Source organism: Schistocerca serialis, chromosome 1, assembly GCF_023864345.2.
Source record: "Schistocerca serialis cubense isolate TAMUIC-IGC-003099 chromosome 1, iqSchSeri2.2, whole genome shotgun sequence".
In the NCBI taxonomy this organism is placed as follows: domain Eukaryota; kingdom Metazoa; phylum Arthropoda; class Insecta; order Orthoptera; family Acrididae; genus Schistocerca; species Schistocerca serialis.
The window spans coordinates 228088229-228376586 of NC_064638.1; the positions used below are offsets into that span (position 1 = coordinate 228088229).

Genomic DNA, 288358 nt, shown 5'->3' on the forward strand with positions numbered 1-288358 from the left:
CTATCACAGCACGCCACACCACTAACTTGAACTTCAAAATAGCCATTTTTGATAGTACACTGATTTTATGTGTACCCTATCTCAGATGTCTAGACTTACTTATCCATCGTGAAAACTGTGGCTTTACTTTCGACGTTTTACAACAGCTGTCTTAAAAACATCCGTTGCAAAACTGTGCAACACCTTTACTAAAGAAACAGCTAGGCTTGACGGACCAGCACCGTCGCTGTGACAGCTGGGCTGGCCTCGTGCGCGGCCGCCTTCTTGTCCGCACTCGCCCCATGGCCCCCACACCTCCACCGTGTCGGAAGCCTCCAAAACGCCTGCGCCTTTCTCCCTTTTATTCTTCTGCTGCAGCAGCTGCGGCCTCACTGACCTCTCCATTACCCACTGTTGTATGGGATGACAGTTTCCCAGTAACTGTGATTATTTTTTCCTTTTTCCTTTAAAAATGTTTTGTTATTAGTACAACTAGTATTTCTACGACCTAAAATTCATTATGATATGCACAAAAAAAAGGTTGTCATGACCAAAATTTTACAAAAAATATGCAAAATAACGTACAAATTAGGACCTAACAATGTGAAAATGAGGTAAACTTTATATTGCAAAATAAATTAAGAAGTTCGCAAATGATAATGAATTATTATTTAAGAATAAAATGCACACGAGAAGCAAGCTGATCTTTGGAATTTGATAATTCTTTCGCTTATGCCACAGTCCCGCAGCGATCGCAGGGTCGGCGTGGTTACAACGGATTTGGCAAGGTTAGTTTTACGGATGGTCGCATGCCCTTCCTAACGCCATCCCGTACCTCCCAGGACGGGATCAGTGTGCCCCCAACTGTCTGCGTCTAGTATAAATCGTGAAATAGTGCGGACGTGTTTCAAATGTTTGCGACGCGTGTAACTGAGGTGGAACGTGGGGACCAGCTTGTATTCACCTAACAGGATGTGGAAAACCGCCTAAAAACCACATCAAGGCTGGCAGGCACACCGGTCCTCGTCGTTAATCCGCCGGGCGGATTCTATCCGGGGCCGGCGCGCCTACCCGAGTCCAGGAAGCAGCGCGTTAGCGCTCTCGCCTACCCTGGCGGGTTTTGGAATTTGAGAATGTCCTAGGCTTTTTATTAAATTAACCGTCAGAAGAGGGTCATCATTTTTACTTCAATTAATGAGCTCCAAATTTCAGTATACAATGCATACCTTGTGCAAATTTGCAAATAAGAATGATTTCCTGTTATCATCCAGCAATGCATTTGGGACTGTGAAAAGTCTGAATGACCAGCTTTTGCGGCACGATCTGTTGCGAGACGTGCAGGAAGAGAATCACTGAGGTTCACGAAGGTCCCAACAGGGAGATGGACTCATGCTGAGTCGACTGCCAGAGTCAGCTGCGCTAGATTTCTCGGTCGACGATGCACAGCGCGAACAGCTGATCGAGGTGCACCCACATATTTTCGACTGAAATTAAAGCTGGGGAATTTGGTGGCCAGGGAAGTACAGTAATATCTTGGTGTTCTTCGAACCGCGTATTTGCATTGCCCTCTGTGTGACACCTTGCAGTGTCCAGCTCGTAGATGCCATCGTTCCGAAGAAAGACAGACAGCGTATGGGGGTAGACATGGCCCCCAAGGATAGCTGTATACTATAGGGGATCCATTGTGCCTTGCTGACTGACAAGATCACACAGGCAATGCCACAAAAACATTCCCCAGACCATAACGCTCCCTCCTCCGGCCTGGATCCTTCTGATGGAGCAAAAAACTGATTCATCTGACAAGATCACCTTTCACGACTTCAGCGAACGTCCACTTGCAGTAGCGACATGCAAATTCCAGCTTTTGTCCCCGTTGATCAGCAGTCAGTATGAGTGCACGAACCACATGCCGACTGCGGAAGCCCATACGCAGCAACATTGCTGAACGGTCGTTGAGAAGTCGCTGTAGGCAGTCCTTTGGTTCATCTGGACGGCCAGTTGTTTGTTTTACATCTAATCGCCCGTACTCACCTCCACAGCAGTCGTTCACCCCTACCATCTATGGCCTGCAGTATACCTCAGTTGCCTCGGTGCCGTTTCCAGTAGTACCAATTTGTCACGTAAGCTTTAACCACGGCGGCACGCGAATACTTTACAAACGTAGTTGTCTCGAGAATGCTTCCACCCTTGGCCCCAGAGCCAATGAGCATATCCTTTTAGACGCCATAAAAATCGTTCCGGTGCCGCATTACGATAAAGGCTGCAAATTTTTCCGGGTCCCGGGACACGCATTATGTACTTTCCACCGCTAGTTCTACCACCTGCTATCTGTGTGTGGTCATTTCACGCTGATGTCAAACACAGGCCGTGGACACATTAATGTGATTATCCATCTTTTTGATTTGCAGTTCCTTGTATTGGCCGTGTTTGCAGTTAAATTTTTTTTTATGTCAGGTCCGCCAGTTATGCAAAACACCGTTTTGCTCAGTATCCAAACATGTTTCGACACCACTGTGCCATCATCAGTGGGTTTTCGTTTTTATTTGTTCTTTACATCTGGTGTGCATGAATTTTCTGGATCACTTTTGTGTTAATTACTACAGGTAGCTTGTCATGTTTTCGTGTGGCAAGCACTTCCATTCTCCAAATCATGCAAAGATGATGTGATGCATACGTAACTATAACAAGTATTTTCTACAAATAACGTAATAAAACATTTTTCACTACACCAGAACACAGTGTGAGTGTGATGTGACTATACCGTGCAGAAACAAGAAACGAGCAGTCGGAACACCACCTAATATGGATGCACAATTAATCTGGACTCATCAAGACTGTTGAATATAAGTCCCACCAGCCATACTCGTCGCAGAATCTTCGAATCCAACCACAACGTAAAACGCAGCAAAACCGAAGACATTTCTAGCATGAAAGCAAGCAGGTACAAATTACGTAGTAAATATTACGTCTAACCATTGCAGATTGTGTCATTGAAACTGTCACTTCATCCTGCCCGATTTTCGTTAAGTGATGTTGAAAGCCGGCCGGAGTGGCCGTGCGGTTCTAGGCGCTACAGTCTGGAACCGAGCGACCGCTACGGTCGCAGGTTCGAATCCTGCCTCGGGCATGGATGTGTGTGATGTCCTTAGGTTAGTTAGGTTTAATTAGTTCTAAGTTCTAAGCGACTGATGACCTCAGAAGTTAAGTCGCATTGTGCTCAGAGCCATTTGAACCATTTTTTGATGTTGAAACCTGCTTTTCAAATTCACAGTTTTCGATACCGAGTTACTTCATGTCTTTTTTTTTCTGAAATCGCAGGCGGCGTGCAAAGATATATCCCGTAGCAGTCTATCGGCCTTTTAAGAGTGTAAGTACCTTTCAAGCAATCAGTAGTACAGCAGGCAGGAAATGCTTTGTGGTTGCGGTACACGCGAGCCAGTGAAATTTCAACGCAGCACGTAGCCGAGTGGAAGACTGTGTGTTTGCGTAACACAGAGGGGGTCTGTCACGTGGAGCAGTCACGCGGAGTCGGTCTCGCCAGGTCGGGTTGGGCGCTGCGGCGTTAGACGAACAGGTACGGTAAGATTGCAGCACTCCGTTTCTAAAACGGGTCCTGAAGAGCAGTTGGCGTCCTCTCTTTGAAAAGTTAGTGTTCAAATATCTCAAAAATGTTCAAATGTGTGTGAAATCTTATGGGACTTAACTGCTAAGGTCATCAGTCGCTAAGCTTACATACTACTTAACCTAAATTATCCTAAGGACAAACAGACACACACCCATGCCCGGGGGAGAACTCGAGCCTCCGCTGGGACCAGCCGCACAGTCAATGACTGCAGCGCCCTAGACCGCTTGGCTAATCCCGCGTGGCATTCAAATATCTAAATTAATAACAAAATGCTCCTATCAGAGTACAAAAACGGCGAAAACGAACCATTTTTTAAGACTGGCAGAACGTAGGGAATCACCTGCCTCAATCCTCGTTCCACCTTGTTCACCAAATATTTTGGATAGTGAACATATTCGCGTTTTTAAACACAGAACGTTCTAAATCCTTTTACGCAGTCTATATGAGCCGAGCTGGCTCGCCTCGATTCCTCTTCCATTGCGCGAGGTGGCGCTTTCAGCTCTTGTCGAGCAACCGTAGCGGCAGCGAGAGAGACGAGTTGAAGTCGGGCTGTCTTTCGGGCCGCAATCGGAGCGTGGCGGCGCGCGCACTACGTTGAAGCACGTGTTGCTTTCGCCGGCCGAAGTGGCCGTGCGGTTAAAGGCGCTGCAGTCTGGAACCGCAAGACCGCTACGGTCGCAGGTTCGAATCCTGCCTCGGGCATGGATGTTTGTGATGTCCTTAGGTTAGTTAGGTTTAACTAGTTCTAAGTTCTAGGGGACTAATGACCTCAGCAGTTGAGTCCCATAGTGCTCAGAGCCATTTGAACCATTTGAACGTGTTGCTTTCCGTGTCCCGGCGTGCTTGCTGTTTCCTGTTTGGCGGCAGTTGGTGGGTTTATCGGCTGCTTGCCTTTCGAGGACTATTCGCGCGTTGCTTATGTGCCCTATTCTTGCTACCTTGCTCGTATTACCGACGCGTGACTGGTGGATAAACTTTGTGGTTGTTGGGTCTGTGGGCCTACCTGCCTGCCGCTATGCAATCGAGTGCTCTCACGGCCTCCATTGCTCCGAGCTGGCTAACTGCCTTGTTAGCTGCTTATTGCGTCATTCTTCTGGTGCCTCATTAATGTGTACTTGATATTTGAAAAAAGTTTTTGAGCGCAGCCTAGCTGTCAGTGGGCGTTTTGGAAGGGCTTGCTCACCTTACGTATTAGTTCAAATACCTTATTAGTTCAAACTGTTCTTCTAGATATGGTTAAAAGTTTATCTCTTTTAAATGCTGTATTTATTATAGTAATTACCTGTTTTTAATCAAGTGTGTTATTAAACTATGTTTTAGATATCTTGTTGCGCACCAGCTATGCACTTTTGTTCAAGTGTCAGTAAGGTTACTGTACCTGTATTGTTGAAGGTAAGCTCGCCGGTGTGAACTTTCCGCCCATGCCGTTATCCTTTCAGTTTTCTGTTTAAGTATTCTTATTCGAGATCAGTACCTTCATGTTCATCTTTGTGTAAATTTAATAACATCATTTTGGCTATTTATTGTATTGTATATAACTTGACACTAATAGGGGTTAGAGAAAAATAACCAGGGGAGCTTTCATTAGGTTATTTGGGTCGCACCCTCCTGTTACTGAATTTCAATGTTTTTGGGTCAAGCGATTTCACGTATATACCTTTGACATTTATATTTATTCTTCAAGAGGAAATCGATGTGACTTCCTGTCTCTTGCGGTGGTGCTGGCCGTTTGCGCGCTTGCGCGATGCGGGCGCCGGGAGCAAACCATAGTGAACTGCAGCTTGTGTTGACTCACTGCTGCATGGGTCCGTCGCGCGTCATAGTCGCCATGGTGGCGGTTTGATTCCAGCCCCCCCTCCTGTGTCTTGGCCAGTTCTCCGCCGACATGTCTAAATTGAGTTTCTTGCCTTATTCCAGCCTTAACTGTTGATCGTTAAATTATTTTCAGGTACGATACATATTTCACTTAATTTGGAGGCGGGGAGTCTTCTTCTCTGAGCAGCTCTGTAACTTCCGGAAGGCGTTCGATACAGTTCCCCACAGTCGTTTAATGAACAAAGTAAGAGCAAATGGACTATCAGACCAATTGTGTGATTGGATTGAAGAGTTCCTAGATAACAGAACGCAGCATGTCATTCTCAATGGAGAGAAGTCATCCGAAGTAAGAGTGATTTCAGGTGTGCCGCAGGGGAGTGTCGTAGGACCGTTGCTATTCACAATATACACTCCTGGAAATTGAAATAAGAACACCGTGAATTCATTGTCCCAGGAAGGGGAAACTTTATTGACACATTCCTGGGGTCAGATACATCACATGATCACACTGACAGAACCACAGGCACATAGACACAGGCAACAGAGCATGCACAATGTCGGCACTAGTACAGTGTATATCCACCTTTCGCAGCAATGCAGGCTGCTATTCTCCCATGGAGACGATCGTAGAGATGCTGGATGTAGTCCTGTGGAACGGCTTGCCATGCCATTTCCACCTGGCGCCTCAGTTGGACCAGCGTTCGTGCTGGACGTGCAGACCGCGTGAGACGACGCTTCATCCAGTCCCAAACATGCTCAATGGGGGACAGATCCGGAGATCTTGCTGGCCAGGGTAGTTGACGTACACCTTCTAGAGCACGTTGGGTGGCACGGGATACATGCGGACGTGCATTGTCCTGTTGGAACAGCAAGTTCCCTTGCCGGTCTAGGAATGGTAGAACGATGGGTTCGATGACGGTTTGGATGTACCGTGCACTATTCAGTGTCCCCTCGACGATCACCAGTGGTGTACGGCCAGTGTAGGAGATCGCTCCCCACACTATGATGCCGGGTGTTGGCCCTGTGTGCCTCGGTCGTATGCAGTCCTGATTGTGGCGCTCACCTGCACGGCGCCAAACACGCATACGACCATCATTGGCACCAAGGCAGAAGCGACTCTCATCGCTGAAGACGACACGTCTCCATTCGTCCCTCCATTCACGCCTGTCGCGACACCACTGGAGGCGGGCTGCACGATGTTGGGGCGTGAGCGGAAGACGGCCTAACGGTGTGCGGGACCGTAGCCCAGCTTCATGGAGACGGTTGCGAATGGTCCTCGCCGATACCCCAGGAGCAACAGTGTCCCTAATTTGCTGGGAAGTGGCGGTGCGGTCCCCTACGGCACTGCGTAGGATCCTACGGTCTTGGCGTGCATCCGTGCGTCGCTGCGGTCCGGTCCCAGGTCGACGGGCACGTGCACCTTCCGCCGACCACTGGCGACAACATCGATGTACTGTGGAGACCTCACGCCCCACGTGTTGAGCAATTCGGCGGTACGTCCACCCGGCCTCCCGCATGCCCACTATACGCCCTCGCTCAAAGTCCGTCAACTGCACATACGGTTCACGTCGACGCTGTCGCGGCACGCTACCAGTGTTAAAGACTTCGATGGAGCTCCGTATGCCACGGCAAACTGGCTGACACTGACGGCGGCGGTGCACAAATGCTGCGCATCTAGCGCCATTCGACGGCCAACACCGCGGTTCCTGGTGTGTCCGCTGTGCCGTGCGTGTGATCATTGCTTGTACAGCCCTCTCGCAGCGTCCGGAGCAAGTATGGTGGGTCTGACACACCGGTGTCAATGTGTTCTTTTTTCCATTTCCAGGAGTGTACATAAATGACCTTGTGGATGACATCGGAAGTTCACTGAGGCTTTTTGCGGATGATACTGTGGTATATAGGGAGGTTGTAGCATTGGAAAATTGTACTGAAATGCAGGAGGATCTGCAGCAAATTGACGTATGGTGCAGGGAATGGCAATTGAATCTCAATGTAGACAAGTGTAATGTGCTGCGAATACATAGAAAGATAGATCACTCATCATTTAGCTACAATATAGCAGGTCAGCAACTGGAAGTAGTTAATTCCATAAATTATCTGGGAGTACGCATTAGGAGTGATTTAAAATTACAAAGTGCTTTGATAAATGTAGTTAATGATTTCTGTCAAAAATGTAAGTTGCATACTCATATAACTGTCAGGTTATCGTCTATTGATATCGTGAGGCATGATACCTCTTACCTTAGGGTACTAAGAGCGTTAGAAACCGCCAATTCGAAATTAGCCATAGGTTGGTGTCGCTGAATGTTTTGATTTCGTAGGTTTGATTTCTACATAGTAATGATCAGTGTCAAAATGGTGAGAATGATCATATAAAGTTGATCATTGGTAAAGCAGATGCCAGACAGATTCATTGGAAGAATCCTAAGGAAATGCAATCCGAAAACAAAGGAAGTAGGTTACAGTACGCTTGTTCGCCCACTGCTTAAATACTGCTCAGCAGTGTGGGATCCGTATGGGATCCGTACCAGATAGGATTGATAGAAGAGGCAGAGAAGATCCAACGGAGAGCAGCGCGCTTCGTTACAGGATCATTTAGTAACCGCGAAAGCGTTACGGAGATGACAGATAAGCTCCAGTGGAAGACTCTGCAGGAGAGACGCCCAGTAGCTCGGTACGGGCTTTTGTTGAAGTTTCGAGAATATACCTTCACCGAAGAGTCAAGCAGTATATTGCTAGCTCCTACGTATATCTCGCGAAGAGACCACGAGGATAAAATCAGAGAGATTAGAGCCCACACAGAAGCATACCGACAATTCTTCTTTCCACGAACAATACGAGACTGGAATAGAAGGGAGAACCGATAGAGGTACTCAAGGTACCCTCCGCCATGCACCGTCAGGTGGCTTGCGGAGTATGGATGTAGATGTAGATATAGATGTAACTGCCATCGGAGCAAGCTTGGGTTTTAAGGGAACGTGTTCTACGCTTATTTTTTAAACAAGGTTCTTATTTGGCTTTCACTGCAATTGATTTTCTATTGTCATCCAGGAATTATTCACTCGAGTGTTGTTGATAATTCTTCCGGGTTATAAGGCCGTGGTCCATGGAATACTTCTATTCCTAACGTTTCGTCCAATACTACGTTGGACATCCTCAGAGGTATGGCTGGTCCTGTTGAGTCGGCAGTCCACGGCCTTATAACCCGGAAGAATTATCAACAACAGTACCATCCGGTCGTGAAAGCCTTCATTGTATGATATTCACTCGAGTTCTTTTAACTGACAGTAATTGCCCTTTTGACCTTAAACAAACTGTGTTTGAATAATTATTCTGCGTGTGTTCTGGGGACTTGTCCATTTATTGTTAACTATTTTTCTTAAGGGAGTTTTACTTGTCGCTTGATAAATCCATTGAGCACTTCAACTATTGTTAAACTAGAGCTTTTCTTAAATCTGTCTGTTAGTCTTCTCCTCCTGTTGTTCTGGGAGTTCTACATGTGTAACTGTATTACTTTATGGCAGATTTTATTCGTTGTGTTTACTGAACGTTGTTTCTTTACCATATAGCAAGCTTGCAGATATGTGTCAGTAACTTGTATTAGATTCATAACATTCTAGTAATTGATAATAAACGCAATTATTGTGGTTGAAGGAATGGATGATATACAGGGTGGAGAAAAATGTGTCACGTATTTTAACTATGGATAGCTGATGCCACTAGGAACCAAAAGTACTAATGTTGTGTAGGCCGACAACACACAATTTTAAACCACTTAAACTTGGCGCCACGCGCTCCGGTTGTCCGCGGGATTGCCCTGTCGCCGGATGCTCTGGACAAGGCATGAGCGCGAATGCTCTTTACCTGCCGGAGATCGCTATGTATCCACGGCGGCCCGCACGCTCGGTGGTAGTGCGCCGGCCTTCCACTTTGGGGGGCTAGGGGCGAATCCGCCGGGGTCCCGGCACATCCATTGTACTTTCATGATAAGACGTACCGGGAATAAACCCGTCAACAGAAAGTCTTTTACAAATTGTATCGGCTCTGAAAAGAACCTTTTTTTGTAGCTAGGGCATTGTTTACTTAAAGCAGGTGCTCAAACTGGCGATCCTCTGATGCGACACAAGCTTGGTAAGGTCGAACGGTGTTCTGCCGAACTCTTTCAGAGATTCCTGGCATTGCCCTGATGTGATTGGCGGCATGTTGAATGCAATCCATTAATTCCTGTTCGTTTCGTGACCCACCCTGTATAATTTTACGCTTACCCGGTATTCTTTTGGTTACGCTTGCTGCGGCATTCCTCTTTCCTTGTAGTTAAGCCTTCGTACTCAGAATTTCCCTCTAACTGCCACTATCTATACACCTCTCCCAAATTTCCTTTCTTCTCTCATTGATTTATAGTACATCTCACTGTCACTATCTCCTCTCTCACTTATACTGAGTCCCTTTTACTATTTTTCCCACTGTCACCTACTCCGTCATACCTCAGAAGCTAAAAAATTTTGGAGGGGGGAGGATCCAACTTAATTTTCCTCTATAACAACTTAAAATTTCGATCAAAAATGCACCCTCCTCTAGATCTAAGTCTTCGCAAGCCTGAGAGGGTCAAGACCCTCCAAGACTATGTATGACCTCGCCTCATCTGTATTTTCCAAGTCCAGTGTCTCCTCTCTGTTTAGCTTCAACGCTCTTGTCTCTCACTCCCATTATCTCCCTCTTTCTCTTTCACTGACACCGTCTCCCCCTGTCCCACAGTCACTGACACTCTGCTACTCTCTTTCAGCACAAAAGAGCGCGAATATGTCCGAATGCCAAAATTTTTGGTGGGCAAGATGTAAAGAGGATTGAGACAGATGGCGTTCGCCTTTTTTGTGCCCCGACAGGAGCATTTTTCTGGTGGTTCCCTTCTTTTCCTTGCTACAGTAGGGCGTGCTGCTTATAGAAAACATTTTAGGTCAGTAAAGTTTTGACAGACTGACCTAAAATGTTTTCCGCCATTGGATTGCGCTAGGGAAGAGTCGGGGCGGTTCTTTCAGGTCACCCCCGCTTCAGGTGGCATTTTGGCGGGAAGGGGGCGTTGGCTCAATGGAAAATTCGAGCAATGAGCCTATAAAACCACCAGCATTCAGTCCTTTTTTCCCATTTTGTCTCAGTTTTACCCAGACCTTAGTCGAGTTACGTGACTATTCGCGGCCAGTCGCCGCCGTCGTCGGTGCGTCGACATACAGGGTGTTTCAAAAATGACCAGTATATTTGAAACGGCAATAAAAACTAAACGAGCAGCGATAGAAATACACCGTTTGTTGCAATATGCTTGGGACAACAGTACATTTTCAGGCGGACAAACTTTCGAAATTACAGTAGTTACCATTTTCAACAACAGATGGCGCTGCACGTGATGTGAAAGATATAGAAGACAACGCAGTCTGTGGGTGCGCCATTCTGTACGTCGTCGTTCTGCTGTAAGCGTGTGCTGTTCACAACGTACAAGTGTGCTGTGGACAACATGGTTTATTCCTTAGAACAGAGGATTTTTCTGGTGTTGGAATCCCACCACCTAGAACACAGTGTTGTTGCAACAAAACGAAGTTTTCAGCGGAGGTTTAATGTAACCAAAGGACCGAAAAGCGATACAATAAAGAATCTGTTTGAAAAATTTCAGCGGACTGGGAACGTGGAGGATGAACGTGCTGGAAAGGTAGGGCGACCGCATATGGCAACTACAGAGGGCAACGCGCAGCTAGTGCAGCAGGTGATCCAACAGCGGCCTCGGGTTTCCGTTCGCCGTGTTGCAGCTGCGGTCCAAATGACGCCAACGTCCACGTATCGTATCATGCGCCAGAGTTTACACCTCTATCCATACAAAATTCAAACGCGGCAACCCCTCAGCGCCGCTACCATTGCTGCACGAGAGACATTCGCTAACGATATAGTGCACAGGATTGATGACGGCGATATGCATGTGGGCAGCATTTGGTTTACTGACGAAGCTTATTTTTACCTGGACGGCTTCGTCAATAAACAGAACTGGCGCATATGGGGAACCGAAAAGCCCCATTTTGCAGTCCCATCGTCCCTGCATCCTCAAAAAGTACTGGTCTGGGCCGCCATTTCTTCCAAAGGAATCATTGGCCCATTTTTCAGATCCGAAACGATTACTGCATCACGCTATCTGGACATTCTTCGTGAATTTGTGGCGGTACAAACTGCCTTAGACGACATTGCGAACACCTCGTGGTTTATGCAAGATGGTGCCCGGCCACATCGCACGGTCGACGTCTTTAATTTCCTGAATGAATATTTCGATGATCGTGTGATTGCTTTGGGCTATCCGAAACATACAGGAGGCGGCGTGGATTGGCCTCCCTATTCGCCAGACATGAACCCCTGTGACTTCTTTCTGTGGGGACACGTGAAAGACCAGGTGTACCGCCAGAATCCAGAAATAATTGAACAGCTGAAGCAGTACATCTCATCTGCATGTGAAGCCATTCCGCCAGACACGTTGTCAAAGGTTTCGGGTAATTTCATTCAGAGACTACGCCATATTATTGCTACGCATGGTGGATATGTGGAAAATATCGTACTATAGAGTTTCCCAGACCGCAGCGCCATCTGTTGTTGACAATTGTAACTACTGTAATTTCGAAAGTTTGTCTGCCTGAAAATGTACTGTTGTCCCAAACATATTGCAACAAACGGTGTATTTCTATCGCTGCTCGTTTAGTTTGTATTGCCGTTTCAAATATACCGGTCATTTTTGAAACACCCTGTATGAGCCGTTTCCATGAGGTAATATGTACCATCGTTACCCTCTCTTGCAGCAAACTTCGCCAATATCTCCCCGGGTTAGGTCACTATCAGAATAAATATGGAACATGGACCTGTTCTGCAGATAACCTAACAAGTTCACATTGCCTGCGCGATGGATAATTTATTTGTTCATGTTAGATGCGTGTGAATTATATTTCACTTCAACATCTTTACTAGCCCCTATTCCACGTAAGATCATAGCTATTTCCTTGAATTAGTTCTATGATCTAAGTTACGTTATTTAGTAAATACGCTCCGTCTTTCTGTGTATGTGTTTTCCAGAACAAAACGTACTTCAGTTGCTGCCGCTACTGAAAGAGCCTTGCGTTTGTAGTCTGTTATAAAAATCTGGGCACAGTGTGCCCCATGGGCACAACCAAGCTGTAAGCAGTTGGTTACCCATCGCTGATATTGACTCAGCTGTTTATTACAACTCGCCAGATTCGCGAAAATCAATTAACTATTTGTTATATTCATTACAAATGCGTAGCGCAAAGTAAGTCTCCCCTGCTCTCGGGCATATTTCATTAACAGCACAATCTGAGAGTTAGTACATAAATTCACGGGTGTATATAATACGTATCACATGGCGTATTAATTCAGAGCATATTTAGGATACACATTTGCATATAACCGAACTGCAAACACGAGAAGGGAGCTTAGAATGTTTACTGTTTAAATACGTTTAATTTAGCATACGAGGTAACAATTCACCATGTCGGTATGGCTAAATCTATTTTGTCCAGTAACTGGAAATTGATACACGACAACTTCCACTATTAACAAAGGTTTTTAAATGTGTTCTGTTAAAGTTGAATTAGGTTAAAACTTTATTAAAGAATTGATTTCTTTTGTAATCAACAAGTGTTAAACTGACACTAATCAACAGTAATTGTCATTAATCGTCATCATTAATGATCCACCAACAAAATCATCCTTCAGCTAATATTCTTTCTATACAATTTGTTATAATTTCTCTAGCAATTTTTTGCAGTATCACCAACACGCACTAAATATTCTTTAATGCACTTTCTAGCTTTGTCAAGCCCTACTTTACTGCATAGTAAATATTTCTAAATTTGAAGTGACGAATCATGGTACCCGCCATTATACGACAAGCTAGCTGGCCTACTGCAATAGCTGACATGTATCTACATGTGCACCTCACTTTGCCTCTACATACATACATATACCGCAAACCACTGTATGGTTTGTGTGGGGGGGGGGGGGGGCACCTCGTACCACTGCTAGTCATTTCCTTTCCTGTTCCACTCGCAAATGGAGCGAGAGAAAAACGACTGCTTTCATGCTTCTGTACGAACCCTAATTTCTCTGATCTTATCCTCATGGTCCTTACGCGAAATGTACATTGGCGGCAGTAGAATCGTTCTGCAGTCAGCCTCAAATGTCGGTTTTCTAAATTTTCTCAGTGGAGTTCCTCTGGAAGAAAGTCGCCTACCCTCCAGTAATACTCGTTTGAGTTCCTGAAGCATCTCCATAATATTTGCGTGTTGTTGGAACCTACCGGTAACAAATCCGGCATCCCACATCTGAATTACTTCTATGTCTTCCTTTAAGCCGACCTGGTGCAGATCGCAAACTCTCAGCAGTGCTCAACAATGGGTCGCAGTAGTGCCCTATACATGAGATTTCCTTTACGGATGAACTACACTTCCCTAAAATTCTCGCAATAAACCGATGTCGACAATTCGCCTTTTCTACCACCATCCTTACCTGCTCTTTCCTTTCCATATCGCCTTGCAACGTTACGCCAGCACATTGTATCGATGTGACTGTGTGAAGCAGCACACTAGTAAAGTTTTATTAGGACATTAAGTAATTTTTCCCTACTTATCTGCATTAACTAGCATATTTGTATATTAGATCAAGCTGCCATTCATCATACCAACTAGAAATGTTCTGTAGGTCATCTTTTATCCTTCTACAATCACTCTACGACGTCACTTTCCCGCACACCACAAAATCATCAGCAGACTGCGGCATATTGCTACTCACCCTGCTGATAGGTCATTTATGTATACAGAAAGTAAAATTGGTACTACCACATTTCCCTGGGCACTCCTGATTGTATCCTTGTCTGTGGTGAATACTCGTTGTGGAGGACAATGTACTGCGTAGTGTTACTTAAGAGCTCTCTAACAACTCACATATCTGGGAACTTATTCCGTATGCCCGTACCTTCATTAACAGTCTGCTTTGGGACACCGTGTTAAACATTTTTCAGAAATCTAGGAGTATAGGATCTGCCTTTTGCCCTTCATCCATGATTTCTCACTGGCGAAGACCTGCTGTAAACTTAACAACTGTTTGTTTGTGTACGTCGCTGTCACTTGTTTATGTTTACACAGCGAGTCGGCTCGAGAGCGTTTCCGAGATGCTCAACAAACTCCATTGTCAGACGTTACAAGAGAGACGCTGTGCATCACGGAAAGGTTTACTATTGAAATTTCGAGAGCACTTTCCGGGAAGAGTCGGACGTATTACTTCCTCCCACATAAATCTCGCGTAACGACCACGACGAGAAAATTCAAGAAATGCCGACGATCATTCTTCCCACAAACAGTTCCCGCGTGTAACAGAGCAGAGGAGATTAGTTAGTGGTACCTGAAGTACCCTCCACCACGCACCATGAAACTTTCTGAGAGTGATATAGATGTAGATGAATGTTTCCTCGTAAGCTAATGAATTAGTGGCTCTATTTCACTTGTCAGTAAGCGTTCTAAATGTATGTGGGGAACCAAACGTAGTGACACTGAAGAACAATTTTGTAACTTTTGTGTTCTACATTTTAAAGGCTAATGAAGTGTTTAGAAAGTTTAAAAAAATAATTCTGGGGCGTTAAACTGATGAACAATAGATAAATTTCATTTTATTTGTGATGTTACACTTGGAAGTCATATATAACTTTTAGCTTAACGAAGTCACATCAGCGGACCCCATCAGAAAGCGGGACAAACGCTAAGGAAGAAGACGAAGAAGTAGTTTAACGAAGTCACATCATTTTATGTCACCAGTTGCACATATGGTCAACTCTACTCTTAAAAGTAATGCCAACCCATCTATTTTTTTACTCTGGAATAAGCGTCGCAATCATAAAGTTTGGTAAAAAGAAACGTTTCTAATGAAGCTGCTGTGGTGTATGAGACTTAAAAACAATGCATTTTGGCGGGTAACGATAGGTCGGCAATGCTACAGCCATAAAACAACTGCCAGTCAACGAAAAATGCGCGTACGTTAGTCAACATCTATGAAGAACCTACCTCAAGTGCTTATGAGACTGCCGGCCAGAGTGGCCGAGCGATTCTAGGCGCTTCAGTCTGGAACCGCGCGACCGCTACAGTCGCAGGTTCGAATGCTGGCTCGGGCATGGATGTGTGTGATGTCCTTAGGTTAGTTAGGTTTAAGTAGTTCTAAGTTCTAGGGGACTGATGACCTCAGAAGTTAAGTCCCATAGTGCTCAGAGCCATTTGAACCATATGAGACTGCGATGATCATTTGCAACGCACCAGAAATTTTCAGTAAGATAACGCACATCCATTCTTCGAAGAGACCACTTTTGTCGAGATCATGACGACCAAAGTGTGGAGTATCTGCTGATCACCTCCATCAAGTAAACGTTTTCTTTACTTTAGTTTCATAAGAAAATAAGATTCAATATACGTAAAAAATGGGCAACATCGTAGTCTTCAAGTCAGGGCAATGACAGATCATAAATCATACCAAATTTCGATTTTTAACAAGTTTACTATGTTTCGATTCCATTTCAGCTTGTTATCCAGCTACATCCACAATTTTTTTTCAAGCAGTGTTCCATTCGTAGAGGAAGCGAACACCCAAAGGGTCATCGAGTTTGCTCTTCTTTCGCACGATTGTAGTACATACTGAAATGAAACGAATGATGGTCCAATACTACCCGCTCCAAGAGAATTGGAGGTCCAAAGTCTTAAATGCAAGCCTGTCATCTTTAGATAGTTATGCTAACACCGCTGCTGGACTGATGGCGCTCAACAAGCGAGTAAAACTTTGACCTCGATTTCTCGAAAGTTCGTTCTTATTAAAACACCATTCGTTTCACCTGAGGATGTATTATAAACGTGCGAAAGAACAGCAAAATCGATGCAGTTACGTTTCTGCTTCCCTTGTCAATATATGACCACTAGTATCTACACTGTCGGAAAGAAATTTTTACACCCTTTTAGACGTTTCCAATTCAATCAAGGTTTATCGCTGCAACAGTCTATATGGAGTATATGAATGATTAGATTTGCAGATCAATAGCACAAGCGGTTCCCATGTTGTAATACCCATTTAGTACGTGGAGAGCCTCTATGGGCCGCAACGCGCGAGCTGATTCTGGCATCCAGTCATTCTTAAGGAGAGCGAATATTGTCCTAAAATACGTTTTCCACCCCTGCTCGACCTGTTCTGTAAGAGTTGCTGGGCGACGAGTCGCAAGGGTCAACACTCGTCCCATCAAATCACACACGTGCTCGATTGGAGCGAGTCTGGCCAGTGAAGTTGCTGTACGTCTTACACAGAGAACGTTGAGTTTCACGGGCAATGTGTAGGCGAGAATTATCCTGTCGGAACAATATCTCACCTTCCTGTTGCAAGAACGGCCAAGTAATGGGTCCAATAATATTCTACATGTACCGAGCGCTGATTAGCGTCGCTTTAGAAACACCAAAGGTGAACGACAGTTATAGCTTATCTCACATCAGACCTAAGGCCTGGGGTGAGGCCAATGAGTCTTTGACAAATGCACTTTACGAGACAGCGCTCACCAGGTCTTCGTCGTATGCGCAAACGACCATCACCGCTTTCATCGTGAAAGACAACAGCGCGCCATCCGGTGGAAGACAACAGCGAGCCATTCCATCTTCCAAGTGATCCTCTGACGGCAGCAGTCGATCCATGAATGTCGATGTTGTGGCTTGAGAAGAAGACAGGTTGGAGGTGTGCGTTCCCGTATCCCCACTGCTAGTAACTGGTTCGCAACAGTTCGTATTCACACGTCTGGGTTCACAAGCCCTCATACCTGTGCTGTGCTAGCTGTACGATCTACCACCGCTGCCCTTACAATACGATGAACCCGGCGGGCGTCTGTGCTGCGTGGACGCTCAGAACTTCGTTCAAGGGTGTGGAAATGTTCACGTGACCACTGATACCACGATCGTTCTACAACCGAAGCAGCACTTCAAACTTGTGTGGCAATTCCCTGAAAGAATCACACCGTCACTCGGAAGGCCACAATTTCACCCCTTTCAAAAACAAGCTCACTTGGCTGTAAGAAGCACGAGTGCGCCTCTGTGGCATGACTGCCTGCTTGCTTCATACATTCGCACCACACTGAGCCTTCTGGGTGTGGTCTTTCCTTATTAAAGGGTAGACGCAGATAGTGCTCTGGTAGCTATGACACTACGCTATCTGTTGTCAGGCGAAGTTGAAACCCTTATGAGGCGATCTATTATCACTCAGGTTGCATATGCCGTCGTCCGATCAAAACCGACGTCGTCTTTCCAGTTTCTAACAACCGTACCACAACAAAGGTCAAAAATTAATTATCATTGTAGTGTTTCTCACGCTGCTAAATATTGCATTTTCGGGCAACAACAAAGTTATATTATGTGGCAGGTGTCATTAGAGCAGAGTTAATAAAGTTATTTCTTGAAATAATGGATAAACTAGGCACTCATCTTTTCGAGTTTCCCACGCTGGTCTCGTTGTGAACTCATGGCTCAATCGTCGAAAATCTAGGGTTTGATGATTCCAAGCTCGGATGCAAAGAGGCCTAGGTTTTATTCTGCGATATTCAAAAATTTTATTCATGTGTTTCATAACCCATTCTTGAAGATTACACTTTTGCAAGTTAGGACAGTGGTGATGTAAAAAAGTAATCAGCACTCCGAATTTAAGTTACACTTCTTTTTTATTACTTTTGTTGCAATATCACGTAACTCGTTCCAAAACATTACTTCACAATATAAAACATACTTGAAAATATCTTCCTCACTGTCAAAGTTCACATCTCATAAACTGACTATAATTTGCGTCTTTTTAACATGACGACCAAAGCTTGACTCTCTAATAACTGCTTACGCGCCCAAAAATCAGAGTTACAAGTACGTCAAAGATCATAGTGACAAAAGAGAGAATACAGATAAGAATAATATCATTGCAATATATACATATCGATGTATCGAAGTACCTCTACATTAATGAAATCAAATCTGAATATTGTCACAGAAATATGTTAATTATATTACAGAAACACAGTAGAATATTGCTGGTATCGAGAGGTTGAGGTGAGGTGCCGTAATGGTTACGTAATTCAAGTACCATTACAAGGTGTACTACATTTTTCTTCCAACAGTGTATTTATGGAAAGGACAGATCAGTCTTATTTGTTTGTAATTGAATATGATGTTTCTTAGAGACTAAGAGGTGCTCTTCTTGTGAACCAATTATAGGCATGTTCAACTACCATCTGGAACTTTTAAAAAAATTAGTCTCAGCGCGTGACGTACTTGCAAAGTGGTGTGGCAACTGAAGTCTTCGAAGCCATGTCACAACAGATATGATTGATTTTTTTCCCATTTACGGGGACTTACTCGACGTAAGATTGTCCTGCAAGTGATCAAAGAATATCGTGCCGACGTTTGGACTCATGAGCAGAGTGTTCGCAGAGGGCATGTCGTCAGCCGGAAAGGCCGGGCGCTGTCCTGTCACTGCGGGGACGAACAGCCGGGTGCCGTCGCCTACTCGTGACGTGAGTTTTAGGTCAGCTGCATTTTTCATAAATGCCTTGCGCAGGTGCAGTGCATGACCTTTGCCTCCGGTTCTAGCTATCAAACCAGGGACAGAGAAGGGTTTCGCTAGCGTAACAAGTTTTCATTCTTTCCTATAAAACCGTATGCACACAAAAAGCTGTTTCTCCGAACCTTCTACTGTTTTCAGATATATGATAACCGACTGTCTTTCTACGGCCTGGTTTATATTCATTACTGGATCATGACGTTCGCTGCTGAAGCCCCACGTCTTCAGAGAAAAACTTTTTCTTTTTGTGAAATGTTATCAAAGCCCTAGCAGAGCACGCTCGCGAACACTGATGAAGGGAAGAATTCTAGGAGAAGGTGTTCCGAAATCAAACCCTGTCCTTGCAGTAGAGCGTTGATCAGCTGCTGGTGTGTGTCTAACCTAAAACACATTTTATTCAGTGGCTTCACAGTACACAGCCGGACAGAGCTAATGGAAATCCACCTGGATATGTTAAAAGGACTAGGTCTGGATCTGGAACAATACGTATTTAAAATTCGGCACATGGTATGTGAGGGGTATAAGAACGAAAAAGCAAGAGTCAGAAGAAAAGCTAAGAGGAAAGATATAAATATAGCGGGTATAACTGAAACAAATAAGAAATTAAAAAGGAACGACAGATTTCAATCAATACATAACGTATATAGTGGCGTAAAGCGGAAAGAATGAGCTCAGTTTAGAGTAGCCATATTAATAGATCAAAAGTGGAAGAAGAAATTGGATAGTTAACCTACATAAATGAAAGAATGGTAACAGTACGATTTAAAACACCAGAGAACATAATTAATGACAGTGATAGCAATGAACACTCCTGGAGAAGGAAAAAACGCGAAATAAAACAATTTTTTAAAGTACTGCGATCTGTAACAGAAAAATGTATCAAGAGTGACCAACTAATTATTAGTGGAGATTTAAATGTTTCAGAAGGCACAATACCTGTTACAAACGTGGTGTGGACTTTCGGAGAAGTAACAATAAATGAAAATGGAGACGAGCTTAGACAACTTGAATCTTTCAACCAGCTGAAATTAACAAATGCTTCCTTTCGTATGATATATATTCACAAGTTTGCAAGGTGTAGTCGATATTATAGATCGTTAATCGATTATGTATCAATAAATAAAAAGCTAAATTACATGGTAAGGTGTATCTCCTACGAGAAGGAAGCTTGAGTAATCTTTATAAAATATATATATATATATATATATATATATATATATATCTAACCGAAATTCCCACTGATGAATATCTAAATAAAGAATGGAAAAATACAAGGCAGAATCTCCTTGAAAAAGTAAATGAGGTTTTTGGATAGAAGGGAAAGATTATAAATAAAAAGGGTTTGAGAATATGGAACACAAATATTAAACAAGCAATTGAAGACGAACAGAAAGCACACAAGATATATCTACAAAATAAAACAGATTTATCTTTTTAAGCATGTGAAGAGAAAAGAACAACTGCCGAGGAAATAACCAGAAAGGCTCGGATGGAAACATTGAATTCGTTTGTGAAGTAGAGTATCATGTACATGGAAGAGTGATAACTCAATATAAACTAAATAAGCTCATAAATAAATCGAAAAAAACGTACTGAAGGAGTAGTGGAAACAATTGATAAAAAGTTATAAAATAAAGTATTAGGAGGAAGTAAATAAAACAGAAATAGACTCCTCCCATCGAAATAAGGTTCCACAGATCCTCTAACATCACAAAAATTAGATGCAATATTAAAATTGTAAAAACTAGGAACGACCTGCAATAGAAGGGTTTAATACAGAACTTGTTAAATGTAGTGGTATAATATACATACGAAGAATTTTACATCCACTCAATAGATACTGAGAAAATTTGTGGGTTGTTTCTTCACTTTTTGATAGAACAGTTCCATATTTAAGGTTAAATAACAAGTACATTGCTTTTGTTCTAATGATTTTTGTTTATTTCTAAATAGTTTTCGACTTGTTGGGTCGTCTTCAGGAAACAAGCGACAGCATCAATAAGGGACACTGACCAGACATTATAAGCAAAGATACAATCCTCTTGCGCATAATGTTGTGCACTAAACCTGTTTTAACGTTGAAATTACAATTTATGCAATCGACATATCAAGTGCAATAAATAATCAAACTACATAATATTACAATATAACGGGTTACACGGTTGTGATGCTTTGCTCACAAGTTTCAACACTAAAACAATAACTCATAATACTGCAGTATTGTGTATTTTAATCGTGGCGGTCTTTAATAGCGCCCATTTCATAAGCTGTAATATGCAAAGTAAAGCATGTTTCTTGCACAACATATGTGATTAGTGCTCAGTTCTGAATCAATGTTATGATCCCACAAACTATGGGATCATAACCATATAAGCTGTAATACTATAATATTGTATATTTTAATTATTGTGTTTTAATATTGTTCATTCCATAAAGTGTAATTTAGAATGTTAAAAAACATGTTTGGTCCATAGTATAAGAGAAGAATTCTCAGTTTAACAGCTTCTCAACCAAGACCTCACAAACTTCAGCATTTTAGCCATATAATAGTTTAATTATTTATTGTGATTAATATTGTCCATGTTATCAAGTGTAATTTAAGCGTTAAAAACAAGTTTGATGCACAACGATCTGTGCAAGTGGATTGTACCTTTGCTTATACTGCTCGATTACTCAAGAACTAGTTTTGTTGCAGATGCTAGTCACTTTTTTCCTGAAGATGGCCCAGTAGGCCGAAATCTAATTCGAAATAAACAAGCATCAGAAGAACAAGCACTGTGCACTTGTTATTCAAGCTCGAAAACTGATAAAATTGCCGTGTACGTTTCTGTTGTTGAACAGTTCTAGTTAAAAACCTGCTCGAAAGAGATTAAAAAATTGTGAAAATTATAGAGGAATTATTCTCATAAATACTGGATACAAAATCTACACTAAAAAAAAAAGTAACATATTAAGAAGTATTGCAGACAGTCTGCTAGCAGAAGAGCCAAGTGGGTTTAGGAGAGGGAGTTCGTGTGCGGGTAATGTCTTCACCATTAGACACACAACGGAACAAAGAAGGGGAAAAAATTTGGAAACACATGTCCCTTTTATAGATTTCGAGGAGGCGTTTGACTGGTTAAATCGACAGAAATTTTGGCAAATACTCGACGAGGGGTATTCACCACATCTAATTTTGGTAATATCAATTCAATATAGTACTACTAATTTTCCAGTGTGAGTTTCCAATTTGCAGCGGAGTGTGCGCTGATACGAAAAATTCCTGGCAGATTAAAAATATGTGCCGGACCGAGACTCGAACTCAGGACCTTTCCCTTTCGCGGGGAGGTGCTCTACCAACTTTTTTTACTTTTTCTCTTTTTTTTGGAGGAGGAGGAGGGGGGCGGAGCGCATGAGAAAGAAAACAAATAGGCTGTAGATACAGAGCTATCCGTGAATGGGATAAACATGTATAAGGAAAAATAAATTAGAAGATGAAGAGAAAAGAGAAGTGAAAGAAATTAGGAATACCTGCTGCGCCATGCTCCACTTTGTCACGCCATCAGAACAACGTCCATTCTGTCATTGATCGTTAGATGGGGAACGTGAAATCGTCCAGTCTTGACTGGCACGTTTCGTTGAGATTCCAGCTCCGAGGCGGGTTGGCGAAAATACTCCGTAAATAGTTCGCGAAAGTGGCCCGATAGTGTCGATGTCGGAGAAGGCAGTGGTGGTGTACTTGGAGGCGTGTCCAGAAGTCCGCCGGATCGACGATGTCGTCCCGGAAGAGGTAGTTGATTGCCATGCCACTGATCCATGTGATGGTGTGCCTCTTAGACGATGGAAAGTATGCCGTGTCAAGCTGTATCAGCATGGTAGGAGATACGTGATGTGGAGGTACTCGGAGGTAGAAAGCCACAATCTTCTGTACGAGAATCCACACACCTGCTGCCGCGCCACACTCAAAACGATGTAAATCTGTATCTTCGACAATGCACTTGAGGCACGGGGTGAGTCCACCAGCGGGATGTGATGCAGTTTATGTCTTTTAGTACATTACCCATCGACGAGATGGTACCACGTCGCGGAGGTGTTAGTGGTGTGGTATGGTTGGTGGATAGTTTTGCAAACTGTAGGCCACGAAGCCTGGAGGTGATGTGATTCGACAGGGTTTCGGGGTGGGCACCTTCAGAGAAGGCGGTAGATGTCGCGGGTCGTCGTCTTCCTGGTCCTGGGCAGCTCGGTCCATATGTAGCTGTAATCCAAAAAAGAAACGGCCGATGTGCGACATCGGAGGTGGGATGTGTGTCAAAGACGTCGGTGGGTGCCTCGAAACAGGTGCGAGCTCGGTGGTCAACATTCCAGCAAAACTATCATTTTGGCTTTTCCATAAACGGAGCAAAGTATTGGTGTAAAGTCCGTGGTCCTGGCTCTCACGTTAACCTGATCGAGGCCACCATCCCGCTTCGGTAAGATGAAGGCGTCATACTGGACTTTGAAGATGTGTCCGGAATGTATAAAATATCCGAAATCCGCCTGTAATCTGGCTGCCATTGTCGCAGTGATGGGCAGAATCTGCGCGATGTGGGGTATCCGACATGCCAGATGGGTAGTGACGAAGGGGACACTCTAGCACATTCAGCGGACGTAGTAGGTGATTTTGTATGTTTGCCCGGATGCGTTGCAGTAGCGCCCGAAAATTAATCGTCGAGGTAACGGCGAATGTCTCGCGTGCACACCAATCCGAGACAGCGAAGGGTGTCCACCAGGTGAAAGGGGACTACGCTGTCTGCGGGAAGGCCGCGGCCGGTCTTCATGGCGCATGATTTTGCGACGTTCATTGCGCTCCCTGCCCCTGCAGTGTAATGGGTAATCCATTCATCGCAACTTGTACGTCGGCCGCTGAACGTACGACGAGGGCCGATTCGTCCGCGTAGGCTCGGCAGCGGAACACGTGATCCCGAAGTGGAATACCTGTCAAGCGTCGCCGTAATCCGCAAATCAGTGGTTCCATCACAATGCTATAAAAGTACCGTCGACAGTGGGCAACCCTGCCTTACTGGAAGTTCGATCCGCATAGGTTCTGTATACCGTAGGCAGGAAGCCTGGACGTTGCCCCACGAAGGAGCCACATGATCACCTCCGTGAACGTCGGGGGGGTCGCCATCCGGTCCATCACTAAGTTGAGGAATGCATGAGTGACACGGTCAAACCGCTTGATTGAAGTCGATGGAAATTAAAGCGCCTGGCAGTAGCAAGTGCTTTTCAACAGCCATCACATCTCGATATCCAATTAGGGCTATCTGTATATTATGATCGCCGCCTAAGGATGTTTGTCCGTGGGAAACAATTTCTGGTAATACGTGTTTGAGTCGCACAGCTAGGAGGCATGTGAAAATCTTGAAGACGGAATTGAGTAACGTGATCGGCCAATAACTATCGAGTCGTGTCCCTCCTGCAGGTTTTGTAACTGGTACGAGTAAGCCCTCCATGAACGTTGGTGGCGGTGAAAGTTCCCAGTACATCTCTCCATCGTGGCAACATCAAATCTTGGAAGGTTCTGTAAAATTCGAGCGGTAACCCATCCAGGCCGGTAGACCGATTGAGTGATCCTTTGGCCACAGCGCCATGGACGTCGTCGGTGGTCACCTCCGCAGTTAGGAGGGTTGCAGCCACGGCGTTTAGTCTACAAAGTATCTCCTGGGCAACCGCAGCAATGGTCTCTCCACCGGCAGGTACATCTTGATAGAGAAGTCTGTAGCGCGTTGTGAAGGCACCCACAACGGTAGAAGTCAGCCGTCGTCCATCAAGTAGGTTGTCATTAAGAAATGTACGAGAACGAATAGGATGTGAAATGAAGATATTATGCAAGAATTAAATATGTAATCGCCACATAATAAAATATTAGATGGTAAACACAATTGTATCAAGCATTTGCAAAGAATGGGGATTTCTAGACATTCTAAGGCAGCGCTGGATTACACGCCGAGGGGAAGAGGAAATCGAAGGTGACCCAGGACACGTTGGAGACAACCCCGAAAAAAGAACGGGCAAGAATATGTAATCTACGAAGTGAAGGAAAAGAAAAAGCAAGTGCAATGAAACAACAGGTGAAGGTACAGACACATTTTGATTTAGTCTTACGACCGGTATCCATTAGCAGCTACTCATCGTCAAGTTACATAAGAAGGGGAACCTGAGACAGAAATGCAGCAGGCACAGATCACATTCATATTTGACAACAAATTCAGAAAATACATGTTATAGGTACACATTAGTTGCCAATTTCATGCACAACTTGTATACAGTCTGACTTACCTAGTAGAGGCTATCGTGAATGCAAGGTTAAATCGCTCTTTTCCTTTATTTACACATTGTAAGTCCCTCCGATTATCTACGAGACGGTTATATCGGACTGCATATCAAGACTTGTCCTTTGCATGTAACCAATCCCCCCCCCCCCGCCAAATTTGTCTTTGGGGGTCACGGAATACTCAGCAGTCGAATATTAGAAGTCCTGTGTTCCTGAACAATGGTGTCAGTTGAAGAACTATCTGAAACCCCCTTGCGTCTCACAAACACACACACACACACACACACATTTACAGGGTAGGCATTAACGCCCCCGTAACACCACCACAGTAAACTACTCGCCCACTACCACTGAGTTAATCGAGTTTGATTGAACAATATATAGTCCATGTTCGAAAATCTACACCTCGTCAACTAGCTGCTCACTGACACACTACGATAAAATATTCGTTATTAATTTGTTCATTTACTCCAGAAATTCTTTTTGGGAAATTTGTGGTAAGGTACAATGGGACCAAACTGCTGCGGTCATCGGTCCCTATGTTTACATACTACTTAATCTAACTTAAAAATAGTTTACGCTAAGGACAACAGACACCCATGCCAGAGGGAGGACTCGAACCTCCGACGGGGGAGCCGCTCGAATCGTGATAAGGCACCTCAGTCCACGCGGCTACCCCGGGCGGCTTTTACGCCAGGTCTCTTGTCAGGGAGGAATGTAGGACCCGATGATTAATCCAATTTATAGCTTAAAGGTGTAATATTGCTACACGAATTTGCTATGCTGAAATCGGGTGCTAATAGTAGAATAAAAGCGGGTTAAAAGCTGTGAGCTGTCTGGCGAAGTTAATCTTGTATTACTAAGCAACTGTTTCATCAGGTATCTAGTCTAAGTTTACCAAATTCGCAAACAGACTAACATTGATTATAAACTTTTACAGCCATACAACAACCGGTAATATATCTATATATAAAAAGGAGAATTTAAATAAAAGGAAAGAAATCAGTTTATATTTGGAAATTTATTTTAAGATTGTTCATTGAAATTTCAGCATATTATACGTGAGTTATAACTGAGCTGGTGCCTTGTTTAAGGATTGTAAAAATGTGAGATTTTAATCTTACGGAACACATCAAATATGGAGCCAAGATTGGGAGACTGCATACAACCCTGCATTCACAAAACAACACCCAAAGAACGTTGAAACATAAGCAAGGAGAAATTAACCACAACCAACAGATTCAGTTTTCACCCAAAGAAATTACGTTCGTAACACAATCCTGTCCGTCATGTAATTACCACACACTGGTATACTAAATTCATATTAACTCTTTGTAAAATATTCCCAAAAGGAATAGCTGAAGGCTACTTTGATGATTACACCACATGCTCCACGTGGTCAACTTGGTTTACAGAAAGCGTATAACTCCACAGTAATTTTGATAATTAAAATAAATTCGATCGAAAAGCAATTGACAAAAGAAAAACCTTGAACTGGTTACTAAAGTCTTACTATTAACCTGATGGGTCAAACAGTTATATAAGCACGTGGTACTGGTCTCGCAAAGTACACTCCACGTGGGTTGAACATAAAGAAAAGCATAAAGAAAAGTTGCTATATTGTAAAATATTGTCAAGACGAGACGTTATAATCACACAAGCATTCACATTTAAGATTGATGAACTTAGTTAGAGTTACTGATCAACACGTGGTTCCACTTTACTCACAAAGTAGTAACAAAGCAACAACCGGAAAATAATATGAACTTCACATGAGAATTACACTACGCTGCAATTTAAGATAACCTTAGATATTTTAGAGCTAAACCCGAAATAAAGATGATTAAATTTTCAGTTAGGCTGACTTAACAAATCCATTGTCCTACGGACTTAGCAGACACGCGCTTAGCCGGAGATCTTACCACTTCAGACGCTCGCCATGGTCCCACAGCAACTGCCTACTACCGAGCATGCTTCCTGAGGGTGGCTCACAAAGACAAACGGAAGTGGCCAGAGGGGCAGCTTCCTATACCAACATGACAACGGACGGACAGAACCATACTAAGGACAGAAACCTCTCTGCTTTAAGAAAGCGTAGCTACCTGTTCCGACGTTGGTCCTACTGTTCTCTAGCAGACAGCCTTGTCTGCTACCCTCAAGCATGCAACTACAAACACATTTGATCATTCATCCTCTCACACAGAAGGGAAGGGGGATGACAGTATCTTATCATATACAGTATATAACAGAAAGCGGATGTAGGTTCCGTATGAGACTGTGTGACATGAATTACATATAAACTGTGTTTTAAAGTGTAGTAGTGTGACAGATCGTTCTTGTTTATGTGTAAAAGTAACACGTTCCACTACTCAGTCTCCTCCCAGATAGTCAGAAACGCCACAGTAAATTTAGGAGAGGAATTTACTCCATAAATGACAACAGATTTAAGAAATTAAACATGAAAGGAATCCAACAGAGACCTTTCAAAGGCTTGGTTGAAATGGCTCTGAGCACTATGGGACTTAACTTCTGTGGTCATCAGTTCCCTAGAACTTAGAACTACTTAAACCTAACTAACCTAAGGACATCACAAACATCCATGCCCGAGGCAGGATTCGAACCTGCGACCGTAGTGGTCGCGCGGTTCCGGACTGTAGCGCCTAGAACCGCTCGGCCACCCATAGCTTAAAGCCCATAATCCTCACACTATAATACATTTAGGAGAGGTGTAGAATCTGCCCATGTCACTAGTATCATAATCTGGTGATCAGTGACTGTGAATGGACACCTGTCCTCCTTTCTGGTTAAATACCGATGATGAAACTTTTGTGGTACTATCGGTATTCCAAATTCCCACCTCAGTGTCAAGAGCTACAGTACTAAATACGTTCGCAGGCTGCATCTCGGATGTGGCAACCGTTTGAATATTTCGGCCCAAAATGTGGATGCATATGTAACTAATTCAACATAACAATGCTAGTACTGTCCACAGCTGAGAAGAACGCGCCTGGTTAAGAACGTGACTGCCAGTACGGTACGTCGTCTAGACAGAATAGTCTTAGCTGTTCAAAAAAGCTTCCATAAACGGAACTACGTGAATATTATATTCGTGACTGAGCTGAAGAGATTCAAGCGAGATAAATACAATGGTGTGAAAAACTTACGGACGAAAGTGATTTTCGTATAACACGTCACTGTCAAGGAACACAGCTAGATGAAACTTAGGACTGTTACAGTATAACCGGAAGAAACTGCGTAATGAGGTAGTAGAAGGACACTTTTGTAGAAAGACAATAATTACACTGAAATCACCGCGATATAAGATGATTCTCTGGGTATTAAAAAGGTTTTTAATAGCTTGTATGGTCAAATGGGAAGGCAGTGCACGCTCTGCAATGTGTTGCATGCTGGCCACAAGGTGTGTAAGGTGTCCTTGTGGTAGGGCGTTCCATTCCTGCACCAAAGCGGTTGACAACTGGTGGATGGTCGCTGGTGCATGTGCATGTGCACGTGCTGCAGTACGTCTCTTAAACACATCCCACACGTGCGAGATGTGATTTAAGTAGGAGCAACGGGCAGTCCAGGCCATTCAATCGATAAATATCCTCTCGCTCCAAGAGCTCCTCTAGCTGGGCAGTTCGATACTGCTATGGTCATCTCCCCTGAAAAGACGCACTTGGGGGGGCGGGGGGCGGAGGGTTGTACAGTGTCACAACAACATTGTCTGGGGAGTTTATCGTGTTCAAAGATTTGGACGTCAGTACGTCCATGATGCACTTTATACCAAATTTTTGAATATGGCACACTCACTAGTCAACGTTATTGTGACACTGTACTCCTTTCCCATGTGCGTCTTTTCAAGGGTGCATGAAGTCCAGATTTCACTTTTATGAATGATAATGCGAGACCGCATCCAACAGCCCAGATGGAGCAGCTCTTGGAACCAGCGGATTTTCGGTGAATAATATGGCCTACTCGTTTCCCCAACTTAAATCCCGTCGAGGATGTGTGGGAAGCATTGGGAAGTAGTGTTGCAACATGTCTGATCAGATGGTTCAAATGGCTCTGAGCACTATGCGACTTAACTTCTGAGGTCATCAGTCGCCTAGAACTTAGAAGTAATTAAACCTAAGTAACCTAAGAACATCACACACATCCATGCCCGAGGCAGGATTCGAACCTGCGACCGTAGCAGTCGCCCGGTTCCAGACTGTAGCGCCTAGAACCGCACGGCCACTCCGGCCGGCTCAACATGTCTGTCCGTAAGCACCAGCAGTTAGCAGCTGAGCTGGTCCTCGTGGCCAACATGGGAGCACGGTGCAGAACATGCACCGGCATCCATGGTAATCACACACCCCGTCGAGAACAACGTTCCGTCTTTTGTATCGTTCAGGGATCATCGTGGTGACTTCAGTGTAATTATTGTCTCTGAATAACAGTGTCTTTTCTGTTCGTCTCGTTGTGTATCTCTTTCCGTTACCTTCTGTACTGAAATGTAGGAGTTCTGTAAGTGTATAGTCCTAGTTTCATCGAGCTGTGTTACTTGGCAATGAATTATCATACGAAACTTACTTTCGTCTTTAAGTTTTGAACTCCACTGTATACTAATTCGTCTCGTGTCTTCAGTGCAGTAATGTCGGTCAAATTCTTCATTTGTGTACATGGTATCAGTAACTGCTGTATGAATATTTTTTAAATACTGGTGCTCTGTGTGCAAACCCCAAAATTTCTTTCTTCGCCACGATTCACAGTTTGTTTTATTTAGCTTAAACATTGCCAATGGTAGGATTATCTCATCTTTCCTTGCTTTTAATGTGTAGGTGATGTCTGCATTGAAGTTTCACTCGAATTTCCCCTTTTGGCAGTGGAATAAGAAATGAAAAGAATTGTGAAACCATAAACGGCGCTACCAGCTGCCTTCTGTATAAAGAGCCATCTCCAGTGAAAGTACCTGTATCGAAGCTAGCCGGCCGGGGTGGCCGAGTGGTTCTAGGCACTACAGTCCGGAACCGCGCGACCGCTACGGTCGCAGGTTCGAATCCTGCCACGGGCATGGATGTGTGTGATGTCCTTAGGTTATTTAGGTTTAAGTAGTTCTAAGTTTTAGGGGACTGATGACCTCAGAAATTAAGTCCCATAGTGCTCAGAGCCATTTATCGAAGCTAACAACAAAAATTGCGTTTAAAACAAAATAAAACTGAGAATATCTTTTCACAATATACCGATCGAGTTGGGGCAGTGTTAGGGGATTCGTATTGGAGAAAAGTGGGCTGCTGTTCGAATACTCTGTCAATGACGTTTATTTTTTCATTGCTTTCCCTAATCCGTAATTCGCGTGAGGCGAATGCCCGGATCGTTCCTTCCAAAAGCTGCAACCAATTTCTTTCCCCACTCTTTCCCAATCCGAGTTTGCAACCGTCTGTCATTATCTCGTTGTCGACGAGACAATAAAATCTCATCTTTCTCCCTATACACAACAAACATACTCACATAAAGGCCGATAGAAACGGACACACTCTGCTCCTCAAGTATACTGAAGATACAATGAAATAAAAGAAAGTGGAATAACAAATAAAATTTAGAATGGAAGGACATCAGTAAGAAGATTCGCTGGCATTGTTGTACTCTGCGAAAGCGAGGGAGAATTAGTGGACCTGCTGCATAGAAATGACGTATAAATGCCGCCGAATATGGTTTCTGCGTAAATGAAAGAAAAACGAAACTACCGAGTTACAGCAGAAATGAGATTAACGTCAAACTTGGGGAACAGGCAGCGGAAGAATAGCGAAATTCGTTTACATCCGATACAAAATAACACGTGCCGGACGAAGCGAGAAGAATGTAAGAAACAGCGTAGCAGAGGCAAAGGGAAAATTCCTCACCAAAAGAAGTGTGAAGCATAGGCCATAAGTTGAGAAAGAAAGTTCTGGGAATGCACCTCTGGATTACAGGATTGCACGGAAGTGCTTCACGAACTAGGGGAAAACTAAAAATGAGAGAAACGTACACGCAGGTACCATTCAGGGATTATGCTTTAAGACAGTTAAAACTGATCGACGCCTAGTACATCACGTAAAGTTGTCTAGTGCCACGTGGATCACAGATGCGAGCTAGTGAGCGCTGTATCCAGGAGATGTGGGGCCCTCAATACTACAGAGACTAGCGCGGGTAAGATGAGGTGCATCGATTTGCTGGCTGCTTGACGGCAACGCACAACACTGTTGTTTTACCAAACGACACATGAAGCATTTGCAAATGTGTTGTACAAGGATGTTGAAAATTACGTGGATGATAAGAAATGACGAACTAAAGTAAACTAAATTCAACCCGAACAGGCTATGAAGGCTCAACAGTACCGACCGGCCGCCGTGTCACCCTCAGTCCACAGGTGTCACTGGATGCCGATATGGAGAGGCAACTGGTCAGCACACCGCTCTCCCGGCCGTGTGTCAGTTTCCGAGACCGGAGCCGCTACTTCTCAGAAGGGACAAAGACCTCCGCAGAATCGGCTTGGAAAAGTATATGGGAAGCAAGGAAAGAGGGTTAGGGTTTAGCGTCTCGTAGACACAGTTAGAGACGGATGTGACACTGGGATTTGGGAATGTTGGAGACACAAATTGACCACGTTCTTTGCAAAGAAACCACTTGTCTCGAGAGGTCTCGGAAATCACAGAGATCCGGAATGAGGATGGCCGGGAGGGGATTTGAACCGACGTTCTCTCGAATGCGAGTGCGGTGTCTTTTCAATCCGATATATTGCTCAGTTCTAAAAAGAAGGACAGAGTAGCGAGAAAACAAATTGAAATTTGGTTGCAGCTTTCATGGTGCTACTTGGAGCTGTGGAGAACAAAAGATTATAGAAAGAGAGAATACGAAAGGAAGAGATTGACAGGAGATAGTGGCAAGCCGCAAGAAAGTTGTCAGAACTGTGATGGCAAAAAAAATCAAACCTAAAAAACAAATGACGTGCTCTTCACCCTTATCTTAAGCCGGCAAGCTACTCACATTGATATTGAGGGCAAGTTAAGAAGCGCATTCTAGTATCGTTTCTTTGTCTCAATAACGGACGATCGAGTGGAAGTCGGGCTAAGAGTTTCATGGAAGTCACGTAAATTGTTACGTAAGTAAGTGGTGTGAATTCGTACCCCATGGACGCCGCACGGACAGCTGAGCGGCCCAGAATAAGTGACGGCTCGCCCACTCAGGGGCCTTACGCGGAGGACTGCCGAAGAAGGTTCTCTGCTGCTGAGAGGTAGGTCTAAGGGCTCTCTCGTATCAGAGAAATACCGAAGTGCCCCGTGCAAGGCAATAGCGGTGATGTGATGTAACAACTGCACGTCGAAAATTTTCGGCGAATTCACCCAGGCGGAAACCAGGAACTCTTCACTAGTTCATCTAATTTGAAATAGGGTTTTACTACACTTCTGTACGAAACGTAACGACGAAAGAGAGAAAATACACTGAAGTTACTACCATTTACGCTGGTCCTCTGGACATTATAAAAGGCAACACATGGCTCTTAAGAGAGTGTGTGATTACCACAGACAGCAATGCATGATCTGCAAAGTGTTGCCGGTCGTAGTGGCCGAGCGGTTCTATGCGCTACAGTCTAGAATCCGACCACTACGGTCGCACGTTCGAATCCTGCCTCGGGCATGGGTGTGTGTGATGTCCTTAGGTTAGTTAGGTTTTAGTAGTTCTAAGTTATATGGGACTGATGACCTCAGAAGTTAAGTCCCGTAGTGCTCAGAGCCATTTGAACATTTTTGCAAAGTTCTACCATGCTGGCCACAATGTTGGCAAGGAATTCTTGTGCTATAATGTTCCACTGCTGCCTGAGCACGGTTTACAACTGCTGGATGGTCGTTGCTGCATGTGAAAGTATTGCAGTAAGGGTCCACAACACGTCCCACATGTGCTCGGTGAAATGTAAGTCGGGGGTACAGGCAGGCCAGTCCAATCACCGCCGCTTACTACCGCGTTCCTAGGGCTTCTGCACCTGCGCTGTTGGATGCGGCCGCGCACTGTCATCCGAAAAATGAAATCAGGACGAATGCACCCCTGAAAAGACGCACTTAGGGAAGGATCACAGTGTCACACGGTAACCGGTGAGTGTCCCCCCTGATAGGTGAGTGGTCAGCGCGACGGAATGACATACCTAACTGCCCAGTTTCGTTTCCCAGCTGGGTCGGAGATTTTCTCCACTCAGGGACTGGGTGTTGTGTTGTACTTATCATCATTTCATCCCCATCGACCCGAAAGTCAACTCGAAAGACTTGCACCAGGAGACCGGTCTGCCAGACGAGAGGCCCTAGCCACACGGCATTTCCATTTTATCGGTGAGAGTACCGTGTTCAAAGATCTGGAGGCCAGTGCCTGCCCACACCATGGCACACTGACCACCTAATCATGATCGACGTTTCTGGGTGCATTATTTGTTCCCTCCTCTGGCCATATTAGGGTACGTCTTGAATCACTAATCCGACTTAATCTGCTCTCATCGGAGAAGAGTACGCAGCGCCACTTCCAGCTGGTCCAGTCCCTGTGCTCTCAGCACCATTGTAAACGGTGCCGCCGTCTTGCAGGTGTGGATGAAACTCGTTTAGTAAAGAAAGAACCGAGTACAGTCGCTGTGAACGTGTGGAGCGTGAGACTGCGTGCTTTGAAGTATGGTTGAAATTGGTCCCGTTGTTGACGTGCATCCCTTCTGGCCTGGTGCACAATGTATCTACCATTTGCTGCTGAGTTGCCCGTAGTCGAGCGCCACCTCTCCTTCGGGCAGCAGTGCCTGTGGTTCGGAGCGCTCCCCACCTTAAGTGAAATAATGATGATGATGAAGTCTCATACAAACACACTACTGGTGACAGAACGCTGCAGCGATGCTGGCGCTCCAAGTGGTAACATTTCACATCGCAGTGATCAGAAGACATGCGACTTTTATGATCAAATCTACAACGAGGCCCTAGATTTGATTGTATTTATTTGACAAGAGGCGAGATTTGACAAAGTTCTCTATTACACCACCAAATTTCTTTGATGTAAATATTTGGCCTATCAACTTTGACAAAGAAATATGATAGTGTAATACCGCCCTAAGTGCCGACGCACTCGTGTTCCGACAAAGTGATTGATCCCACCACCGCTCCCCCTGCCCCCCAGGAGTGCGTCATTTCTCCACACAGCATGTGGTGCCGTGGAAAGTTGAACCTCCCTTCAGACGTCGCCCACCGAGAAGCGCATTTCACACTGCGCGGCGCGGCACTGCACGACTCTTGGAAGGCGAAGCTGCTGCTGTGAGCTGCTTTGATGCTGCCGCTGCCGCTGCCGCTGCCGCTGCTGCTACTGCCACGCACACGCACACTGCTGCGCTGCAGTGTGGGAGTTTAGACATGGAGTCGGAAGAGGACGACGCCTTTCTTTTACTTCTCTTACTGAACAAGAAATGCAAAGAGAGTAAATGTATAGATAAATTCTGTGTGTATCCATTTGTAGAAGGAAGAATAGCTAAGGGTTTGTTTCATACATTGTATGACGACCTTCAACAGGACAACGGGAAGTTTTCTCTGTATTTCCAAATGTCGCGGGCATCCTTCGACGAAAGTTTTCCATGGTTCAGCCTGTTGTACAGGGAAAAAGTACCAACATGCGACCTTGCATTCCAGCAAATCAGAAGCTTGCACTCGCATTAAGGTAAAACGCTTTATGCCCACATCCAGTCAAACATTTACTTTCTCATAAATTACAGATCAATTTGTTATTCAAATTATTCTAAATTTATTTCTGAAGACATTCTTCAATATGATGTATTGGATGTCACTCTGTAACGCTGTTGACTTCCTACGTGTAAGTCTGTTTGTCTGCTGTGAAGAGTGACTGAATTGGTCTGAGAAAAGTGTGAGGAATTTCCATGTTGCACATGACGTTGCATGTAGTACCCTTGATGCTGAAAATATGGAACCGAGCAACGTGAGGTATAAGTTGTAGAGCTGCAAGTTATTGTGATACTTTGGTTCCTTGCCTTTCTTAAAACATGTAACATTTCCGCCTTTCAGTCTAATTTTAGAAGTTCCTGGAGTCTTTTTCAAGTTCAGACACTAAAGATATCATAAACAATGTATCTTCATCTTTCTGCTTACTTGACAGTTTCACGGATGTAGAATTTAGCTTCAATAGTTTCGATAAGCTCATCTATTTCTGTAGGCTCCTTTCTACATTTCTTCTTTCTATTATGAGTGGGATGCCCGAGCCCTTCAGTTTCTGCGACTTGTGATTCATCGTGCTGGCAATCATCCTCAGTATCTCCTCCAGTACTGTCACTGACGTTTCAAGGAAATGTAAATTCTCAAAAAAAATGTATGTATACTCCCAGACGCAGCATTTCGTTGATGCTGAAAAGAAAACGAAAACAATTATCTAGTATCTGTTAGCACTTTTCAAGGATTCTGGACCGAGCGAGGTGGCGCAGTGGTTAGACACTGGACTCGCATTCGGAAGGACGACGGTTCAATCCCGCGTCCGGCCATCCTGATTTAGGTTTTCCGTGATTTCCCTAAATCACTCCAGGCAAATGCCGGGATGGTTCCTCTGAAAGGGCACGGCCGACTTCCTTCCCCATCCTTCCCTAATCCGATGAGACCGATGACCACGCTGTCTGGTCTCCTTCCCCAAACCAACCAACCAACCAAGGATTCTGGTGCCGGAAATAGAATGACGGAATTTCACGTACAATATCGAATTGGCCTGTCGATTATATCTGGTATAATACGACAAGTGTATCAGGCTATATGGCAGTGCTGGAGACGTGTCTGCTTCCCTTCTCTGACAGTAAGTCGACTTAACGGAATCTGCCATAGGCTTTGAAAGGACAGCAAATTTCTCCAACTCCATAGCAGCTGTATACGGTAAACATGTACGTGGAATAAAGCCAGTTGATAGTGCGTCGTTTCATTAAAAATACAAAAACTTTTTCTCCATGCTGCTGATTGCCTTGTGGGATTCATGTACACCGACGTTGGAGCATGTGGAAGATCGTCAGAGTCTACAGTGTCCAAGAATTCATTGATTTATAACAAGATAATCGAGGAAGACATTAAATTTCCTCAAAGCAGGCAGTTGTATGAGGAATCTGACTACTTTCCTTACTTGACTGTTGGTGATGAAGGTTTCGGTATGTCATCTTTCTTACTACGACTATGTGGAGGCGATTTATCATCAGTTAAAGAGTTTTCAACTATCGTCTCTGTAGGAGTAGAAGATACATTGAGTGCACTTTCGGCGTTCTTGCTAACAAATGGAGAATTTTTCGTGGATCACCGAATGTTTCTCCAGAACTTGGTGAAGACATTACAAAAACCAAGATGAGTGTTGCACAATTTTGTACGTGATCGAGATGGATACAGATTTGAGCACACTTTGACTGCTTGTGGTTTTCATGACATGCTAACAGACCCAATGCAAGCGGGAAGAAAAGCGAACAATATTAGTGACAAATTTTGGAGACTGCTTTATAAGCGGAGAGGGACAACTACAATGTCAGTTTGAAAAAATATGAGGTCACCTTGTTCAAAATTTCATGATATGAAGTATATTTTGTATGCTTATTCGTTTAATAAAACCTAAAGCGTGGTATACATCTAATTTGTTAACCATTTTGTTGTTATGTCTAGACCTCAGAGTTTTAGGTTTTAAAAATGTTAAATTAGGTACCTAAAATAGGTTCTATCACTTACAAAAATAGGTTATAATAAGCAGAAAATACATGATCAAAATTTGACATTTCATTGTTCAAACAGGTTCAAATTTGTGTGAATTCCTAAGGGACCAAACTGCTGAGGTAATCGGTCCCTAGACTTACACACTACTTAAACTAATTTAAACTAAGAGCAACACACACACCCATGCCCGAGGGAGGACTCGAACCTTCGGCGGGAGGGGCCACGCAATCCGATGACATGGAGCCTCAAACCTCGCTGCCACTTCACGTGGCGACATTTTGTCTAGAAAGATAAATAGAGGGACAAAAATGCACATTATATTATAATTACAGTCACAGTAAACACTTTCTCCAGATTTTCCGCTCAGAAACTGCATTTCTTGTCTGTTGATAGCATCTTACCCGCCGAGAATGAGCGTTCCACGTCAACAGATGTTACCCGAGCATACTTCGCTGAAGGTAGTGGACGCAAAGGAACCGCACACTCATGTTCTGTTGATTTACCTGATGTCAGCCACTGTGCAGGGGTTGGTCAGTCCTGGGATTTTTTGTAGAATTGTCTTTAGTTTCGCACTAATTTTCATACCAATAAACCTGGGAGCAAGTTGATTCTTTTTGTCACCTCTTCTATCAATCGCAGTTGCGTGTAGACTGGTTTGCACGAACGCTCTACAGCTTTAATAATAGGGACCAAAAATGCATATGAGATTTTATGTACACAATGTCGTTGGAAATTGTTAGGTCCTTTAGAATATCTTTAGGTGAAGTAATGCTCCCTGTCTCCTCCAGCAATTTAAGAACAATGTTCTTAATGTCTTCCAAATGCTCGCTGTAATATTTCACGGCCTCTAGCCACGTTCCCCAAGGAGTAAGTATGGGTTCTGGTGGAAGTGGTACGTTGGGAATAATTAATTTAATAAAAACGTTTTTGATGGTTGAAACTAGCTTATTTACATGCGAAAATTCGAGACTTATCGTCTCAGCTACACGATTCATGGCACTGGCAAGAAATGTGATATGGAGTAAGGCTAGGTAAAATACTGTCAACAATTTAACAGCAGCAACCATGTATTCAGGGAAAAGTAATTTTAGGGGTTTATTAATGAAGTGAGCAATTGTTTCCTGATTGTTTTTAATTCCTTGAAGCAAATCAGATGAGGTTCAGAGCGAGTGTCAGGATCTAACTTTCCAACAATCAAATTAGCTACACATCCATCTTATCTGTCAGTTGTCTCATCGACAGAGATCCACATGTATGAATCGAATATATCTTCCCTTATCCTGCTCAATGCATTTTCATATAAAATATCTAAATAGTTCTTTCTCAGTGTGAATTCTGATGGAATGCTGCGGTGACAATATTCCTCCAGAAAACTGGTGAACTGGCTGTTTTCAACTGCATTGAATGGTATGTTTGCTGCAACAGTGACACAGATATAGGTGAAAATCTGTTCTGTTTGTTGTATTTGCTTTAGTTACAAACGTCCGTTTCAAGTTTGATTTATTTTTTAAATTTGCCTGGTGTTTAATCCCTGCAACATGCTGACTTAAATGCGACCTCTGTTCAGAATGTATCTAAAAACAAAAATAAATGAGAAATACTTTTGGAAGAATTTACGTACGAGATCTGCTTGGCAAAATTAACCTAGATTAAGGGTTTAGAAACATTATTTTTGCATTCACATATGTCTGGTCCAAATTAACTGGGGAAAAACAGTGGCATCATTGTTCTCTGATTGGGCGCAGCAGATAAAAGGCTAACATTTTACGTACGTATTTTTTTGTACAGATTGAAGTGAGTAACCCTTCCGTCTCTAGAGAAATCAGGAAATTCCTGTAATCACTGACGAATCAGAGATGATTTGGAGCTGGCTACTTTTGACATGCTTGACTTTCTACAACTGCACTGTCGCTGTAAGATATTTCACCACATCCAAGCAGCACGCTTGCCGACTGAATGAAGTCAGTGCAGATGTTTTAAACAGGCTATTCAGACAGGGCTACTGGCCATTAAAATTGCTACACCACGAAGATGACCTGCTACAGACGCGAAATTTAACCGACAGGAAGAAGATGCTGTGATATGCAAAGGATTAGCCTTTCAGAACATTCACACAACGTTGGCGCCGGTGGCGACACCTACAACGTGCTGACACGAGCAAAGTTTCCAACCGATTTCTCATACACAAACAGCAGTTGACCGGCGTTTCCTGGTGAAACGTTGTTGTGATGCCTCGTCTAAGGAGGAGAAACGCGTACCATCACGTTTCCGACTTTGATAAAGGTCGGATTGTAGCATATCGCGATAGTGGTTTATCGTATCGCGACATCGCTGCTCGCGTTGGTCGAGATCCAATCACTGTTAGTAGAATATGGAATCGGTGGGTTCAGGAGGGTAATACGGAAGGCCGTACTGGATCCCAACGGCCTAGTATCACTAGCAGTCGAGATGACAGGCATCTCATCCGCGTGGCTATAACGGATCGTGCTGCCACGTCTCGATCCCTCAATCAACAGATGGGGTCGTTTGCAAGACAACTGTACGAACAGTTCGACCACGTTTGCAGCAGCATGGACTACCAGCTCGGAGCCCATGGCTGCGGTTACCCTTGACGCTGCATCACAGACAGGAGCGCCTGCGATGGTGTACTGAACGATGAACCTGCGTGCACCAATGGCAAAACGTCATATTTTCGGATGAATCCAGGTTCTGTTTACAGCATCATGATGGTCGCATCCGTGTTTGGCGACATCGCTGTGAACGCACATTGGAAGCGTGTATTCGTCATCGCCATACTGGCGTATCACCCGGCGTGATGGTAAGGGGTGCCATTGGTTACACGTCTCGGTCACCTCTTGTTCGCATTGACGACACTTGGAACAGTGGACGTTACATTTCAGATGTGTTACGACCCGTGGATCTACTCTTCATTCGATCCCTACGAAACCCTACATTTCAGCCGGATAATACACGACCGCATGTTGCAGGTCCTGTACGGGCCTTTCTGGATACAGAAAATGTTCGACTGCTGCCCTAGCCAGCAAGGGCAGCTGTACCAGTACACTCCATCCAAGCTCTGTTTGACTCAATGCCCAGGCGTATCAAGGCTGTTATTACGGCCAGAGGTGGTTGTTCTGGGTACTGATTTCTCAGGATCTATGCACCCAAACTGCGTGAAAATGTAATCACATGTCAGTTTTAGTATAATATATTTGTCCAATGAATACCCGTTTATCATCTGCATTTCTTCTTGGTGTAGCAATTTTAATGGCGAGTTGTGTAGTTCACAGCGAGCGACAACTCTCCACGGAGCAGAGCGGGCTGGACAGCCTGGTGTATTTCTTTAAAGTCAGTATCGCCATTAGACTCTTTATTTGCAGTGTTACATTTACACGATCATTATTTCGGCTTTAAGCTGCCATTATCAAGTGTTTTAATGTTATACAGTGCCTAAGATAGTATACTGTCGATTTAAAATACACTATTAAACACATTGTCTAAGGGTCAATATTTCTGGTAAAAGCCTACTTGCTTTGTTCTATACTCATTGATGAAGCAGTAGGCTTTTACCAGGAATATTGACCCTTAGACAATGTCTCTAACAGCGTATTTTAAATACGACAGTATGCCATCTTAAGCACTGTATAATATTGAAACACTTGATAATGGCACCTTAAAGCCGAATTCATGATTGTGTAAATGTAACACTGCAGACAAAAAACAGTCTAATGGCGGTACTGACTTTAAAGAGATGTGTTATGACTGTGGCCCCACATTATGAAAAAAATAATTAAAAGCCTGACGTATGCTGTCGTCATCTGACTCACGATTGGCGTTCACCCACGCAAACAAACCAGTTATCAGGAAGACCAGAAGATTTAGTCAGACAAATTTTATTTGACTGGATTTTTAAAAATTAGATACAGTCTGGGTCTAACACGAAATTAGGCATTTTTAGGATTTTTAAAAATGATACACAATCAGGTTCTAACATAAAATTATGTGTTTTAGGTACTATAAAATTAAAATTTTCGATAAAACATTAGCTGGGATGACCACGAGAGAATGTTAGTCATAAAAAATCTTATTTAATTAGATTTTTAAAATTTAGTTACAATCAGGTAGTAGCCTGAAGTTAGGTATTTTTAGGTGTTATAAAACTAGCGTTTTAGATTATAAATTGGCGTAATTGGTGTATGTACAACTTTTATTCCCTTTGTTTGATGAGGAGCAAAATAGGTTTTTACCTAAAATCCAAACTCTAGTTACGACAGTCACCAGTTGCCTTCTTCTCTGCAGCACTTTTGCCTCCAAAGTCTGGTACAAACCTCATCTTCAAAAATGTTCAAATGGGCGTGAAATCTTATGGGACTTAACCGCTAAGGTCATCAGTCCCTAAGCTTACACACTAGTTAACCTAAATTATCCTAAGGACAAACACACACACCCATGCCCGAGGGAGGAGTCGAACCTCCGCCGGGACCAGCCGCACAGTCCATGACTATAGCGCCAGACCGCTCGGCTAATCCCGCGCTGCACTTCATCTTCTCTAGTTGATTTAACGAGTCTTCATACTCCATGTTGATGGGTATTTTCTAACCTCATAGATCAGGTCTTCTGTATTCACAGCCATCTCTGACCTACACGGCTGCACTACAAAACAACAATGAGCAGCTTGGACAGTCAGCAGCGCCGCCGCTTGGCGCCGTTTGAAGGCTCCCAATTGAAAGCAATGTTCCGCCAGCGGTGGCGCAGCGGTGCCTCAGCCGCCGAGAACCACAGTAGCGCTTCGCCAGCGGAATGGCCACAGAGAAACGCTTCTCACTGGCTCCTTGTGAAGGGACGTTAAATCGCTTTACTTTCTAAAGGCAGTAAACACACGGCGACTGGTAGCTACCGTGCTGTTTGATGCCGACAACAAGGGAGCACAAACACCGCACGCAGTGTGTGCCATCTAACGTGGGTCACAGGTTAGTTGGTGTTGTCCCTCTGTGACGGCTGTCCACTGCTGTGTCCTTTGTCAGAGTCTGGGGTCAGTCTTCAGCACCTCTCTCTGTGTCTCTGTGTATTTAGAAATTGCTTCGACGCATTCTGTGTTTTCTAACAGTATGTCACATTTCTCTTACGATATCCGATACGACACATTGCAGTGAAGGTCGCACATCGCGACGCTTTGTCGGTGGGACACCCGTGTTCACACTGGGGCGATGCGACAAGCAACGAATCAAGTCTCTGCCCGAGTTTCAGTCGCGATCTCTCTTCCTGAGAAGATTTAATTGTGGCTTAGATCATTTAAAGTTCAGAATACTGAAATAGAAAAGGAAGTATCAGGTGCACCCGTGTAGAGTTATAAACATCAAACTTCGTTCCCCCTTATTTCTCGTGACCTCTCTCAGCAGGAGCACAAAAGCCACGAATCCTAACGACTGAGACGAGACAGTTCCCAGTTTTTGGGGCAATCAGTATCACGTACTCTGACACGCAAGGACACAAATCATCGACTTGCTATTTGTCCTGCTGAGAAGCTACTCATTACCGTAAGTTAAGTTGCTGAAAGAGTGTGTATTACGTTAAAAATGCCACTATGAAATTTGTATTTTTCTTAAGGACAACTAGTGTAGTAACAATAGTTACAAATTAATAAATCAAGGATAGTATTTTTACAGCTATTGAATTTTGCGAAGTAGTGTGTGATTTACCTAGGAGTGCTAGATTTGAAGTGAGATCACTCACAATCAATGGTGTAGCACTGGGTGGTGAGCTCTGTGTTCGGGTGGTCAGTGTGTTTAAAGATATGGTAGAAGTCCATGATGATAAAGAAAATCCCAACGTGTCTCTCTTCTTAAGAAGACGTAATTGGCTTCGTCCACCTTCTCATTCAGAAGTAACAAGAATTTAGGTTTCAGCTCTCTTTTATATCTCTCAAGAAGCAACACAAATTTAGGTTTCAGCTCTCTTTCATATCTCTCCCGAAGTTTCCTGGAATCAGGTAAATACTGAAGAAACATCCTATCAGCATCATCAGCTGATGACGCCTTGCGTATTTTCATTGAAATTTTCATGTCTTTTGCCACTTCGGCTTGTATCAGCTGCATACCAAAAAGAGAAACACGAGGCTGCTCCTCATTTCACGCAGGAGGAACAGCCTCGAATGTGGCGCGTAGATGCCAATCTTGGCAATGGAAAAACCTATGGGCCTCCTTTCACCGTTGAAAACAATTTCCACATATTAATTGTTTTCGTATGCAACAATGCGCAACTCAAAACGCACCAAACGTAAACTGGCCTGCCACTACATGCTTCCCAAAATGTTAGAGCTTTTTGTAGGTAACTATTAGCGGCTGTCAAGTATCTGAAGAGAAGCATTTTGAACCACCAGCCGTGTACTTATACGCCTATACTCTCAACGGGTTTCGGTTTCAGCAACCATCTTTACGGAAGACTGAAAAATAAAGAAATAAAAAGTCATATGTACTGTACATAGACAAGCTTTTTAGAAAAAGAAAACTTGTCTGAAGGAACGATCGTCTGGAGAATACTTACAAAGTTATACACTGATGGATCAAAAATACATTACATTCAAGTAGGATACAGCTGCATCTCCAATACAAACTTGCCCCACAATCACATATGTATACATTCAGTAATCTTCAGTACACTATGAGCCATAAAAATACAATAGTGTATACCAGACGACTGCTACGTGTTGACAACAGCTAACTGCTACTGTCGAAGATTAAAAAAACATACTAAGATCTACAACCAAGGAGTAAACGATCTCTGCTCTAGTGTAGGTTGGAAATCAACTTCACCGGCCGGAGTGGCCGAGCGGTTCTAGGCGCTACAGTCCGGAACCGCGCGACCGTTACGGTCGCAGGTTCGAATCCTGCCTCGGGCATGGATGTGTGTGATGTCCTTAGGTTAGTTAGGTTTAAGTAGTTCTAAGTTCTAGGGGACTGATGACCTCAGATGTTAAGTCCCATAGTGCTCAGAGCCATTTGAACTTAATTTCCGAGTATCCAAATAACTATGGGTGGTAGCGAAAGAGAAGCAGTTCGTTACCAGGCTGTGGTGTGGGACTACAAGATTCAAATGTTTTTTACCGAATATTTTCCGTTAAATCGAATGATAAAGACTGCATAGTGTAGAACCAATAGCAATATGAAAACTGTGTTTTTCAACTTTCTATGTAAAAAATAGGAGCTTTGCTAAGAAATTACCTAGTGACACGAATGTTGCTTTGCTTCATTTACATAAAATAGAAATGGAGTTAAAAAGGCGCAGGCACCACACAGATGCTACGAAAAAAGCAAGGAAGAGGGAGACAGTGCAAGAGAACAGAAGACTGTTTTCCCGTCGTAAGATGGTGCAGCCTCCGCAAATCTTGTGTGGTCTAAGAGAGATATCAAGCCTATGTTTCGTCCGCAGCTCGTGGTCTAGTGGCTAGCGTCGCTACCTCTGGATCATGGGGTCCTGGGTTCGATCCCCGGCCGGGTTGGGGATTTTCTCTGCCCGGGGATTGGATGTTTGTGTTGTCTTCATCATTCCATCATAATTCATGAAAGTGGCTATACGGGTCTGTGTACAGACTGGAAACGTGTACGGGCGCTGATGACCGCGCAGTTGAGCGCCCCACAAACCAATCATCATCATCATCAAGCCTATATTTCGACCACATGCAGAAATATGGAACCTGTTGGGCAGCGTGAAAGATAACCTTGGATTTCGTACGTCTGGGATCTATCATGATCCGAGTGAATATGGACAATTTTACGTAATACATAGTGCTATGTTTCCCTACATAACACGAACATATGCCATATAAGGCTCGAGGAGGAAAATAAATCCGCACTGATCGACCACAGCGTAACTGAAAAGTACATTTCGATTTCAAAAAGACGTGTATCATCTGTTCAGCCAATGCTTTCTGCAACAGAATTTTTAAGGAGACAAATGGCGTACGAGTATCGAAGGAAATTTTTAGTGGTGATCAGGTTCATGCCCTCAGCGCAGCTTGGCAACAGGCCTTTGAAACAATTTTTATTTATTCATATGGCTTACATGTTAATTTTGTATTCTTATGCAAGTACTTCATTTCTTTTTCAGAACTGCATTCCCAAGACCTGCACATCATGTTTACCGACAGCACGACCAGTAGCAGTTCCAGATAGTTGAATTTACCTTTGAAGATATTTTAATGGGTTTTGGGTATAAAAGACCTGTCGCATCACTATTATCACCAAAGTACTACATACATGGTGCATCATTTAGTGTTATTGAGTCACTACTTTCAGGTAGTAGAAATGATCCAAGCGCCATTTGGAGTAAAGCAGTGTATGTTGTCAGATTTTTCAGTATGTGCTGAGTGTACGTAAATGAGTAAAGAAATGCGTCCATTTCACACCTATCTTTTCTTTGTACAGGGCATACCCTAAACGTAGTCGTAAACTATACACAGCATATTCGAATAATTTATGCTGGATGACGTCTTCGACCATTGCCGGTATTCCAACAGTTGACCACGCCGTCATTTTGTGCCTGTCGAAATATCGACGGTTGTCGCAGACCTCACGAAGCTGCGTTCCCTTGAGTTGTTCGAACATTTTATGCGCCAGGAGAAACTGAAGGTTGACATATGGACACAGAACGTTCTAAAAAAGGAAACAGGTAGAAGAATTAATGCAGAATTAATCCGATTTATGAATAAAAATTATGACGATCATTAATGTAGATAAATGGCGATTTCTTTTCGAATACAACACGCATGACTATGTGTTTCATCAAGTTAATCGTCGTAATTCTCCATCCAATTTCGTAATTTATTTTCACAGCGATTGAAAAATAAGTTATAGCAGAGTGAGCAAAAATTTTTACAATGAAAGGTCACGCTGCCGCGGTCAGGTGGAAGGTCGGGAACAGAACACACAGAGGCCACTGTGTCTAGTTGTCCGTCCTTCTGGTCAGTAAGCTGAGGATGAAATTCCAATTAACGTAAAACGCCTACCGCAGCTGCAGTGATGCTGGGCACGGCTTTTATTTTGCGGCCGATACATTCGAATAATTGCTCTCAACAAATAGGCGAGAGACACGAAAGCACCTGCGAACAGACATCCTGGCTGCCATTAGGTGATATGTATCCACAACTAATATTGGCAGCTGTCTAGTCTAAAGTAGATCGTACGCAGTACTTCAACGGCATATTCACCCCTTGTAGAGCTTTAAAAACAATATGAGCCACAATTAATTTTCAAACTCAATATAAAGTAATTCTTTCTGCTTTCATTTGATGTAGTAACTTCCGACGCTTGATAACACCAGGTTGAAATGAAAAGTATGCAGGTAATGCACTCACCTTTAGAGCTAATCAGGTACGACTCACGCTCAGTCTCAAAGCTTCGATCTTGCCCTGATGAAGCTGTCCGTCATTCCTACACAGTCGGTGACCGTATTCCGTGATTGAGTCTCTATCCAAAGCTATAATCTGCTCGGAAATTTCAAAATGCAGAGTGAAATATTAATTCTGCAGTCGGCAACCAGTCACACAATTGAGAGCGCAAACTCTAAGGTAGGGACTAAAAGTCTAAGCAAGTAAACGAACTCTACAGTTCGGATAGTCCACTAACTGACGATAACAAGTCTGATGGACTTTTAAAAACTAATCGTAATAAGCAAAACAATTTTTCGAAAATAAGTCATTATCTTACAGTCAGCTTAGTACGTAAAATGCAAGCAATGTGTCAAACTATTTATTTGAAGCATTTTAAGCTACGCCTGAGAAAGTTGACTGCTAGGAAATTAAGAAGAATAAAAAAGTTAGAAACGAAATAGATGTTTCGGAAAGAGTCAAATAAATATCCTAGATATGAATAATAAATGACTTAATGAAAAAGAACTAAAAGAAATTTTAGAAATTGTAATAATTAACGTCATAAAGAAAATAATATTAAAAAGGTACTTATTTCAACGTAACGGATTTATACAGAGCATCTCAGAAGGAAACTATGGCAAACCCACAACTCCTTTATTCCAAAGTGTGAGCAGGCTGAATTACAGGCCTATATCACTAACGTCGATTTGCAGTAGGGTTTTGGAACATATACTGTATTCGAACATTATGAAGTACCTCGAAGAAAACGATTTCTTGACACATAGTCACCACGGATTCAGAAAATATCGTTCTTGTGAAACACAAGTAGATCTTTATACTCATGAAGTAATGAGTGCTGTCGGCAGGGGATGTCAAATTGATTCCATATTTTTAGATTTTCAAAAGGCTTTCGACACCGTTCCTCACAAGCGACTTCTAACAAAACTGCGTGGCTACGGAGTATCGCCTCAGTTGTGTGAGTGGATTCGTGATTTCCTGTCAGAAAGGTCACAGTTCGTAGTAACAGACAGACAGTCATCGAGTAAAACAGAAGTAAAATGCGGCGTTCGCCAAGGAAGTGTTATAGGCCCTTTATTGTGCCTGATCTATATTAACGACATAGGAGACATCTGAGCAGACGTCTTAGATTGTTAGCAGATGATGCTGTCATTTACCGTCTTGTAAGGTCATCAGATGATCAAAACGACTTGCAAAATTATTTAGATAAGTTATCTGTATGGTGCGAAAAGTGGCAATTGACCCCGAATAAAGAAAAGTGTGAAGTTATTCACATGAGTACTAAAAGAAATCGGCTAAATTTCGATTACGTGATAAGTCACACTAATCTGAAGGCTGTAAATTCAGCTAAATACTTAGGGATTACAATTACAAATAACCTAAATTGGAACAATCAAATAGATAATATTGTGGGTAGAGCAAACCAAAGACTGCGATTCATTGGCAGAACACTTAGAAGGTGCAACAGGTCTACTAAAGAGACTGCTTACACCACGCTTGTCCGCCCTATTCTGGAGTATTGCTGTGGGGTGTGGGATCCACGTCAGGTGGGACTGACGGATGACGTGGAAAAAGTACAAAGAAGGGCAGCTCGTTTTGTATTATCGCGAAATAGGGGAGATAGTGTCATAGATATGAAACGTGAATTGGAGTGGCAATCAATAAAACAAAGGCGTTTTTCTTTGCGATGGGATCTTCTCATGAAATTTCAATCACCAGTTTTCTCTTCAGATTGCGAAAACATTCGGTTGCCACTCACCTACATATGGAGAAATGATTCCCACGATAAAATAAGAGAAATCAGGACTCACACAGAAAAATTTAAGTGCTCGTTTTTCCCGCGGGCCGTTCGAGAGTGGAATGTTAGAGAGACAGCATGAAGGTTGTTCATTGAACCCTCTGCCAGGCACTTTATTGTGAATAGCAGAGTAATCACGTAGATGTAGATATGTCAATAGTTCCAACAGAAAGGGACGCATTCTGAGAGACCAACATGTTTGTCGTTCATCGAGCTGTTAAACATTATTTGGTTGGTTGGTTCGTTTGGGGAAGGAGACCAGACAGCGAGGTCATCGGTCTCATCGGATTAGGGAAGGACGGGGAAGGAAGTCGGCCGTGCCCTTTGAAAGGAACCATCCCGGCATTTGCCTGGAGCGATTTAGGGAAATCACGGAAAACCTAAATCAGGATGGCCGGACGCGGGATTGAACCGTCGTCCTCCCGAATGCGAGTCCAGTGTCTAACCACTGCGCCACCTCGCTCGGTAAACATTATTTGTCACAGGTTCATTTGATGAACGTCAGAGCGTCATGGAGGCACTTATCCGACTCCAACGGCACACGCTACAAGTGATGTGTTCTGTATCACGGAGACGCTTACGGTTAAAATCATACGAGCCTGCTTTCCAAGAAGTGTCGGCAGTATACTACTTCCCCGTACATGTGTGTCACGAAATGGTAATGGTGGTAGAAATCACAGAAGTTATAGCACATCCGGAGGCTTAACGACATCTTTTAATACTGCGCTACAATCGCTAATGGAACAAGAGTGCCACACAGAGGCTCGTGCAGTCTCGTAGCCGTAGATGTACACTCAAGTTCAGAAACAACAGAACACCTTGAACGATTAGAGACAGGACGTTCATATTCACAGGTCATGTACAATAGTATGTTTTGCAGAAATGATTAGCATGTTAGCCACTTCGGTTCCGCATGTGTCCTGTTGACTCGTAGGCACAGGGTCAACCGTGAGCCCTGATAACTTGTTACATGCGTGATAGCACGGACGTGTATAAGGCGTGAATGGTGTCCTGTGGTAGAGTCATTCATGCTGCAGTCACGTGATTCCAGAGTTCATCTGCGATGGTTGGCATTGGGTCACAGTGTTTCACCCATCGTTTCACCATATCCCACACATTTTTGATTGGCAATAAATCTGGTGATCTGGTGGGCCAGGGCAAAAGGCTGACATGCTGTGACACCAAGAAGGCACATGCTCGTACAGCAACAAGTGGTCGTGCACTGTCTTGCTGGAAAATTGCATCTGTGGTGCTGTGCAGAAAAGGTATGGCTACGGATTGTAGGATTTCACGTAGATCACACTGGTTACAGTGCCTTGAACACGAACGAACTGTGATTTGTGGTTGTATCGTCTTTGATTCATAATCAAAACGTCTTCGGTCCCGGGTTCGATCCCCGCCACTGCCTAAATTTTGATAAATAATCAGCATTGGCGGCCGAAGACTTCTGACATAAGAAGTCAGCCTCATTCTGCCAACGGCCTTGTCAAAGAGGGCCGAGGAGCGGATAGAGGTTCAGGGCACTCTCTTGTCCTAGGGGTGGGAAATTGCCCCTAAAGGCGGAAGAATCAGCAATGATAAACGACATGAGGATGCAGAAGGCAATGGAAACCACTGCATTAAAGACACGTAACGTGTATCCACAGGACATGTGGTCTGTAATTGAAGAAGTGTCATGATGATCTCTCCATTGGCAAAAGATTCCGGAATAGTCCCCCATTCGGATCTCCGGGAGGGGACTGCCAAGGGGGAGGTTACCATGAGAAAAAGATTGAATAATCAACGAAAGGATAACGTTCTACGAGTCGGGGCGTGGAATGTCAGAAGCTTGAACGTGGTAGGGAAACCAGAAAATCTGAAAAGGGAAATGCAAAGGCTCAATCTAGTTATAGTAGGGGTCAGTGAAGTGAAGTGGAAGGAAGACAAGGATTTCTGGTCAGATGAGTATCGGGTAATATCAACAGCAGCAGAAAATGGTATAACAGGTTTAGGATTCGTTATGAACAGGAAGGTAGGGCAGAGGATGTGTTACTGTGAACAGTTCAGTGACTGGGTTGTTCTAATCAGAATCGACAGCAGACCAACAACGACATCGATAGTTCAGGTATACATGCCGACGTCGCAAGCTGAAAATGAACAGATAGAGAAAGCGTATGAGGATATTGAAAGGGTAATGCAGTATGTAAAGAGGGACGAAAATCTAATAGTCATGGGCGACTGGAATGTAGTTGTAGGGGAAGAAGAAAAGGTTACAGGAGAATATGGGCTTGGGACAAGGAATGAAAGAGGAGAAAGACTAATTGAGTTCTGTAACAAGTTTCAGCTAGTAACAGCGAATACCCTGTTCAAGAATCACAAGAGGAGGAGGTATACTTGGAAAAGGCCGGGAGATACGGCAAGATTTCAATTAGATTACATCATGGTCAGACAGAGATTCCGAAATCAGATAGTGGATTGTAAGGCGCACCCAGGAGCAGATATAGACTCAGATCACAATATGAGATGAAGAGTAGGCTGAAGTTCAAGACATTAGTCAGGAAGAATCAATACGCAAAGAAGTGGGATACGGAAGTACTAAGGAATGACGAGATACGTTTGAAGTTCTCTAACGCTATAGATACAGCAATAAGGAATAGCGCAGTAGGCAGTACAGTTGAAGAGGAATGGACATCTCTAAAAAGGGCCATCACAGAAGTTGAGAAGGAAAACATAGGTACAAAGAAGGTAGCTGCGAAGAAACCATGGGTAACAGAAGAAATACTTCAGTTGATTGATGAAAGGAGGAAGTACAAACATGTTCCGGGAAAATCAGGAATACAGAAATACAAGTCGCTGAGGAATGAAATAAATAGGAAGTGCAGGGAAGCTAAGACGAAATGGCTGCAGGAAAAATGTGAAGACATCGAAAAAGATATGTTTGTCGGAAGGACAGACTCAGCATACACGAAAGTCAAAACAACCTTTGGTAACATTAAAAGCAACGGTGGTAACATTAAGAGTGCAACGGGAATTCCACTGCTAAATGCAGAGGAGATAGCAGATAGGTGGAAAAAATACATTGAAAGCCTCTATGAGGGTGAAGATTTGTCTGATGTGATAGAAGAAGAAACAGGAGACGATTTAGAAGAGATAGGGGATCCAGTATTAGAATCGGAATTTAAAAGAGCTTTGGAGGACTTACGGTCAAATAAGGCAGAAGGGATAGAGAACATTCCATCAGAATTTCTAAAATCATTGGGGGAAGTGGCAACAAAACGACTATTCACGTTGGTGTGTAGAATATATGAGTCTGGCGATATACCATCTGACTTTCGGAAAAGCATCATCCACACAATTCCGAAGACGGCAAGAGCTGACAAGCGCGAGAATTATCGTACAATCAGCTTAACAGCTCATGCATCGAAGCTTCTTACAAGAATAATATACAGAAGAATGGAAAAGAAAATTGAGATTGCGCTAGATGACGATCAGTTTGGCTTTAGGAAAAGTACAGGGACGAGAGAGGCAATTGTGACGTTACAGCTAATAATGGAATCAAGGCTAAAGAAAAATCAAGACACTTTCATAGGATTTGTCGACCTGGAAAAAGCGGTAAACAATATAAAATGGTGCAACTGTTAGAGATTCTGAAAAAAGTGGGAGTAAGCTATAGGGAGAGACGGGTCATATACAATATGTACAACAATCAAGAGGGAATAATAAGAGTGGACGATCAAGAACGAAGTGCTCGTATTAAGAAGGATGTAAGAGAAGGCTGTAGCCTTTCGCCCCTACTCTTCGATCTGTACATCGAGGAAGCAATGATGGAAATAAAAGAAAGGTTCAGGAGTGGAATTAAAATACAAGGTGAAAGGATATCAATGATACGATTCGCTGATGACATTGCTATCCTGAGTGAAAGTGAAGAACAATTAAATGATCTGCTGAACGGAATGAACAGTCTAATGAGTACACAGTATGGTTTGAGAGAAAATCGGAGAAAGACGAAGGTAATGAGAAATAGTAGAAATGAGAACAGCGAGAAACTTAACATCAGGATTGATGGTCACGAAGTCAATGAAGTTAAGGAATTCTGCTACCTAGGCAGTCAAATAACCAATGACGGACGGAGCAAGGAGGACATCAAAAGCAGACTCGCTATGGCAAAAAAGGCATTTCTGGCCAAGAGAAGTCTACTAATATCAAATACCGGCCTTAATTTGAGGAAGAAATTTCTGAGGATGTACGTCTGGAGTACAGCATTGTAAGGTAGTGAAACATGGACTGTGGGAAAACCGGAACAGAAGAGAATCGAAGCATTTGAGATGTGATGCTATAGACGAATGTTGAAAATTAGGTGGACTGGTAAGGTAAGGAATGAGGAAGTTCTATGCAGAATCGGAGAGGAAAGGAATATGTGGAAAACAGTGATAAGGAGAAGGGACAGGATGATAGGACATCTGCTAAGACATGAGGGAATGACTTCCATGGTACTAGAGGGAGCTGTAGAGGGCAAAAACTGTAGAGGAAGACAGAGATTGGAATACATCAAGCAAATAATTGAGGACGTAGGTTGCAAGTGCTACTCTGAGATGAAGAGGTTAGCACAGGAAAGGAATTCGTGGCGGGCCACATCAAACCAGTCAGTAGACTGATGACCAAAAATAAAAACCCAATAGCACACCACACCATAAGGCCTTGAGTTGGTGCTTTAATTCTTGTGCGAATGAAGTCACTGTATTGCTACCCCGTTTGTCTGTGGCGAACTAAAATGCGGCCAACATTTTCAAACAAACAGAAATTGCATTCGTCCGAAAACACTATCTGACGCCGTTGCTGCCCAGTGATGTCGTTCCACACACCACTGACATCTAGCATACTTCCGTACATTCGTCAAAGGTAGGCGGAGAAGTGGACGACGCTCCCGTAACTGATGCCGTAATAATCGGTCACGGATTTTCATCACTGATAGTGCACGACATGTTACATTATTCTACTGTTGCGCCAGAGCCGAGGAGGACGCAGATCTGTCCTGCGACGCCATTCGGATGAGGTGTCGATCTTCTCGGGGGGGGGGTCTGGATGATGCGACTCGTCCCTCGTCCCATCTCGTCGTGTTCTATGGCCTTCTGTGAATCATTCTGCACACACCGTTTACCCTGCCGAAACACTGTCCCACAAGAGCAGCAGTCCTCATATTGATGCATCACATTCTCTCACGCCAATAATGCGCTCTCTTTCAAACTCACTTATTTGATGGTACGCTTCGCGCACACGTCTTCAAAGCATCCTGCGCGTCTGCTCAAGTCACACTGTTCCATTACCGTCGATTTATAGTAGAGATAACGAGAGCTGCGGCCGGCCGCGGTGGACGAGCGGTTCTAGGCGCTACAGTCTGGAACCGAGCGACCGCTACGGTCGCACGTTCGAATCCTGCCTCGGGCATGGATGTGTGTGATGTCTTTAGGTTAGTTACATTTAAGTAGTTCTAAGTTCTAGGCGACTGATGACCTCAGAAGTTAAGTCACATAGTGCTCAGAGCCATTTGAACAAGTTGTGAAGAATGAAAGCACTATCTGTTTACATCGTTATAATCTTATATTTGTTTCTGTATTAGTTTATGTACTATGAGAAAAAATTGTTTGTTTCTGTATTGGTTTATGTTCTGTTAGAAAAATTAAGTTAAAAACGTATGTTTATGACGAACCGTAGGATTCTGTGGACTGGAACAGACTGTAAGTAACTCTGTTACCGTTTAAATTCATAATCTTAGTGTCATATCACTCTAACAAATGCCTGTTACACGTTTTTGTAGCAAACAACAAACAATTGATTGTATCCATACAGCAAATATGTGACTCAATATGATCTTTCCAGCCGAAGACGGAGTGTAAACTCGCAACCTGGGATGAAATAAAAAGTGTGACTGATAATGGTTTTATATGAACTTTTATTGTCAGTCGCAGTTCCTTACAAGAGTACAACATAGTCGACATACGGTTATGGCTACAATCAAAGAAACAGTTCTATTACACCACGCGAGAAAATGCGGACTGTTATTGTTTAGCCGTCTGCAATCTTCCGGGTGACGTTTAGCCGGTGTTCGCCCGTGATCTAGCGGTGCCGACACGGTAGCGTTCTTGGTCTGAGGGCTGGATGCTATCTCCGTAATAATGATAATAATAATAATAATAATAATAATAATAATAAATGACTGAAGTATTTCACGATGAATGCAAAGGGGTGTCATATGACGCCCACCCAGAACAAATTATGAGATTAAAAAAATAAAATAAAAAATTTGGGGTTGTGTGCCTATTAATCAAAATATCCTGGGTCCTGGATTCGAAACCAGTCAAGCTTCAATTTTGAATAAAATTCACCATCAACAGCAGCCGAATACTTCCTGCGTAATAAGTCACCTCATTCTGCCAACAGTCTTTTCCAATTTGGAGGTTCAGGGTATTCTCTTGCCATTCGGGTGCGAAAGTGTCTTTAAAAGGCGGTAGAATCAGCAATGGTCAACGAAGTGAGGATGCAAAAGGCAACGGAGACCACGGCACTAAAGAAATGTAATGTGTATCAACAGGACATGTGACCTGTAATTGAGAAAGTGTTATAATGATCTCCACACTGGTAAAAGATTCCAGATTAGTTACCTATTGAAGGCGAAGTAGGGAGCGGATAGGCGTAATGAATATACTCTGGAGGCCTCTGTCAGAGAGAGAGAGAGAGAGAGAGGTCTTGTTGAATGACGCGATAGGAGAAGAAATTATTGGGGTCGATACGAAAGAGGCAGCGGGAACAAGTAGTAGAGACAGGGTATAAGATAGATTTGGACGACTTGAGATTAAATAAGGCAGAAGGGATGGATACTATTCCGCTGAAATTTCTAAAATTATTGGGTGAAACAGTGCCCAAATGACTACCCAAACTTCCTAGCAGATTAAAATTATGTGCTAGACCGATACTCGAATTCCGTTCTCAAGCAAGTGCTCTACCAACTGAGCTTAGCAAGCACATCGTCCGAAAATCCACTGCAGAGTGAAACATTCGTTCTGGAAATATCCCCGGCCTGTGCCTAAGCCTTGTCTCCGCAATATCTTCTCTTCCAGGGGTCATAGTTCAGCAAATTTCGCAGGAGAACTTCTGTAATATTTGTAAGATAAGAGATGAGGTACTGAAGAAAATTAAGTTGCGAGGATGGGTCGTGAGTTGTCCTTAGGTAGCTCAGTCGCTAGAACACTTACCACCCAATGAGGGGGCCATGACTGTTGGTCGATACCTTAGAGCCTTCAAGGCCTATTGAGGTGGTGTTTAGCCTTTTATAATTCGAGTAAAGAACTTGGCAGTCCGAGACCACTTATCAATATGATGTTAGACATTCTGTTGCTTTGATGCATCCACTGACTCAGTTGGGAAGGGTGTCAACACGTAGTCGTATCCACTCCTTTGGCAAGCTGGCCCACAACTGTTGTAATGGTGCTTGATATCCTTAATACTGGCGCTGGGAGGAAATTGACGTATAAGCTGATCCCACACATATACTGGGGTGATCGATCTGGGGATCTTGCGACCAAGGAAATATCGCAACGTCTAACGAAAAGTTCTAGGGTCACGATCCATCAGTGAATGAACATTGTCCTGTTGAAAAATTGCACCAATGTCCTACCGCATACACAAATGCTGCAAGATATCCATGACATACCGTAGTGCTGTCAGAGTTCCCCCAGTCACTACCAGCCTGACCTGAATTCATACCTGTTGGTTCCCCGCACCATGACGTCTGTAGTAACACTGCCATACCTCTATAAGGCACTGAAAGAATGGAACTTCCGACTAGGTAGCCGCCCTGGACGCCGGCGATGATCATTCAGGATAGTGCAGAACCGCGATTCATAGCTTAACACCATGAAACACCATTCATCAGCTCATCAACAGTCCATGCTTCCCGTTCGCTCGATGTGCAGTCGTTTGTATTGAGGTGTTACCGACAGCCTACGCACCGGGCGGCAGTTCTCGAGCCGACTGCTGCTAGTCTCCGATCGACGCTGTGGGATGACACAGAATGCTTCAGGCAGTCTATTACTTGTCCTCAGATGGTAGGCGCTGATGTGAAGGGGTTGTGATGTGCTTGGTGCACCATAGGCCGCCCCTCCCTTGAGATGATCAGACGTGGTCCACAGGAAGCCTGACAACGAGTACGTGTCCCCTCTCGTTCCCGCGCTGTCCCGCATCAGGCCACTGTCACATCCGAAGGGCACACAAATAAGGACGCGAAGTGCCCACAAATATGGACGTTGTACGATTCGACCAGCCGGCAAAATGGGACCGTCAATGATGACTCTTACAAACTCTGTCATGTTGGAAAATGTTGTCTCACAAAAATATACAGCAGCTCCGTGTCCTTCGGAGCGATCAGTCATTTGGTAATGTTCACGCCCCTTATATACCATATCATTCCTGATGACGACATTAATCACAAACAACGCCAATGCACTCGGGTGGTCGTTCTACCTGTCTCAGAGAATTGTAGTTCTATTCATTTACATATCCGCCTATTGTGTATAGGTCTACGAATTTGCATTGAAACCCGACCACCACATCTGGGTGCTTCAAGTTTTTCGTCAGGCAGCTTGTGTTTACCTACAGCTTTGTATTGAATTGTATGGAACTGACACCTAGAAAAGACGGAGAGAATTCGTCCCCGCCGTAGCTCCACTCAGCCCACCGCCACCCCACACCGAACCTAGGGTTAAAGTGCGTTCGGCCCCCCCCCCCCCCCCCAATGGACACCCCCCCGGAACGTCTCACACCAGACGAGTGTAACCCCAATGTTCGCGTGGTAGAGTAATTGTGGTGTACGCATACGTGGAGGTAGTGTTTGAGCAGTAATTGCCAACACAGCGTAACTGAGGCGGAATAAGGGGAACCAGCCCGCATTCGCAGAGGCAGATGGAAAGCCGGCACACCGGACTTCGACACTAATCCGCCGGGCGGATTCGTGCCGGGGACCAGGCGCTCCTTCCCAATCCGGAAAGCCGTGCGTTAGACAGCACGGTTAACCGTGCAGGCTATCTACAGCTTACACGATTTTTCCCGAGAATTTCGAACGTCTTGCAGCATGGAAGCTGTAATTGGGAATTAATGAATAGTTACGTGCAACTGCCATTTGACGTTCTATGATACTTGGAGCAAATTAACTACAATAATGGTGACAGAAAAATTATAAATTTTCGCTCAGTCAAGGAATACGTATATATCATAGTAGTTATGGACTTAGAGAAAGTCCCCACCAGTGAAAAGTATCACACCGTACCCAAAATTTTAAAACAAACAAGAAGAAAGCAGAGAAATGGTCGAGCACCTTACAGAAATCAAACGACCGTAAGGCACGTAAGGTACTGTTGTTTCTCGACGAAACTATGTAACAAGCAAAATAAAATTTTATATCCAGTGCAAACGTTGAGGTGTGACGTCGCCTATCAGATGACAGTATGGCAAAGTTACAAAACTCTACGTCTGACTGAACAGTACAGTTACATAAACTATGGCTTAAAGGCGAACAAAGCTGAGATGAAAGTGACTACAAGCAGTGCCAAGATTTGTTGAACTCAAATTTTTAAGGAATCTCATTACTTACAGAAGAAAAAGTGATATAATTTTTGTCCAGACGAATAGTCGAAGCTACGGAAACGTCAGCAGCACACAAGCGCCAGTGAACAAAACTTTCATCAACAAATCTGCTCTAAAAGTATATACTACTAATACTGAATTGATAGAGAAGTGTACGCACAGAGTACAGAATAGAATAGAATTGAAACATGATGCCTAGCAATCCGGAGATTAAGAAACTGAAAGCATCTGAAACGTGGTGCTGTAGAATGTTGTCATTTACGAGGACAGTTGAAGTACGAAATGAAAAGTTGCTAGAAAATCGAAAGAAGGGTACGTAAAATTCGTACTACACCAGAGACCGGTTTGTGTGACATCTGGTACACTCGACCTAGAAGGAGCAGCAGGAAGGGCCTTACAAAAGTTAGAACATACGTAACCGATTATGGAGGACAGAGAATGTAGTAGTCACCTAGAGATGACAAGAGCAACTGGAGGCAGCAAGATAGAGAAGAGGGTAATAAACTGCTAAAAGAAATGTGTTCAGTTATATCATGATAGAGTATAATAGCTAATGGTGGCTAAGTGAGATCTTTGTTCTTTGTTCTGTTTGTTTTAAATTCACATTTTAATGAAGAAAACATGGAGTTTTACTTTTGTTCGCTCTGTCCGATACAAATAAATGACTGGATGACATGGAGACTGAGTTTCATATTGAAATTCACACCAGCTACGCCTTTAAAGGGATAAGCGAACAACTTGGGAGTCGAAAAAGAGCCTTTTTAAATTTCCATTTAATTACTCCAGTTGCTCATAAATTATTCCTTTCTCGACAAAATCATATATCAGTAGTCTATTATGAATAATACAATGTGTATATGAAGGGCGCGCTCTGTACCGAGAGTCTCATTTTTGTCCATCCGCAGCAGGTTGTGTTGGGTTGTTTTGGGGGGGGGGAGAGGGGAGGGAGGGGGGAGGGAGGGGAGAAGAGGCCAAACAGTGGGGTCATCGGTCTCATCGGATGAGGGAAGGAAGTCGGCCGTGCCCTTTCAAGGGAACCATCGCGGCATTTGCCCGTAGCGATGTAGGGAAATCACGGAAAACCGAAATGAGGATGGCCGTACGCGGAATTGAACTGTCGTCCTCCCGAATGCGAGGCCAGTGTGCTAACCACTGCGCCACCTCGCTCGGTGCGCAGCAGGTAACGTACTTGCAAAACTGTAACCGGTGTTGCTCTATATGTAGGACAACAGGTCGGCTGGTAGGCTTACTTGAACACTTGTCGCGAATACCGGTCAGAAGCGTTAGCAACTTGCACACTGTGTAAAATGCTAGTCACGGAAATGTGTCACGCCTGGTGCTGTGTTAGTGAAGGTCTGGCAAACCGCTAACGCTCGTACGTGCTACATCCTACAGAACAGACACGATGTCTGTTATATCCCATAGTGATTAGAGCCATTTAAATTATAGCAGGGGAAAATACTAGAGTTACACACTTACTCCCGTATCACTGTACAGGCACGGCAGAGAGCATTTCGTAGCATATAACAAATGTTCTGTCGAGCGCCATTCGGGTACGAAGCGAAGGAAGAAAGACTAAATGCCTGAGTACGCGTTTTGTGTGGCGGCTAGACGGAATATACTATAGTGGCATCACAATATTGTGACGTCTTCTTGCAGTATCGGTTATCTTAATTCACACAACGTGGTTACCAGGGAATAACACCACTTTTCTAAAAATGGTTCAAATGGTTCTGAGCACTATGGGACTAAACATCTGAGGTCATCAGTCCCCTAGAACTTAGAACTACTTAAACCTAACTAAGGACGTCATATACATCCATTTCCCAGGCAGAATTCGAACCTGTGACCGTAGCGGTCTAATGGTTCCAGACTGAACGCCTAGAACCGCTCGGCCACTCCGGCACCACTTTTCTGATAGTAACATTGAAACTCTGTAACTAGCTCTATATATTCTTCTACATCTACGTGACTGCTTCGCAGTACTCAAGTGCCTGGCAGTGTGTTCATCGAACGACTTTCAAGCTACGTACTTTTCTACCGTTCCACTCTCGAACAGCACACGGGAAAAACGAACACTTGATTATTTTCGTGCGAGCTCTGATTTCTCTTATTTTATTATGACGGTCATGTCTTCCTATCTAGTTGGGTACCAACAAAATATTTTCGCATTCGGAAGAGCAAGATGATGATTGAAATTTTATGAGATCACGCCGCAACGAAAAACGTTTTTGTTTAAATTACTGCCATTCCAATTCTCGTATCATATTCGCAACACTCTCTTCCCTGTTTCGAGATAATACAAAACAAGCTGGCCTTGTATGAATTTTTTCGATGTTCTCCGGCGCTCCTATGTTTCATTTACAAGCGTTCCATCAATAAATCGCAGCGAATGATTCGCTGCCCGTAATATTATCTATGTGATCGTTCTAGTTTAAGTTATTCGTAATAGTAATCTCTAAGGATTTAGCAGAATTGACAGCCTTTAGGTTTGTGTGATTTATCGTGTAACCGAAATTTAGGGGATTCCTCTTAGTACTCATGTAGATGACTTCACACTTTCCATTATTTTGAGCCATTTGTCACTTTTTCGCACCTACAAACATCTTTTGAAATTCACATCGCAATTGATTTTGATGATCCGATGACTTTACATACAAGATTGTAGACGACAGCATTATCTGCGAACAGTCCAAAAGGTACCCAAGATGTACCACCTGTGAAGTACTGATTTCTCTGGCCACTACATCAAAGACAGTGGTGTCTGATCCGTCGGACATGTCTGACAGAACAGACACCATAAATGCACAGAAAATCTAAGAGAGCCGCTCAGCTGTCTCTTAACAAGTTTATATAGATGAGAAATAGTAGTGGGCCTATTAAACTTCTTCAGGGAGCACAAGATATTACTTCTGTTTTAGTCGATAACTTCTGTCGATGACTATGAACCATGACTGTTCTGGCAGGAATCATAACTGCGACAATACTCCGTAGGCACGCGTTTTTATTAGAAGTGGCTTGTGGCGTACGGTGTCAAAAGACTTCTGGAAATCTAAAAATATGGAATCAATTTGTCGATGGAACTCATTACTTCGTGAGAATAAAGAACTGGTTCTGTTTCACAACAACGATATTTTCTGAATTTGTTTTTGCTATTTGTCAGTGTATAATTTTCTTCGAGATTGTTGCGATGCTAACAGTGCGTATTTGAGCTCGTCCTGGACGGTTGCACGGAATCAGAGCACTATGGCGGAATGACGAGAAGACGTAGTAGAACGGCAGGGAGGAACTGTCGTTTTAGGACTTCCCACAGGCACATCGTGAATGCAGTTGCCCGGTTTGTTGTTGCATCATCGTGTCTACAAGGAATGGTGTACCTCTCGCAGCAAGGTAACACAGCATATCAACAGTGGACCTTAAAAGATCCTAACCAACACTGACCAGAGACGAGAGTCACTCTCTGACTGCCCAGCTAAATCACCCGACCTTCATTCCACAGAAAGTATCTGCAACTATTTGGAACACTGGCAGAACTTAGAAATCAACTCCCATGCAATTTTGTAGCCTTTCGGGACGGTTTGCTTCAGCTTCGCCCTGTGCCAGGCATGTGAATCTTAGAGCAGTTACGTAGATGTAGCTGTGAGTCTCCTAGAAATGACCAGCATTTCGTCCAGTCCCTTTCCCTACTACTTCTTCTCGTCTCCGCATCCCGCATCTTGCAAGAACCCACACTCGTACTCCAGAAGTGTCTCAGTTTAGCCAGTGAAACGTTAGACGATGCTATAAGGGGCGAATGGTGTAATTGGCCACGCTTTCCCATCAGTGTTTTGCGATAGCTAAACCAGTCCGTCCTTTAACAAACTTAGTGACACGCCTTGTAGGAATTCTTCCTAGCTGTTATATGGAGATGGTCTCTCAGTTTTACGTCCCCTTACAGACCCGTAGAAGGGCCGTCGGATTTTGAAAGTGCAATACTACTATCCGTGTTTTACGTAATGAAACAGAAAGTAGTTTTTTGTGTAAATAATTTTTATACAGGATGTAATTTTGGTGCGTTTAAGAAACACCGTAAAATGAACTATTAGCTAACTATTAACGGTACGAGAGATGGTCTACCGCATGAGTAGATCGAAAGGCATTCTACTGATGACTGCCGACTATGGTGCACAGTCAGTAACCTGACGTGTACAATTGCTATGTTCCTATAAGACTGTATATCTTCGGTTGTGTCAAACTTATTCGTTTATTTATTAATGTCAACGTTTCCTGGCATTGTAAAGTTACTGAAAGATAGCGTTTACGACCCGCAGAGCCCTGCTAACGTCTGCGTGGCAAAAGGCAACTTTTTTTTAGCAGATATTTACTAGTAACAAATACTTGATTCGCGCCAGAACAAATGTACTTTCCGTACATATCTTTTTTCTGACGTCACGAGCGATTTCGCCTCGGCACCACATCCCACTGGCTCTGAAAGCGCTGGGTCGCCATCCGCTACCGTTATCAGCGTGGTAACACACCATTCGCGCCTTACTCCGTACATACTGCAGCGCTGATACATTCACTTCACGTACGTGAAATAGCAAAACTGGAAATAAAGTAAAATGTGCTCTTATCTTCAAGTAAGGGGTACCTTGCAATCTGTCACCAAACGCCTCAGTCTCGCCATTCTCTCTCATCCTCTTCTATTCCTCTTCTTTCTATTGCTTTCTGGACACCCCTTAACCACACGTTCTGTGGTCTTCCTCTTCTCCTTCAAGTAGGTTGCCATAGAAGTACTCTCTCGGGCCACCTGTCTTCATCCATTCTTTTAAGGTGCCCTAACCATCGTAGCTGTCTTTCTTCTATTCTATCCTTAATACAGGGTGGCGATAATTAAAGTGCAGCTACTAACGGTGGTTCAGTGTGGGTTGTAATTATCGTATGGCAGCAAGACGTGGTAGATATGCTAATGCGTTAATGCCGAGCCGATTCATGCTGGGAAAAAATTAGTTTCAGTTTTGGGCACAAGCTGCAATGTACAGCAATCTCCTCGACGTCTCAAGTGCTCATATTGACAAACTGTGTAAGCGGTAGTTAATAATAAAATCATTTATTTCTGTCATTTGTTTGATTTTTTCTGCCCACGTCCTGTTCCTAATCCATTACACATGGAAACATTTCTATACGTCTTTCTTGCATTCACAGAGCCAGATTTGCATCAGATGCTCGAAACTGGAGCTTCTTTTTTTTCCAACGTAAATCTGTTCCTCATTAATGCATAAGCATATCTACCAAGTTTAGCTGCCATACGATAATTGCAGCCCACGCTGGATCTCCGTGAGTAACTACACTATAATTATAGCCACATATGATAGGTCTGCATTCTTTCCCTTATTTTCTCATTTCTTACATAGTCAAGACGGGAATTTCTACATGGTCTTCTCAGTTGGTTCACTTCTAAAGCTTCAAGTATCGTTTGCTTCTTCCTCTCGTTTCTCAGTACTCACTCCAATAGCTTATTATTGGTTCTACGATGCGATTCTAGGCACTTCAGCCTGGAACCGCGCTGCTACTACGGTCGCAGGTTCGAATCCTGCCTCGGGCATGGATGTGTGTGATGTCCTTAGGTTAGTTAGGTTTAAGTAGTTCTAAGTCGTAGGGGACTGATGACCTCAGATGTTAAGTCCCATAGTGCTTAGAGCCACTTGGTTCCGCGATGGATTTGCACAAATGCATTTTGGTATTGACACAACGGATGGTTATCTGCTGACAGTCCAGACAAATGGGTGGTTCCTGAAGAGGGGTAAATCCTTTTCAGTAGCTGTACTGGCAAAGCCTAGATGACTGACTGATCTGACCTTACAACATCAGCCAAAACAGCCTTGCTGTGCTTTTACTGCGTATGGCTTAAAGTAAAAGGAAACTAAAGCCGTAATTTTTCTCGAGGGCTCTACGGTTAAATGATGATGGCATCCTCTTGGGTAAAATATTCTTGAAGTAAAATAGTCCCCCTTTCGCATCTCTAGGTGGCAACTACCCAGGAGAATGTCATCATCAGGAGAAACAAAACTGGCGTTCTACGGATTGTAGCATGGAATGTTAGATTCCTTAATCGGGCTAGTAGGTTAGAAAAATTAAAAAAGCAAATGGATAGGTTGAAATAGTGGGAATTAGTGAGATTCGATCTCAAGAGGAATAGGACTTCTGCTCAGGTGAATACACGGTTATAAATACAACGTCAAATAGAGGTAATGCAGGATCGGGTTTAATAACGAATACAGGAATGCGAGTAAGCTACTATGAACAGCATAGTGAATGCATCATCATAGCGAAGATATACACGAAGCCCACGCCTACTGTAGTAGTACAAGTTTATATCCCAACAAGCTCTGCAGTTTATGAAGAGACTGAATAATTTTATGATGAGATAGAAGAAATTATTCAGAGCATTAAAGAAGACGAAAATTTCATTGCGAAGGGGGACTGGAAATCGATGGAAGGAAAACGAAAAATAGTAGGTGAACTTGGGGTTGGGGAGAGGAATGAAAGAGGAAGCTGCTTGGTACAATTTTGCGCAGAGCATAATTTAATCATCGCTAACATTTGGTTTAAGAATCATAAAAAAAGGTTGTATATGTGGAAGAGAGCTGGAGAAACAGAAAGGTTTCAGATTGATTATGTGTTGGTATGACAGAGATTTAGGAATCAGATTTTAAATTGTAAGACATTTCCAGGGGCAGATGTGGACACTCACCACAACTTATGGGTTATGGCAGGGTTGGGTTGGGTTGTTTGGGGGGAAGAGACCAAACAGCGAGATCATCGGTCTCACCGGATTAGGGAAGGATGAGAAAGAAAGTCGGCCGTGCCCTTTCAAAGGAACCAGCCCAGCATTTGCCTGGAGCGATTTAGGGAAATCACGGAAAACCTAAATCAGGACTGCCGGACGCGGGATATTGGTTATGAACTGTACATTAAGACTGAATAAATCGAAAAAGGTGCGAAATTATGGAAAAGGAACTTAGATAAATTGAAAGAACCACACTAGGTTGTTGAGAGTTTCAGAAGGAGCATTAGGCAGCAGCTGACTAGACCTGGGGGAGGGAATGCAGTTGAAGGCGAATGGATAGCTTTACGAGATGAAATACTGAAGGCAGCAGAAGGTCAATTAGGTAAAAAGAGAAGGGCTTGTAAAAATCCTTACATAATACAAGAGATACTGAATTTAACTAATTAAAGGAGAAAATTTTAAAATGCAGTAAATGAAGTAGGCGAAAGGAAATACATACATTTCAAAAATGAGATTGACAGGAGACGAAAAATTGCTAAGCAGGAATGGCTAGAGAACAAATGTAAGGATTTATAAACATATTTCATTAGGAGAAAGATAGTACTTTGGGGAAAAGAGAAACAGTTCTATGGAATATCAAGAACTCAGATCGAAAACCAATCCTAAGCTAAGAATGTAAAGCTGAAAGGTTGAAGGAGTATATAGAGGGCCTATACAAGGGAGATGAACTTGAAGGCAATGTTATAGAAAGGGAAGTGGACGTAGATGAAGATGAGACAGGAGCTATGATACTGCGAGAAAAATTCGAGAGAGCTCTGAAGGATCTAAGCCGAAACAAGGCCCCGATAGAAAATGATTTTCCTTTCAAATGGCTCTGAGCACTATGGGACTCAACTGCTGAGGTCATTAGTCCCCTAGAACTTAGAACTAGTTAAACCTAACTAACCTAAGGACATCACAAACATCCATGCCCGAGGCAGGATTCGAACCTGCGACCGTAGCGGTCTTGCGGTTCCAGACTGCAGCGCCTTTAACTGCACGGCCACTTCGGCCGGCTGATTTTCCGTCAAAACCACTGGTAGCCATCTGGTGTGTCACATGAATGAGACAGGCGAAATACCCTCAGAGTTCTTGAAGAATGTAGCAATTCCAATTCTAAAGAAAGCAGTTGCTAACAAGCACCAAACTATCAGTTTGGTAAGTCATGGATGCGAAATGCTAACACAAATTCTATACAGAAGATTTAGAACAACTGCAGGAAGCCGACTCTGAGAAGATCAGTTTCGATTTCAGAGAAATGTAGAAACACGCGAGGCAGTACTGACCCTGCGACTTACCTTAGAAGATAGGTTAAGCAAAGACAAACTTACAAATATAGCATTTGTACACTTATAGAAAGCTATTGACAATGTTCACTGGTATACTCGTTTTCAAATTCTGAAGATGGTAGGGGCAAAACATAGGGAGCAAAATGCTGTTTACAAAGTGTACAGCAATCATAGGTTAAGCAAAGACAAACTTACAAATATAGCATTTGTACACTTATAGAAAGCTATTGACAATGTTCACTGGAATACTCGTTTTCAAATTCTGAAGATGGTAGGGGCAAAACATAGGGAGCAAAATGCTGTTTACAAAGTGTACAGCAATCAGACGCCAGTTATAAAGCATCAAGGGGCATAAAAAGGGCAGCAGTGGTTGAAAAGGGAGTGAGACAGTGCTGTAGCCAGTCCCGGTTGTTATTCAGTCCGAATACTGGAAAAGCACTTAAGGAAACCAAAGAAAAATTTTAAGAAGGAAATAAAGTTCAGAGAGAAGAAATGGAAACTATGTGGTTATCCATGACCCTGTAATTCTGCCAGAAACAGCAGGAGTTGTATGGAATGCTCAGCGTCTTGAAAGTAAGATATAAGCTGGATATTAACAAAAGCAAAACAAGGATAAAGAAATGTAGTCTAATTAAATCAGGTGATGCTAAGTGAGTTAGATTAGGAAACGAGACAAAGTAGTAGATGAAGTTTTTCTATGTGGGCAGCAAAACAACTAATGATGGACGAAGTAGACAGGATATAAAAGGTATATATTGGCAATGGCACAAGAAGAATTTCTGAAGAAAAGAAATTCGTTAAGTGTTATGAAGTCTTTTCTGAAGGTATTTGTCTCGGGGCATAGTCATATATGGAAGTGAAACACGGACGGTAAACAGTTAAGATAAAAAGGGAATAGAAGCTTTCGAAATGTGGTGCTGCAGAAGGATGCTGCAGATTTGACGGGTGGATCACGTAACTAATGATGGAATACTGAATAGAATTGGAGATCCAAGAATTTGTGGCACAAGTTGACCAAAAGAAGGGATCGGTTGGTAGGACATATTTTGAGACATCAAGATATCACCACTTTAGTATTTGAGGGATAAAGGGCGGGAGGGGGGGAGTAAAAATGGTAGAGGGAAACTAAGAGATGAATACAGTAAACAGATTCAGAAGGTGAAAAGGATGTAAGTTGCAGCAATATTCGAAGTTAAAGAGCCTCGTAGAGGATAAAGCAGCATGGACAGCTGCATCAAACCAGTTTGTGTTGGTGATATTAAGGTATTCTCCATTTCCACTTCTTCATCATCCAGTGACAATACTTTGTTGTAGACAAAAGCATACCTGATAATGGAAATTTGTAGTAACGTCTTATGGGACCAAACTGCTGAAGTCATCGGACCCTAAGCCTACAACTACTTAATCTAACTTAAACTAACTTACGCTATGGACAACACACACACACACACACACACACACACACACACACACATGCCCGAGGGAGGACTCGGAACTCCGATGGGGGGAGCAGCCGGCCGTGGTCGCTGAGCGGTTCTATGCGCTTCAGTCCGGAACCGCGTGAGTGCTACGGTCGCAGGTTCGAATCCTGCCTCGGACATGGATGTGTGTGATGTCGTTAGGTTAGTTAGGTTTAAGTATTTCAAGTTCTAGGGGCTGATGACCTCAGATGTTAAGTCCCATAGTGCTCAGAGCCATTTGAAGCATTTTTTTGATGGGGGGGAGCCGCACGGACCATGACAAGGCGCCTAAGACCATGCGGCTACCCCGCGCGACCTGCTAATGCTGCTGACCATATCGGATGAATGTTTCATGTATACTGGGAACACTGGTCGCCACATGGTGTTCATTTGGGACACAATCGATGATACTTTCATCTTCTTTCAACATTCGTCGTCCATTATGTTGTGTTGTGTGCCATTACTTAAAAAATCTTCGAGTCATCCTCACGTTCGTGGAGATATTCCATAATATCGGATCTTAGTAATGAGATTACTGTGTTTTAGTGTCTGTCTGACAGATCTGCAGCCAGGCTTCACGCTTAGCCATGATGTAAATACACGAGTTGCAATGACTTTTTTTTTTTTACATTTCCCTGTATTCTATTTCGTAACGTGAGTGCAATAATATCTGTTTCCGCAACTTTCTCCATACAATATTATTAAATCAATGCAACTCTTTGCCTTATTTGGTTATGTCACTTTGGTTATGTCTTTCTGATGCTTGATTTATGACGTTTCATGCATAACTTTTCTATCTTTGTTGGATTTGAACTAAATGTGCTCGAGTTCCCTTTTACGCAGAATATTAGCGAGTGACTACTATTTTCACCAAATACGAGTAGTGCTGTAATAGAAAAAGTCTGTTTAATAGGCTCATGGTGGCTGTGGGCTACTACTCTGGCAGAACAGAGGCAATTCCGTCCAGGTGTAAGAACTTAATTTTTTGTACAACATTTACTGTGTAAAATGTTCGCGATCGAGTTTACACTTGCCCATCAGAGATAATTCTTCTCAGGGCAAAATTTAATATCGATTGTCCTTGTCGAGAATAAAAACTTACCTACAGATTCTGCAGAACCACTATCCATATGTCACTAAGTTTCATTGCTTCTTCTTTTCTGTTCAAATTATCCACATGCTTCTCTGTTTCGCTGGCTTCTCTATGTAGCCGTGGATAATAGTTTGTCATTGCAAATAAAACTTTGGTTTCAGAGCGCTCGGTCACATGATTTTCTTACTAAAAAGCATCTGATTAGTCACTTTTTGTTGACAAAGTAAAATGAATTTTGGATGCCGGAACACTTGGACGCCGGCCTATAACATCTGAAGCAGGCTTTCCAGTAAAATGGCTATTCACGCAAGGAAATAAAGTTCTGCAGCCAAACAACAGTCGGTCAAACAACAACGATAAAATACTGTTAATAAAAACATGGTTTTTCTCCCCTTTATGACAAAAGTAACTGGTCAGATCGGCAAGATTTTACAGAAAGATAACGTCAGACCCGTTTTTAGACCAACAAAGAAAATACGTCAAGCACTCCGATCTGTGAAGGGTAAGTGGGCCCTTCTGTTGGCATGTGGGGTATACATTGGAAGTACCAAGAGAAGCATGAATACAAGAGTGAAAGAACATAGAAGTCTTTGCCGATTGCGAAAAAAAGGAAAAATTTGCGGTTGGAGAGCATACTCTGCACTCAGAAAATCATGAGAGAAAGTTATCTGAAGCCAAACTTTTATCTAAATATTACCTACGCCTATGTAGAGAAGCCCTCGAAGTACACTGACAGAAAAAAAATCGCAACATCACGAACGAGTTGTGCGACATAAACGAAAGTTGGTAAGCGTGTTTCTACGTCTGAAAAGATGTCATTTCAGATTTCGCGCCTGTCGCATAAGAGCACCTCTAGTAGCACCGCTGTGACACTGCGAATCAGTTTTGCTTTAAATACACGCTGTAATGGTCGTAGGCGTTATTTATACTGGACATGGTGAGTTGATGTTAGTCAAGAATGCCTTTCAGACAACAAGGATGTCATTATCAAAACCGCACTGAGTTTGAATGAGGTCATGCAATAAAGCTACGAGGAGCTGGATGTTGCATCGTCAATACTGTATGAAGACTTGGCAGAAATGTAGCCACTATACACGATTGCTGGCAGCCGTGCTCCCGACAATGTACGACCGCAAGAAGACCGAGCTCCGGACGGCCACGTGGCACTACCGGGAGGGAACAACATCGTCTCCGGATTATGGCTCTGGTGCATTGCAGTGTATCTGGAGCAGCAATTTGAGCATCAGTTGACAGCACACTGATACAACGAGCTATTACAAATCAGTTACTTCATGCACAGTTCCGAGTCAGACACCCTGTAGAGTGCGTTCCACTGACCCTACATTATCGCTATCTGCGACTGCAGTAGTGCCAATGGAGCGGTCATTGGAGGGCTGGGTGGAAGTTTGTTGTGTTTTCTGATGAAGCTGTTTGTGTTGGTTAGGATTAGGCCAGTTGAGGCCCTGTAACCAACCTGTCTGCATGCTAGACACACTGTACCTACACCTGGAGTTATGGTCTAGGTGCGCTTCTGTATGACAGCAGGAGCTCTCTCATAGTTACCCCACGCACTCTGACTGCAAATTTGTAAGTCAGTCTGGTGATTCGACCTGTTCTGCTGCCATTCACGAACAGCATTCCAGGGGGTCTCTCCCAACAGTATAACGGTCGCCCACACACCGCTGTTGTAACCCAACATGCTCTGAAGAGTGTCGACATGTTGCCCTGCCCTGCGCGAGCAGCAAATCTGTCTCTAATCGAGCACATACAGGACATTATCGGATGACAAATCCAGCGTCAGCCACCAATAGCATTAACCGTACCTGTATTTACTGACCAAATGCAACATGCATGGAACTCCATCCCACAAACTGACATCCGGCTTCTGTACGACAGAACCAATGCACGTTTGCATGCTTTCATTCAGCATTCTGGCGCTTGCATCAGTCGTTAATGTACCAGCATTTGACATTTACATTGGCTTATCTCACGCTTAGCCAACGGCCTTGCCGCTAAGCGCTGCCGGGCTGGGCTAGCACATCGATGAGTGACCATCCGGTCTGCCGAACGCTGTTGACAAGAGGGTTGCATTCAGCCCTTCTGAGGCAAACTGAGAAGCTACTTGATTGAGAATTAGCGACTCTGGTCTCGGAAACTGATATACGACCGGGAGAGCGTTGTGTTGACCATATGCCCCTCCATATCCGCATCCAGTAACGCCTGCGCTGGGAATGACACGGCTGCCGACCGGAACAATTGGGCCTCCATGGCCTGTTGGGAACGAGTTTAGTTTAATATAGTTTTTATCTCGCGCTTACATTAACCTGTGATCTTGCAGTGTTGAACACTTAAATTTTTTACCTAAAAAAAGGTATTCGCGAAATTTCATTAATGTACAGCAACCCAATTTTTGATGTAGCAATTTTTTTTCCTTCAGCGTATGTAAGCATGAGCATAATTTTAAGCCGCGCCGAATGACCGCGCGGTTAGAGGCCCAATGTCACGGATTGCGTGGCCACTCCGGCCAGAAGTTCCAGTCGTCTCCCGGGCATGGGTGTGTGTCGTGTCTCTTGCTCTTAGCATAAGTTAGTTTAAGTAGTGTGTAAGTGTAGGGTCCCTTAGGAATTCACTCTCTCTCTCTCTCTCTCTCTCTCTCTCTCTCTCTCTCTCTCTCTCTCACACACACACACACACACACACACACACACACACACACACACAGACAAAATTTAATAGAAAATAAAAATCCATAAAACTTAGAGATATATGGGCGGGTGGTTTTGCAGAATCTGTAGATAAGTTCTTATCCTTGACAGGGAGAGTCGATAGTTGAGTTCTGCTCTGAAAAGCATTGTCTCTGCTGATCGCGTGTAAACTCGACAACGACCATTTTCCACAGCTTTTATATCGCTCTCCGATGTCCGACTCATCAGTCGGCAAGACTCAGCATCGCCAAGAACACCTCCGATGATGTCCACCGCAGCTACTAAAGAAGCGGTGCTCGCCTAAGTTTAAAAAGCTGTAGCTTTAAAATATGAGTTCAAGTTGGTAAAGTTTCCTTGTAAGAGCCCATCGCATAAAGCGCTACCTCAACCAATGTGTAGTGCACTTCTCCACATACTGAGCACGATGTTTACAAACGAAGCATCTGATTTCACAAAGGTATAGCTTCTACATCAGTGAAGATAGAAACTCAGGGTAACTTTTAACTTACGTATATTATAATTGTTTTAATTTCAAAAGAAGAAACCAAATTTTACGAGGGTACGTATTCACGTACAACTTTGGCATCCTTTTCAATTACGTTTAAGATCAACGTTTTTATTTACTTTTCATAAATGTTCAGTGTGCCGTCCACGGGGCGCACGACTAACATCAACATGATTGCGCAACTCTTTCCACAGTTTTGCGAGCGTATCTGTAGTTCCTACAAACGCTGCTGTTGCTATGCGTCTTCGCAGATCGCCCGACGTACTTGCAAGGGGAGAAAAACAACACAACTTTGAAAGCATGCGACCTAATAGATCTGCAACGTAACGCGAAATACGTACGCCTCTTGCGCTGAAGGCGTTCCGGTGCCGTAACCTCGACAAAAATCACGTTGTCCACTTGTAAATGTATTGTATTTGTTGAAACGGAGAACGCGAAACGTCGTTTGTCGCTGTGCTATCCCTGTCACACTGGGCAGTAAACGAGCGGGCGAGATGGCTGCGTCAGGGAGACACTTATTATCAATCACATGAATCGAGAAAGTACGACTGGCGACAAGGTAAACACTTAGTTGCATTGCGTAAATTAAGTTTATCCCAAATGTTTACCTTGATTCTGGTAAAAGTTATAATCTTGTGAAAGCGCATGACTATTTTTATAATACCTTGTCACACGGTGTATAGCTATGTACCAATAAACTCCAGATTCTTTAAAGAAACGAACACCCTTGCAGCTTCAAACTTCTTACTGCTTTACCGAACGAGTTAAATATCTGACATTAAGCAAGTAAGTGGGAAGAAGTTTAAAATTTGTTGGAAATCGCTCAGTATTCTCACTATCAAAATCAGTGAGAGTAATACCTGGGAAAGTTGTACTCTGATTTACTCTCAAGCTAGTTTTCCACACATCACATATCTCTGTGTTTCTGACATGTCTTCTTCACTACCTGTCGCAAAATGATATAATTTTGCAGGTACATATATATTGCTACTGTCTGAAAAACTCCTTGAGTACAGAGTACTGTACGATATTTTAACCAAAAGATACTTTTTCGTGTGAATAAATGTTTATGACGTTGTATCGCCTGAACTATTTGTGGTAAAATGATGTAGCTCTTTGCAGGTACATTGAGTGGTGTATGTCGATCTGTCTGCAAGTGTTCCTGATTGAGCAAAGAAGTAATAAAGTGAAATGTCATGCCTGATTCGACAGTTTCACTGCATGGACAGCGAACTCTTAGTAAACGATAAACTTTCTTTCGTTTCATCACTCTGTGAGGCGTTTCAGCGAGAAAAAGTGTTTCGTTAAAGTTTGATACCATGCTTAAAGTTTGTTGCCAATCGCTAAGTGCTCTCATTCTAAAATATTGTTTGAATGTAGTACGGATAATAGCACACGATCAGCTACGCTGAACCAAGACATGTAGGTGAAGTCGTGGTAGGACCGAACCATCACGGTCAGAACGAAATTAGGGGTTTATTTTGAAGTCAAACTACTGCACTCTTGGGTCACTTTCAGGAACATTTAACCATGCGAGAAGCATAGTACGAAGCCATTCTACAAAAGTTTTTCTTTGCTTATTGCACCGGTAACGTGTTTTGCTTGTTTTTCACGTGCATATTACAATATTAATATGCACGCGAAAAACAAGCAAAACAATACAATTATTACAATATACCTACCCCCTTGAACCATGGACCTTGCCGTTGGTGGGGAGGCTTGCGTGCCTCAGCGATACAGATAGCCGTACCGTAGGTGCAACCACAACGGAGTGGTATCTGTTGAGAGGCCAGACAAACGTGTGGTTCCTGAAGAGGGGCAGCAGCCTTTTCAGTAGTTGCAGGGGCAACAATCTGGATGATTCACTGATCTGGCCTTGTAACACTAACCAAAACGGCCTTGCTGTGCTGGTACTGCGAACGGCTGAAAGCAAGGGGAAACTACGGCCGTAATTTTTCCCGAGGGCATGCAGCTTTACTGTATGGTTAAATGATGATGGCGTCCTCTTGGGTAAAACATTCCGGAGGTAAAATAGCCCCCCATTCGGATCTCCGGGCGGGGACTACTCGAGAGGATGTCGTTATCAGGAGAAAGAAAACTGGCGTTCTACGGATCGGAGCGTGGAATGTCAGATCCCTTAATCAGGCAGATAGGTTAGAAAATTTAAAAAGGGAAATGAATAGGTTAAAGTTAGATATTGTGGGAATTAGTGAAGTTCGGTGACAGCAGGAACAAGATTCTGGTCAGGTGACTACAGGGTTATAAACACAAAATCAAATAGGGGCAATGCAGGAGTAGGTTTAATAATGAATAGGAAAATAGGAATGCGGGTAAGCTACTACAAACAGCATAGTGAACGCATTATTGTGGCCAAGATAGATACGAAGCCCATGCCTACCACAGTAGTACAAGTTTATATGCCAATTAGCTCTGCAGATGACGAAGAACTTGAAGAAATGATAAAAGAAATTATTCAGATAGTGAAGGGAGATGAAAATTTAATAGTCATGGGTGACTGGAATTCGTCAGTAGGAAAAGGGAGAGAAGGAAACGTATTAGGTGAATATGGATTGGGGGTAAGAAACGAAAGAGGAAGCCGCCTGGTAGAATCTTGCGCAGAGCACAATCTAATCATAGCTAACACTTGGTTCAAGAATCGCAAAAGAAGATTGTATACATGGAAGAAGGCTGGAGATACTGACAGGTTTCAGATAGATTATATAATGGTAAGACAGAGATTTAGGAACCAGGTTTTAAATTGTAAGACATTTCCAGGGGCAGATGTGGACTCTGACCACAATCTATTGGTTATGAACTGTAGATTAAAACTGAAGAAACTGCAAAAAGGTGGGAATTTAAGGAGGTGGGACCTGGATAAAATGACTAAACCAGAGGTTGTACTGAGTTTCAGGACGAGCATAAGGGAACAATTGACAAGAATGGGGGAAATAAATACAGTAGAAGGAGACTGGGTAGCTTTGAGGGATGAAGTAGTAAAGGCAGTAGGTAAAAAGACGAGGGCTAATAGAAATCCCTGGGTAACACAAGAGATATTGAATTTGATTGATGAAAGGAGAAAACACAAAAATGCAGTAATTGAAGCAGGCGAAATGGAATACAAACGTCTCAAAAATGAGATCGACAGGGAGTGCAAAATGGCTAAGCAGGGATGGCTAGAGGACAAATGTAAGGATATACAGGCTTATCTCACTAGGGGTAAGACAGATACTGCCTACAGGAAAATTAAAGAGACCTTTGGAGAAAAGAGAACCATTTGCATGAATATAGAGAGCTCAGATGGAAACTCAGTTCTAAGCAAAGAAGGGAAAGCAGAAGGTGGATGGGGTATATAGAGGGTCTATACAGGGGCGTTGTACTTGAGGACAATATTATGGAAATGGAAGAGGATGTAGATGAAGGTGAAATGGGAGATATGATACTGCGTGAAGAGTTTGACATAGCACTGAAAGACCTAAGTCGAAACAAGGCCCCGGGAGTAGACAACATTCCATTAGAACTACTGACAGCCTTGGGAGAGCCAGTCCTGACAAAACTCTACCATCTAGTGAGCAAGATGTATGAGATAGGCGAAATTCCCTCAGACTTCAAGAAGATTATAATAATTCCAATCCCAAAGAAAGTAGGTGTTGACAGATGTCAAATTTCCGAACTATCAGTTTAATAAGTCACAGCTGAAAATACTAACACGAATTCTTTACAGACGAATGGAAAAACTGGTAGAAGCCGCCCTCGGGGAAGATCAGTTTGGATTCTGTAGAAATGTTGGAACACGTGAGGCAATACTGACCCTACGACTTATCTTAGAAAATAGATTAAGGAAAGGAAAACCTACGTTTCTAGCTTTTGACAATGTTGACTGGAATACTCTCTTTCTAATTCTAAAGGTGGCAGGGGTAAAATACAGGGAGCGAAAGGCTATTTACAATTTGTACAGAAACCAGAAGGCATTTAAAAGAGTCGAGGGACATGAAAGGGAAGCAGTGATTGGGAAGGGTGTGAGACAGGGTTGTAGCCTGTCCCCAATGTTATTTAGTCTGTATATTGAGCAAGAAGTAAGGGAAGCAAAAGAAAAATTTGGAGTAGGAATTAAAATCCATGGAGATGTAATTAAAACTTTACCGTTAGCTGATGAAATCTTAGTTCTGTCAGAGACAGCAAAGGACCTATAAGAGCAGCCGAACGGAATGGACAGTGTCTTGAAAGGAGGATCTAAGATGAACATCAACAAAAGCAAAACGAGGATAATGGAATGTAGTCGAATTAAGTTGAGTGATGCTGAGGGAACTAGATTAGGAAATGAGACGCTTAAAGTAGTAAAGGAGTTCTGCTATTTGGGGAGCAAAGTAACTGATGATGGTCGAAGTAGAGAGGATATAAAATGTAGACTGGCAATGGCAAGGAAAGAATTTCTGAAGAAGAGAAATTTGTTAACATCGAGTATAGGTTTAAGTGTCAGGAAGTCGCTTCTGAAAGTATTTGTATGGAGTGTAGCCATGTATGGAAGTGAAACATGGACGATAAATAGTTTGGACAAGAAGAGAATAGAAGCTTTCGAAATGTGGTGCTACAGAAGAATGCTGAAGATTAGATGGGTAGATCACATAACTAATGAGGAGGTATTGAACAGAATTGGGGAGAAGAGGAGTTTGTGGCACAACTTGACAAGAAGAAGGGACCGGTTGGTAGGAGGACATGTTCTGAGGCATCAAGGGATCACAAATTTAGCATTGGAGGGCAGCGTGGAGGGTAAAAATGGTAGAGGGAGACCAAGAGATGAATACACTAAACAGATTCAGAAGGATGTAGGTTGCAGTAAGTACTGGGAGAGGAAGAAGCTTGCATACGATGGAGTAGCATGGAGAGCTGCATCAAACCAGTCTCTGGACTGAAGACCACAACAACAACAACATTTTATATTAACTCTTTATTTGCAAAGTAGGAGAAAACGCTACGTCTACTAGTTGTCTCTTTCTTATAATTTCAAAACTCATGCTAGTCCTTTAGACGATGTTAATCTTTCAAAGCGCTTTTTTGTTTTGAACTGTGCCTAACCTCTCAAGTCGGAACGAAACGGACCGCCGTGGAACGGACCGTGGTTCCGTTCCGAAACAGGAAATAGGATATAAGAAAACCAGTAGAGAGTTCAAAGTTCCTAAAACAACACTTCAGACAGCAGTTCAGACTGGACTTCAAAATTTGACTTTGCAAACTGGCAAGTCAAATGGAAAATTTTGTCGTTTTTTCTCGAGTGAGCAAGATTTAGAGCTTGTCGATTATTTAAAATACGTGGTAGGGAGATGGTTTGAATTGTCAGTGAAGAATTTCAAAGCTTTAGCTTTTCAGTTGACAGAGGAAAATGAACTGAGGCACTTGTTTAATAAAGAACCGAAAATGGCTGGTGAAGACCGGATTACTCTTTCTTTCGAGGCATCCGGACTTCAGTATTAGAAAGCCGGATATTACTTCCAGTGCTAGGGCAATGGGATTCACTCGTGTACACTTTTCCAAGTTTTTTGAGCTTTTGATAGGAACTGTTGCCAAGTACAATCTGTCTGCAAATCGCATTTAAAATTTGCGACGAGACTGGGATGTTTCTCAACCCAAAGGGGCATTCAGAGTTAACTGGTCCCTGGATAAAACGTCAAGTAGGCGTTCTTACGTCACCAGAGGGAGCAGAAACCGTAACAGCAGCAGTACGCGCTTCAGGGGCGGTGCCCACGCGCCTCCGATGCTGATATACCCCAACAACACAATGCAGAAGCGTTCGATTTGGGCCTTCCTGCGGGTTGTTGGGCAGAATGCAGTGAATCAGCCTGGATGAACACGGAGATTTTTACTAAGTGGTTCAAGGAATTTGTAGAGTTTTTTCAGGTGAACCAAATAAAATGTGGAGCTTTTAATTTTGGATGGCCACTCGATGCACGCGAGGAATCTCCATGTCAGTGACATGGCGAGAGAACACGACGTCTCCTTAATGAACCTCTTAGATCATACTACGTGAAAGAAACTTCTGACTCCTGTAAATGTTGTCACTCTATGGCAAGTGCAATCTCTTTGGCTCAGCATTTCTAAATGCTACGACATTGAGATCGGTAGTCAAAAGGTTTGAGGCTACAGGAATTTTCCTGCAACACCGGTTCAAAACCGGTGGTAGGCAGAAAACATCTTCCGAGATTGTCCTAAATGCTTTCTCCGAAAATTATTTCGAGCAGTTAGTCCACGAACCCACGCGAATTGTAAATGGTTGCGAAAACACACTTGACCTCTTAGCCACAAACAATCCAGAGCTAAAAGAGAGCATCACGACTGATACAGGGATTAGTGATCACAAGGTCGTTGTAACTAGGCACAATACTGTTTCTTCCAAATCCACCAGAAACAAACGCAAAATAATTTTATTTAAAAAAGCAGATATAGTGTCACTAGAAGCCTTCCTAAGAGACAATCTCCATTCCTTCCGAACTGACTATGCAAACGTAGACGACATGTGGCTCAAATTCAAATATATAGTAGCAACAGCAATTGAGAGATTCATACCTCATAAATTGGTAAGAGATGGAACTGATCCCCCATGTTACACAAAACAGGTCCGAACGCTGTTGCAGAGGCAACGGAAAAAGCATGCGAAGTTTAGAAGAACGCGAAATCCCGAAGATTGGCGAAAATTTACAGACGCTCGAAATTTGGCACGGACTTCATTGCGAGATGCCAGTAATAGGTTCCACAATGACACATTGTCTCGAAATTTGGGACAAAATCCGAAGAAATTCTGGTCGTATGTAAAGTACACAAGCGGCGTGACGCAGTCAATACCTTCGCTGCGCAGTGCCGATGGTACTGTTACCCACGACTGTGCCGCTAAAGCGGAGTTATTGAACGCAGTTTTCCGAAATTCCTTCACCAGGGAAGACGAATGGAATATTCCAGAATTTGAAACACGAACAGCTGCTAGCATGAGTTTCTTAGAAGTAGATACCTTGTTGCGAAGCAACTCAAATCGCTTGATACGGGCAAGTCTTCAGATCCAGATTGTATACCGATTAGGTTCCTTTCAGATTACGCTGATACAATAGCTCCCTACTTAGCAATCATATACAACCGCTCGCTCACCGATAGATCTGTACCTACGCATTGGAAAATTGCGCAGGTCGCACCAGTGTTTAAGAAGGGTAGTAGGAGTAACCCATCGAACTACAGAGCTATATCGTTGACGTCTGTTTGCAGTAGGGTTTTGGAGCATATACTGTATTCAAACGTTATAAATCACATCGAAGGGAACGATCTATTGATACGTAATCAGCATGGTTTCAGAAAACATCGTTCTTGTGCAACGCAGCTAGCTCTTTAGTCGCACGAAGTAATGGCCGCTATCGACAGGGCATCTCAAGTTGATTCCGCATTTCTAGATTTCCGGAAAGCTTTTGACACCGTGCTTCACAAGCGACTTCTAATCAAGCTGCGGGCCTATGGGGTATCGTCTCAGTTGTGCGACTGGATTCGTGATTTCCTTTCAGGAAGGTTGCAGTTCGTAGTAATAGACGGCAAATCATCGGGTAAAACGGAAGTGATATCAGGTGTTCCCCAGCGAAGCGTCCTGGGACCTCTGGTGTTCCTGATCTATATAAATGACCTGGGTGACAATCTGAGCAGTTCTCTTAGGTTGTTCGCAGATGATGCTGTAATTTACCGTCTAGTAAGGTCATCCGAAGACCACTATCAGTTGCAAAGCGATTTAGAAAAGATTGCTGTATGGTGTGGCAGGTGGCAGTTGACGTTAAATAACGAAAAGTGTGAGGTGATCCACATGAGTTCCGAAAGAAATCCGTTGGAATTCGATTACTCGATAAGTAATACAATTCTCAAGGCTGTCAATTCAACTAAGTACCTGGGTGTAAAAATTACGAACAACTTCAGTTGGAAAGACCACATAGACAATATTGTGGGGAAGGCGAGTCAAAGGTTGCGTTTCATTGGCAGGAGACTTAGAAGATGCAACAAGTCCACTAAAGAGACAGCTTACACTACACTCGTTCGTCCTCTGTTAGAATATTGCTGCGCGGCGTGGGATCCTTACCAGGTGGGATTGACGGAGGACATCGAAAGGGTGGAAAAAAGGGTAGCTCGTTTTGTATTATCACGTAATAGGGGAGAGAGTGTGGCAGATATGATACGCGAGTTGGGATGGAAGTCATTAAAGCAAAGACTTTTTCGTCGCGGCGAGATCTATTTACGAAATTTTAGTCACCAACTTTCTCTTCCGAATGCGAAAATATTTTGTTGAGCCCAACCTACATAGGTAGGAATGATCATCAAAATAAAATAAGAGAAATCAGAGCACGAACAGAAAGGTTTAGGTGTTCGTTTTTACCGCGCGCTGTTCGGGAGTGGAATGGTAGGGAGATAGTATGATTGTGGTTCGATGAACCCTCTACCAAGCACTTATATGTGAATTGCACAATAATCATGTAGATGTAGATGTAGGTATCTTCGCTGATGAAAACTTATTACTATCAGCACGAACTGATCAGCCTATGGAAGACAAGACGTCAAGCTCACAAACGTCGTCTGTCACTGTCGGAGAACTAGCAATGGCTCCTGTCTCTGATAATTTTCCATAAAAGACTGTACCAGGGACAGAAGTAAGCCTGTTAACGAAACAATTCCCCTTCAAATTCCACAACATTCCCCCATGTTCCTCCACAACACGTTGTTGCCATTCCAGAGGTTGATGCGATGCTAAGGAAAGCTACAAAAAGAAAGAAGGTCGTGGAATGATTTTGACTTCGTCTCCGTACTACATTGAACTTCAGACAATTGCGGAAATTTCTAATAAAATAAAGGAGCAGGATGAAAAGGCAAGAAAAGAGAAAAGGGACAAGAAAAACTCAAGTATGAGTAAAACAAATGTTCGAGATAGAGCAGACGAGACTAACGCTCAGTGTCTTTACTGCAGCGATGTGTATTCAAAGTTGACTGAGGGTTGTGTAGTTAGTGTTTTGTGCTGTAAGTGTGTATGCAACTCGTATGCAGGAATTGACAATGGAATGGTTCAAATGGCTCTAGGCACTATGGGACTTAACATCTGAGGTCATCAGTCCCCTAGACTTAGAACTGCTTAAACCTAACTTAAGCTAAGGACATTACACACATCCATACCTGAGGCAGGATTCGAACCTTCGACCGTAGCAGCAGCGAGGTTTCGGACTGAAGCGCCTAGAACCACTCAACCACAGTTGTCGGCAATCGACAATGAAGACGATGTTATCTGCGAATTTTGTTCCCAACGCCACCAACATTGTGCCTCTTCTAAACTCATTTGCTTATTGCGTTTTCGTAAATTGTAGGAAATATGATTACATTTTAAGCTGGTATGGAAATGTAAATTAGTAATAGCCCTACATTATATATAGGCCTGGGACACAAAGGACCAATTATCAGCCTTTTTTAATTTTTTAAAGTGTTCGGCTGTGTGCCTTTACATAAGGTTTCCTTGTTTCACTCTTTAAAATATATGTTAAACATCACGCAAAACATTTTTAGCTTCTTCTTTGACTTTTTAATTGAATTATTGTGATTTTAATGTTAGCCTTATCGTCCTACTCTGGGGTCCCTTCCAGTTCCAAGTTGCCTATTTAAATGTAACACTTGTCTTACTGTGTTCACCCCCTAACCTCTTACTTAGTAGATTATGGTAACATTTGAAATTTTTAAACTCTATCAATAATCAAATGAAACATTGAAAATCAGATTTTTTGTTGGCCCTGGAAGCCGTTAGATAGGCAACCTGGAACTGAAACAGTGTTGGTCGGTTAGTAATACAGAATTTGATATAAGACGCAAGGCAAGTGTTCCACCATATTTAGACACAGAAATATAGAAAGTAAATTCCAAGAATTACCAAATTATGACCAGAATGCCTTCAGCCAATACAGTGTTTCCCGGATAAACATGCTTTTCGGAAATAATAAGAGTAGACGCCAGTTGCTGTTACCCAGAGGCGTGGTTTGTGCGCGACGGTGGCCATCCTATTCTCTACGCGTCGCACGACGTTGCATGTTTCCAGTTTCAGTGAGTGAGTGATTAGGTGAGGAACTCCAGGCGCAAAGCCTTTCTGTTTATCTTAACTGTAATGCGTTGGCTTTCACTGCAATAACATTTCAAAACTGTGGTGTATAACACACCAACCGACAACATGCACATTTTTCAGAGGTGTGTCTCCAATGCGTGAGGACAAATATGAAGGAGAACAGGTGTTTTCGTATGAGTGCCTGATTCTTTCGAAAGAGGACTGGACGGTAAGGAAAAATTGATGGTAACCACATCGTCACTTGTAACGTCAACAGGCAGTTGGTCGTTATAGGATATAGGGGTACCTTGGCTGGATTTAGATTCACTGGAGTTTTGTACCTTTGACCGATGGTATATACATTGAAAATATCGGACTTTTTTTAAAGTCTTGGTATCCCCTTTGTTGTCAGTTTGGAATCTTCAGCTTTAGCTAACACCTTTATGAACCATTGGTACTTGCTATGTTAACGCTCAAACAGTACGGTGCGGATCGGACACGACCCAAGGTTCAGGTTTCCTCTACACTGCTCTACCCGCTCAGTGCACGAAGTCGAGCCGACCAGGAACCCTTCCAGCCACACGTGCGATGGCTATTGGATTGACTGTAGTCGTCGCGTAAGTGACCTTGGATTGTATCCAACCCGACCGTACCAGTAATGTTACTAATTTTACGATGAATCTTTTTCACAATTTTGATAAGGAAATGGCTTAGAAACAAGTTCCTAAGGGACCAAACTGCTGAGGTCGCCGGTCCTTAAACTTACACACCACTTATACTAACATACACTAACTTACTCTAAGAACAAGACACACACCCATTCAGAGGGAGGACTCCAACTTCCAGCGCGAGGGTCCGTGCAATCCGTCATATGACGCCTCAAACCACGCGGACACATATATCCACACAAACCTCAACGAAGTGGGAGCGCGTCGGATCCGACCCAACAGTATCGTCTGTTTCGTCTCCAACCACTATACCGTTTGGTTATTTAGTAATTATATAGTTAATATTTTCAACCATTCTGTCACTTCGGTACTTTATTCATGTTTATCAAGTGGATAATATATACTGTCAGTCTTTTGTAACTGATTATGTACCACTCAAGCGCCCTCCATCCCCACGGAACTATCTCACACCACTGCTAATCTATACAGCTTCCACGTTAAAAGTCAGTTAACGTTTCAGCTGTGACATGCGGGTGTCCAACTCCTCGAATGAAGCCCTCTATATGCGGAGGCGGTTTCTGCGATGGTGAGCTGCAAGTTTCAACAGTTCCAACGCTTGTACAATCGGGTTCACGCCAGGTCATTCCATTCAACTAATCCTGTCTCCTAAAGGAAAGTGTTCATATCCAAATTAACTAAAGTGCTTAGTATGTCCTTTCCTTCGATTATATCACACGAAACCTGCGACCAATCGTGCTGTCCTTTGTATACTTTCAACATTTTCTGTAAGTCCTTCCATATGTGGATGGTAAATAGTTTGCAATATTCTAGGATGGTTCGCACCAGTTTTTGTAACCAATTTTGCTTACAGATTTTCCCTACTTTCAATTGCTGCCAGTGAATTCTTGCGCCTGCTTTACCTACTATGGAGCATATACGATCGTTGCAAAAAATGGTTCAAATGGCTCTGAGCACTATGGGACTTAACAGCTGTGGTCATCAGTCCCCTAGAACTTAGAACTACTTAAACCTAACTAACCTAAGGACATCACACACATCCATGCCCGAGGCAGGATTCGAACCTGCGACCGTAGCAGTCGCGCGGCTCCGGACTGCGCGCCTAGAACCGCGAGACCACCGCGGCCGGCTATGATCGTTGCATTTCGTACCCAAACATATTGTTACACCCATATATTTCAATGAGTTGACAGATTCCAATTGTGGCTCGTTGATATAGAGGTCACCAGACCCGACGCTTGTTTCTCTTATTGATGGGCTCAATTTTGTATTTCTCAATATTTAAAGGTAGTTGCCGTTCTTTAAATAACACTGAAATCTTATCGACATCTGAATATATTCGCAAGGTTTTTTTCAGATAGTACTTCTTTTAGATTACTGAAATATCTGCGAAAGGTCTGAGGTTACTGTTAATACTGTCTTTGAAGTCATTAATATGGCGTGCTGAAAAGCAGTGCGTCAGAATTTTTTATGTGAAAACTGAACGATTTTTAAGCAAAAGAAACTTAAATAACATTCTGCATCTTTACTCTTCGTGTCTACATATTTATTTCTCAACATAGTCAGCCTGGAGACGAACAAACTTCTCTCAACGAGAGAACAGTTTGTTGATACCGTCACTGTAGAAACTTTGACTTTGTTGACAGAGCGACAACCTCAACTCTGCTTTCACCACTTCGTCACTATAAAAGTGAAATCCTCTAAGGTTTTCTTTAAGTTTTGGAGACAGGTGACAGCGGATGGGGACAGGTCGGGAATATGTGAGGATCATCAATGACTGCGAACCTAAGTCATCGGATTATTGCAGACGTCGTAGGAACTGTGCATGGTCTGGCATTGTCATGCTGACAGACCGTGTGTTCTATATGTGAACTAACTCTTCGAATGTGGAACTCGCTTACGGCATGCTGTTTCTGACGCACCGACGTAGTTACGTGTCGTACGGTCATGTTACACGCTACAATTCGGAACCCTCTAGCAGCAGAGGGCTGCAAATATGTAGACACAGGGAACGAAGATGTAGAATGTTAATAGCGTTTGTTTTGTTTAAAGTGATTTAAGAGTTTTCACGTAAAAAAATTCTGATGCATTACTTTTCAACACGCCCTCATACAACATGAGAAATAACAATATTAACAGGTTTCCCTGAAGGTACTTCTACATCTGTCGATGTTTCTCCAATATATCACGCTACGTACTCCCTTCCCTGAAGTTACTTCTACATCTGTCGATGCTTCTCCCTACCAAATCCCCCACACAGATTCTCTACGACCTGATGCCTTCCCCCCCTCATCTGCTCCTATCACTCGAACATATCCGCATACCCTACACCTCCTGCCGCCTTGATCCCCCTCATAGCCTGGTTGCTCCTCTCCTCTCCAACCCCCGCCCTCTACTGCGCCTTCACTGTTGTGTCATCCCTACCCTCGATCTCTACACCCTTCATCTCCTTTCCCAAGGTGGCTTCCGTCAACTCCTCCTCCCGGATGATGCCCTCTTTCCCTCCATTTATCCCTCCAATCAACTCTGATCCTCACCTTACCCTCGCTTCCTCTGTCCTTTTCCTGGGCTCCCTCTCCCCCCCCCCCCCCCTTCCATCCTGTTTTTTGCCTGCCTACCCTCTCTCTACCTCTCTTCTCTCCCCCGAGTCCTTTTGAATTTCCCTCCTCCGCCTTTCCCCATTCCCTCTAGCATCTGCCCTGCCCCCCCCCTTTTCGTTTTTCCTCTCCTCCCCCCCTATTTTCCCTTTATCTGTCCAGGTCCACCAACCCCCCATCTGACCTTGGCTGTGGTGTGTCATCTTTGTGCCGACTTTTTAGTGCAGTGTTTACAGTGATTGTTAAGTATTGTGCATCTTTTCCAAAGTGTTGCCAACGGACATCATACTGTCGCTGGGTGTGATTTTTATATCTCTCACGAACAGAAACCAGACTGTCGCCATGTGTTTTAATTGTCTGTCTACTATTTCACCTGTCTGCTTCCTGTGCATTTATTAGTATTTCCGACCCTTTGTTTTATGTTTTAAGTTTCCGTTTTACAATTTAAGTCACAATTTTATCGCCTGCTTTTACTGTTTCTTTTCTTATGTTTTAAAAATTCTGTAGGCTAAAGAGCAGCGTACTAAGCTGCTGCCAGCCCGCCCCCTTTGGGGGGAATCGAAATTCAGTAAAGAAAAAAAAAGGTCCCCACCAAGAAATCCCCAGCACGTGCTGAAAAGTATAGTGATCTACATGTTTATTTCGTCTGATACCCACTCACATCATACGCAGATACCAGGACATCCGATTCGACTTGGATCACTAGATTCTATTTTTAAATGAGGCGCACAAAAGTTAACTAGGTACAGACGTACAAAAGCACTTAACCTTCACAGTGAAGTTGTGGTTTAGAAACCTACGCCAAAATTCTTGGACTTTTTTCGAGACTGATGGAAAAGTCTCTCGGTAGACACGTGTACTATGCCAGTTCTCATGATTCAACAGCTCACGGGATCAGACAGAACACCCAACAAATCTGGACGACTTACAGTGTTACTACCCCTGAGGTGCTGCACATATTTATGTAGAAAACTACCCCATCGTGTCTGTCAAGGGCAGTTTTATCTTTCCTAGAAGACTCCTGCTGTGACTGGAAGGGTAAGAGGTTCAAATGGTTCAAATGGCTCTGAGAACTACGGGACTTAACTTATGAGGTCATCAGTCCCCTAGAGCTTAGAACTACTTAAACCTAACTAACCTAAGAACCTGCGGCCGTAGCAGTCGGGTTGTTTCAGTCTGTAGCGCCTAGAACCGCTCGGCCACACCGGCCAGCGGAAGGGTAACAGGAAATAAGGTGCCCCTCGACCAATATATTGTTACACTTCGCTGCTATAGGGGTCTGTGCGGCTGGTCCAGGTGGAGGTTCGAGTCCTCAGTCGGGCATGGGTGTGTGTGTTTGTCCTTAGGATAATTTAGGTTAAGTAGTGTGTAGGCTTAGGGACTGATGACCTTAGCAGTTAAGTCCCATAAGATTTCACACACACTTGAACATTTGATCACGGGGTGACGTTACGGTAAACAGGTACAGTGGTGACTAAGGAAAACGCACTGCTCTGTCAGAGCTTGCACGTCAGGTTTGCATACACGGGGGCAGCGAGATATACGGGCGCCGCAATGAGGCCTACGAGAAAGACAGGCCGCGGCGCGTACGTCACGAAGGTAGTCCTGCGCTCGCTCAAATCAGCAAACTACGTTTCTACACGTGATAACTCGTAACTAGGCGTCTCCGTACAAACGAAAACTGAATCTTCTACTGGAATCCGCTATTATGGTTTCTTACTGTTATTACTCCTATAATGATGGGAAGTCCATGGGCCTGCTTATAATTTGTTACAACTGTGCTGTCGTACAATAAAATAAAATTACGGTAAAATGATAATCAGTCGCATAAGGCACCACTTCCAGCATGTAATGAGTACTGTTAAACAGAAAAGACTAAATGCTATAAACAAGCCGTTATACCATTTATATAGATTATTGATCTTCAATTAAATTTTGCTGTACTATTATTAATCAGTAAGACTTCATACTAGCAGATTGCAGTGGAAGATGCAATTCTCGTTAGTATTTACACGCCCAGCTGCGAGTTAACAGGTTTAGAAACGCTTAGAACTACCTTCGTGACGTACGCGAGGCGGTCTGCCTTTCTCGTGGGCCTCTGCAAACAACTTGTGACGTCACACTAGTCGGCTTGTCCGCCACACTTCGAAAACGCTTGGTTCCGTTCTGTGCAGGGCCCACGGGACATCAATATTAACTTGGAAACGTACCCTCTAAAAGACTTAATTTTGTCGTGTACTGTCGAGGATGTGTATGCAATTGAACACGCAGTCAAGAATTATTAAACTCGCCAGAAATAGTCACTCGCTATCCGCTGGAGACTGCTGCTGGCGCTCGTAAGACCTGTAGTACCACGTGCTGTGGCGTACGCGCCACCGCCTGTCTCTCGTGGGCCTCGAGCAGACACTATCAACCTCGATTACCCTCTTACTCCCTCTTACAGATCGAAGTGCCCTCCCGGCGAGACGCCGACTAATTCCACGACACTGTCCCTTCGCTTCGCTCCTGTATGAAAAACAGATGTGTTCTCGACCCCAGGAGAGCCCGTGTAACGGCAGGTGGAGAGGCGTGAAGCCGCAGAATCCACCGCTGTGCCCGTGGCGGGGCGCACGAGCTCCACGGCTAACAGCAAACAGGGCTTTGTTTGCGCGCATCCGCGTTTAATTATGCAGCGGCCGGCGACGGATAGACCCCAGCAGATACCTGTCGCGCGCTGCTTTTAAAGGGGATGTACCACTTGGCGGCACGTCAGGCGAAAACAATTATTTAAATATAAAAAAAAACCTGTCGTATAAAACTTCTTTAACACAGACTAAAGAAGTATAAAATTTCTCATAGCCACAAACAGATTCCTAATGCCATACAGATAGTCCTGACAATTTGTGCTAACAAAATTTTAATAGCAATGACAGTACCTGTAAAAATTAAAACGAAAATCGTGGGGCTCCTCCGACAGTTCATCAAAGTCACTGACAATTCAGTTCACTGCAAATGATATGTACTATTGTGTGAAGTTTCTCAATGACATCTACTCTCTGCATTCCCTCCTGTTATCGATTGCATGCGCCTCATGTTCTCCATTTCAGATCTTACAAGTATTGTCATAGCTATTAAAAATTTACAAGTACAAATTGTCAGTACTATCTATATGGCATTGGAAATATGTATGTAGATTGGAAAAATAACTTTATTCTTTTTAGCGCAGAATCTTATCCATCTTCACTAACTGCATTTCGATTTATTGAAATAATCAGCAACCACTTGCAGAAAAAAAATTATGGCATTTAAACGTTTCAGGCACCTGGTGCTCTACTTCAAAAACGAAATAAATCGCAGATAAGTAGACGTTAGATATTTACGAACGAAAAGTTAAAAAAAATAATTTGAAGATAAAAGCGATACATACTTATATTTAACGCGTTATTTGTGATTCTCAAAAATAAGATCCATGCAACATATTGTCGTGGTCCTAAAAATACAAGATCAATGGATTCTTTATTGTACACATATAAAAAAAATGTTTTGCATCACCCCAGGTCCCAGAACTCGGGAAGATAGACGTTGACTGTTGATATTGTATCACAGACGCAGTCCCTTTGACTGTTCAGAGGTGTCACTAAACCCCAAAGATGTAAACAATCATGCATAAGCTTACACCAGGAAGGAGGTACACGACTCGTGTTGTCTGTAGTTCAGCCGTGCCTTGAAGGTCAATACCGCGGTTCGATCGCGTCCGCATTGTTACTTTGTGCCAGGAAGCGCTCTCAGCAAGGCAAGTGTCCGGGCGTCTCGAAGTGAACCAAAGCGATGTTGTTCGGACATGGAAGAGATATGGAGAGACAGGAACTGGCCATGACATGCCGCATTCAGGCCGCCCAAAGGCTACTACTGCAGTGGATGGCAGCTACCTAAAGATTATGGCTCGGAGGACCCCTGACAGCAACGCCGCCATGTTGACTAATGCTTTTCGTGCAGCCACAGGACGTTGTGTTAAGACTCAACCTGTGCGCAATAGGCTGCATGATGCGCAACTTCGCCGCCCGGTGTGGCCGTGCGGTTCTAGGCGCTTCAGTCTGGAACCGCACGACCACTACAGTCCCAGGTTCGAGTCCTGCCTCGGGCATGGATGTGTGTGATGTCCTTAGGTTAGTTAGGTTTAAGTAGTTCTAAGTTCTAGGGGACTGATGACCATAGATGTTAAGTCCCATGGTGCTCAGAGCCATTTTTGATGCGCAACTTCACTCCCGACGTCCATGGCGAGGTCCATCCTTGCAACCACGACACTATGCAGTGCGTTACAGATGGGCCCAAGAACTTGCCGAATGGACCGCTGAGGATTGGCATCACGTTCTCTTCACCGAATATGTCCCATATGCCCTCAACCAGACAATCTCTGAAGGTCTCGCTGTATAGTGATAGAACATGCGATGTGTGGTTTTCATGAGCAAGAAAAAGGGCGGACATGATATTTATGTTGATTTCTATTCCAATTTTCTGTGCAGGTTTCGGAACTATCGGAACCGAGGTGATGCAAAACTGTTTTTGACGTGTGTGTTACGTATTGATCTCGTATATTTCGGACCACAGAAATTGCTGCAAGCATCTTGTTTTTGACGCTCGCAAATAATGCGATAACTATAGTAATCATGTACCAATATTTGAATTTCAAATTTTTAAATGTTTCGTTTCATTTCTTAAAGTTTTATATTCTTATCTAACTTCTACTTATTTGGGATATATTTTGTGTACAGCCTCCTGAAGAAGAGTGCTAGGTGCCTGAAAACGGTAAAGGAAATAAAATTTTTCTTGTGCAAGTGGTTACTGATTTCAATAAGTTTTCAGTCCTTTTTAAAAACCTGTTATATCAAAAAAATTACTTAAATAATTATATTCTGCGTTCTAGTCTAGTAAGCGTGACATTTTTCAATCGAGTTCAGGAATTTTGGTGAAATTACCCAGAACATGAGATAAATTTCATATTTATTTCAGTTTCTCGTCACCTCAGTCATCTACTATATTGCTTTCTCCCACGTGTGTCTCACCAAAAAACCGTGAAAGTAAAATTTACGGAGATTGGAGCACACACGGTGGCTTATTAGCAATTTTTCTTGCCGCGAAAAATGCGCGACTGGGACAGGGGAACGGGAGAACAGCAGAGGTACAGTCAAGAATGCATTGTCATCAAGTTGCGAGTAACGTTAAAAGTTCAAATCTCTAGCTCATAAGGAATTTACTTTGAAGTTAACTGAAAATTTGTACCGAACTGAGAGACAGAAAAACAAAGTACCCTCAGTCAAACAGAAGCCAAAAAGCCGGTTAATATTGCATTGTCATCCAGTTCTGAACTCTGTTGAAAGTTTCGGGGCTCTAAATAGTCTGGAAGTTTGTTGGAAATGGACTACAAAATCTGCACTGAAAAGAATCAGACACGAAAGCGACCTAATAAAAAGACCTAAGATAAGGTTAGCCATGGAGCGTTTCTTCGTCTTCTTCTCCTATTATGCCTTGGAGCTGGTGGTTAGAATTACAGTCCTCTAATGTCAACTTTCGCAGTCCTAAGCGTTTTATTTTCCAATATGGGCACTATAGTCTGACACTATCTAATCAACTCTTAGCGCTCCTCTGTTTGGTATTCCTTTCCCTTTCCCTTCTACTGGAGCAGTGCACACAGTAAATAAGCAGCCAAACTATTCTGTCACAACTTTGTTGTTGTGGCCATTCGATGCAAGTACGAATAGCATAAATATTGGTTTAATAAACTGAAAGTACCGTTTTCTTGCTACAGTCTGTATTCATTTCTGTTCCACATGCGTTTCGCCTTTTACATCAACGAGTTGCACCACGGTGATGCTCGATTTTTGAACCGATAGTCATTACTTCTTTCTCTTTAAAATGACAAAACTATTACAGAAATGACTTTTGGACCTTTACTGTACATTCTTGAGATTGTATGACGTATTTTTCGCGTAAAAAACTTGCTCCAGAGGACTCTACACGGCATCGACGAAAGGCCTTTTGGGAGTACGAGCGCGGCTGGTGGGAGCTCTGAACGCCAATTTTCAATCAAAACAGAATTTCAGAAACTGCTATGAAACTGATGATATTGCCTAACGTAGTACGGAGGGATATTTTTTAAAAAAATGCAGCACTCTGATGTAAAATTAAACTTTTACGACAGAAAAGTTCTTATAAAAACGTGCACCAAAACTGGAAATTAAAATATATAGCAAAAATCCTACTCATACACTAGAAAAAAAACGCCAACTCACTAGTTACAAAAATGTACACTGTAATTGCATGTATCTTTCCCCCCAACTTCGCAATTGTTGAATTGAAGAAACAAGCTTTAAAGTTTCAACTTGTGTTTTCTAATGCTGAAATTAAACAAAAAAAGAATAGCCAATGACAGCACCGTACAGTTGGCTTTCCTTTCACCAATTATCGAAACACACTGATTTTGACGGAATTATATCGATTAACTGGCTTCTGCATACCAATAGAAGCGTTGTTTGTACAATTAGGATTACTTTTAGAAACGTTTCTATCTATACAAGTACGTTTGTTTGTCATTTGCGAGCACTCGCGTTTTACTTCGTATACATTAAAAAAAAAAAAAAAACTAGCGAACTGACAAGCAGACGACAGACAAGCACATGATTTCAGACTGTTTACCATAAACGAATCATGTTATGCAGAGAAATCATGTTGAGAATATTGTGATACAGTATCCACAGTCAACATCTGTCTTCGGAAATTCTGGGACCCGGGGTGATGCAAAACTTTTTTTTGATATGTGTAAAAGGCAAAACGCGGCTGCAGCAAGAAAAATGCGTATTCAGTTTATGAAAGAAAAACTATTGTGTCTGTTTTAAAAATTGTCATTGTCTTCTGCGTGTCTCAATGTCTCTTCATATATTTTAATTGCCCGCAAACGGTGTTCGCCGCCAGCACTGCAGCTCGAATGGCTGTGGTGGCTTGTTATCCTCCTCTAGCATAGCTTACATTTATGACCCCATGTGTTTCCACAACCATTCCAAAACTTCCCACGAAATGTATTGTCAGTCAGTTCCTTTACATGGGGGCTATGAAGTGTCAAAGTCCCCGTTTACACTTCAAATATCTACCAGTTTATCCGCGAAATTTTATTCCACGCACGTGCATGTGTGGCCTATGTCGATCTCATAAACCGGTTTTATTATGTGCGATAAATAGGGAATGAGGCAGGAATATACGGAACAAGTAAATAAATCGAGGTGCTCTCAGAATGAATCTTTCAGTCTGCAGCAGAATATACACTGAGAAAAGACTTACCGGCAGATTAAAACCCTGTATGGCACATGGTTTCCAAGCCATTTCTTTGAAGTATCCCTTCTGCCATAGGCTCGCAAGGTATGACGGATAACTGTGAATTTTGGACTGTAAGAGAGGTACTGGATGAAATGAGGCTTTGAGGACGGGTTGTGGGTCGTGCCTGCGTGACTCAGTCGCTACAGTATCTCTCCGCGACAGAGAAGGTTTCGGGTTCGAGTCCCTGTCCTACATTCAACTATAATCTCACAGGATGTTTCACAGTGAGGTGCTATTTTCGCCAACATACAGCGAACAACTCGTAGGACCTACCGTCACAAAATCGCCACGTCGTTCGTTTTATCATAAGGTGCTGTTACACGACGATGTGCCATGAACAGTACAGGTACTCAGAATATGCTTTCTGCTTGTTACTGTTTATCGTCTACAATTATAGTTGACATCTGTGATCAGCAGCTAACTTCAGATTTTGCGCATTGGAGATTCTGAGCATTTTTCAGTGAACAAATTTTCATAAATGCGGTAATTAAATAAAAGCGGTATCTTTTGCAAGCAGCCTTTTGTACGAGCCGTTTGCGAAAAACATTTTTTGTACGAATTGGTTAGTGAAATGCCTGGACTAGCAGGACAGAGCGGATTAGGTTGTGGAAAGGGGGCCAAGGTGAGTTCCTGTCAATTTCCCATCAATATAGAAACTTTATATATCAACACACAGTATTACAAAACTTTAATCGACCTCATTTGATTAACTTTAGATCGGCTGAAGGCCACGTTCAAAATCCAAGACACAGGGCCTAAGCAAAATTGAAGTAAAAGATTCTTCTCGATGTTTCACCCAAGAATATTTTCTAAATCTTCAATCTAATCGGCTGAAGGCCTTAGCAATTTAATTTTAATAGAACTAGGCTGGGGGTCGCATATTGAGCAATAAGAGAAGTTTCAATGAAAAGGCAGAAGGCCTTATCTTAAAACATTTCATATAAATAAAGAATAATAATCTCATGCCTTAAAGGCAAGACAAGGACATTACTTTAAGAGATTTTAATACATGGCTTAAGGCCACAAATCAACACAATAATTTAACGGATCAAGGCCTTAAAAGAGTTGATGTAAAATTCGGGTGAAAGCCTCATATAAGGAATAACAATCTCATGTCTAAAGGGCAAGACAGGAAAATTAATTCAAGATATATAAAAACTCGGCCGAAGGCCACACATCAACCAAATAACTAAAACTCGAACAAGGAAGTTACTATGTAACAGACACGGAACGGCGCTCAGATGTTTCCAAGGGTCGGCCTGGAATTGTAACACTAACGCCCGTTTAGGCGAGACATGCAGCCTGACCAACAATCTCTAAATCTAAAGCCAACCCAACCCGCAGACCGCCGACGAACCAACGAACTACCTGATTTCGGTCACCAGACCAAAACCACTACAGCCAAAATGTCAGCGAGGCGAAGAGACCAGTAACATTCGTCTTCAAATATTGGTTTGCTAATAAGCCAAGGCGCAATAACTACTGACGTACATGAAAGTCGCAACGGCTGTGGTACACGCCGTGGCGGACAGCATCAACACGGTAAGAAAGCACTCACTCGCTGCTCTCTCGCAGCCGACCAACTGGCTACTGCAGTGCGCAGACAGCATTACAGCATTTACGACATTGCTCAGTCGAACTGGCACAGCGTACACAGTGTTGCACGAAACACTGTCATAAGAAACTCGAACACTCGTAAAACGAATCACTGATGAACAACTAGAACAAATCACCGGCGGACACACACACCTACCCGAAGGACGGTCGGTGGCGAAACACACGTCGTCTGACCGGACGACCGACGAACAACCAATCTAGGTCGTTTGTATTCAAACCATATGCGTCCACTGTCCGTCGGGAACTGGGAGACACGGCGATCCGGTCACACTGGCTCGGACCCAATCATGCAGAAGTAACTCTTGCCCATTGACCACGACGTCTCCGCACAAGAAGGAATCGAGCCACGTCCAGCAAGATGACCCAGTGACGAGGCCCAGAAACAGCCAAAAGACCAAACACACGTCGCCCAAAGAGGCGACCAAATGAAAGACCGACCAACGGTCGATCCCGCTGCCATCTCCGCGCTCCAACTCCAACCGCTCCAGGTCCGGTCTCTTTCCATGACAAACCACGACCGGGAAGTAATAGCCGTCCAGCAAATACGGCAGGGCAAATATCGATACGCAATGCTGCTGCCACTCACAGACAGGCAAGACAGTAATTCAGTGATTCCAGTAATTGAATTTCAAATGACAAGGCGGCCGTACGGTTAAACAAGGTGTTACATAATAGATGGCACGAACATGAGCCACGCACGGCTCTGTTAGTAGTTTAGAAATTGATTGGATCAAACAAGCATTAAGTGCCCTAATTCAAGCGTGTACCGAAGAAAGGTGTCTGTATGATTCTCACGACCCGCTACTTCACACTAAGGTACGTTAGCATTCATTTGTTCCTGAGTAAATATACATATAACTTTACAAGTGCCATATTCGATTTTTCGTACCACCGTCTTCAATGTCGTTTGATTTGATTACATCTTTTGTTTTATTTTAGAATGCTAGGAAGGAGATAATGGCAATAGTCTGCGAGTGCGAACACAAACTGAATAAACAAACAGTTCAGTAAAAATGTTATAGATGGCTGTACCTTCAGCATCTGTCTCACAGTAATCTTGGAGAGGCTGAAAAAAGAATCAGACAAGTTGTTGTAAATAAATGTTTTTTGAACCTCTGGACCTAGGTTTAGACAATTTTAAAATATATTCTTCAGAAGGTGTAATGGACCTTGTTACATCAGATTCTAATTAATTACATTAAACAAAGCCTGACAGCTTTAGTCATGTTCGACATACACCGTAATAACACATAGTCACAATAATCTGATCTGCGCACCTGTAATACCACACAGGTGCAATCTAAGTCAGGGTTTGTGGTTATGTTCTTTAGAAGGATGTTGAACATGACGAGAGCTGTTTGGCTCTATTTAATGTACTTAATCAACATCTGGTGTAAAGAGATCCATTACCCATTCGGAGCAAGCAAGTTTAAAATTGACGAAACCTAGGTCAAGAATTTCAGTAACCATTTATTTGCAAATTGTTGATTGTTGATTGATTGTTGTTGATTGATTTTTCAACCTAAGTAAATAGTTTATTTCTTACTTGAAACTATGTGAAATTGCGTCGTACATTCCCGTGTGTCTTCAGCGATTTTCTTCCTGTATCATCGACAGCAGCGTGTCAAAGCAAGTCTCGTTCGCTGTCATAAAGTTCCGAAATTCCTCCGGATCACAATTCCTTCTGCCTTCGTCCCTTCTTCCAAGCCGGGGTCGAACTCAACAGCATCTGGCTTTGCGTCAGTGCCATCGTAGGGAATATACCCTTCTGCCTTCGTCCCTTCTTCCAAGCCAGGGTCGAACTCAACAGCATCTGGCTTTGCGTCAGTGCCATCGTAGATTTAGAAAACGCTTGTGGCAACTTTGACTATACTAAAACTCTCTGAAATTCTGAAGGTAGCTGAAACAAAATATAGGGAACGAAGGCTTATTTGTAAGTTGTACAGAAACCGGACTGCAGTTGTAAGAGTCAAAGGACATGAAAGGTAAACAGTAAAGCAGTGAGACTCAGTTGTTGTCTATTCCTTATGTTATTCGACCTGAATATTCAGCAAGCACTAAAGGAAACAAGGAGACATTTGGAAAGAGAATTAAAGTTTAGGTAGAATAAATAAAGATTTTATGGCTTACCGATGACATAATTCTGTCGATGACATGATTTCGTCAGAGACACCAAACAACTTGGAAGAGCAGTTGAATGGAATGTACAATGTTTTGAAAACATAATGTAAACTGAATATCAACCAAAATAAAACATGAGTAACAGAGAGTAGTCTAATTAAATCAGGTAGTGCAGGGAGAATCAGATTAGGAAATAAGACAATAAAATTAAAGGCTAGATTTTGCTATTTGGATAGCGAAATAACTGATGATGGTTGAAGCAAAGAGGATAAAAATACCAACTGACAATAATAAGAGAAGCATTTCCGAAGAAGAGGAATTTGTTAAAATCTAATGCACTTCTCTGCAAAGGTTAAGGACAGCATATATAGAACAACGCGACAGAATAACAAGTTGGGAGCTGTGAATAGAAGTTGCGCGTCACACGGGGCCCAAGAGAAATACGGGCCTCCTAACAAACTCGTGATACACTAGTCGGGTTCACGAAAGCTCGTCCCCGTGCAGGACACAAGGGAAATCAATATGTAATTGTATAGGTACACGCTAAAGGTAATAATTTTGTCGTGAGCTATCGAGAGTTTGCATTTATGTGAACGCGCAGTCAGGAATTATTAAACTCGTCGGAAATAGTTACTCACTCCCCACCGGAGGCGGCTACTGGCACTCGTAACCCTGTCTCTCTCGTGGTCCTCGCGTCACATGGCGTGACTTCAGCGTGACTACAGCGTCAAATGGAGCAGTTGAAGAAACGGGAAAAAGACAGTGTGTGCCAATCAGAGAGCAGGTATGGTACACTGTGGTGGTGGTCTTCATTACAACATAACCCGGAGGCAACATTTGGAAGACTTCACACGGAAAAGAATCATTGAGAAATTGGAATAAGGACGAATTGCGACGAGTGTAACCCAGGAGTTCTGCACTGCTCACAGCATTGTTTCACACGCGCTGGGAGTGTTTAGCACCACAGGCACTGCTACCTGCACGTGATGAGGTGGTGACAGTGGTCAGCTGCAGCACCAGATGACCGCTATGGACTGTACAACAGGCAAGAAGCGACATGCGCTATAACAGTGGGTGCAACTGAAAACACGTCTAACAAGACAGCAAGGCAGGCTGTCTTATGCGCCACAGTGCCATGCGACTGAGGAAGTGTTGGTCTGTTTCCCCGGAGTTGTTTCCACTGACAACGGGACATCGGCGGTACCGTTTGGTACGGTGTCAAAAGCACGGAGACTGGACTGACGAGGAGTATGGACGCGTGCGCTTAAAGGATGAGAGCAGATTCAGTCGGAGTAGTGATACTGGACGTGCAGTCATTATGTCGAGAAGTGGGACCTTGTAATCCTCTCAGGAATATTGTGGAACGTGACAGTTTTGGTATTCCAGCTATTATGGTGTGGGGAGTCAATGTTGCACTGGCACACTGACCTCAAAATCCTTGAACATGGTATAAATACCAATCAGCATTGTAATGACACTATACTCCTTCCCTACGCCCGTTGCGTTAGGCCCTGCCTTCCTTTTTATGGATGAGAATGTGCGACCTCACCGAACATCACAAGTGGAGAAGCTCCTGGAACGAGGGGATATTATGTCCAATCGAGCAACTGTGGGATCGTCGGGAAGACGTTTAGCAATACGTCCACATCCACCAACAGCCAACCAGCCGTTGTCAAACGCGCTGGTGGAAGAATGGAATGACGTACCACAAGAATACATGAAGATGGTATCTGTTCTTTCGGTCATGTCCGAAAGAACACATTTCATCTTCATATAGTTAAGGCTAACAGGCCATTGACCTCCTCCTTCTGTGCTGATGCATACATATTGCCCGAACTCTTACGGGACTCGGTAACATTGTCTGCCGCGAGTAATGAGTGTAACGGGCAGGGTCACTACGAATGTAGTGTGTGGACATTAAGTTGGGAATGTGGGTGCAAGGGATAAGTCCCTGCAGTCGCACTGTCCTCTATGCCCTCGGTGGCTCAGATGGATAGAGCGTCTGCCATGTAAGCATAAGATCCCGCGACCGAGACCCGGCCGGGGCACACATTTTCAACTGTCCCCGTTTATGTATATCAACGCCTGTCGTCCACGTAGGGTCTTGATTTAATTATCATTTCCTACCACAAGAACTCCTCACCGGCCTTGGGAGCAGGATGGAAACAGTGCAGAGCATGTATTGCCGTCTCTGATGATCACACACCCTTAAGATTTACGTACAGTATTCCGTCATGTCCAGGGAACCATCATGTATCGCAGCGACCCCAGTGTAATTATCATCTCTGAATAATATTGCCATTCTGTCTGTCTCGCTGCTAATTTCTTTCAGTTACCTTCTGTTCTATAATGTAGCAGTTCTTACTATGTATTGTCCAAGTTTCATCAAGCTACGTTACGTGACAGTTATACATGATACGAAAGCTACTTTAGTCCCTAAGTTTCGCACACCCGAGTATAAACTGCGTTAGGATTTTTTTCTGAAGGTATGTATCTGGAGTGTAGCCTTGTGCGGAGATGGAGGGTGGACAGTCTGCAGTTCAAACAAGAGCAAGACGGAAGCTTTCGAATTTGGTGCTACTGATGAATGCTGAAGATTAGATGGGTAGATCGAATAACTAATAAGGCGGTACTGAATGGAATTTGAAAGAGAAGAAATTTATGGCACGATTTGCGAAAAAGAAGGAATCAGTTGATAGAAAGCATCCTCAGGCATCAATGACTCAGTTAGGCAATTCAGGGAATCATGGGGGTGAGGGTGGGGGATAAAAACTAGAGAGGGAGACCAAGGCCTGAGTTCAGCAAGAAGATGCAAATGGACGTAGATTGAGGAAGATTGAGGAAGTTATGCGGAGATTAAGATGCTTTCATCGAATCAGTCTCAGGAGTAAAGATCACAACAGCAAACAACTATAGAAGTATTAAAACTGTGCGTTTATTTTATCACATGCGTTTCGGTTTTTTTCCCTTTTCTTTTCGTTTATCTTAAGTAACTCCTATCTGGATCTTATAAATGTTGTGGACTATTAGTCTGTCTCTGTACTTCAGCCCTATTTCTCTATGGACTGTACACATTTTATTCTATCAGATATTGTTTCAGGTTTACTGTAGATCCGTAATGGTACCACCGTATCTTCCTTTTTCCTCCATTTGTCTTTCATTACTGAGAGCTGTGTCAAAACTGCTTCTCTCATACCATTCTTCCTTTCAAAAAATGGTTCAAATGGCTCTGAGCACCATGGGACTTAACTTCTGAGGTCATCAGCCCCCTAGAACTTAGAACTACTTTATCCTAACTAACCTAACTAACCCAAGGACATCACACACATCCATGCCCGAGGCAGGATTCGAACCTGCGACCGTAGCGGGCGCGCGATTCCAGACTGTAGCGCCTAGAACCGCTCGGCCACTCCGGCCGGCCATTCTTCCTTTCTGGAACAAAATTCAGCTGCAGTGAATTTTTCTTTCAGTATTTCTGTATCTATAAAAGAGGCAGTTAAATGAAAACGAGACTGATGGATATCAGTACGTAAACGGTTTATTATTTCAACATTAATCATCAAACTATTAATACATTTATCCCACTATGAGATGACATGGTCAATGCGTACGCGGAAAAGTGTTTGTTTGCAGTTGCCTACGGAACTATGATTGTGCCGAGGCGTCCACCTCTTCGTCCGAAGCAAATCTACGACCACGAGTGTCTTTCTTTACGGCCCCAAAAAATATGGAATTCGCAGTGGAGGAAATAGGGGCTGCACGGAAGATATTTAAGGACTTGTCAGCGAAATTTCTGAATTTCTGCAGCGTACTCGAAACAACTTTGGTAAGATGTAGCCCTGCTCTGAGTACAATCGTAGTTCCATAGGCAATGGCAACATTATTGTAAAGTAATACTGCGAAACACACATATATTTGATTGATTAGTGTTCTGCAGATTTTCATTTATGATAAACCAAGAAGTTAATTCCATTTGAATCTTATTCATTAATGAATCACTCCCTCATCATTTGCAATGCATGTAATAGTAAAATGGTGACTCTCCGCCTCATGTTTCAATGCAAGGGCCCTATCCTCCTTTGCCTTTTTAAATCCGTTGCGCAGATTTTAATCAGCATTTGATCGTAAGGTTGTGTCTGCATTATGACTAGGTCTGGTTATGTTAACAGTACCAACTCACATAAGCAGGATTTCGCAAAGGCATTGACCATCTTGTCTCACAGTGGGCTAAATGTATGAACAGCCAAGGTGATTACTTTTAAAATAATGAAATGTTTACCTACTTTTTTTCCATTTGTCTCGCTTTCATTTGACTGTTGAAATGGTTCTGAGCACTATGCGACTTAACATCTGAGGTCATCAGTCCCCCAGAGCTTAGATCTACTTAAACCTAACTAACCTAAGGACATCACACACATCCATGCCCGAGGCAGGATTCGAACTTGCGACCGTAGCCATTTGACTGTCCCTTATAATATAACTAAATAAAAGTTCTCTGGCACATGTTTCTGTCGGTAAGTGAAGGTAATCTCAGAAACTAGTAGAGTGATTCTGATATGGTTACCACTAATAAACTGATTATTGAGAAGGACTTGTGTATATAATTTATAATTATAGTAATAATTAGTGTGTAATCTATGTATTGCTTTCTTTTCTATATTTAACTGAAGTTTGGAGTGACGTTTCGTGGCGACGATGGACGTTATGAGCTGGTCAGCTACAGAGGAGGCGGTATCGTCCGAAACTAAAGATGGAAGCGGAGCTTTATTAGAATCTGTACATATCAATACATCTGGACATATCATAAATAAAAGTCCCCCATTGCTTTTTGTCAGTATGCAAAGGCTAATCTCAGTAACTACTATAGCGATTTTGTTATGGTTTTACCTAACAGACAAACTGATGCATGAGAAAGCTTTGTCTACGAAATTTTGTACCACAACACCGCGCAATTTGTCCAGCCGTTGATATTTATTGCTACCCGTGTGAAGCCGAGGCAGGTGACTAATATTATTCTGGCCAGTAGTTGACAAGCAACTAGTGGACCCAGTACATGTCCTACCTATCTTAAGAATCCACCTCAACGTTTCAATCTGGCGCCCACCTTGTTCTAATTGTCGCGTTCATCAGACGCTCCTCTTAACATACGCGGGAAAACCTCTGCATCAATTGAAAAGGGATGAAGAGACACCGGCAGACTGTAGTTTTGAGAATTGATGAGGGTACTACATAGATAGCTCATCTGTCAAGACCAGAGCCATGAAAGTCAGCGATTTGAGATCAAATCGTAGTCAGACATGGAGTCCTGTCTTTAAAGAAAGTTTTTTTTAATAATTTTTTACTCCAGATAGAATTACTCATTCATTTCACTTGAAGTTCAGCATTATCGGTATAATTTACTAAAAGTTCAATTCTCAGGTTGTAGACATACTGTGTTCTGCTGTTGCCTTATTTTGGGTGAAGTGTTCATACTGCTGAGTACACCTGGGCATCGTCGCCGCGTTTTTAGTTCCGACGTCGAAGAAAAACGGTAGATGTTATGTACATGTACAGACAAACAAATGATTACAGTTTCAGTAGAATTGCATGATTTGTTCAAGAGAAAGAATTTCGCAAATCGAGCCAATAACGCGTTGGTCCACCAATAGTTCGTACGCAAGCAGTTATTCTTCTTAGAATTGATTGACAGAGGTGTTGAATGTTCTCCTGAGGGATATCGCGCCAAATTCTCTTCAGTTTGCAAGTTAGATGGTCAGAATCCCGAGATGGTTGAAGAGCACTCCAAACTTTCTCAGTTGAGGAGACATCCCGCGAGGTTGCCGGTCAAGGTAGCGTTTGGCAAGTAGGAAGACAAATAGTAGACACTCTTGCCATGTGCGGGCGCGCATTATCTTGCTGGAATGTGAGCCTATGATGGGTTGCCATGAAGGATAACAAAACGTGGCGTCGAATATCGTCCACATACCGCTGCGCTGCATATGTGCTGCGGATGAAAACCAAGCGATGCTGACATGAAAAGAAATGACACCCCATACCACTACTCGTGGTTGTCGGGCCGTATGGTGGACGACAGTTAGGTTGGCAGCTCACCACTCTAGACACATCGTCGCTGACCATCGTGGCTCAGTTCGAAGCGGGACTCATTATTCAAGATCATTCTATTCTAGTCAACGGATTCCAGGCCGAAGACGTGTCTAGAGACGTGCTGCACAGAGCTGGGATATCAACGTTCCTGTCGCCCACCATACGGCCCCATAGCCGGAGTGATGGTCTGAGATGCTGTTTGCTTCCATAGCAGGACCCCTTTGGTCGTCATATGCGGCAACCTTACAGCGCAGCGGTTCTCCAACAATATTCTACAACCCGTTTTCTTGCGCTTGTAACAAGCCATCCTGGCCTTACGCTTCAGCAGGATAGCGCCCGTCCGGACAAGGTGAGAGTTTCTACTGCTTGTCGTCGTGCTTGCAAACCCAACGTTGGTCAGGATGGTCTCCAGATGTCTCCCAGTTGAGGACGTTTGTAGCAATATGGGCAGAGCCATTCCGCCATCTCGGGATTTTGATAATATAATAATTTGGGACGATATCGCTCATGAGAACCTCCAACAACTCTGTCAATAAATGCAAAGTGCAGTTAACTCCTTGTATAAGGGCCAGAGGTAAACCAACGGACCGGCCGGAGTGGCCGAGCGGTTCTAAGCGCTTCAGTCTGGAACCGCGCGACCGCTGCAGTCGCAGGTTCGAATCCTGCCTCGCGCGTGGATGTGTGTGATGTTGTTAGGTTAGTTAGGTTAGTTAGGTTTAAGGAGTTCTAAGTTCTAGGGGACTGATGACCTCAGATGGTAAGTCCCACAGTGCTCAGACTCACTTGAACCATTTTTTTGAACCAAAGCATTATTGACTTACAGAATTTCTAAAGTTATTTCTCTTGAATAAATCAGCCATTTTTTTTCTGAAATTGTAATCAGCTGTTTGTCTGTGCATGTGCACCTCATCTACCGATTTCCGTCTCATTCGGATAATTCCTTCGTGGAGTGTCGTTTTCACCTAAAGAGTATGTCGTGTGGATGGTCAGCCGCAGTATTCAAGCACTGTGGCGTTATTAAAAAGTGACAATTTGATTTGAACGGGGTTTTAGGACTGTAAAAGCGCTGGTCTTATTTCAGGGTAGTGCAATGTTGTAATGTTGAGTGAACGGGAGTGAGTGACTGCAGCAGCAATATGTACGCTCTTACGTGATACTGGCAGACCGATAACAACACGAAATATTTTCGTAATGCCGTCAGACAAACAAAGAAAATGTGTATTCATTCGTATCAGGACTGGATTAGAGACAATACGATTTTAGTAATCAAAAATGAAATGTACGGTAGTGTATGCACTGTGACGTCTCCTGGAAAGACATTTGTAAAATCGGTGTAATATTTGTGAAAAAAAACATTTATCTGTGTTATTATATTTCATTTCTGCATGAACAGTTATCAGTCATGTGGATACTGTAAAAAAGGAAATAATTATTTTTCATTTTTATGTTTGTGTAATATTATGTATGACCATTTTTCAAATAACGTCTGTGGTCGGCGAGTGTGGAATCCGAAGCAGACAATGATAATTAAAAATGTAACAAAGATATATATTAGCATATTAAATTGCTTATAAATAGTGGAGGTTTGGACATTACTCTCTGTGTTCTCTTGTAATCGTGAATGTTGTAAGAGCCTGTGACGTTCTCTCGAACGCTTAGTTAGCTTTCTTTTGTTCTTTTATCGAGAAAGACGCCATTGGATACTGATGTATAAAAGAGGTGTGTACTTTGAATATTATGTTGATTTTGAATATAGAAGTTGTTAAAAATGCTTGTAATAATTTCTAGCTATCTTGCCCAGTATTTCATTCGACATTTTTAGCCGTTTTCAGCGAATTTAGAATTTTTCGTGATGCAGTGCTGCGCCACGATAGCGGGAGCCGCTGCCGCGACAGATCCAAACTACACTCCTGGAAATGGAAAAAAGAACACATTGACACCGGTGTGTCAGACCCAACATACTTGCTCCGGACACTGCGAGAGGGCTGTACAAGCAATGATCACACGCACGGCACAGCGGACACACCAGGAACCGCGGTGTTGGCCGTCGAATGGCGCTAGCTGCGCAGCATTTGTCCACCGCCGCCGTCAGTGTCAGCCAGTTTGCCGTGGCATACGGAGCTCCATCGCAGTCTTTAACACTGGTAGCATGCCGCGACAGCGAGGACGTGAACCGTATGTGCAGGTGACGGACTTTGAGCGAGGGCGTATAGTGGGCATGCGGGAGGCCGGGTGGACGTACCGCCGAATTGCTCAACACGTGGGGCGTGAGGTCTCCACAGTACATCGATGTTGTCGCCAGTGGTCGGCGGAAGGTGCACGTGCCCGTCGACCTGGGACCGGACCGCAGCGACGCACGGATGCACGCCAAGACCGTAGGATCCTACGCAGTGCCGTAGGGGACCGCACCGCCACTTCCCAGCAAATTAGGGACACTGTTGCTCCTGGGGTATCGGCGAGGACCATTCGCAACCGTCTCCATGAAGCTGGGCTACGGTCCCGCAAACCGTTAGGCCGTCTTCCGCTCACGCCCCAACATCGTGCAGCCCGCCTCCAGTGGTGTCGCGACAGGCGTGAATGGAGGGACGAATGGAGACGTGTCGTCTACAGCGATGAGAGTCGCTTCTGCCTTGGTGCCAATGATGGTCGTATGCGTGTTTGGCGCCGTGCAGGTGAGCGCCACAATCAGGACTGCATACGACCGAGGCACACAGGGCCAACACCCGGCATCATGGTGTGGGGAGCGATCTCCTACACTGGCCGTACACCACTGGTGATCGTCGAGAGGACACTGAATAGTGCACGGTACATCCAAACCGTCATCGAACCCATCGTTCTACCATTCCTAGACCGGCAAGGGAACTTGCTGTTCCAACAGGACAATGCACGTCCGCATGTATCCTGTGCCACCCAACGTGCTCTAGAAGGTGTAAGTCAACTACCCTGGCCAGCAAGATCTCCGGATCTGTCCCCCATTGAGCATGTTTGGGACTGGATGAAGCGTCGTCTCACGCGGTCTGCACGTCCAGCACGAACGCTGGTCCAACTGAGGCGCCAGGTGGAAATGGCATGGCAAGCCGTTCCACAGGACTACATCCAGCATCTCTACGATCGTCTCCATGGGAGAATAGCAGCCTGCATTGCTGCGAAAGGTGGATATACACTGTACTAGTGCCGACATTGTGCATGCTTTGTTGCCTGTGTCTATGTGCCTGTGGTTCTGTCAGTGTGATCATGTGATGTATCTGACCCCAGGAATGTGTCAATAAAGTTTCCCCTTCCTGGGACAATGAATTCACGGTGTTCTTATTTCAATTTCCAGAAGTGTATAATTGAATGATAGCAGTTTTCCCGCAACCAAGCGGGCAGGTATGGTGCATTAAAATTATTTCTTTCAGCTTCCCGGAGACCCCAGAGGAGAATTATAGATTTTATTATGTTATTTTCAGTTGACCATGGGCAACTGCTAATACAATATTAGTGACGTAAATAATTGACGTAACTCAGTGTTAAAACTTTACTTGTATGATAACAAAGACTGCTGTGGTGAAATCTGGTCTGGATAGTAATATTAAAATCAATTTTCATTTTTAGTTTTACGCTCTCGTATTAGCCGTGACGATTAATAGTGTTCAAATATTTAAAAAAAACACTGCAGCTTTTATGTTTGGCAAACGCTGCATACTTTAACTTCTGTGCGTACAATAAGAGTAATTTTCAGTGCATTTCAGAGACGAAAGTAGAGAAAGACCTGTTTAATTTCGTTATCAGTTACAGTAATGACACGTGTTCCATTTCTAACAAGCCAGATCAGAATTATGAGAACATAGTCTTGCGAATTAAAGATCATACATTCACAACAGGAAATCTTCTAGTGTAGTGCGTACCTCCACATAATAGATCAGAGAGCACAAAGTTAAAATTTTCATCTACAGAAACCAGTAGCGAGAACCGCATTTAATCTTTTGTGTTCGCAACAATAATCAGCATATAGTTTACTTCAAGTCCTACGCAACATAAATTGTATATAAAATCAAGGTGCAAGGGGAAACACAACAGCACGTAACAAAAATAATAATTATATGCGCTTGATTATGAAGAATCGGCGACAGAGAGATAGCAGCTGGATTGCTCAAAGTCGTGAAATCAGCAGGCGTCAGTCAAATGTGGCGGCCGCCCCTTTATAATAGAGGGATGGACTCGTCCAGTACTCAACGAGGAGAATGCGTTTCTTCGTCGATGCCACGCTTTTTTGCGATGGTCGAGACAATGGCTTTGGAAGCACTCAGGTTTGTATCTTTAACTGCCTTCTCCAAGATACTAATGGTGCCCTACTTCCAGAGTGTCATTAAAAATATTCACTACCGGAGATGGAACAAAACAACAAACCATTATAGATTGGTTGTGGTACTGGAACATGTTTGCAGTAAACAGATCGGACAGAAAATCCGTCTGCTTTGGGTGAATTCCCACACTGGCATCCAAAATAGTGAGGAATTTGACGTATTAGCGGTGCAAGCTGCATCTATGGGAAGTGTCCGTAAGTTTAAATTGCCATATACGGACTTTTTACGTAAGGTCAAGACCAATGGAATAGATGAAAAGGAAGAGAAGTGCAAAATGTCCAAGCAAACTAAAGATGGATACTGTGTAACTTTGCAACCTCAAACCCCTATATTACCATGGTTTAAGAACACATCGATCAACGATTTCCAGCATCATTCGGCTCCACTTTAAGTATGCCTCTTTTCCTCTATGTCTACACAAAATCAACATTTACGTTATGACTTTCCTTCGTGTCACTGTGATTCTAAGTTAGAAGCTGATGTAAACCAAATCTTGTTTTCGTGCGCTGCGGCTGAAAAAACCGGAAATTTTTGAAGGCATTGCGGAGTATAGGATACTACCTCCTCCAAACAGCTTCTTCTGTTTACTTACGACGTTCGCCTTTATAAAATGAAAGTTACTTTCCCTAAGAATATAGGGAACACTCTGTATGTTTCAATAATATTCATACTTCCGTTTTATGTATGGCTTATAATTAAATTTAAGAATTAACGTTAAATGGTAACACAGGAATGTCTGACTTACGTCTAATGCTGTTTCTCGCAGCTTGAAAGTTTAAATCTGTAAATATGTATTTATGTATTTTTCGGCACAATTAATTAAAAATAAACTGAGGGAACTCTAATTACAGCTGACTATACTGAGCTTATTAGTAAGAAAACGGTGAACCAATAGTCTGCCATGATCACTAGTAAATAAATGAGTATAGATCCCTGTAAAGTGTAACTGAATGCTTGCGTGTTGTTGAACTGTGAATCAACGTATAGGTGAGTGACTTTAACAAACTGCCCTTCTAAATTTCGTGGACCCACATATTTTATTTAAAATGTGCCTAACGTTAGGTTTACGCAACAGCCGACCTGTCAAGAACAGTTTACACTAAGGTGACAAAGGTCATGGAATAGCGATATACACACAAACAGACGCAGGTGGAAATCTATATCGTGTATGCAAGGTATTAAAAAGCAGTGCATCGGCGGACCTGTCATTTGCTTTCATGTGAGTCATGTGAAAAGTTTGTCGATGTGATTACGGTCGCACTGCGGGAATTAATAGACTCTGAATGCGGAAAGGCAATTGAAGCTAGACGCATGGGACATTCCATTTCAAAAATCGTATGGGAATTCAGTATTCCGAAATCCACTGTGTCAAGAGTGGGCCGAGAATACCAGATTTCAGGCATTACCTCTCATCAATGACAACACAGCGACCTACGGTATTCAGTACTGACCGAAAGCAGCGGCGTTTGCGTAGAGTTGTCAGTGCTAACAGACAAGCAACATTGCACGAAATTACCCGCAGAAGTCTATGTGGGACGTTCAAATGGCTCTGAGCACTATGGGACTTAACTTCTGAGGTCATCAGTCCCCTAGAACTTAGAACTACTTAAACCTAACTAACCTAAGGACATCACACACATCCATGCCCGAGACAGGATTCGAAACCTGCGACCGTAGCGGATACTTGTGAAACGCCTTCGGCCGGCTATGTGGGACGTACGACGTGGACAGTGCGGCAACATTTGGCATTAATTGGCTATGGCAGCAGACGACCGATGCGAGTGCCTTTCCTGACAAGACGACATCGCCTGCAGCGCCCTTCCTGGGCTCGTGACCATATCGCTTGGACCCTAGAGACTTGAAAACCGTCCCAATTTCAGTTAGAAGTGCTGATAGTAGAGCTCGAGTGTGCCGAAGACTCCACGAAGCCGTGGACCCAAGTTGTCAATAAGGCACCGTGCAAGCTAGTACTGGCTCCATAATGGTGTGCGCTGTGTTTACTTGAAATGGATTGGGTCCTCTGGTCCAACTGAATTGATCATTGACTGCTAATGGTTATGTTCGGCTATCTGGAGGCCAACTGCGGCAATTCATGGACTTCATGTTTCCAAATAATGACAGAATTTTTATAGACGACACAGTTGTTCGGGATTGGATTGAAAAACATTCTGGACAATTTGAGCGAATAATCTGGTCACCTAAATCGTCCCATATGAATACCTTCGAACATTTATGGACATAATCGAGAGGTCAGTTCGTACGGAACCTCCTCCAACTACAACACTTTCGCAGTTATGGACGGCTATAGGGGCAGCATGGTCCAATATTTTTGCAGAGTACTTCCAACGTGTTCTTGAGTCCATGCCACGTCGAGTTGCTGCACTACGCCTCTCAAAAGGAGGTCCGACACGATATTAGGAGGTACTCCATGACTTTCGTCACGTCAATGTACTGTAGTACCAACAGGGAAGCGGAAGCGACTGTAAACGAATAGGACGCTTTCAACGACTCCGTTATAAATAATTTATATAGCAATTAAATCATGGGCAACGTAAGTCTGACTGTAAGTACCGAATTGGCGTAGTTGCAGCTGGGTGGCCTGTAATGGCGAAAGGTCGCGCGGGATAGCCACGCGGTCTACGGGGATTGCCATAGTTCGCACGGCTCCCCCCGTCGGAGGTTCGAGTCCTTCCACGGGCATGGGTGTGTGTATAGTCTTTAGCGTAAGTTAGTTTAAGCTAGATTAAATGGTATGTAAGCCTAGGGACCGATGACCTTAGTAGCTTGGTCCCATAGGAACATACCACGAAAAGTAACTGGGGAAATTAAGTAGCGAGGCAAGACGGTAACAGTATATATATATATATATATATATATATATATATATATATATATATATATTTGCACTTGACTGAAATACGTAGGTATGTACGTCACAAACTGTGGTTAAAGTTAAATGATGTGCACAGTGTCATCTAGTCTTACAGCAAAGACCTAAGGGAACTTGTTCGTGACCACAGTAGCTTCTGCGTGCTCAGTGAGTTTCTCAGGATAAGTACGCCGTTAGCCATGGCTTCTTCGAAGACGAGTGAGTCCTCGAAAATTCGAGCAGTTGTTAGGAAAGGGGGTTTAAATCCCTATTCAAGTTCCGACGCTCGAGGCCACCGATCCTCGTAAGAGCAGTTCCTCGTCCGATACTCCTTGCAAATATTTACTTGCAGTTCACGCACGGCATACTAAAAGCGTTGAACCTTTCAGTGAAGTTGCATCTTCTCACATTACGTCTCAGACGGGCGAACCCCGCAAGTTATTTCTTCCGATGGCCTGCAACGCACGGCACAGTTTTGTCGAGTTTGCATATTCGTCAAAGTAATACGTAGATCAACAGATAGAGGACTGATGACCTCCGATGCTAAGTCCCATAGTGCTCGTGGCCATTTTTGAACTCAGTATTTGTGACCTTGATGCTAAATTTATCAGACTTGTGTCGGCACAGGTTGCTATGATTAAATGTTTATTGATAAGCTGACACAGGTTGTCATTACTACTATGTATGATGAATTAACTGTCCAATATAATCTCAATATCAATTTGCCTGAACTGTTAATTATCTAACTTTGATGCAAATAACTCAATTAATTGTAACACATGTTCCATAAAGAGAGAATTTCCCCTTTCCTCCCAAACCCACACAATCCACTTACAGATTACGTGATCACTACTGCAGACAACCAGCATCATTTCATGCTTGATGTCTTTCCCAATGACGATGCCATCTTCGAGCAGAATGTCTACGTCACAAGGTGAGAATCGTGCTGTAGTGCTTTAAGAATCGTGATATGGAACTCGCGTTGATGTTTTCGTCACCAAGTTCGATTGATCTAAACCCAATGGAACACGTCTGGGACGCTGTCTAGGGGCTAGTTCCGTGACAACATACCAGCGGCTCGTAATTTACGGAAATTGTGTGACCTGTGAGTAGACCGCTGGTTCCGTGTATTTACGGGAACCAACGAACAACTTGTCCAATACACACGACGCTGAATCGCTGATGTATACATTGCAACACTGGATCAACAAGCCGGCCGGTGTTGCCGAGCGGTTCTAGGCGCTACAGTCTGGAACCGCGCGACCGCTGCCTCGGGTATGGATGTGTGTGATGTCCTTAGGTTAGTTAGGTTTAAGTAGTTCTAAGTTCTAGGGGACTGATGACCACAGCAGTTAAGTCCCACAGTACTCAGAGCCATTTGAACCATTTTGAACTGGACCAACAAGAGGTTTTATGAACAGGAGGTTGTAATGTTTTGGCCCATCAGTGTCTATTCTGCCAAACTTTCATACGGAAAAATTAGATAATGTAAGGATTTGTAGAGAAGGATGAGGACTATCAGTCCTTTTCACGTACTATCAACGAATATTGCTGGAAGAAGAGAAACTCGTTCTCGTATGGAATCTACTATGCGCTAGGCACCTTACAGAGGTTTGTGGAGAACAAAGATAGACGTAGGTGTAAGAGTCAAAAGCTGCAATATGTAAGTCATTATTGAGTCCTTTATGTATAGCAGGAGACCATAAATACGAAGGCTACCACGGCAATAGGGAAAGGCAATCAAACCGCTCGCAGAACGACAGGAGACTGTGTAAGCTTTTTTTAGTATATGGTCATCTAAATCTCGCTCGCTTTATTGCGATTTTCTTTGTGTTCGACGTTTTACGTACGCTGCGCTAAACAAATTCAAGCGCTGTCCAGTTAATAACGTTCTCTGTTCGCTCCCTGCGTGACAAAAGATCCCAGTACAGCACCTACTTCGAGCAGAGACTCACTGCGTTGGCGCAGCGCCATGTATTTTTTCGTGGTGTAGGTCCTCTGGCCTCACACTGGGAAGCTTTACGAGCTGCATGTTGCTCCGGGAGACACCCTTATTTTCTCCGTGACCTCTGAAGGCATTACAGCTTCCACAAAAACGTAGGATGTTTTACAGTGAGAGGAATCTACGACAAAAGCAGCCGCGCAACTCAACAGATATTTCCGCTCTTTAGAATTTCAGTAGAGCCTATCCCTCCGCTTTCATCACGCCAAAGAAAGCAGATACTGTCGAATAGGTTTCGCAGCAGGACAAGGAGGAGACTAATAACATGGAAATCGGCGATCAAGTAGACGGAGGAAGAACAGGACCTTCTTAACGCGAAGTACCAAGAATAGTGTTAAGACAACGACTAATGCCCTCCCCCTCATTCCCCTAACCCCACTCACCCCTTTCATCAAGGTATATAAGAACAGGAGGCATTCGCGACACCTCTCTTCCCCACGGGAAAATTTTGTATGCTTGGACCCCTGAGGTTACAAAATTTTCGTCATCTGCTACAGTGCGCCAGTGGACCTTGCCAGCTTTAATTTTCATAATTATGTTCCACATCACAAAGTTTATAGGTTCTTTACTTCACAACAATTTATATGAAAATACCCAGTTTATAAACAGGTTTAAATATTGGTTGTAGTATAAGATATATTTAAACAAAACTCTGTATTCGAGGTCACTGACCTCATTCGTTTCGTTGCTTGGTGTAAGCACTTCACATTTTACCTTATATCTGCTATAGGTCACACTTTTCACATCATCACATGGGTATTCAAGGCATTGCATATTTACTCATGGACTGACACAAATATAGGTCACCTAATGACCTCGATACATTGCACACTGCACTTATAGCTGCAGGGTTGGTGGTAATTTATCTCTTGTCAGACCGTACTTCTAACACAGGCGTATTTGCCTCCATCTTTCTGGTGAGTCGTGGCGTCTGATTATGTTCCTTTCACAGCACTTGGTCGGAGAGAGGAGTGTGCCGTACGCACCTCAATTCGTACTTTACTACATCTTCCTCTTCTCCGCATTATTCAGACTGATGCGAGGGAAAGTACCTCATACTATCCTTAGGTTTACTATTAATTACTACAGTATTCGTCACACACGCTCTGGTACAACAGTTCCCTCCCACTTCACAGAGCCGTTTTCCACAACTTCTACAACGCTTACAATCAACACACAATATATAATTACTAGACAGATCAGTACAGAACCAGCTTATCCCCACACGGAATACATCCACCATCCTCTGAAGCTCCTCCGTTGTTGGTACCCTGTTTCGTCTTTTAAGTCGTCTATTTTACGGCTAGCTACTTTTAGATCATCTATATGTCTAACCATATGCTCTAATGGTAAGACCAGAGTCACGTTTTGTTTTTCCTCGTCTATTTTACAACGGTCTGTATCTATGGTTAACTTAGGAACTATGTCTATCACACTGATAATTGTACGATTGATATGGACGGCCTGCAACATAATCTGTGCACCATATCCCTTACCTTTACTGACAAAATGTTACTTACTACTGCCCCGCACGATAGGATCGCTGGGCGATGAATCATTACATAATATTGTCGAGCCTTCGTCTTTTGGGACTACGTACAACCATTCGTTGTCTTGTATCTGCGTCCAGATAGTTTAGCTTAATACAATGTTTAGCTTAATACAATTGCAGTCTTAGGGAATTTCTCTTACTGGTTGCAACGTACGAGCTTCACATCGATCGTGATCGTAAGCGGACATTAGGAGGAAATTTTGTTTACAGATCTGGTTTCTCAAAGACCGTTTCACAGCGTAGGTGGTCACTGGACAGTTGCGCATACTCTCGTTTCGCTTCGTATATAATCAGGAATTCCTTTACTGGTGCTATATAAATGAATAATTTCTTAGTCTTGTCGTAGTCGATTTGGTAATTGCCATACCTTATATATTATATACATTACCGTCAACTAGAGGTACATTTAATAGATAACTTAACCTATAGCCAACTAAAAATACGTCTAAATTTATGATACGAAATAACTGAGACCAGTCGTCCTTCGTGAGTTCAACTGGAAACTTTTTGTCTTTCAATTATCCTTTTATTGGTTCCAGATACTTAACTACCTGCACAGGATTTATTAACTATGGTTCTAAGAGACCTTCCCGCGCATTCACCATAGCAGAAACTAACAAGTCATATTCTCATTCCAATCCATTAAACATGGCCGTGATTTACACTAAATGTTCCACGATAGTTATTAGAATTAGGGCCTGTTGTACCCTCTTGCTGGTACTGTTTTCGTAATCTTCCACATGCGCGCTTAATTTCTGGTCTCATGAGCGATAACTTGAGCATGCTTGGTTACTGCTGGATTTCCCCTGTCAGCGACGCCTTTAATATCGTCACTTGCTCTTTGGATAATCGCAACAGCTCCCTATGTTGCTCCCGTAATACATCTGTTTTAGCTTTAAAGAACGCCGCATCCTCTCCATCTAACGTACCGAACAGTATATTGCTCGTTTCACCAATGAAGTTTGGTATTCCTCGTTTAGCCGTCTTTGGCTCATTCCTAGCCAGCTGCTCAATTGACCCTTTCGCCTCTGTAATTTTACCCACATGCTGTTTTACCGTTTTCTGAACGTTCTCACACTCTCCAGTGTTCACCCTTGCTTGAAGTAACTTGCTCACACAATGCGCTACTACTCTATTGGCCAATATTTGCGTTTGATCAAATTTTTAGTGCAATTCTCGTAGATAAAAAACTCACCATTCTCCAAGTTGTACTATCCTGACTAACTATACGGCATGGTCGCTGTAATATATCCCCGGTGCCGATTTAAACTGTTACACTGGTATGTCCAGCGGCGGCGTGTCTCGTTCCGCGAGGCCGGCCATCAAGGTACTCCCCATAATGTTTGTCACCAACAGTGCCATCACTCCTGGAATCTGTAATGGAAAAGGCGTTCTCAACCTCCCCGTTAAGAGTACAATCGCGCCAACTCTGTTTGCTGAACACTAATTGACCCTGACACGCATTACACATCATATTGCCAACCCAACCGTGAGTATCTTCCGGATACTTCTGTAACTATCCCCAGGACTCAGAAAAACTCTTTCAAGTGATGTGCATGCAGTTTCATACATTTCTTCCCTTTCAACCTAATTTTTACATTTGGTCCCTATAAATTAATCACAGTGAACGGTCCTCGCCATTGACCGTCCACTTTATCACTGCGTCCCCCACGCTCATCGTACAGTAACACACGGTCATGCTTCCTAAATTCCTTCGGGTTTTGAGTTTTGTCGCAATCGACCTTATTTCTCTCCTGGTTTGCCTGTGTCGCCACGAGGATATTCTGATACAGCATCTGCATCCGTTGTCGGATCTCGGTCACGTAATGCTCGTAGTTATGAACTACGTAGCCCTCTCGGTAAGTTGCACTTTATCCCGAAGAACAATTCTAACGGAGTGTACCCTGTGGTACTGTGCGGGGTCGTGTTGTACACGAATGTCGCGAAGGGGACTACTGATTCGTCCCAATCGTCTTGCCGCAATGTGTACGCTCTAGCGCGCCGTTTGACTGAGGATGGTAAGCGGTTGTCTGCGCTTTGTCGGTTCTCAACAGTTTACAGATTCACTTCATAGTGTAGTTTATGAAATTACTACCCCATGTCTCTGAGCGAGGGCGTAGAAATTCCAAAATTCAGAATCACATTTTCCACTAAATTACACGCTACCGTTTCAGCATCCTTCCGGTTAACTGACTCGGCCGAGACAAACTTTGTGAGTCCTGGAACGTCACGATATACCGCTTCTCGGGTTGTGTTAATGGTAATGGAGCTACGAAATCAATATCACATCTTTCAAATACGAATTCCGGGATCGGAGTTAATTTTAGTGGTTGATTCGTCTTCGCCTGGGTTACTTCGTTTCTCTGACAACTCTCGCATGATTTTATAAATTTGTCTATGTCTTCCTTCATTCAGAACCACGTACAATACCGTTTCACCGGCTCATAAGTTCTCCTCATCCTTTGGTGTCCGCCTGTAGGGGTAGTCCGCCTATAGGGGATATATGCATTTGCGTTAACACTGCCGATTTGTCAGTGGTACTCACCACGTTCTCCCCGCTTATCTCTGGTGTCGGTCGTCATTTCCTTGTCCGGCGCCACTATTGTGGTCACTATGGTTGCTTCAGCTGACTTGGCTTGCGCCTCTACTGTCGCGGCCTCGGCCTGCCTATCTCCACACGCTCGCCCTTCTCTTCGGCGGGCTCTTCGGTTCTCTGTTCCGGCTGCGTATCCACATGACGTACGCTTCGCATACGGGAAAGTGCATCAGCTACTCGATTCTGCTTACCCTCCTTGCACAATATCTGATAGTCGTATTCCTCTAACTTTAGAAGGAACTTCGTCAGCCTAGACGAGGGATCAGAAATACTGCCCAACCGCACCAGTGGTTTATGGTCCGTAATATCTTTAACTTACACCAGAATAGGTACGGTCGAAAATACCATTGCACTCTACGGTAGCATAATTTTGTTCTGCTTCGCTAGCGTCCTGGATATATACGCAATCGGCAAGCCTTTTCCCATTGATCCTCGGCTGAGATATGCGCCTAGCGAGTGACCGCTTCCATAATTCGTGACCAAAGTGTCTTTACTGAAATCCAGATACTGTTGGATCGGAGGGCTAATTAGCTTCCTCTTCCAGCTGCTGGAACGCTTCCTTCTGGGATCCGACTCATTCAAAAAATGTGTGTGAAATCTTATGGGACTTAACTGCTAAGGTCATCAGTCCTTAAGCTTACACACTACTTAACCTAAATTATCCTAAGGACAAACACACACACACACCCAAGCCGGAGGGAGGACTCGAACCTCCGCCGGGACCAGTCGCAAAGTCCATGACTGGGGCGACTCATTCATACGAAACTCCTTTCTTCAGTAGTTCATGCACCGACTTCACAATTTTATTGAAGTTGCTCACGAACCGTCGGTAGTACTATATCATTCCTAGAAAAGATTTTAACTGTGTTATGTCTTCGGTTGCGGATATTTTTCTATTGCTTCCACTTTGGTGGGATCGGGTTTTAACCCTCTACCGTGTCCCAGAAACATAACCTCTTTGCGGAGAAATTCACATTTATCAGCTTGTAACTTAAAGTGTTCCTTCCGCAGGCGATCGAACACCTCTTCCAGAAGAGCATTGTAGTCTTCTAGCGAAAAGTCAAAGACTACGAGAGATGTGAATACTTTGTTTCCTTGCAAGCCGGTCAGCACGGTATTCATTAGACACTGGAACGTAGATGGTTAGGTTTGGTTAGGTTAGTGTTTTTTAACGTCCCGTCGACAACGAGGTCATTAGAGACGGAGCACAAGCTCGGATTAGGGAAGTATGGGGAAGGAAATCGGCCGTGCCCTTTCAAAGGAACCATCCCGGCATTTGCCTGAAACGATTTAGGGAAATCACGGAAAACCTAAATCAGGATGGCTGGAGACGGGATTGAACCGTCGTCCTCCCCAATGCGAGTCCAGTGTGCTAACCACTGCGCCACCTCACTCGGTGAACGTAGATGGAGCCGTCTTCTTGTCTATTAGTAGTTGATAATAACCTTTGGCGATGTCTCGTGTTGAGAAGTACTTCACTTTCCCTAGGCTATCGATTATCTCGCCTATTCCGAGCAACAGACAAACCATATTTACTGATATCTCGTTTAATTTCCGGTAATCTGTTACCACTCACCATTTTTGTTTCCCACTTCTATCTGGTTTTGCTGGGAGAGATTACGCCATCGGCCAACATTCCCTCTACCTTGTATTGCGGTGCTCCCTGCTGCGCTTGTGGCAGCCGGAAGGGCCTTTGATTTATTATTGTGCCTTCCGCCTTTGGGATCAACGGTATTTTATGCGTTACCAGTGTTGTGTGTGTGAGCACGTCTCCCGGTAAATGTAATACATCGTTGCAAACTGAGCATAGCTCCTCTTGCGCTACTCGTTCTTCGCGGTTCAAATACGCGGTAGCTGTATTTCCTTTCAAGGGAGAAATCACTTTAGGAGACTGTTTGACACAGATCTTCTGGGATTTTTCGGGTGAGAAGAATTAATTAGAATTTAATCATATTTTGACATCATTCCATTCACATTTCGAATAGTTTTTGTGAATTTTTTGAATAATTTCAGCCAAAAATAACAAAGTTACGCTGTGATGTCCGCTGAAGGTTGTGAGTATAGTTCTCCAATTGCGTGCAGTGCAGCCATTCCGATTTTCGTCTGAAATCAAAAAGGTTTTGATTTTGCATTAATAAGTTATTTTCTAAGAATATGAAGCTCGATGCAGGTGAAATTAATGGAAATTAAAAATTTTGCAGCCGTTGGAACAATGTACTTCGATTTCCACGATTTTTTTTCTGTAATTATGCAAAGAAAAACACCCTTAAATCATGATATCTCAGAAGTTGGTTCATATAATTCGTAATTTTTTAAAGAACCCTAAGATCCGTTTTCATAACGATAGGTTCTATACTTTTTGAGTTAGACTGCACTCAAATGTGAAAAAAAGTCATTTTGAGATAATCGCGTTTAAAAATAAATTCTCGGAAACTAGAAATTCAAGGAAGTTAACGGTAATGTAAAATGCTTACCGATTAATATGCGATTACAGCATATTAGTAATCCTTCTTCCTCATAGGCTTCGTTTTGCGCTTGCAGCAGTGCTTTCCGAGCTTTCCGACCTTCCTTCGATTACAATGAACTACGTTGATTCTGCTGGCTAAAGCGCTGGTTGTTCATTTGTTCGGCATAACTGAAGCTTGGCGCGCCTACTACACTTCCTGCCTCGTTTATGACCATCAGAAGGGATGAATTGATGCCAATTCAACGATTTTTAGTCCGGAGTGCAGTTGTTTAGGAGCTAATAGCCGAATAGTGTAATTAAAACATTCATTCGCATTTTGTGTGTGGCCACCTAAACATCTCTCCAGTGATTTATCCCTTGATAAATCTTCATATATTGGAAGAAATTCCTTCTATACGTCGGGGTGCAACGGAGTAGGGTGCGGTTCACGTTCCATTCCAAGGGCTGTTCGTTTCTGCCACTCGCACCAGCTGTCTCCTCCGTCTGGGCAATACTCGTGTTTAGGATGTTCATCGGTCGAAATCGTATGATAATATGTCGCTTAAGCCTGTACCCGATGTGCACTCCGTTCTATGCTCATAAAATCTAAACGAATGTGAATTTCGCTTTGAAATTTTGACAGCGTATTCTTGGACAGTTAAGCTAACGATTTATGCAATAAAAAATCGATTTTTTTTAACTTCCTATTGTGGTTTTCCCCCCTTAATAACCTCCGGCGTGATCTTATTTTCCTTCCCCTTTCTGGCGGTGTTGTCGGTCTTATAACGGTTTTTTTTTAACAGTAAGGAACTGAAAACTAGTAAGTGCACTCGTTGCGTCGAGTTGGGGACGCACATAACTAAAACCATGCTAATAGTTGTAGAAAAAGGCATAAAGAAAGAGAGCAAAGTGCGGGGCGAAGGAAACCGTGAAACAAAACTGAAGGGTGGAATCCATACCACCATTAACCAGTGCTACATCTTGCACCGGATGGGAAAACTAAAACTGCGAAGACCTTTTCGCACCGGGGACAAAAAGAGGAAATGGGGCAAATACTGCTATAGAGTGTGAGGGTTCACAACGAAACTCTCCATCTGCTGTATCATCCAGGTATGACTTCTCGTAATGATGAAAGTAGATCCCACGTTGTACCGTGTAGTGTTCTATCATCGTATTGTAATTTTAGCTGCTCTTACCCGTGATGTTCCAGCTACGTGGAGGGTCGTGGAACGCACTCCATAAAAAATTGGAAAAATATTGTCGATACCTTGGGTTACGGAGGATCTTGCAATGTCGTTCCTGCAAATAGTTCCAAAAGTCTAAAGTGTCCTTAGTGCCGTCTTGAAACAAATAATGCACTGCATGTCCACGAAGCCACGTCAGTGCATTAGTTTTAGTGCGTGGGTAATACGTTTCATCCGGGAATAAGATAGTCTTGGGGTCGATATGATTCGGCGTTACCCGAAGGAAGTATGCTGACATTTGCCTCACTAAGTGCCACACTGCCGTCGACTCGCCACAGCTAAGACGGTGTTCATCGTTATCTTGAACGCCACAGCTCGTGCACGTGGGTGAGTCTACCATTTAGGTCGCATGTAGCCTTGATCTGGTCACCTGCTTACCGTTGACAGTGATATACCACATCGCCGTGACGTCAGTGTCCAGTGTTACGTGGTGAATTGTCCTCCACACTACTCGCCAGTTGACGTTCGGGTGCTTCCTCTCCACCACGTTATCGGGTCGTCCACGTTGCAGGACCCTATAAACCGTCTTTGCCGTCGCCAGTTGAGTCGCTGGTAAGGCAAGTCGCAGGGAGCGGCACGTCCGGGGATAGTAGTTCGCGACAGATGTCCGTCCATCGGGAGGCTAATAAATATTGAAAAGTCCGGTAAAATTCCAAGGGGAGGCCATCAGGACCCGGAGACTTTTTGACAGCTCCTTTTCTAATGACTCGATCACTTCATCTTCTGTAATTTCTTCCATCAAGGCCGCTTCCATTGACGGGGTGACGGTGCCGTAAATCGTCTGAGAGACGTCCTCCAGTGCTGTCGGATCAGGGGTCTGAGCGGAATAGAGTTGGGAATAATGATTGTAGAACGCTGTGTTTATGTCTTGTTGCTTGGTGAGGCGATGACCGTCCTCCGTGTCGATGAAGTATATCAGCGCTCGTTGGCGTCGTTTACGTTCACGAAGGACGTGGAACATTGACGGGCGTTCGCTAGGTATCCGATCCTGCGTCACGAGCGGATGACTACCCCCTCTAGGTGGCGCCGCATATGAGCGACGATCTGAGCCTTAGCACGGTGGACCGCCGTTTGTCGTTCCGGAGACGGCGCCATAGTATCGCAGGACCCGGAAGAAAAAGTCGAGTGTATGTCTTCGCCAAGTAGCGTGGTCACGACCGTAGGTTATCAACATTCGCCTCAATACCGGTTTGGCGCAGTCCAACCACCAGCGGATCGTTGTGGGATATGCACGGAGGCGATTTTCACACGAATGCCACGTATCCTCAACGGCTTGGCGGCAATCCGGGTACGACAGGTGAGCGATGTTTAATTTCCACGGGCTGCGGCTTCTCCACACTTGTTGCCGCCGCAGGGTGACGGCACAAATGTAAGCTGAGTGGTCCGAGAATGCTGCAGGCCACAGTTCCGCATCCTGTGTTCCAGCGGCGTGAGAGCGTGAGACATAAATCCGATCGATACGACTGGAAGAGTGACTTGTGAAGTGCGTGAATCCCTGTCGGTGGCCGTGAAGATGTTCCCAAGTGTCCACCATCTGCAGGTCTCGAATTAGCGTCTCGAGTTCCGGGCACGGATTATGTTGTATCTAGACAAGACAGCCTAGACACAATGAGATGAAGCCGAAAGGCACGCGCTAAGCCAAAGCAGGGTGCGTGAGGTCTGAAACAGGATACGTTATGAATGCTATAGCTTCTGGAATACTTAACTTTAATCCATCCTTTTGGTACATCTGGAGATTGTGGCGATACAAGTGAGACTCTTTAGATACATGCAATGTTACTAATGGCGCCTTGCTAGGTCGTAGCCATTGACTTAGCTGAAGGCTATTCTAACTATCTGCTCGGCTAATGAGCAATGCTTAGTGTATGTAGTCGCTAGCTACGTCTTCCGTACAACTGGGGCGAGTGCTAGTCCGTATCTCGAGACCTGCCTTGTGGTGGCGCTCGGTCTGCGATCACACAGTGGCGACACGCGGGTCCGACATGTACTAATGGACCGCGGCCGATTTAAAGCTACCACCTAGCAAGTGTGGTGTCTGGCGGTGACACCACAGATTATGTCGTGGGAGTTGGTCTCTGGGCGCCAGTACGCAATTGTAGTCACCTCCAAACACCAGATGGTCGTGGCGGCCTTGGAAGAGCGGGGCGACGTCTTCCGCAAAGAATCGTGATCGTTCGCGACGTTTGTCCGTCCCGGAAGGTGCGTAGATATTGATAAGGCGGACACCCAGTACTGTGAGTGCCATTCCTCTTGCCCCAGGCAGAAACAGGATATCGTCCGCCACTATCCCTTCCCGAAGAAGTACAGCGACACCGCTGCCTGTTGGGGAAGCTGGAGAGACGCAAGCATCGTAACCGTACATGCCTGGGAAGTCGTCGACGTACACTTCCTGAAGAAGGGCTATGTCGATGGAAGCAGAGTTCAACATATCCTGAAGCAAGGATAACTTAGCGCGCGTCCGTATATTGCTGATGTTTATAGTTGCAACGCGATAAGTTTGAGGTCTATCCACAGCATCCATGTTGGCCATCAATACCCTTGTAAGGCTGTCTCGTCACTGTAACTGACGGCGGGAAAGGATCAACACTGGTGGAGTAAATTTCCCCCTGTGTCGTCCCACACGATGGGCAAGGAGTGTTCCTCACAGTTGTCCGCCCAGTCGCCATGAAATACCATCGGCTGTTGGTGGCTGTTAGTGGCTGCTGCGGCACTCGGCGCTGACTCCATCGGCTCTGCTGGCTGGGAATCGGCTGTGGCTGTCTGCTTGTGATCCTGCTGTTCTGTGGGGTCGGAGGGGCTGAAGCCGTCACCATGGCGATCTGTTGAGTTTGAAGTTACAGCGGCCTGTGTACCGCCGGTACCGTCATCGGAATTTCCACAGTCCATGTCAGACGATCGCTGCAAACACTCGTCCGATGGAGCACGCCCCCGTCTCTTGTGTTTTCGCGGGGAACGCTGTTTACGGACGTGTGTTTCAGTATCTGAATGTGGGTGGATTTCTTCAGCTGCTCCGGTGTCTGGAAGAAAAGCCGCTGTCGGCACAACCCGTGGGTCAATGTCCATCCTGGCATTCAAGCCTTCTTGCAAGGTCGGTCGGTGATTATCTTCAGGTGGGGGCGCCGTTGTAGAGGCCGGATCCTGTACTGCAGAAGCCATTATGGTCTCGCCATCGGGGGCGGCTATCGGACTAATGTCGTCAGCATCGGAAAAGGTTGCTGCCCGTGTAACTTGGGCGTAATTGAGAGGAAGGGTCGTCACCGTAGAAGGAGTCATAGATTCACCTGTCGGGATTTGAGTAAGCCGTCGTCGGAGACAATCCGACCGGACGTGCCCTACTTGGCCACAACCAGAGCAAATGCGTGGCTCACCGTCATACATAATGATCGCCCTACATCCGCCGATGACAAGATATGACGGAACATGTTTGGTCAGTTCAATTTTAATCTGTCGAACCCCCGGGGTACGTTGTAAAGGTGGTCCATTTTTCGGCCATATGGCTGATCACTCTGCCGTAAGGCTGGAAAGCCGCGGTGAGTACGTCCGGTGGTACTTCGAAGGAGTTCGAAGACGCGTATCGTACGGAGGCCAAGCCCCGCGTGATCGATAGAGACCGCCCCAATATGGCCATCAGAATGTTTGAATTTAAGATCGTTCGCATGTGCGCTCACGATTCTGTTGCACACCTCGTCACTTACTACCCTGACGTAGACAACATTGCTCGTGATAGAGAGATGGATACCAATTATGTCTCGCGGGTCAATTTTAACGTCGTCACGTAGAAAACGTTCCACTTCAAAAGCTCGCGGTCGTGCATGATCGGTTTGAAAACTGATCTTGATGGTGGTTTGTCTGTATGAATGTGCCATGTTGTGTCGGTAGTGATGGACTCTAAACTAGCGACAACGCAGTAGTAAACAACTACGGGCACTCGCGACCGCGCGGACTGGACGTAAACAAGACGTCCTCGCCGCAGCGCTGCGGAAAGCAGACTGCTTGTTCGGCTGTGGGACTCACTCAGTAAATACCTCGGTTGTCGGCAACCTGACATCCTGTTGTCTGGTGTTCAACATAATTGTAATACACATTACGTCCAGAACTGTTTGTAGGCCTTCGGGTATATGGACCCCTTGTCTAATCTTCTGTCTCAGAATAACGACTTCGGTGCCTAGCCTGCGCGATACGCTGACTTTTACGATCTTTTCTTCCCGTGCCGCAGTAATTACTTCGGGTTCGCCATGGTTATTACGTGGCTGGTTATTCTTCCGCCTCTGTTCGGGTAACTTTTCATTGCTTCCAGAGCACTTATGCTGTTGACAGCATTCCGTTCCTCGCTCACTTCAGGCAGCTAATAGTTATATAACTTGTGTGTTTTGTCCGGTGCACTGACAAACCCATTTAACCTTACGCCAGGCTCGGGCTGAGCCGTTATCTGTGGACACCTGCGCGGCTGTCGCCTTTGGTCTCGTCTTTTCTCCGTTATTTGCCACTTCTTTTCGTGATGCCGCCGTGCCCCAGTTACTACCATGCTGTATTCCTAATGTATAACTCGTTTGGCCTCTTGGTTTCTATTATTTTGTACGGTTGTAATGTTCTTTAAATGTTGATCTTTTGATTACGGTGAATGAATGCCTGAACTGAGGATGCATACATAACTGGAGTTATCGTGTAGCGTGTTTTAACCTCAAGTGGTGTACTTGCTCTGTATTATTTTTAGAAAAAACTTCATACTACTTTATTGGCCCATGCAACTCCTACACCAATAAAGAAATACAGTCACTGCAAAATACACCCAGCCACTTACGCACTGAATCCTCTGTCCTTGTTCAAAACTGAAAATTTTGGTCGCTGTGCACATAACAAATAAATTAGACTCTCTTACCTCTAAAGCAACAACAGTGGAACACGATATCCTCTGGTCTCACAAGAAAAAAATATGCTAGCTACAGGCTCAGCAGTGTGCAGTCGTGGCCGTAATACTTTGAAATGTACATGAAATTCTTTTTATTGGTAAAAGAAAACATTTAAGAAAAATTCAACGTCTTTGGAATACATATGACTTGGACAGGGAGACAGTACTGATTGTGTCGAATTACTAACACTGACTTTTTAGTGAAATTTTATTCCAAGATAAGTTTGGCATTTCAAAAACATCTGACAATTGAAATTTCATTACTGTAAAAAATTACATCCTTTTTACTAATTGATTCACAAACAATGAGATTTATACGCAAGTATTATCTAACCTCACCAAAAAAAGCATAAAGAAATCATAAAGTTTCGTATAGCTGTGTTAACAAATCTTAGAAACATTACGAAAGGGAAATATCTAACTAGCCTTTACATCAAATCAGTTTACGTGCATTACTCAACAATTGAAAATTTCAGCCAACTCATCCTCATTATCGAGCTGGCAAAGCGTAAATCATAAAAATTTAACATCTTTACCTTGCATGTGAGAAAACTTCTGCTTCCATGTTTCTATTTCCAGTAACACATGTACTCACAATTTCTACATTACAACCTAACACTTAGTGGCTTCACAGAGCACACCACATAAACTGCTTAATCCATCCTCTTTCGCTCACAAACAGCTACCCACAACTGTGCGACAAGGGCTCTCTTTCTCCAACACTACAATCTCAGACCAGTACCAGTATCTTTGGCTCCGCGGTCGTGCACAGTTAGCGATCCGCTTTATAAAGCCTGCCAGAGACTTACATCGTTTAAAATATAAAAAAGCACTCCGTCTTCAGGCCTCAAGTGGCCCACCGGAACCATCCGACCGCCGTGACATCCTCAACTGAAAACGAGGGTAGGAGGGGCGTGTGGTCAGCACACCGCTCTCCCTGTCGTTATGACGGTTTTCTTTGACCGGAGCCGCTACTGTTTGGTAGAGTAGCTCCTCAATTGGCATCACGAGGCTGAATGCACCCCTAAAACTGGCAACAGCTCATGGCGGCCCGAATGGTCACTCATTTAAGCACCGGCCATGCCCGACAGCGCTTCACTTCGGTGATCTGATGGGAACCGGCGTAGCCACTGCGGCAAGGCTATTACCGTGTTTATAATATGATACTTACATTTTAGTTTACATTAATATTATTATCATCTCCGGGTGCCACGTACAAGTGCACCATTCTTTCACAGTGATTTGACCAGTAGTTGTGTCTTTCTTAGATTCTTTGAGTTCGACCCGTTCACCCCGTACCCATATTTGTCCGCGTGCATATCGAACACGACCTTGTTCTTTTCGAGAAACACTCATCCCAATAATCCATAAAAAGGAAAATCAATTCGAGCGTGCCCGCATCTCGTGGTCGTGCGGTAGCGTTCTCGCTTCCCACGCCCGGGTTCCCGGGTTCGATTCCCGGCGGGGTCAGGGATTTTCTCTGCCTCGTGATGACTGGGTGTTGTGTGCTGTCCTTAGGTTAGTTAGGTTTAAGTAGTTCTAAGTTCTAGAGGACTGATGACCATAGATGTTAAGTCCCATAGTGCTCAGAGCCATTTGAACCATCTCGGACATTTGTGAACTTTTTTATTTTTTGTTCTAATAAAACCCCATGTCATTCCAAGCATGTGTGTCAATTTTTACCGCTCTATCTACATCATTCCGTGGTTTATTAAGTTTTCAAATTTATACTGACTTTTTGATCACCCAGTATATCTCATATTTTGATACTCGGAAACTCGTTCATTAAAACATATACGGCACTTCCCGTTGACCTAGAAACATAAAATTAGTGCTCAGAGCCATTTGAACCAATTCGAGCGTCCACAGCTTGGAATTGTGTGACCCATTCGATCCCCATTCCACTTTGCAACCGTACTGACACATTCTGTTTGGATAGACCGCTGTTCCCAGTTTCCCAATTAACGCGTTACCACCTTCCATCTCCCTGTCTTGCATGACTTGTTTCATGGAATTGCATGGTGTCCACGCTGGAGTCCCTTGGACCATACTTCCTTCTTTCCTTTGCCGACTATTGAACATCTGAGACGCGAAAAAAATCAAGAGCGCATTTGTTCTCATAATTCTCCAATAATATTTCCCTCATTTCCGACCATGTTTTCGTATGTACTCTTGCTAATAATCTTCTGTGAGCAGGGCCCGTTATCTGTCCAATGATATATTTTAAAAATACTGTCTTAGCTTAAGGTTACACTAATTTATAGGCATTGTCACAATTATCGACAAATTCTGATAACTGTTCTCCATCTCCATCAAACTTCCACGGAACTAATTTAGCCGCCTCACTGTAACTCAAGTACAGTCTATCCATTTCGGGGGCTGATGCACTAGTGGGGTCGGTTTCTGATGCCATTAGAATTAACCTTGTTGATCGTTGTCGATGAGGTGAACTCGACGCTCAGGTTGACGACGCGATGAGTTTTCCCTTGTTGGGGTGAGCCTCCTGATCATGGCCCTGGTACTGCGATAGTACGGTTCGACCCCATCTCGGTGCTATGGTGGAGTCGTGTGGCGCCTTCTTGATGGTGCGATACGACGCCCCTGTACTACGATCCCCCTCTACCTATTCCTACACCCTAAGCTGCCTATTCTATCACTCTATTTAAATTTGACCCCGCTTCTGGCACCGCTTTTTACGTCTTCTGTAGTGTCCTGGAAGGAAGTTAGAAAGACACGTGCAAAGCGCAACAATGGAACTTACCTCGTTCGAAGACTGCGATGAGGTACTGCTTGTGCAACGCCTACTGTTGCCACGACCTTGGCTGAAAGTAGACTACTGAGTGGTGTAGAGCACAGATCTCGGTAGAATTCGGTAGGATTCTGTCGGGAATCGGATGTAAGTCATATACTGGTAGGAAGGAATACATTTCCTGGAAGTACCCCTGGTACATTCCCTATGTACACACAAATTACTATTTACAAGTATGCAGAAATATTCATATTAGATCTTACTACGCTTGTTTTCAAAGTCCTACTGCGACGGAGGCTAGTGAATTTTTCTCAGTATTGGTTGTTCCAAATAATAAAAGTACAGACCTTGACCCTGAGCGACACCCAGGTAGTATTCCAGACAACCCTCGATTCGGTGGTTGGCCTGTTTATAAGGAGACGTTGAGCACTGCTCCACCCGTTTGGAGTGTACCATGATGATTGTGTCGATTGCGATCGTCATGCGGTTGCCGCACTGTAAATGCGCCGTGGCACATGGCTCGAAAGATGATAACTTGTATTCGCGATATATTTTCAGCCAGTATCCACATACGCCGCTCAAATACCTACAAAAATGTCATTGTACGACACATTTCAGGAGACATGAGGCGAAACACTGAGATGTGTATAGAACTGCCTCATCATTTACGACGTTTAAATTTATTACTTTTATAAGACCTACTTTAGCCACAAGTCATTTTGCAGACGGTAGCCACTTATACTACTGGATGTACCTGCAAAATTTGGTCACTCTGCGACACACAGTTCAGCTAAGTACCCGAGACCACCCGGATACATACGTAAAGACTTTCTACAGGGGATTCACTGAACCACAGCATGTATTTTGTTTTCTTCCAAATCTCGAAGAAGATCTGGGCAAGTGAAATAATTATCAAAGTAAAATCTGTGGTCCTTACCTTTAATATTTTCAGTGAGGTCTTTCACAACACTTACTCTTAATTTCTTTTCTACAGCATTATCTTTCTTTCCAGTGTAAATTTCAAGTTTCCAGGCATAGCCAGATTTTTCCACCAGTACCAACACCTTGTTGTCTCTCTTGATGGGATCCTTTGGCGAGTACTGTTTTGGAAATGACCTTCTTTTAAATTTAATTACAGATTCGTCCACTGCCATACATTCATTTGGATTTATTGCTTTCTGAAAGTTATGTGCAATTTTTTCTAGGAAAGGACACAGCTATAGCGTTTATCATAGTTGGCGTGCCCTCGTTGTGGCATTTTACTGATGTCATTCAAATGCAAGTTGGTGAGAAACCACTCGAAAGGCCTCCTTGACATCAGCTCACTCATCTAACTATGATGTAGATCAGCACCTGAACTCCAGTAATCTCTGTAACTATGAAGTGGTTTTTTGCCAATCAAGATATTTATCCCAAAGGAAATTTTTAATTCTTCCACGGATGTTGATTCGTAAGGTTTGCCAGTAGTCAGAGATGACTTGAGCATAGAAGTTCATCTGAAACTTCATAATATTATCTGAAAGCAGAACCCCAAATAATGGACATGGTAATGGTGTACGTAACCCCACAATAAAATCACTGGGAAGTAAATGCAGGGGCATTCAGTTTTGCTCCACTTACGTTCAGTCTTCGAATGATCATCAGCAATCTCAAATGGAGTGTGATGCATTGTGCCAGTTTCACTTAGCTCAGTGTTTGTTGGCCTAATCGCTGAAACGGTAGCTGAGCACTCATCCTCAGAATAACTTGATGTATTAGAGTCAAACAAAATATTTTTGGACGCAGCTGGGACCAGACAATGGAAATTGTCACTGCTGTCATCACTTTCCCCAGTATCAAATGATATATCAGGTAGAATCTCCTCTTCAAGGGCTTTCAAAATTTCAGACGCAGTCAGCTTTCTCTGGTCCCTCATTATTACTGAAAAGTGAAGAGTAAGATGTGCCTCCTCCCCATCAACCATGGACCTTGCCGTTGGTGGGGAAGCTTGCGTGCCTCAGCGATACAGATAGCCGTACCGTAGGTGCAACCACAACGGAGGGGTATCTGTTGAGAGGCCAGACAAACGTGTGGTTCCTGAAGAGGGGCAGCAGCCTTTTCAGTAGTTGCAGGGGCAACAGTCTGGATGATTGACTGATCTGGCCTTGTAACACTAACCAAAATGGCCTTGCTGCGCTAGTACTGCGAACGCTGAAAGCAAAGGGAAACTACAGCCGTAATTTTTCCCGGGGGCATGCAGCTTTACTGTATGGTTAAATGATGATGGCGTGCTCTTGGGTAAAATATTCCGGAGGTAAAATAGTCCCCCATTCGGATTTCTGGGCGGGGTCCACTCAGGAATACGTTGATATCAGGAGTAAGAAAACTGGCGTTCTACGGATTGGAGCGTGGAATGTCAGATCCATTAATCGGGCAGGTAGGTTAGAAAATTTAAAAAGGGAAATGGATAGGTTTAAGTTAGATATAGAGGGAATTAGCGAAGTTCGGTGGCAGGAAAAACAAGACTTCCGGTCAGATGAATACAGGGTTATAAATACAAAATCAAATAGGGGTAATGCAGGAATATGTTTAATAATGAATAAAAAACAGGAATGCGGCTGAGCGACTACAAACAGCATAGTGAACGCATTATTGTGGCCAAGATAGACACGAAGCCCACGCCTACTACAGTGGTAGAAGTTTATATGCCAACTAGCTCTGCAGATGACTAAGAGATTGATGAAATGTATGATGAGATAAAAGAAATTATTCAGATACTGAAGGGAGACGAAAATTTAATAGTCATGGGTGACTGGAACTCGGTAGTAGGAAAAGGAAGAGAAGGGAACGTAGTAGGTGAATATGGAATGGGAGTAAGGAATAGGAAGCTGCCTGGTAGAATTTTGCACAGAGCATAACTTAATCATAGCTAACACTTGGTTCGAGAATCATGAAAGAAGGTTGTATACATGGAAGACACCTGGAGATACTGGAAGGTTTCAGTTACATTATATAATGGTAAACACAGATTCAGGAACCAGATTTTAAATTGCAAGACATTTCCAGGGGAAGATGTGGACTCACCACAATCTATTGGTTATGAACTGTACATTAAAAATGAAGGAACTGCAAAAAGGTGGGAATTTGAGGAGATGGGACCTGGATAAACTGAAAGAACTAGAGGTAGTAGAGTGTTACAGGGAGAGCATTAGGGAACGATTGACAAGAATGGAGGAAAGAAATACGATAGAAGAAGAATGGGTAGCTTTGAGAGATGACATAGTGAAGGCAACAGAGGATCAAGTAGGTAAAAAGACGATGGCTCATAGTAACAGAAGAGGTATTGAATTTAATTGATGAAAGGAGAAAATACAAAAATGCAATAAATTTAGGAGGCAAAGAGGAATACAAACGTTTCAAAAATGAGATCGACAGGAAGTGCAAAATGGCTAAGCAGGGATGGCTAGAGGACAAATGTAAGGATGAAGAGGTGCATATCACTAGGGGTAAGATAGATACTGCCTACAGGAAAATTAAAGATATCTTTGGAGAAAAGAGAACCACTTGCATGAATATCAAGAGCTAAGACGGAAAAACCAGTTCTAAGCAAAGATGAGAAAGCAGAAAAGTGGAAGGAGTATATAGAGACTCTAGACAAGGGCGATGTTCTTCAGGACAATATTATGAAAATGAATGTAGATGATGATGAAATAGGAGATATGATACTGCGTGAAGAGTTTGACAGAGCACTGAAAGACCTAAGTCGAAACAAGGCCCCAGGAGTAGACAACATTCCACTAGAACTACTGACAGCCTTGGGAGAGCCAGGCCTAACAAAACTCTACCTTCTAGTGAGCAAGATGTATAAGACAGGCGAAATACCCTCAGACTTCAAGAAGAATATAATAATTCCAGTCCCAAAGAAATCAAGTGTTGACAGATGTGAAAATTACCGAACTATCAGTTTAATAAGCCACGGCTGCAAAATACTAACACGAATTCTTTACAGATGAATGGAAAAGCCGACTTCGGGGAAGATCAGTTTGGATTCCGTAGAAATATTGGAACACGTGAGGCAATACTGACCGTACGACTTACCTTAGAAACTAGATTAAAGAAAGTCAAACCTACGTTTTTAGCATTTGTAGACTTAGAGAAAGCTTTTGACAATGTTGACTGGAATAATCTCTTTGAAGTTCTGAAGGTGGCAGGGGTAAAATACAGGGAGCGAAAGGCTATTTACAAGATGGCAGTTGTAAGAGTCGAGGGGCATGAAAGGGAAGCAGTGGTTGGGAAGGGAGTGAGACAGGGTTGTAGGCTATCCCCGATGTTATCCAATCTGTATATTGAGCAAGCAATAAAAGAAACAAAAGAAAAATTCGGAGTAGCAATTAAAATCCATGGAAAAGAAATAAAAACTTTGAGGTTTGCCAATGACATCGTAATTCTGTCAGAGACAGCAAAGGACCTGGAAGAGCAGCTGAATAGAATGGACAGTGTCTTGAAAAGAGGATATAAAATGAACATCAACAAAAGCAAAATGAGGATAATGGAATGTAGTCGAAGTAAATTGGGTGATGCTGAGGGAATTAGATTAGGAAATGAGACACTTAAAGTAGTAATGGAGTTTTGCTATTTGGGGAGCAAAATAACTGATGATGGTCAAAGTAGAGAGGATATAAAATGTAGACTGGCAATGGCAGGGAAAGCCTTTCTGAAGAAGAGAAATTTGTTAATATCGAGTGATTTAAGTGTCAGGAAGTCGTTTCTGAAAGTATTTGTGTGGAGTGTAGCCATGTATGGAAGTGAAACGTGGACGATAAATAGTTTAGACAAGAAGAGAATAGATGGAAGCTTTCGATATGTTGTGCTACAGAAGAACGCTGAAGATTAGATGAGTAGATCACGTAACTAATGAGGAGGTAGTGAATATAATTGGAAAGAAGAGAAATTTGTGTCACAACTTGACGAGAAGAAGGGATCGGTTGGTAAGACATGTTCTGAGGCATCAAGGAGTCACCAATTTAGTATTGGAGGGCAGCGTGGAGGGTAAAAATCGTAGAGGGAGACCAAGAGATGAATACACTAAACAGATTCAGAAGAATCTTGCACATAGAGCAGCATGGAGAGCTGCATCAAACCAGTCTCTGGACTGAAGACCACAACAACAACAGGATTTGCCTAGAAGTAGACTGAGTGTTGTGGCACGGTGGTACGTATTTTGAACCGATGAATAATTAGCTACATTTTAATAATTTCTCATGAAATAGTCTGAACAACACAAAAACCTGTAATAAACAAATGTACTTACATATTACATATGAAATTTTGTAGAAAACTTCCCTTAGCAGCTAACAAATGACAATGTTGCACAAACAATGCTTTCATAGTGTTCTTGAGCGCGCCTGACGTAGATATATGAAGTAGTAGCGATGCTGCAAGAACCCAGTAAGAACTGCCATCTAGTGCATACATCTAAGAACTATAAAGAACACGCCCTGTTAGTAGTTCAAGTAATCTGCCACGAGGATACGCTGTTCCATGCATCCAGAATTTTGGTACAATTAATGTATCACCATACTACAACTTCGGTGCAACATGAGGTGGTACACAAATTGTACCACAGACTTGAAAGAGATACATATTACACTGCTAGTGCCGCAACTGCCGTCTATGAATGGTTATTGCACGTTGACGACGAAAATAAGTGGTGAAAACTTTGGAGTACATTTCCTGACAAAGAAGGTGAAGCACGCAGAAGGGGACGAAGAAACGAAATGAAATTTCATGAGTTGAGAGGATATGTGACAATACTACAGTGATTATAAAATCGAGACTTATTTACAACGAACTTGACAGTCCCAGCCCATTTATTAGAATGATGTTGCGCCCTTCTGACCTAAATACGTGCACTAATTCGATTGGGAATGGTTAAAAGCAGTTGTATCGTCTCCTGAGGCAAGCTGGTCCACAATAGGTATAAGTGAGTCATGACATTCCGGATTCTGACACTGAGAAGGAATTGGCAACTTTATGGTCTTCCACTTGTTCTATCGGGGACATATGCAGTGATCTTGATGGACATGGGAAAAGCTCAGTCTCAGGCAGGCAATTCATAGATGCACGTGCCATGTATTGACGAGCGTTGTCCTGATGAAAATTATTGGTCAGGTGCGAGTGGGACTCGCACACTGAGAGTTCCGTACACACTTTATCTCTATCATTTTTGCCTGTTAACGGCATTGATACTGGCAAGATGTCGGTCCCAGAGACTTCTAGATTTTCGACAATGTTTTAATTACAGTAATATTAACGTGACATAGCCACGGAGGAAAAGGGCGACAATTTTTGTAATATTCAGCAGTTCTGTATTCAGTCCGACTGGATCGCAATGGTGAAAGCCAGACATCAGACAAGCAATGACTTTACTGCTAATATGACTCGTTTCGGAATTTATTCATCATCAGATCTCCAGGAGCAATTACTACTCGTAGATGTGGCGTTTCACTTACAACCAGTCTGCATATGTTAATTTGACATACAACTGGAAAGCCCTATCTACGTACAGTAATCGCTCCTGGATATCTAATGATAAATAAACTCCGAAACGAGTCATATGAGCAATAAAGTCATTCCTTGTCTGACGTTTGACTTTTACCATTGCAACTCAGTCAGCCAGAATGCAGAACTACTAACTGTTTTAATTTCGAGTTTGGAGTCGGATAACGAATGACAAAAGATATACTTTTTCGTGTGATATTATTACAAATTTACAGTTTCCAGTTTTTTTTCCTTTGGTTTTATGGTGAAACCTTGCCTCTTGCCAAATATCATGCTTATAGGCCAATGGGATGTACCCTATACGTTTTGATAAGTGAGCTTGTGAGTATAAAAAATGTGACCTAAACTGCAATAGAGATTGGCTGCATAGATTTAGAAGACATTTATGACACATCAAAGCATCTACAGAGCTTAGTATATGACGCAAATTTCAACTTTATACGTCTACCCGTTACTGAGAAACAGGCATCTTGATAGACTGTTTAACAGAGTCAGATAAGAAATGACAAAATACACTCCTGGAAATGGAAAAAAGAACACATTGACACCGGTGTGTCAGACCCACCATACTTGCTCCGGACACTGCGAGAGGGCTGTACAAGCAATGATCACACGCACGACACAGCGGACACACCAGAAACCGCGGTGTTGGCCGTCGAATGGCGCTAGCTGCGCAGCATTTGTGCACCGCCGCCGTCAGTGTCAGCCAGTTTGCCGTGGCATACGGAGCTCCATCGCAGTCTTTAACACTGGTAGCATGCCGCGACAGCGTGGACGTGAACCGTATGTGCAGTTGACGGACTTTGGGCGAGGGCGTATAGTGGGCATGCGGGAGGCCGGGTGGACGTACCGCCGAATTGCTCAACACGTGGGGCGTGAGGTCTCCACAGTACATCGATGTTGTCGCCAGTGGTCGGCGGAAGGTGCACGTGCCCGTCGACCTGGGACCGGACCGCAGCGACGCACGGATGCACGCCAAGACCGTAGGATCCTACGCAGTGCCGTAGGGGACCGCACCGCCACTTCCCAAATAATTAGGGACACTGTTGCTCCTGGGGTATCGGCGAGGACCATTCGCAACCGTCTCCATGAAGCTGGGCTACGGTCCCGCACACCGTTAGGCCGTCTTCCGCTCACGCCCCAACATCGTGCAGCCCGCCTCCAGTGGTGTCGCGACAGGCGTGAATGGAGGGACGAATGGAGACGTGTCGTCTTCAGCGATGAGAGTCGCTTCTGCCTTGGTGCCAATGATGGTCGTATGCGTGTTTGGCGCCGTGCAGGTGAGCGCCACAATCAGGACTGCATACGACCGAGGCACACAGGGCCAACACCCGGTATCATGGTGTGGGGAGCGATCTCCTACACTGGCCGTACACCACTGGTGATCGTCGAGGGGACACTGAATAGTGCACGGTACATCCAAACCGTCATCGAACCCATCGTTCTACCATTCCTAGACCGGCAAGGGAACTTGCTGTTCCAACAGGACAATGCACGTCCGCATGTATCCCGTGCCACCCAACGTGCTCTAGAAGGTGTAAGTCAACTACCCTGGCCAGCAAGATCTCCGGATCTGTCCCCCATTGAGCATGTTTGGGACTGGATGAAGCGTCGTCTCACGCGGTCTGCACGTCCAGCACGAACGCTGGTCCAACTGAGGCGCCAGGTGGAAATGGCATGGCAAGCCGTTCCACAGGACTACATCCAGCATCTCTACGATCGTCTCCATGGGAGAATAGCAGCCTGCATTGCTGCGAAAGGTGGATATACACTGTACTAGTGCCGACATTGTGCATGCTCTGTTGCTTGTGTCTATGTGCCTGTGGTTCTGTCAGTGTGATCATGTGACGTATCTGACCCCAGGAATGTGTCAATAAAGTTTCCCCTTCCTGGGATAATGAATTCACGGTGTTCTTATTTCAATTTCCAGGAGTGTACATTCTCGTCTTATTGAATTACAAATTTACTGTTTTCGGACTCTTTCCTGTGATTTTACTGTAAAAACCTTCCTTCCTGCCTAATTTTATGTTTCTAGGTCAACGGGAAGTGCCGTATATGTTTTAATGAACGAGTTTCCGATTATCGAAATATGAGATATACCGGGTGATCAAAAAGTCAGTATAAATTTGAAAACTTAATAAACCACGGAATAATGTAGATAGAGCGGTAAAAATTGACACACATGCTTGGAATGACATGGGGTTTTATTAGAACAAAAAAAAGTTCACAAATGTCCGAGATGGCGCTGGACAGCAAAACTGCTACCGTGACGTGTGAGAGGTACGCCGATATGTTACAGAATCGCATCATCCCTAGCCTGGCTGATAAACACCTACTGGAACGTACGATGTTTATGCAGGATGGCGCTCCACCCCATATTGCTAGACGCGTGGAAGATCTCTTGCGCGCGTCGTTTCGTGATGAGCGTGTACTCAGCCGCCACTTTCGTCATGCTTGGCGTCCCAGGTTCTCAGACCTCAGTCCGTCCCATTACTGGCTTTGGGGTTACCTGAAGTCGCAAGTGTATCCTGATCGACCGACATCTCTTGGGATGTTGAAAGACAACATCCGACGCCAATGCCTCACCACAACTCCGAACATGCTTTACAGTGCTGTTCACAACATTATTCCTCGACTACAGCTATTGCTGAGGAATGATGATGGACATATTGAGCATTACCTGTAAAGAACATCATCTTTGCTTTGTCTTACTTTGATATGCTAATTATTGATATTCTGATCATCTGTCGGACTTTTTTGAACTTTTGTATTTTTTCGGTTCTAATAAAACCCCATGTCATTCCAAGCATGTGTGTCAATTTGTACCTCTCTAGCTACATTATTCCGTGATTTATTCAGTTTTCAAATTTATACTGACTTTTTTATCACCCGGTAAATAGTCGTATCTTTTGACTGCGTTGACTTACAAGCTTAAATTTTTTACAGCGCCAAGGGACCATAGGCCTCAGTACTTGACATGAATTTCAACTTAGTAAGTGTACGCCTTCCTGAGAAAAATCTTTCTCTGTCCAGTAGAAAGTTAGTTACAAGGTTCCCATCGCTCTTCCTTGGTTTGCCTCCTTGATTTTGGTGTAGTAACTGTCATAGTCTTTAGGGACCAAAAGTTTTATTTGAACAGCCAGTACGGTATTATATCGGTTCGTAACTGCTACAGTGTGTTAGCGCGCGTAAATGCCTTTGAACGCCGGCCGCAGTGGCCGAGCGGTTCTAGGCGCTTCCGTATGGTAACGTGCGATCGCTACGGTCGCAGGTTCGAATCCTGCCTCGGGCATGGATGTGTGTGATGTCCTTAGGTTAGTTAGGTTTAAGTAGTTCTATGTTCTAGGGGACTGATGACGTCAGATGTTAAGTCCCATAGTACCCAGACCCATTTGTCTTTGAATCCTTCGCAATCCGCTAGTCCGGTTGTTTAGTCCCCGGCCAGTGGCGCGCGATGACAGAGAATGCTGTCGGGAAGCAACTACTTGTTCTCAGAGGGCAGTGGCAGATGTGAAGGGGTTGCGATGTGCTCGGTGCACAGTAAGGCGATCCTGCCTGGTGGTGGCAACACCGACGCAAAGGAAGGCCTCGGCGCTTGTTCGTGACGTCACGTCAGCTAGGCACGACCAACGCCAGGTCTGTTGCAGGCATACTCATAATGGTGGTGTCTCCCTCTCTGACACAGGAAAATGTGAAACTATTGGCGCTAGTTGACCAACACACATTGTTCTGAGAGATTTCTGCAATCAATTAATTGTGCAATTCATTACACTTCTTAACAAATAGTGTACTCCTGAACTTAAATTTCCACCTGTTTTAAGGATTGACATAAAAAACAACTTCATGGTCCAGCAGCAAAAGAATTCGTGCTTCTTTACTTTATTTGTAAATCTGAGGAAGTTACGTTTGTACTGGGTTGCTTTTATAAGAAACTGTGAACATACTAGTGCTCTTCTTTAGGTATCTTGGTTGATTATGGGGTGAGGAGCACTGAATGTTAATGAAATATCTTGCGATTGTACACGTTGGGGGAGGGGGTGGGGGACAGAAGAAGAGGCAAAAGAGAGATACTTGTTTTATCAAATAAATTTTTTTATCTTATAAAGTTTCTCCTTTCAGTTGCAAGAGGGGAATATTTATCTTTTCTAATGTGCATGTTTAAAAAAGTTTAAGCTCTGCAGTATTTTCGATGTATGAAGCTATTTTGTTTCCTGGTTAAAAGTCCTTTCGTTGAAAACGACTGTAATCTAATGAGTGGCAACAGTTGGACATTTACACATGTAAATTAGTTCACATTTCCAGTGACGATGTCAAACAAAAATAAATAAATAAATAAAAGAAACGAGTTAATTGTAAGGGGGTTGGGGTAAGTTTCGATAACAAAATGGATCAAGTAAATATAGTTACTTGAATGTAAAATTTCCGAAGCTTGCAATGGGGCAAAGAGTCTTCTCATATTGATCTACGTTTGTTTGGACAGGATTTAGTAATACAGAACTAAGATCTTCATTTGTAGCTTTACGATAGTAATAAAATCTTTCATCTAAATAAAACTGCAGAATCCAAAACAATACCAAACATTTTAGCCAAAAATAAGAGCTTTATAGTGATAAGCACGCCCATGCGATTCTGCCTGCAACAGACCTGGCGTTTGCCGTGCCTAGCTGACGTGACGTCACCAACAAGCGCCGAGGCCTTCCTTTGAGTCGGTGTTGGTGGTGGTCGTACGCGGTCGACTGGCACCTCGATGACGAGCACGCCTGCCACCACGTTACCATGCAGTCCAACATCGGGCCACTGACATCCGAATACCCCAAAAATCTGGATATTACACGAGTCAACCAGCCAGCCAAATGGATACCCACAATGGCGCGCCTTACAAACTCTTTCAGGTGCTGATAACGCTGGCTCACTTGGGTATGCGGCATCTATTGTCCTTCGCGGTTATCACTCAACAGCTGACGCTATTTGCGTCCCCTTAAACAGGGTGGTCAGAAACACACTGAAAAGCCTGTAACGGTATTGCAGGGTAAACTGTATTGAAAAATAACAGTTAAGAAAAAATTCGTTACGTTGCGCCGTTTCCGAGTTAATCAGCATTGAAGTTAGAAAATCATGCCGTTGCGCGCGCAAATTCAGAGGCCCGCCAGAGACGGTGTCGCCAAACGTGTTGTACTTTTGGTTTCCTAAAAACGAACAAGAGAGCGATACAAAAATTGGACGTGGTACGGTAGCAAGGATCGAATCCGAGCAAAGGCTGAGCAGTCTCGTGCCCTATCATCTACTCTATGACAACAACTGATACGGATAATCGTTCTTCGATGGACTCCTTAAGCACACAATCCCAGTAACGGAAAGCCGGAGTAATAATTTGCGTCCCTGACACTAAATGAATTGGTCTACTTGAATATTCGCACGCAGAGGTCTGATTCGCTAAATTCAATGTCGATTAACTCAGAAACAGTGGAATTTCTTTGTTAACAATTATTTCTCAGCACAAGCTACCCTGCAACACTTGCCCGCGAAAGGCAAAGGTCCCGAGTTCGAGTCTCGGTCCGGCACGCAGTTTTAATCTGCCAGGAAGTTTCATATCAGCGCACACTCCGCTGTAGAGTGAAAATTTCATTCTAGAAACATCCCCCAGGCTGCGGCTAAGCCATGTCTCCGCAATATCCTTTCTTTCAGGAGTGCTAGTTCTGCAAGTTTCGAAGGAGAGCTTCTGTAAAGTTTGGAAGGTAGGAGACGAGGTACTGGTAGAAGTAAAGCTGTGAGGACGGGGCGTGAGTCGTACTTGGGTAGCTCAGTCGGTAGAGCACTTGCCCGCGAAAGGCAAAGGTCCCGAGTTCGAATCTCGGTCCGGCACGCAGTTTTAATCTGCCAGGAAGTTTCATATCAGCGCACACTCCGCTGTAGAGTGAAAATTTCATTCTACCCTGCAACAATTTTAACCCTGTTTTCAGGCAAAATGGATACACTGATAACGAAATTGTTCGTGCTTTCCAGCCGTTCTTGGATCTGTTAAAGATGATTTGGGATTGTGGAAGCCTGGGTATATATGTAATTCCTTGCGATTACGATAAGGCGTATGTTAGACTTTTCGTACGATTTGTGATCGATATGTGGAACATGAAAATTACACACGTTTCTTCCAACCTGAAAATCTGCAGTACCTGAACATTGTCTCCTTGAGGGGCATAATACGTCGTTTAAAGTGTGCAAATTATTACTCCGGCTTCCCGTTAGTGGGATTCTGTACTTAAAGGATCCATCGAAGTACGGTTACCCGATGACATTAACAGAGATAAAGATTTTCCGTTAAGCAAGATGGGGAATTCTATTTTGTTAGGTAAAAAAAACCGTCTGGCTTCCGACAGGCCTCATCTTAATTTGCTATTCATCGCTTTTATTAGTTTTTACAGCCGACGGCGGTGCAATTCTTCGCTTGCAGAAAACCTCTCTTTCGTTTCTCTGGCACATGGAATGGCCTGTTACCGGGATATGAAAGAGCTACCGTATCTGATGTTACCTCAGTTCCAGCGTTGTTGCGCACCTGCTTGACCCGAATATGGCGGCCAGTTGGACCGCTGAAATATCATGTCGTCAGGACGCTGAAATTGGCTGCATATCCGTGCAGAGCATCAACAACACCATTGCGAGCTATTTAGACTGTTTCTCACCACTCTGTGTACCCTACCTGGCTTGGAAATAACTAGAAATACTAATGCATTCTGGTGGCCGTTGTACGTGTGACAGAGAATTACAACTCTTAATCACTTACAAACCAGCCGATGATGTGTACGCTTGCGATGTTGAGTTGATACCAACCAAGTCTTCTGCGTGTTTCGCTTTCCTGTTAGACTGTGTAGATGTTGTAGCAGTGACTTCTGATACGTGTCGGGAAAAATATGTAAGTTCAGAGGATGTGTGTGTCGACACAAATAAAGCGTATTTCGTGAGTCCGGCAGACGAAACCAGTAGCTTGTGGATTTTCTTCGTCGTACCACAACTGTGGAAAAATTTCCGGAAACATTTCATAGAGGCATTTTGCAACCAAATGCTTCGGCATAACAAAAACAGGGAAACATGAAATTTTAAATATAAAAAGTGACATACTGATAACACACCGCATTAATGAAGTGTATTTCAATGTAACTTGACTGGCAAGACAGGATGCCAGGATGGAAGCATGCCTATTTTCTGGCCTTTAAGTGTTTTCTTCACGAAGACATCAAAAGTAATTTTATAGTACTCGTTAACGATGTCTTCAGTATCTCGAACTCGAGACTTCCAAATAATAAATGTTTACCTCTGCGTTGTGAAACTGGAATTCATTTCTCAATTCAGGGGAATATAGTAAACAGAACCTTAGGCATTTATTTCGCTATGGTAGTTGGGTGATAGAGACAGATTGTTGCCTTTCTAAGAAGATTTCGTTACGTCAACAAAATTTCTCTCTTTGAAAGCCTGAAATGTATGGAAGTCACTTAAGTATTGCCTTACATACTACATCAAAACTCCTTGAAAGAATTGTAGGTATACAAGGATTAGATATCTATACAAATCATAAACATGGATGCACGTGTGTTCCACGTCTCCTTTAAGCCACGGGACTGATTTCAACTAAATTGGGTTCACATATCATTCACTGTCCGGAAAGTCTCACTGTGGTGGTAAGAACCGCGCGTCTATCAAAAGGCGTGGGGATCGGGATGAAATAACAGTGTAGCCGTGAGTTTACTTTAGCCAACCAGTATTTGAGAATGAAGACTTCCAACAAACTTTCCACATGATTTCGAAGCCTTACGATACTTTTTCTCGCTGACCACCCCCACAGAATGATGGACGGGAAGAAGGTTGTCGCTTACTGCATTTTGTCTGCTCATGCAGTGAAACTGCTACATGAAGCATGATCTTTCAGTTTATTATTTCATTACTACTAACTCTATTCGCAAAAAAATTTGTAAACAGTATCCACATGTGCCACTGACTCTACGTAGAGAAATATGTCAATGTACGACACAGTTTGGGAGATATGACGTCATAAACATCGATCTGATTAAAAATGATTCTGCAGGGTGAAATTCTTTAGACATACAGGTGAAATATCTGTAAGACTAAGTGTGATCTATGTTAAACATGCGTGAAACGTATTTCGCATGTGTGTGTGGATAAGGCCACGAGTAAAAAGCTCATCGTGAACCCCTATAATGATTTCATTCAAATTTGGTAGACGTATTAGTTACAACCTGGAAGACGTACTGCAGGCATAATAACCATCAGCCTCCTCCTGTGGTGAGTATGCTAACGTGAGGAGATATGGGAGGATAAGATGAACAGACAGCGAAGGTAAAGGGGGAGATAGGCAAGATACGAAAGGAGGACATAGACAAAGATAGCGGAGAGGGAAATGTCAAGAGCGAGGGGGTTGGGGGAGGGGGAGTTGGAGATGGACAGAGAGAGGAGGAAGGGGAGATTGGTAAGGAGAGGGGAAGGAGGAGTTGGAATTAGAGGAAGGAGGAGGAGAAGGAGGAGGAGGGGGGGGGACAGAAAGGGAAGGAGCATTTGGACAGGGCAGAGGGATTAGCAGATTGACAGAGGAGGAGGTGGAGGTGGAGGAGGCTGACAGAGAGGAGGAAGGAGGGGATGGACTAATAGAAGACTGGAATAAACAAATACTCAAGCAACGTCGCGTACTCAACTAGTAGTTTATGAGCTGCTGGTGAGGAGGAGATGACATGTGAATATAATAGAAGTTGCTTGCTGAAAAGCAGCAGACACTTTCTGTCAGCTTTATTTCTTCAAGTACTTCAGTCCACAGCCACGGATCTGAACTATCATTAAATAGGTAAATTAATTTTGATTCTTAGTTTTGTCTGATGTATGTGTTTAAACGCATTGTCAGTTTCAGAAAACTGCTTTGCTTACTTTAAAATATTTTGGCTAAAGAAAATGTGTGAAGGTTACTACTGACAGCTCATTCATCCTCATTTCGATCTAATGCAGTGAAATGATAAAAGAACAAAATCTAATGAGGTAAGAAATCAGTGCGATAACAGTACAGCGTTTCGTTTGATAGCGGCGGACATGTGGATAGTTGAAGTATGTCGTTGACTACAGCATCCGGCATCAAACCCAAGACCAATACAAATTATTATCCCACGAATGCATAAATGGTCAAATTTGATTCTGATTTTCAAAATTAGTGATCCTGTGCGACAAGTAACAAATAGTCCACAGGATACTCAACGGAAAGATGTCTTATCAGCTATGTAAATAGGAAGATTGAAGTTGAAAATTAGCATATTTGTGTATGACGCTTCTTGTCGCAACCAACAGACACTAAGAGGCCAAAGGAAATGCTTCCAATCATTTCACGAAAAGTTTGCGCTTACGTCCGTAGCAAAACGACACCGCTACCGTTCAGTACATTCTTTTCTTTTTCTGTGTATGTTGCTGGTAAGCAATAGGTCACAAAATAACTTTTTAGAGTGATCTAGCTGAATGTAAATACGTACAAATTAGAATTTACTGAGACCTCTAGAGGCTGTTAATGGAACAAAAGGCGATCGATTAACGCTAATCATTGTTTATAGCAGGAGTTAGATAGAGCAAGGAAAAGGGTATCAAGTGGCAGCATCTACTGCATTTCCTTTGTTCTGAGGATGGTAAAAAGTGGAGCAGTAACCATCCACTTCGTTTCCTTTCCATCGCAGTGTTATGATTTACAGTTTTTCACGCCATTTTTAGAGTTTTACGCTGCTGACGCAAGGGAAATATTCTTCGTGGCAGAGGTAAAAGGAGAAGGGACTGGGAGGGTGGAATGAATTTTTCTTTTTCGTCATTTACATAATATAAATGATTAATATTTCAGAAAAAATGCATGAAATAAGTAGAAGTAAAGCAATCTACATCCCGTGTATAAGAAAGCTTCACGGCAGTGTCGGATTAAGCCAGCGCAGGTCCTGTAGCAAACGCTAGTACGAGGCCCTTGCTCTGCTTTAGGTCACAAGGTTTTGGCTAGAAAAGAAAACAGCGCTCTTCTTTGGTCGGAAAACGACATAAACTTAGTTTCTTTGTTTATCTGCATACAAGAATTTGAAACATGAATTCCATTCGCACCCTGAGAAAACACAAAAGCTACCTCACTGCAATCACATTTTGTATACAAACTCATTTCATTAAATTTCTGCAAAATAATAAAATTAATATAATGACTGTAACAGGCCACTAAAGGATCGGAAATTAAATTTAAGAAAAGAATTATATTTAAAACTAAATTCAACGAATAAAAAAATATTTTTTTAAAAAATTACAGCTCTGTAAGTATTGAACACGCAACTTTTTGCTTATGAGGCTAAAGCCTTGGCCATTATGCTCCGGAGTTACTACATAAACTGATGTTAGTTTAGTGTCTCACGAGAAATTATTTTTGTCACATTTTCACAAACGAGAGTCCACCAGGGCGTACGGCTGGCAGCCACTGTATGGGTGCTTTCAAAACGACCATAGCCCCTGGTGCTTCATTGGAAATAAATATTTACTGTATTCGGGGACAAAGAAAATATAACGACAACACTTTATCATCAATTTAAACACCGATAACTGATACCAGCGTTGTTTTATACTATGCACAGAGAATGTACTTGGTTTTTTCCATGACTTCGTGGCGTATAGAAACAAAAAGAATAAGCTCATCTTATTCTACAGTGCTTCTGTTTTTCTTGCCCGCAAATTTCGCAATCGATACATGCAATTATATTTCACTCTTTACCATCTTCTAATGTAGTTAAACATTAGCATTGTATCCTATTAGTCCAGAGTGGACGGCAAAGAAACAACGACACAAAAGTAATGCAGGAACCGCAAAAATGTTCAAATTTTTCAAATGTGTGTGAATTCCTAAGGGACCAAACTGCTGAACTCATCGGTCCCTAGTCTTACACACTACTTAAACTAACTTATGCTAAAAACGAGACACACACCCATGCCCGAGGGAGGACTCGAACCTCCGGCGGGAGGGGCCGCGCAGCCCGTGATGACACCCTAAACCGCGCGGACACACTGCGCGGCAAACCGCAAAACTACAACACCTTCTACAACAATATTCCACCAACAAGAAAGCAATGTTCACTCTAGAGTAGGGTTTCCCAGACTGTTCCGTGGGAAAGGAATAAGTGATCAGCGGAAAACTATTAATAAGAAGGTGGTTTTTTCGGAATTTTTACTATACTAATTAGTTTTATTTAATCATGATCCATGTGTTACTAGCTATGATTTAAATTGTAGTTATCACTGAATAAAATAAGTTTTCCTCATTTTTTAGAATTGTATTTACCTTAGAAACCAACAAGGGGTTCCACCGACGTACTAGGATTCTCAAAATGTTCCGACAAAGGAAAAGTTTGGAAACGCCTGCACTCGACGGCCCGTATAAGAAGAAATGAACGACTGTAACAATAGAATCACAAAAATAAAAACGCTATCTATTGATTACTTCCTTATTGGTGATCAATAGAACCCTGTTGCAGTTGGTGAGGTTATTACAACTAACGCCCGGCAGGTTTTGCGGTATTGTGAACTTACGACACGCAATGTATTTTGTGACCAACGCTCAAATTTAAAAAATGAGCTAAATTTGTTACTACTTACTGTAGATATGAACATCGCCATATTTCAGTTGGACAGTTGTTAAAATACCATTTATATGTAACTTGACAGATTTTTTTTTTTCCATCCATGCATGTGGTTACATAATGTGCGCGGCCGTAGTATTTGCTCAGTCTCACTAGGTGGTTTATCCGGCACTGGGTTACCAGCTGGGTTTTTCATCCGAAAATCGCATTTGAATGCTGGTTGTTGGTATTAACATAGTCTTATACTTCGTCTAAGAAAGGAACATCGACCAGCCCATGTCGTGACACAACAGAGGCAAGATCGTGACCTACAAGGACTGCGGGTTATAATTCCGCTAAACTGCTACTCATGTTGCTCGGTACCGTCATGCGAATCTGGAATCGATGGATTTAGGTACACACTTTACATCATGCAGGATGTCAATAGCCCACGTGACAAGAGCCCAAGAGGACAGACATCTTGTTCGCTCGGTCGTGCGGGTTGATACAAGTGGCTCCGTGTCCTCTTTTCAGATGACTCCAGAGTTTTCGTATAGCATGTCCGTGTGTAGAGGCTCCGAGGAGAAAGAACGTTGCCAGACTACGTTCGCCATATTCCTACAGGTGCAGCACCTGGTATGATAGCGTGAGGTGCCATTGGGTGCACGAAACCATCAACTTTGGTTCGTACTGTCGGTAATTTGGACAGCAAAATTTATATATCTGACTTCGTAGGGTTGGTGGCAGTCCCCCATACTCGAGGTCTCCTTGAAGTTATCTTTAGGCAAGGCTACGCAATACTAAATATTGTCCGTACTGCCCGGGCTTATCTTTATGCAGAGGGTGGTCGACTGGTTCCCTCTCCAACGTATGTTTTATCTACATTTCATGAAGCATTCACATCAGATTTGTATTTTTGCCTACAAGCGAGAAAGTAAATCAAAACGTATACGAAATAAGCTAACTATCAGTTTTTCTGTTTTGGTAAACGGTGACTTGGTTGTAGATATGATTTTTATGTACTAACTGGTTGGTTAACTACAGAGAGCAACCATTTCCAACCGGAGAGCCACTAATGCTCAATCAGTGAGTATCTGATAATCTGGAAGCCAGTAATACAAAAAAACATGGACATTTTAATGCGACAGGTCTGGCTGTGGAAACGAATGAAATCTCGTATTCTGACAAATTCACGTAAGCAGCTAGTTAGCTGAGCACTGCACGTGACAAGCTTACTAACGCTGTCACTGGAAGGTGTGATACCTGTCAACTCACTGAAAGACTAAGTGTCATCGTCTTGCGTTTTCGTTTGACATACTTTCTATGATTATTCAGATAATGTTGAGAAATAATTACCTATTACTGCTTTATATTTTAATGGAATCATAAAAAAATCCATTCGGTTACTAAATGCCAGTCGAAGAGGTGTTTGCATGTGAATTGTTCACGCCAATGAGGGAACTTGCTATTATTCGCAAAGGAGTAAAATAAAGTTGAAACTAACAAAAAACATTCTCCGACCACTCATTGAGGTGTAGGACAAAAAAGTATTGGCGGATCCTTCCTCCTGGTCAGTATGTTTTCCGAAACTCTTTAAAGTGTTCATTAACACCCACTTTGATAAAAGATATGATCAGACACACTGGTTAGTCAAAGACAGCAAATATCTTTCGTCGCCGAGTACAAATGCAGAGTTTGGCAACGGTCCTTTCTCTCTCCCCTCCATCTCCCCTCACCCCCACCCCACTCTCCTCGGTAAGAGGTGCGATCACAACAAGGATTCAGCACCGTTCTTGGGGACCCGCTAATTTGTAGAAGTGCTCTGCTAGAACTGCCTTGCTATCGTGGACAAAGCGTTCCGTTAAATTATTCCAGTTTGTGTATGCAATTAACTTAGAACTGGAAATGCGTGGTAATTCCACTGCCTGATCTGGCGCTCGCTCTAGTTCGAAGTGATGCCCTGAAGTTTCATCCCCAGTGATTATTCGTTCCAAAAACGTTTCGTCTTCATTAGCACGACTGTCCAGCAACTGCTAACAGGCTCTTACACGACTGCGGTGTGTTGGGGCCCGACTTGCACAGACATCACGAAAGTCGAACTTGTCATCGATGTAGTCATATGTAGAACAATGACTAATGTGCATTTAGTCTGCCACGTTAGCAACTGTCACTCGTCGGATATTAAAAAGACAGACAAAATAAACGATTTACTGAACGCTGTTCCTCATTGGTGTAAAGAGAGAATGGTGCAGCCATGTTTACTTTGCAAGAATGCTAAACGATGTGAGAACGCTGAAACCTTCCACATGCGAAGAGAACGTTGCCGTCTAGCGGTTGGCTAGCGCACTATTGCCAATCAAAAAACGTTTAGATCGAAACTGCAGATACTTCTCTTTGTATGAAACAAGTAAACACTTTTCGCTAGATCGAAAGGCGGACCCGGCCGTCATCCTTCGCAGGAAACACACTATGAATTACGCCACTGGATCTCGACAAACGGACCGCCCGAAAACTTTAACTTGTCACCAGCTCTCCCCCCGGGTCCTTCCTCCTTTATCTAGTACAATCAGCGCAAGATTGCATTGTTCCGTAGCTGCTACAGTACCAACTCTTGGCAAAACCGAGACGACGAAATGAATGAAAAATTTATCACTAAAACCGTCTACTCACTTTTCAGTTGCCTATTTCATTCGTCAATTAGCATTTCGAAGTACAGCTTCATTTTCAGTGCTTCAGTCAGTGACGAAACGGATAACTAACTAAATATATTTCTATCGGAAAATGACGGTGAAGAGATAAAAACTTTGTTGAAATGATATTTCATATAAGGCAGAATCAGAAAAAAAAAATTACATGGGAAATTGTCATCATGATGAACAAACCTGATTCACTAGTGCTGGAGTAAACACAACTAGCCCCAATTTGTGTTTCCCAGTGGCGGCTTCAGTATCCCCTCGAGTACTCTACTAATAATTCGCTGAAGTTCCACAAACGCTTGATATGTTTGAATATACAGACAACACAAGAGTAACATTTACAAGCATTGGAAAACTTACAAGTAAATATAAGGATAGGCGAAGAGGCAAAAAGATAGCATGGTGCTGAATATTATGTGAATATTGCAACAAATTTCCATGAAGGAAATAACATAAGAGAATACGTGATTTAACATTATCAGCTCTCACAGTTAACAATTATTATGGAAAACAGCTATAGACTTACAGGCTCTACCAAGTTACTTTAGGACACACTTCGGCAGGAGAACTTGAAGGCGTGGAACAGAGTTGCAACGTGCCGCACGGAACATACGCATAATCTTACATTTCATTCAACTTGGTCAAACAGAAAAACTATTCACTTTATAAACATGTAAACTGCATTCATTGTTCTGGAAGAGCTACACTACGTTTTGAGATATATCTGCGACAGCAAATTATTAACATGGTGTACGATTGGTTTAAGAAAAATGCGTTTTCTCACGACGTTACCCAATTTTCGACGTGCGGGAAACTTTTTTGTTATTGAAGTTACTTGAATACAGTTTGCCCGCAATGTTTCAACATGACACTATATGTTTGTAATGAAGCTGTTACTAATTTCTCCGATACGCCTACTTAATTCTAACAACAAAAAATAACGTTAAGCATGTTTATCACGGGAGGAAACCCTATCTTAAGTAGGCCAACCAAAGCGATGCAAATAACAGGGCCTCAGTATTATACTGTTACGCTGTCAACAGTAATATCTATTTTGTGAGATACAGACTGAACTCCTGAGATGAACATCATTTGGAATTAGTTGCTTTTAAGGCCTTCTTAAAATTTCAAAACTTACGGTGATAATGTTGTGTAGGTACGTACAGATGTAAACTGTGCATGCCAAACATGTAGCTGAATCTGCCTGTGCTCCAATTGTACGGCAATAATGGAGAAACTCCACTGATGTCACTCTTATAGCTATGACGGATTCTTAAAGTGTCACTATCACTATTACTGACACTGTCGCTGCTGTTATCTAATGAAATTATCATTTCCGCCACTGAAGTTTCCGAGAGAGCTTCATTCTGCCATACTTTTTACGTGATGCGCTGCATACATTCAACTGCTTCCTTCCAATTTTCAGAGGTGGCGTTCCTGACAGCTTCCTTTGTCAATGCTGTCAACATAACCTTTAATTTGGGCCCACATTAACTCTGTTGGGTTGAAACGGCAGTGATGAGGTGGTAGCGTAGTGATATATCCCCGTAATTTTTTTTCCCATTTTTTCCCAGTTCGTCGATTTCCTACAGGGGGAAGTGAGACTTGTGGTGAGATATTTTTTTTTCCATAAGCTCCAGCTTTTTAATGTTGGTCGGTTGGTTTGGGGAAGGAGACCAGACAGCGTGGTCATCGGTCTCATCGGAGTAGGGAAGGATGGGGAAGGAAGTCGGCCGTGCCCTTTCAGAGGAACCATCCCGGCATTTGCCTGGAAAACCTAAATCAGGATGGCCGGACGCGGGATTGAACCGTCGTCCTCCCGAATGCGAGTCCAGTGTCTTACCACTGCGCCACCTCGCTCGGTCAGCTTTTTAATGTCATCACTTACATATACACTATGACGCTGAAGGCTATCAAGGTTTGCCATGGTAGATGTCTTGTCAATAACAACTGAATGGTAAGAAGTATTACCTAGGAGAACCGTTGACTGTTTTTGAAGGTTTGGTAGTAGTTGCAGTTATCGTAAGATCTTATGGGACCAAATTGCTGAGGTCATCGCTCCTTAAGCTTAGACACTACTTAATCTAACTTAAATTAACTTACGCTAACTTAAATTAACTTACGCTAAGGACAAAACAGACACCCATGCCCGAGCGAGGACTCGAATTTCCGACGGGGCGAGCCGCGCGAACCATGACAAGACATTTGAGACAGCGCGGCTACAACGCGCGGCCAAGATTTGGTATTAGTGACTCTTCGGACCACCTTGTAAATGTAACGTGCTTCGTTTGTTCGTGATAATGTCCTGTGTTCTTTGATTTAAAAAGAAGGATACTGTTTGAGAGAAAACTTTGCGAGATGCCTGCACGAAGAAAAATGTTTCTGGCCCCATTGCCAGAAGGCACCGCCATTGTCCCTTCAGCTGTGTGGTCTGTCCAGCTGTGTTTCACAACATGACCAGAAATGACCCAAGTTTAGTCAAGACGCACCCCTTCGTCAATTTTTATGCTACGGATGTCCCTTGAAAATCTGTATCGGCATGATACTATATCCTCCCTCTCCATAAACCGCTTACGGCCACAGAAACGTCCATAGGTCCATGTCTAGGTTGTGTGAAAGTTTGAACAATGACGTGTGACTGCGTTGAAAAAGTTCTGATTCTTTAAGTGTGACTAATAATTTCCGGAGTGTCAGCTGTTCTTCCTCGAGATAATAGTCGCTAACTTGATGACGAATCGCGTCCTCTGCAAGCGAATCAATATTGGTAATACGCTTATCTACACGACGTATTTTCCCCATGGGTGTTTAGTTTCGATGGTTCTTCAGCTTCCTTTTTTCTTTTGTCGAACTTTGACTACCCAGTGTTTTTGTTTATATTCAAAGCTGCAGCAGCTCTGTCAATTACTTTGTTAACGGAGAGCAGCGGGGCACCATTTGTGGTATCAACGTTCGATACCACACTTGTTAGTGGTTGCAGTTATCGACCACGGTCCGTGTTAGTATCGATGGACCCGCGAGTGGCGACCAGCGCCGCTCCGCGGCTTGTATCAAGTTTCTAGCAAGTTCTCGTCCACTCTTGATCGGGACGTAAACCCTTCGGCTGATAGGAAGCAAACTCTAACAAAGCTCTTAGTAACGTGTGGCCTAAGTGAGGCCTCAATAGTTATCTGTTTATAATTATATGTATGCAGCCAAGAAGAATCCTATACAACCAGTTAAGTACAATACATACCTTATTTTTTACCAACGACTTCTAATTATTTTAGTCGTTGCAGATCCAGACCATACAGCCAGCACCTTATCGACGTTACTGACCAACCTGCTGTGATTTATGTGTTTCTGTTTAGCACTAGCCACCACTCAACATTGGCAACGACTCGTTCGTCGTCATCATAACACCACTGTTTTTCACTCCCAAAGCAGGCACGTAAAGCGTAAACTATCTCTCATGACTGCCCTCTTACGGCATTTCTTTGGTCGAGAGAACGACGTCGAACTTTTACACTTACAACTTCCGACGAACTTCCACAGACATCGTTGAGTACCACACAACGAATAACAGTATGAACGAACAACAGTATGAATGAACAACAGTATGAACGAACAACAGCACGGGCCAACAACAGCACGGGCCAACAACAGCGCGGGCGAACAACAGCGCGGGCGAACAACAGCGCGGGCGAACAGCAGCGCGGGCGAACAGCAGCGCGGGCGAACAACAGCGCGGGCGAACAACAGCGCGGGCGAACAACAGCGCGGGCGAACAACAGCGCGGGTGAACAACAGCGCGGGTGAACAACAGCGCGGGCGAACAACAGCGCGGGCGAACAACAGCGCGGGCGAACAACAGCGCGGGCGAACAACAGCGCGGGCGAACAACAGCGCGGGCGAACAACAGCGCGGGCGAACAACAGCACGGGCGAACAACAGCGCGGGCGAACAACAGCGCGGGCGAACAACAGCGCGGGCGAACAACAGCGCGGGCGAACAACAGCGCGGGCGAACAACAGTACAGGCGAACAACAGTACGGGCGAACAACAGTACGGGCGAACAACAGTACGGGCGAACAACAGTACGGGCGAACAACAGTACGGGCGAACAACAGTACGGGCGAACAACAGTACGGGCGAACAACAGTACGGGCGAACAACAGTACGGACGAACAACAGTACGGACGAACAACAGTAGCGAAGGACAGCAAGCTGACTGCAGCTGAAGCTCACTGGAAGCAAGATGTCCTGTAGTGTGGAGTGGAGGTTTTGGTACCTTCTGAGGTTTGCTATGGCTGCAGATCGCGTGGTATTGGCGGAAAGTGGCCCTGGCCTGCCGCGTGTTCTTCCCCCATTACCACCTAGGTCCTCGCTTTAATGAAAAATGGTTCAAATGGCTCTGAGCACTATGGGACTTAACTTCTGAGGTCATCAGTCCGCTAGAACTTAGAACTACTTAAACCTAACTAACCTAAGGACATCACACACATCCATGCCCGAGGCAGGATTCGAGCCTGCGACCGTAGCGGTCGCGCGGTTCCAGACTGTATCGCCTAGAACCGCTCGACCACCGCAGCCGGCTCGCTTTAATCCTGAAGTAGTTTTGGACAGACTATAGTTTCCACAGCTGAAAAGCTGTGTTAAATTAATCAAACTGGTTTAGAGGATCGTGGAGCAAACAGTTCTTGAAAAAAGACACAGCAGTGAGAAACCATACAACTACAGCGAAAATTTGCATTCAATTACGGAGAGAGAGAGACTTAACAAGTTGTAACTCTTTGCGTGAGGACATCATTTAGTATGCAGAATGTCCAACACCAGTCTGTTAACTGTCGTAGTCGGCGGGGTGCTCTCATCAACTAACCGCCGTATTCGGCGGAGCGTTATTCCACGCCAGAGAACTACATATCGTAATCCAGTGGAGATGTTCGTACTTGACACGGTAAACGCAGTTACATACCGCTCCCTATGAGACGCAGAAGTGTCAACACCGACGAGCTCCGACTATGTAAACACTTGTTACTCACTCCGCTGGTACTCGCGCACTGTGAACAGTGATAATTCGCTCCGGTATTCGATGAACTTCCACAGTCTCCGCGAAATGGTTGAAACGTTTGCCACGCTGCAGTCACCACCATGGACAGTGGGATCGCCGCACTCTTGCTTCTACATCCACATGGATACACTGCAAATCACATTTCAGTGCCTGGCATAGGGTTCATCAAACCATGTTCACTCTTCTCTATTATTCCAACCTTGTATAGCGCGTGGAAAGAACGAACACTTATCTTTCCGTACGAGCTCTGATTTCCCTTATTTTATCGTGGTGATCGTTCCTCCCTGTGTAGGTCGCTGTCAACAAAACATTTTCATTTTCACATTCGGAGGAGAAAGTTGGTGATTGGAATTTCGTGAGAAGATTCCGTCGCAACGAAATACGCCTTCCTTTTAATGATGTCCAGCCCAAATCCTGTATCATTTCAGTGACACTCTCCCAAATTTCGCGACAACACAAAACGTGCTGCCCTTCTTTGGAATTTTTTCGGTGTACTCCGTCAGTCCTATCTGGTAAGGATCCCAGACCGCGCAGCAGTATTCTAAAAGAGGACGGACGATCGTGGTGTGGGCAATCTCCTTAGTAGATCTGACACATTTTCTAAATGTCCTGTGAATAAAACGCAGTCTTTGGTTAGCCTTCCCCACAACATATTGTATGTGTTCCTTCCACTTTAACTTGTTCGTAATTTTAGTTCCTAGGTATTTAGCTGAATTTACGGCCTTTAGGTTTGACTGATTTATCGTGTAACCGAAGTTCAACGAATTCCTTTTAGCATTCATGCGGATGACCTCACACTTTTCGTTATTTAGGGTCAACTGCCAATTTTCGCACCATTCATATATCTTTTCTAAATCGTTTTGCAGTTTGTTTTGATCTTCTGATGACTTTGTTAGCCGATTAACGACGGCGTCATCTGCAAACAACCCTAGACGGCTGCTCAGATTGTCTCCCAAATCGTTTATACAGACAAGGAATAGCAAAGGGCCGATAACACTACCTTGGGGAACGCCAGAAATACCTTCTGTTTTACTCGATGACTTTTCGTCAGTTACTACGAACTGTGGCCTCTGACAGGTAATCACAAATCCAGTCATATAATTAAGACGATTTTCCATTAGCACTCAATTTCACTGCAAGCTGCTTGTATGGTACGGTGTCAAATGCCTTCCAGAAATACGGAATCCATCTGAAATCGCTTGTCAATAGCGCTCAACGCTTCATGCAAATAAAGAGCTAATTGTGTTTCACAAGAACGATGTTTTCTAAATCCATGTTGACTGTGTCCGTTTTCTTCGAGACAATTCCTAATGTTCGAACATAATATATGTTCCAAAATCCTGCTCCATATCGACGTTAACGATATGGCCCTGCAATTTAGTGGATTACTCCTGCTAACTTTCTTGAACATTGGTGTGATCTGTGCAACTTTCGAGTTTTTTGGGTACGAATCTTTCGTCGAGCGAACGGTTGTGTATGATTGTGTAAGTATGGAGCTAATGCATCAGCATACTCTGAAAGGAACCAGGCTGGTATACAGTCTAGACCAGAAGACCTTGCTTTTATTAAGTGATTTAAGTTACTCCACTACTCCGGGGATATTTACTTCTATGTTACTCATGTTGGCAGCTGTTCTTGATTCGAATTCTGAAATATTTACTTCGTCTTCTTTTGTGAAGGCATTTCGGAAGGCTGTGTTTAGTAACTCTGCTTTGGCAGCACTGTCTTGGATAATATCTCCATTGCTATCGCGCAGAGAAGGCATTGATTGTTTCTTGCCGCTAACATACTTCACATACAACCGGATTCTCTTTGGAATTTCTGCCAGGTGTCGAGACAAACTTTTGTTGTGGAAACTGTTATTAGCATCTCGCATTGAAGTCCGCTCTAAATTTCGAGCTTCTCTAAAAGATGGTCAGTCTTGGGGATTTTGCGTCTTTTTACATTTGGCACGTTTGTTTCGTTCTTTCTGAAAAAGTGTTCTGACCCGTTTTGTGTACCAAAGGGGATCAGCTCCGTCGTTCGTTAATTTATTTGGTATGAATCTCTCAATTGCTGCCAATACCATTTATTTGAATTTAAGCCACATCTTGTCTACACTTATATTATTAATTTGGAATGAGTGGAGATTGTCAAGTGCATTTTTATCTGCTTCTTTGGAAAGGTATATTTTTCGTTTATTTTTGGAAGATTTGACGTTTACAATATTCAATCTCGCTACGACAATCTTATGTTCACTAATCCCCGTATCCATTTTGATGCTCGTTATTAACTTAGGATTATTTCTCGCTAAGACGTCAAGCGCCGGCCGATGTGGCCGAGCGGTTCTAGGCGCTACAGACTGGAACCGCGCGACCGCTACGGTCGCAGGTTCGATTCCTGCCTCGGGCATGGATGTGTGTAATGTCCTTAGGTTAATTAGGTTTAAGTAGTTCTAAGTTCTAGGGGACTGATGACCTCAGATGTTAAGTCCCATAGTGCTCAGAGCCATATGACCCACTTTTTTGTTTTTTTGTTTTTTGTTTTTTAAGAGGTCAATTGTGTTTTCACAACCGTTTGGTATTCGCATGAGCTCATGAACTAACTGCTCGCAATAATTTCCAGAGAATGCGTTTAGCACAATTTCCGATGATATTTTATGCGTACCTGCGGTATTAAACATGTATTTTCGCCAACATATCGAGGGTAAATTAAAGTCGCTACCAACTATAATCGTATGAGTCGTGTATGTGTTTGAAATCAAACTCAAGTTTTCTTTGAACCCTTAAGCAATTGTATCATCTGAATTGGGAGGCCGGTAAAAGGATCTAATTATTAATTTATTCTGGTTGCCAACAATGACCTCCAGAAACTTCGCAAAATCAGCCGCACAGCGTCGTAATGGATACTGATGCACTTCATGTCCCCATTATTGAAGTGGTTAGCGACACAATCATCGCGTTCCACAACGCCCATGTTTCACCTGTCGATGATACTACAGCAAGAGACCTGCAGTCCTAATAGGAAAGTCACCGAGAAGGAGGAGGGAGACTACGACCAAAGAGACAAAATGGAGAAAGTGTTACGTGTCCACGCCACCTAAGAAGGTACCGTCACCTACCAACATGTACGTTGCGCTGCTAACTTACACGCAACAATCGACAAATGGCCTTTCATCTTATTTGTTGAAAATAGAAACAGAAACACGGGCCGCCTTCACCCTACAGCGCAAGGCAAAGTTACCAGGTGGAAATGTGAATCTGTCTTCAAGCACATTATCAGTGTTACGTCAGCTGGAAAAAATCGTGTTAAAGCTGAGACTGTGTAAGGATTAACTGCCAATGCCCTGATTCAAAACTGTTTTTTTATACAAAGCAAATTTGGAGGCCTATATTTGGCAGTTCTTCACCACTAAACAACGCATCGTTAATAATGTCTCTTACGGGGATCGAATTACTAGCGAAAAGGGCGTGTTGCTGCGAATTTATTGCCATCTCGAGACTTGGTAAAATTATAATCCCGAATGGACAAAAGGTAACAAAGCCATCTCCATGTTGTGTTGTGACATTTAGATCACAGCGGCTCCCACAGTTTGGTTATTTTCGTGGAGTTCACCGTCCAGTCTATACGTATGTGTCCTTTGTCTTATGATGCTATAATTTTTTGCGTTTCGGGAATGGCAGCAAACAAAGGAGAAGTAACACACGATATGCGTAACGCACAGGCCCACACAGAAGTGATGCCGATGGGAGGGCAATCTGTCAACCAGCATTCATTGTACCGGTGCTCGCAGACCCCTATCTCGATTTTCAAGATCGTCACCCAAGTCCATACAGACTGTGGAAAATCGAAAATACGAAACTTCTAATGTTTATGCAGTTAATAATTGTGTGTGTGTGTGTGTGTGTGTGTGTGTGTGTATGTGTGTGTGTGTGTGTGTGTGTGTGTGTTTTGTAGAAAAGGGGAGGCTAGGATAGGACAGGAAATTTCATTTGTTAAAAGAAATACAGATTCGAATCCTGTCTCGGGCATTGATGTGTGTGACGTTCTTAGGTTAGTTAGGTTTAAGTAGTTCTAAGTCTAGGGGACTGATGACCTCAGATGTTAAGTCCCATAGCGCTCAGAGCCTTTTTTTTCGAACTCGTTCATTGTATCTCGAACAGGAGGAAATAAACAAAATTATGTCTCTCAAAAATATTATCTTCCAGGAAGCAACAGCTGTGTGTAAAAACAGGCCTGATCCGAATTCAGTTAGTTCTCCCCCAACAATAAGATACAGGGTACAGAATTCCAGCCCCTTCCAACTCAACAGCGGCTCATCTACATCTACGTGATTACTCTGCTATTCACAATAAAGTGCCTGGGAGAGGTTTCAATGAACCACCTTCAAGCTGTCTCTCTACCGTTCCACTCACGATCGGGGGCGGTAAAAATGAGCACTTAATTTTTTCTGTGCGAGCCAATATTTCTCTTATTTTATCTGATGATCATTTCTTTCTATGTAGGTGGGTGCCAATAGAATGTTTTCGCAATCGGAGGAGAAAACCGGTGATTGAAATTTCATTACAAGATCCCGTCGCAACGAAAAACGCCTTCGTTTTAATGATTGCCACTCCAATTCACGTATCATGTATGTGGCACTATCTCCCCTATTTCGCGATAATACAAAACGAGCTGACCTTCTTTGTACTTTTTCGATCTCGTCCGTCAGTCTCATCTGATGCGGATCCCACACCGCACAGCAATACTCCAGAATAAGGAGGACAAGCGTGGTGTAAGCCTTCTCTTTAGTAGAACTGTTGTACCTTCTAAGTGTTCTGCCAATGAATCGCAGTCTTTGGTTGGCTCTACCCACAAAATTGTCAGGTATAACCTCTGCCCATACTATTTCGCAGGAACTATCTACTTCAATTTCACAACAAGGCAAGCTACTTCTGACAGCAATAAATACTCCACCACCAACTATATTTAATCTATCCTTTCTGAACACTGTTAAATCGTTACAAAAAATTTCTGCTGAACCTATTTCTGGCATTAGCCAGCTTTCTGTACCTGTAACTTTCTGAGCTTCAGTGCTTTCTATTAGGGCTTGGAGCCCAGGTTCTTTCCCAACACAGCTACGACAATTTACAATACCGATAGTTTCTACAATTAACGTAATGTGTTTTACCTGCCCGTTTTAGACGGACGCCCTTTTTGTGGTTCCCTGAGGCCCACTAACCTAAAGAACCGCCCAGTCCCTTCCACACAGCCCCCGCTACCCGTGTAGCCGCTTCCTGTATGTAATGGACTCCAGACCTATTAAGCGCAATGTGGAAACCCACCACCTGATGGCGCAAGTCAAGGAATCTGCAACCTACACGTCACAGAACCGCCTGAGCCTCTGATTCAGATCCTCTACTGGGCTCTGTACCATAGGAGCACAGTCGGTTCTATCGACGATGTTGCAGACGGTGGGCTCCGCCTAAATCTCACAACCAAGACTGGCAGTCTTTACCATTTCCGCTAGAAACCCAAAACCAGAGAGAATCTCTCCAATCCAAAGGCACATACGTCATTGGTACCGACACGAGCCACCATCTGCAGTTGGCTGCACCCTATAGTCTTCATGGCATTCGGAAGCAGCCTTTCCACATTCCACATCCGGAATGATTCCCCCGGTAAGCACACGGAGTGCACACTGGCTTCCTTCGCCTCCTTGGCAGCCATGTTCCTAAGGGCCCCATTACGCGCCTAACGTTAGAGTTCCCAACTACAAGCAAACCCACTCTCTGTGAACGCCCAGAGCTTGTGGGCCGAGAAGCTTCCTCTGGAACAGGGTGCATGACTGCATCCGCCTCAGAGACATTATCAGCCACAGGTAACGCCCTAAACCTGTTCGTAAACGAACCGGGGAGGCCCTACGATCGGCCCCTCGGAAAGTTTTTTCGCTGCCTGCCAGACTATGAAATGATCTCCCACACGACTATGGGTGAGGGGTCAACCTCAGTGCAAGCAGTACCTGGGGTTTCCACAGCAGTGGGCAGAACGGGGGACACGTGGGACGTGCTCGACGTCTGTCGCATCCCCACGTCCAACTCCCCACAGTGATGCCCCTCGGTAGCAGCCCCGAGCTGTGTGACGGAAACCAACGCAGCCTGGCGCTGTGAGCGAAGGGTTGCTCAGCTCGCATTTGTACACAGCAATCACAGTTCCTATCCATTACTGCAGTCGCTCCCGTTTGAAGCTCATAGAAATATGCAACAAACGAACGGTTTACTCGGCATATTAGCAGCAGGAATTCAAAGTGCTCTCACACTAACGGTCTAAACGACACTGAGCTACACTAACCAAAACAAACGAAAGCCTGTACGATCCGAGGGTCGATATAAGGGTAGATAGCAACGGCGGTACGGTACGCTACACTGTTATTAACATAAAAGCTTGTGCATAGTAAGCACCCGAAAACGCAAGAAATTATAAAAATAATCTAGTAACTACACAGGTATCTGTAAATAAATAAGTCACTCCTGCTGGAAATACGTAAAAATATACAACAAACGAACGGTGGCCTTCTTAGTAGCAGGAACACGAAGTGTTCTGTCACTGACGGTCCATCCGACACTACATGCATCAGTCCCGCCATCTACTATCCGCAGCAGCCAATACATCTCTTGACTACAATGTGGTAAACGCCTTTAACGGTGGCTCCACCGATACTGCGCCCCCTCCTGCCGTACAGTGCTCTCCGAAGGGAAGGATACTGCACCTGGTCCAGATTATATTGACTACCAGTTGCTGCGGCACAACTACACTGCAGATCAACATCGACTGCCTGAAAATACACTCCTGGAAATGGAAAAAAGAACACATTGACACCGGTGTGTCAGACCCACCATACTTGCTCCGGACACTGCGAGAGGGCTGTACAAGCAATGATCACACGCACGGCACAGCGGACACACCGGGAACCGCGGTGTTGGCCGTCGAATGGCGCTAGCTGCGCAGCATTTGTGCACCGCCGCCGTCAGTGTCAGCCAGTTTGCCGTGGCATACGGAGCTCCATCGCAGTCTTTAACACTGGTAGCATGCCGCGACAGCGTGGACGTGAACCGTATGTGCAGTTGACGGACTTTGAGCGAGGGCGTATAGTGGGCATGCGGGAGGCCGGGTGGACGTACCGCCGAATTGCTCAACACGTGGGGCGTGAGGTCTCCACAGTACATCGATGTTGTCGCCAGTGGTCGGCGGAAGGTGCACGTGCCCGTCGACCTGGGACCGGACCGCAGCGACGCACGGATGCACGCCAAGACCGTAGGATCCTACGCAGTGCCGTAGGGGACCGCACCGCCACTTCCCAGCAAATTAGGGACACTGTTGCTCCTGGGGTATCGGCGAGGACCATTCGCAACCGTCTCCATGAAGCTGGGCTACGGTCCCGCACACCGTTAGGCCGTCTTCCGCTCACGCCCCAACATCGTGCAGCCCGCCTCCAGTGGTGTCGCGACAGGCGTGAATGTAGGGACGAATGGAGACGTGTCGTCTTCAGCGATGAGAGTCGCTTCTGCCTTGGTGCCAATGATGGTCGTATGCGTGTTTGGCGCCGTGCAGGTGAGCGCCACAACCAGGACTGCATACGACCGAGGCACACAGGGCCAACACCCGGCATCATGGTGTGGGGAGCGATCTCCTACACTGGCCGTACACCACTGGTGATCGTCGAGGGGACACTGAATAGTGCACGGTACATCCAAACCGTCATCGAACCCATCGTTCTACCATTCCTAGACCGGCAAGGGAACTTTCTGTTCCAACAGGACAATGCACGTCCGCATGTATCCCGTGCCACCCAACGTGCTCTAGAAGGTGTAAGTCAACTACACTGGCCAGCAAGATCTCCGGATCTGTCCCCCATTGAGCATGTTTGGGACTGGATGAAGCGTCGTCTCACGCGGTCTGCACGTCCAGCACGAACGCTGGTACAACTGAGGCGCCAGGTGGAAATGGCGTGGCAAGCCGTTCCACAGGACTACATCCAGCATCTCTACGATCGTCTCCATGGGAGAATAGCAGCCTGCATTGCTGCGAAAGGTGGATATACACTGTACTAGTGCCGACATTGTGCATGCTCTGTTGCCTGTGTCTATGTGCCTGTGGTTCTGTCAGTGTGATCATGTGATGTATCTGACCCCAGGAATGTGTCAATAAAGTTTCCCCTTCCTGGGACAATGAATTCACGGTGTTCTTATTTCAATTTCCAGGAGTGTATGTCGTGTCGTTACCATCCACTAATCGGGGAAAAGTTGTGATAAAGCATAGTCGTACCAGCCTATCACCTTACTACCATCCCCAGCGAAAGTAAGGAGAGGATTGCTTACTAATACCTGGATAGGTCAACTTTCAATATCCACTTAGAAAAAGCAATATACAGAGGAATTAAACAGAATTTGCCACAGAAGCCGAGGAGCTTTAACGTAAACACTAAGAGGCAGATGACACCACAAATGTGTACCTTAATGGACGAAACATTCTAAGTTATACATTCAAGTACATAGTGCATAGATTGAACAAACAGTGTAAGCACATGTTGTCAAATAAGAATATGCTATAATATAAAATTGAGACGACACAACATATCTATACTTTAAAAAATATACCATACTAAATTCTTCCTCCATATTCGTTAAAAGTATATGACAACCTGATGGCAGTAAATTATTACGATGACAGAATTATGCTTTAAAAATTTTTCAGTGGGTCTGGCTCCTGTGGATACAAATTGGTGCCGTATACATTCTTATCATTCGAGTCCATGGCGCAAGACGAATCGATATTTTTTCCGAAATATGGTTCATATTGACGCTTCTTTACTGATCACGGATTAATTTAAACCTCTTCGGAGATCGTTCACTCCTTATTAAATGACGTGCTACTACAGTCACAGTAAAAATCCAATGACAAATGCTCCTATCATAGCACAAAAGATGGTGAATATACAGGGTGGTCCATTGATCGTGACCGGGCGAAATATCTCACGAAATAAGCGTCGAACGAAAAAACTACAAAGAATAAAACTTGTCTAGCTAGGAGGGGGAAACCAGAGGCGCTACGGTTAGCCCGCTAGATGGCACTGCCATAGGTCAAACGGATATCAACTGCGTTTTTTTAAAATAGGAACCCCCATTTTTTTATTACATATTCGTGTAGTACGTAAAGAAATATGAATGTATTAGTTGGACCACTTTTTTCGCCTTGTGATAGATGGCGCTGTAATAGTAACAAACATATGGCTCACAATTTTAGACGAACAGTTCGTAACAGGTAGGTTTTTAAATTAAAATACAGAACGTAGGTACGTTTGAACATTTTATATCGGTTGTTCCAATGTGATACATGTACCTTTGTGAATTTATCATTTCTGGGAACGCATACTGTTACAGAGTGATTACCTGTAAATACCACATTAATGCAATAAATGATCAAAATTATGTCCGTCAACCTCAATGCTTTTGGCAATACGAGTAACGACATTCCTTTCAACAGCGACTAGTCCTCCTTCCGTAATGTTCGCACATGCATTGACATTGCGCTGACGTTTGTTGTCATGCGTTGTCGGTGGATCACGATGGCTAATATCCTTCAACTTTCGCCACAGAAAGAAATCCGGGGACGTCAGATCCGGTGAACGTGCGGGCCATGGTATGGTGCTTCGACGACCAATCCACCTGTCATGAAATATGCTATTCTGCACTGCTTCAACCGCACGCGAGCTGTCATATTGGAAGTACATCGCCATGTTAGAAGTACATCGCCATTCTGTCATGCAGTGAAACATCTTGTAGTAACATCGGTAGAAGATGTGGTGTCACCGCCAGACACCACACTTGCTAGGTGGTAGCCTTTAAATCGGCCGCGGTCCATTAGTATACGCCGGACCCGCGTGTCGCCACTGTCAGTGATAGCAGACCGAGCGCCACCATACGGCAGGTCTAGAGAGACTTACTAGCACTCGTCCCAGTTGTACAGCCGACGTTCATAGCAAAGGTTCACTGACAAATACGCTCTCATTTGCCGAGACGATAGTTAGCATAGTCTTCAGCTACGTCATTTGCTACGACCTAGCAAGACGCCGTATTCAATTGATATTTATTATGTGAAGCATGTATCATCAAGAGCAATGTTCTACAATTGTAGATTAAAGTTAAGTATTATATCAACTACTTACTTTATTTGCAATTCTCAAGATATTGTCCTGTTCCATACCTCACGCCAGTCAGCGTGTAATTAAACGCGTGCATTTCGGCCTCCTCTAGAAAAACAGTGTTGGCTCTTCTGCCAACACTACAGAACATTACGTAGGAAATCAGCATACATTGCACCATTTAGATTGCCATCGATAAAATGGGGGCCAATTATCCATCCTCCCATAATGCCGCACCATACATTAACCCTGCATGGTCGCTGATGTTCCACTTGTCGCAGAGTTCAAAGTCGGCGCCATGCAATTTCTAGTGCATAGAAATATGGTACGGGTGCATTCGATGTTGATGTAGCATTCGCAACACCGGCGTTTTTGAGATTCCCGATTCTCGCGCAATTTGTCTGCTACTAATGTACGGATTAGCCGCGACAGAAGCTAAAACACCTACTTGGGTATCACCATTTGTTGCAGGTCGTGGTTGACGTTTCACGTGTGACTGAACACTTCCTGTTTCCTTAAATAACTTAACTATCCGACGAGCCGGCCGCGGTGGTCTAGCGGTTCTAGGCGCGCAGTCCGGAACCGCGCGACTGCTACGGTCGCAGGTTCGAATCCTGCCTCGGGCATGGATGTTTGAGATGTCCTTAAGTTAGTTAGGTTTAAGTAGTTCTAAGTTCTAGGGGACTGATGACCACAGATGTTAAGTCCCATAGTACTCAGAGCCATTTGAACTATCCGCCGAACGGTCAGGACACTTGGATGATGTCGTCCAGGATACCGAGCAGCATACATAGCACACGCCGGTTGGCCTTTTGATGACAATAGGCATCCATCAACACGATATCGACCTTTTCCGCAATTGGTAAACGGTCTATTTTAACACGGGTAATGCATCACGAAGCAAATACCGTCCGCACTGGCGGAATGTTACGTGATAGCACGTAGTTATACGTTTGTGACTAGCACATTGCCATATATCTATCACAAAGTGAAAAAAGTGGTCCACCTAAAACATTCATATTTCTTTACGTACTACACGAGTATGTAATAAAAAATAGGGGTTGCTATTTTAAAAAACGCAGTTGATATCCGTTTGACCTATGGCAGCGCCATCTATTGGGCCAACCAAAGCGCCATCTGGTTTCCCCCTTCAAGCTAGACGAGTTTCGTTCTTTGTAGTTTTCTTCGTTTGATGCTTATTTCGTGAGATATTTGGCCTGGTCACTACCAATGGACCACCCTGTATACAGACTAGATATTGTAAACAAGTCACCTGTATATAAATACTTAGCGTTACCAGTGCAGTGGCTGGGCACATCGCTAGTTTCTACAGAAAAGATGACGCCGCTCCGTAGATAAATTTCTGCAGACTACCGTACCACCTACCTATGAGACACGTGCGAATGCGTTAACCACAATTCATAATTTGGTATATAACGGTTTTTTTTAAACGCCGTTCATGTTGGACTTGACACACCATATTGGATTTCAGTGGAAAACTTTCAAATACACTGCTAGGAAAAAATCGCAGCACCAGCACCAAAATATAACTAATGTAGATGATTGAAATTTAGGGAATACCTTTTTCTACGTAAGACATTTAAGTGATTAACATCGGAAGATCACAAGTAAGTGCGAGATAAGCCATTGTAAATGTGAAATGCTAGTACATGAGTAATCAGCGTAACCGCCAAAATGTTGAACGCAAGCTTACAAACGTACGTGCATTGTGTTGCAAAGGCGCAGGATGTCAGCTGGAGGGATGGAGTTCCGTACCAGTTCACTTGGTCGGTCCATACTAGAACGGTTCATGATGTTTGTGGATGACTCAGGATTTGTCGTCCGATGATCTTCCATATGTGTTCGACTGGAGATAGATCTGGCGATCTAGCAAGCCAAGGCAACATGTCGACACACTATAGAGTATGTTGAGTTAGAACAGTGGTATGTGAGCGAGCGTTATCCTGGAATGCTGTTCACGAATGTAAGCACAACAGGTCGAATCACCCGACTGACGAACAAATTTGCGTTCATTGGGCTTGGTATAACCACGAGAGCGCTCCTGCTGTGTTACCATATAGCAGACCATAACCCCACAACCCCATGTGTAGGTCCATTATGTCTAGCACGCAGACACGCTTGTTGCGGGGCCCCAACTAGCCTGCCTTCGAACCATCACACGGCCGTCACTGGCGCCGAGGCAGAACCACCTTTCATTGGACAACACATCAGGCCTCCACCCTCCCCTCCAATGAGCCATGGCCTGACACCACTGAACTGGAAAATGTCGGTGGTTTGGGTTCACTGAAATGCACGCTACAGAGCATCTGTCTCGGAGCTGTCCTTGAAGTAACCGATTTGTAATATTCGTTGTGTCACTGTGATGACAGTTACTGATCCAATTGCTACTGCAGATGCAGTATGATGCGCCAGAGCCAACGCCAAACACGATGGTCTTCAGTCTCGGCAGTGCCACGTGGCTGCCCAGCTCCCAGTCTTATTATAACGGTATATCCTCATGACAACCGATGCCGGCAGCAGTCATGTAGAGTGGCTACATTCCTGCCAAGTCTTTCCGCAATGTCGCAGAAGGAACATCCAGCTTCTCCACGCCCTGTTACACGACCTCGTCCAAACTCTGTGAGATATTGATAATGGGATCTTTGTCGCCATAAAGCCATACTTGACTAACATCAATTCACCACTTCGAATCTCAAAAATGGTTCAAATGGCTCTGAGCACTATGGGACTTAATATCTGAGGTCATCAGTCCCCTAGAACTTAGAACTACTTAAACCCAACTAACCTAAGGACATCACACACATACATGCCCGAGGCAGGATTCGAAACTGCGACCATAGCGGTCGCGCGGTTCCAGACTGTAGCGCCTAGAACCGCTTGGCCACTTCGGCCGGCACTTCCAATCTCAAAGGTAACTAACGCTCATGACCGTTAAAGCGTGTATTTAAAGCAAATCTGATCTGCATCCTCATAGTGGGGCTACTAACGCCACTTACCCGTCTGGCGCGAATGCTAAATGGGCTTCATCTTTCAGATGTAGAAACACGCCTCTAACTTTGGTTTATGTCGCACAATTTCTCCTTGGCGTTGCGTTTTTTTTTTCTGTCTTTGTAGTAACCAGAGTATAACTACACTTAAACGGTCAAACCACACTTTGTTACATCTTGTAAAAGAAATATTTGATTTTGGAAACGAACGCATAAATACATCTAACTGCCCACTTCTCATTCTGTGCTTCACATTTATAAAAAGAGGGAAAGACATTCTCTTACGTGGTTACGTTTCGCTCCACGTCTTACCTCCGACAACAGGGAATCACTACTCTTTGTTGTCCAGGCCGTTTCGTTATCACAGAGCACCAGGCAGCTTGTATACATAAATTACAGCCCTTTAAACGTCTCTAACAATTGTACAGTTCTACGCTCATGAAAATATTGCGTTCAAAAATAACGAAATTTAAGCACAAAACGGCAGAAAATGAATACTAATTCTATGGACAGTAGTTACAGAAAAAAGAACGAAAGACAAAACTTGATGTACACGATTGTAATTCCATTTTTTATGTAAAAAAATAAGAAAAATTTATGTCTAATTCTGGTATTATCTAACACAAGTTGAGTATCTAAGGATCTTCATTGTCATTTCAACGTAATAGAAAAGCGTGCCTACGAAAGCTTATAGTGTTTTCGCAAAATTATCGTAAAAGATACAAAAAATTACGTTAGAATATATGCAGTTTTTTGAACTCTTACAATGTACCTGCGAATATAACATTTTTTGCTAAGTGTAACACCGCAATGAAACTATTTTCGCATATTATTTACACTCACAAACGTGCATACTCGACAGAAAGAAACGGAAGAGGCCTATTGAACGGGCATGTGGTAGATAAGGCCCTTTTCAGAAGTAAAGTACGTGTATACACATTTTTCAAAGACATGTTAGTTTATAAAAAATCGCACATTGAAAGAATATATTAACTGTTCAAATATGACAAGCAACATACATGTTGGATAACCACAGAACGAACTTTTTGATTTCACAAATTAACAAATTCGGTTTTTTTTTCAGTGAACCTACATGTGTAAACATTTTTTGGAGTATGAAGGGTAAAGGGACTGCGTGGAAAGAACCACTTTTCGTGATAGCAACTTACCAACTTTCGTGCAAATAGCTTTATGTTTTCTCACGTTATTTCACTGGTTTTCCAGTTCTGTTTGTTACTTTGTTGGAACTTTTGTACTACTAAATTTTATTTTATTCACAATGTTGTATGTTAAGTGATCAAAAATAAGCGGACACTATGTAATGTGGAGTTGATCTATAGATGTCACAAGGGACGGACCCGCTAGTAAAAAATGGAGGGGGGAGCACTGCGTCCTCTGCAGAGAAGGAGAATGCGTCAGTCGGAGAACTCAGTCACTTCTAAAATGGAGTAGTCGTTGGATGTTACCAGAGTAACAAACACATGAGGGACATTTCGTCGCCGGCCGCAGTGGCCGAGCGGTTCTAGGTGCTTCAGTCTCGAACCGCGCGACCACTACGGTCGCAGGTTCGAATCCCGCCTCGGGCCTGGATGTGTGTGACGTCCTTACGTTAGCTAGGTTTAAGTAGTTCAAAGTCTAGGGGTCTGATGCCCTCAGATGTTCGTCACTTCTAAGGCTGCCCAAGTCGACTCTTGGAAATGGAAATGCGAAGGAGCAACAACGGCTAAACTAACACCACAATGGTCGAGCCGCTGCTAAATAGACAAACCTTTTTATAGCGAATTCTAAGCGATGCTGGAGATGGCGTGAAGAGCGACGTCATAGGACGGTGGAGCCGAATGTTTTGGTCTCCTTATTGCGCTTAATGAAACGCTAAATGAGGAAGAATATGAACGCCTTTCATAGCACTGTTTGCTGCTGACGCTAGAGGAACTGTTCAATTCGATCAGTGATTGTACCAGCAAGACAATGCATCCCGTAAAAAAGCAACACATGTGAGGCAATACTTTGTCGACAACAACATTTCTGAAATGTACTTGCCGACAAGGATCATCCTGAAATGGACCGCTCTGCCCACAGTCCAGACCTGAACCCAATGGAACATATTTGGGATGAGTCACAACGTCGACTTCGCTTAATATCCTGACGCCCAACATTCTGGTTTTTGGCTCTTGAAAGAAAAAGAAGGGAACTGCCATTCCTTAAAAGACATTCAGACACCTCATTAAAAATGTCCGCAGCAGAATTCAGTCTGTCACAAAGTCGAATGGTGGACACATTCTGTATTAATGCCCACTAACAGATGTTCGAATACTTTTGATCAGATAGCGTATCAGCACAAATCCATAAAATGTTAGGTGGCCTTTGGATGTACATAATAAAAATCTCTCGTCTTCTATATAATACCGATCTATCAACTCGAAAGGTGCCTTTGTTCGATCCCTGGGAGTCCCCAAGTGCAAAACCGACGGACAGGTCATCAGTCATTGGCGGCTTGCGTAGGTAGGGCAGCGCGGCATATTCAGTACGGGAGCGAGCGGCGCGCAAATCGGCTTTGCAGGTCAAACACAGCGAGTCGTCGCGTCCCTTCGCACTTTGAACACACACACACACACACACACACACACACACACACACACACGAGAAGCAACAGGTCTGCACTGCGCGGGCGCTTCTGCGGCTGCGTGCGTCCGGTTCACCTGATTAACCTCCGAGCAATTTCACGACGAAAATAGCGATTCAGCTGTGGGGCAGCGGTCGTAAATACCCGGCACAGGTGCGCCACCGCATCAAATCGTCTTTGATGGTGGGTGTACAAGCGTGATTTCTGAATTTTCGATAAATGTTTTTCCAACTGTTTATTCGCTTATGGATCTGCCTTCAAGCCTTCTACCGCATCTTTTCCAGCCACCCTATACAGTTAATATATTAACATACAAAACACCTCCGAATAACCATCGACTGTAAACGAATGCGGAAATTCTGTCTGCTATCAGTACAACAAAACGCCCGCAATAGATTCAAGCTGATAAACAGCCGAACATGGTGATTACACCCGCCCACCACGTTCCACACCTGCAAAGCCTGCCTACGACATATCCCCTCTTATGCTAATCTCACCCGTATTTCTGCTCCACAAAAATTCTGTAACTCCCTCCAAATCGCCGAACTGCACTCAATCTCGCCTTTATTTCCGTCTACTCGCGTAACCGCTGATCCTCCACCATTCGAATCCTGTCTGACGAACTCATAACACTGAATTTCCTAGACTTTCTGCAAACGTGACACCACTCACGCAACTGACGGACAAAAGCAGACCGCAGAGCACTTTGCACCCTGCGAGAGGATGAACACATTTTCATTGTGCCGGAGGATAAAGGCAATGCGTCGATTTTATTATGTGCCACAGATTACCATTAGAAATCTCCACGCTACTGCAGGAGACAGCGTACAAAGAACTCACGAAGGATGTGACATCAGCGATGGCTACTGTCTTTCGAAAGCACATAAGGAAGGAATGACACTACATCTGACAGTAAACACCATCAGATCATTGACTTACAGCCTGGCGAAGTATCAGGCATAATTACTGAAGCCTTCAGTGAGATGCTGTGTGCACCAAGTGAAAAACTCATACGAGTTTGTGAAAGTGGTGTAAAGACATTCGACTCAAAGTGTGACCTGTTGGTGAACTTTAATGTTTCGTCATTATTCATCGAGTGCGCCTCATTTGTCGACATTTACTTTCAGAGCGGCAGGCGTTTTTACGAGCCAGTGGCGTGGCTATGGGGTCTCCCCTGACACCGAAAGTACCGAATGCATATACGGAATATTTTGAGTATATTGCTATAGACAAAGCACAACTCAAACGCAAGCACTTCCGTTGGTGAATTTCTTGGGCACATCAGCACCATCCACGGGAGGGTAAAGTTCACCATGGAGGTGGAGAAGAGGGTTTCTTGCTTCTGGACATTTGGGTACGAAGATGCCATTTTAGGTCACGCTGTGACGCCAATTGAACTGCACTTAAGTTTCTTTTAATTTCCGTCTATGATCACAAACTTTTTGTTAACAGATTTCCGGTTTCTGTCTATAATGAACATCATCAGATTTTTTTTATAAAAACAAAGTCCTAATGTACTGCAGCCACTATGGTTGTGACCATAGACGTAAATAAAAGGAAACTTATTGTATATACGAGTCACTGTTTTATTCGCGACAATGTCGCAGCTTGTGAACTGCACTCGTTGCCATCTGGCTGCCAACGCGTGGCTCAAAGTGGCACTGTTCTGAATACTCGTGTTCACAAGGCTCGGGCCATAAGTAACCAGGTGAGGCTGTCTACCGAAATGGAGTACCTTGGGTAGTCTATCAGAGCACTAACTACAGTGAGAAAAAAATTAAGAAGGGATACATACAAAGTGTAGCTCTGAAATAACACAGGAAGAGGACCAATGACTGGCATTTCTGCCATACGCGGGATCACCAACAGCAAAAAAATACAAAGTTAAAACAATCTTCGGACCATCGCAGTAGATTGCAGATCTATTTGGCTCTGTCAAGGATCCAGTGGGACCGCTCAAGCCTAGCATCTACAGTATTCAGTTAAAGTTTGCTCTTTAAGTCTTTCTATTTGGCGGTACTTCGGCGACTTCTAAGGCGATGAAGATGAGATTAACAGAGAAAGTTTCCGATTCGGCTGGGAATCGAACCCGGGAACCCGCGATCCAGAGCCTCAACGCCAACCACTTTTTTGTTTGTCTTATTTCTTTCGACCTGTTTCTTTGTCGTTTTCTCGTCACTGTTTCTGTGTGGACGTCTCATGACATCATTCAGTGTACGCGGATGAGAAACTGCGCTCAGTTATTTTATTACAGAATGTATCCGTTCCCCTGGTCAAACACGCTGAGCTACTGTGCCGTCTTTCACTAGATCACGAGCCGTGGACTGGTGGCGGTGAATCGGGTCGACATAACTCTATGTTCAGCAGCGCTGCTTGGAGCATGTCAGGTACGTTCACATGGGACAGAAAGACAAATTGACACAATCACTGAGCACAACTTGGTAGAAAGCCATAATTGATTTTGAAAGGACGAACATTCTGTGGATTTTGGGACGACGCAATAAAGGTATCCTTTGAAGTAAAGACTAGTTACGGTATCGTACACTGTGATGGTGGCTACCAGCAAAGTTCAGACCCCTTACTGGTCTCACAATACGGTGCAAGCGCTCCCACCCGAGAGACGTCCATACGGCACGCGAAGTGCAGTGTGAATGACTAACCGGGAGTGGACCCTGACCACCACCACCACCACCACCACCACCACCACCACTAGCCGATGTGACAAAAAAATCATAGGAAATTTTGATCTTATGTAAAAAATCTGGGGATCTGAATCTTTCATTCATTCGCTCTGTGACTATACTAGCACCGAATCTGTTACACTGCGGAAGATCTAATATGGTGCGTCCTTCCAGTTATCACACGAGAACCTAAATGGCAAATATTGACATAAGTGGTTGCGGAACAGAAAGCAACTAAAATTATTTAACAGTGGAAAAGCATATGAATAAAATGAGATACTTGTAAAATTCTACAGAGATTATGAGAAAGAACTTGCTCCCCTTCCAGCAGCAGTTAATTGTAGGTTGCTGGAGCAACAAAGGATACCTAGCAACTGAATAAAAGCTCAAGTTGTTACCATTTTCAAGAAGGGTTGCAGGACAGATGCACTTTGCACTTAATTTTCAGCCTATGTCGCTGACGTAAATCTGTTGCAGAACTGTGGAACATGTTGCATTTTTACTTACCCTGAGGTGACAAAAGGGATGCGATAACGATACGCACATATCGAGATGGCGATAGTATCGCGCACACAAGTATCGCGTATAAAAGGGCAGTGCATTGGCGGAGCTGTCATTTGAACTCAGGTGATCCGTGTGAAAAGGTGTCTGACATGATTATAGCCGCACGACGTAAATTCGCCGGCTTCGAACGCGGAGGGGTAGTTGTAGCTAGACGCACGGGACTTCCATTTCGGTAGTCGTTAGGGAATTCAATATTCCGACTTTCACACTGTCAAGAGGGTAACAAAATTACTAGATTTCCGGCATTACCTCTCACCATGGACAACGCAATGGCCGACGATCTTCACTTACCAATCAAGAGCAGTGGTGTCTGTGCAGAGTTGTCAATGCTGACAGACAAGCAACACTGCGTGAAATAACAACTGAAATCAATCTGGACGTATGACAAACATGTCTGTTAGGATACTGAGGCGAAATTTTTGTGTCAGTGGGCTGTGGTGAAGACGACCGACGCGACTGCCTTTGGTAACAGTACGACATCGCCTGCAGCGCCTATCGTCGGATCGTGGCCATACCCGTTGGACCCCAGACGACTGGAAAACCATGGCCTTGTCAGACGAGCCCAGATTTCAATCTATAAGAGCTGATGGTAGGATTAGAGTGTTGCGCAGACCCAACGATGCCCTGGATTCAAGTTGTCATCAAAGCACTGTGAAAGCTGGTCGAGGCTGCATAATGGTGTGGGCTGTCCTTACATGGAATGGATTGGGTTTTCTGGTTCAACTGAACCGATCATTGGGTGGAATTGGTTATGTTGAGTTACTTGGAGACCATTTGCAACCATTCATGAAGTTCACGTTCCAAAACATTGATGTCATGTGACCAGGTCACGATTGTTCGTGACTGGTTTTAAGAACTTTCTGGACAATTCGAGAGAATGATTTGGCCACCAAGATCGAACATTTATGGGACATAATCGAGAAGTCAGTTCGTGCACAAAAGCCTGCACCGGCAGCAATTTCGCCAATTTCGCAATTACGAACGGCTGTAAAGGCACCATGGCTCAATATATCTGCAAGGGCTGCCAACGATTTGTTGAGTACGAACCACGTCAAGTTGCTGCATTGCGCCTGGCAAGAGGAGGTCAGACACAATATTAGGAGGCATCCCATGACGTTTGTCGCCTCAGTGTATTATGGTACGAAAATCTAGTCTATAAAAATCAGCAAGGATTCCGCAAACAGTTATCTTGCGAAAGTCAGCTCTCTTTGTTCGTCCTAAAGATCAGGAGTGCCTTAAACATCGGAGCTCCGGTTAACGGCGCTTTCCCCTACATCAGAAAGGCATTTAATACAGTACCGCAGTGTCGTTTAGTGAAAAAACCCGGACTTACCGAGTATCGGACCAGACTTGTCTCTGGATCCATGACTTCCTTGCAGTTAGAACTCAACATGTCGCTCCAAAGAGAACAATATCAACAGATATAGAGGTAATTTGAGGAGTACCCTACGGAAGTGAGATAGAAGCCTTACTGTTTAAAGTGCATATGGACGATATAGCAGAAAGCGTCGGATGCTCCAGGAGGCTGTTTGCAGATGATGGAATTGCCTGTAGGAAAGTAGCAACACCAGAAGGCCGTGGCGACGTGCAGGAAACTTACAGATAATTGACTGTTGATGCAGCGCCTGGCAGCTGACCGTTAACGAAAATAAAGGTAACATATTGCATTCTGGCCTTCTCTTACATCGGACAAAGGTTTCACATAACAGTACGTTTTGGCTCTGAGCACTATGAGACTTAACTTCTGAGGTCATCAGTCCCCTACAACTTAGAACTACTTACACCTAACTAACCTAAGGACATCACACACATCCATGCCCGCGGCAGAATTCGAACCTGCGACCGTAGCAGTCACGCAGTTCCGGACGAAGCGCCTAGAACAGCTCGGCCACAGCGGTCCGCCAGTACGTTTTCATCATTCAAATTACCTCATAAATAACAATAACTTTAACATGACAAATATTAATAAAATGATTCGAATATAATTGAGACAATGTTAATAAACGATACTAATTAAGAGGTATTAAAGTTAATACTGGCAGTACTTGTACTACTGCTGGTTCCACTATCAATGATAATAATGATAATAATAATAATAATAATAATAATAATAATAATAATAATAAACACCGTGGAGGCCCGGGAAAAGAATAGGCCTCCAGTATGTTCTGCCAGTCGTAAAAGGCGACGAAAAGAACAAACCACTAATAGGGCTAACCCCCCTTTTAGTGTGATTAGTTGGTTCAGGACAGAACTAAAGAAGCCTCGGACAAGCGCCGTCATGGTCGGGGACGACGCTTGAACCTTATGCCCACCCACAATGGTAACGACACTGCTAGCCAACTGGAAAATGATTTAAATCCAAATAGAGGTGTTTTGCAGGATATGCTTCCTGCAACCACCCCAGAAGGAAAACAAAGACAGAGGATGAGATGGTCGGATGAAGTTAATCGACACCTCATGTTCTGTTATTACCAAGCAACAAACCTAGGAACCAACACAACTGGATATAGATCACAAGTATACACAACATTTATTACCAGATACCCAGAATTAAATTTTTTAACAGAATAACGACTAGCTGATCAGATCCGTGTAATAATAAAAAATAACAGGATACCCCAGTCAGGATTAGAAAACATCAAACAACAAGTACAACAAATACTGGAACAAAATAATGTGCAATCAGAAGAAGAAGAAAATACAGTAATGGACTCAAACATCCCAGAGCAAACAAACAAAGAACAACACGCATCAATTAAACAATCAGAGGAAAACGAAATCTTAAGACAACCACCAGAACAAGCACAAATAGAACACGAAGTGACACACATGTTAGATATAGAAGAAAAATTTCAGCTGACATATATAGAATACAAAGACACAAATACAGACATTAGACCATTCTTGCAAAGACCGCCAAATAACCCACAAGTCGAAACAACAATAAAAACTATCAACACAATCATACACAACAAAATAAATGAAAACACAACTATGGAAGAGTTACTGATGTGTCGACAGAAGTGCCGACACAGTGTGGTTTGAGGGGACCGCAATGCACGCTATAAGCTCACGAAGGATGGCGTGAGGTCTGAAACAGGATACGTAATGAATGCTATAAAGAAAAGTACGTAGCTACTGGAATACTTAACTTTAATCCATCCTTGTTGTACATCGCTATTGACGATACAAGTGAGACTCTGTAGATTCAGGCAATAAACTACTAATGGCGCCTTGCTAGGTCGTAGCCATTGACTTAGCTGAAGGCTATTCTAACTATCTGCTCAGCAAATGAGCGAGGCGTCGTCAGTGTGCATCGCTAGCTACGTCGTCCGTACAACTGGGGCGAGTGCTAGTCCGTCTCTCGAGACCTGCCGTGTGGTGGCGCTCGGTCTGCGATCACCAACAGTGGCGACACGCGGGTCAGACATGTACTAATGGACCGCGGCCGATTTAAAGCTACCATCTAGCAAGTGTGGTGTCTGGCGGTGACACCACAGTTACAACTACTGATTTATATAGGAGCACTCACTACACTAAATATACACACTAGGCAGAGATCAGAACCAACCAACACACAGAAGAAACCCACAAAACCAGCATGGCAACACAGGCTACAGATCAGAATAGAAAAAGTGAGAAAGGACATAGGACAGCTAACACAGTTTATAAGAAATGAAATGTCAGAAAAAAACGAAAAAGGTTAGGTAAAATCTCACAACAACAAGCGATAGAGCAATTAGATGAAAAGAAGCAGAAATTACAAGCATTGTCCAAACAACTTAGGAGATACAAAAAAAGTGAAAATAGAAGGAAACAAAACCAAACATTCAACACAAACCAAAAGAAATCTTACCAGACAATAGATAACACACATATTAAAATAGACAATCCACCAAACATAACAGACACGGAACACTTCTGGAGCAACATATGGTCAAACCCGGTACAACATAACAGGCATGCACGGTGGATACAAGCAGAAACAGACACATACAAGATGATACCACAAATGCCTGAAGTGATAATTTTGCAACATGAAGTCACCCAAGCAATTAATTCTACTCACAGTTGGAAAGCCCCTGGAAAAGATAAAATAGAAAATTTCTGGCTAAAGAAGTTCACCTCAACACATTCACATCTAACTAAATTATTTAACAGTTACATTGCAGACCCATACACATTCCCTGATACACTTACACATGGAATAACTTATCTGAAACCTAAAGATCAAGCAGACACAGCAAACCCAGCAAACCCAGCAAAATATCGCCCCATAACATGCCGACCAACAATATACAAAATATTAACTTCAGTCATTACACAGAAATTAATGACACATACAACACAGAACAAAATTATAAATGAAGAACAAAAAGGCTGTTGCAAAGGAGCACGAGGATGTAAAGAGCAACTGATAATAGATGCAGAGGTGACATATCAAGCTAAAACTAAACAAAGGTCGCTACACTACGCATACATTGATTACCAAAAAGCTTTTGATAGTGTACCCCACTCATGGTTACTACAAATATTGGAAATATACAAAGTGGATCCTAAATTGATACAGTTCCTAAACATAGTATCGAAAAATTGGAAAACCACACTTAATATCCAAACAAATTCAAATAATATCACATCACAGCCAATACAGATTAAGCGTGGAATATACCAAGGAGACTCATTAAGTCCTTTCTGGTTCTGCCTTGCTCTGAACCCACTATCCAACATGCTAAATAATACATATTATGGATACAATATTACTGGAACATACCCACACAAAATCACACATTTGCTATACATGGATGATCTAAAACTACTGGCAGCAACAAATCAACAACTCAACCAATTACTAAAGATAACAGAAGGATTCAGCAATGATATAAATATGGCTTTTGGAACAGACAAATGTAAGAAAAATTGCATAGTCAAGGGAAAACACACTAAACAAGAAGATTACATATTGGATAACCACAGCGACTGCATAGAAGCGATGGAAAAAACAGATGCCTATAAATATCTAGGATACAGACAAAAAATAGGAATAGGTAATACAAATATTAAAGAAGAACCAAAAGAAAAATATAGACAAAGACTAACAGAAATACTGAAAACAGAATTGACAGCAAGAAACAAGACAAAAGCTATAAATACTTATGCTATACCAATATTGACCTACTCATTTGGAGTAGTGAAATGGAGTAACACAGACCTAGAAGCACTCAATACACTTACACGATCACAATGCCACAAATTTAGAATACATCACATACATTCAGCAACAGAAAGATTCACATTAAGCAGAAAGGAAGGAGGAAGGGGATTTATCGACATAAAAAACCTACATTATGGACAGGTACACAATTTAAGAAAATTCTTTCTAGAACGAGCAGAAACTAGCAAAATACACAAAGCAATCACTCATATAAATACATCGGCTACACCACTGCAATTTCATAACCACTTCTACAACCCTTTAGATCACATAACATCAACAGACATGAATAAAGTAAATTGGAAAAAGAAAACACTACATGGCAAGCACCCGTATCATCTAACACAGCCACACATCGATCAAGACGCATCCAACACATGGCTAAGAAAAGGCAATATATACAGTGAGATGGAAGGATTCATGATTGCAATACAGGATCAAACAATAAACACCAGATATTACAGCAAGCATATTATTAATGATCCCAATATCACAACAGATAAATGCAGACTTTGCAAACAACAAATAGAAACAGTAGATCACATCACAAGCGGATGTACAATACTAGCAAATACGGAATACCCCAGAAGACATGACAGTGTAGCAAAAATAATACAACAACAACTTGCCATACAACATAAACTAATAAAACAACACGTTCCCACTTACAACTATGCACCACAAAATGTACTGGAGAATGATGAATACAAACTATACTGGAACAGAACCATTATAACAGATGAAACAACACCACATAACAAACCTGACATCATACTCACCAATAAAAAGAAGAAATTAACACAACTAATCGAAATATCCCTACCCAATACAACAAATATACAAAAGAAAACAGGAGAAAAAATTGAAAAATACATCCAACTGGCTGAGGAAGTCAAGGACATGTGGCATCAGGATAAAGTTGACATTATACCAATTATACTGTCAACTACAGGAGTCATACCACACAATATCCACCAGTACATCAATGCAATACAGCTACATCCAAACTTATAAATACAACTACAGAAATCTGTAATTATTGATACATGTTCAATTACCCGAAAGTTCCTAAATGCAATATAACACATACCATACAGTTAAAAGGAAGTGACGCTTGATCAAGGTCCGCGTCACTTTCCATTTTTAACCAGACTTAACGTCTGAGAAAGTAAAGAAATAATAATAATAATACTGGCAGATATATACTCGTAGAAATTTATTTGTGTACAACCTGGATTTTTTTTTTTTTGTGCATCGAGTTCTGGGGAAGGAAAATTTAAGGGGACCGGACCAGTTAGGAACACTGAGAATCGAGGAAAATACGTTTCGTATGATGGTAGAATACTATCAAAGACTGGAATATCGAAGATATAACTAACACAGGCATCCACAACCAGTTAGAGGTGCCGTGAGCTTTCTTGAGGAAGTACTTGCCGGATAACATCACTATCAAAACTGGAGATTTGTGTATAACTTTCTTTTCCAGGTCGAGACAGCAGAGCTTTCTGTATTTTTGTAGGGCATAGAGAGACGCTGATGCCTTCTTGCACATTGCTGTTACATGGTCAGAGCAAGCTAGATTTTCATCTAGTTTTAATCCTAGACTCTTTGCTGAAGGAGATACGCTGATATTGGTCCTATTTGGCCTTAAAGGTGGTAGATATTTCCGATAATAAGCCTAGAATAACTAACCAGTAACGCTTGCGTTTCGGATGGATTGAGCTTTATCCCTACATTCTGCACCTATCAGATGGATATTGAGATTGTCGATAACTTTGTTCATGTTAATTGATTTCATACTTAGATACGTACAACTGGATGTCGTCAGTGTACATATGGTATTTGCAACAGCACAAAATTGATGAAATATGACTTTATGGTGCCTGACATGATGCATTGTTGGCGAGGCGTCAGATATGAGCGAAACCACTGCACTGAATTCGGCGAGGAATTTAGGCTGCTAAGTTTGTAAAGTAAAATGCCGAAGTCAATAGTGTGGAAAGCTTCGATGAAATCTAAGAAGCACGTGATTGTCGCTCTTGCGTATCCATTGCAAGGTTCAGGTCATCTGCTATCATTATTAAGGCATATGATGCGCTGCGATGTTCACGGAAACCTGATTGGTATTCCTGTAGTAAATTGTTTGTTATTAAGCAGTTTGGTAGCTCCTCGTGGACTACGAAGTCTAAGGCCCTCGACAGTACAGGAAATACGCAAATAGGTCGGTAATCAAAGGGCACTATAACAATGTCCTTCTTAGCTAGTGGATTAACTACTCACTGTTTCCAGGCCTCAGGAGTGGTTGAAGGTATCTGCTGTAGTGATCAGTAGTGAGTCAGTAATAAGCCTGTGACGCCATCGTCTCCAGCAGATGCTGATCTGGTACGCATGGATCTGGTACACATGAAGTCTTTTTCAGTATTTCAAGTAATATGCTTTAAATAGAATTTTTGGTGGTTACAGGTGTCTATCCCAATTAAGTAATCAAAGAGCCTCTGTTTCGTTTGCGCCTCAACAGTGGTTTCACAGTATAATACAAATGGAAAATGACCGGGAACAGTAACTACGGTAAAATACATACGACTAACCATACCAGAGTGTCCCAAAGTAGAATGACCGTGGAATAACCACACGAAATAAATAGAAGTAAAGCAGCTGTCAGGCTTATATTCATAAGAAGGACCTTAAGGAAACGTAATTTTTCCTTTAAAGAAGAGACCCACAGAACACGTTTTCAACCGATTCTGGAATGTTGCTCGTCAGTTTGAAATTCTTACCAGGTTGGATTAACAGAAGAGTGTAATGGTTCGCCAATGAGGATAGTTAGCACATTAACTTTACTTTTTGCATAAATAGTGAGGACAGCAGAATGCACAGAAAATCATTCCTGAGCAATCGGATGAAGCCACGAGCAGGGGTAAACGATGTCATAATATGTGTTCGGAGATTGTAGATAAGATTATTTATGCTGCTATGCTCTTCCGAAAGCACTACGGGAGAAGTAGTACCCGGCCAAGACAGCGTGTACGGCAACAGCAGGCCGACAATACTCCGGCCGGTATGGAGCGTCGAGACACGAGTGCTGCTTTTCATGACGTAAAATGAGACTCTGTACCGCCAGTCTTACCCTTGCATAACTGGACGACTGACACGGTACTTTTCTGTTGTGCCAGGCGAGACTTTTATTGCAACTAGTGTTTGAATTATGTGAAATACGTACGGGTAGACAAGGAATATAACGCGCAGTGCGTGTAACGTTCAGTTGCTAAATACACTACTGGTCATAAAAATTGCTGCACCACGAAGATGACGTGCTACAGACGCGAAATTTAACCGACAGGAAAATGATGCTGTGATATGCAAATGATTAGCTTTTCAGAGCATTCACACAAGGTTGGCGCCGGTGGCGACACCTACAACGTGCTGACATGAGGAAAGTTTCCAACCGATTTCTCATACACAAACAGCAGTTGACCGGCGTTGCCTGGTGAAACGTTGTTGTGATACCTCGCGTAAGGAGGAGAAATGCGTACCATCACGTTTCCGACTTTGATAAAGGTCGGATTGTAGCCTATCACGATTGCGGTTTATCGTATCGCGACATTGCTGCTCGCGTTGGTCGAGATCCAATGACTGTTAGCAGAATATGGAATCGGTGGGTTCAGGAGGCTAATACGGAACGCCGTGCTGGGTCCCAACGGCCTCGTATCACTAGCAGTCGAGATGACAGGCATCTTATCCGCATGGCTGTAACAAATCGTGCAGCCATGTCTCGATTCCTGAGTCAACACATGGGGACGTTTGCAAGACAACAAACATCTGCACGAACAGTTCGACGACGTTTGCAGCAGCATGGACTATCAGCCCGGAGACCATGACCCTTGACGCTGCATCACAGACAGGAGCGCCTGCGATGGTATACTCAACGACGAACCTGGGTGCTCGAATGGCAAAACGTCATTTTTTTGGATGAATATGGGTTCTGTTTACAGCATCATGATGGTCACATCCGTGTTTGGCGACATCGCAGTGAACGCACACTGGAAGCGTGTATTCGTTATCGCCATACTGGCATATCACCCGTCGTGATGGTATGGGGTGCCATTGGTTACACGTCTCGGTCACCTCTTGTTCGCATTGATGGCACTTTGAACAGTGGACGTTACATTTCAGATGTGTTACGACCCGTGGCTCTACACTTCATTCGATCCCTGCGAGACCCTACATTTCAGCAGGGTAATCCACGACCGCATATTGCATGTCGTGTGCGGGCCTTTCTGGAAACAGGAAATGTTCGACTGCTGCCCTGGCCAGCACATTCTCCAGATGTCTCATTAATTGAAAACGTCTGGTCAATGGTGGCCGAGAAATTGGCTCGTCACAATACGCCAGTCACTACTCTTGATGAACTGTAGTATCATGTTGAAGCTGCACACGGCATCCAAGCTCTGACTCAATGCCCAGGTGTAACAAGGCCGTTATTACGGCCAGAGTTGGTTGTTCTGGGTACTGATTTCTCAGGATCTATGCTCCCAAATTGCGTGAAAATGTAATCACATGTCAGTCCTAGTATAATATATTTGTCCAATGAATACCCGTTTATCATCTGCTTTGTAGCAATTTTAATGGCCAGTAGTGTATAACTGAAATGCATTACAGCAGTTGGTTGGTTGCAATTTGTAGGCTGGAGATTATTTGTGTGATGGTTAGGAACTGTGTAAACTGAATTGAGGGTTACTAATCCGTGAAGCATTTAAAATCATTTGACAATAATTGCGCGAAGAACGTTTATTCCTTGAAAACGCTAGAATCTATGAGAAAACTTTAGATTTCGTGTAGGCAAGATGATTTTAATGCGTCGTCTAACGGATATATAATGTCTTCAAATGCAGACAATTGTAAATAAATAACCGTTGCACTTATGAAGATTTAGTATTCGACGCCTATTGTGTTGGTCTCACCAGAGCTAAGAATTTTAATAACTGCAAAAGCGCTTAGGATCGGGAGTAAGTGAGTAGATGTACCGTTTGAAATACAGGGTATCTCAAAAGGTACGCTACGACTTCAATATGTTACAGCGCTCAGCCGCACGGAATGACCACGCGGTTTGTGGCGCCATGTTACAGATTACACGGCCCCTCCCGCCGGAGGTTCGAGTCCTTCCTCGGGCATGGGTGTATGTGTGATGTTCTTAGCATAAGTTAAATTTAAGTTAGTTTAAGTAGTGTGTAAGTCTAGGGACCGATGACTTCAGCAGTTTGGTCCCTTAGGAATTCACACACATTACATTATAGCGCTTAAATTAATTGAGATACGCTGATGGAAAGAAATTTCACTCCAAGGTGGAGTTGTGCGACATAACGTTGATAAGCGTGTTTCTACATCTCAAAGATAATGTTCATTCTCTTTTGGCGCCAGTCGCATAGGAATGGCGCCAGCAGCGCTCTTGTGAGGATACAAATCAGGTTTGCTTTAAATACGCGTTATAATGGTCATGAACATTAGTGACATTCGAGAATCGACGAGGTGAGCTAATGTTAATGAAGGATGCTTTCACGATAACAAAGACGCCATTACCAACACTTCACTGAATTTGAAAGAGGTCGTGCAACAGGCTACGAGAAGCTGGATGTTTCTTAAACGATACTGTGGAAAGACTTGCCAGGAATGTGGCCACTGTACGTGACTGCTGGCAGCGATGCTCACGAGAATGTACGGTAGCAAGAAGATTGGGCTCCGGACGTTCACCTGACACTACCGAGAAGGAAGACCATTGGTTTCGGCACATGGCTCTGGCGCAGCGTACTGCAAGTGCAGCAGCAATTTGAACAGTAGTTGGCACCACAGGGACACAACGAACTGCTACAAATCGAGGGAGACGCCATGTAGCAGTCATTCCGCTGATCCCAAACCACAGCCATTTTCGACTTCAGTGAGGTCAAACAAGAGCTCATTGGAGGGCGGGAGAGAGAGAGAGAGAAAGAGAGAGAGAGAGAGAGAGAGACCAGTTGAGGGCCTGCAACCAATCTGTCTGCGTGCTGGACACACTGGACCTACACCTGGAGTTACGGTCCTAAATACGTCTATCGCAATGGCAATAACGGTAAAATCCGTGAAATTAGGATTAAAATGGAGGTTTACTGACAATGATTGTTCCAAGCACCATTCTCGAATGCAACAAAGAAGGTTCAAATGGTTCAAATGGCTCTGAGCACTATGGGACTTAACATCTATGGTCATCAGTCCCCAAGAACTTAGAACTACTTAAACCTAACTAACCTAAGGACAGCACACAACACCCAGTCATCACGAGGCAGAGAAAAATAAAGAAGGAGGAGCGACGGTATGGTAATAATAACTGTTGTGTGGCCGCTGGCTGAAATCCTAGTCTCGTGTCTGCATCGTAGGGTTTGTGACCGGGCCGGTCAGTTTACGAATAAAAATTTTAGTTAATTGTCCTTGGTACATAAAATCATAACGAATACTCTGTTAGGCTGGATAACAGGTGAGACACGTAAATAATGTTTCCTAACAATGTTTTTAACGTTCACATTATTCTCTGCTTATGCAAAGCCCGCACAAAATAAGTAGCAAAATGGTGAAAACCAAGCTGCCGTAACTTATTAAATTTATAAGTCACTCGAGCCCCAATATTGTGGTTATAAACGCGGTAAGTTTTAATTACTGGCAGCATTATAAAATTATTTCAAATGCTACTGTTCACAGCCATGTAGTGTTGTAACTCCAGATTAGCACTTTTCGTGAGAACGTAAGTCGAACCGATGCTCGACGAAATTATCCTGTCAACATACGTGAAATATTACAGAGTCCAACTCGCTGCGAAGTTATTGCAAGTCCAAAGTGTCTCTACTCATGTGACCAAATCCAGCGTACACTCGATGCAATTATTCCAGGTTCGCGTGGCTACGATGCGAAATGTAAGTACAACAAACTCGAACGGTTGAAACTAAGACATAGAGATGCGTAGATTCTGCCCCTTAGGTCCGACTCACCAAAAGTAAAGATGGTAGCTTCCCTTTACAAGTACGGTACAGTCAATCGAACTTTTGAAATCTGCGAATTTACGCCGTTCAGCTAGCCGGAGATTTTACTTTTGATTCAGACGTTGAAGTGGAAGTATGAGAAGGTGCGCGCTGCAACGAAGATGAAAATTAATCCTTACATATTATAAAATACCCCTAAGGGTATATGGGGTATTTGGAAGCCTGGTTATCATTTACCTTTAGGTAAACAGATTCCGTCTCATCCATTAGCCAAAATACTAATTACGGACCTCTGACACAGCCCAGCTAAATGATTTTCGTTATTGCTATTTCGCTTAAATGCCCCTATTTACAGCCAGCCGTGGTGGCTGAGCGGTTCTAGGCGCTACATGTCTGGAACCGCGCGACCGCTGCGGTCGCAGTTTCGAATCAAAAAAATGGTTCAAATGGCTCTGAGCACTATGGGACTCAACTGTGGAGGTCATTAGTCCCCTAGAACTTAGAACTAGTTAAACCTAACTAACCTAAGGACATCACAAACATCCATGCCCGAGGCAGGATTCGAACCTGCGACCGTAGCGACCTTGCGGTTCCAGACTGCAGCGCGTTTAACCGCACGGCCACTTCGGCCGGCTATTTCGAATCCTGCCTCGGGCATGGGTGTGTGTGATGTCCTTAGGTGAGTTAGGTTTAAGTAGTTCTAAGTTCTAGGGGACTGATGACCTCAGAAGTTAAGTCCCACAGAGCTCGGAGCCGTTTGAATCCCCACATTTACTACAGTATTTCTTGACACACTGTATCAATTGCAGACATGCTCTACGCACTCTATGATTTATTCACATATGCACTATTATAAGCCAGTCAAGCCTTTAATTTTACCGTAGTCGTTTACATTAGTTTTAGGGTATAATATCACTTCTGACTCTGTGGTACACACCTCGCACCCAATAAGGCTTGCATCTGCAACTGGATTAGATGACTTTTGAAGTAAGCTCACCGCCGCATGTTTTTCGCGTCCGTCCCCTCTTCCCCCCCCCCTCCCCCCTTCCACGGCCAGCCCCCGTTTTTTCCTCCACTGAGATACTTCGCGCGATCCATCCAGCTCTGGGCGGTTTAGCATTCGCACTCGCACCAACGCGCATTCCTTTTTACGTCATATTCCTTTGTAAATTAAAGATATTCGTTTTTAATTTTTTGATTATTACTGTTGTTTTCCTTATGGTATTGTCATACTTTTTTTAGTGAGAGTGTTGCAGGGTTGTTAGATTCCTGGCATTATTTAACGAGTAACTACACCATTTTAAGGCGCAATGCGTCGTATGGTATGCTCTTTGCGAATTACTTGTGGTCGTTATTTACGCGCCCTCCAGACCATTGGGGTGTACCAGGTGTGAGAAGAGATAGAGATTGATGGACTGACGAGAGACATCAACGGTAATTATAGGGTGTTTCACCCTCGCTGAACGAGAAGACGACCAGGACATCCCGCCGTCTGGCTACTGTGGATACCTCCCCCCCCCCCCCACCCGACCCCCTAGAAAGAAATAAAAAAAAAGGAAAAAGTAGAACAAAAAATAATTACAAATAAATACCTAAGAACAAAATGAATAACAAATAAAATGTAACACCCCACCCATCACCTATCTGGTTTTGGTGTGTGTTCACCCCAGGTAATTGACTAACAGATCAACAGAAAGTGCATAACTGCGGCAATGTCGGATAACGCAAAGAAAGTAATTAAAAAGGGGTGCACATTGATGTTATATTCAGCTATTGAACACAGATGCAAATGTTGGACATAAAATTAATTAAGAAAGTGACTTGGGATTTCAACTACTTGATTGAAAACAGAGGCAGTCCATTAGCACAGATTTATTTTAACTCACGACCTTCAATCATCACATTACATGACTCTCCCAACAGGCAGTGGTAATAAATTGCGTTTGCGTGCAGTAAAGCGCGATAAATCAAAAGTAATTCCTACCAACTGACCCAGGCGTAATGCGAAGTGCGAGAAGAATTCTACAATAGACCCTCGTGGAAACTTTGCCAACGTGATTCAGCAAATTAATCAATGGCCGGAGCGGGCGCAATATCAAGGAATACAGTGTGGTGGAGCGGTTTTGTTGTGTGGACATTGGCCGACCTCGTGATGCTGCAAGGCTGCGCTCGTCTTCTCACTCCTAGCTATTTTGCTCAGTACATAGCTGAACCAAAACTGCCTATCTCCCAGCTCAATCGTTCCGTTTGCTAAGTCCTAAACTGCAGAGATGCTCACTCTTTCTCAGGCAAGCTGAGTAAAGAACGCCATGTCCGCACTCTAGGCAAGCTGGGAATGGAAGACCTCTACAGAGACTTGACTCCAATTGCAGTGCAAGTCGCATTAATTATGCGTCGCTTCCCAGCGCCGACCAATGCCTGCTCTGGGAAGTGAACAAATTCCCACAAAATTTCCCTTCCTCTCAACTTCTGTTATTTAGCTCCCCCCAGGCCACCGATCAAGGTTAGCATCTGCACAACACCAAGTTTTCTGGAATCCTGACTCCCAGGAGAGTACTTCAAATTCCTTGGTCCTACGTTCCCATTGGAGGGCGGCATATTTCATTCTGTCGCTCTTCACCTCATTTGCTTCAGACTCTGTGGACCGTGAATTCAGCGTGAAGTTGCTATAGTCACGAACATGCATATTTTGACCTCTGTTGACTGCTCCACTGTAGCTTTGAGTGACTTTCTCGCATGTTTCACAGAAAACAGGACAACTGACATTTATCAACAGGTGTACAAGTTCTCCGTCTGTTTCCCAGTACACCAGCATGGGGTCAGGGTCAACCACCCATGCTGTCACTCATCTTTTTTTAAAAAAATAATGTTAGCTACTCTAAAAAAAGCGGTTAAAAAAACGTTACACGCAGCTCAATGTGGCATCTCGCATGTTGCACTGCCAGTGGGTGGCCAACTGACAATGCGGTTCCAGCTGTGGAGATATTTTACATTTTATTATTTGTGCTGCTGTGTGTCTGCAAAAGGATCTGTTTGTCATCATGGGCTTTGATACCGAGAAATTTATTATAAACATAAGGGAGAGGCCTGCTTTGTGGGACTTGTCATCTGAAGAATATGCTGCCAAAAATGTGAAGAAGAGAGTTTGGGAGGAAGTGACTATGATGTTCGGGGGCAAAAAAAGTACAACACCACAGGAACAAATCACTCTGTGCCAGTTCTATTACTTTTATTAATCTTTAGTAACACAACATGTACATATAATTCAGACTTCACTGAATAATCCAACAGCCATGGCAGAGCGCCTTCTATACAAAGTAATCGGCAAAACGGTTTCTGTAGTATGAATTGGATGCACGCCTACGTATTCGTTGTGGAACATCCTCTTCAACTGACGGACAGCCATACAATGTATCTAAATACTGGACACCATCACTCTTTCGTACATAGTTGTGTAGAACACAACATGCCTTAACAACATACAGGGTGAGTCACTAACTACTGACACCTAGAATAACTCCGAAGTATGACAGTAGCTGAAAAGTTTGTGGGACAAATGTTGCATCGGACAATGGGGACTACGATATGACGTTGGTTTTTTGTTGCTAGGTGGGGTCGCGTCAGAGATATGAAGGTCAAATTTGTTTTTTTAAATGGGTTGCTATAGTTTGGTACTTATTTTCTGATAGCGGCTAACGGGACGAATCCAGTGATGTGTAACGATAACGTCTTTGTAGGTCAACGAAGGTCGAAAAGGTGGCATGAACGTCCATTTACAGAAGGTGTTCGAAGTGATGACCATAGGTATCAATGCAATGCTGCAATCTTCTTCTCATGGATTGAAGGGTATTCCTTATCACTTCGGCACTTATCGAAGCACATGCACTGACAATTCTCTCTCGTATATCGTGCAAATAGTAAATATTCGCCGAATACGTCGTATCCAGCTAACGTGCCGTTGACATGTAAACACCATTCGACGGTTTCGCAATCCAACACTAATAGGGACGGTAAGACTAGTATCGTCATTTACGGAGAATGTCAACGAAATTCAATGAAAGCTAGAGACTTATACGCCTAAAGATATCCACAACGTACTCACCCTACACATCGTACATTTAAATATGTATATGATAGACTTAGAACAATTGGTTCTTTAGCGGATCGGAAACATATTCGGCGAAGGAAAATTACTAAAGGGAAAACGAAAATTGGTACTCTTGCCACTGTGGTTCGAGATCCTTGTGTTGGTTCGCGTTAAACCGCAAGGGAATCTGGCATGAGCCAGAGTAGTGTTGTTCGTGTTCTGCATCGCCATAAATATCGTCCTTACCATATCAGTCTCCACCGAGAATTAACTGGTACAGATTGTATGGTCGTATTGTATTTTGCCGATGGGCTCAACTTCAGCTTCAGAGAAATGACACATTTATTAATTTGATTTGATTTACTGACGATGCTACTTTCACGAACCATGGAAATGTTAATTTGAATAACATGCATTATGGGGCAACTGAAAATCCATATCGGCTGCGGAAAGTTGCACACAAAAAATCGTGGTCGGTGAATGTATGGTGTAGGATTCTGAAGGACAGAATTGTAGGTCCCTATTTAATCGAAGGAAATCTTAACGGTAGGAAGTACACCACATTCCTGCAAGAAACATTAGGTCTGTTATTGGAAGAAATATCTTTAGGAACAAGGAACAGAATGTGCTATCTACACGATGGATGTCCGGCACATTTTTCGCTGATACTAGAAATGAGTTGTAGAGACAATTCCCAAATCGTTGAATTGGACGCGGAGGAGATGTGTCATGGCCGCCTCATTCACCAGACCCGACGCCTCTGGATTTTTTCTTGTGGGGATCCGTGAAACCACATAGTTTATGAAGACATTCCAACTACACCTGAAGATATGGGAGAGTGAATTGTCAGAGCATCTGCTTCGGTAAGTGCCGATGTGGTAAGGAATACCACTCAATCCATGATAAGAAGGTTGCAGCACTGCATTTGTACCAATAATCATCATTTCGAACACCTCCTGTAAATCGACTTTCATGCCACCTTTTTGACCTTGAAAGACCTTATTGTTACACATCATTGGCTTCGTCTCGATAGCTGCTATCAGTAAAGAAGTACCAAACTATAACATCCCATAAAAAAGGTGACCTTCACATCTGTGAAGCGACCCCCACCTAGCAACAAAAAACCAACGTCATATTAAGGCCCCCGTTGTCCCATGCAACTTTTGTGCCACAAAGGTTTCATCTGCTATCATACTTCGGAGTTATTCTTGGTGGAAATAGTTAGTGACTCACCCTGTATAATTCTGTGTGACTGTGAAAGCCCGTCGTCAGGAACAAATACATAAGGCACTGGCTGCAGAGTGAAAATCTCATTCTGGAAACATCCCCCAGGCTGTGGCTAAGCCATGTCTCCGCAATATCCTTTCTTTCAGGAGTGCTAGTTCTGCAAGGTTCGCAGGAGAGCTTCTGTAAAGTTTGGAAGATAGGAGACGAGGTACTGGCAGAAGTAAAGCTGTGAGTACCGGGCGTGAGTCGTGCTTCGGCAGCTCAGTTGGTAGAGCACTTGCCCGCGAAAGGCAAAGGTTCCGAGTTCGAGTTTAGAAAATTGTAGCGAAATACAGGAAGATCTGCAGCGGATAGGCACTTGGTGCAGGGAGTGGCAACTGACCCTTAACATAGACAAATGTAATGTATTGCGAATACATAGAAAGAAGGATCCTTTATTGTATGATTATATGATAGCGGGACAAACACTGGTAGCAGTTACTTCTGTAAAATATCTGGGAGTGTGCGTACGGAACGATTCGAAGTGGAATGATCATATAAAATTAATTGTTGGTAAGGCGGGTACCAGGTTGAGATTCATTGGGAGAGTGCTTAGAAAATGTAGTCCATCAACAAAGGAGGTGGCTTACAAAACACTCGTTCGACCTATACTTGAGTATTGCTCATCAGTGTGGGATCCGTACCAGGTCGGGTTGACGGAGGAGATAGAGAAGATCCAAAGAAGAGCGGCGCGTTTTGTCACCGGGTTATTTGGTAACCGTGATAGCGTTACGGAGATGTTTAATAAACTCAAGTGGCAGACTCTGCAAGAGAGGCGCTCTGCATCGCGGTGTAGCTTGCTCGCCAGGTTTCGAGAGGGTGCGTTTCTGGATGAGGTATCGAATATATTGCTTCCCCCTACTTATACCTCCCGAGGAGATCACGAATGTAAAATTAGAGAGATTAGAGCGCGCACGGAGGCTTTCAGACAGTCGTTCTTCCCGCGAACCATACGCGACTGGAACAGGAAAGGGAGGTAATGACAGTGGCACGTAAAGTGCCCTCCGCCACACACCGTTGGGTGGCTTGCGGAGTATCAATGTAGATGTGGATGTAGATGTAGAGTCGGTCGGGCACACAGTTTTAATCTGCCAGGAAGTTTCAAGTTTCACTGGCGTTTTGTTTGTGTTTGAAATGTTTTGTCTTCTGGAATGTCCAAGTTATTACGCAGTATTCGCTTATATAACACTGATTGTTGAAATATCGTTGAGGCAGCACATTTTCCATACGATCCCACGTCTACAGCTACAAATTTATAGTTTGCATCACAAACAGCCATTAATACAATAGAGAAATATTTCTTGTAGTTGAACACTGATGCACTGTTTGCTGGTTCCATCAGTCGTACATTCTTTCCATCAACAGAGTAGAAACAGTTTGGGAAATTTGTTTTAGTCTCAAAATCTTTCGCTATTTTCAGCCAGTCGTTTTTGGTGGGTTGTGATAAACATTCATTTTTTGAGATAATCCAGATTGATGAAAATACTCTTCTTAAACTTCTGTAACTGTTGTTACTCCAAGTCGGAAAGCTTGATGCAAATCAACGAACAAATTCTCAGCTGTCAGATATCTGAAAGGAAGAAATTACTAAATTATTTCACATTTTCTCGAGTTAGGTTACTTTTAAGGCAACATTTTTCGGAACAAAATGTTTTGAAATATTCTTTAAGATAATCTAATAAACAGAGTTTTTGTAATCATGGCCGAGCTGTTCTAGGGGCTTCAGTCCAGAACCGCGGTGCTCCTACGGTCGCAGGTTCGAATCCTGCCTCGTTCATGGGTGTGTGTGATGTCCTTAGGACAGTTACGTTTAAGTAGTTCCAAGTCCTAGGGGACTGATGACCTCATACGTTAAGTCCCATAGTGCTTAGAGCCATTTCAATCATTTCTTTGTAATCATTTTCTTTAAATTAACGTATGTTCCATCAGTTCCTACCACACTTGGTGTGGAGAAACTCATCTAACATATCAATACTTCTAGCTTCCGTTTACAAAGTATAGACATTATTGGTAGCTAAGATAATATTTCATTTTTACAGGTCTATACAGTCGAGAAAAACGGAGATTAACTGGCAAAAGTGGTTCTTCAGCTGCTAGAAAGACACCTTATCTTGTATTTTAATCTCCTATGATCTCTAAATATTACCACTCCACCGTCGCACACACATAGCAGCGTGTCACCTGAGAAAGCTGAGAATCAGGCCACAGCAGAAAGTGAAGTTCCAAGTGAATCATACCAGGCTAAGGTGCTGGGTAAGAAAAGGAGAGCAGAAGACGAAATTGGAAGACAAGTAAACGATATTCTGAAAAAATCTGCAGAAGTCAGGCAGCAACTGGGCACACAAATGATGAGAGATGAGGACAGGCTTTCTTTTTTGTCTTTGGTCAGTGACTTAAGAAAATTAAAAAAAAAAACCTCAGCACCTGAAGTTGTTTGTAAAACAGACGCATCCTAACTGTCCAAACACAATTTCCTACGAGCATTACGCAGCGTACATTTTTCACCGTCCAAAATCATCAGCCGGATGTTCCTAACAACACGAAACTCTATCTACGTCGTTATCTAGTGATGGAACAGGATATTATCAGGAAATCTAACTTATTCTTCTTCTCCCTCTTCTTCTTACTGTTCTTCTTCTCCACAAAATAATAATTCAGCACAGTCTCCACCAGAAACCAGCGATGACGGCAGTATTGATAATCGTATTATATTACCACAACTTACATGTTTCGGTGAATCATCAACTTAATTTTACTTACTACATACTGTAACAATAACATTTTCGTTATTAGTAAAAATTTTCTTTGGTATAACTTACATTAATGTGATTAGTAGTTTCTATTCATTTCCTATGCATTGTCGCATTGCTATGTAAGTACCTCTTATGCTGTCTTCAATTTTCTTTAATATTTCATCAAAATTTTTGAAGACATTGTAGTGAAATTGAAGAATTTATCTCCCTGTTCACGAAGTTCACAAAAATAGTAACAAGCATTCCGTTTGTGGAGCGGGATTGCAGCACGGGATGTATCCAGTACCTTTCCTTCTATTGTGTCGCCTGACGACACCAGAGCTACACAGCCGATGCTATCTCCGTTATCTCCGTCTTACGACTGAGCTGCGGCCAACCAAATGCCAGCCGTGCTGGCCTGCCGCAGTCCTGGTCTCAGTAGCTGCGGCCACGGCCAGCGGTTGGTTGCCCTAATACCCAGCCGTCTGTCAAACGTCGGAGCCGAGCTCTGCAGCCCGCAGAGTAGCTGCCGCGCTCAACACCTCTACTCTCTGCAGTGTCTCTCACGGCCCAGGGAGATGAGATAGAGGTATCACAAGTCGCTCTTCCGCCAACGTAAGGTGGCTTGAGAAGTAAAGACGTGGATTTATAATATACTAACTCAATGTCAAAACCTCTGTACAGCTGTATTCACTTGCAATCTCTGAGTAGGTTATACTTGAGTGTTGCCTGTTCTGTCGAACATGCCTGCGGAACAGACTCTTATATTTCTGTAAGAGCGCAAAGTCTCCTTCACAACTGCTTCAGTGCGTATGCATTTGTATCGTCCGAACTGGTACGGGAATGAATAATTTGCGAGTAAGGGATTAACAGACGAGGGAGTACTGCAGTTCGCTGTAAGTTGAAAATCTGGGTCGGACGGAAAGCGTATCCGATGGCTGACGCAATTAAGGCAACGTTTCTGAGAAGCGGAGGATCTGGGTTCGGTTCTCGGTCCGGCACAAATTGCAACTTTCGCCCTTGCTTTATCACAGCGCCCTTTGCGGCTGGAAAAGCAAGTTTCCCCACCCCCATTTTCCCCATCCTCTGTTTCATATAAACCTATGTAGCTTAACACCTTTTCATATTTTAAAACCACTCACAGATTATTTCAAATATCTCGGGCTGTACAATAGGTATGTCATCGCGCAAAGCCTATCTTCTCCCTGTGTGAGGCGGCGCACATAAAGACATCCGATTTGATATTCAACTCTTCTTGGAATACGGCAGATAACAGACACGAGATTGTGACTCTCAGCATCTAAACTTTGCGTTCTGCCTTACGGTAGGTCTTGTCATGGGGGAACATCGCCAAAAAGGTCCACCGCATGAGCGTCTACAAAAGTGATTCCAGTGGTGGTTTCCCATTGCCTTCCACTGATGATGATGAAATGATAATGAGGACAACACAACACCCAGTCCGTGACGGGAGAAAATCTCCGACCCAGCCGCCGCCGCGCTGACCACTCAGCTAGGAGGCGGACCACCATCTAAAGAAGAGAGCTGTATCAGTCGTCCAAAAATGGCATAGCAAAATGCAGTCATGAGCAGCAGTGGACACTGATAAATACATCTTGTCGTCCAGACACATGAGTCATTGCATTGTCAATACAGATCACTCTTACATTCTTTGGACGACAAAATTTTCGCCTTCGACAGACGATTTAATTTCAATAAAGGGCATGCCAATTTCTACTTTATGGTCATTTTCAAATGAAAAGCCTATACCTGAACTGCCACTACAATTTGAATGTGTACAGAACAGTGCCCTGTTTTGTAAAATTCTATAAAGAAGATGCACAAATGTTGTTACATTCCACTGCATGAACAATGTTTGACTATGGCTTGGAACGTTTGTGTATGGCAGATCATCTTTCAGGTTTTTGACACACACAGTATCTCTCACTTCAAAGTCATCGTAAGGCTAAAACTGCGATCGTGACATCTAAAATCAAACAGAGTCAAAAGCGAAATTGCTCCTGTTCAAAACGTGCCACGTGACTCAGTCTTGCTCCAGAAAAGACAGTCCGCTAAAGTAATCTAGTTTACTAAAATTAAAGAAAAACATAGCATTCACTGAAAATCCGGAGCTCCTTTTTTTTTCATTCACTGATGGATTAAGCAATGTTCCAGATGCCTAAACAAACTGCGATCTTCAGTTTAACCCACCCAACACCGATTCGTATTTAAAAGCTAGCTGCAGCAGTTGCTGGAAAAGACTTTCTGCTAGTTTCTTTGCGGCGTCAGAAAAATTTAGTAGCTAGTGCTTCTGTATTTGCTTGAACTGTAGGTTTAATTGGGAAAAGCGAAGTACCAGTACTCTAAAAAAAACACTTGTACTAATACAAGAAATATATACACGGCACTTCTATAATACACAGAGGAAGGAAGGGAGATTAATGTTTTATGTCCCGTCGACATCGAGGCCATTAGACACAGAGCACCACCTCAGATTGTTTCAACGATGGCGAAGGTAAATTGGTCATGCCCTTCAAAACGAACCATCCCCTCATTTGAGTTAAGCTATTTAAGGAAATCGCGGAAAACCAAAATCTGGATGGCCGGATGCGGATTTCAATCGTCGTCCTCTCCCGAAAACGAGTCCTGTGTGCTAACCACTGCGACACCTGGTTCGGTTGCTATAAAATGGTTCAACTGTCTCTAAGCACTATGGGACTTAACAACTGAGGCCATCAGTCCCCTAGACTTGGAACTACTTAAACCTAACTAAGCAAAGGACATAACACACATCCATACCCGAGGCAGGATTCGAACCTGCGACCGTAGCAGCAGCGCGGTTCTGGACTGAGGCGCCTAGAAATGCTCGGCCACAGCGGCTGGCTCGGTTTCTATAGTTTTAAAGGAATTGTCTTTACAGTGGATACAGTTACAGATACAACAAAAGACACTTCGCAGTAGTAATGTGTAAATGAAAGTTAAGTAACTACACGTCCAGTCACATTAATGTGACCATCGCCCATGTTCGACGTCAATGTGCCACAACCATTCACAGACGGCAGGTCGAAGCACCAGTAGCGGAGGATATATAAAGAGTGTTCGGGGACGCGGAAACAGTGCAGTTATTGTCGTAATGCGGAACCGGAGTAATTTATCTCTGACACCCAAAAGGGCAAGATCATTGACTTTCGGATCAAGAGTGGATGCATTTCCGAAACGGCTAAGTTTGCACACTGTTCACGTACAGCAGTGGTTGAAGTATACCGTGCATGGCAAAATGGCGTTATCCAAAACCGGCGCCGAGGCAACTGCGGTTGACCACGGGCCATAGATCACAACGCTGAACGACTGCTGCGGAGATGTGTTGTACAATAAACGTGCAACAGATGAGCAACTGACCGCCCAGATGAATCAAGGAGCATATTAACAACGTCTCCTTCACAGTCGTTCTGCGAAAGTCGTTGTGTACGGGCCTCTGCAGCAGGCTCCTAGTTCATACAGCTATGTTCACTGCTGTTCATAGGCGACGAAGCCTGGAATTTGCGCCCCAGTACCGTAACTAGACGTACACTGAATGGTGACAGATGGTCTTTTCAGATTAATCATCTTTTGTGCTCCATCGGACAAATGGACGTTGGCGTGTACGGCGTGAAACATCTGAAAGCAAGCACGCTGTAACAATCGTCGGAAGGGTTCAAGCCAGCAGAAGTAGCATTATGGTCTAGGGAATTTTTTTCGTTGCATTCCCTGGGTGAGCTCTTCGTTCTGGAAGACATAGTGGATCAACACATGTTTGCAACTATGTTTTGGCAACTATGTCTACCCAAACATGCAGATGACCGCTGTGCCCGAGCGCTTCTAGGCGCTTCAGTCCGGAACCGCGCGACCGCTACGGTCGCAGGTTCGAATCCTGCCTCGGGCATTCATGTGTGTGATATCCTTAGGTTAGTTAGGTTTAAGTAGTTCTAAGTCGTAGGGGACTGATGACCCCAGATGTTGAGTCCCATAGTGCTCAGAGCCATTTGAACCAAACATGCAATTTGTTTTTCCTTCACACTATGGCATCTATCAGCAGGACAATGCAACGCGTCACACAGCTCACAGTGTACACGAGTGGCTCGAGGCGCACCAGAAAGAATTTATCGTACTCCCCTGGCCAGCAAACTTCCCTAGTTTAAACCCAATCGAGAATCTGTGAACCACCTGTAGGCGCTATTGGTCCTCAGCTAAGAAGCCTATCGTAGTTGGCAGCGGCACTGGTATCGGAATGGCTCCACATTCCTGTCGGTACTTTCCAGAACTTCATTCGATTCCCGGCTGGGTCGGAGATTTTCTCCGCGCAGGGACTGGGTGTTGTGCTGTCTTCACCATCATTTCATCCCCATCTGGCGCGCAGGTCGCCCAATGTGTCGACGAATGTAATAAGATCTGCACCAAGGCGGCCGGACCTGCCCCGCAAGGGGCCTCCCGGCCAATGACGCCAAACGCTCATTTCTATTGATTCTCTTCCTGCACGTCTCGTAGCAGTCCTCGTTGCAAAAGGTGATTATACAAGATTTTTACAGGTGGTCACATTAATTTGAGTTGACAGCGGATAATTCTGTAATTTTTTTATGTAATACAGTGATCAGCCTTATTAGTTCCACAAATACAAGGCAAAATATGGCTAATCATTTGCCGGCAATAAACGAAGTTTCGAGGTTCAAATCACGATCCGGCACACAGTTTCAGTCTGTCAGGATGCTTCGTTGGTCTAATAACATTCAAATTTAAATTACTGTTTTAGTTGAAAGTAAGACACACAGAATACATCTGTTGCAATAAAATTACTCTGCTGTAAGAAAATTTGAAACCTAACGAAGCAGTACTATGTGAAACTAATTGAACGGTGCAAAACATATGTAGAATAATAACCCTAAAAATTAGCTGAAGACAATACAACTTTAGAATGTATGACACAAAACACTGTTTGTAGCTTGGTAACTTGAAAACGACGTGATATATGTGAATTAAGCATTATTTTCTGCGACACAGTTTGGTGTCTTAAATTGAGAACAACAGTAATAGGAACCTACTTCATTAACTATGGCTCTTACCTTTAACTGGTCTGACACACAATACGTCACAACAGACGCATTAAAATTTGATGATGTCTTGCAACACGAGCTTCAGCTTAACTCCCGTGTAGTGAAACCATCATTGCTGTTTTGTATTCAGCTCGGCTTCCCGTTAATTACAAAGGAAAGTAGTAATAAGCCTGAAGGCGGGGTCTTCCCAAACAGACCGACTGCCGGGTAGGGCCTTTGAAGTAGCGCATGCGAGGGCACTACTGAGGGGACAAAGCCACGGACAGCCCTTTGTGTGGGCGGTACGGTTTCCCTAGTGCATAGGAGCGAACCGGCTGCATAATCAAGCAGGCTTATCAGTCATGGCGTGTAACCAGTGAACTGCCGGCAATGGACAACTTTTCCGCTGTCCACTTTTGCGAATACCTAAACTAAAATGATGAGTACAAGCAGTGTAGAGATCGCTGTCATTACCTTAACGCGTGGTTAGTCGTAAATAAAGTAGTTGTAGTACTTCCAGGATCACTTTTAGATATTTGCATCAAGGTTGTCTGCAGAGACTACTTGCAAAATTCCTGTTCCATTTCCGTGTTTGGGCAAAGATTAACGTAAAAGTTTTTTTCTACTCATTAGACCTCCTTTGCACTCCACCTGTAGCTGGAGAGGCAGTGCAATAAATTCAGAAGAAAAACTTCTAAAAGCAAAGACCGGTAGTAAAGCATTTATTTCGGTAACCGGTTTCGGTAAGACTATATTACCACCTCCGGATCTGTGAAGGACAGAACCAAATTGACAGGGTAACAGGTTTACAGCTCAAGTATAACAATGTACAAAATTAATTGTCCATATGCTTAGAACAGTAACATACATAAAGCTCTACAAATTCTCGGAACCTCTTCTATCTGTGCTATGTATCGTGTCACATCACGAATATACTTGAAAGTATCATGAAAATCACTGGATATCGCAATGTCAGATTCAAAATAAATAATACATACAAATATAAGGATAGTGCACCGAATACGTGTGCCCATGCTCACAAAACAGCTCAGTATAGACAGAGATGCAGAGTAAACACAACAACCATTCAGTAAGACCATCAGGTGGCACTATGGTAGTACAATTTGGAAGTCTTTCGTGTGAAGCAAAGGCATGTGTATAAAATACTAAGTAACTGTTAATATGCTACTCGAAAAAAAGAGCTTTCATAAAACCATTATTTATGTACAAAGCATAATCCAAACCAGAAACCGTTGTGATCCTAAAACAACAAATTTTTATAAAAAGTTTTAGGAAATTCCCAAAAGATTCCATTCTATTGACATGCGAAACGGGTTTATTTTACCAGTTTATGACATAATCCAGTAGTTATGCCAGAACTTCTTCATACCCTACAACATAATCCAGTAATTATGCCAAAAATTCTTCATATCCTACAACATACATCGATAAAACAGGCTCCAAACAGTAAAATTTGACTTTCGAACACCGAATTCAGAAACTAAATCTAATAAGAAATTAGATTCCATATCAAGAAATGGCAATATAGACAGTTATATATACACTTATTATGGTATACCATATTAGACGATTGTCAATAGAGCATCATGTCTAGAAACATATCAACGTGTCGTTCGCTATCTAGATGGAGTTATATTGTGGCTAGACTTCGGATGGAGGCGTTAAATATTTTAATTTACACCACAAATATAGTATAGGTCCCTACTGTGTGAAAAATACCACGTAAGTAAAAGAATATGTATTGTACAACTAATTTCGATAAGTGTAAAATTTGTTGCTCAGCGTGCACGTATACCTTTTGGCATACCTTGTTTGATGGTTTCTATCTCACATCTATAATTGTTTACATTTCCTTCAGTACTCTGTCTCGTGCCTATGGATTTTTTTCTTGGTTATCATATAACAATTTCAAATTTAATAACATTTCCTTTGAATCCCGGATTGATATACCTTCACGTTTACTTTACAACAGTTCACATCGCCCAAAGCCTTAGATCCCAAAAAATTTCATACGTTTTCTGCTGTCTGTCCAGGGAGCACATAAAAGACCTGTAGTTGCATTTTTTATTGAGCTCCTTCCCTTAATCCGTGCTGTCGTGAGTGAAGTGCTTTAAACTTCGTAATAGAATTTCTGACTATCAGAACTTCACAGATTTTACCGAAGCAAAAATTTATAGCTTCTATGGTTTTTTGCCTTGCATAAAACTAATTTTATTTTACTTATGGTCAATGGGTCTTTAAGTTTTTCTAAGGGGAACATAATGGCACTTCGAGAGCATGCGATCATGGTGGAACTTTTACTACGATTACTTTCAGTCACTGACAGCATGCTCTTCATTATCAGTACCAAGATCCGACGTTAACCATCTTCAGATCTGTTACAATAAATATAACAGAAAAACTACAATTATAATACAACAAATTATAAACTGCAGTTCATATTTGTATTACGAGAAGTATAGGTACCACGCGCAAACACCAGTTTTTACCACTGTTCAGTGCCAAATGTATGTGAGTTTTCCTGTAGAGCATGTGCACGTCACAGCTGAAAACTGCTGCAAAATGTATGAAATTAGCATGCTTGTATAACCTTAAAGTATATCTATCTCAATTACAGCAATAATTAGCTAAGGGAGTAAAGTCGGATAAATCATCAGTCTCTGAATCGTGTAAATTTTGTTTCATGCATTTGTTGCTTGGCTATACTGCGCTGCGTTTCAAGACGCAAACAGGAATCAGACGCTCATTTCCCTGTATAACTTTGAAAAACCGAATAAAAACGTCTCTTACTAGCTTGGAAAAGCAGGCCATTAATCCACTGAGCCTTTCCAGTCAGTTACGGATAACTTCCTCGGCTTTGTTAAGTAGCACTTTGCGCCTAAGCCTACAAAAGTTTTTTGTAACTAACGAAGTTAAAACTCGGGTCAGAGAGAGGTAGCTTTGTCACTATATGCCTCTCTCTGTGAATTATTCAGTCTCCTGAGAGCGGTTCGTCCAAGTGGGGGCGGAAGATTTGTCCCGCATCACCTCAAGAGCTTCCTCAAGGCATCCACTTGTTGCTGTGGGCCCCTTCATTTCTGCTTACAGTACTGAACAACGTATAAGCGCCGAGCTCATAGCTATTTATTCATGAATGAACATGAATAAATTACATGTTGTCTGTTGCATCTGATGTACATTTGTACGGTTTTTGTGTATTTGCAAGGTGGAGTAGACTTTTATATTTCACATTCAGTACTGAGGGATATTTTAGCTGTGCGTAAAAGATGCACTTTGCTCGAGATTCGCATCACTCTCTCTGCGGAAAAACCTGTCAAAGAGAAAATAAGTGTTGAACACTCGCAAAGCACTTTATTTAATAAAAATATTGCACAGGTAGTGGCATTTTCACTACAGTTTCGACGCGCACGTGCGTTATAAAATAGCTGAAAGATCAACGTTTCGTGTACGATGAAAAGCAATGATTTAAAATGCAAAGGGCATGCCGGTGTGTTATGAACTGCACATACTTGAAGTGAAGGAACATAATTTTTTAGCGCTGGTACATTCTGAACAGCAAATTAATTCATTAATGCAATTACTGAACACAGCAAGCAGACTTGATTTCATCTAACGAGGCATTCTTCAAAATTTTTTTTCATGATATTGTCAAATGTTATGAGAGATCTTACCACGGCTTGAAACTTATTTGGGCAGGCCGGAGTGGCCGTGCGGTTCTAGGCGCTACAGTCTGGAACCGAGCGACCGCTACGGTCGCAGGTTCGAATCCTGCCTCGGGCATGGATGTGTGTGATGTCCTTAGGTTAGTTACGTTTAATTAGTTCTAAGTTCTAGGCGACTGATGATCTCAGAAGTTAAGTCGCATAGTGCTCAGAGCCATTTGAACCATTTTTGAAACTTATTTGGAAGTTTGTATAGTTAGTAACTGCTTCTCAGGGTGCAGTTTTACGTATATGAATCAATAAAAAGTGCATGCCAAAGGGTACTTTTTGTGCTACGTATTATTGTTTCATTCGGCTCCCTTCACGAATTGAGAGCTGGAAGGAGGATTGCTTGTAGATGATCTTGTGCTGTTATTCGCCAGAGTTTATATTCATGTTCCTAACGAGAGTAGCAAGTAGATTTCAATACTTTACAGGTGATAAATAACATTGTTATTTGCATGTAAAGATAAAGCTGGTTCTTTATGATATTTTTTAATTTACCAGTCCGGTGTCAAGCACACGCTTATCGTTAGCGATCCTATTGAAGATACAGCGAGTGTAACACACAACATGTGTTATATACTGTAAGGCACAGGAGTCTACATGTGTTTATGATTTAGTGTATTTTATGTTGGATTGTATTTTGCTTGAAATTCGTCAAACAACATTTTGTAGATCTTCTATTAACTTAAAAAAAAAAGTATGATTTCTGTCACATTCTTCTTTTCGCACAAATGATACTAATTGTGCTTTATAAGACCAGTGAATACATTTTGCTGTCAGCGATATCAAGATATAGACTTTTAGTATTGTTTTCTTTGGTTTAGGTAATAGTGCGGTAATAAATATATAATTAATACTTAAGTAAAAAGTGTAAGGGTAAATAGTATAAAATTGGTTACGTTTTGTTTTAAAGGTTGCTTTATCATTTCCATAAAATTTGTGTGTCTTTGGTTGGTTTGTTCATTTAGAATCTACCACGCGAATAGTTCCTCGTTTGAGCAGAAATTTCTAGTTCCTGAAGAATGTTTAGTTTTTAGCCTTTGTCGGATACAACTGACCTACATTGTGCTATGTCCGTCTTTTCGTGATTATGTTCTCTCAGAGGCGTACTGAATACTGACATGTGTTTTCATTGCTGCTCATATTTTCTCGGAATTTAGTTTTAAAATTTTTCCTTGTTTGACGGATTTATTTTTTTTTCACACTCATTTACATTTTAATTTATAAGCTCCACATATGTAAAATCGACATTTGCTATGGGAAACTGTCTTGCTGGCACTCTAGCAAAGACATTTCTTGACAAAATTGAAAATTTCTTCTTCAGTAAGCACAAAGAGAAGAGCAATAATAGACACTACTACCTAAGATATGTTGACGACGCTCTTGTCATGTTCGATGGACCTAAATACACATTTATAATTCAATGAACTACAGTCCAACATCGCATCCATAACAGAATATGAGAAGAACAACTAAACGTAGAGGAATCATTTCACTATGTCCCACTAGTACGTATAATCCACATTATCTATAATACAGGCTAATTTTAGTAGTATTATTAACCTGTTTCAAAGATGTACATGTATTAACACTCAAGTATGAAGTTTGGACCTGTCTGTGTTAATGCCCGTAAGATCAGCGGATTTTTGTTACACTTTAGTGAAATTATTGTTTGCTTGTCTTGCCGAAGTGTACATAGGTAGCGTTATGACTCACTGAACAAGAAATAATATGTCTTGCTGTTTACTCTCAGACTGTACCTAACCAGAGACTTTACAATGAGTGTTCACAACCAACTTACTCTATTTCATGTATGACTGCGCTATACACATCTGAATATATTTGTACTGTTGTCCTTCGCTACTAAATACATCGCTTGTAGGTTTAAACTGTGATTTTAATTTATTTCATTTTATTTTGGCATAAATTATTCTATTTCCCACAATTCTGAAGAGAATCGCGCCTGTCGAATGAAACATGTCAATAAAGTAAAGTCATATGTGACCTGTGGCTACCTCAAAAATTTAAATTTAGGATCATACATCGCAGAAAGACTGAGAATTGCAAGAAACCTAAAGACGACTGAAAGAAAAGAAAAAAGTTGTTCTTTATTCTGTAGATTGTGTATTTAACAATAGGTTTAAAAAATACAATAGTAGCAACTATTTTCAGCCTTTATTTTTGTTTAACGCTTAGTTTTTACATGGTTTGATGCGTATACGGAATTGTTTAGTGGATGAATTTATTAAAATGCAGGACCATGCTCATTTGTGCGGATAATACTATGCACATTAATTTAAAAAAATGGTTCAAATGGCTCTGAGCACTATGGGACTTAACATCTATGGTCATCAGTCCCCTAGAACTTAGAACTACTTAAACCTAACCAACCTAAGGACAGCACACAACGCCCAGCCATCACGAGGCAGAATAAATCCCTGCCCCGCCGGGAATCGAACCAGGGAACCCGGGCGTCGGAAGCGAGAACGCTACTGCACGACCACGAGATGCGGGCCACATTAATTTAACTTTCCTATTCAGTCTGATAGCGTATTATGGTTGTCTATTTCAAAATCTGTAAGTCCACCTGAAGTGATGTGCTATGGATACTTTAGCATCTGGAACTGCTAAACTCACTAGGACTACATGCTGCTTACAACCGTTTTACAGCTTTGTGGGTCTTCATCTTCGCATGGCGTCAAGTTCTATATAAAAATGAATTTCATAAATACACATCAAACCAATAACAGAAAATCTACTATACTACATGTCATTCTAAGATGAAAGTTAAATATTTGCCACAATTAAAATTCCAATTAGGTAATTATTCCTCCAAACACTCATCCATAAAGGCTGAGAAATGATAAGTCACGTGACGAAAATAGGAGGCGAATAACAATCCCACGAAAACAAGTAACGATGTATTTATTTTAAAAACGTACAGTAGTTTCGAACATGCTTGCACATTTATAATAAAACGTAGGCTGATCACGTCATGCGACTTGATTTCGATTCCAGCCGCTACTTAAATTTTGAACAGAAAAATGAACAATGGCCATCAAAGACATTCGTTATCCCTCTGCCTACAGCTTTTAGTAGTATACACAAAAATATTCAGAAAAAGAAAGGAGTACAATAATATCTGTCACTCTTGAATGAAATCTATAGGAAGTAAAAGGAAGTTAAATCGAGATGGTTGTAGGACAAATATGAAGAAATCTAAAACTAAGTGGTTATAAGGGGGGACAGGTTCGGGCTATAGAAAGGTCAAAGAAACTTTTGGTGAAATTAAAAGCAAACTTATTAATTTAAGTATACAAAGGAAATTCCAGTGTTATGGGAGCGGGACTTTCTCCAAGTGTTACAAAAGATGAAATTCGTTACCATTTGGTAAATGTAGGGGATTGATATTAGATTTCCGCAGAACTTCGGAAGACTTGCAATTAAACAGATCGAAATGGATCGATGACATTCCTTTCGACGTATAAAATCATTGGAAGAAGTAGCAACCGAAAGGTTATACAGACTATAGACTAGATTATGAGAACGAACATACGATATGCCGGCCTTTCACGCAATCGCGTAGATAGTTCTCATCTTTATCCGTGTTTACTATCACATAATCAGTTTAACAGCTCACGCATCCAAGTTGATGGCAATATAATATAAAAAGTATGAATAAGAAAATTTAGCATCTGTTGCATGACGAACAGTTGGGCTTTAGGAAGGGTAGAGGATCCAGAGAGGAAAATACGATATTGTGCTTGTAACTGAGGCATGACTTAAGAAAAAGAAGACAGTTTCTTAAGATTTAAAGACGTAGAAAAACGTTCAAGATATAAAATAGTAAAAGAAGTTTGAAATTCACTAGTTATTCGCTAAAAGTAGTTTACTAGTATCAAATAAGCGTTAATTTGAGAAAGAAAATGCTAGGAATGTGCATCCGGAACACAGCACTGAATGGATGGCTGGCTGGCTCTGAGCACTATGGGACTTAACTTCTAAGGTGATCAGTCCCCTAGAACTTAGAACTACTTAAACCTAACTAACCGAAGCGGTCGCGCGGTTCCAGACTGTAGCGCCTAGAACCGCTCGGCCACCTCGGCCGGCGCACTGAATGGAAATAAAGAGTAGACCGTGGGAAAACCGGAACAAAAGAGAATCGAAGCATTCGGAATGTGGCACTAAAGTAGGTGTTGAAAATTCGGCGGACTGATTAGAAATGAGGTTATTCGCAAAATCGGCGATGAAAACAGTATGTGGCACGCACTGACAAGACGAAGGGCATCACAGAGAAATGGGAGCTATAGCTAGTAGAAACTGTAAGTGAAGGCAGTAGAAACTGTAAGTGAAGGCAGATGTTGGAATATACTGGAATAACTGGTGACATTGGGAAGAAGTAAAAGGAAGATGTGTCGGGCCGCATCAAACCGCTCAGAAGACTTAGGTGTCGCCCTTGCGTAATCAGCTAACCGGTCGTCATTCTGCGGAGCCTAGTTGCTCTGCCGTTGCGAAGGTTCACTGCCGCTCATGCCATCGGAAACCGCGGAAGCGCTCCTGGTCTCTGACACAGCACGGAGAATCTCCCGTTTTGCCGACGTAATGTTTCTAGATTCACGAGTTGACGGTTATTTCAGAACGTAAATATTTCTTGTTGACTTGGTTGCTGTGGTCAACTAATCTTTGATCTCTCTTCTGTTGTGATAATACACACACACACACACACACACACACACACACACACACACACACACACACACTTGATTTGAACGAGATCAAGAATTTCTTCTTCTGAGGGGGGGTTAGGACGTCAAACGGGATGACTTGGAGCAGGAGTCACCACAGGACATTTTAATTTCTACTGTCTACACTTTTACAAATAAATTCATAAAACTTTGTCAGCATAACCAGGAAGGATTGAGGACTCACACTCATTGCAGTGCAAGTTCATAGACGTAGCAAAATACCTTTTTTTTTACATGTGAAATTTCATCATTTTTTCACTTATTACTGGCTGCATTTGTTTCTATAGGTACACTTTTCTTCCTAAGTCAGAGAGATTCTTCGATGATTTTTTCATAGCATACAAACAGTAGCTACAGGTGTATGAAACTCTAGAATTTTCCAAATCTATTAAAAAACTGTGGAAAAAATTGAGATAATTAACTACAGAACTTGAGTTTTTTCTAAACATGAAGTTTAAAATGTAACAGTTCATTCATTTTTTTCATAAATTAAATAACTTATAGAGTTTCATACACCTGTAACTATGATTTGTATGCTGTGCAAAAGTCATCGAATAATCCCTCTCACTTAGGAAGAAAATTGTACCTATAGCAACAAATGCAGCCAGTGGAAAGTGAAAAAATGATGAAATTTCACATGTAAAAAAAAAAAGTGTTTTACTACGTTTTTGAGCTTCCACTGCTATGAGTATGAACCCTGAATCCTTCCTGGTCATGCTGTTAAAGTTTTATGAATTTATTTGTGAAAGTATAGACAGTGGAAATTAAAATGTCCTGTGGTACCTCTCCTGCTACAAGTCGGTCCGTTTGACGTCCTACCCCACTTAAATATTTGAATTTTCTTGGGCGACACTAAAACGTGTGCTCGTCCTTACGTTCTTCAGTTGCTCAAGGCAACAACGTACAGTATTTCGTTACTTTTTCAATTATTCTTGTTTTTGATTAAAGTTTTCTTTTCGCACCTCTCATTTGCGTCTTGCACTTATGGCGCCAAAATGAAGTGGTGCGGTTCACTACGGTTTATGTTAGCATTGCTGAGGGTACCTATTTCACGAAGAGATCAGTCATCATGGTGCTATTCATAGTATCTTTACCTTGAGCGTCTTCTTACGGGCGCCTGTTCGCCGATCCTTGATGCAGTACCAGTAACTGTACCGTGGGACTTCCTTTCCAACTGACGTGGGTCGAGGGCTGTAAGAGAGAGCTTCTCTAGCAACTAGCTGCGAAATCACGTAACCACATTTTAGAGAACTGTTCTTTATTTAACGTTTCTCATAAACCACAATAACATCGAGTGAACAGATCTCTCATTTACAGCATGCTCTTAGCCAGTCTAGACGCCGTAAGTCATCGAATGAAAGACGGCAATTACGTAAAAGACTACAAATTATAGCTTCATTTGTTCTGCAGCTTGACCATTGTCGTCAGGTCCCTTCTTTTTAGAGTGCAGAGCATCCTGAAAGCGCGACTGCAAAGTGTAAACGACTTCATCGCAAGCAAAGACACTCGCCCGTCGTCGCATCTTGTGGATGCACTGTGCTCATATTTCGCCCTTCATATCTGCACCAAATCCTAAAAATGGGCGGTTAGTGCGTCGTTCTTAAAAAATGGTTCAAATGGATCTGAGCACTGTGGGACATAACATCTGAGATCATCAGTCCACTAGAACTTAGAACTACTTAAACCTAACTAACGTAAGGACATCACACACTCCAAGCCCCAGGCAGGATTCGAACTTGCGACCGTAGCAGTCGCGCGGTTCCGGACTGAAGGGCCTAGAACGGCTCTCTCACAGCGACCGGCTGCGTCGTTCTTCTTACACAACTAATTAAAATCATGTTTCTTCACGTTTCTCCACGAACAGCTTTCACAGGTATTGCAGGAAGAAGTCAGACATGTTGCTATATTAAATAATAACATGTACCACTACAAGAATAAGTAAGAGAAAGTCGTGTCGGGCGCCATCATATAACTAAAGAATACTGATCACCTGAGCAAATCCGCCATAACAAGTAAAGAGGTGCATAGTTTGTAGTCTCTACTGAGTTAAACGTGGAAGAACAGGCTGAATATTAATTAGTGTATTTCCGTGGCTTTCGTAACCTGGGCGTAGAAACCTGCCTGACCGCTCTCCTTTGCTCGTCTAAGTTGTTTACAAAGAAGCGCATATGAAGCATGCTGATGTAACTGGTCAACACATTTACGTCAGACGTCCTCTGCCAGTGAGGAAACTAACACAATGATATATGAAGTGGACAAGTGCATCATGATTCACAACCCTGTGGACAGTGAAGACCGTCCTGGAGTTTATTGTGCGGCATAATATGTAGCAGCTAAAAAAGAAAACGGGTTTAATTTACCCACGGTAAACATCTTCATATCGATGTACATGTTTTCATGTTTTGGAATAGTGTTGCTCAATAAAATCGTATCCATCTAACTTCAATAAAACACCAGCAAGAACTGTTCTACCAGATATCTGAGTTGCAACATGAGACTTAGGAAGTCAAAGATGATCCAAAGAGAGTGGTATCCAAAGAAAAACGCTGAAATTATAAAATATAATAAAGGAAAATAAAGAGAATTCGCAAAATAATAAGCCTTAATGGAAGGAAAAGTATAACCAAAGTATAAGAAATTAAATAAACATCAGCTTCAAGCCGTTCCGTTTATTTTTTGTTGTTCTCATACAATGCTTCATCTAGAAGAACACAACCAGTTAAGAAATTCTAAACAACTGCACGACATAGAGCTACCTCCATGAACCACGGACCTTGCTGAGGTGGGATGGCTTGATTGCTTCAACCCGGAAGACACCTTCAATACGCAGGTGAAACCACAACGGGGTGATTCTATGGAGAGACCAGACAAACAAGTGGCTCCTGAAGAGTCAGCTGCTTTTTAAGTAGTTGCAGGGTCAACAGTTTGGATGTTGACTGATTTGGTCTTGTAACGTCAGTCAACACGGCTCTCCTGTGCTGGTACTGGGAATGGCGTTCTACGGCCGGCCGAAGTGGCCGTGCGGTTAAAGGCGCTGCAGTCTGGAACCGCAAGACAGCTACGGTCGCAGGTTCGAATCCTGCCTCGGGCATGGATGTTTGTGATGTCCTTAGGTTAGTTAGGTTTAACTAGTTCTAAGTTCTAGGGGACTAATGACCTCAGCAGTTGAGTCCCATAGTGCTCAGAGCCATGGCGTTCTACAGTATGGTTACATGATGATGGCATCCTCTTGGGTAAACTATTCCAGAGCTAAAATAGTCCCCCATTCAGATCTCTAGGCGGGGAATACATTTGTACGTCTCAGAGTCAAATTTTATATCCCAGAGTCGAGCAGTCAACTTAGAGAATTTGGAAAGGGAAACGGAAAGGTTGGAATTAGATACAGTGGGAATTAGTGCAGTATGAGGTGGTTTTCTAGTGAGCTTACCAACACGAAATCAAATAGAGCAAATGTAGGGGCACGCCTAATAATGAATTAGAAAATAGGATTGCAGGTAAATACTATGAGCAGCATAGTGAACGCAATACGACAACCACCACAGTAGCAGAGATTAATATTCCATCTAGTTCCACGGATGATTAAGAGATTGAAAATAACTGTATGGTGAGATAAAACAAATTACTCAGATATTTAAAGGAGAGGAAACTTTGAATGTGAAATAGACTGGAATTCGATAGAGGGAAAAGGAAGAGAAGGAAAAACGGTAGGAGAATATGGTCTGGTTAAAAGAATGAGAGTACGCCGCTTGGTAGAATTTTGCGCAGAGCATAATTTAATCATTGCTAGTAATTGCTTTAAGAATCATGAAAGAATCATAGAAGAGATCTGAAGACACATGTAGGATTGACGTTGATTATGTAAGACATTTGACATTTATAGAGGCAGATGCGGACTCTGACCATAGTTAATTGGTTATGAACTGTAGATTAAAACTGAATAATTTGCAAAATGGTGAGAAACTAAGGAGATGGTGAGTGCATATGTTGAAAGAAACAAATGTTGCGGAAAGTTTCAGAGGGAGCAACTTTGGAAGATGAAATAGTGGCTGCAGCGGAGGATCCCACGTGTAAAAATACAAGCCCTAACAGAAGTCCTTCTGTAGCCCTACATATATGAAAGGAGAAAATATGAAGACGAAGCAAGTCGATCAAGAGTACGGGAATACAGCCGTCTAAGAATGAGACTGACAGAAAATGCAGAATGCTAAGCGGTAAAGGCTAGAGGGCAAATGCAAGGCTGTAGAAGCACATGTCACCAGGGGATGGACAGGTACCGCCTATAGGAAAATTAGAGTGGCCTTTGGGGAAAAGAGAAGCGGAGTATGAATGTCAAGAGCTTAGATGGAAAACCAGTACTAAGCAAAGAAGGGAAAGCTGGAAGATGAAGGAGTGTATAGAAGAGCTACACAAGAGAACGAACTTGAAGGCAGTACCATACAAAAATAAGGGGACGTAGACGAAGATGAAATGGGACATATGAAGCTGCGAGAAGAATGTAACAGAGCTCTGAAAAACGTAAATCGAAGCAAGGCCCATGGAGTAGATAGAATTTCGTCAGAACTACTGATATCCTTTGGAGGGTCAGCCATGAACAAAACTATTCCACCTGATATGCAAGAGGCACGAGATGGACGAAGGACTTCAAGAAGAATGTAAGACCTTCAATTACAAATAAATCAGGTACTACAGGTGTGAATATTATCGATCTATCAGTTTAATAACTGATGCGAGTTATTTACATAATAATGGAGAAACTGATAGAATCCGAGATCGTGAATTGTTAGTTTGGATTCCGGATAAATATAGGAATAGGAACACGTGAGGCAGCACTGATGCTACGACTTATAGTAAAGAGGGGTTAAGAAAGGGGGAAAGTAGGTTTATAGAATATACAGGGTTAGAGGTAGAAGCTCTGGCAGAGAATGAAGTGAGACAGGTTTTTAGCCGATCTCCGATGTCGTTCAAACTGTACATTGAGCAAGCAGTAAAAGAAATCAACAATATATTTTAGGGAATTAAATTTCAAGAAGGCAAATAAAACCTTTGAGGTTTGCGGATGACATTTGTAATTCTGCTCAAATGGTTCAAATGGCTCTGAGCACTATGGGACTGAACATCTGTGGTCATCAGTCCCCTAGAACTTAGAACTACTTAAACCTAACTAACCTAAGGACATCACACACATCCATGCCCGAGGCAGGATTCGTACCTGCGGCCGTAGCAGTCGCGCGGTTTGTAATTCTGTCAGAGCCAGCAGAGGACCTAGGAGAACAGTTGAACGGAGTGAACAGTGCTTGAAATAAAAGCAAAACTGTGGTAATGGAATGTAGTCGAATCAAATCAGGCGAGTCTGATGTAATTAATTACGAAATGAGCACTAAAAATAGTAGATGAGTGTTGCTATATGGGCAGCAAAGTTGCTGATTATGGCAGAAGTGGAGAGGATATAAAATATAAACGGAAAATGGCTAGAAAAGAGTTTCTGAAGAAGACACATTATGCATAGATTTAACTGTTATAAAGTCCTTTGTGAAAGTACATGGCGTGTAACCTTGTAAAACGTGGACGTAAATAGTTCAAGAAGAAAATACGCCTTTAAAGGCAGTGCTACAGAAGTTTGCTCAAGATCAGATGGGTAGAATGGGTAACTAAGGAGCAAGTACTGTATAGATTTGGGGAGAACAGAAATGTGTGGCATAACTGGACTAAAAGAAAGGACTGGTTGTTTGGACTAATTCTGAGACATGAAGGAATCATCAGTATAGTACTGGAGGGAAAGTGGGGATAAAAATTTTAGAGCGAGACCAAGACAAGAACACCTCAAACAGGTTCAAACTGATGTTTATTGCAGTAGTTATTCGGATATAAAGAGACTTGCATAAAGTAAAGTAGCAAGGAGAGCCGCATCAAGCCAGTTTTCGGACTGACCACAACGACAATAACAACAGACACAGCTACAAACAGCATGTTTTATTCGATTTTATAAATAGAAGTAAATAAGTCCTCAATCATCCGGAATCAAGAGGTTCGCATCAGTGTTCTAGTCATAAATCACAGTGAGACTTCTGCTCTATTACTGTTCTAGGTTTTTTCGTGTTAGGTCCAAAATGGAATTCTGTACAGAAACTCTTGTGAAATATCTGGTGTCTACAAAATCTCTATGAATGCAGTAATCAGTATCGCAAGTGATCTTTTTTTCCTCGTCAGCTGTAGTCTGTTCACTCAACTGGCTTAACACCAAACGATTGTCCAAACTTCTATTCTGATTTACTACTTCACCCGGATGTATGCTATTCTTGCAATGCCTCTTCCTTCAAGTTCTGCGCAGGTCGCGTTTTACAACAAAATACCTTTTTCCGCCCTATGAGCCATTTACGAAAATGAGGTACCATCAGAACTTTACCTTGTAGCTGTTTGCACTGTATGAGGAAGTAGCGCGCTTCTCCGTCAACTCATAACATTACCTTACGCTCTAATAAGCTACAGGCGTAAGCGATACTGGTTATGCTGCAGGTGATATCACACGTGTTCCTTCTTTGTTTTCGGCAGAGTTTAACCCGACTAGCAAGTGAAGATCAATTTTCAAAAGCTTTAGAAACTAGCGCAAATGAAGCTCTGTTAACTAACATAGCGTTCTCCATAACAGAACTGGTTGGAAATATTTTCATTTCATTACGTGAAACGCTCAAAATCTATAAACGATTATGGTCACCTTGAAAAGCACCATACTGGAATACGCAAAGTTTACACATGAGTTCCTGGCGGAATTCTGTTACTAGATAGTTTGGTAGTTGCCACTAATGCTGATACTATCAAAAGAACAAAAAGTCTTGTATAGAGTATTCCAGGGAAAGGTTATAGTAGCCATTATTAGGCAGATTAGACTGGGTATTATACTATACGACTGTTACTTATTCCAGAGGAAGATCTTTTACTTGGAATGATTTTCTGCTTGAATTTCTTTTGGTTTAAAAATAATAAAAGAAGTACCCACTTTTCTTTTGTAATGTCAGATACTCTAATCAGCCTGAACATCACCGTCCACATCGATATAAACCACTCCAGACGACAACAGCATCACCTGGCGAGGAATGAGTGCTTGCCAGACACACATAAGGTGCACATAGCATCCGTGAGCGCGCTGTCCGGGTGTAGAACGGGAAAGGCGGGCTATGAATCTGAATTTGACCGAGAGCAGACAGTGGTAGCCTGGAGGCTCGGCACGAGCATTTCGGAAATTGCACGATTTGTTGAGTGTTCGAGCAGTGCTGTGGTAAGTGTCTCCAACAGGTGACGAAACCAAAGTGAAAATACGTCCAGACGTCGTGGGGTTGGGCGACTACCCCTCATTACAGATATCGGACGTCGTAGGCTGGACAGACTGGTAAATCAGGACAGGCGGCAAACTGTGGCGGAACCAACATCAGACTTTAATGCTGGGCAAAATAGAAGCGTGTCTGAACCACAGATGACCAAACACTCTTAATGGTGGGTCTCCGCAGCTTGCCTGTGCCAATTTTAACACTGCGACATCAGCAACTACGACTGAACTGGGCACATGACCATCGGCGCTGGACTTTGGTGCAGTGGCAGAGCACTGCATGGTCCGACGAACCACGATACCTTCTTCATTGTGCCAATGAGAGAGCGCGAATCCGTCGTCTTCCAGGGGAACAGATCTTTGACACCTGTATTGAGGGACGGAGACAAGCTGGCGTCGGCTCCATTATGTTCTGGGGAGCATTCACCTGGGCATTAATGGGTCCAGTGGAACTCGTGGAAGGTACCCTTTATAGCCAAGGAGTATCGTACACTGGTTGCAAACTACGTACACCCCCTCACGACGATCGTGTTTCCTGATGCTAGTGGCATTTTGAACAAGATTATATGCCATGTCACAAGGCCAGGAGTGTGATGGAGTGGTTCGAGAGACACAATGGCGTGTATCAATTGATGTGCTGGTCCCCTGTCTCGCCAGATCTGAACCTGACTGAACCTGACTGAACCTGACTGAACCTGACTGAACCTGACTGAACCTGACTGAACCTGACTGAACCTGACTGAACCTGACTGAACAAACCTGGGATATGATTGAATGTGGCATCAGAGTTCAACATCCCCCCTCTCCCCAGAATTTGTAGGAATTAGGCGGCTTGTGTATGCAGCTTCTTCCAACGACCTACCAAGGTCCAATTGCTTCCAAGCTAAAGCGCGTCGCCACTTTCATCCGTGCCAAAGTTGGATTGGCTCTTTAGTGTTCAAAAAAATGGCTCTGACCACTATGGGACTTAACATCTCAGGTCATCAGTCCCCTATAACTTAGAACTACTTAAACCTAACTAACCTAAGGACATCACACACACCCTAGCGGTCGCGCGGTTCGAGACTGTAGCGCCTAGAACCACGCGGCCACCCTGGCCGGCCTCTTTAGTGTATTCTGTTTTATAAATCATACGACAGCAGCTTTTTTTAGTCAATCTTCCTGTCACTTTGAAACTACTGAGAGACTGGGGCTCAGATTCGGAACCCCAGCGATTAAGCTACCGTCAGGACTGATATTTGCTTGCGGCTGTATCCCTCAGAAGCTCTCCTTTTTATCATGATCTCCTTTCAGTGCGTCTGCCTTATGCCAGCTTACTGGGAGGGCCTGTATTCCCGCATGGTACCACTCTCCTGGTCGACAAATTATCCACGTACTGCTTCCCACTCAGCGCATCCTTCACTGGGACAAACATATGTCGTCGTAACTGCCGTCTGCTTCGCGTCTGCTGTGCAGCGAGCTACCTTAATTTAAGTATTAACTGTATTTCTCTTACTTGTCACTTCTTCTTCCGTGTGTTTTTGCTTTTAGGAAGGTTTAATTGTCGAGTGCTAGTAATAGTGTTCCATAGATTTCGTGTCTGTTTTGAATACAGTCAGAGAGAGTCCCTTCAGTCAACCATAGTGCAAGTAGTGCTAGTGTTTGTTTTCAATGCAGTCCAGAGACAGGTAGTCCTATTTTCATTGTTTTCTACAAGAAGTGGCTAGCAACCACAGTTTGGTCAACAATCAGCCGCCTTTAGTGAATTAGCAGTCCAGTTAAAAGTTGATTAACTATCTACAGTAAATTGATTCCTTAGGATGAATAGGATGTGTGACTGCTGTGTACGGACGCAGGAGGAGATGGCCACTGTTCGCGAACAGCTGAGTGTGTTGATGGCCACGGTCAGCCGTCTTCAGGCTGCTGCCTCGGAGTGTAGCGGCAGTCTCGAACCGCGCGACCGCTACGGTGTGTGTGATGTCCTTAGGTTAGTTAGGTTTAAGTAGTTCTAAGTTATAGGGGACTGATGACCTGAGATGTTAAGTCCCATGGTGGTCAGAGCCATTTTTTTGAACACTAAAGAGTAGAGTCTGGTGCGTCGCATGGTACACCCCAGGTGTTACATGCTTCACCCACTGTCCCTGCTGTCGAGACATCTTCGCGGGTACCGGGCGCGGTTGGGCCACCCTCTCCCCAAGGGGAGTGGCGGGTTCAGCGGCGTTCGCGGCGCACGAGGCAGAGGATAAATGTGGAAGCTGGCCGTGTGGCATCGCCCACTCTGCCTGTGAGTAGACATGTGGCTGCTCCTTCAGCAAGGGCCGAGCAGGCACACGGGGGGAGCGGTTTATCAGTTATTGGTAGCTCCAACGTTAGGTGGGTGATGGAGCCCCTCAGGGAAATAGCGGAAAGGTCGGGGAAGAAGGCCAGTGTTCACTCTGTCTGCTTGCCGGGGGGTCTCATCCGAGATGTGGAGGAGGCCCTGCCGGCGGCGATAGAGAGCACTGGGTGCACCCGACTGCAAATTGTTGCTCATTTCGGCACCAATGACTCCTGTCGTCTGGGTTCAGAGGTCATCCTCAGTTCTTACAGGCGGCTGGCGGAATTGGTGAAGGCGGAAAGCCTCGCTCGCGGGGTGGAATCAGAGCTAACTATTTGTAGTATCGTTCCCAGAACCGATCGCGGTCCTCTGGTTTGGAGCCGAGTGGAAGGCTTAAACCAGAGGCTCAGACGATTCTGCAGAGATCTGGGGTGCAAATTTCTCGACCTCCGCTATCGGGTGGAGAAATGTAGGGTCCCCCTGAATAGGTCAGGCGTGCACTACACGCCGGAAGCGGCTACAAGGGTAGCGGAGTACGTGTGGAGTGCACATGGGGGTTTTTTAGGTTAGAGAATTCCCTCCCTAGCCCCGACAAGACGCCTCCTGAGACGCGGCAAGGTAGGAGTAGGGTAAATGTAACAGGGAATAACAATATTAATGTGCTAATAGTAAACTGTAGGAGCGTCTATAGAAAGGTTCCAGAACTGCTCTCATTAATAAACGGTCACAAAGCCCATATAGTACTAGGGACAGAAAGTTGGCTCAAACCAGACGTAAACAGTAATGAAATCCTAAACTCAGATTGGAATGTATACCGCAGAGACAGGCTGGACTGTGAAGGGGGAGGCGTGTTTATAGCGATTAGAAGTGCAATAGTATCGAAGGAAATTGACGGAGATCCGAAATGTGAAATGATTTGGGTGAAGGTCACGGTTAAAGCAGACTCAGACATGGTAATTGGATGTCTCTATAGGCCCCCTGGCTCAGCAGCTGTTGTGGCTGAGCACCTGAAGGATAATTTGGAAAATATTTCGAGTAGATTTCCCCATCATGTTATAGTTCTGGGTGGAGATTTTAATTTGCCGGATATAGACTGGGAGACTCAAATGTTCATAACGGGTGGTAGGGACAAAGAATCCAGTGAAATTTTTTTAAGTGCTTTATCTGAAAACTACCTTGAGCAGTTAAACAGAGAACCGACTCGTGGCGATAATATATTAGACCTTCTGGTGACAAACAGACCCGAACTATTTGAAACAGTTAACGCAGAACAGGGAATCAGCGAACATAAAGCGGTTACGGCATCGATGATTTCAGCCGTAAATAGAAATATTAAAGAAGGTAGGAAGATTTTTCTGTTTAGTAAAAGTGACAAAAAGCAGATTACGGAGTACCTGAGGGCTCAACACAAAAGTTTTGTCTCAAGTACAGATAGTGTTGAGGATCAGTGGACAAAGTTCAGAACCACCGTACAATATGCGTTAGATGAGTATGTGCCAAGCAAGATCGTAAGAGATGGAAAAGATCCACCGTGGTACAACAACCGAGTTAGAAAACTGCTGCGGAAGCAAAGGGAACTTCACAGCAAACATAAACATAGCCAAAGCCTTGCAGACAAACAAAAATTACGCAAAGCAAAATGTAGTGTGAGGAGGGCTATGCGAGAGGCGTTCAATGAATTCGAAAGTAAAGTTCTATGTACTGATTTGGCAGAAAATCCTAAGAAATTTTGGTCTTATGTCAAAGCAGTAGGTGGATCAAAACAAAATGTCCAGACACTCTGGACCAAAATGGTACTGAAACAGAGGATGACAGACTAAAGGCTGAAATACTAAATGTCTTTTTCCAAAGCTGTTTCACAGAGGAAGACTGCACTGCAGTTCCTTCTCTAGATTGTCGTACAGATGACAAAATGGTAGATATCGAAATAGACGACAGAGCGATAGAGAAACAATTAAAATCGCTCAAAAGAGGAAAGGCCGCCGGACCTGATTGGATACCAGTTCGATTTTACACAGAGTACGCGAAGGAACTTGCCCCCCTTCTTGCAGCGGCGTAGCGTAGGTCTCTAGAAGAGCGTAGCGTTCCAAAGGATTGGAAAAGGGCACAGGTCATCCCCGTTTTCAAGACGGGACGTCGAACAGATGTGCAGAACTATAGACCTATATCTCTAACGTCGATCAGTTGTAGAATTTTGGAACACGTATTATGTTCGAGTATAATGACTTTCCTGGAGACAAGAAATCTACTCTGTAGGAATCAGCATGGGTTTCGAAAAAGACGGTCGTGTGAAACCCAGCTCGCGCTATTCGTCCACGAGACTCAGAGGGCCGTAGACACGGGTTTACAGGTAGATGTCGTGTTTCTTGACTTCCGCAAGGCGTTCGATACAGTTCCCCACAGTCGTTTAATGAACAAAGTAATAGCATGTGGACTATCAGACCAATTGTGTTATTGGATTGAAGAGTTCCTAGAACACAGAACGCAGCATGTCATTCACAATGGAGAGAAGTCTTCTGAAGTAAGAGTGATTTCAGGTGTGCCGCAGGGGAGTGTCATAGGACCGTTGCTATTCACAATATACATAAATGACCTTGTGGATGACATCGGAAGTTCACTGAGGCTTTTTGCAGATGATGCTGTGGTGTATCGAGAAGTTGTAACAAAGGAAAAAAATGGCTCTGAGCACTATGGGACTTAACATCTATGGTCATCAGTCCCCTAGAACTTAGAACTACTTAAACCTAACTAACCTAAGGACATCACACAACACCCAGTCATCACGAGGCAGAGAAAGTCCCTGACCCCGCCGGGAATCGAACCCGGGAACCGGGGCGTGGGAAGCGAGAACGATAGCGCACGACCACGAGTTGCGGACTGTAACAATGGAAAATTGTACTGAAATGCAGGAGGATCTGCAGCGAATTGACGCATGGTGCAGGGAATGGCAATTGAATCTCAATGTAGACAAGTGTAATGTGCTGCGAATACATAGAAAGATAGATCCCTTATCATTTAGCTACAAAATAGCAGGTCAGCAACTGGAAGCATTTAATTCCATAAATTATCTGGGAGTATGCATTAGGAGTGATTTAAAATGGAATGATCATATAAAGTTGATCGTCGGTAAAGCAGATGCCAGACTGAGATTCATTGGAAGAATCCTAAGGAAATGCAATCCGAAAACAAAGGAAGTAGGTTACATTACGCTTGTTCGCCCACTGCTTGTATACCGCTCAGCAGTGTGGGATCTGTACCAGATAGGGTTGATAGAAGAGATGGAGATGATCCAACGGAGAGCAGCGCGCTTCGTTACAGGATCATTAAGTAATCGCGAAAGCGTTACGGAGATGATAGATAAACTCCAGTGGAAGGCTCTGCAGGAGAGACGCTAAGTAGCTCGGTACGGGCTTTTGTTAAAGTTTCGAGAACATACCTTCACCCAAGAGTCAAGCAGTATATTGCTCCCTCCTACGTATATCTGGCGAAGAGACCATGAGGATAAAATCAGAGAGATTAGAGCCCACACAGAAGCACACCGACAATCTTTCTTTCCACGAACAACACGAGACTGGAATAGAAGGGAGAACCGATAGAGGCCACACACCGTCAGGTGGCTTGCGGAGTATGGGTGTAGGTGTAGATGTAGAAATCCAGGCTGTAAGGTGGATGACGAAGAAGTATTGTGAGCTGCTCTCCGGTGCTCAGACTTGTGTGAGGCCTTGCTTTGTCATAGAGAAGGGGAACTTCGTTTGCGTATGTGTACCGACTAACACACTGAAGTTGTTTCTTCAGTTTCCTGAGGGTAGCACAGTACACTACAGAGTTGATCGTTGCACCATGAGGGAGGACAAGAATGTCAGCACTACCAACAAAGACGTCGAGTTGTGCAGCGAGGTGTTTGTAGTCCATCGCACCTCTATAGTGAGTGTGTTCGCAAGTCCCAACATTACAGGAGTCACAGTTGTGTATGGCCGGCCGGCCGAGAGAGATGGGTCAGCTTTGCACGACCGTGTTACGCTGATAATGTACGTTTCTCCCAAAGATTCACATTGCTTCTGTTCACTGCCAGGTCTCCGCAGACTTTCTGCAAGCACCTAGGAAGATACTACGATGCTCTAGTTTTCTGCCGAAAGCAACTCATTGACAGCTCTGTGCTTGGAGTGCACCTGCGAGACAGACGCCATTTTGAAGGCTACGTGTAGCCTGCCACCTATCGGAACTTCATGAAACTATAGGGGCACAAGCGGGAATACTCTACGATGTGACACAACAAATTCCGCATTTTTTCAACCGAAACTGGACGAGAAAAAATGTGTTGCATTACTATTAACTGCCTCTCGTATAAATATTTAACTTTACGTTAAAAATTTGTGGTTTTTATTGTGATGACATAGCCAGCATAACTTATTTTGTTCAATAATTATCTCAGACAACTGTTCGCTTATCTTCATACAATTTGGTAATTTAATACGTTTTGCTTTATATTTTGTAATAAGTCAGACAAATGTTATGTTACTATCATTATGTGACATTACTGTATATCTGATGAAACGCGCTTTGATTGAAACCAATAAAAATAAATGAATAATACCTGGATCGAACTATTGACGTCGGTCAGCTCCGAGCTACGCGATTTTATGGCGTTTCAGTGCAGGTGTATTTGTTATTATACTCCTTTCACCGATAGTTTCAAAGTGTCGATAAAAATAAACGCGAAATCCATATAGTAAATGGTTGCTTAATCAGTATCGCCGAATATCAATAAGTTATTTGTAAATGTAATGGTTGTTGTTGTTGTGGTCTTCAGTCCTGAGACTGGTTTGATGCAGGTCTCCATGCTACTCTATCCTGTGCAAACTGCTTCATCTCCCAGTACCTACTGCAGCCAACATCCTTCTGAATCTGCTTAGTGTATTCATCTCTTGGTCTCCCTCTACGATTTTTACCCTCCACGCTGCCCTCCAATGCTAAATTTGTGATCCCTTGATGCCTCAGAACATGTCCTACCAACCGATCCCTTCTTCTAGTCAAGTTGTGCCACAAACTCCTCTTCTCCCCAATCCTATTCAGTACCTCCTCACTAGTTATGTGATCTACCCATCTAATCTTCAGCATTCTTCTGTAGCACCACATTTCGAAAGCTTCTATTCTCTTCTTGTCCAAACTATTTATCGTCCATGTTTCACTTCCATACATGGCTCCACTCTATACAAATACTTTCAAAATCTATACTCGATGTTAACAAATTTCTCTTCTTCAGAAACGCTTTCCTTTCCATTGCCAGTCTACATTTTATATCCTCTCTACTTCGACCATCATCAGTTATTTTGCTCCCCAAATAGCAAAACTCCTTTACTACTTTAAGTGTCTCATTTCCAAATGTAATGGAGTGAAAGATTTTATGTTTCTGTGCTATTCTTTTAAAGTAATCCTTGTGTATCAACGCGTCACCTACTCCAACAAAGACCAGTAAACGAGGAAGGACTTTTGGTGCTTTCCGTGTCAGCACTACCGTTATCAGCCGCTGCTCTTGCGGCTACACTGCGGGCTGACCGCACAGAAGTTGCTGACATTCTCTGACGGCCTCTCCCGTAACATGCTGACGACCGCAAACTGGGTCCGCTCGCGGCTGATAAACACGATAGTCGATCTGCCCAAGGGAAGCAAGTAGAGCGGCCATCTCAGCTTACCAGTCTCGTTCGCCAGCTCGTCGCATACTCGCACCCACCAAGTGTAACAAGGCGACAGATTGAAACAGACATCTGGCGCAGCGAGCCGGAGCGATCCCATTGTGCTCTTGGGGCAGTCCAGTTCTATGTATGACAATGAAGGTAGGCCTCCTGGGAAGGTTAACAGGCAGGATGTACGTTCTGCTGGGTAGATACGGAATAGTCCAGGAGAGTTCCAGCTGGGATTTCAAGCTACTAGTTGTTGAAGTTTGTTAGGTATTTACATCGCGTAACGACAGATGAACGAAGTAGAACGTAAAAAAATATCATAAAGGATCTAGAAAAACGTGTCCTTTGATTTCATTGAAAAATTTTAATAATATTTCCTTTTTTACCAAAGAAACTGCCTACAAAAGTTTCAGCTTTGGACCATTATGTGAATAATAAGCACAATATTTTGATCAACGAAAGAAGAGTGTGACTATTTTCTGATACTACCATGTTGGTAAGCAATTGGGGAAGAAACTGCAAAGATCAGTATGTTGGTTACTTGAATAAATTCTCTAAATTTGTTGGACAGAAATCATATCTTTATTGTAATAGGATGGATAAAAAAATTTACTGAAGTAGTGTCCTTCAGCAGCTACAGCCTTTTCCCAGTTTTCGGGTAGCAAATGGATTCCGCGTTTTAAAAAAATCGGGTTCTTTTGAGGTGATCCATTCATGCAACAAGTTTTCGAGATCGTTAATCTGTGAAGTGTTTTTCAGTAAGGCCGTACTTCATGGATAAAAACAAATGGTAATCGGAAGGGACGGTGCATGGTGATTATGGTGGGGAGGGGGGTGCCGGGGCTGTAAGACATACCCCTTCAAGGTTTCCTTCTTTCTGTTTGCAACATTTGGATGGCACTGTCGACTCTCTGAGCATATTGTGGCAGTTTAAGTACACCATTCAAATAGAGTTATTTTGCTTCGTAGCATTCAACCGGTTGCAACAGTTCAAGATATATCTCATCGACCAGGACGCATTTTCTCACTCACTTCAAAATCATTGTCTTTGAATCCGCTCATTATTTCCGACAGGTCATGTTCGCCATACGCTTCTTCTAGCAAATGATGACTTACTGCAGTACATTTCTTGAGGTGATAGCGGAAGTGTCACACTTCCCCCAAATGCTGCTTTGTAGGTACTAAATAGGCGTTTTATAATTGACGCTATGCCATGGGAAACCGTTGTCTCTTGTTATAACAAATTAACAAACAAACACTATCTGGATCACAACTTTTTATTTACTGATTACCGGTTTCGATCTGTGCTGCATATCATCTTCAGGTTTGGTTGCAAACAGGAAAAGAGGCAACAACAATAAAAATTACTTTAAGTGTGGCGTTACAGACACTGCCCTCAGAGACCGCAAAAAAATATCCTGAGAATCCACAAATACGTGGCCCCGCAAAGTGAAGGTTGTCAAATAACCTTTCAAGTTAGTGAAGCACGCCGTGTACCACCCTTTGTTTTTTCTATGCAAAAGAGCTACTCTGGACAGACGAGCAGAACATTTAAAATGCGCTTTAATGAACGTACGCTTACAGTAAGTACAACTGGACTACGTATACATTTATCAACTCACAGACATGAAATCTGAGTTGAGCATACAAAGGGCAGTACGTTGACGTGCTTTAGGATCTTTAAATTTATATAGCCAAAATAAAAGAACCTGTCAAGAAGCTTAACGGGCAGAATGAACTTTGCCAAAACGCTTACTTTAATATTTATGATGACGTTCTGTAGCAAGTACGCACTACATAATGTTACTCCTCGTTCCACATACGTGAATTAGTTTACGATGTTGTCTTGCTAGGGTGGAAGGTGTCTGCGCATACTACAGCCTGTGACATCAATAAAACTTTTAGATACTACTGCATTCCTCGTCTATAGTTATGTATGTAACTGTATTTACCTTACAGTAATGATCCTCAGTATATTTGTATTCCTATGCTTTAAAATTACGGCCAATTCTTAAAGTTGTATTTTTACAGACGGAGACTCAACTACGCTGATTCGATATGTTTGTTAATTTTGCACAGTATTTTAAAGTATATCCATGAGAACGAAAATGTGTGATGCACACTGTACTGTGAGGTTGCTTTTTACAATTGTTTTTATCTTTTATTATAGGACTTGTTATGTATGGAAATCTGTTTTTTTATTTTAGCTTACTTTACGATAGAGGCCTCTCTTTGACGCTGTTTTAATATTCTAGATAATATTCTATATTTGCTGTCATTGCCTCATTTTCCTGCTGTCCCCAATGCTGTACTATTACAACTACTGCTCACTCTTCGTGAACAGCGAAAATTAATTCAAGCTCCCAATATTATGATGGTTAAATAATATATTCATTAAAAATGCACTTATCATATGTGGAGTTTTCATTTTAGGTCGTTCACTGTCACACTTCTATGATCTCCTATCCGCTACGAGTATGACCGACTCGGCTCGCTCATGACCTCTTGTACCTTACTCCCTATCAGCTGTAAAGGTCACAAGCAAGGACCAAACTTTGTGTGTGTGACGGCCGCCTCCATAGGCAGTTGTTGGCGCTCAATGACTGGGGTGCAACCGTCTAGAGAAGGGAGCTCTTGGACGTTTTCCTACGTACGGATAGGCCACTTCCAGTCCTGCCTTATATTGGTTACAACACTGAGGAAATGTACTGAATGCCTCATGACCTAGGTTACTTGCAGGACTCAGTACATCGAACCTGGGACACCAGCTAGTTGTGCCCAACTATGTGACAACCTCAGTGAAGCTGTTGCAATTACCACATGTGACGTCAGTATCGCAACTGTTTCCCACGATCCGCTGATATGCGATATAGACACACCTCTCTACGTCCTGTTACACCACAGAGCAGAAAAGGGGCAAATATTAAATTTTTCTTAAATTCAGATTAGCACAGCCACAGGCGACACAAGGCAGAAGTGGTGACATAACTGTGCAACATGAAGAAGTGAATATAGTCGGTCTTATACACGAATACACATTGCTATTGTAAGAGGTCCGAGCAGATGTAATTTCGATGTATTGCTCATGCGTTGCCTGCAATAGGCAAGGTATAAGAGAATCTCTGACCAGAGACCAGTGTTGACAGCAGTAGGAACTGTGTAGCTGTAGCAGTATGTTGTTGCTAGTCTGGAGTCTGCTCTGGTCTGGTATGGTGTATCATGTTCGCCTCCCGGTCGCGGTGCAGCGATGTCGGAGCCTGAGTATGATTGTATAAGGTAAAAAAAAGCAGCCTCGCGCATGTGTAGTAATGTTATCTCAAGTCGCATGTAAATGTTTTAAAACTCTCGTAATAATAATTTTCCTTATAAAAAGTAACTTTTAACGACCATTCATTTCAATTTAAAGGATTTACTAATTTCTCCCATCCATGATCATCCCGATTATTGCAATACAAAAATCAGTTGCTTCCTTTCATAAATGAGAGATATATCGGCCAGCATTGCACAAAGCTGTGCCGGAAAAATTTATTGTAAGAGCGGATATATCCAGCGACTTTATTGAGGTAAGAATTTTTCCTTTTTTTATTCAGAATAATCTTTCAGGGTCATGACGCAGCACTGCTGTCGTCCAAAATTTACCAGGTTACATTCACAGTGAATTATTGAAAAGTCATAAGTGAGCGACAATTTAATTGAGAGGTTAGTTACATTGCTTTATTACTAGGTTACTGAATTTATTTTTTTATTGGGACGTTACACTGAATGTGAACGATATAATTATAATTTTTACTGTTGAGAGGTTTAGGAATTTTTCTGTTGTGAGGTTACGCTAAGTGTGAATGAATTTTGAGCTTAGATTAAATCAGAAAGAATTTTGTGTTGGAGGTCAAATGAGAAAGAATTTTGTGGGGAGGTTACACTGTATCAACACCAATCGACAAGCACAATTACCTTTTCAGCGAAATGTCAATCAGAAGAGAGAGGGAGAGGGAGAGGGGGAGAGAGGGGGGGGGAGAGAGAGAGAGAGAGAGAGAGAGAGAGAGAGAGGGAGAGATGTATTTGTTAGCTCTTGTGATGTGAAGCAACAAGCCTTGCCTCAGAGCAGCAACACCTTTCAGAGACCTGACACCGCAGTTAAGGGCCTGTAACAAATTGTTAAGCAATGACAGTGGAACGAGGACCATGCCAATTGGTAAAAAAAAAAGATCAGATATGGTCATACTGAATAGAGCCTCTTGCAAATACCTCATGCCAGTCTCCAGAAACACCCCAGTTCTTGAGCTCTGAATTCAGTTGATCATTAGGATCAATGGTGTTTGTACCAATAGCACTTGATTCAATATTTATTACAGTGTGGTGATATCTGTGTGTTCCAGCACTTCTCGTGAACATGCTGCTTGCCATTACCTAGATGGCAACAACCAAGTAACCTTTCTGAGATCTTCGCATTGGTTGCCACCTACCACATCACTGATGAGAAGACTCAGGATCTTCCAACACCAGTACATCTCGCAGTGCCAATTACACTCTCGTCATTCTCACTGCTGGCTGAGAGGACCTTCCGGTGATTCTGTTATGATCATCGCTACAGGCACTTCTGAGTACCAGGGCCTACCTATTTGAAGGTGTCAGGATCATTCTACTACGGACCGCCGACTACTGACAGCACAGTACACCCTGATGGGTCATGGTGGGTTATCATGATCTTTCAGAGTGGGATGTTCGGAACACCGCGGAGCACACTCTCCTGCTACGATTTTGCTGGCAGACTGACAGATGGTAACCCACAAGACTTCAACCAAACTGCTGGAGTAGCGGCCTTGGCGACTGCCGAACCAAACCGACAACAGGATTCAGCAGAATTCCACTGTATCACTGGCACGAGGTGTCAACGAAGAGTGATAGGAAGACACTGAACTGTAAATTTGAACCAATAAATGTTAACACGTTAATCATGTTTTATTAGCGCCTAAAGAAGCTCTACAGGCCCACACCACCATCCAGATAAAGAGTAGTCTCCGCTCGCCACCTCTACAGTGCTGTGATGGACCAAAATGACTGCAGACTCGTCATATAGTGAAGAGTGCACTGCAATGTGTACACAATCAGTTGAAGGCTATTTACTAATATTTGGAAAGGTCTGGGTAAGTAAGAGATGTATACAAGGTGGTCCACTGATCGTGATCTGGCCAAATATCTGACGAAATAAGCGTTAAACGAAAAAACTACAAAGAAAGAAACTCGTTTAGCATGAAGGGGGAAACCAGATGGTGCTATGGTTGGCCTGCTAGGTGGCGCTGCCATAGGTCAAACGGATATCAACTGCGTTTTTTAAAATAGGAACCCCCATTTTTATTACATATTCGTGTAGTACGTAAAGAAATATGAATGTTTTAGTTGGACCACTTTTTCGCTTTGTGATAGATAATGAGTTGATAACACTAATTCGAACTGGATAAGGAGTGAGGAGGTGGGAGAAGGTTGTGGATATATTGAAAGGACCTTAACTGCATACGATTGAATATCGTTAGAAAAACGCACAAGAAATAAAACAAAATCGCCTGACTGTGGTTCAGACCCTAGTCTCTACTCAACATGATTGTCGAGTCCACTAGTCAGCAGTATAAATGCGGGTGAGAGGAGGACTGTGTTCGAAGCATCGACTTTGGATAACAACTAAAAGTGGATGTATTGTTATTTGGTCTATCGACGTAATTTTATTAACATTGTGCTCGCCCCGCCTCTCCTCCACCCCCCCTCCCCCTTCTCTCTCTCTCTCTCTCTCTCTCTCTCTCTCTCTCTCTCTCTCTCTCTCTCTCTCTCCCCCCCCCCACTCACAACTCCCACTCTTTTTTTTTTTTGACAGTTTCTTATTTATATAATGTCGTCAACGTATGTTTTCGTAATCGTCAACATGAAGTCAGTTTATTCGGTAACTAGAGTATTATCGAACTCCTATGACGTGTATTATGAAAGCTCGTCAATTAAGTATGCTGAGTTACCCGTGGAGATGGCTTCGATCACAAACCTGGCGCGCGTGTGTGTGTGTGTGTGTGTGTGTGTGTGTGTGTATGTGTGTGTGTGTGTGTGTGTTTCACGAAGCTTTCATTTGTGGCGTTGCCGTCCACATGTGGACTTGATTGCATTTCCCTGTTTCCCGATCTCAATAGAATATTCACCGTTAAGAGTCCACAATATTTTGGTTTGTACACGTACACATGGAAGAAGCTGTGAAAACAACGAAGCCAGTACATGGAAGAACAGTAATTAGTACATGTTCAAAAAAATGGCTCTGAGCACTATGGGACTCAACTGCTGTGGTCATAAGTCCCCTAGAACTTAGAACTACTTAAACCTAACTAACCTAAGGACAGCACACAACACCCAGCCATCACGAGGCAGAGAAAATCCCTGACCCCGCCGGGAATCGAACCCGGGAACCCGGGCGGGGGAAGCGAGAACGCTACCGCACGACCACGAGATGCGGGCAATTAGTACATGTTAAACATTGCTAGACGGAGTAGAGGAGTACAGCTCTCTTTTGTTTCCTATCTCATTCTCTGACTGTGAGGAACTCAGTAAGCCTACTTCGTGTCCTTTCGCTAACCTGTCTGAGGTATGTGCTACAATACCTTCATGCATATTCCGAAGTGAATCGGAGTGTGTACTGTTTTCGAACTTCTTTGCAGTTTCCAACTTCAAAGCCGTCTATTAGAAGGCACCCTTCATTATTATCTGTCTTTATGCGAGGTGTAAGTCGCCGGCAACGTGCAAGGACTATCTGCGCACTTTTTTCAGGTGCTACGAAAGTCACAGTCTTAGACTGCGTACCGGTGTCAGATCTGTAGGCTGGACTTTGGAGGACGTAACTTTCAGAGCAATCCACTAACAGGGTGGGTGAGATTTCATTTAGCTTCTCCACGTGGATGAAGAGACGAAGCACTCTTGGATTTCCGCTTGCTGTTGGGGCGAATAGCCCACAACTCATTGCGTGGGTGCTGCTTGCAACTTTCATGGTTCTATACGTTAAGATCAGATGCCTTTATCTAATGTTTTACTGCGAAGGCCGTTTCTAAGCAGCAATCTAGAAGAATTTATGGTGAGGAAGTTGCGCGCTAGCATCCCTTGACGCAACATTCTTCTTATTTTCCGGCTCTGTAAACGTGCTTTTTTTTGTCAGCAGAGTTAAATCTGAGATTCCAATCGAGAGACATTGTTCCACATTCAGGGATCAGTATCGATTTTTCACTAGCTCAATAATAAAAAATTACTCCAAATTCTCTTTAATTCGTTCTCATCCCGCAGGCATTTATAATACAATGATCATGATTTTCTGAGAACTTCTAAAGACGTGCTGCTCCCGAATATCTTGAGAGTGGGTGTTGTGATTAATGCTTCCTATGAACAGACGTTACCTTATACAACATGGAGTCTACATCTCTATTGCATGCAGGCTCTATACGTAAAAGAGGATACAGTATTGTTCCATGTTGTGTTAGCAGTTTCGGGTAAGTTCAAATACCCTTACATTTCTGCTGCAGTTTGGAAGTCTTCATACTTCCGAATAGGTCATAAAAACGGTCAGGTCGCGTTGATATTCATTGATAGGTCAAAAACTTGGTGTACTAAGGGGAACTTTTCGGGTCCTTAACTCTGAGGTCACTACTTGTGTACTCATATTAGGTTTACAAAGGATTAGGAATCTTTCAAACTGGCGGCAGCAGAATCATTCTGCAGTCGGCCTTAAGCAATAGTGCCTTGCAGAAACAGCGTTGTCTTTCCTCCAGAGCCCATGAGTCATCTCAGTACTACTTGCAATCTGATCGAACCTATCGGTAACAAATCGAGAGCCCAACTCTGAATTACTTCGATGTCTTCGTTTAATCACACCTGATAAGATTCTAAACACGAACAGTACTTAAGAATGAGTCACACTAACGTTCTATACGCAGTCTTCTTTATGGATTGGCCACTCTTTCGCAAAATCCAACCATCGAGCATTCGTCTTCCCTATTACCAGCCTGACGTGTTCATTCGATTTCATATGGCCTTGCAACGTTACGCGATGATATTAAAAATGTAATTGTCGTGTGACTAGGGCCTCCCGTCGGATAGACCGTTCGCCGGGTGCAAGTCTTTCGATTTTACGCCACTTCGGCGACTTGCGCGTCGATGGGTATGAAATGATGATGATTAGGACAACACAACCCCCAGTCCCTGAGCGGAGCCGGGAATCGAACCCGGACCCTTAGGATTGACATTCTGTCGCGCTGATATTCAGTCTGATGGACTGCATCAAGCTGCTGTATTCCAATGTTTCAGGACTGTTTTTCCTACTAATCGGGCATTAGCTTAGATTTTTCTAGATTTCTGCCAGTCGTGATACCAACTACAAATTTTGTATGTCATTCAACGGCGACACTTTCCCGTACACCACAGTGTCATCAGTAAACAGCCGTAAGTTACTGCTCAGCCTGGAGGTCAGGTCAGTTATATATACAGAGAGAAAAAAGCAATCCTGTAACACTTCCATAGGGCACTCCCGATGATACCGTTGTCTCTGATGAACACTCGCCGTCGAGGAGCGCGTACTAGGTCCTGTTTCTTAAGAAGTCTTCGACTGCCTCGCAAATCTGGGAGTCTAAAACGTACGCTTCGCCCTTCGTCAACACTGTACTGTGGAGCACCGTGTCATATGCTTTCCGGAAGTATAGGAATATGGAATTTGCCTGTTGCCCTCCATGCATGTTTTGTAGGACATCACGTGAAAAAAGGCAAGCTGCATTTCGCACAAGCGATGCTTTCTAAATCCATGCTTATTTGTGGACAGAAGCTTTTCTATCTCAAGTAAATTTATTGTATTCGAACTCAGAATGTGTTCAAGATTTCTGCAGCAAATCGATGTTAAGGTTATTGGTTTGTAAATATGTGGGGCAGTTGCTTTAGCTTCATTACATACAAGAGTCACCTCTTAATCCATTCGCTTGGGGCTTTTCGTTGGGCGAGAGATTCGCGGAAACTTCAGGCTAAGTAACGGGCCAATGCCGCAGAGTATTCTCCATAAAACTGAATTGGGATCCCATCTGGACCTGGAAACTTATTTGTTTTCATCTCTTTCAGTTGCTTCTCTGCCCCACGGATGCCAATTTCTATGTCCTCCACGCGGGAGTTTGTACAAAAGTCAAACGACGATATTTTTGTACTTTGCGTGAATGATTTCTTGAACGTATTATTTAGAAGTTCAGCTTTCCTTTTACTGTATTCTGCTCCCACTCCAGACTGATTGGCCAGTGACTAGACAGAAGCCTTGGACGTGTTTAGTGACTTTACATACGACCAGAATTTTCGTGGATTCTTTCGTTAAGGTATGACGGTAGGATTTGTATGCTTTGAGCACTGATCTTGTTACGGAAGCACGAATTTATACAAACTTTCGCCTGTCAACATTTGCGCGCTCTTTTTTGAACCGAAAGTGCAACAATATCTGTTTCCTCAGCATTTGATTATTGAACCACAGGGCGGCCCAACCATACACTTAATTCACTTACTTGGCACCCAAGTCTCCAGAGCGCGATTTACAATGTTTCAGCTTTGCCCATAATCCCTTTACGTTGGTCGTATTGGAGCTAAATGATGTCCATTCACTGTTTAAGTGGGATGCTAACAACAGCTCATCTGCTTTTTAGTTTTAGTAGAATCGATGACCACGAAAGTATTATGAAGATGATGCGTGGACTCAAATGCGGAACCCCCGAGGAAAGGCGACGTTCTTTCAGAGGAACGCTGGTGAGAAAATCTAGAGAACTGGCATTTGAAGCCAGCCATCTTCTGCCACCATCGTATGGTTCGAGTGAGGACAACGAAGATAACAAATTCGGGCTCGTAAGGGGCATATAGATAATCACTTTTCCCTCCCAATTTTTGCGATTGGAACAGGAGGGTTAATGACTAGTAGTGGTACCACGTACCCTCCGCCACGCACCGATGATGGCTCGCGGAGTCTGTATGTAGATGTAGGCATAGAGGACTCGAACCCAAAACCGTGCTTTTAGAAGGCAGAGCTCTTTAACGAGTGTAGCACCGAGGGTCCACTCACGCCCTTCCATCACAGCTCTTGTTCTGCCAGTACGTCTCTCTCCTACCTTCCAAACTTCACAGAACTTCTCCTGCATAGCTACTGGGCCTAGCAGTCGCGGAAGAAATCCACCAGAAAGTTTTAAAACAGTTCACGGTCTGTAACAGAATGAAAGATTTATTCCGAAAGCAGATCTCCATGCTGTGGGTAATTTCTCCACAGTATCATTCCTTCCAGAAACGCTGTCCCACTGGGTACGCAAGAAAACTTCTGTGAATTTTTGAAAGTACAAGAGAGGTTTGGCGTGTTTGAGTCCTGGCACCGCACACCGTTTTAATCTGCCAGAAACCATTATGCACACATCAAAAAAAGTTTTGCATCACCCCAGTTCCCAGAACTCCTGAAGATAAACGTTGACTGTGGATATTGTATCACAGACACAGTCCCTTTGACTGTTCAGAGATGTCAATAAACCTGCCCAAAGATGAAAACAACCATTCATGAGCAGTGCCTATTAGACGAAGGGGGTCTGACAGCCGATCAGTTTCAGTCATTCCACCAGGAAGGAGGTACACGGCTCGTGTTGTCTGTAGTTCAATCGTGCCTTGACGGTCAATACCGCGGTTCGATCGCGTACTCATTGCTACTTTGTGCCAGGAAGGGCTCTCAACAAGGGAAGTGTCCAGGCGTCTCGCAGCGAACCAAAGCGATGTTGTTCGGACATGGAGGAGATACGGGAACTGTCTATGACATGTCTCGCTCAGGCCGCCCATGGGCAACTACTGCAATGGATGACCGCTACCTACGGTTTATGTCTCGCAGGAACCCTGACAGCAACGACTCCATATTGAATAATGCTTTTCGTGCAGCTTTGTTACGACTCAAACTGTGCGCAATAGGCTGCATGATGAGCAACTTCACTCCCGACGTTCATGGCGAGGTCCTTCTTTGCAACCACGACACCATGCAGCGCGGTACAGATGGGCACAACAATATGGTGAATGGACCGCTGAGGATTGGCATCACATTCTCTTCACCGGTAAGTGTGGCATATGCCTTCAACCAGACAATTGTCCGAGACGTTTTTGGAGGCAACCCAGTCAAGCTGAGCGCCTTAGACACACTGTCCAGCGTGTGCAGCAAGGTGGAAGTTCCCTCCTGTTTTGGGTTGGCATTATGTGGGGCCGATGTATGTCGCTGGCGGTCATCGAAGGCGCCGTAACGGCTGTACGATACGCGAATGTCATCCTCCGACCGATAGTGCAACCATATCGGCAGCATATTGGCGAGGCATTCGTCTTCATGGACGACAATTCGCACCCCCATCGTGCACATATTGTGGATGTCTTCCTTCAGGATAACGACATCGCTCGACTACAGTGGCCAGCATGTTTCCAGACATGAACCCTATCGAACATGCCTGACATAGATTGGAAAGGCTTGTTGATGGACGACGTGACCCACCAACCACTCTGAGGGATCTACACCGAATTGCCGTTGAGGAGTGGGACGATCTGGAGCAACAGTTACTTAATGAACTTGTGGATAGTATCCCACGACGAATACAGACATGCATCAATGCAAGAGGACGTGCTATTGGCTATTAGATGCACCGGTGTGTACAAAAATGGTTCAAATGGCTCTGAGCACTATGGGACTCAATATCTCAGGTCATAAGTCCCCTAGAACTTAGAACTACTTAAACCTAACCTAAGGAAGTCACATACACCCATGCCCGAGGCAGGATTCGAACCTGCGACTGTAGCAGTCCCGCGGCTCCGGACTGCAGCGCCAAAACCGCACGGCCACAGCGGCCGGCAGTGTAGTACTGTGGGGTCCTCGGTGTGCAGGTACGGAAACGTGCGAGTTACGGTAGCGGCATTTTTAGGGACGCTGCGATGGTAGGTGAGCTGAGGTGAGGTGAGGCGGACGTGACTAACAATGATAGGTCGACCGCGCGGTCGATAGGCGTGCGCGCTCCTCCCCACAATTATCGCAAGGCGCGCCGTGCTGTTCACATCCTGCCTCGCCTGCCCCATGTTGTTCATTACATACCTGTGCCTGCCACGAGTTGTCAACAAACGAACGGGACGGAACGCAGATAAGCCCAAGCCGTGTGTGGATGTCATTCCCCACCCCCCATTCTTTAAACCAACCAACGCGTGTGGATGGCAACATCAGCTATATTCAAAGAGACAGAATATAACAGAGAAACTACTCCCACTCCCCCCCCACACACACACAGGAAAGTAATTTATACAGCTCTTCGCCATGCTTTATTTACTCAAGACAAAGATGTGTGACTGAGAGGTGTAGTAAAAATGTTGAAAATAACGACAATTCACTGAAGTGCCAAAGAAACTGGTAGAGCCATCCGTATTCAAGTGTAGAGATACGTACACAGGCAGAATACGGCGCTGCTGGCGGCAACGCCTGTACAAGACAACCAGCGCCTGGTGTAGTTGTTAGATCGATTACTGCTGCTACAATGGCAGGTTATCAAGATTTAGATGAGTTCGAACGTGGTGAACTAGTCGGCGCTCGAGCCAACATCTCCGAGGTAGCGATGAATTTTCTCATACGACCACTTCACGAGTATAACGTGGGTATCAAGAATCCGGTAAACATCAAATCTCGGACATCGCTGCAGGCTGAAAAAGATCCTGCAAGAACGGGACCGACTAAGACTGAAGAGAGTCGTTCAACATCTACGTAGTGCAACCCTTCCGCGAATTGCTGCAGATTTCAATGCTGGACCATCAATAAGTGTTAGCGTGCTAGCCTTTCAACGAAACACCATCGAAATGGGCTTTCGGAACCGAAGGCCCACTCGAGTACCCTTGTGACTGCACGACAAAAGGCTTTACGCCTCGCCTGGGCCCGTCAACGCCGACACTGGACTGTTCGTGACTGGAAACATGTTGCTTGGTCGGACGAGTCTCGTTTCAAATTGTATCGAGCGGATGGACGTGTACGAGTATGGAGACAGCCTCATGAATCCATGTACCCTGCATATCAACTGGGGACTGTCCAGGCTGGTGGAGGCTCTGTAATGGTGTGGGGCGTGTGCAGTTGGATTGAAATGGGACCCCTGATATGCCTAGCTACGACTCTGACAGGTGACACGTTTGTAAGGATCTTGTCTTATCACCTACACCCATTCATGTACATTGTGTATTTAGACGGACTTGGTCATTTCCAGCAGGGCAACGCGACACTCTCACAAGCCCAGAGTTGCTACAGAATGGCTCTAGGAATACTCTTCTGAGTTTAAACACTTCCGCTGGCCACGAAACTCCCCAGACCTGAACATTATTGACCATATCTGGAATGCTTTGGAATGTGCTGTTCAGAATAAATCACCACCTCCTCGTACTCTTATCAGATTTATGGACCGCTCTGTAGGATTCATGGTGTCAGTTCCCTCCAGCACTACTTCAGGCATTAGTAGAGACCATGTCACGCCATGTTGCGGCACTTCAGCGTGCTTGCGGGGGCCTTACACGATATTAGGTAAGTGTACCAGTTTCTTTGGCCCTTGAGTGTGTAACAAATAACTATAAATTTTGAGTAGTTTTAAGCCTGACGCAAAATTACCCCAGATTTTTGGTGTCATTTAATAAATTCATTTCTCAGCGGTCTCACTGACCTATGCTGTGTGACACAAAAAATGATGAACCCAGAAAAAGAGAGGGGAGACAAAATAAACCTTCACGGTTTCACAGGGTATGCCAGTTGTTTCAGTGATGATGCTATCGATTCAAATTCAGAAAGAAATTGGATGTGTGAGCCGACATGGCAGTACAACGTTCTACGCCGTCTGGCCTGGGTACATGCACCGACGCGGTTCGGAAGGCTTTCATAAAGTCGTTGTATCCTCTCCTGAGGCAAGCAGATTCACAAATGTTGCTACCGATCCATTACATTCCACATACTGACAATGGGACGAACTTGACGTCTGTGCCTGACTCAAACATGTTCTATCGGGAACAGGTTCAAAAATGGTTCAAATGGCTCTGAGCACTATGGGACTGAACATCTATGGTCATCAGTCCCCTAGATCTTAGAACTACTTAAACCTAACCAACCTAAGGACATCACACACATCCATGCCCGAGGCAAGATTCGAACCTGTGACCGTAGCGGTCTCGCGGCTCCAGACTGAAGCGCCTAGAACCGCTTGCGGGAACAGCTTTGGGGACCTTGTTGACCACAGGAGTACCTCAACAATAAGGAAACATGTTCAAAGAGACATGCGTCATGTGTGGACGAGCATCGTCACCTCGCATGAGGTGTAACTCACGAGAATTCAGGGTGCCTATGACGTACCGTTGTGCCGTCAGTGCCGTCTGTCGCTGTCAGTCGCGACCTGAAATAACACCCCACAGCTGCCCACACAGTGACTCCAGGAGTCACACCGGTGTGGTTCTTCCAACCTTTGGAAGAACGGGACCCCTCCCCAGGTCGCAGCACCAGTCGCTGACGATAGTCATCCATGGTCACGAACGCGACTCATCACTTAACACAATACGACGCCATTCATGAACAGTCCACACGTCACAGCACCATTTCAAACGCAGCCGTATGTGCTGTGGTGTTAACGGCAGCCTATGCATTGGGCAGTAATTCCCTTGGCTGGCTACTGCTAGCATCCGACCAGTGGTGTGGGTCGACATAGAATGTTGCAGGGAATCCATTTCTTGCTCACGGGTGGCAGGGGCAGATGTGAAGTGGTTATGATGTGCTTCATGTGCTTGGTGCACAGTTGGCGATCCTCCCTTGTAATTCTTAGGCAGCGCAATATCGGGTTGGTTGGTTGCTTGCTTGCTTGCTTTGAGGGAGGGGTCCAAACAGCGAGGTCATCGGTCCTATCTAAGTAGGGAAGGGGGAGGAGACGAAATGAAGTCGGCCATACCCATGCAAAGGAACCATCCCGAAAGTTGCCTGAAGTGATATAAGGAAATCATGAGAAACCCAAAACAAGATGGGCGGTCGCGGGTTTGAACTATCGTCGACTCAAATGGAGATCCACAATGACGCCTTTTACAAATTACGGCAGTACTGACAACCCTGTCTCATAGAAGTACGCGGAATCTCCGTGTCCTTCAGAATGATCACTCAACATCTGACGCTGTTCACCACCCTTATATACACTACCAGATCTGACAACAACATTAAACACAAACAACACTAATGCAGTCTGGTGGTCTACTCGTCACACAGAGTTGCGACTATAATCAACTACACACCCCTCGATGATGTTGTGGTTGTTGTGGTCTTCAGTCCTGAGACTGGTTTGATGCAGCTCTCCATGCTACTCTATCCTGTGCAAGCTTCTTCATCTCCCAGTACTTACTGCAACCTACATCCTTCTGAATCTGCTTAGTGTATTCATCTCTTGGTCTCCCTCTACGATTTTTACCCTCCACGCTGCCCTCCAATGCTAAATTTGTGATCCCCTGATGGCTCAGAACATGTCCTACCAACCGGTCCCTTCTTCTTGTCAAGTTGTGCCACAAACTCCTCTTCTCCCCAATTCTATTCAATACCTCCTCATTAGTTATGTGATCTACCCATCTAATATTCAGCATTCTTCTGTAGCACCACATTTCGAAAGCTTCTATTCTCTTCTTGTCCAAACTATTAATCGTCCATGTTTCACTTCCATACATGGCTACACTCCATACAAATACTTTCAGAAACGACTTCCTGACATTTAAATCTATACTCGATGTTAACAAATTTCTCTACTTCAGAAACGCTTTCCTTGTCATTTCCCGTCTACATCTTATATCCTCCCTACTTCGACCATCATCAGTTATTTTGATCCCCAAATAGCAAATCTAATTCCCTCAGCATCACCAGACTTAATTCGACTACATTCCATTATCCTCGTTTTGCTTTTGTTGATGTTCATCTTATATCCTCCTTTCAAGACACTGTACATTCCGTTCAACTGCTCTTCCAAGACCTTTGCTGTCTCTGTATTTTACCCCTGCCGCCTTCAGAATTTGAAAGAGCGTAATCCAGTCAACATTGTCAAAGGCTTGCTCTAAGTCTACAAATGCTAGAAACGTAGGTTTGCCTTTCCTTAATCTTTCTTCTAAGATGAGTCGTAAGGTCAGTATCGCTTCACGTGTTCCAACATTTCTATGGAATCCAAACTGATCTTCCCCGAGGTCGGCTCCTACCAGTTTTTCCATTCGTCTGTAAAGAATTCGCGTTAGTTTTTTGCAGCTGTGACTTATTAAACTGATAGTTCGGTAATTTTCACATCTGTCAGCACCTGCTTTCTTTGGAATTAGAATTATTATATTCTCCATGAATTCTGAGGGTATTTCGCCTGTCTCATACATTTTGCTCACCAGATGGTAGAGTTTTGTCAGGACCGGCTCTCCCAAGGCCGTCAGTAATTCTAATGGAATGTTGTCTACTCCCGCGGCCTTGTTTCAACTCAGTTCTTAAAGTGCTCTGTCAAATTCTTCATGCAGTATCGTATCTCCCATTTCATTTTCATCTACATCCTCTTCCATATCTGTAATACTGTCCTCAAGGACATCGCCCTGGTATAGACCCTCTATATACTCCTTCCACCTTTCTGCTTTCCCTTCTTTGCTTAGTACTGGGTTTCTATCTCAGCTCTTGACATTCATACAAGTGGCTCTCTTTTCGCCAAAGGTCTCTTTAATTTTCCTGTAGGCAGTATCTGTCTTACCCCTTGTGAGATAAGCCTCTACATCCTTGCATTTCTCCTCTAGCCATGCCTGCTTAGCCATTTTGCACTTCCTGTCGATCTCATTTTTGAGACGTTTTTATTCTTTTTTGCCTGTTTCATTTACTGCATTTTTATATTTTCTCCTTTCATCTATTAAATTCAATAATTCTTCTGTTACCCAAGGATTTCTACTAGCCCTCGTCTTTTTACCTACTTGATCCTCTGCTACCTTCACTACTTCATCCCTCAGAGCTACCCATTCTTCTTCTACCGTATTTCTTTCCCCTATTCCTGTCAACTGTTCCCTTATGCTCTCCCTGAAACTCAGTACATTCTCTGATTTAGTCAGTTTATTCAGGTCCCATATCCTTAAATTGCCACCATTTTGCAGTTTCTTCAGTTTTATTCTACATTTCATAACCAATAGATTGTGGTCAGAGTCCACATTTGCCCTGGAAATGTCTTACAATTTAAAACCTGGTTACTAAATCTTTGTCTTCCCATTATACGTGATTTGCCTAAATCGGTTCAGGCAAATGCCGCGATGGTTCCTTTGAAAGGGCACAGCCGATTTCCTTCCCCATCCTTCCCTAACCCGAGCTTGCGCTCCGTCTCTAATGACCTCGTTGTCGACGGGACATTAAACACTAAACTCCTCCTCCTCCTCCTCCCATTATGTAATCTATCTGAAATCTGTCAGTATCTCTAGGCTTCTTCCATGTATACAATCTTCTTTTATGATTCTTGAACCAAGTGTTAGCTATGATTAAGTTATGCTCAGTGAAAAATTCTACCAGGCGGCTTCCTCTTTCATTTCTTTACCCCAATCCATATCACCTACTATGTTTCCCTTTTCCTACTCTAGAATTCCAGTCACCCATGACTATTAAATTTTCATCTCCCTTCGCTACCTGAATAATTTCTTTTACCTCATCATACATTTCATAAATTTCTTCATCCTCTGCAGAGCCAGTTGGTATATTAACTTGTACTACTGTAGTAGGCATGGGCTTCGTGTCTATCTTTGCCACAATAATGCGTTCACTATGCTGTTTGTAGTAGCTTACCCGCACTCCTATTTCTTTTATTCATTATTAAACCTACTCCTGCATTACCTCTACTTGATTTTGTATTTATAACCCTATATTCACCTGACCAAAAGTCTTGTTCCTCCTGCCACCGAACTTCACTAATTCCCATTATATCTAACTTTAACCTATCCATTTCCCTTTTTAAATTTTCTAACCTACCTGCCCGATTAAGGGATCTGACATTCCACGCTCCGATCCGTAGAACGCCAGTTTTCTTTCTCCTGATAATGACATCTTCTTGAGTAGTTGCCGCCCGGAGATCGAAATGGGGGACTATTTTACTTCCGGAACATTTCACCCAAGAGGACGCCATCATCATTTAACCATACAGTAAAGCTGCATGCCCTCGGGAAAAATTACGGCTGCAGTTTTCCCTTTCTTTCAGCCGTTCGCAGTACCAGCACAGCAAGGCCGTTTTGGTTAGTGTTACAAGGCCAGATCAGTCAATCATCCAGACTGTTGCCCCTGCAACTACTGAAAAGGCTGCTGCCCCTCTTCAGGAACCACAAGTTTGTCTGGCCTCTCAACAGATACCCCTCCGTTGTGGTTGCACCTACGGTACGGCCATCTGTATCGCTGAGGCACGCAAGCCTCCCCACCAACGGCAAGGTCCATGGTTCATGGGAGGGCCGTCAATGATATGTACAGATAAGAAGCTACATTGACACCCAACCATGTCTTCCAGCTGATTCGCTTTTCAGTTATATATGCTGAGAATATAAGAAAAAAGCACGGCCAATCTTCCAGATCCCGTTCTTTACACGTAGAAGGAAATGTGTTACACAAGACTTGTTAGCACTCATTTTTCAACTCTTCATAGCGCGCGAACCACCGCCACAGGATTAGTCGCCAGTGATCATGCAAACAGTCGCTGCTTGGTATTAGTAAGTTAATTGAGTGAGTCACATTTCAGCATAAGCGAAGACCTGAATCACATGTTAACATTACCTTTAATGAAGTGAAACCCAATATACCGTCAGTGAAATTTCGGTAATTAGAACTTAACATGACGTAAACAATGAAGCAATTTAGAAGTTTTCATCTAAGAAATAATTTGATTTAATGTGCCGGTGTGTGTATTGTGTATTAAACCAGGGACCTAGAAACGACGGAGAGGCTTTGTCCCTCCGTAGCCGTCAGTGACTTACAACCCCATAACAGGCCACAGCAATCCACTCACCCCACCGCCGCCCCACACTAAACCCAGGGTTATAGTGCGGTTCGGCCCCCTGTGAACCCTCCATGGAGAGGGTGGTCACTGTTTGCTTTCTGTTGCGCTGAGCATGCATGGAAACTGGTTGAGACGTTGAAACGCCAAGCATGCGATAAGGTCCACATCACAGAATGTGAAGGTCGGAGGCTCGCCCGCTCTGTAAACTAACATAGGCAGCTTTATATGGTAGAGCTGATAGAGTGCAATATCGGATGGAGGCACAAGTGATGTAGAACACACCTTTCAGCAGAGGACCCATACGAGTTCCTATGTTGAACCACGCCATCATCCATAATGACAGCAGTGGGTACAGGATAACGACATTAGACTGTGGGGGCAATGGATATGTCGCCTGGGCGCACGAATCACGTTTCTTGTTATAACGGGTCGGTCTTTTCTGGATATGCCGTTAGCCAGGCGAACTGCTGCACGAAACATGGTACCGATCCCAGACATAACCTGGTGGGGGCAGTGTTACGATATGGTGGACATTCACGTGGGTTTCCAAGGGACGTGTATGGATTATATGAACATTATCGCAACGTACCTGCATCTGTTCACCCTAGATGAACTCTTCCAGCAGAAGAACTGTACGTGTCACAACGCCGAAGTTCTGCAATTGTTTGAGAAACGTCACAGTGAATTCGTGTTGACGTCTTGGCCACCAAATTCAACAGACGTTAACCCGACAGAAGACATCTGAGACACTATTGGGTGCGAGCTGTGTGGTCGCAGACCTCCCAGACCCCCGACGTTTAATTTATAAGAACTACGTTGCCTGTGTGTAGATATCAGGTGCCACAGACCTAACCTACCACTGAATGACCAAATCCATGCCACGCAAAATCGCTGCTGTACTGCATTCCAAAGATGGACTAACACGTTACTGAGCAGTGTTTTGGCTCATCAGTGCACATCTTTGACTATGTTTGGTAAATGTACCACAGAAGTTTCGGTACATTATTTTGCTACCCAACGTATTAATACCGCCTCCCCACTGGGTCATATGTATAATATTACGAAGAGTTCAGTCTTTGTGTATTTTAGAACACACCTTTCTATACAAAAAGTATCTGCAACACAACAGCTACTGAACTGTGCGGAAGATATGTGTAATCCACAAATTCAGAAAAAAATACAAAGTTAAGGCATAAACGTTTTAGGTAGAGTGTATTTATATTTAAGTAATTAGCACCAGGTGATTAATATATATTAAAATTTGAAGTAAATACTTGCTGCGAGGATTAGGGTTCGTATTTTTGCTACTTCCACGCATGTAGAGTTACAAGCTGGTTACGCGGCAAGTAAGAAACGTAATCTTTTAACCCTCAACAGTTACATTCCTTACTAACGTCAACAGTAACTCCCTCACTTTCGAAACTGCTATAGAGTAAGTACGTAGAAAGTGAAAGTTGTCAGTTTCTCTGCTATTTTCGAATGTCTCAGTCCTCTTAGTTCATTTCAGTCAAATGCTGGCAGAAATTCCTTGATGTTCAAAACAGTTTTCCCTTTTAGGAATTTTGAAGAGCATGTGAATACTTCGTGGCTGATAATTGAGTCACAATGTTAGTGAAATCAACATTTACGTGAGTCCAGATGTTTAGCAGGAGACCAAAATCAGGAATTCTACAGGGCAGAGTCACTTGTTGTCATGATTGGTATTTAATTTATAGACTGCAGTTACGATACGGGAACTTAAAGACTATCTTGATGTGGGAATTGTCTGTCACGAAATGAAAATCAGCACATTGTAATTTGCTGATATGGCAGTGGTCGCCAAAAATAGAAAGTAATTGAGTTAGATGTTAGCTGGTGGCTGTAATGTAAACGTTAAGAAAATAGAAGCTAGGGTAATGGTATGTCGAGCAAGTGAACGTGTTGGTTGGTGAAGTGTTGAACTTAGACAAGAGACTCTTGGAGAAGCGTAGGAACAACATTATAGCCAAGATTAACGTACAAAAATATAAACTTTAAGACTAGGAAAACATTCGTAACAGGCTGCGTGGGTATGGAATGTGTGCTGAGCCATGCTTGGCGCGCCGTTCGGTATTGTCTACATTCCGGGGTGGCGGGTTCAGGGAGCTGGCAGGAAACAGCAGCAGCTGCCGAGACGGATGACGTTTGGCAGCAAAAGAGATACGGAGTCTGGCGAGAGCCACTGGGGAAGCGCAACAAGCGAGTAAGAAAGAGTCTGGTGCCTGTCTGAAGCGGCAACTTCGTCTGGCAAGCATTTGCAATATATCATGACGCTGCGTATTGACGGGAGTTTGCGTCATGTGGAAGAGGAAAAGATAGGTCACTAACCGAAAGCGTTGATTTGTTACAACATTGCGTAGAACGATGGATATGTTCTAGTCAGTGTGGTAACGATAATAATCGGTGTCGCGCTCTCGTGTTTTCCGTGCTGCTACGAGTCGCAGAAATAACAAAGATAATAAAAAAAAATTCAACAGCCAAGATCGCAAACAATATTTCTTTATTTAAGACAATCGGTTTCGACAGACTGATGTCGTCTTTAACTCTTAGAAAGGTTTTTGTTGTAAAGTGGATAAAAATCACCCTATTGTAAAAGGTCTGTCATAGCTATAACAAACCTTTGTAATGTGGTGAGACACCTTGGTGTGTGGTTCAAAGTAAAATGAACACGTTTTACAACAAAAACATTTTTGAGACATGAAGACGACAGCAAAGTCTGTCGAAGCCAGTTGTTTTGAATAAGGAAGTTTATGCGATGTAGACTGTTGGATGTTTTTTAGAAAGTAAAACAGATCGCGCCTTCAGTACTTTCTAAATGAGAAAATTTAATAAAAAATAATAAACTATTTCTGTTTGAGTTGTTTGACGATGTATTATAGATATTCGGGGAAAGAAATCTGAGATTGTTAACGACAGATATGCTGCAATTTTCAATTACTGAGTTTTTGATGTTAAAATTCATATAAAGAAATGTAACTTACGATTGTAAAAGGGAGATTTAAATTGTAAACAACTAAGACAGCATAATGAAGTTTGCTTAAAAAAAAGAAGGTACATTGGACTTTCATTTCAGTGATCAGTAACTACGAAGTTCATGTACTGTTATGACTCGCGTAAACTAAGCGAACATGTGTGTAATGGAAACTCGGGGAGAACTTGCAGATTACACAAAAAATGGTTCAAATGGCTCTGAGCACCATGGGACTCAACTTCTGAGGTCATTAGTCCCCTAGAACTTAGAACTAGTTAAACTTAACCAACCTAAGGACATCACCCACATCCATGCCCGAGGCAGGATTCGAACCTGCGACCGTAGCGGTCTCGCGGTTCCAGACTGCAGTGCCTAGAACCGCACGGCCACTTCGGCCGGCGCAGATTACACAGCTAAACTTATCTTTTAAAGTACATTTCTAAGAAGCGTATTAATTGTTCGACACGTAATTCCTTAACCTCTGCAATCCAGTAGGTATTTTAGCTGTATTACAGCTCAGGAACAGAAGCCGTGAAATTTACGTAAAGATTGATCGTATTTTTTTATTCTAGTTAAATCATCAGACTAGTCAACCAAGTGACGACGAATAACCTCAACCTGCACCGACGTGCACTGTATGGTAAAACATCCAACTAGTCCAGGACCACGAAAAGGAAAAAGTTGAGACTGAAGTGACGATGAAAAAAGCATTTAAAGATAACAAGAGAGAAAAAATAACTAATATAAAATGAAATAGAATTTAATGACTTTCAATGTATGCAGTGTGTGAACTAATACAGGTGTACAGTTTCTCATTTAACCATCTGCTGAATACAAAGAGCAAGTCGCTAAACAGCCAGGTCCATCGCAAACGAATCTCAGTCGCAATGATCACCAGAAAGGCAGGCACATGCGCAGGAATTTTTGTTCAGTACAGTCTAAACCGTTTGACCGCTTAAGCTTTCAGCGTTGATTAAAAATAGTATACTTGGCCTGTAGTTTCCACAGAATTTGGTTATAAATTTTATACTTCTTTCTGTAGATTAATATACGTATTAATTTTATATATTCAAGTTTTAAGTGCGAAAATTGTACAGAAGTATATGTGTAGCTAGGTACTAATTACGACAGTGAGAGATATAATGAAGTGTACTACTGGTTAAGTACGCAGATTACTGAGGAATTCTTATGATACTAAGAAGACAACAGAAAATGGAGAACGAAAGGCAAGATAATACGCAACAATAGAAGAGACAGGTGTAGCTGCACAGCCACCCACAACTAGTTAAGGAGAGGAAGATCCTTTGACTACCATTTTGCAAAAGTTATCGCTTTTAGTAACTCAGGTCGAAGGTATTGCAACCAAAAAGACATTGATGTCAGATAAACAAAGATATCGTCCCAAGTCGCAAGTATTTCAGTTCAAGTTCCAGAAGTAGCACAGAAACAGGAAGAAAGCTAGCTAAACTTAAAAAAAAGCGCTTGATAGTTTTCTGCAGGAAATACAGAACATAAATTAGAAAATTTCAGACATTAAGTTAAAACAGAACGATTTCTAATCAAACTCAGGACAAATCTCAGAAAATCTCAGGGATTTGTCTCATGCAAACGAAAAGCTAATAGGGCAGAAGTTCAATCAACTAAGCTGTATTTTTTTTCTCACAAAAAGTAGATACTGGGGTACGAAAAAGGAAAACCAAATTATTCAGTACGTAAATAAAAGCATATATGAAGCAGTCGCAGGCTTATAATGAGTTAATTTATCTAACTGTAGTCAAGACCTAACCAACATTATGTACAGGGAAATGCGTACAATAATAATAATCGGCAAATGAACCAACAGACAGAATTCTAATTGAAATTACCCTGTGTAGCAATGTTTTAGTTACAACTACGAATCTAACTGGGATAGAACAAATGGAGAAACCCATTAATTTGGGGTAAATAATAATTTTTCAAATAGAGAAGACTGAAAGTGTGGTGTCACCGCCAGACACCACACTTGCTAGGTGGTAGCTTTAAATCGGCCGCGGTCCATTAGTACATGTCGGACCCGCGTGTCGCCACTGTCAGTGATCGCAGACCGAGCGCCACCACACGGCAGGTCTCGAGAGACTTACTAGCACTCGCCCCAGTTGTACGGACGACTTAGCTAGCGATGCAACACTGACGAAGCCTCGCTTATTTGCAAAGAAGATAGTTAGAATAGCCTTCAGATAAGTCAATGGCTACGACCTAGCAAGGCGCCATAGCAATTGATAGTTATCGTATAAAGCATGTCTCATCAAGAACGATGTATACAAATGATGGATTAAAGTTAAGTATTCCAGAAGCTACGTACTTTTCTTTATAGCATTCATTACGTATCCTGTTTCAGACCTCACGCCATCCTGCGTGAGCTTATAGCGTGCATTTCAGCCTTCTCTAGCAATATAACAGAAAGTATAATTCAGGCAGTAATTCAAACAACATCAGCGGCGGAATAACGCGAATAATGGTACTCGACGGCAACCATCCACGACTATGACGCGGATTGGAGAGCATACCCCCGTCAATAAAAGGTCAAGTATTGGAGGAGCCGGCTAACAATAATGAGCTAATACCAGTAAACTGTATTCGACTGACTCAAGACCCATGGAACGGTTCTGGGGAGAAGTAGGGACTATGGTTGGAATGTAAATTTTTTGAGATTCATTGAGGGAAAAGATATGAGAGAGGACATGTGCTTGGAGACCACGAAATGTTAAATAGAATATCCAACTGTACCTTGATTAGAAATAAGAGCCGTAATTGAAGACATATCGACAGTAATTATTTTGGACACTGGTGCATCGGTTAATGTCTTACCAGAAACGTTATTAAAAGAGATATTGCAGACAAAAGATTTGTCTGTAGTACTAGTTCAGAACTGCAGAATTACAGGGTCTGTTGGCACACAGTCACAGAGTATCCAAGTGCTGACGGAATTAAGTGTGCCGGCCGCTGTGGCCGAGTGGTTCTAGACGCTTCAGTCCAGAACGGCGCAGCTGCTACGGTCGTAGGTTCAAATCCTGCCTCGGGCATGGATGTTTGTGATGTCCTTAGGTTAGTTAGGTTTAAGCAGTTTTAAGTCTAGGGGACTGATGACCTCAGATGTTAAGTCGCATAGTGCTCAGAGCCATTTGAGCCAAATAAGTAATAAGGTGGTGAATGCAGCAATGAAGTGCGCCTCCTTAGTTGTAAAGAATTTGTAGGCCGAATGTATTTTTGAAGTAAAATGGATTTGTGAGAAGGAGCAAAATTAGACCTCTTAGTGGGGAAAATAACATTCAGAATCGATGGAGCTAGAACGAAGAGGTGGTAAACATGGGAAATATTTCCGAGGTGGAATGGTATATATATTTTCTGGAAGCAAAAACTTTGGGTACGCTAAGGTACGCTAATACAACAAAGACTGTATTAGAATACCTAACTGTCGAACAGAAACAACAATCAAACGATCTTCTCTCAGAATATTTCATTGTTTTAGTGGAAAGAACAGGAACAATAAAAGGACATACCTGCCATTTGGATGATTTTCGTGTGAAGAATTTTGTCATAGCTTCTATTCAATCCCTTGTCATCAACGACCGGCAGCCAGTGAAGAAATTCAAATAATGTTAAAATGGAATGTAGTTGAGAATTTTACAAGTAAATATTGTAGCTCTCCTTCTTGTGATACCTAAAACTGGAGGCAAGGTAAGATTAGTTCTTGACGAGGGGATGATAAATAAAATAATTTTGCCTGTAAGAACACTCCCGCAAATTATAAATGAACTAATTCAAAAATTTCACAGGGTGTGCGACCTAACAAACATCGATCTCCACATCTCACACCGGCAGATAAAATTGCATGAGGAATCAGCATTCAATTATGAAGGATGGCTTTTTCAATTTACAGTATTGCCATTTGGACTAAATATTAATGCTGGGATATTTATTTAAGCCTTGGACTATCTTAGGACCTGAATTGAAAAGTAAATTAATCCTCTTTTTCTAGCTGGTTTCAAAAATGTTCAAATGTGTGTGAATTCCTAAGGGACCAAAGTGCTGAGGTTATCGGTACACTTACACACTACTTAAACCAACTTAACGCTAAGGACAACACTCACTCCCATGCCCGATGGAGGAGTCGAACCTCCAGCGGGAGGGGCCGCACGGCTAGTGACATGGCGCCTCTAACCGCGGCCACTCCGCGCGGCTGTAGATGGCTTACTCATAGCTACAGTTTCATGGAATGAGCACCTGGAAATTCTGCTGAGAGTGCTTGCAGTATGCAAGTATCACAACAAACTTCGAGAAAGCTAATTTTGCACTGGAGTATTTTCAGGACACCTGATAGATGCAAAAGGTGTTATACCAGAGTCAGAAAAGGTAAGGCCATGATGAACATTCCAATCCCAAGAACGCAAAAACAATTTAAAGGATTCCTAGGGTTGTCTTCGTTTTTCAGATGATTTATGTTGTTGCTAGATGAGGCCGAAATGCACGCGTTTAAACTCACGCAGATTGGCGTGAAGTCTGGAACAGGACAATGTAATTAATATAGCCAATAAGGTACGTTGCTGCTGTAATACTTAACTTTAATCCATAATTGATGTACATCGCTCTTGTTGATACATTCATAATCTCAATGTAAACTGGTAATGGCGCCTTGCTAGGTCGCAGCAAATGACGTAGCTGAAGGCTATGCTAACTATCGTCTCGGCAAATGAGAGCGTATTTATCAGTGAACCTTTCCTAGCAAAGTCGGCTGTACAACTGGGCCGAGTACTAGGAAGTCTCTCTAGACCTGCCGTGTGGTGGCGCTCGGTCTGCAATCACTGATAGTGGCGACACGCGGGTCCGGCGTGTACTAACGGACCGCGGCCGAATTAAAGGCTACCACCTAGCAAGTGTGGTGTCTGGCGGTGACACCACAATTTATACCCAGTTAGTTGATGAAATCGCAGCCAATATTGAATCTACTAAAGAAAAATTTAACGTGGCATTGGACATCATAACGTCAATCTGCTTTTGAAGCAATTAAGGATTTTTTGGTGAGTGCGAACACTTGATTTCATCCAGACGTGTCTTTCGAATTTGGTTTGCTTACAGACTTATCAACTGTTGTATTAAACTCATGCTTAATTCAGGTAAGGCCAATTTATGAAAAACTCACATTCTGTCCTACTGCGCTTACAAACCAGACTTGGTCAGGTTGTGGACGCTCACACACGAGAATCGAATAAGAAGCACTGGCAGTTGTGTGGGCATTCAGCAAATTCCACTATTATCTTTGTGGAGCAAGGACAACTGTGTACAATGGCCATGAACCTCTACGTTTTCTACAGACATGCAAGATTCTACACCATAAATTGGCCAGGTGGACATTAGCATTGGAAGAATATGAGTTTTGCATAATTCACATTAAGGGCAAGGATAATATTAATAAGAATGCTGTATCCATATCACCAGTATACCTATAACCAGAGAACATTATACCAGAGCTAATGACAGAATTTCATGTTTGTTAATACACTCCTGGAAATTGAAATAAGAACACCGTGAATTCATTGTCCCAGGAAGGGGAAACTTTATTGACACATTCCTGGGGTCAGATACATCACATGATCACACTGACAGAACCACAGGCACATAGATACAGGCAACAGAGCATGCACAATGTCGGCACTAGTACAGTGTATATCCACCTTTCGCAGCAATGCAGGCTGCTATTCTCCCATGGAGACGATCGTAGAGATGCTGGATGTAGTCCTGTGGAACGGCTTGCCATGCCATTTCCACCTGGCGCCTCAGTTGGACCAGCGTTCGTGCTGGACGTGCAGACCGCGTGAGACGACGCTTCATCCAGTCCCAAACATGCTCAATGGGGGACAGATCCGGAGATCTTGCTGGCCAGGGTAGTTGACTTACACCTTCTAGAGCACGTTGGGTGGCACGGGATACATGCGGACGTGCATTGTCCTGTTGGAACAGCAAGTTCCCTTGCCGGTCTAGGAATGGTAGAATGATGGGTTCGATGACGGTTTGGATGTACCGTGCACTATTCAGTGTCCCCTCGACGATCACCAGTGGTGTACGGACAGTGTAGGAGATCGCTCCCCACACCATGATGCCGGGTGTTGGCCCTGTGTGCCTCGGTCGTATGCAGTCCTGATTGTGGCGCTCACCTGCACGGCGCCAAACACGCATACGACCATCATTGGCACCAAGGCAGAAGCGACTCTCATCGCTGAAGACGACACGTCTTCATTCGTCCCTCCATTCACGCCTGTCGCGACACCACTGGAGGTGGGCTGCACGATGTTGGGGCGTGAGCGGAAGACGGCCTAACGGTGTGCGGGACCGTAGCCCAGCTTCATGGAGACGGTTGCGAATGGTCCTCGCCGATACCCCAGGAGCAACAGTGTCCCTAATTTGCTGAGAAGTGGCGGTGCGGTCCCTTACGGCACTGCGTAGGATCCTACGGTCTTGGCGTGCATCCGTGCGTCGCTGCGGTCCGGTCCCAGGTCGACAGGCACGTGCACCTTCCGCCGACCACTGGCGACAACATCGATGTACTGTGGAGACCTCACGCCCCACGTGTTGAGCAATTCGGCGGTACATCCACCCGGCCTCCCGCATGCCCACTATACGCCCTCGCTCAAAGTCCGTCAACTGCACATACGGTTCACGTCCACGCTGTCGCGGCATGCTACCAGTGTTAAAGACTGCGATGGAGCTCCGTATGCCACGGCAAACTGGCTGACACTGACGGCAGCGGTGCACAAATGCTGCGCAGCTAGCGCCATTCGACGGCCAACACCGCGGTTCCTGGTGTGTCCGCTGTGCCGTGCGTGTGATCATTGCTTGTACAGCCCTCTCGCAGTGTCCAGAGCAAGTATGGTGGGTCTGACACACCGGTGTCAATGTGTTCTTTTTTCCATTTCCAGGAGTGTATAAGATACAGCGTACTCGAAATAGTATTGGTCTACAAAATGAAGAAAACTGTAACAAGAGCGACCATGCAAGATTAAACAGTATCGTAAAATAATGAGTGGGGTGATGTTTCAAAGGGAGACTTATCAGTTTGGGAACTGGTGTGTTTGCATTCCAGGAGAATACGAAGAGAAACTAATATGGTACACACACTATGCCTGAGGCCATTTTGATGTACTGAAATATGCGAATAACCTGAGAACTTGCCGGCCGGTGTGGCCGAGTGGTTCTAGGCGCTACAGTGTGGAACCACGCGATCGCTACGGTCGCAGGTTCGAATCCTGCCTCGGGCATGGATGTGTGTGATGTCCTTAGGTTAGTTAGGTTTAAGTAAGTTCTAGGGGACTGATGACCTTAGAAGTTAAGTCCCATAGTGCTCAAAGCCATTTGAATCATTTTTGAACCTGAGAGCTTATTGATATTTTCCAAATTTTAGGAGAAAGGTCCATCAAGCAATAAAAAAGTGTGTAATATGTCAAAAGTCAAAACCCAATAATAGAGGAGATAAACAGTGGGGACAGTCCAGTAGAGGATGGCCTGAGCTATAGTTTGGGTCACGAACGACGGCGGTCAAGTTTAGAATTTTTCTGCGCACGTACTTCACGCTTTCTCCGACAGACAATGAGCGTCCATTAGCTTCCTGAATGCTCTACTACGAATTCTGTAGCTAATGCGAGCATTAAATGTGATCTTAGCGATTTGTTTGGTGAATTTCTATTCCACTTGTTGCCAGATGTTATCGCTGATAGTAGTGGTCAGCTACAAATTCTGTTTAAGGAAGCGAGAGGCATGATTTGCTGCATATACGCTTTCTTCAAGCGCAAAATACGCGCTTGTCCGTACCGCAACTGTCGCTTGGAATCGGCCTAAATGTAGTCCCCGTCCGGACCTCTACATGCGCGAACCGCCATCGTTCGTGGATTGGGCTGTAGTAGTGACTTTTTATCAACGTAAGGCATCAGTTCCTGTTCCAGGGAAGTGGATGGTGCCTACCCTCTTGGCTGCGTGGAAGATTTTGATGATGATACGGATGCAGACGTTAGCCACGGCGCATGCCCTTGAATGGCGGCACGCGACAAGAGTGGAGTAGTGGGTGTGTCCAGCAGAAAGATTGGTTTGCAGATGACTATGTCTGGCTTAAGCTGTTTAAAACTTTATACGAAAATGTGGGGCGAAAATTTTATTAATGAGTTATCATCTGTTTGGATTGGACAATGTTTATGATTAACTAATTGCCCCTCTTTTGAGTGTAAATTCTGTTCATATATATTGACGTATTTCTGTAAATACAGAAATGAATTATTTACGATTGAATTCTGTTACGTTAAAATTCTTGTTTGTAAAAAATTTTTTTACCAGAAAATTTGTAGAACGTAATAATATATTGTATATCGATTCATGCCTTCTGCTCAGTTAGGATTAAACGTAATCTGCACTTTGAACAAAACTGGAATAGTGGTGTACTGAAACTGAAGTACGCTGAAGTCTGCGGAGATAATTCTGTAAAGTGAAAACATGCAGGAGCAGAAATGTGGACTGTCTAGGTAAAAGGAGTATTAAAAGAAGTGTGTACTGATAGGCCTATAGAAATGGGTTAAATCGGACTCTAAGAGACACTGTGGTGTGTTGGAATCCGTCGTGGTAACGGCGCAACATGGCGATGTTTAGAACTGTTTCAGCTACCGTTTACTTGAAAGTACTCGAAGACGGGGGATACGCTACGAGATGCCACGGCAAGGGTTTGAGAAATTGAAGCTTAGACGGAAGTATTTTCATACTGAAGATTCATGATCAAGGAAAGAAGAGCCAAAGGTATTTTCCAATGTTAATGCCGGGCAGCATACGTGTTAAACTTGGAGAAGTTTTGTAGCTGAAGAACACTGTAGCACGTTCAAGCGGAAGGAGTGTGGAGAATTAATAATACTGTCAAGAAAGAAACATCAAGTGTAGCTACTCCGGACTCTATATGAACTGTGTACTTAAAAGGATGAAGATATTATGTGTGTGTTATTGTTTCAAGTCAATAGTAAAGCTATTACTGACTGTAAGCGCATAGCACAGATTTGGACTGTAGTGAATTTCCAAATATTCATCTTCAAGCAGATAAATTCAGGTTGCGTGCACCCTTTCTTACAACAATACTATATACCATATTTCTCGTATATTAACATTTAAAATCCCTTCCATTAGTATTCTGGATTATTTGAAGGTTTTGTTTTGCATTTGACGTCATTCAGCAGCAAGATATTGACTGCAATAATTTGCAGCGAAATTTGTTAATAAATGGCTACCGAAGCCCACCATTTGTAGCAGCTATCGACATTTAATTACTATGGGAGAAGAACAGAGTGCACGCAAGGAAAGTAGTGCACTCGGGGGTGACGTCAGAAAGGTGAGTAGTTAACAAAATACATCGCTCATACCGAATCAAAATATTAACTAAAACATTGCAAATAAAGAGCAAATTGTTGCGGACCGGACACTAAATCTGCATATAGTTATCCTAGTAAGAGCTAACACTAATTTACTAGAAATTCACAATGGATTCTACACTACCCAAAACAGTGTTTAAAATGTATTCGGATAGCTATACCCAAGAGAAATTTAATATGGAGAGTACTGTAACTTTACATAGTCAAAACGTTACTCTGATAAGGTGAGAACAGAAGGATTTCTCACGGCCGAAACTTTGTTTAACCAGTATATAACCAAGTGAACGCCTTCGCTACTGAAGGGAAAATTTATTTGAGACACACTCTTGTATTCCAACTACTTTTTAATGACTTCGTAGGGAGGTAATATGATAGTGAAGCCTGATGGTAAGTGCAGTACAAATGGTTTCTAAGAGGAAAGATGTGGGTTACGGACACATATCTACTACATTTCAGTGAATTTATGAGAGTGTATTGGAGTGGTGATCCATAAAGTTAATTATGTAAGGTTCCATTGCTGTTTGCAGTTGACCATACAGTTGGGCTATAAATCAGAATATTAAACAAATGCAGTTGTTATCAGATCAGAATATTAAACAAATGCAGTTGTTATCAGAATGATTCATGTAACAAGAAGTCCACACACAACTGTTTTCATTCTCCGTTCGTACATGCATTTGCTACCTGAATTAATATATTAATAAATTCTACCATTAGTTTATCCACTGTGGTAAGTTCGTATCGACATTTCGGCAAGTTGTCATCCTTTTTGGAGGTGGCTGTGTGTTAGGTAGGACATGTGAAGTAGTTGGTTGCTTCGTGGATTGTACCTGCTGCAAGGCCGTTGAGACAGTAATCATCACTTTACAATGGAAATTAATGCCGAGTTCCTGTCTGCTGTAATACATCTCAACGGGGCGTTGTTGTGCCAGCGGCGCTCAGCTGTCCTGCTACTACATTGTTCGTTCAGAGAATGGGTACCACCCACAGCTGTACGAGGTGTCAGATTTATCCTTCCTTTTATTTCAGATTTCGAAGGGAATGCGAGCGGCAAGTTGTGTGTGTTGCTATGACTTAAATTTGTCTGTAAATATTCTACTTCCTGGACGGCATCTTGCGCTGAACTGGTTTTGTATTAAGCCACGTGAGCTGAAATTCGGTTTCAATGTGAGAGACTCGGCCAAAAGGGGCCGTGTAGTTAACTGAGTACACAGATGTTAGAAAATTATTTATGCTGTCAAATGAAATGATGGCAAATGTGCAAAACTGGTACATTCTCTTGCGTTATATGTAACTGTTTTAAGATGTTACAGCATGTGTGATAATATTTTGGTTTTTATGTTTTAGAGATCTAAAGCGTAATTGTTTCACTGCACCTGTATAAATCCGGTATGATGGCTTGTTGTGATTTGTGCCGAATGTAAAAAAAGCTCGTACCAGCGCCGGAACGAAGATTTTTAGGACGAGGCCATGACGTTTTCCGTCAGTTAACGACCTTCTGTAAATTATGGGTTGTAATGTAACTCTTGTTACAGGAATTATGTCAGTAAATTTAAGTTCATGGAATGCCTTAGTGGCTCATTTGATTTACTCATCGGCACTCTTAAATAATTTTACTCTGTTTTCTTTGGTGCATTTTTTTATTTTATCGTATTGGGACCTTTGAAGTACCTTGATATTTGTTATGTCTGACTTACTTATTGGCGCCTTCAGCCAATTTGATAATGATCATCCGAGTGGTCACCTTTACAATTAAATGTGCTCGGGTTACCAACATGTGTCCTATGTAAATTGCAAGAAAAAAGAAATTGAAATTTTTCTGCTGAGTGTGAAGGCTGTCGTTTGGAATTCCTGGATCGCGGTGTCCTTACCATTTCACAATGTTCTTGTAGTGAGTATGAATGAGCGCAGGAATGTATACCTTCTGCGCATTTTTAAGAGGCGAAACTGAAGAAGCAACTTACTCTGGTGTAACAATTTACTAAAGAGAAAGTGGCAGTAGTTTTAGCGTAAGGGCAGAAGGGCAGAATCAGCAACAGTGACCGCACTTCGAAGGAATTATTCAAAAGGGACGGAAATCGGTACATGTCACAGGTACAGACGAACAAACAATTACAATTTCAGAAATATTGGATGATTTAATGAAGAGAAAGCAAGCCAATAACGCGTTGGTTCACGTCTGGCCCTTATGCAAGCAGCTATTCGGCTTGTTACTGATTGATGGAGCTATTAGATGTCTTCCTGTGGCATATCGTACCAAATTCTGTGCATCTGGCGCGTTAGATTGTCAAAATCTCAAGCTGCTCCAAAACTTCCTGAACTGGGGAGAAACCTGGCGAACTTTCTGGCCCAGGTAAGTTTTGATAAGCCCTAAAATAAGCCGTAGAAACTTGCGCCTCGCACGGGCGGGCCTTATCTCGCTGAATGGTAATCCGAAGATTCCTTGCCGTGAAGGGAAACACAACAGGGCGTAAAATATCGTCAGCGTACCGCTGGGCTCTAAGGGTGCGGCGGAATACAACCAAAGTGCTCCTGCTGTGAATAGAAATCACACCCCAGACCATCACTCATGGTTGTCGGGCCGTATAGCGGGTGACAGTCAGGTTGGTATGGTACTGCTGTCCACAACTTATCCAGACACGGTTTCGCTACTCATCGGAGCTCAGCTCGGAAAAGACTCTCACTGAATATAATTCTACTCCAGTCAATAAAATTCCAGGCCCGGAGACACCCCGGACAGCAGATGGATACCAACCTGACTGTCACCCGCCATATAGTCCGATAACCAGGACTCGTGGTCTAAGGTGCCACTTCTTTTCATAGCAGGACCCCTTTGGTTGTCTTCTGCAGCATCCTTACAGCACAGTGGAACGTCGGCGATATGCTGCGCCCCATTTTGTTCCCCTTCACGGCAAATCCTCATGGGCTTACACGTCAATAAGCACACGTATAGAGTTTGTACTTCTTGCCTTCATGCTTGCCAAATCCTACCTTGGGCAGCAAGGTTACCGGATCTCTCCCCAGTTGAGAATGTTTGGAGCATTATGGGCAGAACCCTCCAACCAGCTAGTGGTTTTGACTCTCCAAGGCGCCAGTTGGACAGAATTTGGCACCATGTCCCACTGGAGGACATCCAACAACTCTATCAATCAATGCCAAGCCGAATAACTGTATGCACAAGGGCCAGAGGTAGACCAATGCTTTATTGACCTGCTTAATTTGTGAAGCTTTTCCTCTTGAATAAATCATCCAATTTTTCTGGAATTTTAATCGGTGTAATTATTTGTTTGTCTGTACATGTAAGTCTTATTCACCGATTTCTGTATCATTCAGATAATTCTTTTGTAGTGCATCATTTGTTTCTTACTTGTCCTTGAGTGTACTTACAGCAAAAGCGAATTAGTTTAAATACATTTGAACTGATGAAGTATACATAGAGGAAATAGGTTCAAATGGTTCAAATGGCTCTGAGCACTATGGGACTTAACTTCTAAGGTCATCAGTCCCCTAGAACTTAGAACTACTTAAACCTAACTAACCTAAGGACATCACAAACATCCATGCCCGAGGTAGGATTCGAACCTGCGACCGTAGCAGTCGCGCGGTTCCGGACTGAGCGCCTAGAACCGCTAGACCACCGCGGCCGGCGAGGAAATAGGACAATATCCGGAAAGCAACTGATATATGAATATGGCAGAGTCTAGTTATTTGTCGAGTGCAGGAAGCCTGCAGTGTGCGAGACGAACACAGCGAAAGGCTCTTTAATATGTTACGGGCTGCGGTTGCAGTAATGACTCTCGTTAAGTGCTGCATTAACAGACCTATTAGTGATAGATAGCTGCAACTAATGACCTTCTCTAACGACTATATCAAGCGTAACAAAATTGTAAATGGCCTCCAACAATGTCTATTATGAGATAAACGAATAACCTGTGACTGGCACGTGTGAGTTCACCTAAGGTTTGGTACACTCTAAGAACGAAACTTTAGTTAGCAGAATTGATCGCAATTAAAACCTGTTATAAACTACGTCCTTTGGATCCTACATTAAGATATCTCACGCCAGTCATTCGTTGTTTCTACTCTGTATTCTGTACACTGCACGTCGAATTGATGGAAATTAACAACTTCCTCGCAGAAAAAACTTTGTGCCAAACTAGGGCTCGAACCAGAATCTTATTATTGGCAGGCAATGCTCTTATCGACTGAACTATCCGAGCATGTCTCACGATGCGAACTCACAGCTTTACTTTCTCTCCTACCTTCCAACGTTCGTCGAAGTCTCCGTAATGTCATTTCTTCCAGGAGTGCTACTCCTGCAAAGTGTGCAGGAGAACTGTGAGTGTAGAAGATGAGGTACTGGCAGAAGTAAAGCTGTGAGGGAAGGTCGTGAGTTGTTCTTGGATAGTTCAGTCGGAAGAGCAGGTGCCCACAAAGTTACCAGGCCCGAGTTGCAGCCAGCACAAAGTTTTAATATTCCATTAAATTTCTTATGGGCGCACACTCCGCCATAGAGAGAAAAACGAAGCTAGTTCTCATACTTTACGTGGCTTACATGCCTGGAAGAAGGAATAGCTTAACCACAGCTTTGTGTTGTTTCCAGACTGATTCAAAATTAATTTGCAGAAAGTCTCCAAACTGTGCGAACTCCATTTAAGAGTGGTTCGTTCTGATATAGATAACTTTGCAACACACAACCATGTCCGCCACAGGATAATATACGAGGGTTGCCCAGAAAGTAATGCACCTCATCTTTTTCCTCAGCCGAAAACAATGCTACGAACGCGAAACGTTAAGTATGTATTATTTGAAGTCTCCTGATTGAGCGCGCCAAGATTTCATCGCTTCCGACAGATAGCGTAGCTGGAGGGCAGTTTCAAAATGGCGGTTTGGCGGAACTCCACGATTTTCAGCGGTCGGGGAGACAGTCCATGGCTGTCGCGTCTGACACACCTGACCTAGCCGCGCGGAGAGGCCGCGCGGTTAGAGGCGGATGTCACGGAATCCGCAGTCCCTTCCGCTCGCTGGAGATTCGAGTCCTCCCTCGCGCATGGCGGTGTGTGTGTGTGTGGGGGGGGGGGGGGGGGGAGGAGAGGGGGGACTGATGACCCCAGCAGTTTGGTCCCTTAGCACTTCACACACACACACACACACACGCACAAACACACACACATAATATAATTTTCATCACCTGACCCCGCCCCTTCGGATGATGATGATGACTGGTTTGTGGGGCGCTCAACTGCGCCGCTATCAGCAACCGTACAAATTCCCAACCTTTGCTCAGCCCAATCTCGCCACTTTTGATGAATGATGATGAAGACAACACAAACACCCAGTCATCTCGAGGCAGGTGAAAATCCCTGACCCCACCAGGAATCGAACCCGGCACCCCGTGCACGGGAAGCGAGAACGCGACCGCGAGACCACGAGCTGCGGACAGCCCCTTCGGACTTCCACCTGTTTGGCCCATTAAACGATGCCATTCGTGGAAGACATATTGAGGACGATGAGTAGGTGACTGACACAGTGAAGCACTCGCTCCGCCACCGGGACAAGGATTGGTACCGACAGGGCACAAATGCCCTTGTTTCGCATTGGAGGAAGGCCATAAACGGGATGAAGATTACGTGGAAAAATAAGGTGTGTACATAAAACACCATTCTTTCGTGTGTTATTCTCATTATGTTCTATAAAGAACTGCTGAAGAAAAAAATGCAGTGCATTACTTTCTGGGCAACCCTCGTAGTAATGCCTTCACCAGGCTGCACCCGTGGCACCCGCTTAGTGTATCGAGCAACTGTTCGCCTGGGTGACGGCTTAACCGGACGTGACTATCGACCTCCTGTAACACAGAACGTGAGTCATCCGACCAGGTGACACGTTTCCTTTGATCCACGGTCCAGTCCCAATGACCCAGTACTGCCACTAAAGCAGAGTTGGCAAACACTGTTTCCCGAAATTCCTTCACAAAAGAAGACAAAGTAAACGTTCCAGAATTAAAATGAAAAACAACTGCCAACAACACATTCTTTGAAGTACATACCCTTTGTGTAGCGAAGCAGCTTAAAACGGTTAAGAAAGGCACAGCTTCTGGTACAGACTGTATACCAGTCGGGCTCCTTTCACATAAGCTCAGACAGTAGCTCCACACTTAGCAGCCATATATAATCACTCGCTCTTAGAAAGAATCCGCTCTCAGAGACTGAAAGTCGCGCAAATCACATCAATACCCAAGAAAAAAAATACCAGTAATCTGCTGAATTACAGAACCATATATTAAAAAAATGGTTCAGATGGCTCTGAGCACCATGGGACTTAACATCTATGGTCATCAGTCCCCTAGAACGTAGAACTACTCAAACCTAACTAACCTAAGGACAGCACACAACACCCAGTCATCACGAGGCAGAGAAAATCCCTGACCCCGCCGGGAATCGAACCCGGGAACCCGGGCGCGGGAAGCGAGAACGCTACCGCACGACCACGAGCTGCAGACCAATCGTATCACTAACGTCGATTTTCAGCACAATTTTGGAACGTACACTGTACTCTAACATTATGAATCACCTCGAAAAAAGCGATTTGTTGATAAATAGGCAACACGAATTCAGAAAATATGGTTCTTGTGAAACACAAATAGCTCTTTATTCTCATGGAACAATGAGCGCTATCAATGGGAAACGTCAAATTGATTCCATATTTTTGATTTCCGGAAGGCTTTTGACACCGTTTCTCACAAGCGAATTGTAAGTAAATTGTATGCCCACGGAGTATCGTCTCAGTTGTGTAATTGGATTCGTGATTTCCTGTCAGAAACGTCACATATTGTAGTAGCTGAGGGAAAGTCATCAAGTAAAAGAGAAGTAATATCTGGCGTTCTCAAAGGAAGTGTTACAGGCCCTCTGTTGTACGTGATCTATATAAACTAGTAGCCCTCAGATTGCTTGCATATGATGCTGTCATTTACTGTAATTTAATGTCATCAGACCAAAGTGAACTCCAAAATGGTTTATACATAATTTGTATGGTGAAAAAAGTGACAATTCAGTCTAAATCATGGAAAGTGTGAAGTCATCCACATGAGCTCTAAAAAGAAACTGCTGTATTTTTCCGTTGGACTATAAGAGACACTAATCTAAAGGCTGTAAATTCAACTAAATGCTCCGGGATCACAAGTACGGATAAATTAAATTAGAACGACCACGTAGATAACTTTGTGGGGAAAGCAAACCGAAGACAGCGATTTACTGGCAGGACACAGGGAAAATTTAATAGGACTACTAAAGCGATTGCTTACACTACGCTTGTCCGCTCTATTCTTAAGTACTGCTATGCAGTCATCAGATAGGACTGATGGGCAACATAGAGAAAGTTCAAAGAAGGGCAGCTCGTTTTGTATTATCGCGAAATAGGGAAGAGAGTACCACGGACATGATACACGAATTGGCGTGTCATTCTTTCAAACGAAACCGTTTTCTGCTGCGGCAGGACCTTATCATGAAAGTTCAATCACTAAACGTTTCCTCAGAGTGCGAAAATATTTTTTTGATGTCCACCTACGTAGAAAGAAATAACCGTCATAATAAACCGAGAGACATCAGAGCTCGCACTGAAAGATTGAAGAGTTCGTTTTTCCCGTGCGCATTTCGAGAGTGGAATGCTAAGGAAGTGGCTCAAAGGTAGTTCGTTGAATCCTGTGCCAGTCACCTAATTGTGAACTGCAGAGTAATCATTTAGACGTAAATGGACAGTACAGTTGTAAGTGACGCTGTCCGTCTGAACCTGTATATAGCACGTCAATGAAAGAATAAGTGGATGTAGCTGTCAGGGTGAGTACTATTTTGAATAATCATTGTGCCGCTAACCGATAGCTCACAACCTATTGCGACGGTATCCAGTCGGATATCACCTTTAAAAGGCCAACTAAGATTGCAATAGATTAAAATTTAAGAAAGGTCCATTTAATCGTGTCTAATGAGCGATTGTTAACACAGAACACCAATTTCTACATTTAGCCACTTTTTGTTTCAGCTCCTTCTGAAGCACTAAAAGACATGACCTCTATTACGACATTCTGGCGGTGCCTGCCAAAACCAGAAGAGTAAACTGAGAGCGGAATTAATAGGCAAGAGATAATACAACACATCTTCCACCTTCTCAGTAAATCAAAATGAGCCTTTCATGCATTTAACATTTATTAGAGATCAGCAAGCAGGGAAGTTTGTCACAAAATTTTATATGCCTGTTCTGAAAAATTTATTCAAGCCTAATATTCAACTTCATTCAGAACTTAAGATTCTCTATTACTTAATCAGAAATGAGGTAACCAGATATTATAAAACTGAAGTACACTGCCAGCCATTAGAATAACAACACCCGTTGAGACGGGATGCTACAACCGTTAAATTGGCACGAAGCGTATTACGTGCTAGATGTGCAAATGATTTCTGTGCACCCACTCTAAGTTCGTAGGAGTATCGCCATCTACATTCTGCATATAAGGAAACATTACGCAGGTGACTTGTCAATCAGAAGTCGGATAAGAGTCGTTTGTGAGAAATCGTGTTACGCATCGTGTAGGAGCAATCTCTACCAGCAAGTGTCGCACTTCGACAGTGGACTATGGAGACTGAGGAGACTGTGGTTTATTGTCCTACGAAACTGCTGCTCACACTGTTCCGATCTAACGACCGCAATGTGATTATAGAATCGATCGATTCAGCAAGATTATACTCGACGTCATGCGGCATCGCAGCGGCTCATCGCGACTAGCACCCGAGAGGACGTTCAGCCGTGCAGGAAGATTAGGGTTTAACGTCCCCTCGACATCGAGGTCATTAGAGACGGGGAAGAAGTTCAGATTGTTTCAATGATGGGGAAAGAAGTTGCCCGTGACCTTTCAATGGAACCATGTCGGCATTTGAGCGGAGCAATTTAGGAAAATCAAAGCCTAAATCAGGATGGCCGGAACCGTCGTTCTCCCGAATGCGAGTCCAGTGTGCTGATCACTGTGCTATCTCGCTTCCCGTGCAAGAGCGTCAGCCGTGTCACGAACCTTGCGTCTAATAAGTGGCCTGTCTGCTGTAAAATAAGTTTGCTCAAGGAAAATGCGACAACGTGTGCAACGAAGGAAGGAACATCCATGTCCTGTGGACATGGTGGTCATTAGAAACGGAGCAAAAGCTCAGAATGTTTCACGGATGGGGAAGAAAGTCTGTTGTGGCTTCCCGAAGGAACCATCCGGGAATTTGCGTGGAGCGATTTAAAGGAAATCAATGACGTCTGGAGTACCATTGACTGTCAGTACAGCGATCATTGCTGCGACTTCCCTTGATACGGCAGCAGACAGGAGCGCGCTGACAGTTACGCGACTAACGACGACGTTGGACACAGAGGTGGCTCCAAGTGGTCTTTCCAGATGGGTGTTGATTATGAGTAGAGAATCATGATGAATGTGTACGTGTGGAGGCTCTGAGGAGAACGAACACTGTCAGACTTCTTTCGAAATAGTTATTGGTACAGTACGTTTGGTTGGGCCGGCCGGTGTGGCCGAGCGGTTCTAGGCGCTGTAGTCTGGAACCGCGCGACCGCTACGGTCGTAGGTTCGAATCTTGCCTCGGGCATGAATGTATGTGACATCCTTAGGTTAGTTAGGTTTAAGTAGTTCTAAGTTCTAGGGGACTGATGACCTCTGCAGTTAAGTCCCATAGTGCTCAGAGCCATTTTTGAATGTTTGGTTGGCATAGTCAGCAATTTGCACAACAGGCGCTACACTTCTAATGCGGCTCTATTTTCGACGCCTTGTGTCTTTTTCTTTCAGCAAGATTACACAATGAAATCCGTGGCGGAGTGTGCGTTGCTATAAAACTTCATGGCAGATTGAAACTGTGTGCCGGACCGAGATTCGAACTTGGGACTTTGCCTTTCGCGAGCAAGTTCTCTACACACTGAGCTTCCCAAGCTAAACCCACGACCCATCATCACAGCTTCACTTTCAACAGTACCCTGTCTCCTGCCTTACAAACTTCACAAAAGCTCTCCTGCGAAACTTGCTTGATTAGCACTCCTGGAAGAAAGAATCCTGGAAGGTCCCGATTTCGAATCTCGGTCCGGCATCCAGTTTTAGTCTGATAGGAAGTTTCAAGATTACACAATACTGTACGTTGTCCGTAATGTCCTAACCTATCTCGATACGAAATATGTTCGACTTTCTGCATGGTCAACGCTTTCTCTATACCTCACACACTAAAAATATCTGTTCATGGCTTATAGAGACACCAGCATGCCACGAAAGCTGAGTGATCAGCATGGCCGAAAGCTGTGCTAAGAGGTCCGGGTTCGATTCCCACCTGGGTAGGAGATTTTCTCCGCTGGGGGAGCTGATGGAATGGGTGTCGTGTTATCTTCTTCATTATCATATCATCCCCACCGACGTGCAAGTCTCCGAAGTGGCGTCAACCCAAAAGACTTGCACCAGGCGACCGGTCTACCCGATGGAAGGCCTTAGCCACACGACATTTCATTTCACCACATGCCATCCACTATTATTGATGAACTCTGGCATATAGGCTAACTATAAGACATAAAAAAAGAACGACGCACCACAAAAGCATCATGGTAATGGGTCACGAACTGATATTCATAAAGGTACTGACGGAAAATGCAAAACTGTAAACTCTATAGGCCGATGGATGAATGTGTGACGTTGCAGCTCCATTTCACCACGCAGCTGGCAAGTGTAATGAACAGGGGACACACCGATACCAGGGCCTGAAGTCACTGCGATTTCCATTCAGTGTACTCAGTTGGACAGTAACTACGCCTCGCAGACTGGCGTGAGAACATGATACGCAGATGTCGCCATTTCCGAAAGGACGTGTTGTTGAGCACAAAGAAACTGGTTCGAGTAATCGGCAAATCGCTCGACATTTCAATAGGAGCGATACCACTATTCGACGATGTTGACAGAAATGGGTGAACAATCGCAAAACACAACGTCAAGAATTGTGAACAATCGCCAAACACAACGTCAAGAAGGAAGTGGTCGACCCAGAGAGAAGACTGAACGTGAGCATCGAGCAGTCGTCAGAGAGGCACTCAGAGCCCCGGATTCGTCATTATCGTCGATCCGACGTTCAACTGGTGCTTCAGTGACCACAAGAACCATTAATTATCAGCTCACAGATAGGGGGGGGGGGGCTGAGCTCACAGCGCCCCTTGCGCCGACTGCCATTGACCTTCGTACGGCAACAAGCCCGTTTGTCGTAGTGCCGAATACATTCGACATGGAATCTCATTGATTGGGTAGAATTCTCTTTAGTGATGAATTCCGTTTCGAACTGAGCCCAATGACCAGCGGAGGCGTGTCTGGAGATGCCCTGGGCAGCAGTGGGATATCAACCTGAGTGTCGCCCATCATACGACCCGACAACCAGCAGTGATCCTCTGGGGCGCCATTCCATTTCATAGCAGGACCCTTTATTTGTCGTCCGAGGCACCCTTATAGCACAGCGGTACGTCGGCCATGTTCTACGCCACGTTTTGTTGCTTTCATGGCAAGACATCCTGGCCTTACATTTCAGTAAGATAATACCCGCCCGCAACGGCGAGATTTTCTACTCCTTGACTGCGTGCTTGCCAAACTCTACCTTGGTCAGCGATGTCGCCGGATCTTTCCGCAGCTGAGAATATTTGGAGCGTTATGGACTGGGCCATCCGCCCAGCTCCGGATTTTGAAGATCTAACACGCCAGTTGGGCAGAATCTGACACGATATCCCCAGGAGGACACCCAATATCTCTCTCGATCGGTGTCAACCTGGCTAATTGCTTGTATAAGGGCCAGAGGTGGACCAACGTGTTGTTGACTTGCACAATTTGTAAAGCTCCTTCTCTAGAAAAAGCCAACCTATCTACCGATTTCCGTTCCTTTCGGATAATTCCGTCGTGGTGCTTTTTTTCCCCCTTATAGAGTCGTTGAAGTACTAAAGAACGACGTATACGTGTTTCATCCAAGCCACGTTCGATTATGTCCAGCAGAGTTAGAGCCACGGTTGCTGCCAAAAGCGCTCCGTACACTACCAAGTCACGTACAAATTAAATGAGGGTGACACACGGGAGACGGACGGTTTTGAATTGCTTAGTACTGAGGGCGCGGTGGTGGGAGGTGGTCGTGGTGGGGATAGTTCTGATCCATACAAGACGCCATTTCATTTACTCAGTCACTATGGACCAGTGGGACTTGCAACGTCGAGTGTTTGTCTATGCCCAGTTTCGCGAAAAGTGGTGAGTCTATTATTGCTACGCAGCGATTCTTTCGAGCGCGGCTTAATGACTGTCGAGATGGAGCTGTTTCGAGCCGTAACACAATACTCAGATGGGTGGAAAACTTCGGATCAACTGGAAAGATACTGGATAAGCAGCATCCTGGCCCGAGACGCACAGTAACGACACCAGAAAATGTTGAAAGGATAAGGCAAGCGGCAGTCAGAAGCCCAGGACTGTCAGATAGACGTCATGCTAGTGAGTTACGAATCAATCGTCAATCGGTTAGACGAATTTTGCATAAAGAATTGAAATTCCATCCCTACAAAATGCTCATTGTCCAACAACTTAATGAAACTGATTTTGCTGTACAAGAAGACTTCGCTTACAGAATGTAAGTGATTTTGGGATCGAATGAAAATGAAATTTTATTGATGAACGATGAAGCTCATTTTCATTTAAACGGGACTGCGAATAAGCAAAACCTACCTTACTGAACTCCAGAGCATCCACACCTTATCCACCAGCGTCCTCTACACTCAGAAAAAGTAACAGTCTGGTGTGCTCTTGGCTCTGTTGATATCACTGGACCCCATTTTTTGAAGATAACAGGGCCACGGATACTGTTAATTCGTCTCGTTACATTCGTGTGCTTGAAACTTTCTTGAAACCAGAACTAAGAAGACGACGAATCCCTTTAAAACGCGTTTGGTTCCGGCAGGATGAGGCAACATCGTACACCGCAAACACTTTAGTGACAGTTCTTAGACGCATGTTTCCTGGCCGGATTATCTCACGTTTCGGCAATGTTCCTTGTCCTCCCAGGTCTCCCGACTTGTCAGTACGTGACTTTTTTCTGTGGGGGTAACTTAAGAACTGTGTCTAAACCACAAACCACGAAATTTGTACTAGTTGAAGAATGCAATCATTCAAGAAATTACTGCCATCCCTGCAGAGATTTTAGTCTGTGTGATAGAGGATATTGAGAAAAGACTTGATTACTGCATTCGAAATTATGGACATCACCTTGACGACATTATTTTTCACAAATAACTTTGCTAACTAAAATGGAAAACAATGAGCTTTCATTTTGTGTAAATAAACATGCATTAATTTTAAAGTGGGCTGAGTATTATTTCATTAAGAACCGTCCATCTCCCGTGTGTCACCCTTCATTCCCCCACTATACTGTATACATACTATAAGTAAAATATTGTTACTACCTATTCTTCCTGGTGTTGCAACTTTGATGATCAGCAGCGTACATCTACTGCGTGCTGTCTGTTGCCGTTGTGTACCATGGAATTTTATTATTCAAAATGGCTCTGAGCACTATGGGACTCAACTGCTGTGGTCATAAGTCCCCTAGAACTTAGAACTACTTAAACCTAACTAACCTAAGGACATCACACACATCCATGCCCGAGGCAGGATTCGAACCTGCGACCGTAGCGGTCGTGCGGTTCCAGACTGTAGCGCCTTTAACCGCTCGGCCACTCCGGCCGGCTTTTATTATTCAACAACAGCTGACTGAAGAACTAACTGCGAAATTCAATAAAACAGGAGTGTCTGTCAATTACAGATACTTAGTCGGAGTGGAGGAAGCCCGCCAGGGGTGTCAATCTATACAAATGCCGGCTGCTGTGGCCGAGCAGTCCTAGGCGCTTCAGTCCGGAACCGAGCTGCTGCTACGGTCGCAGCTTCGAATCCTGCCTCGGACATGGATGTGTGTGATGTTCTTAGGTTAGTTAGGTTTAAGTAGTTCTAAGTCTATGGGACTGATGACCTCAGATGTTAAGTCCCACAGTGCTTAGAGCCATTTCTACGAGTTTCCCAAAACTTTTTATTCGAATCACAAGAAGAAGTTCGGTAACATGTTAAACATTATATTTGAAGGAATGGTCATTCGTTAATATAAAAAAAAGGAAGACTGTGTCGACAGTGGTGTATTGTAGTTACATTAAGAATATTATTTCAAATTTTACTGTAAATTTTTTGTGTGTGCTTTTTCTAATTCAGAGAGTAGTTCTTGAAATTTTACAAGCTAATGTACAGAACTTATGTGACAGTCAGATTGTGTGTCCAATAGTGTCAAAACACAAAACATTAAAGCTGCATTATTGGTTTATATTATAAATACGGAAATTGACAGTTTTTATGGAAATGTCCTTATCGATTGGTTAAAACCACAAGATTCTATCTGGCATAATATAATATTCCATGGCTGGCAAATTGCCCTGTTCATTTTTGCACTGTGATGTCTAAGTCAGTTTTGCCGTGAAAGACTTATTATATAGGTCTGATCACTTCAGATACTTAACATTCCATTAATGTCCAGAACATGTAGTTGGAAGGCTAGTCAACTTTATCACATCTCTTTTCCGCCACTCTCAAGTATTTCAGAAATTGTGTAATAAGATTATTAAATTTTTTTAAGTATGATGGGCATAAATCTTCCATATTCTGTATTTGGTGACTTCCATACATTTGTGTGAAATGCTCATAGCTAGATCAGTTTCTACCCTTAACCTGTCTCTCACGGAGACGATTTCCTTGTGTACATTTATATATTGAAAATTATCCCATCAACTAGCTGATATCCTTCATAAAGAGCTATTTATGCTTCTGTGAAGATTGGAGCCCATGTAATTCAAAGTGCAGTTTTTATTTGTTCATGTTTGAAGTTTGAATGTCTTTAAAAAAAACTTTTCTTGATGTTTAAATTAATTCTTTCTGGTAATTTTGTCAGTAACACTATGTTCTGTTGTATTTCTTTAACATCAACATAATTCCAGTGATCAAACTGTTTTCGTTTAAATCATTTCATATATAACATGTGTACATGATTAGTATATGTACTTAGAATGGATTTGGAATCTGTAACATTGTTTCTTCAACAAATGTTTTTTAAAAAAAAGTGGTCAGCGCGACAGAATGTCAATCCTAATGGCCTGGGTCGATTCCCGGCAGGGTCGGAGATTTTCTCCGCTCAGAGACTGGGTGTTGTTTTGTCTTAATCATCATCATTTCATCCACATCGACGCGCAGGTCGCCGAAGTGGCGTCAAATCGAAAGACCTGCACCCGGCGAACGGTCTACCCGACGGCAGGCCCTAGTCACAAGACATATTTTTAGCTTCGTTTCATAGGGGCAGAAAAGACGCAGGTGCAAAATTACAAACGTTAGCTCAAATGTCATTCCGTCAGCGGCAGATTCCGGAACACAGACCGTCTTTGTGGAAAATAATAACTATGTAAATTTTCAGCACTGATTCTGCAAGCGCCAGCAGCTTCCAATCCAAACTCCCTCTCCCTCTTCCTCCTCCTCTCCGCTCAGAGACTGGGTGTGTGTGTGTGTGTGTGTGTGTGTGTGTGTGTGTGTGTGTGAGTGTGTGTAAGAACTCATCACTGCGCCTAAGTCGAATCCGCCACAGGAAAGGGGGCCGTATATCGTTTCCGTGTTTCTGCAGACCGTGTGCATGATGTATGAAACGATAAACTTGCAAATTCAGAAATATATTTGCTGCATCGTCCTTTGCGACAGAAGTTAAAGCAGGGTCTCTGTAGACGGTAGCTTTTTTATGGTTACATTTTCTCCCCATTATCTATTTCAAGAGAGAGCGGACTGTTTTCAGCCATAATGAAAGCCGCAGCGCCGATAAATTAACGGGGTGCGAGCTATGCAATAGAATTTGTTATACGTTTTTCATACTCAAATTTCACCATATAGCAGATTTTTTAAAAATGTTTTCTCGTTTGACGTCCCGAATTATGTAACACGTAGTCTCTGAAAATGCGATGTTGCTGGAACAAATACTTCAGACTGGGAGTAGATTCGGTAAAACTGAATTTTGTGAAGTCCTTCATTAGCCATTTATACTCCATTTATCAAGATATTACAGCATGAAAACAAAATTTACTGTGACATGGTTGTCTGTGAAATGTGTCGCACTTTTTTAAACACCATGTATGCCATCCCTACAGTATTTTATACAAATTATGAGTTACGTATACACAAAACTTGTTTGACTTGCGCTTCTGTGTCATATCCTGTTTACTGTTTACCCCCATCCCACTTCTACGTCTGGTAAGCGGTTGTTTTAGGAAAAGTGCTTCATTCCAGACATTTAATGATTTGCGTAACAAGAGGTTGGAATTGATCCAGTGGTTTAGAACAGGGACAACTGGAAATTCGGCATGTGAGCAGGGCTCTGTCACCTGAGCCATGGCTCTCTCACCTGTCTGCATACTTCCGTCGCCAACACGCCTTAGTGGAAATTGGAAATTTGTGTAAGTTTCTATGGAACCAAACTGCTGAGGTCATCGGTCCCTAGGCTTACACACAACTTAACCTAATTGAAACTAATTTACGCTAAGGACAAAATACACAGTCATGCCCGAGGGAGGACTCGAATCTCCGACGGAGGGGTGGGGAGCCGTGTGAACCGTGGCATGACGCCTGAGACCGCGCGGCTATCCCGAGCGGCACGCCATAGTGTCTGAGCGTGAGGAGGGGAAGAGATGGAAACTACAAATGTGCCAAATTTCATATCGTAGAGCAGTCGCACTGCATATAATTTGGTTTCATATGACAGTCGCCAAAAACGCCCAGTATTATTTAATTACCTTTACTATGTTGAAGACATAGTACAATTATTATCTGGTATAAACTGTTGTCATATGGACAGACGCAGACAATTTTACAGATTTTCGCACTCAGGTTCCCACTAATTGTGACTTATTCAGTTCCATAATCGAAAAATGCCTTTCACACACACGTTGATCGAAACATTTTACCAAGTTTGCATCCTCATTATGAAGATATGGAAACTCTACCTGAGGGAATCAGCGTAGACCTCCTTGACAGTTTTAACATAAGGGTGCGAATTACATTGCGGATTAATCAGTTTCACCTGCACATGCACAGGGGTGTCTTCAAATGAAACGGCAAAAGGTCTCAAAATGGTTCATATGGCTCTGAGCACTATGGGACTTAACGTCTGAGGTCATCAGTCCCCTAGAACTTAGAACTACTTAAACCTAACTAACCTAAGGACATCACAAACATCCATGCCCGAGGCAGGAATCGAACCTGCGACCGTAGCGGCTGCGTGGTTCCAGACTGTAGCGCCTTGAACCGCACGGCCACCCCGGCGGGCGGCAAAAGGTCTCGGAAAGAGATGTAAAATTGGCAGTGTCCTCAAAACATTCAGCAAACTATCACCACAATTCTTTCAAGGCTACGATGACTTCTTCAAAGATTATGTATTTCCTAACGCCAGTCAGCTTAGCGTCACGGACGGTGATTTTTGCCAGAATTTGTCCCTTCCACATTGCGACTTTCCATTTAAATGCATCCCCATTAAATCAGAAAAATTGTTTTTCACCTTGCATTGTTTTACTGTGGGCACTGTGCACTCAAGCTCTCTCAAAATTTGAGGTCTGCAATACATTTCAGATGTTACAATTTTCGTTCCTGCCCTTCATTATCCTTTATAAATTCAACGACAGTGGGTTTCAAATCGAGAAGTCGTTCCTCGCATGCTCCTTGACTTCACCAACATACTCTGCAGTAATATATAACGTTTCCACGCTCTTCATTCAATTTCATCGAAAAACTGTTGCAGCTGACAGTGGAATAATATATGTAACTCCAGAAAATTTGCTATTCGCGTCACCAATGTCATATCGTGCTCCATGCGTGCAAATTCAGCAGGAAGTTCTTCTTCGTGTTTTAGTTTTTTGTTCTATCATCATCAACTAAATCTTCGAATTCTTTCTGCATACTGTTCTAATGTCTTTCCATGGCAAAGTTGCAATACCCATTGATCAATAGATTGTATATCGCTTAATAGATATTTAGAATTCTCATCCTTCTCTTCTGTCATTCCCGGTCACTTTTAAAGACTTTTGAGGATAGATCACAAGACCGATTCTGCCGAACTGAAGAAAGTCGCGACGGCCGAAAAATGCCACACTGTAATACTAAATGAAATGTCGCGCCGTACCGAGAACTTTCGAGAATGACCGAGCAACACCGAGACTCGGCCGGCACATCGTGCTCGCATGCAGTTTGGCATGCCGTGGGAAACCCTTTTTTAGGAGATATGGAACGTATGTACAAACATACAATTAATTTTCTAAGCGATCACCTAATGCGTACATCTTCTAACATGATGGAATCATCAGTAAAAACCGGATTAAATATCAGAATGCGTTTCAACGGACACGAAACGAAAGAAATGAGAATATCAGAGGGACCGGTCAACTAAATACAACTGGGAAACTGGAAGCAATTAGGAAGCACTCATCACGTATATGGAAGCAGTACTGGAGAAGTAGGAAGAAGAGTAACATATGGAGGGTAACTATTTAGATAAATACGATACTGACAACAAGAGCAACAGGATTTGATCTAAGAAAGAGTTGCATAACACTTTATTTACATTGTAATTATACATGGATTAAGAACTTCAGCATTAAGGAAGAAAGAGAATAAGTATTTGGTAACCTTTGTAATTTGGCAGTGAATAAGATTAAATGAGTTTAAAGTAAGGTATGCTGAAGTGTTAGAAAGAGTAAAGGTAAGAAGTGTTCTCCTGAAGTACCGCAGACACAAGGGATTAAACTAGGCCTGCCACACTTCACAGAAAAATGGTCCGCAACCCTCTTCCCTCTCAAGAGTACCTCAAGACCAAAAAGCAGACATTTTATATAAGTCAATTACATTGATCAGCCAGAAAATCATGACCTCCTATCTAATAACCGGTACGTGCACCTCCGGCACGGATAACAGCGGCAACGCGTAATAGCATCGAAGCATGGAGGTCTTGGTAGGTCGCTGGACACAGTGGTACCACATCTGCAGACACAAGTCACCGAGATCCCGTAAATTCCGGGAGAGGGACGATGCGCTCTGACGTCACATTCAGTCACATCCCCGTTGTGTTCGATCGGGTTCAGATCTGGCGAGTTGGGGCCAGCACATCAATTGATACTCGCCATTGTGTTCATCGAACCACTACATCACATTGCTAGCATTGTGATAAGGCGCAGTATCTTGGTGAAAACTGCCACTGCTGTCGGGAGACCTGATAGTCAAGAAGGGGTGTACGTGGTCTGCAACCAGTGTACTCCTTGGCCATCATGATATCTCGCACGGGTTCCACTGGACCCATGGATGCCCATGTGAATATTCTCCAGAGCATAATGGAGACGCCGCGAGCTTGTCTCCGTCCCGCAGTACAGATGTCAAGCAGCTGTTCCCCTGAAATAAAGGATTCGCGCCCTGACATTGGCATAATGAAGACAGTATAAGGATCCATCCGACCACGCAACGCTCTACCACTGCGCCAATGTCCAGTGCTGATGGTCACGTGCCCATTTCAGTCGCAGTTGCCGATGTTTCAGTGTTAACTTTCGCACATGGATGGATCATCGGCTGCGGAGACCCATGGTTAGAAGAGTTCGGCGCATTGTACTGAACCCAGCATTAAAGTCTGATGTTGGTTCCGGCACAGTTCTCCACCTGTCCTGTTTTACCGGTCTACCCAGCCAACGACGTCTGACATCTGTAATGAGTGGTGGCTACCCAACCCCACAACATCTGGACGCGGCGAAGACACTCGACAAGTCGTGCAATTTCCGAAATGCTCGTGTCGAGCCTCCGAGTCATCACACTCTGCCCTCGGTCGAACAGATTGCGCACCTTCCCCATTCTACACACAGACAGCGCGCTCACAAATACTACACTCCTGGAAATTGAAATAAGAACACCGTGAATTCATTGTCCCAGGAAGGGGAAACTTTATTGACACATTCCTGGGGTCAGATACATCACATGATCACACTGACAGAACCACAGGCACATAGACACAGGCAACAGAGCATGCACAATGTCGGCACTAGTACAGTGTATATCCACCTTTCGCAGCAATGCAGGCTGCTATTCTCCCATGGAGACGATCGTAGAGATGCTGGATGTAGTCCTGTGGAACGGCTTGCCATGCCATTTCCACCTGGCGCCTCAGTTGGACCAGCGTTCGTGCTGGACGTGCAGACCGCGTGAGACGACGCTTCATCCAGTCCCAAACATGCTCAATGGGGGACAGATCCGGAGATCTTGCAGGCCAGGGTAGTTGACTTACACCTTCTAGAGCACGTTGGGTGGCACGGGGTACATGCGGACGTGCATTGTCCTGTTGGAACAGCAAGTTCCCTTGCCGGTCTAGGAATGGTAGAACGATGGGTTCGATGACGGTTTGGATGTACCGTGCACTATTCAGTGTCCCCTCGACGATCACCAGTGGTGTACGGCCAGTGTAGGAGATCGCTCCCCACACCATAATGCCGGGTGTTGGCCCTGTGTGCCTCGGTCGTATGCAGTCCTGATTGTGGCGCTCACCTGCACGGCGCCAAACACGCATACGACCATCATTGGCACCAAGGCAGAAGCGACTCTCATCGCTGAAGACGACACGTCTCCATTCGTCCCTCCATTCACGCCTGTCGCGACACCACTGGAGGCGGGCTGCACGATGTTGGGGCGTGAGCGGAAGACGGCCTAACGGTGTGCGGGACCGTAGCCCAGCTTCATGAAGACGGTTGCGAATGGTCCTCGCCGATACCCCAGGAGCAACAGTGTCCCTAATTTGCTGGGAAGTGGCGGTGCGGTCCCCTACGGCACTGCGTAGGATCCTACGGTCTTGGCGTGCATCCGTGCGTCGCTGCGGTCCGGTCCCAGGTCGACGGGCACGTGCACCTTCCGCCGACCACTGGCGACAACATCGATGTACTGTGGAGACCTCACGCCCCACGTGTTGAGCAATTCGGCGGTACGTCCACCCGGCCTCCCGCATGCCCACTATACGCCCTCGCTCAAAGTCCGTCAACTGCACATACGGTTCAAGTCCACGCTGTCGCGGCATGCTACCAGTGTTAAAGACTGCGATGGAGCTCCGTATGCCACGGCAAACTGGCTGACAATGACGGCAGCGGTGCACAAATGCTGCGCAGCTAGCGCCATTCGACGGCCAACACCGCGGTTCCTGGTGTGTCCTCTGTGCCGTGCGTGTGATCATTGCTTGTACAGCCCTCTCGCAGTGTCCGGAGCAAGTATGGTGGGTCTGACACACCGGTGTCAATGTGTTCTTTTTTCCATTTCCAGGAGTGTACTTGCATAGTGCGTGTGTCAGACTATCAGTCGTTCCTCGCCACATGACGCTGCTATCGCTTGGACGGGTTTGTATCAGTAGTAGGTCGGTGATAGTAATGTTCTGGCAGATCAATGTACAATGACCTAGCGAGTAAGCGCTGACAGTGGTAGCTGACAGTGGTAATGGGTACCTAAATAGTTACAGTCAATAGACAACGCTCTTAAATAACAGTAATGAACATCATTAAAGAAAAACAAAAATCCCCAAACATCTACAGTTTTCAGGCCTAAAATTTTCTGTCCATATAGAGCAACGAATTGTAAACAAATCCTCATTAGTTGCAAATCGTAAACTGTACGGAAGTATTAGCTGTGCTGTAGACCGCGCTACTGCTACGGTCGCAGGTTCGAATCCTGCCTCGGGCATGGATGTGTGTTCTGTCCTTAGGTTAGTTAGGTTTAAGTAGTTCTAAGTTCTAGGGGACTGATGACCACAGCTGTTAAGTCCCATAGTGCTCAGAGCCATTTTGTGCTGTAGAAGTCAGAGAACTACTTGATCAGCCGTATGCGCTATTAAGGTACACATTTCGTTAAATTTCTTTAATATTATGAGCATATCCCAAAAGTATATGTACTATAATGTAACGTTTTACCTGCCGTCTGACAGAAAAATAAAGAGAACATGACATGGTTGGTGAAATTTCATTCAAACATGTATGTGTGGAAAAGGAAGAAAATTATGCTTGCTCAAGGCAGAATCATTTCTAAACATATTTATTGGTTTACAAAAAAGTATCATTGAAAAAAATAGAAAGGAGAAGAAGCAAAGAGGAAGATACTGAAGGTTGACAGATTTGAGAGACAGCACGGAAGAGAACAGGAAGAAGCAATACATCGTAGAGGACAAACTTCAGGCGAAATCTGTGTGTTGACGTATGTGGTGATAATAACTTGAAGGAATTTCTCACGCTTAACGTCCTCGATACCGGGTAAGTGTATTCACCCAGTCAAAACGAACAAAAAAAATTAGCAGATGGAGAAATGTCTATTTCTTCATAATCAAACACATGCATGACGTACAGATACTTCATAGGTTTACAATACTGGGGAGAATGAAGTAGACGACGACCGGAGAGAGGCAGACTTTGCTGCGGTTTTACAATGAAACGAAAAATCCCTTAAATAGATAAAGTTGTTGGTAGATGCTGAAGAACAGTCTGGACCGCAGCCCACTTGGTGTGAGGCTTAATTACCCTGTTGGAGGAAAACTACGGTACGTGCCGCAGAAGTTCAGTACCAGCACATGCACCAGTAGCAGTACTGAAGTCCATGAATAGTTCCATTTCTCGTATAGGTTTGCAGTTCTTGGAGAAAAATCAAGGTGGTGGTGGTGGCGGTGGGAGATGCAGGGCCTTCTATAATAAATGTGATACCACTTTTAAGAAAAGGCGGCTTATCCACTGTCCTGGAGATGCTCGCCTTAGACTTTATTGTTCATAGACTCGACATATTTGGCAGTAATTCCAAGAGAACAATCATCCTGTCCAAAAGAAAACAAAAACGATGTAACGGAGCGACTTTATTTGTAATGTACAAGGATTTAAACGAGAAAGCATCTTTGACATTGCAGTAGAGTATGTCTTGTTCTGACACTTTCTAGAGGATGAAAACAGTGTGCCGGACGGGAGGTCGAACCCAGAACCTGGACTATAGCGGGACAGATTCTTTAAAAACAGCGCACTCTCAACTTCTTCACTGTTAATTGTTCGTGTAGCAAAGGATTCGCCGGCCGGAGTGGCAGGGCGGTTCTAGGCGCTTCAGTTTGGAGCCGCGCGACCGCCACGGCCGCAGGTTCGAATCCTGCCTCGAGCATGGATGTGTGTGATGTCCTTAGGTTAATTAGGTTTAAGTAGTTCTAAGTTCTAGGCGACTGAAGACCTCAGATGTTAACTCTCATAGTGCTCAGAGCCATGGGTACCATTTGCAAAGGATTCCGGAGGCAGTAGCTATTCAAGATACGCTGGAGAGCAGTAATAGCGGAGGTAAACCTGTGAGTTAGTGACTGAGATAACCAGGCACGACTCATTACACGAAGAGCGTTACCCACGAAAGACAAGGTTATGAGTTCGATTTCCATCCCGGAACCCAGTTCTCCTCCGCGCACGAAGATTCATAGCATTCATATTCGTCGTTCTGTTACTGTAGTAACGAATATTCTCAGTCATACGTTTTAAGATATACAATTTATAAGCTGCCCGTGTCTATCTGCGAACATAATGTTTTTCCGGAGGCAGGGGGAGGAGCAGAAGTAGAAACAGCTAGTACTAAAACTACAGTCACCCATATTTTTCTTTCTTGCGTCGGCTTATTCTCCGAAAAAACTGTCGATGTTTCCAGAAAATATGATGATGTACAAGTGAGAGGCTACAGACAAATACAGCGGCATAACTGTTTATAAAACAAGGTACGAAGCTTCTGATAGTTGCTATTTGGCCAGACGGGTAGAGATTTTTAAATATTATTTAGGGGGCACAAATATCCCAGGAACAACAACGTCCATGATTGGCATCTGGGAGAACAAAATCACCGTTTACAGTCAATCGGAAATAGCCGAAGTATTTTACATTCGGAACAAAAAGATAGAACATTAGATATCCTCAAAGAGACTGAAATTTGCACAAACCAACTTTCAAACCTAAATATAACAATTACTTAACAGGTTACCAGCAGGGGACTATGGTTCTTTGGTATTTTTGACTAGTTGTTGCTGAACACAGAGGCTAAAATTCCAAACAGAATTCCGCACTTCCATATTTCGTCGGTTAGGTTGTGCTCTCCTGTGTATTTTACGGTTTATGTAGCACCTTATACCTCTTGACATAACTTTCTAGTTTGGTTTTTCTTTTTATTGTATGGTTTCTACGCAAAATATTTTTTGTTGCAAAACCTTATAAGTTTCTGAAACTTGTCTTTGCCTCGTGTTGACATTAATATTTATTTATATGGTTCAAATGGCTCTGAGCACTATGGGACTTAACATCGGAGGTCATCACTCCCCTAGAACTTAGAACTACTTAAACATAACTAACCTAAGGACATCACACACATCCATGCCCGAGGCAGGATTCCAACCTGCGACCGTAGCGGTCGCGCGGTTCCAGACTGTAGCGCCTAGAACCGCTCGGCCACACCGGCCGGCCTTTTATTTACAGATTTAGAAAAAATGTATACACATTTAACATCAAATACTGTAACAATTTTTGCAGTTACGACTTGTAATTACGTGCACGTCATGCACAGATGAGCCGAAACATTATGACCACCTGTTTAATAGCGAAATTAGAATTATATATTAATACCTTCAGCTGCTGACGGGCGTTGACATATATCAACGGGGACAGGTGAAAATGTTCGCCACGACCTGGATTCGAACGCGGGATCTCCAGCTTACATGGCAGACGCTCTATCCATCTCTCTTTTTTTTTTTTTTTTTTTTGCCTTTTGTTCGTTGTTGATCATTGTGTTTGGTCCTTGCGGACGTCACATGACATCCCCTCAAGTTCGTTTGTTGATCCTTACACTCAGTTTTTTTTTTTTTTTATTAAAGAGGCCAACCAGCTCTCTGCCCGAACACGCTGAGCTACCGTGCCGGCAATCTGAGCCATCGAGGGCACAGAGGATACTGTGACTGCAGAGACTATCTCGCTCACGCCTCCCGCGAGACACACATTCCCACCTTATATGTCCACACACTACATTCGTTCAATGGTATCTGTTCTTTCGGACATGTCCGGAAGAACAGACACCACATCCATATAAATATATGTTTAATAGCGTGTTGTTCCACTTTTGAAACACAGTACAACAGTGATTCTGCTTGCCATGGATCCTAAAAGGCCTTGACAGAATTCCAGAAGAACGTGGCAACAGATGTCTAGGCACAGATCAAGCAATTCCCGTAGATTACGGGATGGTAATTAACAGGCACGCAGTTGGCGCCCGATATGTGTTCCAATGGGCACAGACCACGGCATTTGCTGACAAAGACATCCATGTGAATCCACTATAATGCCCCTTAAACCGCTGTAGCACGATTCTCATCTTGCAATATGGACAGTTATCCTGCTGGAAGATGTCATTGCCGTAGAGGGAGACTTCAATCACAGAGCGGTATAGGTGGGACGCAGTAATATTGATGTAATTTACAGCTGTCACGATACCTTCGATTACCACCATAGATCCCATGGAACCCGATATTATAGTTCTGCCCTCACCGGCCTGTATCTGTGGCGCGGTGCGTGTTTCGTGCAGCCATTTCGCCTGGATGACGCCGATTGAACGCCCAACCAACGACCAGGTGTAATAAGAAATGCAGCTCATTCGACAGGCGATATGTTTCTCCTCATCCATGGTGGAAACTCAGTGATGCTGCGTTCACTGCAATCATAGCTAACGGTATCGTTGGGTCACCATAGGAACACGTAGCGATCGAGTAGTGTGAAGCTCCATGTTCAACAATGGCCTTTCAACGGTGTACTTCGAAACACCTGTGCCTGCACCTGCATTGTACTCTGTCGCCAGATCTGCCACAGATCGCTGCCTATCCTGGATTACACAGTGGGGGATCCTCCGACCTCTATGTTTTGTGATGAGACGTCCAATACCATACCACCTACTCGTCATTTCAACACCCTTCAACCACCTTCCATAGGTGCTCGCGACAGTGGTACACAAACAGGCCACCAGCTTCACCGTTTCGGAGATTCTCGTTTCCGGCCGCAGGACCGAAATAACGTGCCTTCCGTCAAAATCGCTTGTATCGGTGGATTTTTGCATCTTCTGTCCGTATCTCTGCTGCAATGACTGCCATTCGTCTCTCTTCCGCTAATATTCTTTCCTTACTGTGGCATGTGCCCGCAACACCATCAGGAGCCATTCAAACCTCGCCGTGGGCAGTGGGCGTAATGTTTTGACTCATCATTGTATATGACAGCGTCACAGCACTTACGCCATCCAGCGTCAGTAATTTCTCTTACGTGGAACTAAAATTCTATATAGCAAAAGGCAATTTTATTACGACTTGCAATTACGTATCGACTATTTACGGCAGCGCCATAGCATTTACGTCATCAAGTGCCAACGAGCGCCCTCATGTGGGACTACCTGCCAGCCACATCACTTGGCTGCAAGCAGCACACAGTTACGAAGTAAAGTTATTTGCTGAGCAGACTACTAAACTCTGTTTCTTACGACATTAATTGGCATTCTTGTGGAAGTTGTATTCTCATTCTGAACTAAATCGTACCCCGTATTTTGTTTTGAATGTCTTTGTTGTTCAATCATGTTTCAGCAAGGGTCCTCTTAAGACACTTGTGTAAATCTGCAAGGCTGTAAAACAAAAAAATTCTGTAACAAAAAAATCTATCGCCAGATCACCTGAAAACGGACGGAGCCCGAAAGCGTAATGGATAACAAAGGGGTCCAGAAATATCCTGTGACTATTATTTTCGACCAACCAGCTATTTTTAAAGCCATTTTGATCACAGGTACTGAACCAATAGTCATCGGTTCTGAGAACGAAGACTACACTCGTATCGATACGAGATATCCGAGGCAGCCGGCCGGTGTGGCCGTGTGGTTCTAGGCGCTTCAGTCTGGAACCGCGCGACCGCTACGGTCGCAGGTTCGAATCCTGCCTAGGGCATGGATGCGTGTGATGTCCTTAGGTTGGTTAGGTTTAAGTAGTTCTAAGTTCTAGGGGACTGATGACCATAGATGTTAAGCCCATAGTCCTCAGAACCATTTGAAACCCTTTTTTTTCCCGAGGCAGCCAGACGATAGTACCAGAGATGTAACAGCCACTGGCCGCTGCTACGTGTTGATATGGAGTGGCAGACACGACGATCGGTTAACGCGTCGGGCAGATGCCACCAGTAAGCACGGCGATGTATACAGTCCGATAAATCGCCGACAAGGCAACGTATTGCATTGCTGCAGCGACAGAATTGTTGCGTCGAGTTTTGCAGTGACGATTAGTAGTCATAATTGGGTCCCATGGAGAGACAGAGGTTAAAGATAGTTGCTCAATGGTATTCTTCACATAATAAAACATCTACAACTTAGTACACACATATTAAAAAATATAGTAAAACGTTTGTCTGAGAAAAGTGGGTATAACAGATTTTATCAATCTTTTTCACAGCATTAAATTGCTACATAATTTAAATCTTTAGTTGTGAGAGTCTATTGTTCTTTGAGATAAATCTTACTACCATGAGTGAAAACACAAAAAATGAAGCCGGCCGGAGTGGCCGAGCGGTTCTAGGCGCTACAGCCTGAAGCCGAGCGACCGCTCCGATCGCAGGTTCGAATCCTGCCGCGGGCATGGATGTGTGTGGTGTCCTTAGGTTAGTTAGGTTTAATTAGTTCTACGTTCTAGACGACTGATGACCTCAGAAGTTAAGTCGCCGAGTGCCCAGAACCATTTGAACCATTTCGAATGAAAAAATGAAATAAATAACTATAAACTGCTGCAGTACAATAACTGCGTTGCCGTGTTTAGCTCTATATGGATATTCAAACGAGACAGGCGCAATTCTAGGGAAACCAGTTCACATCCATACGATAGTAAGATCAGTATCTACACCAAAATCTACATGAGTACTCTGTAATTCACAATTAAGTGCCTGGCAGTGGGTTCATCGAACCACCTTAATGCTATTTTTCTATCGTTCCACTCTAGAACGGTGCACGGGAAAAAGGAGCAGTTTATGTGCGAGCTCCGATATCTCTCATTTTATCCTGGCGATAATTCCTACCGATGTAGCTGGGCGCCAACAGAATATTTTCGCAAACGGAGGAGGAAGCTGGTGACTAAAATTTCGCGAGAAGATACTGCCTCAAGGAAAAACGCCTTTTTTTTAGTGACTGCCACCCAAATTCACCTGACATGTCCGTCGCACTCTCCTCCCTATTACACGATAATGCAAAAAGAGCTGGTAGTCTTTGAACTTTTTCCATATGTTCCGTCTCTGTGGATCCCACACCGCACAGTAAGACTGCAGAAGATGACGGACAAGCTTAGTGTAAGCAGTTTCCTTAGTATGCATGTTGCACCTTCTAAGTGTTCTTCCAGTAAATCGCGGTCCTTGATTTGCTTTACCCACAAGGTTATTTACGTGATCGTTGCAGTTTAATTTATTCGTAATTGTAGTCCCTAAGTATGTAGTTGAGTTTGCGGCCTTTAGATGTGTGTGATTTATCGTGTGGCCGAAATTTACCGAATTTGTTTTAGTACTCAAGCGGATGATTTTACACTTTTCATCATTTAGAGTCAATTGCCTCTTTTCACACTATATAGATATAATGTGCAAATCGTTTTACAATTTGTTTTGATCATCTGACAGCTTTATACGACAATAAATTACTGCATCATCAGCAAACAAGCTAAAACAGGTGCTTAGATTGTCTTCTATGTCGTTTATGTAGATCAGGAACAGCAGAGGGCCTGTAAAACTTTCTTGGGTAGCCCCTTGTACTACTGCAGTTTTACTCGATGACTTTCAGTCAATTACAGCGAACAGGAAATCACGAATCCAATCATATAACTGAAAACCACTATACTTCTTTAGGGAACGAGTGGTATTACTTCAGTTTTACTCGACGAGTTTCCGTCAGTTACGACAAACTGTCACTTCCTAACAGGAAATCGCGAATCCAGTCACACAAATGAGGTGGTACTCCGTGGGTAAGCAATCTGATAAGACGCTTGAGATGAACGGTGTCTAAGGCCATCTGAAAATACATTAAGATTATAGCTTGCCAAGCAGTGCTTTGGGAAAAACACAAAGTCTCTCTTAAAACGTGCACCTTTTTATATGAACATCACATGTCTATAATGCCCATTGTTTATGGAGCGGTACAACGAGACAGGACTAAGTGGTTCAAATGGCTCTGAGCACTATGGGACGTAACTGCTGTGGTCATCAGTCCCCTAGAACTTAGAACTACTTAAACCTAACTAACCTAAGGACATCACACACATCCATGCCCGACGCAGGATTCGAACCTGCGACCGTAGTGGTCGCGCGGTTCCAGATTGTAGCGCCTAGAACCGCTCGGCCACTCCGGCCGGCACAGTACTAAGTGTTGGAAGTACAGTGCGTTATAAACAAACGGGAGGCAACGCCGGGTTCGCCAGGCTAGCGGCGGCATCGAGCGGACGGATAGCGCAGTGCGACTGGAAGACTGCCACGGAAGCATGGAAACCGCGTAGACAAACTGCCTAGCGACGGTGAGATCTCCCACTACGATAGGAAGCAGCGCATTTAATACTGCATCCACACGAAATCTGCTACTTCTTGCGAAAGCAGCGACACCAGTAGGTGCAAAAGGAAAGTGTAGTCGCGCATCGCAGGGCTCGATGTCACAAACAGCTTTGATACATCGCAGGGATAACCTCCAGATTTAACGAGTGGGCTGTGTACGACGAAATAAGAAATGTTACGCCACCAGTAATTCACATAAGGCTGCCTGTACACTGCAAAGAACAGTTTAGTTAGACTACTGGTACATACACTCGAGCCAAAGCAAAAGTGCTCTGCCTGTATGTGCACGCCACAAAGATATTTCCTCTAACTGTAGCAGCGATAGACACGTCTTAGAAAAAGTCTAGTGACACTAACTCTGGAATCACGCACCTCAGAGGCCAGTTACGTTAGCGTATATTAAAACATGTATAGTCACCACGTTGTATTAGTCACTGTTGTAATTTTTTTTCTAAAAAGTAAAAACAGATAATTCAGAAAAGAAAGGGTTCTATGATGAAAAGTTGTTCCGTATAAGGGAAGAAGATGGAGCACGTGCCAAATTATTAAAGACAAAGAAAAAATATTGAACTGTAAAACCAACTTTATGCGGATGTCTCACAATGATTTTCATTGTTTGCTGGAATTAGTAACCGCATCATTACAAAACAGGAAACTCCCTTTAGAGAATAAATCTTAGGTTCGGAACGCCGTACAGTAACACTTACGATTTCTCGATACTCGTAACCAAAGACTGCCAATAAGCTACAGGAACACAAAAATTTAGTACAGCTTACTTGACACGACGAACTTTTCATCTCTGAGTAAAAGGATAACACAATCCAATATCTGAAGCGCAGTTTCATGCCTTTCTTTACAAGTAACAATTACCAGTCAGTTAACTACTTCTTCAGAATTTCTGTCAACACTATTTCGCGATTAACTCCTGAGGTCTCTAAAACATTGTTTTCTGCAGTAGCTTCAGACCCTTTTGCTTTTCGTTCCCACCCTACACTCTCTTTCCCACATTCCACAACTCATGGTACGATTCAACAAGTTCAGTCAATTTTTCCCCCTTACCCTACACAAAAACTCTTCTCGTTGTTTTCTAATCCCTAACATACATCTGTTAAATGTTTGTAGAGGCAGATTTTGCTAGAACTGGAAAACTGTATGCCCCGTGCGCTACTGTACAGCTCTGTCACTCTAGCAACGACTTTGAACATAAAGAAAACTAATACCATGAATTTCAGTTTGAAGAGGGAAAATGACAATGTTAAATTAAATGTAGATGGCACCTCTATAGACTGTGTAACAAATGTAAAATTTCTAGGAATTAATATTGGTTCTCAGTTGAAGTGGTGTGAACACACAAAGGCATTTGCAAACAATGTCATCAGCATGTTATGCCCTTAGAATCCTATCATCAGTGTGTAACATGCAGTGTTTTTAGTTGCATATTATTCATATGTACACTCAATTCTTAGCTATGGCATTCTTTTTTGGGGAAGAAACACACAAAATATGAACACAATTTTCAAACTCCAGAAAAGAGCCATAAGAATAATAACCAAAAATAGCAGTCGAGCTCATTGTAAAGATCTGTTCAAAACTCTGGGGGATTTTAACTGCTCTGTGTGACTACATTTACCCGTCAGTTATACACGTCAAAAGTAACACTGGTAATTACTGCACAACCAGCTCTGTTCATGACCTTGGAACAAGAGCTCGACTCAACTTACATGTACTAAGAAAAATTAAACATAAAACTCAAAACAGCATTTTCGACCAAGGCATAAAACTGTACAATAAATTAGTAAAATAGATTAAAGTAATCGCCAAAATACATTTATTTGAAAAGGCAGCTAAAAAGTACCTGTTATGCAATACATTTCATACATTGAAGGATTACTTAGATAAAACAGAGTGGAGGTTTGGTAAAAAATGTTATACAAATAAATAATAATAACCATTCAGGCACAGCTGGGAGAACATCAAGGAGAGCCTCATTACTAGAGCCGAACGGATAGCACCAAACATAAAAAGTAAAAAAAAAGTACATGCCTGATGGTCGCAGGAATATGATGCCCTCATTGAAACAAGAAAGCAGGCATGGCAAAACTGGCAATCACAGAAAACTGGTAGATAAAAATATAAAAAGGATTAAGAAGACACATGAAAACAAAACTCTCCTCCAGATTGATGAAGAATTTACAAAAACAACACAAGAAGCTTTCACAGGACTTTCAAAAGTTATCAAGATACAAAGCACCCACCCTCCAATTTCGAGATGTAAATGGGACCATCGCTCACAGTAACGCGGAAAATTGCAAAATACTAGCAGGCTAGTTTGAGAAACTCTTGAATTGTGTACCCATCCTTGAAAAATTTGAATCCGTCCCAAATAACCGTGAGAAGCTGGATACAGAACCACCGACGACTGAAGAACTACAGAAGGTCATTTCAGAACTTAAAAACAACAAAGCGTCCGGAGAAAACCAAATAGTGGCCGAACTATGGAAAAAGGCTGACAAAAATGCAATTACATCCCTTCATTGTGTTTTCCATAAAATCTGGAAAGAAGAAGAGATCCCCACAGAAAGGAGAACAGCTCTCATCCACGCTATCCACAAGAAAGGTTTGAAGACAGACCCCAACAATTACAGAGGAATATCACTGATGGATATAACATACAAGATTCTTTCTAAGGTCCTTTTGAACAGGGTAGAGCTGCAATTGGACCGGCAAATCTGGGAATACCAGGGAGGTTTTAGACAGGGTAGATGATGTTCGGAACAAATACTAAACCTCAAAAACATCATGGCATACCAAAAATCAAGGGCAAGGATATACGTAATCTCCTTCATTGATTTCAGAAAAGCACGTGATTCGATTGATAGAGAAACTCTGTTATCAGTTCTCGAAGAAATGGGTTTCATAAAAGCGACCCTTACAAATACATTTTCGAAAGTTAAATTTATGGGAGAATTACTCGAACCCTTTTTTAAAAAAAAAAACGGGAGTGCGACAGGGGGATGGGCTCTCACCGTTGCTGTTCAATTGTGTGCTTGAGAAAGCAGAATGGAACACAAATAGTAAGAGTGGTATAAGACTGGGTTGCAAAAAGAAGAACCTTAAAGTAAATTCCATTACTTTTGCAGATGATATGGCCCTGTTTGCTGAAACAACGGAAGAAGCACGGGAACAAATCCTTGAACTAAAGAAACAAGCAGCTAAAATAGGTCTTCACATCTCCTTTGGAAAAACTATGATATTGACAAACATCAAGCCTCAATTAAATGCCTCAGAGTTCAAGAACAAAATATTGAAATAGTAAAAGCCGGCCGGGGTGGGCGAGCGGTTCTAGGCGCTACAGTCTGGAACCACGCGACCCCTACGGTCGCAGGTTCGAATCCTGCCTCGGGCATGGATGTGTGTGATGTCCTTAGGTTAGTTAGGTCTAAGTAGTTCTAAGTTCTAGGGGTCTGATGACCTTAAAAGATAAGTCCCATAGTGCTCAGAGCCATTTTTTTTTTTTTTTTGAAATAGTAAAAGAACTCAAATATCTCTGAGAATGCATAAAAAGTTCTCGGTTTACTTGCTGCGTCAAATTTGGATAAAATCCCAAGCTTTCGATGACTACCTCCGTCACCTTCGTCAGGGGTAAAACTGACTGTCATGGACCGGTGAGGCTTCCGCTTTTATATCTATGGATATATATCTATGGATACAGAGGCCGCCACCTCAGTACGCATCGGTTTCACCGTGACGTCATCCAGCCAATGAGAAGCCGTCCACTGTTTATAAAAGCGGAAGCCTCACCGGTCCACGACAGTCAGTTTTACCCCTGACGAAGATGACGGAGGTAGTCATCGAAAGCTTGGGATTTTATCCAAATTTGACGCGGCAAGTAAACCGACAACTTTTTATGCAAGGACTCCGTCGCGAAAGACTTCGTAGTCATCTCTGAGAATGGATTAGTTGAGATGCTGGGGGAAGTAAAGCAATGGAATCCAGAAAAAATAGATTTGAATTGGCCTTCCAACTATCAAAAAATACATACAACAAAAAATCCATTTCATGGGGAACCAAAATTACACATAGGAGACAGTGATTAAGCCAGAAGCACTGTATGCAGCAGAAACACTAAACATGAATTTTAAAGACCAAATGGAGGAACTTTAGCTAAAGGAAAGAAAAATTTTAAGAAAAATCATAGGACCAAAATTTCAAGACAATAAGATTATATGCCTCAAAAATGAAAAACTCTATAAGAAAATTGAAAAAGTTTCATATGCCATGCGAAAAAGGAGGATAAATGTTTATGGTCATCTTCTGAGAATGAATTCCAACACATTAACCAAACAAATCATTGACTTTTTCCGTAACCCCAAAACGAAACCCAACTGGTTTAAAGAAACTGAGAAAAACCTAGTGGAATTAAAGATTTTAGAAAACTGAGTGATCGAACAGCTAAATTAATTACTAAAGATGAAAACATATAAGTTTCCAAGACAGATCTACACAAAAGTCCAAACCTTTCATCTCGGAAGAAGAGAGTAAAAGAAGATCAGAAAGAATGAAGACATACTGGGCCCTAAGAAAAGAACAACGCACAAAGAAATGATTGATCCAGTGCACCCCAAAGACGGAGAAACGAAAGTAGAAGAAATAATAATTATTATAAAACATCCAACATTCCACATAACACCTTCCTTCTTGTTTCCTTTTCTAGGAAAACTTACCCCCAAGCTAAGCATAGCACAATACTAACACCTATTCCTCTTTCTGAGCTCAATATCTCACTCATAGAAGGATACCGACTCAGTTTTTCAGTATAGCAAATGGGAAGTTGTGGTACAGAAAATGGCCCCGAGATCACCAGTGAGGTGTGTGTGTGTGTGTGTGTGTGTGTGTGTGTGTGTGTGTGTGTGAAGTGTTATGAAACAATGTTTGTATAGCGTGTGCAGTGACTGATAATGAGATATGAGTGAACAGTATGGCATTACATTATTTAATAAGTTATTTGTAAAAGAAGTACTCTATACTATGAGTAAATCTACCCCCCCCCCCCCTCTCCCCCATGAACCATGGACCTCGCCGTGGGTGGGGAGGCTTGCGTGCCTCAACGATACAGATAGCCGTACCGTAAGTGCAACCACAACGGAGGGATATCTGTTGAGAGGCCAGACAAACGTGTGGTTCCTGAAGAGGGGCAGCAGCCTTTTCAGTAGTTGCAGGGGCAACAGTCTGGATGATTGACTGATCTGGCCTTGTAACACTAACCAAAATGGCCTTGCTGTTCTGGTACTGCGAACGGCTGAAAGCAAGGGGAAACTACAGCCGTAATTTTTTCCGAGGGCGTGCAGCTCTACTGTATGATTAAATGATGATAGTGTCCTCTTGGGTAACATATTCCGAAGGTAAAATAGTCCCCCATTCGGATCTCCGGGCGGGGACTACTCAAGAGGACGTCGTTATCAGGAGAAAGAAAACTGGCGTTCTACGGATCGGAGCGTGGAATGTCAGATCCCTTAATCGGGCAGGTAGGTTAGAAAATCTAAAAAGGGAAATGGATAGGTTAAAGTTAGATATAGCGGGAATTAGTGAAGTTCGGTGGCAGGAGGAACAAGACCTTTGGTCAGGTGAATACAACGTTATAAATACAAAATCAAATAGGGGTAATGTAGGAGTAGGTTTAATAATGAATAAAAAATAGGAGTACGGGTAAGCTACTACAAACAGCATAGTGAACGCATTATTGTGGCCAAGATAGATACGAAGCTCACGCCTACTACAGTAGTACAAGTTTATATGCCAACTAGCTCTGCAGATGATGAAGAAATTGATGAAATGTATGATGAGATAAAAGAAATTATTCAGGTAGTGAAGGGAGACGAAAATTTAATAGTCGTGGGTGACTGGAATTCGAGAGTAGGAAAAGGGAGAGAAGGAAACATAGTAGGTGAATATGGATTGGGGCTAAGAAATGAAAGAGGAAGCCGTCTGGTAGAATTTTGCACAGAGCATAACTTAATCATAGCTAACACTTGGTTCAAGAATCATGAAAGAAGGTTGTATACATGGAAGAAACCTGGAGATACTA

At 43.4% G+C, this 288358-nt stretch overlaps 1 protein-coding gene across 1 annotated transcript; it reads left to right on the plus strand.

The window, feature by feature from the left end:
* Nucleotides 1-32509: 32509 nt before the first annotated feature.
* Nucleotides 32510-171129, plus strand: LOC126461046 (octapeptide-repeat protein T2-like). The gene is made up of 3 exons (XM_050095969.1): nt 32510-32613; nt 151476-151938; nt 170980-171129. Exons 1-3 carry the CDS (start codon nt 32510-32512, stop codon nt 171127-171129), a joined length of 717 nt encoding a protein of 238 aa, XP_049951926.1.
* The last annotated feature ends 117229 nt before the right edge of the window (nt 171130-288358 follow it).

What these genes read in the sequence shown, in the direction of transcription:
- LOC126461046 (XM_050095969.1), top strand. Translation starts at nt 32,510, where the DNA reads ATGGACGCCGCACGGACAGCTGAGCGGCCCAGAATAAGTGACGGCTCG. An exon ending in AGGTTCTCTGCTGCTGAGAG is followed by an intron (nt 32,614 to 151,475) that starts GTAGGTCTAAGG and finishes GGCCAACAACAG; the next exon opens with CGCGGGCGAACAACAGCGCG. An exon ending in AACAGTACGGGCGAACAACA is followed by an intron (nt 151,939 to 170,979) that starts GTACGGGCGAAC and finishes GTCTTTCACTAG; the next exon opens with ATCACGAGCCGTGGACTGGT.